General features: G+C 47.6%; 2 protein-coding genes across 5 annotated transcripts; one reads left to right on the forward strand and one right to left on the reverse strand.

Moving 5' to 3' along the window:
- Positions 1–38,261: 38,261 nt before the first annotated feature.
- Positions 38,262–92,294, forward strand: LOC119963255 (von Willebrand factor A domain-containing protein 2-like). Of its 4 annotated transcripts, XM_038792081.1 has the most exons (16): positions 38,304–38,463; positions 44,630–44,718; positions 45,831–45,894; positions 47,344–47,418; positions 54,217–54,350; positions 56,780–56,889; positions 57,062–57,253; positions 57,356–57,489; positions 65,911–66,055; positions 66,652–66,707; positions 68,349–68,456; positions 78,860–78,877; positions 78,969–79,532; positions 82,504–83,049; positions 86,905–86,977; positions 91,831–92,294. In XM_038792081.1, exons 3-15 carry the CDS (start codon positions 45,831–45,833, stop codon positions 86,919–86,921), a joined length of 2,163 nt encoding a protein of 720 aa, XP_038648009.1. In that variant the 5' UTR covers positions 38,304–38,463; positions 44,630–44,718; the 3' UTR covers positions 86,922–86,977; positions 91,831–92,294. The 4 variants fall into 4 exon arrangements, with proteins under 4 accessions (XP_038648006.1, XP_038648007.1, XP_038648009.1 ...); XM_038792078.1 differs by lacking the exons at positions 38,304–38,463; positions 44,630–44,718 and adding an exon at positions 38,262–38,288; XM_038792079.1 differs by lacking the exons at positions 38,304–38,463; positions 44,630–44,718 and adding an exon at positions 38,262–38,288 and having other exon boundaries at positions 86,908–86,977.
- Positions 92,295–109,807: 17,513 nt separating this feature from the next.
- LOC119963257 (SH3 domain and tetratricopeptide repeat-containing protein 1-like) lies at positions 109,808–221,050 on the reverse strand. Its single transcript, XM_038792082.1, is given in 18 exon segments — positions 109,808–110,954; positions 114,378–114,574; positions 122,404–122,554; positions 122,639–122,761; positions 130,150–130,300; positions 142,517–142,697; positions 144,419–146,113; positions 148,112–148,153; positions 156,329–156,462; positions 163,290–163,485; positions 163,635–163,708; positions 164,986–165,175; positions 166,046–166,189; positions 166,449–166,499; positions 166,502–166,553; positions 184,752–184,879; positions 186,767–186,856; positions 220,575–221,050. Coding segments are annotated over 18 exon segments (4,053 nt in total). The 5' UTR covers positions 220,771–221,050; the 3' UTR covers positions 109,808–110,696.
- Between the last annotated feature and the right edge of the window lie 65,848 nt (positions 221,051–286,898).

Raw genomic sequence — 286,898 nt, forward strand, 5'->3', positions numbered from 1 at the left:
AATAAGCGATTTTCATTTTTTTTTCAAGGTGTGGGACTGTGGTCGAATGGGAAATTTCCAGATATCTTACTCAAATGAGTTCTTCACAGACAACTTGACTCGAAAGGGGCTTTGTTGGATGCCTCCCATCATTCTGGTCATCCTCCACCCCCCCCCCCCCCCCCTCCCCCCCTCCTCAGCTTCTCACAATAAAGATGATGGCAAGGGCAGTCCCTAAAGATGATACATATTCTGTTGATTACTGCAGAACTCCTCCAAATGGAAGCAATGTTTCAGCATACAAACAGGCTGCTTTAGCGCATTTTGTGTGGCTGCATGGCTTTCATTGCATTAATGCTTTGTAGGTGGGTCTGTGTTGTACTCCAGAGTCATCAAGCGTATCATCAGAGGATAGCCCTTGTTGCTCTTTACCAACCCTGGGTTTGTTGTGGTGGCTTACATGCAGCTGGCACAGTGAACTTCCTCAGAATGAAGGAATAATGACTGCTGCCAGGATCCCAGGCATTTCCTGCCATGGTTTGCTGCCTATAATCACAACACAGTTAGACCTTGAGAAACCAGAGCCGTTTCATAGCACAGAGTTGAATGCGGTACCATAAAATGGTGGAGCTGTGTGTAGTCAATGACACCACTGGGAAGCCTATAATCCTATAATGAAGTCACGTGCTCACGTTGCTGGTTCTGTCTGGCAAGTGAGAATGAAATGTAGTTATATAAAAGCAAAATACTGCGGAATCTGGAGATCTGAAATCAAAACAGAAAATGCTGGAAATATTCATCTCTGGAGAGAGAGAAACAGAGTTATCATTTCAAGTCCAATGCGACTCCTATTTGGAACTCAAGAGAGGAACTTTGGAAGAAAATGTGTTTAGCTGTCTTTGAATGGCGATCTTCTGTGTCCTCCCTTCAGCAATAGTGGACAGCAAACAGAGATGTTGCAAGTATCTCCAGCTTCAGCCTGGAAAGTGCCAGAAGCAGGAAAGTTCACAACTTTCTATAGCCACTGGCAATGCCAGGCGTGACCTACCGACTGTGTTACGCCCGACAGGCAGAGCAGTGCAGCCGGTAGATGCTGGGAGATCCCTCTTCCGGGAACTACTCGACTCGCCACATCTCGTGAGATCTAACCCAATCTTGCAAGACGTCGCAATGTGAATCCTGCCCATTTGGGTGGGGTAGCTTTTTAGCCAATCCCACAATTGGGGACCAGATGGAATAGCACTCATGGGAGTCTCCCAGGGGATTGGAGACCTCCAGGTGCTTGCCGTCTTGGCAGGGTGGCACCCTGGCACTGCCAGTGCCACCTGGGCACTGCCAGCCTGGAGCCCTGGCAATAGCACCTGGGTGCCAACAGGCAAGCGGAGCTCCTCAGTGCAGAAAAAAGGATTAAGTGCAGCCTCATCGGGCGTTCCCCGCTGAGGCCCCCGTACTTACCCAAATGGACGTTCAATGGTGTGGTGTTTCTCTACGCTCCATGCACTGGGAAACATCTGGCTAAACCCCCTCGTTATGGGACTCTATTCCCATTCGGGTAGATCAGCCGTCCTTGTCCTGCATTGAGAGTGCAATTGTGGCTAGAATAGAAACACAGATCTCACATTTACTGGGCTGAATTTAGTGCAGATGATGATGGGGCCAAAACGCTGTGGGAAACTCTGCCTTGGGATTTTCCGGAAGTCCCAAGCCAATTCTCTGCTGATCAAGCAATTAACTAGCCTGGCTTTGGTTCTCCAGCCCACTGTTCCTCACAGAGATCCAGGTAGGAGAATTTCTCTCTGAACACCCTGGGAAGATGTGTCATCTTACAGAGAGCCCTTGTCTCCCTTCTCCTTTTAGCGGCTTGTCCTACTCTGTGTGACCTCTGTTCCATATTATCCAAGTCGTGCAGGCACTGGTTTAACACAGTGGGCTAAACGGCTGGCTTGTAATGCAGAACAAGGCAGCAGCGCGGGTTCAATTCCCTTACCAGCCTACTTGTGACAATAAGTACATTATTATTATCATATTCAAAGGGGAATATTTACTGGAGCACCCATGTCTGGGAGAAACTGGGCAAAGTCATCAAAATCTCCTTCAGTACCGACCACAACATTCTCTGTAGATTTCTTCGACTTTAAACAGCAATGGGCATCATCAAACATTTGTAGAATCAAAGCAACAGCCAGAAGAAATTAACAGTGGTTAGCACTGTTGCCTCACTGCGCCAGGGTCCCAGATTCGATTCCCGGCTTGGGTCACTGTCTGTGTGGAGTCTGCACGTTCTCCGCGTGTCTGCGTGGGTTTCCTCTGGGTGCTCCGGTTTCCTCCCACAAGTCCCGAAAGACATGCTTGTTAGGTAATATGGACATTCTGAATTCTCCCTCTGTGTACCCGAACAGGCGCCGGATTGTGGCGACTAGGAGCTTTTCACAGTAACTTCATTGCTGTGTTAATGTAAACCTACTTGTGACAATAAAGATTATCATTATTATATGTTTGCCGGAGTGCTGAGCTCTCCAAAAATGTCATCGCTGGTCTGTCTGTCTACATATTGCACACACTAACGTCCTTACTTCTGTGTCATCTGGCAAGATTCACCCCATTATAGCATACACGTATCATCGATGCTGCATTGAAGCTCTTAAGGGCCCTCACAGCACCTCAAAAAACAGACACAAACAATTCCAATTTCTCACCCATTGCCTGGTAGACAGAGCATCTTATAATACATACAGAATTATTAACCTCAAAACAATGTGTGGAACGTTCTGGGATTCTTTTTACTTGACTGCACTCTGTTTTCAAGCAGACAGAGGCCAAAGTCAGGACGGCTCCATCAGATTGTTCAAGTGACACAGCCATAAAATAGAAAGCGTAAAAAAAGGAATGGAAGGAAAAATCCTTTCCATCTTGCCTGAACCTGCCTTAGGTACTTTGTTAAGTCAGTTCAATTTTCTTCAGGTAATTGCATCTGTCATGAGCTGCATCTATGTTTTCACTGATGCATTTCTTAAACATCAACAATGGCTTAACTCTCGCCTCATGCAAAGGGTGGACACGCAGTCATTATTGGTTAGAAAGGCTGTTTAGCAGGCTACTTGCAAGTCCAACATGTCAAGATGGCTGTCAGTCCTAAATAACACATCCCATTTAAAAAGACAACGCATAATTCGTGAAGAAAATAGCATATAAATATAAAGATCCTAAAGGTTCTGGCAAAATTATTGTTTCAATGCTACAAGAAACAGACAATGTGTAACACAAGAGAAGTTTTACCTTGCATGCTTAGTGTTTCTCATATTTTGAGATTTTTGCTTATTTCGGCTATCGAGAATTGGAAGTTAATTTATATCCTTTTTTTTTATTTATAAATTTAGAGTACCCAATTCATTTTTTCCAATTAAGGGAAAATTTAGCGTGGCCAATCCACCTGCCCTGCACATCTTTGGGTTGTGGGGGCGAAACCCACGCAAACATGGGGAGAATGTGCAAACTCCACACGGACAGTGATCGAGGGCCGGGATCAAACCTGGGGTCTCGGCGCGTGAGGCAGCAGTGCTAACCACTGCGCATCGTGCTGCCGCAATAATTTTCATTTATATCATGAAGTTGCTATTAACTTGAAGTCATGCCACACAAGGTAAGATCCTCACACCACACTAACTAGGAAGGATGATTAACCTGAGCAAGGAGCAGTGCTCCGAAAGCTAGTGATTGGAAACAAACCTGTTGGACTTTAACCTGGTGTTGTAAGACTTCTATTTGAAGTATATCACGGAATTGTGTTCCTTGAATGCTATGGCAGTGAAGACATTGGGGGTTGATGTTGATTGGGAGCAGGACTTTTGGATGTGGAATCCAAAGTGAGCAGCACACAGTAATTGAATGTACAAGTTTGGAGCAGGCGTAGGCCATTTCACCCTTCAAGCTTGCTCACCATTCAATAAGATCATGGCTCATCTGATTGTGGCCACAATTGGTACAAAAGGTGAAGTCACACGGGATCAGGAGTGAGCTGGCAAGGTGGATACAGAACTGGCTAGGTCATAGAAGGCAGACAGTAGCAATGGAAGGGTGCTTTTCTGATTAGAGAGCTGGACTAGTGGTGCTCCACAGGGGTCAGTGCTGGGACCTTTGCTGTTCGTAGTATATATAAATGATTTGGAGGAAAATGTATCTGGTCTGATTTGTAAGTTTGCAGACGACACAAAGGTTGGTGGAATTGCGGATAGCGATGAGGACTGTCAAAGGACACAGCAGGATTTAGATCGTTTGGAGACTTGGGCGGAGAGATGGCAGATGGAGTTGAATCCAGACAAATGTGAGGTAATGCATTTTGGAAGGTCTAATGCAGGTAGGGAATGGTAGAACCCTCAAGAGTATTGAAAGTCAGAGAGATCTAGGTGTACAGGTCCACAGGTCACTGAAAGGGGCAACACAGGTGGGGAAGGTAGTCAAGAAGGCATACGGCATGCTTGCCTTCATTGGCCGGGACATTGAGTATAAGAATTGGCAAGTCATGTTACAGCTGTATAGAATCTTAGTTAGGCCACACTTGGAGTATAGTGTTCAATTCTGGTCGCCACGCTACCAGAAGGATGTGGAGGCTTTAGAGAGGGTGCAGAAGAGATTTACCAGGATGTTGCCTGATATGGAGGGCATTAGCTATGAGGAGCGGTTGAATAAACTCGGTTTGTTCTCACTGGAACAACGGAGGTTGAGGGGCGACCTGATAGAGGTCTACAAAATTATGAGGGGAATAGACAGAGTGGATAGTCAGAGGCTTTTCCCCAGGGTCGAGGGGTCAATTACTAGGGGGCATAGGTTTAAGGTGCAAGGGGCAAGGTTTAGAGGAGATGTACGAGGCAAGTTTTTTACACAGAGGGTAGTGGGTGCCTGGAACTCGCTGCCGGAGGAGGTGGTGGAAGCAGGGACGATAGCGACATTTAAGGGGCATCTTGACAAATACATGAATAGGATGGGAATAGAGGGATACGGACCTAGGAAGTGTAGAAGATTTTAGTTTAGACGGGCAGCATGGTCGGCACGGACTAGGAGTGCCGAAGGGCCTGTTCCTGTGCAGTACTTTTCTTTGTTCTTTGTTCTTTGTTCTAATTCCAAATGCTGCCCAGGCCAATGTCCTTTGACTTTCTTGTCAAGAATCTACGTGCCTCGGCCTTCAAACAGTTAATGACCCTGTCTCCACCGATCTCTAGGGAGGAGGGCACCAAAGGCTCACAACCCTTGAAGAGAAGTTTCTTCACATCTCTGTCTTTAACAGGAGACCCCTTACTTTCAAATGATGTCCCTTAGTTCTAGTCTCTCCCACATGGAGAAACATCCCTTCAGCATCCTGTCAAGTCCCCTCGGTATCTTATATGTTTCAATAAGATCACCTCCCATTCTTCTAAACTCCAATGGATACATGCCAGGCCTTTCTCATTGGATAATCCCCCTCCCCAAGATATGAGTCAAGTAAACCTTCTCTGAACGGCTTCTTCTATTGCATTGATATCATTTCTTAAATCAGGTGACCAAATCTGCAAGGAGTACCCCAGATATGGGACAGGTGAGGGTATACTTCCAGCGGGAACAGAAATTCCCAATGGCCGGAAAATTCTGGCCATGGTCTTACCAATGCTCTGTACAACTGGAGCAAAACATTCCTACTTTCATTTTACATTCCCATTGCAAGAAACATTGGGCGCGATTCTCCGCTGCCCACGACGGGTCGGAGAATAGCGGGAGGGCCTTCCCGACATTTTTCCCGACCTCCCGCTATTCTCTCTCCCCCCCCCACGGCTGCCCCACGACACGAATCGCTGCTCGCTGTTTTTTACGGCGAACAGCGATTCTCCCTGGCCGATGGGCCGAGTTCCCAGGCCTTTACAGCCGTTTTCACGAACGCAAACACAACTGCTCTCACCGTTTGTGAAAATGGCTGCAAAGTGCCGTTCTGGACAACCATGGCACCGATTGGCACGGCCGCACCATGGCCGTGCCAAGGGTGGCATGGGCCCGCGATCGGTGGGCACCGATCGCGGGCAGCGGGTCCGATACCCGCGCACTCTTTGTTCCTCCGCCGCCCCGCAGGATCAGTCCGCGGGGCGGCTGAGGGGCATGACGGCCCGCGCATGCGCGGGTTTGACGCGTATGCGTGATGACGTCATCCACGCATGCGCGGGTTGGAGCCGTCCAATCCGTGCATGCGCGGCTGACGTCATCGTGCGTGTCAGCCGCCGTGACGCTTGGCGCGCGGGCTTAGCGACGGTCGCTAAGCCCGCGATGCCGTGCTTCGCGGGGCCGCGTTGCTAGCCCCGCCCGGGGGGGAGAATCGGGTCCCGGGAGGGGGCGCGGAGGCTGCCGTGAAACACGGCCAGTTTCACGGCAGCCTTTACGACTCTCCGCATTTGCGGAGAATCGCGCCCATTAACTTTCCATTTGCCTTCTGAATCACTCGCTATACCTGCAGACTAATCTTCTGTGAATCATGCACAAGGACACTCAGATCCCTCTATACTGCAGAGTTCTGCAAACTCTGACCATTTAAATAAAATGCTGCTTTTCCTGCCAAAGTAGACAAGCTCCCATTTTGTCACATTACATTCTATTGTCCAATGTTTTACCCACACACTTAACCTTTTCAGACTCCTTGAGCTGGATTCTCTGATTCTGGGGCTATGTCCCCACGCCGGCGTGGGATTGGTGCTGTTTTAAGCCAGAAAAATGGCATATAACGGCCACTGACTCCCCATTTTGCTGGGGGATAGCATGCCGGCAGCGTAGATCACCCGGCTCTAGCTGCCGATACGGGCCAGAGAATTTCCGGGTCAATGGTCACACAGACACACGGCAGCCTGCAGCGGCTAGGCCGTGCTATCTGCCAGCGACCGCTCGTGGACCCGGCCTGCAAAATAGTCCCACCCTTCGGCTGGCTCGCGTGCCCTGGACCATCCCCCCCCCCGCCGCAGTGCCCCCAGCCCCTGACAAAGTCCCCCCCCCCCGCCCGCGGACCGACCCTCTCTCGACTGTGGCCGTGCTGGACTAAGTCCACAGCCGCCACGCCGAGTTCCTGATGGATGAGACTATACGCGACCGTCGCCATCGGGAACTTGGCCGGTCGGGGGGCAGAGCATCGTGGGGCGGGCCTCAGGCAATGTGCTGAGGCCGCCGATACGTGGCTTTGGAGGGCCCTCACAGCACCTCAAAAACAAGCACAAACAATTCCAATTTCTCACCCGTTATCTGGTAGACAGAGCATCTTAGAATATATCCAGAATTATAGACCTCTTAACAATGTGTGGAACATTCTGGAATTCTTTTTACTTGACTGCACTCTGTTTTCAAGCAGACAGAAGCCGAAGTCAGCTCCATCAGATTGTTCATGTGACACAGCCATAAAATAGAACATAAAAAAAAGGCATGGAAGGAAAAATCCTTTCCATCTTGCCTGAACTTGCCTTAGGTATTTTTTTAAGTTGCCCCCGATTTGGTCGGGAACTTTGATGCTCAGGCCGACCGCTGAATGCGATTTCGGCAACCGGAGAATCCAGCCCAAGTATGTCCTCTTCATAACTAACTTTCTCACCTAACTTTGTGTTATCACATTTAGCAACCATGCATTTGTCCTGTTTGTTCCAGATTAGGTGACCCCATGCGTAGTACAGAGTGTACTGTATAGTACCTAATACAGGAGTCCACAACCGCAATCAATTATTATCACGACAATTGGCACCCATCACCACCTTCAACATTCACTCTCTCCACCACTGATGCACAATGGCAGCAATGTGTACTATCGACAAGATGCACTGTAACAACTTACCAAAGCTCCTTTCGAAAGCACCTTCCAAACCTGAAACCTCCACTACCTAGAAGGACAAGGCCAGCAGACACATGGAAACACCACTACCTGCAAGTTCCCCATCAAGCCACACACTATCCTGACTTGGAACTATAGGACGCAATCTACCTGAATGGGAACAGAGTCCTGTGGTGAGAAACATTAACCGGGTGTTTCCCGGTGTTTGGAGTGCCGAGAAGCACCATGCTATTGAACACCCTTCAGATAGATATGGGGCCTCAAGCGGGGAACACCCTCACGAGGCCGCACTTAGTCCCATTTTCTGCACTGAGGAACTCCGCCCGCCGGAGACCGAGATCGGGATACCTTTTTCAACTGACGTCCTGATCTTGCGACCACCCTCCCCCAGCTCACCTTTTAGGGGGTCCTCTGCCTCACCCCCCCCCCCCCCCCCCCCCCCCCCCCCCGCTGCAGGCTACCCTGGCAATGTCACCTGGTAACCTTGGCAGTGCCAGGTTGGCACCCAGGTGATGCTGTCAGGGTGCCAGGTGAGCAGTGCTAAGGTGCTCAGGTGGCACCAGCAGTGCCAGGGTGCCACCATGCCCAGAGGACAAGCACCTGGGGGCTTCCCCGTTAGTGGAGATCAGCATCAAATGGCGTTTGTCCGAGGTCTCCAAGGCGAGGAGATCAGCTGTCTCACTCTCATATGCAGATTTGCTAAAAAGTGATCCCACACACAAACGGCGATATTCACATCGCAACTTCTCATGGGATCGCGTTAGAGCCCGCGAAGAGTGACGAGCCAGGTAGATCCCGGAAGTGGAATCTCCCGGCAGCTACTGGCAGCACAGCGCTGGTTTTCGGGCGCAATGCGGCTGGTAGGACATGCCCATAATCACCATTTCTTCTCTGGCGCTGGGTCAAGATCCCTTCCTAACATCATTGTGGTGGTACCTACACTACGTGGACTGCAGCTGTTCAAGAAGGCAGCTCACCACCACCTTCTCAGGAGCAATCTATGGATGTGCAATAAATGCTGGTCTAGCCAGCAACGCCCACACAATCTGAAAGAATAAAAATGAGCGTCCCAAGGCCCAAAGAATAAAAATTAACCCCAGTCATGTTTTAATGAACCATAATGCACTGGAGTGACTATTTCTATTTTTCAGATTAGTCAGTCTTATGGTCTCAGTGAGTGAGGCTGTCAATTTACATCAAATCATAAGACAGTTCTGTACCCTTTGAGAACTAGGTGAATGCTTTCCTGACTATTTATGTTAAAGATCTCCCAACTAGTTCTGTGTTGAACCTAATGTGATTTGCCCCAGGTGAAAATACCTCAAATGCAATCTGCAGCTCAGCATCCAAATAAATGAGTTGCTGTTTGAGTTCCAGCACAATATTCAAAATATATTGCCCATGGTGTCACATTTAAATGATAGGACTAATTTACTGACTTGTAAAATTGTGCTGATTGGCAGTTCAGACACATGCAGCTGGATTGCCCATTCCTGAGACTAAGTGTTGACACTGGGGCAGACTTCGTCGAGTTCCACCATGGCAAAACTGGACCGATTCTGCTACTGTTCAGGAGTTAGCACCGGCTCCACGTGGAACTCAATCGATTCCAATGAGGAACAGTGCCTGATTCACCGGTTTTACTATTGACACTCAGGAGGCTGACAAGTTGCATAGACAAACTTTACTCCCCCCACACACCATGCAAGCCAACAAGATGGCGGACCAACCCCAGGAACTACCTGTTGTCCAGATGTGTTTCAGGCTTCTGGAATGGAAAGTCCTATCGATTGTGGAGATGTAGTCACAGAGCCAGGGACTACATGAGGGGTTGTCAATGAGCATCCAGTTACTGGAGGAGCAGTTGGAGGAGTCCATCCGCGTGCAGGAGCAGGAGGTGGTTCCGATCATTCGTGCCACCCAAGCCAACACCGCATGGGTGGTATCCACGGTAGGAACATTGAGAATTTTGGCTATGGATCAGCATATCCAAGGCCTGGGGCATTCTGTGCAGGTGCTGACTGTAGCCCAGGACAGAGCTTCCCTCTCACAGGCAGTCATGTGCCAGAGCCAGCTGAAAATCACAGCAGCGCTCATGAGCGTGGGCCCAATCACAACAGGTCATGGCTGGGAAAATCGGTGGTACTTCCCAGGTACTGGCTGACGTGGCACGGGCCCAGAGGGAGGTGGCCCAGTCCCAGAGGGAGATGGCGCAGTCACTGGCTGTTGTGACAAAGACCCAAAAGGTGATGCCACAGTCAATGGATGATGTAGTGTAGTCCAAGACGGCGATGGTCCACTCCCTGTGCTCCATGGCCATTAGCATGCAGACCCTGGTCGAGACCAGAGTGGGCCTCCAGGACTGGCAGTGCCAGGTGGCAGGGGTGCCTCAGGGGATAGCTCCTTTTTGCACCACCATCCCATGGAGTAGCCCGGAGGCCATCGGCACCCTGAGGGAGAAGGAGGTGATGGAGCCCATGCCGGGGACTCCCGGAGGGGAGGTGCTGGCACACCGCAGCACCTTGGACTCCCCCCCCCCCCCCCTCCTGTCCCAGGTACATCTAGTAGGCACCAGGCCATTCAAATAGTATTGTCCCGAGAGAGCACAGAACGATGAATGCAGGAGCTCTCTTTTAATCTTCCGCAACTAAACCCACAGTCAACAGGAAGAAGAACCTTGCACCAGTGTTATTTAAGGAGGTCATCATCTACTTTCAGGTTATTTGCTTGCTGATTTCTTCTGGTTGTTTTGTGAGGGCCACGAAGAATCCAGCACAAGTTTTAAGGATACAAAGAAATAACATTTATTTACAATAACATATATATACAGCAGCAGCAGCAAGTTCCCTTGCTGCTCACTCCTCTCTCTGCCGGTTCCAAACTGGCCAGCTCTATTTATGCAGGGAGTCTGCTAATGATTTCTCTGCCCCCCTCATTGGGGAAGCTCATAATCCCATAGGATTGTGGGATTGTTATTAGTCCCCAGCCAATGGTAAGCAGGCAGGTTATAACAGCGGGCATCACATCTGGCCACCTCCACCCCTGCTATACCATCTGGGGACCCACCTAGGTGTAATGTTAGGGCCCATAAGGTCAGGAAGTTAGGCATCAGTTAACTCGGCATGGGTGCTGGTTGCAGTTTAGTTGTAGAGGCTAGGGCATATAGCTGAAAATATTTGTGCACATTAAACACCTGTTAACACTGTTACAACCTGGCTCAGTGTTCTTTCATATGGGGTGAGGGGTGAGCTGTTCTGGGCTGGCTGGAGAGGGGGGCGGGGTAGAATGGGCGGATATTGTGGGTTCCCCACCCTCCCCCAATGACCGTCCCCGCCACTGTCGGCACAGTGATCCGATGGGAGCATGTGATGGAATGACCAGCTCGCATGCAGGGATCACCCAGGTGGACGGTGGAAGGTGCTACCATGGGCAGGAGTCAGACGTTGTCAAACCTTGCTCAGCACCAGAGTTCATCACAGAGTGGGTTGTCATCATCCTCCATCCCATCGACCAGACCCGCTGTTACTGCCAACTCAGGGCGTGCAGGCCCTTAGTACGGTAGGTGTGTATCGTGGCGTAAATATTCAGGACCACCGGGAACAGGCATCCTTCTCTTGGCTCTGTCAGTGCCCGGAACCATGGGGACTTGGAGCCTGGTTCCCATCTCTGCCGCCAGTGGTTTCAGCGGGAAGCTCTGCAGCACCCCTTCGGCGCCCCCATAGGGGCTACAGAGGACATTGCCCTGGGTGGGCCGCTTTATGTGCACCGCCAGCGGGTGGTGGCCGGTTGGATGGTATGTGATATGGAGGAGGATGGGTATGGTGCGGGGATGCAAGGGTGGGGGGGGGGGGTCGGGGTACCCATATGGCCAGTGTCACTCTGCAGAACCAAGGCCAAGGTGGGCGGTCAGTGGGGTGTGCCGCAGGATGGCTGCCTTGCAGAGCAAGGTAAAGGCAGTCTGTGGCAGGCCACCTCTCCCCCCCCCCCCCCCCCCCCCCCCCCCAGCATTGATAGGTTCGCCCCACCCCAGCCAGCACAGCCAGCCCGGCCAGTGTCCGGCCCAGCAGCTCACAGTTGAGTCTCTCCGTGTCCTACCTCCTCTCTTTTCCTCATCAGCCACAATGTTGATTTCATGGTTTATTAAAAGCACAAGTGAACCGTACCGTTTGGAAATCGGACCATTGGAGGCGGAGAATCACAAAGGCCTCAGTGAATACCAGATGAGGCCTGCTAATGATATGCAAATGGTGTTTACTGTATGTGTGTTCCGGAATGCATTGACACCGCTGTTGAGGCAATGGAGCATTGCAATTTGGCATGAAATCGGTGCCCACCGTGATTTTGGTGTCGGAACCGATTCTTTGCCCAATTGTGATTTTGACGTCGGCCAACGGGGAATCCCACCCATAATTTTTTAACTACTTAAATAATAGAACAAAAACTCACATCTGGGAAGCATGATGTTGGAAAATTGCTCCAATAAATTGAATTGGTGATTAAGTAGTAAGATGAATTATTTACCAACGTGTATCATCCTGGCACCACTAAAATAACACTTTTTCCCATTTCTCACCTGCAACCGTCAGTAATTATTCACTTTTGTATGTTGCTTTCTTCCTGAATTCAGAAATATTCTCAGGCAGTTTAATGTGGCTATGAGGACAACAGACAAACCTCAAAAGAAGCTGAGCAGAAACCCAGTTTACGCTTTGTGGTAGTCGGTATTAGGGGTATTACGGTACCCAGGTCTATGCTGTAAGACCATTGGTGTGGGAGGTACTTGAGACAGCAAGATCATTGGTGAAGCCTGCCTGCTGGTTCCGCCCAGTAAGGCGGAGTATAAGAGTCTGTGTCACCCTAGCAGCTGCATTCTGTACCTGTGCTGCTGGGGGAAACATCTAGTCCAATGAAGCCTTCAATTGTACTCAAATTTCGCTTTGAGAAGTTATTGATTGTGCATCACACTTTAAATATGTTTCCCCAGAGCTGCTGCTTAAGTTAAGGTTCTGGTGCGGAGAAGCTTTGAAGAAATTCAGCCCCCACATCCTACCACCCACTCACATTTATCTAAACAAGTTCATTATAATGGCTCAAGCCAAGTCACATATTTTGCTCATTTTTCAGACGGATTCGCTTGACAATTTTTATATTTTAAGATAGAAAAAGACACTATTGAAGGGGGTTGTAATCTTTAAAAGGCCACCTGCATGAAGTTATTAGGATGGCACAGTGACACAATGGTTAGCACTGCTGCCTCACAGCTTCAGGAACCTGGGTTCAATTCCGACCTCAGGTGACTGTGTGGAATCTACACTTTCTCCCTATAGAACAGTACAGCACAGAACAGGCCCTTCGGCCCTCGATGTTGTGCCGAGCAATGATCACCCTACTCAAACCCACGTATCCACCCTATACCGTAAACCAACAACCCCCCCTTAACCTTACTTTTTAGGACACTACGGGCAATTTAGCATGGCCAATCCACCTAACCCGTACATCTTTGGACTGTGGGTGGAAACCGGAGCACCCGGAGGAAACCCACGCACACACGGGGAGGACGTGCAGACTCCGCACAGACAGTGACCCAGCCGGGAACCGAACCTGGGACCCTGGAGCTGTGAAGCATTTATGCTAACCACCATGCTACCGTGCTGCCCCTATGTCTGTGTGCATTTCCCTTGGGTGCTCCGGTTTCCTCCCACAGTACAAAGTTGTGCAGGGTAGGTGATGTGGTCATGCTAAATTTCCCTTTAGGATGGGGTTGCAGGAATAGGGTGGGAATTGGGCCTAGGTAGGGTGGTCTTTTGAATGGTCAGTGCAGCCTGAATGGGCCAAATGGCCTCCTTCTGCACGGTAGGAATTTTATGAGTCATGATTCATGGTTGTATTTTTAACTGTGCCATTGGCGCTTGACAGAAGAAGTAAGTTGTATTTGACTGAAGATCACCAGACATAAATGAGTCTTTACAATGATGGCTTTCGGGTAAAGTGCGCAGATATGCGCTGCATGATGTTGCTAGATTGTGCAAAGACTCACTGCTACCGTGTCCAACCATTTGTCTATCTCTGGGGTTAATTTTGATATTGTGCACTAGAATAAATCAAACAATAGTGAATCAACATCACTCTTTCTTCTTGTTTCCAAAAACGTTAGGAGAGGTGTAGAGAGGCTGTTGATTCACTATCATCCAGGTCATATTATCATAGAAAGTCAAAATTGTGTATAAGTTCAGTGTGTAATTAAAAACAACAGTGATCTCTTAGAAAAATTAATTACATTTTCTGGAATGCAAATTTAATTAAAAGTTTGAATTGCAAAGAATTATAATTACATACCTTGTGAAAAATATCCTTTAATTTTAGACTTAAATATCCCGAATAAAAGAAAGCGCCTGTGTTACTTTCTATTTACAGCATGACATTCTTTTCAAGTAGTGACTTGATTGCCTGGCTAACCTGTAGATCTGAGCAACGCTTAGTGTGGAATGCTACATGATGGGTCACAAATGCATATTTTCTTAACGGTGAAAGTCTGGCTACACCGAACAAAAATGTGAATTAAATCTTTCCACGCCTATCCATAAATGCCATAATGAGAAATAGTTTATTCTGGATAAACAATCTGCAATAGTATGACAGCCCCCTGCAACTAAAAACAAAACCACAATATTACACTTCTGGTAAAATCATGTGCTTCAATGAGGGGATAAATGCCTATTGCTGTGGCCTACAGGACTGTACCTTCTGTCATATTTTGGACTTTTATGATGGTTAGTGGTTATTAATTGACATTAAGTATAGCTGTGATTAGGAAAGTGGAATGGATATACCTATAAAAGCAATGGGACTAGATTCGCCGGTCGCTGATTCCAAAATTGTGTTCGGAGACTGGCTGGAGAATCCAAGTTTCCGCCAAAAACTCCAAAGCGGCGTACTTGAAGAGTACGTTGCGCCTTATTTATTGACGACCTCAGGACATTGCCTGAGGCCCGGCCCGCAATGCTCCACCCCCGACCAGCCGGGTGCCCAATGGTGTGGGTCTTTCATGGTCTCACCCGTCGGGAACTCAGCGTGGCGGCTGCGGACTATGTCCAGTGCCGCCAATGTCAGGGGAGGGCCGATCCGCAGACAGTGGGGGGCATCATTCGGGCCGGGGGGCACTGTGGGGGGTTGGTCTGGGGCGCCTGAGCTGCCGAAGGGGGAGACTATTTCGCGGGCCGGGTCTGCGAGGGAGCCGCCATGTTGCACGGCACAGGCACTGCAGGCTGCCACCATGCGCACACGCGGCCACGGACCTGGCAATTCTCCAGGCGTATCGGCAGCTAGAGCCGGGTGCCCTACGATGCCATCCTGCTAGTCCTCAGCAAAACGGATAATCGGTGGCCGTGGATTCTCATTATTTATTGCAATGCATGGGGACCATGATTGGACGATGGAACTTAACTAATAACTCAAAGTTTATAAATTCTGGATAAGTGATTATTGGGTTAAGCTGTATCTCAATCCTTTTTACCATCCCGGACAAATCACACTGACTCTCCTTTAATTCAAATCACTCAGTTTATTTATAATAAGTTAAAAATAAGTTCTAATATTTATACTAAGGCATATGAACTTATTGGGGAGGCTCATATTCTGCAAGCTCTATGGGGTAGTGGATCATATCCCTACCCCTAAGACCCATGCAGGTTAGGACAAAAACCTTGTCCAAAGATGTGTAGGTAAGGTGGATTGGCCATGCTAAATTGTCCCTTAGTATCCAAAGATGTGCAGGTTTGTTTTCAGGATTAGGTCCGGGGCATAGGCCTCGGTAGGGTTCTCTTTTAGAGTGTCGGTGCAGATGGGCTGAATGGCCTCCTTCTGCGCTGTCGAGATTCTATGGATTCTATGGATTCGATCACTGATGGTAAACTAACTGGCTAGTAGTTGTTGAGGCTGCCTTCACATCTTTTCTTGAATAAGGTTGTGACATCTGCCATTTTCCAGCCCTCTGAAACTTCCCCTGTATCTCAGGCAGGTTAGGTGATTGAGGCAAGTCCTTCCACTATCTCCAACCCACTACCTTTAGCAATCAGGGTGCAAGTCATCCGAACCTGGTGACTTATCCACTCTATGTATTGCAGACTTTCAAGTAAACCCTGCCACTGTAGGAGTTCCGATCTTACCTACTTACCTACCAGGAGCTTTTCACAGTAACTTCATTTGGAGCCTACTAGTGACAATAAGCGATTTTCATTTTTCATCATAGTTTTTTTGGCTCACAAATTTCATGAGAAAAAGTTGTATCACTCGAAAGGCCTTTATACTTAATGGCCTCAATTTTTTGTATCCACGATTTCAGATTTATTACGGGCACAGATTTGAAATAGTCAGAGGAGAATTAAAATGGTTACAAAAAATGATTATACTTAACACATTAAAAATAACAGAAACCGTTTTGTTACTTTATTCCCAGAAACTCAGCTCTTCACTGATCAGAAAACTCAAATATAGAACATAGAACATAGAACAGTACAGCACAGAACAGGCCCTTCGGCCCTCGATGTTGTGCCGAGCAATGATCACCCTACTTAAACCCACGTAACCCGTATACCCGTAACCCAACAATCCCCCCATTAACCTTACACTACGGGCAATTTAGCATGGCCAATCCACCTAACCCGCACATCTTTGGACTGTGGGAGGAAACCGGAGCACCCGGAGGAAACCCACGCACACACGGGGAGGACGTGCAGACTCCACACAGACAGTGACCCAGCCGGGAATCGAACCTGGGACCACTGGAGCTGTGAAGCATTTATGCTAACCACCATGCTACCGTGAGGCCCCTCCATGCTACCGTGAGGCCCCCCATGCTACCGTGAGGCCCCATATGCTACTTTACTTCCAGCAAGTAAACAATTGACCAATATCTAGCTCAAATATAGCATTAACTATGGTAATCTACGGCTTCCGGTGACGGCGGGCGGGAGGTAGCCGCACAATGGAGGGCTCTCGTTCGGGAACGGCATTTTCAGGGCTTTAAGCCCGGTCCCAGGGGCCATGGAGGTGGCAAAAGCAGGGAGAAGGCACAGAGGAGGCACAGTGAAGGCACAGTAAAGGAAAATGTCGAGGGTGCGCAAAAAACAGCTGTAAAAAAACAGCTGAAGGTCTGTCGGGGAGTGGAAAGGTCACCGCGGGGTCACCAAGGAAAATGGAGGCTGGCGCACCGGGGAGGCCACATTGCTTACGGCTGAAGAAATGACTAAGGTGATGGCTGTGGAATTCGAAAGGCAGTTCACAAAACACATGGAGGCAATGAGGAAGGATATGAGGGAGGTTTTGAGTGTGCTGGTGGAGGAGGCGATTACCCCGGTGAGGACGGTGGTGGCGAGCGCAGTGGCGGAGGTGCGGGAGCAAGGGGAGGCGCTGAAGGAAGTGGAGGAGACATTATTGCAGCACGGTGATCAACTTACCTCGATGGCGAAGGAGATGCGGAAGGTGATAGAGATTAACAAGGATTTGCGAGGAAAAATGGAAGACCTGGAAAACAGATCCAGTCGACAGAATTTGAGGATTGTGGGGCTGCCCGAAGGAGTTGAAGAACCGAGGCTGACTGAGTATTTTGCCGCGATGCTGGCGAAACTATTGGGGGAGGGGGAGGATCCCTCCCATTATGAACTGGATCGGGCTCATCGGTCATGGAGGCCTGTACCAAAGGCGAGTGAGTCGCCAAGGGTAGTGCTTCCGTAGGTACAGTGTGAAGGAGAAGGTCCTGTGCTGGGCCTAGCAGAAGCGGGTGGTGAAGTGGGCTGGAGCTGGTATACGTGTATACCAGGACTTTACAGTGGAGCTGGCGAGAAGGTGGGCTGCTTTCAATCGGGTGAAGAGGGCACTGTATATTAGCAAGGTGAATGTGCGGCATTGTATATCCAGCGAAGCTGAGGGTGACTTACAAGCTCAAGGACTTTTATTTTGGAACGGCGGAAGCAGCGGAGGAGTTTGCGAAGGCAGAAGTACTGTGGCAAAACTGAGAAATTGAGAAATGGCCATGTGCCGATGTAACCTCATGACTGTATTTTCTTCTTTTTTGTTTCACTGCGTGCGGGTGTATGGGCTAAAGGAGCCAATGTTGTATATATTTGGACAAGGGAAGGGATTAGGACTTTCACTCGAAATGATGGCTCTTTGGGGTGTAGGTGGATATGCGGGGTTTGTGTGCTAAAAAGGGATTTCTGGGCTTTCCTAGGGCCGGGCAAGGGGGAAAGGGACCCAGGCGGGGGCCTCTACGCTGGCCAGTTTAAGCCGTCCAGTGAACAGGAGTGAGGTGGGGGGAGGGGCTACAGCCATCGGAGCCTGGCAAAACAGGGTCCGAGTGGTCTAGCCGGGGTGGAAAGTTAGGGGGAAGTAACCGAGGTTGGGGGGAGTAGTTTTACAAGAGGCAGTGGAGGGGAGGAGTTGGAGAGGAGGGGGGTGTTTACAACTCTTGGGTATCATGTGATGGAACCATCAATTCACTAGACACGTGCTTTAAGATATGAACAGTGGTTTCAATCTACTTACAACAGAGCCAGCCTGTTCCGCGTTGAACTCTCGATGAACTGAACGACTGGCTCTGAGCATTGGTATTTATACAGCAGTCCAGGGGGAGGAGACGTGGGCGGAGCCAAGGGTGGAGCCCTGTACAAACTCCTAAGCATTCCCAGCGCTACTCCCCCTAGTGGTCGGGCAACACAACTGCACTTACAAATGCATGGTCTCATATACAATACAATACAATTTCAGGCGGTCGATCTGCGCGCTGGCGCACGACCCGCGGGATAGGGCATCTGGGGGCTCGTTGAGCTTCCCCAGTCGATACTTAATATCGTAGCGATAGGTGGAGAGTTCGATCCTCCACCGCAGGATTTTATCGTTTTTAATCTTGCCCCTTTGCGAGTTGTCAAACATGAAGGCAACCAATCTTTGGTCGGTGATGAGGGTGAACCTCCTACCTGTGAGGTAGTGCCTCCAGTGACAAATAGCCTCCACAATGGCTTGTGCTTCTTTTTCGACTGCCGAGTGTCGGAGTTCTGAAGCGGAGAGAGTACAGGAGAAGAATGCGACTGGTCTCCCTGCCTGATTTAAAGTGGCTGCAAGAGCTACCTCTGAGGCGTCGCTCTCAACCTGAAAGAGGGTGGATTCATCCACCGCCCGCATGGCCGATTTGGCGATAACCTCCTTGATGCAGTTGAAGGCCTGGCGCGCCTCAGCTGACAGGGGAAATAGTGTGGCCTTAAAGAGTGGGCGGGCTTTGTCTGCATATTGAGGGACCCACTGGGCATAATACGAGAAGAATCCCAAGCACCGTTTGAGGGCCCTGGGACAATGGGGGAGAGGGCGCATACGGTCCGGGTCGGGACCCAGGACTCCGTTTTCCACGACATAGCCGAGGATGGCTAGTCTGGTTGTGCGGAAAACGCATTTCTCCTTGTTATAGGTGAGGTTTAGTTCCTGAGCCGTCTGGAGAAAACGGTAGAGGTTGGCGTCGTGGTCCTGCTGGTCATAGCCGCAAATGGTAACGTTATCCAAGTACGGGAACGTGGCCCGCAGCCCGTACTGGTCCACCATTCGGTCCATTGCTCGTTGGAACACCGAAACCCCATTAGTGACGCCGAAGGGAACCCGGAGGAAATGGAAGAGGCGGCCATCGGCCTCGAACGCCATGTAGTGGCGGTCCTCCGGGCGGATTGGGAGCTGGTGGTATGCAGACTTCAGATCCACCGTGGAAAAAATCCAATACTGGGCGACCTGGTTAACCATGTCTGCAATCCTGGGGTGAGGATACGCGTCGAGGAGCGTAAACCTATTAATGGTCTGACTATAGTCTACGACCATGCGGAATTTTTCCCCGGTCTTGACGACCACCACCTGAGCTCTCCGGGAGCTGTTGCTGGCCTCTATGATCCCTTCACTGAAGAGCCTTCGGACCTCCGATCGGATGAACACCCTATCCTGCAGGCTGTATCGCCTGCTGCGAGTGGCTACGGGTTTACAGTCAGGGGTGAGGTTGGCAAAGAGAGGAGGGGGGGAGATTCGCAACGTGGCTAGGCTGCAGATAGTGAGTGGGGGTAGGGGTCTGCCGAAGCTGAGGGTGAGGCTCTTGAGATTACACTGGAAATCAAGGCCTAATAAGAGTGGGGCGCAGAGTTCGGACAGGACGTATAGTTGGAATTTAGAATAGCTAGCGCCTTGGATTGTGAGAGTCGCGGCGGTGCGCCCTTGGATCTGAACAGAGTGGGAGCCGAAGCGAGGGAGATAGTTTGCCGCACGGGGAAAACGGGGAGCGAACAGCGTCTTACCAGATCTGGGTGGATGAAGCTCTCAGTGTTCCCGGAGTCGAAAAGGAACGGCGTGCTGTACCCGTTGATTTGGACCGTCGCCATCGTGTTTCGCAGATGCTTCAGGCACGATTGGTCCAGAGTGACTGCGCTGAGTTGCGGGTCGTCGGCGGCTCGATCAGCTGTGCTGGAGTGGCCCCGTGATGACTGCCCTCTGAGTTCGTAGTCGTCAAGGTGAGTTTCAGAGTTTGAAGGGGATGGATCCCAAGATGGCCGCCCCCATGAGTCGCACATGGCCGGCCGCATGGAGGAGGATTGCCAAGATGGCCAGGCCCCATGAGTCGCACATGTCGGGTGGGGGCGGAGTCGGCATACAGGCTGCAGCATTTCGGGGCCTGCGGGCCTGTGAATTCAGGGAACGAGTGCTTTGAGCCATGGGAGGGTTAGAGGATGGGGCTTTCTTCGCCAGACACACTCTGGCATAGTGTCCTTTTCGCCCGCAGCTGCTGCAGGTCGCGTTGCGGGCCGGGCAGTGCTGCTGCGAGTGCTGATTCTGGCCGCAAAAGTGGCAGGCTGGGGCAGCATTGTGGCTGGGCAGCCGCGTGGTGCAGGCCAGGGGGAGTCGCTGGTCGGGAGCCCATGACGGGGTTGCGGTGTCCATGGGGAACGAGGTGAGGCTGTGGAAGGAGACCTCCATAGTGGTAGCAAGTTCAACAGTCGCTTCAAGATTTAGGGCCCCCTTTTCCAGCAGTCGTTGGTGCACGTAATTTGACCTAAGGCCCACAACAAAGGCATCGCGTACAGCAAGTTCTCTATGTCCTGCTGCGGTAACCGCCTGGTAATTACAGTCACTAGATAAAGTTTTAAGCTCTCTCAGGAATTCTGCGAGCGGTTCCGTAGGCCGCTGGCGGCGAGTAGTAAACACGTGTCGAGCGTAGACCTCATTTACAGGCCTTACATACATTTTGTCGAGTAGCGCTAGGGCTTCAGTATACGAATCGGCGCAGTTTAGTTGAGTAGAGATTCTGTGGCTCACCCTCGGGTGCAGTAGGCTCAGTTTCTGCTCCTCTGTTGTTTTGGCTGTGCTTGCTTCTGCCAGGTAGGCTTTAAAACAGCCAATGAGAAAAAATTTATTTTGCCTCTGCATCCTGCGGGTCGAGTTCCAGTCACTCAGGCTTGAGGGCTGATTCCATGATTGATCCTGACTGTTTCTTAAGTAGATTAAATTGATGGAACCATCAATTCACTAGACACGTGCTTTAAGATATGAACAGTGGTTTTAATCTACTTACAACAGAGCCAGCCTGTTCCGCGTTGAACTCTCGATGAACTGAACGACTGGCTCTGAGCATTGGTATTTATACAGCAGTCCAGGGGGAGGAGTCGTGGGCGGAGCCAAGGGTGGAGCCCTGTACAAACTCCTAAGCATTCCCAGCGCTACTCCCCCTAGTGGTCGGGCAACGTAACTGCGCTTACAAGTGCATGGTCTCATGTATATCCAATACAGTGTGAATTACGGAGTTGCATTCACCACATCATATACGGTACTCTTTCAGAGGTTGGATGGCATTGAGTGTGGGGGGTGGGGGGTGGGGGGGGGTGGACTCTATAGGTTAATGGTGACCATGTGCGGTCCCGGACTCCTTTTTCTTTTTCTCCTTTGTTTTTTGTTTCCACTGTGGGAGGGTTTGTTTTATTGGATGCATATATTGACAGGTGGGCCGTTGTTTGGGGTGGTGGAAGGATGGATCATTGTTATTGTTAAGGGGATTGATTTTGTATTTGTTACCGTTTACTGTCTGTTGGTGGGGTGAAATTTTGAAGGAAAATGTGAAAATGAAGAATAAAAACATATTTAAAAAAAACTATGGTAATCTAATCAATAGAAGTGGCCAGCTCCTGTGGTTGCAGTCTGTTCTCCCGATGATCAGTTGGCTTTTGTCCCTCGCTCTCTCTCTCTTTCTCACTCTCTCTCAGGCCTCCTGGCGGACAATTAGTTGGGCCTTCTTCCTTCAAATGCAGTCCAGGTTTGCAGTATGTTCAATCCTGTATATTATTTTTTCAGGGGTTGAGGTTAATTTATTATACTGACAAGCTGCACTGCCCTTTCAAGCTTATTTTAAAAGCACAATTAGAAATTATATTTTGCATAATTTGTTTAAACCATGTGTGGTGGTATGGCTAGCAGACCTTGCAGCACCTTAAGAGGTGTGCTACTATTGGGGCAGAGGACTCGCTGCCCATTGGCTCTGGCTGGTCATGTGCCTCTCTGCCAATTGGCTGATGAGAGGCTGGTGGCGCATCCCACGGGGAGGGGTATAAGTACCATCGCACCTGGCAGTCGGCCATTCTGTGTAAGTCGACTGCAGAGTTAACATCTAGCTCATTAAAGCCAAAGTTTTGGACTCACTCTACAGCTTGTGTCTGAATTGATGGGCTCGCGTGTCTAAACAGCTACCTCGCCACCTCAGACGCCCGACCTATGAAGGAGCAAAAACTCCACATCCTCCATTCGTGCGTGGGCACCACTGTGTTCTCTCTCATCGAGGATGAAGAAGATTATGATGTTGCGATGGATTTGCTCAAAGAACACTTCGTCAGGCCAGTGAACCAGGTTTACGCGCGGCATTTACTCGCAACGAGGCAACAATTCCCCGGGGAGTCACTCGACGAATTTTATGAGGCTCTCACTGTCCTAGGGAGAAATTGCACCTGCCCACAGGTCACAGCAGCTGAACACACTGAACTTTTGATTCGGGATGCCTTTGTTGCAGGCATGCAATCTGCGCAAATTAGCCAAAGACTTTTAGAAAAGGACACCCTCAGTCTTACCGAGGCATGGACCCTCGCAACTTCACTAGCGGGCGCCGATCGAAATGCCCGCACTTACGCCCCCGGTCATGCGGCGACCCCCTGGACTCAGTGGCACGCTGCCCCGCTCGCCCCCGCCAACTCTGACCCCTCCCCCCAGGCCTGCGCTGCGGGGCGCCCCGATCAGCTCACGGGGCCCCGGTGTTACTTCTTTGTCTGGCCAAGCACCCCCGCCCCCCCTGCCCGGCCCACACCACAGTGTGCAAGAACTGCGGAAAGAAGGGCCATTATGCATTTGTCTGCCAGTCCAAGTCGGTCGCTGCTGTCCCACGCAGCGACCGCGGATCGCCCCCCCTGCACCCCCCTCGGGCCCCTGACGGCGCGTGCGGACCGCGGGCGCCGTCATCTTGTGTCCCCGGCCCCACGTGTGAGCCCTGGGCACCGCCATCTTGGGGCCCCGACTCCATGTGCGGGCCACGGGCGCCGCCATCTTGGAGCCCCAAGAACAATTACTTCACAGGAGAGGAAGATTCCGAGCTCCTGCCACGACTCGCTGCAGCCCAGCCCGAGCTCCTGCCACGACTCGCTGCAGCCCAGCCCGAGCTCCTGCCACGACTCGCTGCAGTCCAGCCCGAGCTCCTGCCACGACTCGCTGCAGTCCAGCCCAAGCTCCTGCCACGACTCGCTGCAGTCCAGCCCAAGCTCCTGCCACGACTCGCTGCAGTCCAGCCCGAGCTCCTGCCACGACTCGCTGCAGTCCAGCCCAAGCTCCTGCCACGACTCGCTGCAGTCCAGCCCAAGCTCCTGCCACGACTCGCTGCAGTCCAGCCCGAGCTCCTGCCACGACTCGCTGCAGTCCAGCCCAAGCTCCTGCCACGACTCGCTGCAGTCCAGCCCGAGCTCCTGCCACGACTTGCTGCAGTCTAGCACAAGCTCCTGCCACGACTCGCTGCAGTCCAGCCCGAGCTCCTGCCACGACTCGCTGCAGTCCAGTACAAGCTCCTGCCACGACTCGCTGCAGTCCAGCTGGACAAGTCGCGGCCCCGCACGCTCTCCACGGCGACGACACAGATCCTGCTGAACGGCTACGAGACAGACTGCCTACTGGACTCCGGGAGCACAGAACGTTTCGTCCACCCCGAAACGGTAAGACACTGCGCGCTCCCCGTTCATCCAGTCCAACACCGAATCACGCTAGCCTCAGGTTCGCATTCTGTCCAGTTCACCGGGTGCTGTGTGGCGGACCTCACGGTCCAGGGGAGAGTTTTCAAAAATTACAAACTCCTCATCCTTCCCCGTCTCTGCGCACCGGCATTGTTAGGACTGGACTTCCAGTGCAACCTGCAGAGCTTAACTTTTAAATTTGGCGGCCCTATTCCCCCCCCCTTACTGTCTGTGGCCGCGCGTCCCTTAAAGTGGACCCCCCTTCCTTGTTTACGAATCTCACCCCAGATTGCAAACCCATCACCACAAAGAGCAGATGCTACTGTGCCCAGGATAGGACCTTCATCAGGTCCGAAGTCCAAAGGCTGAGAAACCTCATGGAGAGAGAGAAGAGCGGGATCCAGTCAGGAGCAGGGCAACAGGATATGCCTGAACACCCCGATGAGTGTTGCATTGAGAAGCTAAGGCCACAACTAATACAGAGAGGTCTGCAACATCAGCAGAGAAGATTCTCTGTAAATAGTTGGTTCCTAGAGTTATGTTGTCCCTTGACAGTTTACACAGTTTTGATGCCAATGGAATAAAGTAATCTTGTTTTTATTAACATTTGCGCAACCTGTGTTCTTAAATGTCATATTACATTTTGGCATAGTTGGCAGGATTCCACAGCACAGGCATCAGGTCATGGCAGACGAGTTGGAAGATGCCTGACCAGGAAGGGTCAGATGGTGAAAAGGTCGAGACCACTAATATCCATAAGGGAAGTTGAACCTGCTCCAGTATCGTTGGGGACTTGGGCATTGGCAAAGGAAATCAAACCTTCAAAGCCAAGCCTGGTTGGATAGTCTACCTACCAACTGGCAGGAGGCTTTGTGGTAGGACAGCATAAAAACATAAGAACTAGGGGCAGGAGTAGGCCATCGGGCCCCTCGAGCCTGCTCCGCCATTCAATGAGATCATGGCTGATCTTTTGTGGACTTAGCTCCACTTTCCGGCCCGAACACCATAACCCTTAATCCCTTTGTTCTTCAAAAAACTATCCATCTTTACCTTAAAAACATTTAATGAAGGAGCTTCAACTGCTTCACTGGGCAAGGAATTCCATAGATTTGGGTGAAAAAGTTCCTCCTAAACTCAGTCCTAAATCTACTTCCCCTTATTTTGAGGCTGTGCCCCCTAGTTCTGCTTTCACCCACCAGTGGAAACAACCTGCCCGCATCTATCCTATCTATTCCCTTCATAATTTTAGATGTTTCTATAAGATCCCCCCTCATTCTTCTAAATTCCAACAAGTACAGTCCCAGTCTACTCAACCTCTCCTCGTAATCCAACCCCTTCAGCTCTGGGATTAACCTTGTGAATCTCCTCTGCACACCCTCCAGCGCCAGTACGTCCTTTCTCAGGTAAGGAGACCAAAACTGAACACAATACTCCAGATGTGGCCTCACTAACACCTTATACAATTGCATCATAACCTCCCTAGTCTTAAACTCCATCCCTCTAGCAATGAAGGACAAAATTCCATTTACCTTCTTAATCACCTGTTGCACCTGTAAACCAACTTTTTGCGACTAGCACACCCAGGTCTCTCTGCACAGCAGCATATTTTAATATTTTGCCATTTAAATAATAATCCCTTTTGCTGTTATTCCTACCAAAATGGATAACCTCACATTTGTCAACATTGTATTCCATCTGCCAGACCCTAGCCCATTCACTTAACCTATCCAAATCCCTCTGCAGACTTCCAGTATCCTCTGCACTTTTTGCTTTACCACTCATCTTAGTGTCTGCAAACTTGGACACATTGCCCTTGGTCCCCACCTCCAAATCATCTATGTAAATTGTGAACAATTGTGGGCCCAACACTGATCCCTGAGGGGCACCACTAGCTACTGATTGCCAACCAGAGAAACACCCATTAATCCCCACTCTTTGCTTTCTATTAATTAACCAATCCTCTATCCATGCTACTACTTTACCCTTAATGCCATGCATCTTTATCTCATGGAGCAACCTTTTGTGTGGCACCTTGTCAAAGGCTTTCTGGAAAACCAGATATACCATAGCCATTGGCTCCCCGTTATCTACCTCACTGGTAATGTCCTCACAAAATTCCGCTGAATTAGTTAGGCACGACCTGCCCTTTACGAACCCATGCTGCGTCTGTCCAATGGGACAATTTCCATCCAGATGCCTCGCTATTTCTTCCTTGATGATAGATTCCAGCATCTTCCCTACTACCGAAGTTAAGCTCACTGGCTATAATTACCCGCTTTCTGCCTACCTCCTTTTTTAAACAGTGGTGTCACGTTTGCTAATTTCCAATCCACCTGGACCACCCCAGAGTCTAGTGAATTTTGGTAAATTATCACTAGTGCATTTGCAATTTTCCTAGCCATCTCTTTTAGCACTCTGGGATGCATTCCATCAGGGCCAGGAGACGTGCCCAACACTACCTCCTACGTGATAACAATCATCTCAAGGTCCTCACCTGTCATAGCCTCATTTCTATCAATCACTGGCATGTCATTTGTGTCTTCCACTGTGAAGACCGACCCAAAAAAACCTGTTCAGTTCCTCAGCCATTTCCTCATCTCCCATTATTAACTCTCTCTTCTCATCCTCTAAAGAACCAATATTTACCTTAGCCACTCTTTTTTGTTTTATATATTTGTAGAAACTTTTACTACCTGTTTTCATATTCTGAGCTAGTTTACTCTCATAATCTATCTTACTCTTCTTTATAGCTTTTTTAGTAGCTTTCAGTTGCCCCCTAAAGATTTCCCAGTCCTCTAGCCTCCCACTAATCTTTTCCACTTTGTCTGCTTTTTCCTTCAATTTGATACTCTCCCTTATTTCCTCAGATATCCACGGTCGATTTTCCCTCTTTCTACCGTCCTTCCTTTTTGTTGGTATAAACCTTTGCTGAGCACTGCGAAAAATCACTTGGAAGGTTCTCCACTGTTCCTCAACTGTTTCACCATAAAGTCTTTGCTCCCAGTGTACCTTAGCTAGTTCTTCTCTCATCCCATTATAATCTCCTTTGTTTAAGCACAAAACACTAGTTTGATTTTACCTTCTCACCCTCCATCTGTATTTTAAATTCCACCATATTGTGATCGCTCCTTCTGAGAGGATTCCTAACTATGAGATAATTAATCAATCTTGTCTCATTACACAGGACCAGATCTAGGACCGCTTGTTCCCTCGTAGGTTCCATTACATACTGTTCTAGGAAACTATCGTGGATACATTCTATAACCTCCTCCTCAAGGCTGCCTTGGTTGAACCAATCAACATGTCGATTAAAATCCCCCATGATAACTGCTGTACCATTTCTACATGCATAACTGCTGTACCATTTCTACATGCAAGAGACATCCAAAGAGCCAGCGACCCAAGACTGGATCAAGGATGCACAGTTGGCTATTGTGTCCAGAGGCCTCAATGAGAGTGAACATTTGGTGGAACATCTGTGTGAGAGGGCCCATCAGAAAGTACTGGAAAGATGCATCTGCAATGGATCTTTAAGGTTCTGGCATGGGTTTTTATAGGCAAATGTAGCCTGCTGTGCTTGGTACATGTAACTGTGTGGACATTATAGTAGAGGATAAGAAAATCAATTATCTAATTGACACCACAGCGTCCAACACAATGATTGATATATAAAAACCTCTAAAGTCTCCAGGGTCATCTGGAAAATATTTTGCACTCCAAAGGATTTTCAGGAAAGTCAGTGGCTTGGCAAATCTAAACCCTTAGTTTTTAATATGGGACCCTTCAAACTAAGTAGTTTTGTATTTTAACACAATGGGATCAACATGGAATGGAGGTTCCTTGTCTCACGGGGTCTCTGCAGTTATTCCTCATTTCTGGGAGTCTCTGCAGTTATTCCTCGTTTCTAGGGGTCTCTGTAGTTATTCCCAGTTTCTAGGGGTCTCTGCTGTTATTCATTGTGTTATGGGCCAGGGTTTAGAGAACCCCAAAGTGTATCACGGCGTTCACCTGACCCAAAACTTTTAATTTGTTATGGGGAGCACACGGCCCACTCTACAGGTGTGGTACAGCAGAAATGGAAAAGTATTTTTTAAAGCAAAACAATGTTTATTCTATGAACTCAAGTTAGCCTTTTTAAAACATACAGTGAACATCTGAGCAACCATTAATTCAAACAGAACCCCCAAAGAATACAACACTTAGTAATTCTTAAGCTGTCCTTTTAACATCCAGAAGACATAAGAAAACCTTTCAGCAGAAGCACATCAGGTTAAAGTCACTACTCAGAGCAGTTATTAGTTTTAAATCACCAAATGATAGATTTACATTCTTTAGGTTACAGAGAGAGACTCTAATATACCTTCTGGCTGTGACTGCAGCTATCCAGCTCTGAAAACGAAACTAAAACACATCCTGCAGCAAACCGCCTAAAACAAAAGTAAAAAGCTGACAGACTGCCCAGCTCCCCCCCCCTCTCTGACTTCACTGCAGTAAAAAAACACATTTCTTAAAGGTACTCTCACTACAGATATTTATATACACATCCACTTATAAACACCCATTTCTTAAAGGTACTCTCACATGACACTTGTCTCTTGGGGCCTCTGCTGTTATTCCTTGTCTCTAGCCATGCAGGTTGGAATGATTTGAGGCGAGCAGCAGGTGGATTGGTCAAGTCCTTGTTTAGTGGCAGGCTTGGGTTGATGTAAACCTTCTCCAGCAGCTTTCTTTTTGCGATATCCCTCCTTATGTGAGGGGGTGAGGTGTTGCTGAGGATTGGGAGCCAGGGGAGTTGTGTTGGTCAGAGAGTACCCATGAAGATGTGCACTGTTGTGTTGAGCTGGGTAGCTGCCAGACTGGAGAAAACTTAAACACACAAGATAAAAGATGCACGGTTAGGAAGAAACTTACAAAATAACCGCCAAAATGATTAATCTAAGGTACTCAAAATAAGTGAATTTTGGCAACAGTCCTTATAGATTCTTAACCATAAAATCCTGGAAATATCACCCAAACTGGGAAATTGCTTTAAACTGAAGTACAATTCCAAAATTAATCCGTGCTGCTGTGCTTTTTTTCCAAAGTGAGATTCAAAGGACAATAATTTTCCTGTCCAAACCTAAGTTTCTTTTCTTCAATTGAAAGCACACTCCAACCACACAGGAGCTGGCTTTCAGTGGGATGTGCCCCACAGCAACTTGCTATAGTGAAACCCTGTTTTCATAAATACCCTTTTTACCCCTTTCATCTTGGTTCTCCATTGTCTTCAAATATCTCTTTGAAGCCTCAGGTTGCGACATAATTAAACCTTTCATGTTCCTATTTTATCTCTATTTCAGGTCAATACAATTTAACCTGTTTGCTCACGAATCTTCTGCAAAATAAAAATGTCCAACAACTTCTCATTTGATAAACAATGGATGACACAGACACAGTTTTACCCTTATCTACACAGAATATATGCACAAACACATCATCACACACCTCATATCCTCTCCGAGTTCCTACTGTCTCTGAGATACACCTCCTACTTTTCTCGACATTTCTAAACAACTGCTGCTGGCCAGGTTTCTTTTCCTCATGCCACATTAGATGATATTATAGATTATTTCTACATCCCAGGCATTGTTCCTCCTCCCTTTCAAATCAGCCAGAATCACCTCCTGCTCAAAAGGATGCACTTGATTTCTCTGATCTTGTAAACCCACTCAATGCCATTGCCAGAGTCTCTTTCCTTCAAAATCCTTGAACGTGCTTCTACCTACCAGATTTATGCCTCTCTTTTCCACAAGTTCATATCTGAACTTGTCCAATCATTGTTTATGCTCCTGTCACAACATTGGCTCCACTCTAACCAACTCGTTGCAGCCAAAGAATGTCCTGCAATGATTTCTCTTCCCGCTCCCCCGCCTCTATAATACCAAATATGAAAACACATGAACTCCTCCATTTTATAAATAGATAGACATGGGGTGAATTCTCCATTTCAGAGTCTAAGTGCTGATGCCAGGTCTGAATAACGGGACTTCCATGATGATGATGGGGATGTGACTGCTGGAGCAATTCAGGACATGCAAATGGGTCAGCCCGTGCGCCATGTGGAACTGAAGCAATTCCAACAGACGGCGGCAAATTTCAGACCCACTCTGCTTACTTGTAAGTTAAGACTCACTAGAAGGCCTCATTACAAAATGCAAAATGATAAAACCGTTAATATTTCATCCCTCAGATTCCCCAGGCAATCTGCCTCCAACGACTTCTGATTTGATAAACATTGGATGACGCAGACACAGTTTTACCCTTATCTACACAGAATATATGCACAAACACATCATCACACACCTCATATTCACTAACCACAATTCACTGTGGTTGAGATAGACACTGGAGGGCCTGCCAAGCTGGAGCTACATATAAGCATTCCACTCCCCACAAGCTCTCATTCCAGCCAAGAAAATGCCACCCCAGAGAGCAGCCCCAAGATTTGCAGGTGCAGAACTGGAGATATTCCAGGTCACAGGGTGGAGGAGAGGCGGGACACCACTGTCGTTAACTGGGCCTGGGCGCAGGTGGTGGAGGCCATGAGTGCTGTGGGCCCCACCGTTAGAACCGGGCGAAGTGCCAGAAGAAGCTGCATGACCTTCTCAGGGTGGCCTTGTGAGTCACCACTATCACCGTGCATTGGCCTGGCTTTGGCTGACCTGACCAAACACAGAATGACCTGGCACAGTCACTGAGTGATGTGGCACAGTCCCAGAGGGACGTGGTACAGTCCCTGCCGCCGGAACACTGCAGCGCCTCTGAATCCCCACCTGTACCTAGCGCAGATGATGGACTGCGGGCAGAACATGGTGGCACCACACCACGCATGACACGCAGATGATTGCCGGGCCCATCTGGGCACGGTCGCTCCGGAGGGCGCCCGCCAAAGGGGACCCAGGTCACAGGGCGGGAATCGCAGCAGGCCACCTCCACTCCCAATGTACCGTGGCCTGGCACTCTCCTGCCCCACATGCACTCCCCACCTCTCACCCCCACCACCACTACCCCTGCGCCACCCCCATTCAGCACTAAGCAGGCAAACCAACAGGCAGTGCTGGCCCACAATAAGCAACACCCTGGCCAGGCGTGCTGTGCCATCATCGCCATGCTCATTGGTACCATGCCAGTCCCACATGCCCCAGCCCTACACCATGCACCACCCATCCCCCAAGAGGGCGACTGCACCCTGCCCACCGGCAGCCCACTTGCACCTCACCCTGTACCACATGCCAACACCCATACCGCCTGCCATGGCCGGCTGGTCTGCACACAAAGGCCACCAGCCGCAGACCCCCTGTGCTGCCCATTGTAGCTCACACTGTGTATTATCTGTCCACCCATGAGAAGGTGGTCCACAACCGCATGGAGCGGGAAAAGAATGGAGGAGACCCGCCGGGTCTGCGGCTGCTTACCGAAGCAGAGCAGAGGGCGTTGGACCTAGCCTGTGGGGTGGGAAATGGGCAATCGCCGAGGTGTGGGTTGGCATGGCACAATCAAGTGAACACCCAATCCGTCCCTATAGCATGTGAGTCTCCACTCCGCCCCACACCATGTCTACCAGTGGTCTAACCATCCGTCTTGTCTTTTGTCTTGCAGGATCACCGCCCGACAAGGCAGGGCCGGCTGTTGTCCCCAACCAACCCCCCAGCCGCAACCCTGCAACGCACCAGGCGAAGGGGTCCCATGCCCACCCGCCGCATCCTGCAAATCTTCGGAGCACATGTCCAGGGCTGACACCGCCCACTGGTCACAGCTGTCTCCGACACCCTCCACCATCCCAGAGACACTCATTCGGTTGGGTATTTTAGTGAAGAGGTTCCTGGGGCACCATCGACTGCGCACCACCATCATGCAGTAGTACATCAGGTGGTGGTAGAAAACCCTTTGGGTGGGTGGTCAGAGGGCGGCCCAATCGCTGAGACTAGCTGCCATCCAGGCGGATCTCGTGCTTCTGGAAAGGGCGGTCCCATCAATGTTGGAAATGCAGCCGCAAAGCCAGGGACTACATGAGGGGTTTTCAGCAACCATGCAGCACCTGCAAGTGCAGTTGGAGGTGTCCAACCGCCTGCAGGAACACGAGGCGCTGCTGACAATGTGTGGTACCCAGGCCAACACCACATGGGTAGCGACCGCAGCGGAGTCCTTGTGTGCGAGGGCCATGGCCATGTGTCACAATGTCCAAGGCCTGGGGCAGGCACTGGTGGAGGCCCTGGGCAAGGGAGCCATATTACAGGCAGCCATGTACCAGGGACACATGGACATTGCTGCAGTGCACCAGAGCTTGGCCCAGTCACAACGACCATGGCTGCAGGCATTGAGAACATTGGCCTGGCGCTGGATGACCGGAGCCAGTCAGGGCAGAACCTGGCACGGTCACTGAATGATGTGGCACAGTCTCTGTGCTCCATGGCTGCGAGCATTGATATCCTGGTTGAGACGGGAGCGGATCTCCAGGTCTGGCAGCACCAGGCAATGGCGGTGCCCTTGGCGCTCACTCTGGCCACAAAGCTATCCCAACGAGTATTCCGGGGTCATCAGGCACTGTCCGTGCCAGCGTCACGCTCTGCGGCCCCTGTCCTGCACCCTCCCGTGGGTGCCTTCCTTGGGTGGACCACATGCTACCCCGCCAGCGGGGTGCAACCCGGTTGCAGTGGGGTGGGGGAACCACGTGCCACTAGCTGGTTCCATGGTTGGTGGCATGCGTGTGGCCAGGGACCGCGGACGGGGCTGGGAAGGGGGTGGATGCCTGTTGGGACCATAACTGCAGTATGCTGTGGGTCCTGTGTGTGATGCAAAGGTTGTGTCCACTTGCCCGAGAGCAGGGTGGAAGGGAGCAGGGGCGCAGTTGGCAAGCAGGGCCTGACGCCGGCCGATGTTTCTGCGGGTTGGGCAGGTTGGCAGTGCCACTGTGGGGCACTTGCACTCGGAGAGGGCAGTGTGTTAGGAAGCGCGGGAAGGGCCACGGTGCATGCAGCTGCTGTTGGTGTGCGCCTTGCACCCCCCACATCCCCTGTAGTGTGGCACACTATGGTTGGGTGCACTGAAGGGTGCCAACACTGCCTGTGCTGGGCCACGCTCAACCGTTGATGGGGCAGCTGCGTTCTGAGGGTTCCTGGCTGTTGGCCCTGGGGGGGGTCAGGGACCACCTGGGGTCAGGGGTCAGGGGGCCAGAAGCGCTCTGCGCATTCACAGAACACTTTGGGCAGTCAGTCGATTGTGCTGCCAGATGGCTGCCTTGCAGACTGCAGAAATAGTGGTCCGTGCCAGGCCATCCTTTTAATCTGCGAAGGAGACCCGAGGAGTTTGAGTGAAGGCAATCATCCAGCAGAGGGCAGCAGAGCAGAGCTACTGATCAGCTGTTCTGGGGAAATTTGCATACGTGCAGTGCGGTCAGCCTAAGTTGAAGGTGGTTTGTGGAGAGGCTGTTGGCAAGTGACAGTTAAACCCGAAACACTTCGTGAGTGTTTCCCACCCTACCTCCTCCTCTAACCAACCCCCCCCACCCCACGGTGGTTGGGAAGCGGGAGCAGGGGCCTGTCGTGAAGGTGAGTGAGTGCCTTTAAATTTGCTTACCTTTCAGCGGGAGCAGGGTTTGAGGTAATATCAGGTAAGCTCTTCCTTTCTTTTTCTTTTTCTTGTTTTTTTTTAAATCTAGAGGTGATGTCAGGGAAGGCAGTACAATGCTCCTCCTGCAGAATGTTTGAGGTGAGGGACGCCGTCAGTGTCCCTGCTGATTTCATCTGTGGGAAGTGCACCCAACTCCAGCTCCTCAAAAACCGTGTTAGGGACCTGGAGCTTGAGCTGGATGAACTTCGGATCATTCGGGAGGCAGAGGGGGTCATAGATAGGAGCTTCAGGGAAGTAGTTACACCAAAGACTGGAGATAGATGGGTAACTGTAAGAGGGACTGGGAAGAAGCAGTCAGTGCAGGGACCCCCTGCGGTCGTTCCCCTGAGTAACAAGTATACCGTTTTGGATACTTGTGGGGGGGACGACTTACCAGGGGTAAGCCATGGGGTACGGGCCTCTGGCACGGAGTCTGTCCCTGTTGCTCAGATGGGAAGAGGGGAAAGGAGTAGAACATTAGTAATTGGGGACTCAATAGTCAGGGGCACAGATAGGAGATTTTGTGGGAGCGAGAGAGACTCACGTTTGGTATGTTGCCTCCCAGGTGCAAGGGTACGTGATGTCTCGGATCGTGTTTTCCGGGTCCTTAAGGGGGAGGGGGAGCAGGCCCAAGTCGTAGTCCACATTGGCACTAACGACATAGGTAGGAAAGGGGACAAGGATGTCAGGCAGGCCTTTAGGGAGCTAGGATGGAAGCTCAGAGCGAGAACAAACAGAGTTGTTATCTCTGGGTTGTTGCCCGTGCCACGTGATAGTGAGATGAGGAATAGGGAGAGAGAGCAATTAAACACGTGGCTACAGGGATGGTGCAGGCGGGAGGGATTCAGATTTCTGGATAACTGGGGCTCTTTCTGGGGAAGGTGGGACCTCTATAGACAGGATGGTCTACATCTGAACCTGAGGGGCACCAATATCCTGGGGGGCAGATTTGTTAGTGCTCTTTGGGGGGGTTTAAACTAATTCAGCAGGGGCATGGGAACCTGGATTGTAGTTTTGGGGTACGGGAGATTGAGAGTATACAGGTCAGGAGCACAGATTTGACTTCGCAGGAGGGTGCCAGTGTTCAGGTAGGTGGATTGAAGTGTGTCTACTTCAATGCCAGGAGTATACGAAATAAGGTAGGGGAACTGGCAGCATGGGTTGGTACCTGGGACTTTGATGTTGTGGCCATTTCAGAGACATGGATAGAGCAGGGACAGGAATGGTTGTTGCAGGTTCCGGGGTTTAGGTGTTTTAGTAAGCTCAGAGAAGGGGGCAAAAGAGGGGGAGGTGTGGCGCTGCTAGTCAAGGACAGTATTACGGTGGCGGAAAGGATGCTAGATGGGGACTCTTCTTCTGAGGTAGTATGGGCTGAGGTTAGAAACAGGAAAGGAGAGGTCACCCTGTTGGGAGTTTTCTATAGGCCACCTAATAGTTCTAGGGATGTAGAGGAAAGGATGGCGAAGATGATTCTGGAAAAGAGCAAAAGTAACAGGGTAGTTGTTATGGGAGACTTTAACTTTCCAAATATTGACTGGAAAATATATAGTTCGAGTACATTAGATGGGTCATTCTTTGTACAATGTGTGCAGGAAGGTTTCCTGACACAATATGTTGACAGGCCAACAAGAGGCGAGGCCACATTGGATTTGGTTTTGGGTAATGAACCAGGCCAGGTGTTAGATCTGGAGGTAGGTGAGCACTTTGGAAACAGTGACCACAATTCGGTGACCTTTACGTTAGTGATGGAAAGGGATATGTATACCCCGCAGGGCAAGGGTTATAGCTGGGGGAAGGGCAATTATGATGCCATTAGACATGACTTAGGATGTGTTGGTTGGAGAAGTAGGCTGCAAGGGTTGGGCACACTGGATATGTGGAGCTTGTTCAAGGAACAGCTATTGCATGTTCTTGATAAGTACGTACCAGTCAGGCAGGGAGGAAGGGGTCGAGCGAGGGAACCGTGGTTTACCAAAGAAGTGGAATCTCTTGTTAAGAGGAAGAAGGAGGCCTATGTGAAGATGAGGCGTGAAGTTTCAGTTGGGGCGCTTGATAGTTACAAGGAAGCGAGGAAGGATCTAAAGAGAGAGCTGAGACGAGCAAGGAGGGGACATGAGAAGTCTTTGGCAGGTAGGATCAAGGAAAACCCAAAAGCTTTCTATAGGTATGTCAGGAATAAAAGAATGACTAGGGTAAGAGTAGGGCCAGTCAAGGACAGTGGTGGGAAGTTGTGTGTGGAGGCTGAGGAGATAAGCAAGATACTAAATGAATACTTTTCGTCAGTATTCACTCAAGAAAAAGATAATATTGTGGAGGAGAATGCTGAGACCCAGGCTATTAGAATAGATGGCATTGAGGTGCGTAGGGAAGAAGTGTTGGCAATTCTGGACAAGGTGAAAATAGATAAGTCCCCGGGGCCGGATGGGATTTATCCTAGGATTCTCTGGGAAGCCAGGGAAGAGATTGCTGAGCCTTTGGCTTTGATTTTTAGGTCATCATTGGCTACAGGAATAGTGCCAGAGGACTGGAGGATAGCAAATGTGGTCCCTTTGTTCAAGAAGGGGGGTAGAGATAACCCCGGTAACTATAGGCCGGTGAGCCTAACGTCTGTGGTGGGTAAAGTCTTGGAGAGGATTATAAAAGATACGATTTATAATCATCTAGATAGGAATAATATGATTAGGGACAGTCAGCATGGTTTTGTGAAGGGTAGGTCATGCCTCACAAACCTTATCGAGTTCTTTGAGAAAGTGACTGAACAGGTAGACGAGGGTAGAGCAGTTGATGTGGTGTATATGGATTTCAGTAAAGCGTTTGATAAGGTTCCCCACGGTCAGCTATTGCAGAAAATACGGAGGCTGGGGATTGAGGGTGATTTAGAGATGTGGATCAGAAATTGGCTAGTTGAAAGAAGACAGAGAGTGGTAGTTGATGGGAAATGTTCAGAATGGAGTTCAGTTACGAGTGGCGTACCACAAGGATCTGTTCTGGGGCCGTTGCTGTTTGTCATTTTTATAAATGACCTAGAGGAGGGCGCAGAAGGATGGGTGAGTAAATTTGCAGACGACACTAAAGTCGGTGGAGTTGTAGACAGTGCGGAAGGATGTTGCAGGTTACAGAGGGACATAGATAAGCTGCAGAGCTGGGCTGAGAGGTGGCAAATGGAGTTTAATGTGGAGAAGTGTGAGGTGATTCACTTTGGAAAGAATAACAGAAATGCGGAATATTTGGCTAATGGTAAAATTCTTGGTAGTGTGGATGAGCAGAGGGATGTCGGTGTCCATGTACATAGATCCCTGAAAGTTGCCACCCAGGTTGATAGGGTTGTGAAGAAGGCCTATGGTGTGTTGGCCTTTATTGGTAGAGGGATTGAGTTCCGGAGCCATGAGGTCATGTTGCAGTTGTACAAAACTCTAGTACGGCCGCATTTGGAGTATTGCGTACAGTTCTGGTCGCCTCATTATAGGAAGGACGTGGAAGCTTTGGAACGGGTGCAGAGGAGATTTACCAGGATGTTGCCTGGTATGGAGGGAAAATCTTATGAGGGAAGGCTGATGGACTTGAGGTTGTTTTCGTTAGAGAGAAGAAGGTTAAGAGGTGACTTAATAGAGGCATACAAAATGATCAGAGGGTTAGATAGGGTGGACAGCGAGAGCCTTCTCCCGCGGATGGAGGTGGCTAGCACGAGGGGACATAGCCTTAAATTGAGGGGTAATAGATATAGGACAGAGGTCAGAGCTGGGTTTTTTACGCAAAGAGTGGTGAGGCCGTGGAATGCCCTACCTGCAACAGTAGTGAACTCGCCAACATTGAGGGCATTTAAAATTTTATTGGATAAGCATATGGATGATAAGGGCATAGTGTAGGTTAGATGGCCTTTAGATTTTTTCCATGTCGGTGCAACATCGAGGGCCGAAGGGCCTGTACTGCGCTGTATCGTTCTATGTTCTATGTTCTATCCTGGTCCCAGAGGGACACACTAGCCCTTCTCCTGGTCACCCCCTACTACTCCCCCCGGCCTTGGCAGACGACCCCCAGCCAGCGGCACAGCTGGCAGCCCACCATTGCACCTTTGGAAACTTTACTTACTTCCTCTCCCTCATTGGTCACGGCTCCCGGTCCTCGTTTTTAAATACCGCAAGCGAACCTCGCTATCGGCAATTTGCCTGGTACAGGCGGAGCATCGCACGGGGCCGAAGACTACCAGGTCAGGCACATTAATGAGATGCTAATGATTGTTACTGGCGCAGGGCATGGAATGCATCCACGTCACTATCGAGGCACCGGAGCATGACATTCTGCTTGGCGCCCGCGCCCATCTCAATTTTTGTCTGACGCTGTATTCTCCGCCCGATTGCGGTTTGCGATTCCGGCATCGGCAAACGGACAATTCAGCCCATGATATATGGCGGTATATGCTATGTGTTGTGGCGCTTCGGGTGGCACCTGACACGGATTTTGTTTTCCAATCTCTATGAACTTTTACTTGATGCCCCCACCCCCTGCGTGTATGTGCGTGTGAGAGAGAGATCTGTGGGCGTGGCTGGAGGTTATAGTTGATGCAGGTATGTGAGGGAAGATGTTGTAAATGCAGGGGGAGATTTGACAGTAGGAACCTGAGCAGCAGAGGGGTGGACGAGGAATCTCAGAGTGTGAGCCTGCTGTGATCCTGACCATTCCGACCTGTGCTCCTCCCGCCCTGTCTGCACCAACTGGGGACGTGGGTCTTTGACCTTTCAGGTACGGTGACTGATTGAGGGTGGGATGGGGTTCACCGATCCCCCAGCCAGAGTGTGCACAATCTGGGCAAGTCCGTGGGACATCTTCCTGCAGGGCTGCACTATTTCAGAAGCGATTAGTTATTGAAAGATTTTGTGCAGGGCGCGAAAATCTGCTGAGTGTTTAACATTGGAACACTTTGGCCGTGTCTCTAAACACACTTCAGACGGCACATCAGATGGAGAACAATCGGTGATTTTGATAGTTGCTCGCTTCAATTTGCTACAGTTCCTTAATCGGAATAACACGTTATTTAAGGGATGCATGTAATGTATTTAAATATTTAAATATTGAGGGTGGTCCTTTTTTCGGTCTTATGTCTGCAAACTTATCTTCCAGATTGGAGGTTTTGTGCTTTCTTCTATTATTCGAGCGTTATTGCTGAAATACTTTTTTGTAAATAATTATCGCAACATCATTATTCAAAAGCGTTTGCCCCTCTGACAAAATTATTTTAATTATTTTGAAGTGTTTTCCACTCTGTAATAAATGTTCTCGGGATTCCCGTGTGGGGAGGGGACGATTTTCCCTTTCTCAAAACACAGTTCCGCTTCGTTCGTCTCAACATGGAGACAGATATGCCTCTGGGGCGAACGCCATCCAGACAGTTATCTTGTAATTCATGTTTCATTTCCGTTCATAGAATCCATAAGAATCCCGACAGTGCAGAAGGAGGCCATTCAGCCCATCGTGTCTACACCGACCCTCCGAAAGAGCACCCTAACCCACCGACCCTCCGAAAGAGCACCCTAACCCACCGACCCTCCGAAAGAGCTCCCTATCCCACCGACCCTCCGGAAGCGCACCCTAACCCACCGACCCTCCGAAAGAGCACCCTAACCCACCGACCCTCCGAAAGACCACCCTAACCCACCGACCCTCCGAAAGAGCACCCTAACCCACCGACCCTCCAAAAGAGCACCCTAACCCACCGACCCTCCGAAAGAGCACCCTAACTCACCGACCCTCCGGAAGCGCACCCTAACTCACCGACCCTCCGAAAGAGCACCCTAACCCACCGACCCTCCGAAAGACCACCCTAACCCACCGACCCTCCAAAAGAGCACCCTAACCCACCGACCCTCCGGAAGAGCACCCTAACCCACCGACCCTCCGGAAGAGCACCCTAACCCACCGACCCTCCGAAAGACCACCCTAACCCACCGACCCTCCGAAAGACCACCCTAACCCACCGACCCTCCGAAAGAGCACCCTAACCCACCGACCCTCCGAAAGAGCACCCTAACCCACCGACCCTCCGAAAGAGCACCCTAACCCACCGACCCTCCGAAAGAGCACCCTAACCCACCGACCCTCCGAAAGAGCACCCTAACCCACCGACCCTCCGAAAGAGCACCCTAACCCACCGACCCTCCGAAAGAGCACCCTAACCCACCGACCCTCCGAAAGAGCATCCTAACCCACCGACCCTCCGAAAGAGCACCCTAACCCACCGACCCTCCGAAAAAGCACCCTATCCCACCGACCCTCCGAAAGAGCACCCTAACCCACCGACCCTCCGGAAGAGCACCCTAACCCACCGACCCTCCGAAAGGGCACCCTAACCCACCGACCCTCCAAAAGAGCACCCTAACCCACCGACTCTCCGGAAGAGCATCCTAACCCATCGGCCCTCTGAAAAAGCACCCTAACCCACCGACCCTCCGAAAGAGCACCCTAACCCACCGACCCTCCGAAAGAGCACCCTAACCCACCGACCCTCCGAAAGAGCACCCTAACCCACCGACCCTCCGGAAGAGCACCCTAACCCACCGACCCTCTTGAAAATCACCCCAACCTAGGCCTACTCCCCCGCCCTATCCCCGTAACCCCACCTAACCAGCAGTTTTTGACACTAAGGGGCAATTTTTTTTGCATGATCAATCTGCCTAACCTGCACATCTTCGGTTCTTTACTCATTATCCCAAATCACTCAAATTAACTCCAATTGGGAACAAGCAAAATTCAAATCTCAGATTCCACTTCATATTTTCAAGTGGAGGAATGCAAGATGAACCGTTCCAGACTGCAGTGATTTAATATGGCTGTAAATTCAACTGAGCACATCTTTGAGACAGTATAACCCTTTGCCTTTAACGTACAATTTGACTTTCTTGAAAGCCTCCCTCCTATATGTATTGGAAGTACTTTTGTACCGAGCAATAAATAATTTGTATAGTATTTAGGAGTGCAAACCTCTCAAATGTTTACCCAAGGCCTTGAGGAAGATTACAAACTTACACTGTAAATCATTCATTGTATGCCGTGTTGATTAACGGGTAACCCCCAATTATCAACTCTGGACACTTTCATCAATCATTCAGCATCAACAGCCTCAGGTTAAAGTCACAGAAAATATTGAAGCCGTGCCATCTGTTCTTTCAGGGATCTGGAAGAGTTCTTCACAGTATGTAAATTATGGTTTCCGCTCTGGGGCCCAGTCCATACATCTTGGGCTGGATTCTCCGGTTTTGAGGCTATGTCTGGAGCATGTGTCTAGTCTTATGATGAAAAAGCCGGCACTGCCCCTGGACCGATGCTCTGCCCGGTGGGGACCTGGCATTCCGACTGAAACGGCTGCGCGGACCCGGCCTGCCAGATAGTGCCCCCTGTAATCCCCCCCAGCCAACCCGGAACAGCCCCTCCAGTCCCCCAGCTCCCGCCGAAGCCCCCCGACCAGCAGAACCCCCCCCCCCCCCCCGCCGACTCTGGTGGCACTGGATACATTCCACAGCCAACAAGTGAGGTTGAAGAAACCACGGACCACAAGTGATCCCCGCCGTCAGGAATCACCCATGGCCCCCATTAACACCGATCGCCCCCCTTCCCCTCATCCCTCCCACCCACCACCCCCCAACTAATGTTCGATGTTATCCAGTTCTTGAAAGTGCATAATGAATAATGCCCATGAATTGTAGAACCCCTCTGTCCTTCCCCTCAGTTCAAACTTAACCTTCTCAAGAGTCAAGAATTCCAACAGATCCCCCTGCCCGCCAGGGCACAGGGTGGAGAGGCTGCCCTCCAACCCATCAGGATCCGCCTTCGGGCGATCAACGAAGTGAAGGCTACACATCTGCCTCCGCACCCGTTTCTAACCTTTGCTGGTCCGACACCCTGAATATGGCCTCCCGGGCTTCCCGGGTCCAGTGTCACGTGCACCTAAAAACCTCCTTCCACTAATCCTCTAGCTTTGGACAGGACCAAACCATATGAACGTGATTAGTGCCCACCCTCCACCCCCGCAACGTTCACACACATCTTCTACTCCTTCAAAGAATCGGCTCATCCTTGCCCTTGTGAGGTGTGCTCTGTATACCACCTTCAGCTGTATCACCTGTCATGTGAGAGTACCTTTAAGAAATTGATGTTTAAGCAATGAACCTTTAAGAAATGGAGCAGCTCATATTACTGAAGTGATGTCAGAGGGTGTGGGGAGCTGAGCTCACTTCTGCTTTTAGTTTCAGTTTGAGAGAGCAGCTGAAAAGTGCCTGGCTGGTTTGCTGATTGCTGCATGAAGAAAAAGAGCTTTGGTGTGTCTGTGTTTGCAGTGAGCTGGATCTTCTGTGATCTCTTCCATGAAAGACAATCTCTGAATCATTTGGGTGATTTAAACTCATAATAGTAATGTCTTTAACCTGATGTGTTTCTGTTTCAAGGTGTTAAGTCTTTTGGAGGTTTGAAGGAACATTTTGAGGGATTATTTAGTGTTTTTCGGGATGTTAAGTGATCCACAGTTTATTTAAAAGGTTAAGTTGAGTTCATGGAATAAACATTGTTTTGTGTTTAAAAACCCACGTGTCTATAATTGTAATACCGCACCTGGAGACCAAGCCGTGTGCTTCAAAAGCAACAATACATTAAAGGGTGAGGTTGGTTGAACTCCATGATACATTTTGGGGTTCTGAAAACGCCGCTCCCTAAACACAGCCCCAATCTCGTGCATGAGGTGGAGACATTCACTCTCCGGAGCACCTCACACCAGAACCCCTCCTCCATATCCTCTCCCAACTCTTCCTCCCACTTTGCTTTGATCCCTTCCAGTGTTGCCTTCTCCTCTTCCAAAATAGCTCCGTAAACCGCTGACACTACCCCCTTCTCCAGTCCCCCTGTCGTCAGCTCCTCTGACACTTACCATCTATGACATTATTATGGGTCATTGAAATGACATCCTGTCTCTGACTGAACCTTTGCTCACAGGTAGTAAGTAACACCCCATCCCGTACTCAAGTTCCACATCACCAGTTCCACGATGGCGGTGTGGCTCATGTCACCACTTTAGTCTCTCTCTCTCTCTCCGGTCCCTCCACAATTTTCCCCATCTTCGAGCACCCATCTTGTTTCATCCCCTCCCCTTTGTAGTCTACTGCCCATCCAAATTTCTCACTGAAATATTCTCACTTCTTTCCTCCCTCAATCCTTGCACTGAAAGATGTCTATCCTTTGTGATTCTCTTATCCTTCTATCCCCAACTTAATTTTTGTTCCCCCTCTCCCTGCTGCGCAAAGACCAATTATTTCCCCACTTTCCTCTTGAGCAGCGCTGTAACCACCAGAAGTTGTAGAATTGTTTCTGATGCGTTAAACATCATTGGCTGAGATGGACAGATTTTTAATCAATAAGCCAATCAAGGGTAATGGGGATAAAGCAGGAAAGTGGAGTTGGGGATTGTCATATCAGATCTGGCATGATCCAGTTGAATGGTGGAGCAGACTCAAAGGGCCAAATGGCCTACTTCTGTTCCTACATCTGCAGCCTTATGACATGCCCTTCATCTTGGTCCTTCGTTTTGTTAATATGCTACAAAATTTCAAAATCCAAAATGAAAATGGGATCTGCACCGACCTGAGACAAGGACACTATGGTGTGAGAGGAAGGGGTAGCAGAGGTATGAAACAGGTGGACAGAAGGAGGCTATTAGGGCACTTAATAGTGGTTAGCCTTGCTTCTCACAGCACCAGGGACTTGGGTTCAATTCCAGCCTTGGGTAACTGTGTGGAGTTTGCACATTCTCCCCGTGTCAGTGTGGGTTTATTCCTGTTTCCTCCCACAGTCCAAAGATATACAGGTTAGGTGGGGTTACGGGAATAGGGCGGGGGTGTGGGCCTAGGTAGGGTGCTCTTTCAGACGGTTGATGCAGATTTGATGGACCGAATGGCCTCCTTCTGCACTAGGGATTCCATGATAGCACAACCTTTATTAGACAAGTGTTATGCTAATCCTGGTGAGAGAAGCCAAATGCAACAAATTTGGTAAAACAATATCCTAAGAATTATTTTTCTACCAATTTCAATTTAGCCACTATCTCCTCAAGGTCCTATTGCCAATTACACACTCTAAATATATGCCTTATGGGGGCAGGTTGGAGTCAGCACTAGCCATGCGCCAGATCAGAGGGGGAGGGGGGATGGAAAATCCCACAAGGATCAGGAAACCTGATACTCAACCGGAGAGATCGCAAAGGGCATGAACCTAATTTTAATAGGTTTGCATGATTTTAAATGTTATTAGTGGGTCCCCCTGCCACATGATCCCCACTTAATAAATATTCATACCTGCCGATGTGGCATCATGTCAGTGAGGTTCACAACAAGTTTGGCCAAATGAGAAGAAGTCGAGGGGATCACTCCAGGGGCGCAGAGCTAAATATAACACCCGGAGGAAGGGAGGTTCATGCCCTGGCACTGGTTAGCTCTGCCAAATTGGCACTGCCAGACTGGCACTGTGCCAACCTGTGCTGGGGACAGTGATGGAGCAGGTCCCAGTAGGAGCTCTATGGGGCGGGGGTTCATTTATGTGTGGTGGGAGAGAGAGCAGACATGGGGGGTGGGATGCAGGGTCAAAGTGAGGATGAGGAACGTTGCAGTGGAGGAAAGGCAAATGCCAGTGAGGAATGTCTGGGGGTAGAGGAATGCCGCAGAGGAGTGTTGGGAGGGATGGTGGGGGAATGCCAGTGAGGATTTTCAGGGAAGAGGGAGAGCCCCCAATACCTCCGTGGTGGGGGCTGGGGCCATTCGGCTGCAGTGTTGATCAGGGCGCATTTTGATCTCCGTGGAGCCGGCTGCCGGCTCTATCAGCCCTGCCCTACCAAAGTGACAGCGTAAACTACTCCCATTCTTTTTCTTCATAGTGCCTCCATGTTTGGAGGGAAAACTGGTCTGTGCAAGTGGAGAGTTACACGCCAGTTTACAATCTGAACCTGACACTTTGTCAATTCTGGTAAGATTCCACCTTATACCTTAGAGTTCTAGGATCTCTTGGTAACAGAGATAAGTTTGTAATCATTTGTGGTCATTGATTATTCCCTATTTGTATCTAACTATGAGGACCATGGCAACTTATTACCCCATACCATTGAACTTTTTATTTCCCCAACACAAAGCTCAGGTCCAAAATATTAAGGCTGAGTCAAAAAATGTGCCTTGCTATTCTCTTCTTTAAATATTCCTATTGTCTCATGACAATTGAAAGATGTTTCTTTTCTGGAGAAGATGAAAACAATTATAGAATGGTTTCCTTGTTCAATGTACTTATGAGGAAACACTTTCTGAATGAATGTTCTCAACGTTGAGCCTCCCTGGTGTGGAACATGAATCTGTTCACCCCAGACGTAGTCGTCTATAATAGAGAAAACCATACAAGGCTAGGAAACTCCTTGATTGGGGCTTTTGCCATCTTAGCCTTGAGAAAGTGCAGTGTGACGAGGTGCATCCCGGCCATTTGGTGGAAATAGGGCATATTAAATGGCCGGGATCTGGATGCCAGAAGATTTTAAGGAGGTTCTGCGGGTTTTTCAGCCCTCCGTGTGAAGAACACCAGAGATCACATTGCAGATATTTTCAGTAACCCCTCTCTACTGGAGCAGGCACCATCTGTCATATTTTGTACTCTTCTTCAGCTGGTGAGAAGGAGAATCTTATAAATACCTTTTAGCACCACAGGTCACCAATAGGTTCATGCCAGCAACTAACAGAGGATGCACTGTCCATGGGATTTTGTCGTTGGGGAGGGGAACGCCGGAGAGGAATGTCTTGGGCGGGGCGGGGGGGGGGGGGGGGGGGGGGGGGGGAGTGGAATGCCAGTGAGGACTTTCAGTTTAAACCATTTTTTCCCGAGAATCATTGAACCACACTGGAGCACATTCCACAGGTGCCCTGCCTAAGTGATCTCTTGTTCTGTAAATCCAGGAAAATAAGCACAAGATAACAGGTCATTCTTGAGGAACATCACATGTTACATTGAGGACAGAATAGCTGAATTATTTTACAGCAAAATTTAATTCGATCATTTTGTCATATTTGTAAGATTTCCTATTTGCTTTTTATCTTTAGATGAATCTGGAGATGGGATCCATCAGCGGAAGTTCGTACTATGCCCTTTTCTTTATGATTTTGGGTGAGAACCTTTTCCTAAACTCTCTTTACCCAAAGTGAAAGCTTTTAGAGGAGTAGATACAGGGGTCAATTGTCCAAGTCTCTACCTGTGGCAAGCAATCTCACATCCGCAAGTGAGTTTCAAACCAATTATAGACACTGAGCTCCCTCTGGTAAGAACATCAAAACCTACTTTCTAATATCACTAAAACGTCACAATGTAAATAATGTCTTTTATGCTGCATATCTATTGCTTCTCATTGTGGCATGTGTGCTCTGAAATGAAGGATGGCAGTGCTACTGAAGGAAATAATTTATTATTTTGTACTGTGTGAGAGCATTAAATACTCCTTGTGGATGAGAAGTGAGATACAGAAGAGATTTCCTATATTAGAACATAGAATTTACAGTGCTGAAGGAGGCCATTCGGCCCATCAAGTCTGCACCGACCCTTGGAAAGACCACCCCACTTAAGCCCACACTTCCACCCTACCCCAGTAACCCCTCCTAACCTTTTTGGATACTAAGGGGCAATTTAGCATGGACAATCCACCTATCCTGCACATCTTTGGACTGTGGGAGGAAACCAGAGAACCCGGAGGAAACCCACGTAGAAACGGGGAGACCGTGCAGACTCCGCACAGACAGGTACCCAAGCTGGGAATCGAACCTGGGACGCTGGCGCTGTGAAGCCATAGTGCTAACCACTGTGCTACCGTGCTGCCCATGGTATTTTGGTAGTATGCCATAGTTCTGGAGAGCTCTTCATATTTCAACAGTCTGACTAATCCATGCTGCCAGTTATATTATTAGTACAAATAATATTGAAGCTTTTGTATTCCGTGCTTGAATCCTCTTGGAACCAGACTAAGAGGTCCCACATTCATTTTATTTTGCATTATCAACAGAAGGGTTATTAGCCTAATTATCTATGAAGCCAAATCCTGAAGATGAACATTCAGTGCTCTAACACTCTAAACCGAAATTCAAAGTAGCTTTCAATAACAGGAGACTTTAAGTGATATTAGAATAGAGCCATATCTTAAAACAGAGCTGAAACAACAGAAATGAGTGATAGATAACATAATTTCAATCAGCAAAGTTCATATGTCAATGTTTGTCATGCCCATAATACACTCCCCTTTATATATTTTTAGGTTGACATTAAACTCATTCAAAAACGAATAACCACTGGCCTAAAAGTAGTGAATGAAATAAAACATCTGAAGCACTGATGTGTGAACACTGCTAGTCAGAGAATATGCCCCAAATGTGCATGACCAAGAGGAAAACAATAATGGCAAATTGCTATGATCTGAGGCCAGGGCATGCTCTGTTTAAGGAAGGACTAGCAGAAAATATGAATGTGTAGACAATGGAGCAGTTTGCATTGACTGATGAAACAATATTTGGAACATTGATTTTAAAGTAACAACTTATTTATTTATTATTCATTTATTTATTTGAGCAGCCTCCCAAGGTAGTGGCTTGCAACAGCTCATGGCTGACCAAGAAACAATTGTGAAAATTTTGTCTTCAGGAAGATGTAAGTTAAGTTTATCACACAAGCATATAAACTGAGTTTGTGACACTCTGAAGCCGAATACGTAAGTTACCTGAAAAATGTACCTGATTATCATCTATTTACTAATTCAGTGTTACGAACGTTCTCATGAGGTGAAAATGTGTCTACATGGTTGGCCAATGATCATAGAATTTACAGTGCAGAAGGAGGTCATTCGGTCCAACGAGTCTGCACTAGCCCTTGGAAAGAACATCCTACTTAAGCCCATGCCTCCACCCTATCCCCGTAACCCAGTAACCCACTTAACAATTTGGACACTAAGGGGCAATTTATCATTGCGAATCCACCTAACCTGCACATCTTTGGACTGTGGGAGGAAACCGGAGCACCCGGAGGAAATCCACGCAGACGCGGGAGAAAGTGCAAACTCCACACAGACAGTCACCCAAGGCCAAATTGAACCCGTGTCCCTGGCGCTGTGAGGCAGCAATGCTAATCACTGTGCCACCGTGCCACCCCTGATGGATACCAGTATGATTCAAGAGAACATTGTAATACAGTACAGTACAAAGAAAGAAAATACCCTGGGCGGCACTGTGGCACAGTGGTTAGCAATGCTACCTCACGGCACTGAGGACCTGGGTTCGATCCCGGTCCCGGGGTCACTGTCAGTGTGGAATTTGCACATTCTCCCTGTGTCTGTGTAGGTTTCGCCTCCACAACCCAAAGATGTGCAGGTTAGGTGGATTGACCACACTAAATTGCCCCTTAATTGAAAAAAAATCAGGTACTCTCAATTTATTTTTTTTTAAAGCAAGGAAATACCCCAAATCAGCATCACGCACTCTGAGGCCAGGTGAATCTTTGGCCAGATACATTTTAAAACTCTTTTTATCTTGCCCCAAACCTTAAACCTATTTCTGCCAGCAGTACTCCACTGTCCGCGGCACTTTTCCTGATCGCCTTTCGCAATTCAGAGTAGACCCTGGAGACAGTTATAGAAAGCTTTGTTTAGTCCCCATCTGGAGGGCTATACTCAATCATGGGTACCACACAAACAGGTAGGATATATTAGCCTTGAAGGGAGGGCAGCACAGATTCATCAGAATGATATTGAGAATAAAAGGGTTCCATAGCAATGTCTAGATGTGTAGACTGAGCAGAGGCAGATTTGCAGTTTGTGAGGCCCCCCCCTCAACCTCATGCTCCTCCTGACCCCACTCACCCTCATCCCGCAGAACACAAAGGTGGAAGCCGTAAAAATACTCTAATTGACCACTGCTTTTTAACTTGTAGAAGCGCGCCCGTATTAATAATTTCTGAATTGAAATCCAAGCTTACCCCTTGTCAGAATAACAGGAAAGATGGTCAATATTGCGACGTGAGTTTTGAGGCAATCAAACATGGAACTTGCTGATGAGCAATGAGATGGAAATGTTGCCTGCAAACTATCACATACAAGTCTGTACCAATCAGCTGGTGATCTCGGAGCACAGAACTCATCATTATCGATGCATTTTGTACACCTCTCCTCCTCAGAGGGACCTATACTTTTTATTAATGTTAGTGCCCCTGCTTCCACTGAGATATATTTATTTTGAACTTCCATGACAATGTTTATTTTCAAAGCCAAAACAGCATCTGCACAAGCGGACCACCTGGTGTCACAATTTCTTTTGGCTGTCACATGTTTTCCATTTGCCTGCTCCGAGCCCGATTGCAACATATTCCTCCACAAAACAAAGGCATACATGTCTTGAACAAAGTAAAAAAAAAGTACAATTTCTTCACAGGATTCAGCTGCAGCACCGCAGATTAATTTGAAGGAGTGACTGGAACATGCGATGAATAATGCACAGGGGCTTGCATTGTTGAGACCTGCCATATTTGTGGCATTATCGAAGATCTGCCAATGATAATTTTTGATCTTCAAACCTAAATGTTCAATAATTTCCAAACAGATGTTTCCAGACACTCAGAAGTGTGGGACTGTAACTGGATAAAACAAAAATAATCGCCCTACAACTTCACCATCGCTGGTCACATATCTTAAAATTAATGTTAATTGGTCCACATGACTCACGTCTGGTGTTGAATCAACTTTTTGGAATAGTATTTGGCATCTTAAACTTCATTTGGAAATTGGTTTCTGAGCTGCTCTGTCTAGTGATGAAGTCATCGTAGGTTTGGTGTGTTAAAGTTTAGTCTTCTCTCAGCCACAATATGGACAACTTTTCAAATGCTCTTTGAGAAGCTCATCAAATTCACTGTAGAATTCATGTCCTCTTACAGGTAGTCCCAAAGAAAACAGCAGTTTGACCATGGCAACTGTTGTACTGTTCTATGTTCTATGTTCTAACAACATGTCTCAGCACTTTCCTCCAATAAGAACACTCCTTTTCAAACTGAGCCAATAGTGCAGAGTCAATTCTTCCAGATAATTTACATCTTTGAACGAACCCACACGTAACTTTAACATGAGTTTTGGAAGTTTCATGATCAGCAATATCTCTTCCAACATTTCTGCAGTTAGAGTACCCATTGACAAATGATTGTTTCTCTTTACTCGGGTCAGGGAACCATTTTCAAACATATCAGTTGACTGCCTAAGAAGCTTTTGAAAAAAAGCAACCAATTTTTAATTTCCGTCAACCCTATTTCTCTTCACCCTCAGAAAATGGGACTTCTGAAGACTTCTAACCTGATTTTGGTTTCCAGCCTCAAACTCTTTTCTCAAATTTTCCATGCTACCAATGTTTTCAGTTTTATTTAGTATGAAATATTCCATCATACTTAAGTAAAAAACTCACCACTATTCTTAGAATTTCCCCTAAACCAAAAAGGGTCAATAAGACATTCTAAATGGTGAACAGGGATTCTCACTCCCTGACTCCAATGCAGATGTAGGTGGGTGCTATTCAGGTCAATCTATATTTTCAAGTTATCCCCCGGTATAACCCATATCTCCATAGAAGATTTCATCTACTTGCCACTTAGTAGCATTGATCCTGGGTCCCGCGTTGCTAAGTAAAGTAAACTTTGTAATAACCACTGTTTCAGGTTAAAACTTTAAGTTATTTTATTATTATATTTTTTCTTTTAAAAGATGAAATCACAGTTTTTACAGAAAGGTAAAAAGATCTTTTCTTTGGATCCTCCTGGTCAGTTGTTAGACCTTCAGGCCTGCCTTGACAATCATTCTTCCTTAGCTTTTGGTTTTCTCCTGATGGATTCACTGTTCTGTTTGGTTTATGTGTTCTATCCTTCCAATGACCTAGGTCAGCTATGAGAGCTGACTCTGCTGGCTGTTACCGATTTAGGGTTTATATTTCCCTTCTAGCACTTATTAGGTTTATCGTAAAGTGCCATTATCGTAAAGTAACTTTGTTTTGCTCTTGATTGTTCAAGGTACCTTTAATGTGAATTACTTCTAACACGACTATGTATTTATGTTGAGTATGAATTTAGCTCATTGAACTCTGATTACATTTTTTCCCTTGTAATATTCAAAAGTGCTTTGATCATAGAGGGGTGTTACTTCTATTTTTTTTTAAATTGTGCTCTCGTGGACACGTCGTCTCCGGCTTCCCTTATTCAACTGGTGTCAGCAGAATTTCACACCAAAACATTTGTCACCCAATTCAACTGAAGATCCTAGCCACTTACTAAAATAATTAACTTCAAAGAAGTTGCGAAATATTGTTCCTTTTCATGTAACTAAAAATTCAATCTGCTTTAACTTGAAAGACGGGCATCAGTTTTACAGCTTGAGCAGTCCCAAGCTGTTTTCTTAACACCTGTTTGATAAAGGCTATCTGCATTTCAAAACCTTCTTTTGCTGCTGCTGTTAACCCTTTGTGGGATTTTTCCCTACATTTTCTCATGTACCCTCAGGTCAGGTTTTGCCAGACTTCCATCTTTCAAAAGACATATTTTCCCATTTTTACTTTACAATACCCAATGGGACAGATTTTGGCCATAAGGCAATGTCTTCAGGGTTGGTTTCTCCCCTCATTTCAACAAAGGAATCAGCAATATCTTGTATTTCCGCTGTCAATGCAGAGTCCACTTCTTGTTCAATGTTTTTAGGTGGTATCTCCGGAAATCGGCAACTCTAAGTCATCAGATAATTCACCCATACATTTGGCTGAGGATGAATGGGCAGTTTGAGCACTGTTCAATACTTTGAACTTTTTAAAGCAAAATAACAAACTTTTTTTGGCGAGCTACATCCTCTTACCTTGCCTTCAATTTTCTGCACTTTGACTGCCAGATTGATAGTATCGCTTCATGCTGCTCAAGAAACTGATCTTCTATTTAAGCAGCTAATTAAGTGTCTGAAAGTGTTTTTTGAACAGTCAATCCCACCTTTTATCAGGTTCAAGCTCTGGAAATTTTGGATTAATCTATTAACTATGAAGCTGTGATTCTCCCTCCCTGTGGACTCCCAACCCCATCATTAACTCTCTCTCCCTCCATAATGCATCCAGCCATCACACACTCTCCCTGCAAGTTAACCCCCTCTCGTACTCTACTCCCCCACATCCTCACACTTCCCCCTCACCCACACACCCATCTCCTCACAGTCTCCCCCACTCCTCACATTCTCCCACTGTTAAGTGGGGAACCAAGTTAGGTTGATAGGATACTGGTCAATCATGATCGAACTGAATGACAGAACAGGCTAAAGGGACTGAATTGTCTACCGCTGTTCCTTCCCGTAATCATTCTTTGGATGTGAGTGTCTCTGTCAAGGCCAGCATTTATTATCCATCTCTAATCGCTGACACCTTCTTGAACCACTACAATCCATACACCCACAGTGCTGTACACCTCAGGAATTTGAACCAGTGGAAGTGAAGAAATTACAATATAGTTTAAGTCAGGATGCTGTGTGACTTGGAGGGGACCTTGCTGTCGGTGGTCTTCCCATGTGTCTGCAGCCTTACCTTTCTAGGTGTTAAGGTTACAGGTTTCAAAGATGCTGTTGAAGGAGTTTTGGTGAGTCGCTGCAGTGCATTCTGTAAATGGTCTGCATTACTATCACCTTGAACCGGTGGTAGTGGGAGTAAATGTTTAAGGCGGTGGGTTGGGTGCCGATGAAGTGGGCTGCTTTGTCTGTATGGTGTTGAGCTTCTTGAGTATTGTTGGAGCTGCACTCATCCAGGCATGGGGGGAATATCATTTCATAACTCATACCTTTTAGATGGTAGCCAGGCTTTGGGGAGTCAGAAGATTGGATTGGATTTGTTTATTGTCACGTGTACTGAGGTACAGTGAAAAGTATTTTTCTGAGAGCAGCTCAACAGATAATTAAGTACATGGAAGGAAAAGGGAATAAAAGAAAATGAGTAATAGGGCAACACAAGGTAAACAATGTAACTACATAAGCACCAGCATCGGATGAAGCATACAGGGTGTAGTGTTAATGAGGTCAGTCCATAAGAGTGTCATTTAGGAATCTGGAAACAGCGGGGAAGAAGCTAAGTTACTCACCACAAAATTCCCAACTTCCGAACTGCTTTTGCAGCCACAGTATTTATATGGCTACTCCAGTTAAGTGTTTGATCAAAGGTAACCCCCAGGATGCTGCCATCAATGTTCTGCTGAAGTTGTTAGGCGGAATTCTCCATTCCCCACGTGGCGGAGAATCGTGGGAGGGCCTCCCAACATTTTTTACGACCCCCCCGAGTCATTCTAACTCGCCCAGGAAATGTCTTTTAAAACCACTTTGCTGGTCTGTACTGTACAGGGTAAGACAAGCGCATGAGGATAATCGTGGATGGAGATGCCAATCACTTTTGGATGAGGCAACATTGCTGTGTTTGGATTACAGATTGTCAGTGAGAGTGGAATTGCTGTTGATACCAAGCCAACAATGTAAATGCAGTAGCGGTAAAACCCAATCAGCTGGAGTTATGTTGTATTCCATGTGCCAGACACTTGCATACAATTTCCCAAGTACAAAGTGATGGAATATTATTTGCATACATGAGGCAGTCAAGGGAAACCCTTACAGAGTTGAACACATGTTTAGAGGAATTCCTGTGTATCTAAGGCACAACATTGAAAAGGTTTTTGTCAAACTCTTTTCTGATGATGCAACCTGCATCAGTGTATGCGTCATTAATCGACATCCCATCACTAGTGCATGTTTTAAACTCTGTGATAAGAACAGTTTTCTTGAGTTCTCTGCCCACACGGAGATCTGACCCAGAGCGCCATGACCTCCACCACTGCTAGGGCCAGGAGACAAGTCCCAAATCCACCCCAGTTAGAACAGGGATTCAACCCTGCGCTCCTGACACTAAATTGATGCACATCAGCCATCCAGTAAACAGAGCCAACCAGCCCATCAAAGATTCCAAGTTGCTCAAGGCAACATACACTTTTACATGTATGTTGCAGCCTGGACTGTGGATAGTGATGAGAGAGGCTCAGATTTCATTCCATCATATGCCTGACCGGGAATCCATCCTGCTGTCACTGCCATATATTGGAAGATATACAAATTGATCCTCAATCTGTTTGGCCAGGTTATGGGCACAGCTTCCTTGGACATCAAGTCCTGGAGTGAGTTTTGAACCCAGAGCTTTTGGCTCAGAGGCAGAGGTGCTACCTACTGCAACTCAAGACCTCCTACAAGAATTGTCCCTCCTTTAAATATTTTAATGAAATATTTGCATTATTGTACCGTGTTTTGCATGAGCTTATACTAATATTTGAAAGTGAAAATATGTCTCGTTGTTATCATAATTACTTGCATACTTGCAAACTATTAATTGTGAACACTCAACCATATTTTCTTTCCTTTTTGAGTAATTCAGTGCTCGTCAGCTATTGACATTTTATTGCTGATGGATGGATCCCACAGCATAGGAAAAGGAAGCTTTGAACGATCAAAGCACTTTGCTGCCAAACTGTGCAATGTTCTTGATATTAATCCTGACAGGGTAAGAGAGAATGAAGGTAATAAAATGAGCTGGAAAATTGAAACACCGGTGTTTATTCTAAATTTGGATTGATTTGTTTGTGCAAATGCATTGTTTTTAACTGATTATTCATCTTAATGCTGTCAGTGAAAATACCTTAGCAATTAGCAAATCTTATCCATAACTAGTGGCTGAGTTTAAATAAAGGAGCAATAGTGTGAACAAACACTTTAATATACTGAAGCACACTGGTTTAGAAATCCTAGCTGAATCTAAATCCACATCTTCAAGTCTTGCTGTCCTATCATTCTAATGAGCAGAATCTAAATTTAGTTAAATAGTATATTTTTTTTAATGTATATTACTATAAAGCCCTGTTGTCATAATCAGAAATCCAGAAGTGTGCCAGGCATTTTATCATGACCGTAAGACATCGGAAAGGGCTTCACATCTAATGAATTACTTTTGAAGTGTGGTCACTATTGTTATGTAGACAAACGCAGCAGTAAATTTGCACACAGAACAATCCCCACAAACAGTGGGTTTTGATGATGGTGGGAATAATATCAATACTCGCCACCTGGAAAGATGCTGGAGGCAGAAACCCTCATAACTTTTAAAAAGTACTTGGATCCACACTTGAAATGATGCAGCCTAAAAAGGCTACGTTACAAGAGCTAGAAGGTGATGTTATGCCAGATGGCTACTTTTCTACTTGCACTTTTCCGTGGGCACAACAGACCAGATGGCTTCCTTCTGTGCTGTAAATTTCTATAATTCTATGAAGGACTCTTGGCTGATCTTCAGATAGTGCAATGTGGTGTTTTTCCATCGACGTGAACTCCCAGTTGAGACCTCAGTTCAATGTCTCATCTGCAAGATGGTGCCTTGAGCTTTGCTCTGAAGTGTCCATAGGTAGACTTGAACCCTCAACCTTCGAGATGAGAATGCTACCAACTGAGTCAAACCAACAAGAGATGTTTTGAGAAACAGCATTCCAATGTATATTATTTTAATATTTAAGAATAAAAATTTACAGACTCCCATCCTGAAGTCTCTTACCATAATGTATTCCTTTGAGCAAAATGCTTTAGTTCAAAGGATTCCCATTTTATCATGAACCAAATCACAGAACTGGATTTCAGCCATTCTGCCCCTTGGTTGCACATGGCAAAGAACCTCATAGTATTGGTAGCAACAATATTTCACATCATTTTATGCGTCAGAGGTTGCTCAGGTGAAATATTTGGACAATCAGTTGGGCCATGCCTTAACATATGCAAAACCTGACATTCTGTTATATAGTGCAAAAAACTACATTTGTCACAAACTTAAAATGTATCTTTTGTCAGTCAAGTACCTCTGGAGATTTGGATACAGTTTCAGATAACATAGGTTTAACAAGTCTGATGATCAAAACTTAAATTTGATCAAATGTATAAAAACTATAGGTACGATTCTCCCAAAAGGGAGCAAAGTCCTAGCGAGCACGTTTAGCCGCATGTTTTCCGCCGCTTGCAGTGTCAAGAAACACATGGCTATTCAACGTGCCTCGCGTTGTGTAAGGGACCTGAACGAGGAACACGTGGCCAAGGCCGCACATAGCCTCATTTTGTACAGTGGGAAGCTCAGCTCACCTGACCTCTCCAGTGTAGCAAGAGATTGGGTGAAAATTTAAAAATAGCGCCCTGATCTTCTAGGCCCCCAGAACGATCCCCCGATCACCCACCCAGCCAAATGCACTATGGGAGGGTCCCCCCGGAGCCCCCCCACACACACACCATCCCAACCTGGCACCCCCAGCCCAATCGCCTACATTTCATAGAATGCCAAACTGGCAGTGCCAAGCTGGCACCCATGTGGCACTGCCAAGGTGCCAGGCTAACACTGCCAGGATGCCCAGTTGACTGTTCCAGAATGTCCAGGTGGGCCCAGTAGTGCCGGGGCACCACCCTGCCCAAAGGGCATGCAGCTGGGTGCCTCTGATCCCCTGAGAGACTCTCACAAGTGCCGTTCCATCTGGTCCCCGGTTGTGGGGACCAGCACTGAACTGCGGTTCTGAGGTTTCTGAGGGAAGGGGATGAATCCCAAAGCCTCAGGTGCCTCAGGAATCTGCACATTAGAGTGAGACTAGCTGCCTCGCTCCAATATGCAGCTTTGCCGAAACATGATCCCGCCTACGATGGGCAGGATTTACATTGCAACATCTCACGAGATCACATTGAATCTCGCGAGGCAAGGTGAGCCGTGTAGATCCCGGGAGCAGGATCTCCCGACTTTCATTGGCCACGCTGCTTGCGGCGAGCTACTTTTCCAGTGCAGCATGGCCGTTGAATCGCGCTCTATGTAATTCAGATTTCACAACAACATTTACAATAGCTATAGTCACATCTCTCTATCTTCAAATCAAATTTAGTACCATATTCCAGTCTTTGTTTACTCTCAAATAGGTTCGTATTGGAGTGATCCAGTTCAGTTCAAAACCAAAAGTGGAGTTTGGTTTAGAAACATATCCCACAAGAGAAGAAACCAAAGAAGCTATCAAAAGGATTTTCTTTCGGCAAGTATGGCCTTTGAATAAACAAGTGAAAAGTAATCAATTAATATAAAGCTCTTTGCTGGTGCCTGAGATACATTCTTGGAAGATAGAGCCATAACTTCATCTTTAAATGCAAACTTCAAAGGTTCTCTGAAAGACTTAACTTGTGGTTTTCTCTCAATGTTTCATTTAGGGGCGGTGGCACTGAGATTGGCAGAGCAATAAAGTATGTGCTGCTCAAAGGGTTTCATGGAGGACGGAAAGATGCTCTGAAAATCATTATAATTCTTACTGATGGTAAATCACAAGACAATGCAACGGTGCCTTTGAGGTATGCGAAGAGCAGTGGAATGACAATATTTGCTGTAGGAGTCAAACATCCAGGGTAAGAATGTATTACCATGCTGAGAGAAAGCTGTGGTGTTGACTTAATTTGTGAACAACAATTGCTGCCTCGCTCCTCACCCATTCCTTGTGCCATCTACAGGTGGAAAGAACTGGCCAGTTTAGCCAGCGTTCCCAGTGAGATGCATGTGTTCTACGCAGAACACTATGATGATGCTGTTAATGGTTTGTACACCACACTGACGCAGTCTACAGTCTGCTCTGATGTGCACCCAGGTAGGTAGCATTGCTCTGAATTTTTTGTTCGGCACAATGCAGCAAGTCTCTTTAGGTGCTTGTTGTGTCTGGAAATTTACAGGCTAATTTCCTGGGTGGGATTCTCAGTCCGCCAGACCCATTTTCTGATGCGGCGTGCCACCGACGGCAGCGAGATCCTCCATCCCAGCAGCTGACCAATGGGGCTTCCCATTGTGGTCACCCCTACGCCGTTGGGACATCTGTGGGCATGAGTGTGCTGCCAGCGAAGCAGAGAATACCACTGATGGAGAATCCTGCCCATCTTTGGAAGACACAATGCATGATTTTCCAACCAGTTAAAATGTCCATTGTGCAGTTATGTTTCCAATAGGTTCTTGCAGTGGGGGTAGCTCGCTGGTGGAAGTGCAAAGTCAGAATAGCACCATGGGACATGTCCCATTTACAACGCAGCTGCATCCGAGACATTACTGTTGCCAGTATGACCGCACAAACTTGTTCACATCCTCACATGACAGTCTGCTGCTCACCTTTTTAGTGGTGGCAGTAATTCATTTATTTTACTGGGCAGAATTTTCTGAAACTGGCAAAGTGCCATTTTTGGTGCAAAAATCAGTACGATTCTGTGTGACCTGGGAATGGTTTAGCACAGGGCTAAATCGCTGGCTTTGAAAGCAGACCAAGGCAGTCCAGCAACACGGTTCAGTTCCCGTCCCAGCCTCCCCGAACAGGCGCCGGAATGTGGCGACTAGGGGCTTTTCACAGTAACTTCATTTGAATTCTACTTCTGACAATAAGCGATTTTCATTCGATTCTGTCCGGCCCCGGCGGCGCGATCCGGATCGCAATCTTCAGACAATTTGAAAACAATTATTTTTCCCCACGCGAGAAACGCCATGCCTGAGGTGCAAAGCATCTGATTCTCCTGCCCCAGGGGTCATCTGTGCACTTCAGCCAAGGGGGCACTGCATTTAAACGGTTCTACAGCCAGCGCCGGCCCTAGGGTTGCTGGCGCCACGGGCAAGCTGAACTTCGGCGCCTTCAGGGGGGGCCGAGGGGGGGGCGGGGCCGAGGGGGGCCGAGGGGGAGGGGGGCCGAAGGGGGGGGGGCTGAGGGGGGGGGGGGGTGCGGGGGGGGGGGGGGGCCGAGGGGGGGGCCGAGGGGGGGGGGGCCGAGGGAGGGGCGGGCCGAGGGAGGGGGGGGACCGAGGGAGGGGGGGCGAGGGAGGGGGGGCCGAGGGAGGGGGGGGGCGAGGGAGGGGGGGGGCCGAGGAGCTGGGGGGGGCGGGGGCCGAGGGGGGGGCCGAGGGGGGGGCCGAGGTGAGGGGGGAGGGGCCGAGGGGGCCGGGGGCGGGGCCGGGGGGCGGCGGACGGAGGGGGGGCGGATGGGGGGGGGGGGTCGGAGGGGGGGCGGAAGGGGCCGCCCTGGGGGAGGGCGGCCACCGCGCATGCGATGGTTGGCACCGGCCCAACTGCGCATGCGCGGGACCCGAGTCTCTGGCGCCCCCTAGCACATGGCGCCCCGGGCGACTGCCCGAGTTGCCGGTACCTTGGGCCGGCCCTGACTACAGCAGCTGCTCACAGTCAAGCCAGGAGTACGCCAGCTGGAAGACCAACTCCTAGATTTTTTTGGTTAGGTCTCATGAGGCGTTGCGAGCCAGGCAGATCCTGGGAGCAGGATCTCCTGGCTTTTATTGGCCACGCTGCTCCGCGGCGAGCTTACTTCCAGGCGCAGTGTGGCCATTGGATGGCGCCCTCACCTCTTCACTTTCCTGCACTTTCTCTTCCCACTGAAGTTTAACGCCCTGCTGGGTCGTAGGCACTGCAGGCCAGGTTTTCTCTGATGAGGGGACACATGGAGTTGGGGAATTTCCCGGCAGACCCATTCTCCATAGAAATGACCCCTGCACACATGGTTCCCTCCCACAGTCCAAAGATGGGCAGGTTAGGTGGATTGGCCATAATAAATTGCCCTTAGGCTAGATGGGATTGCTGGGTTGCGGCGATGGGGTGGAGATGTGGGCTTGGGTAGGGTGCTCTTTCCAGGAGCCGGTGCAGACTCGATGGGCCGAGTGGCCTTCTTCTGCACTGTAAATTCTAGGATTCTGTGATTCTAGTTTGCCAAAAAGGGGCATTCCGTCACCCACAGACTGCTAAACAAGTTAGCTTCAGAGGAAAGTATTCATACGAGGTCTGCTCTCTTGATTTCCGTAGCAGCAGGAAGGCACTCTGGTTGATCCTAGTTCCCAATGTAGTATCCTGATAGATGACGACCATCAGGTAGATTAACGAATGAACAGTTTGTTAAAAAACAATAAGCTATTACAGAGAGTGAGATAATAGCTGTCATGTTCAAAGACTTCAAACTCCTAAATAATTGTGAAACAACCTCTCCGCCCCCAGGAGTTCGCACTCTCATGCCCCATTGGCTCATTGGGTCACATGACCCTCCCAGAACTCACCCCCCCTTAAAGAGGCATGCTACCACGGTTTTAAAGGTGGAGGTGATGGTGTTAGTGTAACAAACAGATTAAAAAGTTGGTTTGTGGGGATATACAAAGGATGGGTTGCAGGCTAAGGGTTCTGGTTGGGAGGCACTGGCCTCGATCTGAATGTGTCCTCAAAATATCCAAGATATACTCTGACCTTTTTTGTATCACACATGTCCTATTGCACCCCTCCCATCACTTCTCACCTCCCCTCCCTCCCACCCCCCGACACCCCACCCATGAGCCGGGTAATCATTCGGGTATTAGAAAGAGGAAGAGATGTCCGAGGGACCACCATCATATCTGAGCAGCACACACTCGGCCGTCACAGATACTAGCTGATCGGAGGGATGCAGTGTGTTTATAATCGGTGGCACATGGTAATGGGAATTGCACCAGGGAGCAAGAGAAGGTGTCTGAGTCAGAAACATCTGAGCACTGTCCCCCTCAGAGGAGGGTTGGCAATCACAATGACTGTGGGCATCGAGGTAGGGCCTCAGGAGTCACCTTCTGGGGCACACTATTGGAGCAGCAGATTTGTAGACATCTGTCACAGCACAACGCACAGCGAGTGGAGGAGTCCATTGTGGTAATGAGCTCTACTTTGTCCCAGAGACTTGGTTGCATGAACTTTGACCCTGAGACAATGGTGAATCTCTTGGGGAAACATATGCAATTTCACATTGGGTGTATGCAAGAGCAGAGTGACACTCTGCAAAGGGATTAAGGCTCACTCAGTTGCCTGAAGCAGGCTGCTCAGAGTATGAGCACTGATCTCCATGGAGCTTGTGAGGACCTGCATTCTCACAATAGGATATCACAGAATCACAGAATTTACAGTGCAGAAGGAGTCCATTCGGCCCATCGAGTCTGCACTGGCCCTTGGAAAGATCACCCTCCCCAAGTCCACAACTCCACCCTATCCCTGTAACCCAGTTACCCCACTCCACCTTTTTGGAGACTAAGGGCAATTGAGCATGGCCAATCCACCTAACCTGCACATCTTTGGACTGTGGAAATCGGAGCACCCGGAGGAAACCCACGCAGACACAGGGAGAACGTGCAGACTCCGCACAGTGACCCGAGCCAGGAATCGAACCTGGGACCTGGAGTTGTGAAGCAACAGTGCTAACCACTGTGCTACCGTACTGCGTCACACTGGTAGCAGTGCCTCAGGAGCCATCTCCATCTGCCTGAATGATAAGCTAAAGCTGTGGAGGATCGTGAGGAGGATGAGGTTTCCAATGACATTTCGGCACCCTCATCTTCCACAACTTCCCATGTCCTCCACCAGAACCCTCATCTGTGGTACATGCCCCAATGAATGGCTGCCCCTGCAGAAATGCTGAGCTCACAGTCTCAGGTATGTCTGCAGTGGCTCACTGCACAATGAGGATGATCAGAACATTCCTCATTGCCATATAGACAGGGAATGAGCAGCATGGCTCTACCTTTCCCGAGGCAACATGTTCAGCACTATGTAGGAGTGGTTTGCGAATGCAGTGTGCCACTTTACCCCACTAAAGAGTTCTCAGTGGTGTCATTTACGCTCACAATGTTAATAGTTGTAAATACATTCAATGCTGTCTGCAAATGATGTGGCTCAGTCATTGTTCAGTGACAGCTATAATTAGCAGGTCAGTATAAAGCAGCAGGTTTTTTCCAGTGGTAATGGAGACTGCAGCCATTAGTCTATCCAAATGTGACGGTATGAGTGTGAAGGGATTGGCCATGAAGGTCCAGTGGTGAAAGCCAGAAATGAGCAAACGTGACACCACTGTTTAAAAAAGGAGGTAGGCAGAAAGCGGGTAATTATATAGGCCAGTGAGCTTAACTTCGGTAGTAGGGAAGATGCTGGAATCTATCATCAAGGAAGAAATAGCGAGGCATCTGGATGGAAATTGTCCCATTGGGCAGACGCAGCATGGGTTCATAAAGGGCAAGTCGTGCCTAACTAATTTAGTGGAATTTTTTGAGGACATTACCAGTGCGGTAGGTAACGGGGAGCCAATGGATGTGGTATATCTGGATTTCCAGAAAGCCTTTGACAAGGTGCCACACAAAAGGTTGCTGCATAAGATAAAGATGCATGGCATTAAGGGTAAAGTAGTAGCATGGATAGAGGATTGGTTAATTAATAGAAAGCAAAGAGTGGGGATTAATGGGTGTTTCTCTGGTTGGCAATCAGTAGCTAGTGGTGTCCCTCAGGGATCAGTGTTGGGCCCACAATTGTTCACAATTTACACAGATGATTTGGAGTTGGGGACCAAGGGCAATGTGTCCAAGTTTGCAGACGACACTAAGATGAGTGGTAAAGCAAAAAGTGCAGAGGATACTGGAAGTCTGCAGAGGGATTTGGATAGGTTAAGTGAATGGGCTAGGGTCTGGCAGATGGAATACAATATTGACAAATGTGAGGTTATCCATTTTGGTAGGAATAACAGCAAAAGGGATTATTATTTAAATGATATAATATTAAAACATGCTGCTGTGCAGAGAGACCTGGGTGTGCTAGTGCATGAGTCGCAAAAAGTTGGTTTACAGGTGCAACAGGTGATTAAGAAGGCAAATGGAATTTTGTCCTTCAATGCCAGAAGGATGGAGTTTAAGACTAGGGAGGTTATGCTGCAATTGTATAAGGTGTTAGTGAGGCCACAACTGGAGTATTGTGTTCAGTTTTGGTCTCCTTTCCTGAGAAAGGATGTACTGGTGCTGGAGGGTGTGTAGAGGAGATTCACGAGATTAATCCCAGATCTGAACGGGTTGGATTACGTGGAGAGGTTGAGTAGACTAGGACTGTACTCGTTGGAATTTAGAAGGATGAGGGGAGATCTTATAGAAACATTTAAAATTATGAAGGGAATAGATAGGATAGATGCGGGCAGGTTGTTTCCACTGGCGGGTGAAAGCAGAACTAGGGGGCATAGCCTCAAAATAAGGGGAAGTGGATTTAGGACTGAGTTTAGGAGGAACTTCTTCACCCAAAGGGTTGTGAATCTATGGAATTCCTTGCCCAGTGAAGCAGTTGAGGCTCCTTCAGTAAATGTTTTTAAGATAAAGATGGATAGTTTTTTGAAGAAAAGAGGGATTAAGGGTTATGGTGTTCGGGCCGGAAAGTGGAGCTGAGTCCACAAAAGATCAGCCATGATCTCATTGAATGGCGGAGCAGGCACGAGGGGCCAGATGGCCTATTCCTGCTCCTAGTTCTTATGTTCTTATGTTCATTCAGATGTTCAGTGCAGGTCTTAGTCTAGTAAAGAATGAGGTTGGTCCGACCATTACACCATTTGTTGTACATCCATGGGTGCATTTGAAGAAATTGTGATGGTCCAACCTTTTGAGAAGCAGCAGCTCATGGGCTGTAAGTCCACCTTCAGTGCTGTGATGAAGTTAGTGACACAGTTTCAACTCTGCCTCAGTGAAGGCACAGTGGGTTCAACATAACTCAGGGTGCTGAAGTTTCAACGTGTGGGAGCTCCCATCAGATTGATGCCTTTATCTAGATGGCAGAGGGATAGGATAATGGTAGGTGGGACGACAAGGAGGATCGGTGCACTGCATGTTGAGGATGCCACACACTGTTGTCATTGTGTGCTGGTGGTGGTGGTGAATGTCAAAGGAGGCAAATGGGGTGGCGATCACATGTGGCTTTCCTACACAATGCCAAATTGCTGCTTTTCTGTCCAGAATCATGCCTCAAATTGAACTCTTCAGATGGTGGATAGGCTTTGGCTAGACACAAGGGGAAGTTGTCTCCAGTTAATTGCCAGTCTCTAACATACAATTGCAGGCTCCTCTGTCAAAGGCATCTGAGGGCCAATCTGTGGAAAGTGGTGAACCCAAAAGTAATGATGGTGTGGGATTCAGCCATGCTGATGGCATTGAATGTCAAGGGTTGGTGTTGGCATTGTCTCATGTTGGGGATGCAATCCCAATATTAATGAACATATATGTGGTGATGACTCACCAGGGCCTTGCTGCTGTATGTAAAGCGAGATCCTCGGTGCTGCTTTAATGAACCATCTCTGCATTAAGAGTTTCCTATCGACAATGGCATCATGTATGGACCCAGCCATAGGTAACCGGGTGTGCTCCCCCTGCTCCTCCCAGGATGTCACCCATTGACGCCCTGCTCCTCGGTGGCATCTCCAGCTGAGGTGATGGCGTTCTCCTTCTCCACTTCATCCTCTGATGCTAAGGCTCTTTTGCCAGCTTCTGGACCCTGAGTGTGAGTGCCTCTCCATTGCACTATATTATGAAGTGTGGAGCAAGCCAACACTATCCTCAATGTCCTTTCAGGTGAGTGCTGGAGTTGCCCTCCAGAGTGGCCAAAGTGAGATGGTCTGCATCTTTAACAGGTCAATCGCTTGCTCAAGGACAGCCCTCGCCTGCAAGTGGCTGGTGTTGTAGTGATGTTGGGACTCTGTCTCTAGTTGTTGCAAGGATGTTCGCAGTCACCTCCTTAAGGGGCATCCTTTGTCCACTAGAAGGCAACCATGGACCTGGGGCATGGTCTGAAAAAGTTGCCGTGCCCACTTCTTCCAGCATCCTTCCTTCACAACACACCCACCCCTTCACCCATCAATCCTGGCAGTCTATCCTGTCTCCCACTTGGCTGCTCGGGAAAGGGTGGGCAGCATGACATCATGAGACCCACCGCCAGCATTTATTTTGATTAAGTTTTGCAATATATGTTGGGAATGGCCAGCAGTGGAGATAGCGGGAAGCGTGCCACTTGTCACGCCCAAGTGACCCTTGTGCTTTTCAGTGACTCTCAAATGATTGTACGTTAGCATTATATATGCTTACTAACCTTCCTATTCTTGATTCATTGAAGCAGAGGTATGTGAGTTTGGGTAGAAGATCTCGGCAAAATGGTCAGAGCAACTTCAATATTCTTTTCTCCAATGGAAGCTTGGTGATTCTCTTGGCCATAACATAATGCGATGATTGAGTTAACTCTTAAGTTTCAAGGGTGACATGGTGGAGCAGTGGTTAGCACTGCTGCCCACGGCGCTGAGGACCGGGGTTCGATCCCGGCCCTGGGTCACTGACCATGTGGACTTTGCACATTCTCCCCATGTCTGCGAGGGTCTCACCCCCACAACCCAAAGATGTGCTGAGTAGGTGGATTGGCCATGCTAAATTGCCCCTTAATTGGAAAAAAATAATTGGGTAATCTAAATTTTAAAAAACTCTTAGGTTTCGTGACATTTTTAAATTCTTGTGCTTTTTTGTGGGTGGGGAAGGGGTGGGGGCAGCATGGGGAAAGCAAGGAATAGAACCAGCACCGGTGGAGTCAGGTAACTTTGTGGGTGGTGGACAGAATAGGATTGCTGAAATAGAACATAGATGTTGGAGTGAATTCGATATCAGTGCTTCACATTTTTGTTCCCACTCTGAATCCATCTGAAGCTTGAAATTTGCTGTGACCCTAAGGTGGGGGACAGGGGGGGGGTGAGGGAGAACTGTGCAAGTGTGCGAGGGACGCTATAGTTTGGGGTGTGTGGGTCCAGGAGTCTGTGTAAACTGCCGGGTTTTTATCTAATAAGCACCTACATTTGCACTGGCTTTTTTGAAAGCCAGAATCAGGCCTCAAGCCTCAAGGTCAGTTCGGCCATGCTCACCATTTGAAAAAAACATGACGAATTAAAGGGGCCTCGCAGCTATTAACACTCGGTCAGAGCACCAAGGCAGCCGTTGCTGGCTCAGAGGTGGCAACCCCAAACTGTTAGTTGATCACGTCCCACAAGTTAGGAAACCATTGAGCTCAATAATTTGACAGTCTCTTCGAACATTTCTATTTTCACTTCAGTTGAAATGAAAGCAATCTTGTAAAACATGACCAAATAATTTCAGTGCCAGTGTGGTTAGTTTTCTTGGCTTGCTTTTAAAACTCATGGCCAAATTTATAAATATTTGATCCAGTCATATTTGGTCCTCTGATTTTACAGCCTGCAAGCTGGTATCACGGTTTTGTCGGAGAACAACAGTCAACGCCGAGAAGAAATACCTTGGAAACCATATTTGCTGGAAAGGCATAAATGACAGCACAAAACGACCTGGAAAACCCATAGCCACCTTCTGTCCTTTCTACACGTCAGTTCATTTTGCTCTCAATAACAGCAGATGCTTTGGGGGGGGTCCATCAACAGCCATAATTTGTAACGACATCTGACGGAAAGAATGGTGGCTGGAGACCAAGACAGAGAGTGTCAGCAGGCATCCTCACATGACCATACATGCATGTACACATCCTGGGCACACATCTACTTAGAAACATGCAAACATGCATCTGCAGGGATGAAACTTTTATTCTCCTTTGCATGTTCTCATTGTCAACAATTGGACTGACGTGACAAGACAAGCAACATTCAAACTAACTTGCACTGCACTGTGACTCTTCCAACCCAATCAACATACACAATTGCACTATGAAGCGACTGCTACAGTTATGTACCGTGTCAGGCAAAGATTCTCAGATATTATGGTTGGGAACTCAGTTTGATCACACGATAGTTAAATACCAGCTGGTTGATTTACTGATTATATACCAATTTGGAGTGGCAATGCAACAATGGTAAAGAGATAATTAGAATCAGATTTGTAAAGGCTAATACATAGTGGCAGTTTTAAAAGATCACAGTGAAATATGGCTACTTTGTTTTAATCGTTGGATTTTCTCATCCATTCAGCTGGAAAAGAACATACAGTCAGATTGAGAGTCGCTGTTATCGCACCATCTGTCCCGGTAAATATACCTGCCTGGAATTTCTGCAGGATTCTTCCAATTCTCAGCCAAAGTTACAGATTCCCTGTGGAAGTATTACTCTATCTTTTCCAAGCACCAAGTTGTCCTGCTGTTTTTTACTTTTTCACTTTCCACCTTTTTAGGTTTCCTCGAGGTAAAAAATGTTTCCCAACATTGCCATGTAGCAACTGCCTATTTAGATGTTGCATGAATGTATCTTGAATAATTTGCCTTCTGCCTTTGCCTTCCTTTCTGCAGGGAGTAGCTAGCATCTGTTTGATTCTTGGGGCTGAATTATGTGAAGTTGTGGACTCCGCCCCCCCATCCCACTCCCCGCCGCCTCCCCTCAGCTAAAGAGTCACGTGCAGTCAGCCAAGGGCTGCCCTGCAGCCATTTAATGACCACTTATGAGCTGGAGGTGGGATTTCCACCCTTCTAGGCCACAAAGCCCTGCCTCAGAGAGCTGCCGGCTGGTCAGCAGCTCTCCAGCACCTGGTGACGGAGGCGTGCAACATTGGATTGGGATTTTGGTCGGTGTTTGGGGATCTCACCGGGTGCCAAGTTGGCAAACCATTGCAAGGAGGGTGGAGGGGACCAGTGATCTGGGGTTTGAGAAGTCAATGGGATTGGGGAGGGAAAACTGGAGGGGGGGGGGGTATCTTGTGAGAGGCAGCCTCTGGTGGGCCCAGGGGGATTGTTGAAAAGAGGAACCACCCTCCTGCTGACCCCCAGCCCACGTAGGGACTGGTTGCTTGACCCAAGCCTCACCCTCCTCCGTTAAATCCCAGCAACGGCTAGATGAGGATCTTATGTGGGTTGGCTGAGGAGACCTCCAACGCCAATAAAATAGGGACAGGCGTGCAGGGACAGGTGGGCAGGTCTCCTGCTGGATTTAACAAGCTGCCTGCCTTCAAACCTGCCAGTGGGTGAACATAACATCCAGCTCTTTGTTACAGCGATTGAGTTTAGATGAGAAAGAGGAACTTGTCACTTGATTATCGTCAGATTAACAAAGATGCCGTTGGGAAAAGAGAATGTTTGGAATCATATTCATTAGAAAGCATGAATGTCAATCTTGGTTCCTTTGATCTGCTTCGAGTTATCTGGGTTATTGTATCTTCAGGAGCTGTTTAACAGAGGACAGCAAAGGAGATATGATCAATGTGGATCGAAAACCTGAGATTGCACGTGTTTCAGTCACATTGGTAGATGTTGAGAGCAGAATTCACGTCCATTTGCTTGACTAGGGAAAATATGGAGAGGTCCAAAGAAGAGGTGGAAGTACTTTGATGGAGACTCGTCGTCAATGAGGAGGACATACTTTATAAAACAGGCAAAATTATCCGGAAGCTAAAAATTTGGAAAATAAACAGAAAATGCTGGAAATCCTCAGCAAGTTAATAGTCCCAGCATTTTCTGTTTATGTGAGAATGCTATCCTTGTTTTCATTGTGATAAATATTCCTTATCCCCTGTGGATTCCAATACTTTTGATAAATTCCTGTATCTTTGAACAAATCAACCGTTCATTACATACCTGAAATGACTGTAACGTTTGTATTTTTGTCATTATTCTCATCTCTCTTTTGCCATGCCACAAATATGAAATGCGACTTTCCCTCTTTTCTGTATATTGTTGTAGATCCCTGTGATTCAGGCCCATGTCATAACGGAGGAACTTGTGTTACGGAGACTGTGGATGAGTACAGCTGTTTGTGCCCTCTTGGTTATGGAGGGGACAAACACTGCAGTGAGTATATATGGCGATTTCCTGAACTAAGGACTTGCCCTTTATTTTCAATTGGGTGAATTTTCAGTTAGAATGTGCTAGCATTCTGAAATAAGGCAGTGAATAACATCAGGGAAGTGAAGCATTTGAAAGGGGTCAAGGGACAATTCTACATGTTACAGGAGAGAAAATGGATTGAAGGACACAGAGCAAGAACTGATAGATAGTTTCTGATCTCAGATATAGTGCCAAGCATGTTTTGGCCTATTCATTGTCATAGATGAATCGCTTCATCCTGTAATCTAACTTGAAATATTTTATTGTTACCTTCTCGCGGATTTTAAGAAGGTAATCGGTCTTAAGGTTTGATTGTATTTCCTGGAGTTTCATCAGAGCTCAAACTGATGGAAAGAACAGTAAAACGAGGAAATCAGAATATTGGTCCAAACTGTTTTTTTCCTTCTGCGTGGCTTTTTTGTTAAATTCCTAAAGCATTTGAATAAAATTCTGCGCAGCTGAACAGGCAAATCTCTCACACACCTTTCCCAGATCTTGGAATCTCTGCGATACTCCCAGGCTAATTCAGCAATTGCAACAATTACATCTCTGTACCGGGGGGTCGGTTAACTCAGTTGACTAGAAGGTTAGGTTGGGAAGTGGAGTGATGCCAACAGCGCTGGTTCAATTCCCATATCAGGGGCTGATTTAGCACAGTGGGCTAAATAGCTGGCTTGTAATGCAGAACAATGCCAGCAGCACACTGTCAAATCCCAATGATTTTGGATATGGTTCACAGCAATGGATAACAATAAAATTTACAGGTCTCAATCTGAAAATGATTCTGCTAATTCAAACATTTTGGACAGAAATTTAGTTTTAACAGCCAAGGGTTCACGTGTGGGCAGGAATGGCTAAATTACTGCAAAGTGGCCTTGGGTCAGAAACCTGACAGGATCCCACCCACCTCCAGCTTTAACCAGGGCAAATTTGGACAGGAGTAGGAAATCCACATGGAACAGTTGGGAAAGTAATTTCAATATTTAAATAGGCAATTAATTGTGAATTTAACACAACATGTGCAGGTTAGGTCGGGTTATGGGGATAGGGCAGGGGAGTGGGCCTGGGTAGGGTGCTCTTTCAGAAGGTCGGTATAGTCTCGATGGGCTGAATGGCCTCCTTCTGCACTGCAGAGATTCTATGGATTCTGGTTTTAGCAGCCAGAAAATGTGATTCCCGAGCTCTGTGGAACTCGGCAGGGTGACCAAGGTGAGAACACACTGGAAAGCCATTGTTCAAGTGCATAGCTGCTGGGCTGCCTATGTGAGAGGTTTTCTCTCACTGCATTTGGCATGAGAGGGTGATTTAGCTGATTCACAGGTGACTTCCAGATTTCTGAGAGTCATTTCCCCAACTCATTTGATCTGCACTTTCCTTCTCTCAATTGTCCCTGCAGCCAGGGGGCAGCTTAATGTTGTCACTCTACAATACTCCTTTAATGAGTAAGAGCAGGAAAAACACCAAAATCACTGGTTGCTTTCTCCTTGACCACATGTTGCTCCACATTACAAAGAGGATGGACACAAAGATCCAGCTCCAAGGAGGTAATGCCCCCAACACAGGGTCTACAGGCAAAAGTTCAGCTTTCTTGCCATGTCTAAGCACCAGATACTTCGGAGGCTCAAGCTTCCATGGCAGGTAATTGTTGACATTTTCAGCCTCCTGGAACAAGACCTCCTTCGTTATGGATCCAGCAGCCACCCATTATCAATGGTTGTCAAGATAGCTACTGCTTGAAAGCCAGCCCCGGAATGCGGCCTCTCCCTCGAGTTGTGCACGCTCCTTTTCTGCAACATGAGAAAACTGTAATAAATGTGAGAAATGGATTGTTTGGAGGAAGGAATGACCCCAATAGTGGAGGGGACACTGAGGTATTAGTGAAGGTGTAGGTGGGTGTTGACTGTGCAGATGTTGATTTGAGGAGCTGCCTGGAGAGTGTGGAATGAGCAGATCTACAAGGTGTGTTTGTTCTGAGGAATCGTAGAATCCTTACAGTGCAGAGGAGGCCATTCAGCCCATCGAGTCTGCACCACCCTTCCGAAAGAACACTGCACCCAGGCCGCACTCCCCCACCCCATGCCAGTAACCCCACCCCATCCCAGTAACCCCACCAAACCTGCACATCTTTGGACTCTCGGGGAAATTTAGCATGGCCAGTCCACCTAACCTGCACATCATTGGAGGATACTGGGAAAGGCAAAGTGTGGGGCTTGGCACCTGAAAGTGGAACGCCATTCATCTTTCCTGCCCTCATGAGGTTATTCAACCTCTTTCAGCACTGCATCCAAGCTGCAGCGACCACATGGCGGGTATGAGGGGACATGGGGGGTGAGTGGTTGCCATGAGGTGGTATGGGTTGGCATGGATGAGACATGGGGAGTGGGTGAGGTCTGTTTGATGTTTTGTTGTTTTATTAAACTTCACACTGCCAGTGCACCAAGGCAAGCCCTCTGCCACCCCACGTCTGGACCCGGCTTCCTCCACACGCATTCTGGGGTCACCCACCATAACTTCCATTTTCCCTCTTCCCGCTGGAACCAAACATCCGACCTTCCCGGGTTGTGTTCGTGAAGCTGGGAATTTTTCTGACTGTGCTCCCAACCCAGGGGAAAAGATTCCGGCTGTAGAATTCAGCCATTCAGATTCCTTCTCTCAGGCCCTCGCTCTGTGATTGTTTGGGAATGCTGGATATGAGGCCCTTTGTTACTTTAGTTCAGAGATTGTTAGCTCAGTATAAAAAGAGTGCATAAGGCCAGAAAAGAATGACGTGCATTGGAAATTATGGGTGGAAGTTTGAGCCCGTGTTAGTCGTCAGCAAGAATGGCGACGTAGGCACAAAATTTCACGAGAGTCGGGAAAGGCAATTCTCGCTGGCGCGATCCCATTTTGTGATATTCCGCTCTTCTTGCCTGTGACAAAGCGAAGTTCCCCCCTCAAGAAGGTCAGGAACCTCATTTAAATGCATTGGGGGCTGGTTTAGTCCAGTGGGCGACAGAGCTGGTTTGTGATGCAGAACAAGGCCAGCAGCGTGGGTTCAATTCCTGTACCAGCCGTGAGTTCTGAATTCTCCCTCTGTGTACTCAAACAGGCACCAGAATGTGGCGACTAGGGGATTTTCACAGTAACGTCATTGCAGTGTTAACGTAAGCCTACTTGTGACAATAAAAAAGATTATTATTATTAGTATATAATTAGTGAGCCCTCCGGGGCTTCCTCCCTCGCTGAATATTCATTGCAGCCCCGAATGACATCACGCTGATAGGATTTACATCAGCTGTATAAAAACGAGAACCTAGTGACCTCACCTCTGAAGGAAATATTGGAGGTGAGTGCTCAGGTCGGCATCACCCTCCAGGGTGTCAAATAGAGAGGGTGCATCAGAGTGGGGTTTGGACACCCAGATAAGTCAAACCCAGGCCTGGGGGTGGGGAGGGGGAAGGTGGGGATTGAGTCTTTGCATTTTGGGGTGGGGGGCTTGCTCAGAGGCCTTAGGGGCGCTTCATTACTGTGGACCTCTCGGTCTCAAGGGATCTGGCGGTTGTTGTGCAGATAGTGCTTCTCGGGTCCCCCTTACTGGGCTTATGTTCAGTAAGAAGTCTTACAACACCAGGTTAAAGTCCAACAGGTTTGTTTCAAACACGAGCTTTCGGAGCACGGCTCCTTCTTCAGGTGAATGGAAAGGCTTGTTCCAGAAATGTTTATATAGACACAGTCAGAGATGCCCCGGAATGCGAGCACCTGCAGGCAATCAAATCATCAAAGATGCAGAGAGAGAGGTAACTCCAGGTTAAAGAGGTGTGAATTGTCCCAAGGGCCCCCACCAACAAGCCTGGACTTGCAGAGGCCTACCGACTGAACTGGCTTGGGACAATTCACACCTCTTTAACCTGGAGTTACCTCTCTCTCTGCATCTTTGATGATTTGATTGCCTGCAGGTGCTCGCATTCCGGGGCATCTCTGACTGTGTCTATATAAACATTTCTGGAACAAGCCTTTCCATTCACCTGAAGAAGGAGCCGTGCTCCGAAAGCTCGTGTTTGAAACAAACCTGTTGGACTTTAACCTGGTGTTGTAAGACTTCTTACTGTGCTCACCCCAGTCCAACGCCGGCATCTCCACATCATGGGCTTATGTTGATATCTCTGTGTTGGGATTGCCTTCCTGGAGTGGGAGCTGGAAAGTGGATGGGAGCAGGTAAAATCACAGGGTCACCAGAAGGGCGACCATGAGGTCCCTGGATGGATCCCATGAAATGTTAGGCTGCATGAGCATAGTGAGGGATCCTGACAAGGGGTGATTACCGGCTACGTGAGGGGAAATGACCTTCATGCAGGGGGAGGACGTAAGGAAGGACTTAAGGTCAGAATGAACCCCAACCCTCAGGCTGCAAAATGTAGCATCAGGGCATGAGTTATCTGGATGTGCAACGCCACTAGTTATGGAGGCCAAGTTAACAGGGATGAAACACTAAGTGGCTGATTGTTCAAGTTGGGAGGTTTGTTTAATCCACCGCCCATGAGTGCTGGGAGAATAAAGGTGCCCTCTGAGGATGAAGGTGACTGGAAATTGCTATCTATGAATTGGTGTGTCATGCCTACCGCAGGGGGAAGCCAGTTGCCTAATTAGATCCCTGACCCCTCCTTGATAAGTCAATTGTGCCAATTTAGTCAGTATTGCAATACATGAGTGTCCCACTGATTGGTGCCTAATAGTTAACTCTTTGGGAGCTGAGCCACCAAGCATTGGACTCCGAGCTAAACACTCATCTTTCCATAACCTTGTGAGGTGAGAACACAGGTCAGTTGACTGCACCTATGTGCCCTCAGTCCACACCCTTGGGAGATCACCTGGCCCACTGAGTCTCCCAATGGTCAAAGTGCTTCTGTCAGGTGGAGTTGAGAGGGGCACTGTGTGGAAATGGTCAGTGTGTGAGAGAGGAGGGAGTAAGGCTCATTTGAAAGGAGCATGTGCAAATTGGAGAATATGCACGGGTGGATGTCCCAAATCTTGAGCGGGCTGTGGTTCAGGTTATTGTCAGGACTCCTCATTGCTCACATTTATATTCTCTTTCAGTTTTTGGTTCAAGAGAATCATGGAACCAGTAGAGCTGGCAGTTCTATTGATATCTGTGGCCATGGCTCTGAAGGCCACAGCCGCGCTGAATATTTATGCCAGCAGCTTATTTCATGGCTGTACGGGTGACCGGTGCTGATGTACATAAGTGCATAAAGGAGGTGGAGGATGTGCTATTTGTGAGGGCTCACCAGTACTTAGACTTTGACTGGGACCAGGCGAGCCAGTATGCCAGGACCGTGGGCATCGCACGCATAGCTGGCTGCCCTAGGTAAAGGGTATCATAAACTGTCCCCACGTGGATCTGCATTCCCCATGGTGGCATGTGGCACAGTTTATCAACCACAAGGGACTCCATTCCCTCAATGTGTGTGCAACCATGCCAAGAGCATAATGCAGATGTGTGCCCCATTCCCAGGGAGTGTCCATGAGAGTTACATCTTGGGACACTCGTGGATCTCAACTGTAACCCAGGGAGACGAGCGGCTGGTGGGATGGCTCCTCAGGGTAAAAGGGTACCCACTCAGGCGGTGGCTGATGACGCCAGTGTAGAGGCCCCAATCATCCGCTGAGACTTGATAAAATGAGGCCCATGCTTCTACCCGTGCGCTGGTTGAGCAGGTGATAGGCCTGCTTATGATAAGATGCCTGGACCAGTCGGGGGATCCCTCCAGAACATACCCCAGAGGGTATTCTGCATCATAGTGGTCTGCTGCGCTCTGCACAATCTGGCACCGCATCAGAGAGTGCAGCTGGATGAGGAGGGCATGAAGGAGCACCACATCTTCTCAGATGAGGAGGTCGTGGAAGGCAGAAAAGGACGACCCACGGAGGAGGCGGAGGAAGGACCTTGGGCGTTGGCCAGGGTCCAAATGGGGTGCAGGGGTGGGGACGCCCACACAGTCTCTCGATTTGGGGATGACTGGGACTAAGATGGAAAGACCTCCCCACCATAGGGCATGACAGCTTTTCATGGAGGAGGTCATCGTGATGGTAGCACCATTCATGGCCAGGGCACAAAAACGATATGACCAGGTGATGCAGGAGATTGGTGATGATTTGCAGTGAGGACAGAGCGATGCTCCTCTTATCCTCTGTAACTCTGTCTGACCTCTGACTGATGGGAGGGCTGAGCGCGACTTGCCACTGAATGGGGTGATCAGGGGGCACTGAGAGGGGAACGACACATCTCAGCCGCTACTGCCTCCTCCGAGGTTAGGGGTCCCGATGTATTTCTCCACATACTGACAGGTGGACAGAATCTCACAAGCTTTCAGCTGAGGGCTTCCTCATGAATAAAGAATGCATGAGAAACCTGACTTCTGTTTCGGGAGGACGGGTGGAGAGCGAGCCTGCCCTGAGTGGGGAAAATGGGAGAGGGATCCCGCTGGGAGCTGCGCCTTGGAGCAGCGTGGCATCGTGGTGTCGACAACAGGAGTTGGCGAGGGTCAGGTGTTGGAGATTTATCCGAAATTGATCCACTGTGAGGGAGCCCCAATGGAGAAGTTAAACGGAAGTGGGAGGAAGAGCTGGGGAGGGAGGTGGAGTTTGGATTATGGAAGGAGTCTCTGAGGAGAGTGAATGCATTCTCTTTGTCTGCTAGGCTTAGACTTATTCTATTTAAAGTGGTTCATAGGGCGCATATGAGAGGGCCAGAATGAGCAGGCTCTTTGAGGGGGAGGAGGATAGATGTGGGCGGTGCACGATGGGAGCCTGCGAACCATGTCCACATGTTTTGTGCTTGTCCGAAGCTGGTGTGGTGTGATTCTGGAAGGGGTTCGCTGACTTTATGTCTGAGGTTCTGAAGGTGAAGGCTGTCCCGAGCCAGAAGTGGCGATTTTCAGAGTGTTTGGAAAACCCGGGTGTCCAGGGGGCAAGAGAGATAGACGTCTTGGCACTGCAGGCCAAATTTTCTCTGATGAGGGGAGTCAGGTCACCGTGGAGATAATAATACTCCTACTAAAAATAATAATAATCATCATTATTGTCACAAGTAGGCTTACATTGCAATGCAGTTACTGTGAAAGAGATGTGTTAAGGGGTGCTGCGGGAGACATGACTTCCTCTGGCTACATGAAGAAAGCCATTCATTTACTTCCGACACTGCAGCCCCATCCTTTTATGGAGTGAGCCACAGCCGCCCAGGGCGGTTGGTGACCTTGTTTGCTGGACGTCTGCCCGATCATAGGTAGAGAGTTTCATGCCTCTGCTCGACCCCATCGAGAAGTCTGCTGAGGGCTCTCGCTGGCAAATGTTGTGCGGTCTTTCTGGTGACCATTTCCCCAATTGGACTTGGAACATATGCCGGGGAGGTGTTTAAATGGTGCGTCCACTGATTGCAGAGATTAAGTTGTGGCGGGACGAGTGAATCAGACGCAGCCCACCAGAGGCCTGGTGCGAAACTTGTGGACATTAAAGAGATTAAATATACAGCAGCTCTTGACATCGACGGCGCCAACAGGATTCTCCCTGCTTTTCTCGCTGGAACCGGCACTTTGAAAAAGCATCAGAAAATTCCGCCCTATGTCATTTGGTATTACAGCCAATCACCCATTGCATGCAAAGGCAAAATAGACTCCACACATCAGGCACTCCTATGGCTCTAAGATTGGAAATCTTACTGTGCACGTACATGGTACACATGTCTCAGCATTAGGGTTAGAGCTCAGCGCTTCAAAGGTAACAGGGCATCCCTATCCATAGCCTGTTAAGCAAAGATATGCAGAGGGACAGGTAGTATTGAGGAAGCAAGGGGGCTGCAGAAGGACAGGCGGGGAGAGTGGGCAAAGAAGTGGCAGATGGAATACGATGTGGAAAAGTGTGAGATTATGCACTTTGGTAGTAAGAATAGAGGCAGAGACTATTTTCTAAATGGGAAACTCAGAAGCACAAAGGGATTTAGGATTCCGAATTCAAGATTCTCTTCAGGTTAACGTGCAAGTTCAATCAGCAGTTAGGAATGCTGAGAGAATGTTGAGAGGGCTAGAATACAAGAGCTGGGATGTACTGCTAAGACTGTATAAGGTTTTGGTCAGACCCCATGTGGAGAATTGTGAGCAGTTTGGGGCCCATACCTAAGGAATGGCGTGCTGGCTTTGGAAAGGGTCCAGAGGCCATTCACAATAATGATCCCTGGAATGAACAGCTTGTCATATGAGGAGCGGATGAGGACTCTCAGTCTCGTTGGAGTTTAGAAGGATGAGGGGGGATTTTATTGAAACTTAAAAGATATTGAGAGGCCCAGATAGAGTGGACGTGGAGAGGATGTTTCCACGGGTAGGAAAAACTAGAACCAGAGGGCACAGCCTCAGATTGAAGGGACGATCCTTTAAAACAGAGATGAGGAGGAAATTCTTCAGCCAGAGGGTGATGAATCTGTGGAACTCTTTGCCGCAGAAGGCTGTGGATGCCAAATCACTGAGTGTCTTTAAGACAGAGATAGATAGGTTCTTGATTAATAAGGAGAATGGGGTGAGAAAAATATCAGCCATGATTGAATGGTGGAGCAGACTTGATGGGCTGAATGGCCTAATTCTGCTCTTATGGTCTTATGGTCTAAACTCGGTCTGTACAAATAAGGGCGCCCATAGGTTTGAAAACAGCATCAGTCGGTCAAATAATCTGATATGAACTCAAGTATTGATGGAGATATCAATAGTGGTTCTCTGACAGTTTATGTTGGTTAAATAAACAAAAACAAGACAATGAAAGTGTCTTGAATTAATAGTTGAGAATGACATGTTTTGATATTTGTACTATTAATACCTCCTTACAGATTATGGGGTGGATACTCCACCGCCCACCACTGGTAGTGGGGTTCCCAATCCGGCAGAGAATCGAGCATCGGGGCAAATCTATGCTCCTGTCCCCCGCCAGCAATGGTAGTGAGCTACACGCCCCGCGCTGGTGGGGGGATGCAAATGGGTCATTTGCACCCACTTGTATCTGATTAACAGGCTGTAAGCCTGATTCTCCAGACCCCCATGCTGATCCAGCTAAGTGCTTTGACTTCCTCTTTTTCACAGCAGGAGGCACTTAGCTGCTTTTGATGTGGTGAGGACCTGTCAATCTTAGCATGAGTGTTTATAAACATTGTGGTTAAGCATCAAAGCAGGGTAATGGAGATGCATTCCAGCGTGAAGGGAAAGTTCAATAAATAATCCATCAAATATCTGTCTGTGTGTAATAAAACTGTAAATCACTGGCTAATGCAATGTATTGCTCTATGAAATTGAATGGATTTCAATGGCTAACAAGGTATTTCATGTTGAAGTGTACTGGGCTTTCAAGGAAGCCTCTGACACTTGTAACAGCGGATGTTTTGAACTTATTTTCTGAGGCAGAAGATGTTAGCAAAGGATAAGTAAAAATGCAATGATTTTTCATTCAATTGCCTGAGCTACACTTCAGCTTTCAGGCTATGGGGCGGGAGCCAACTGGCGTGGTTCCAAAGGCCGTCCACGCCAGCCGGCGGAGCGCCAACCACTCCGGCGCAGGCCTAGCCCCTCAAGGTGAGCGCCTGGCCCCTAAAGGTGCGGAGACTTCAGCACCTTTGGGGCGGCCTGACGCCGGAGTGGTTCACGCCACTCCATCCCGCCGGGACCCACTGCCCTGCCAGGTAGGGGAGAATCCCGGCCATGGTCACTGATGAGGGGAGGGACGGTGTCTGATGGTGGTTTCTGTTGGCGGGGTCTGACCGGGAAGCTGGGAGGGTTGTGATGGGGTGGTCTTATTGGGTTCTCTGTTGGGGGTGGCTCTGATGGGGGTTTCTATTGGGGGGGGGGCGTCTGATTGGGGGAGCTTGGGTTCTGATGGCGGGTTCTGATGGGTAATCGAGGGGGGCTGGAGGGGTTCTGATGGGGGGGCTGCGGATGTCTGATGAGGAGTTGAGTCACCCACATCGGTGCATGCTGTGGTGGGGGGGGCATAGTGGTGGTGGGGGGATGGGGTGGGAGTGGATGCACTGACCTGACAGCAAGAGAGTCAGGATTTGTATTGTGGGTGGAAGAGGCCACCCACCAGGCCTCGGTATTGGGCTGCCTCCTCAAAATGGCGGCCCAATACCAAAATTCAAACAGAATCCCATGAGCTCCCCTTCATGCATAAAATTGCCCCTGGGCGCTGCTCCCAGTGCCAGTGCAGACCAGGAGTGCTTCACTCCGGCAGGAGAATGGAGAATCTAGACTTACGTTTCATAACAGGACTAAGATTGCTGGAAATCTGCACAAACAGCAAATGTATCAATCACAATAAACAATTACTTTTCACTAATTGTCCTTTATTGTTTTACGCAGCTGGAAACAGATACCTGAGTAAGTACCTGATTAAAACAATTCACTCAATGGAAGATATCATTTCGAAGCCTTGTCCTCATGAAGAAATGTATTTGCATTCCCCATACAGCATCTGCCGGCATTAGGGACTGTTCTGTTAACTTGATGTTTTTGGTGGATGGATCATGGAACATGGGCCTCGATGGATTCCTTCAAGCTAAAGCTTTTGCTAAAAGACTTCTTCGATCCATCATGACTCTTTCAACAAAACTCTTAGTGGGGTTTGCTCAGTATAGTGACAATGTGAATGTCGAGTTTGGAATGGGACAGTACAGTGACCTCAATGACTTGCTAAAAGCAATCGATGGCATACCCTTTAACGGAGGTAACACTTTCACAGGGAAGGCTCTCCGTTATGTCGCTGAAAATGGTTTCAGTGAAGGCTCCAGGATGGATGTTCCTGAAGTTCTTGTGGTTTTTGCCAATTCTAAATCTCATGATGTGGTGATACTCCCTGAACAACATATGAAAGAGAAGGAATTATTTATTCTGTCTGTTGGAAAAAAACGTATAATAAATCAACTAAACCACATAGCTGGGGATATTCAGCTGGCATTTGCATACAATGATGCCCAGGAACTCTACAGTAAGGTGTCAGAGCTCCGTTCAAAAATATGTGGAATTAATGCACCTGGTAAGTTTTATTGTTTTCTGGGTGGTTGGAGTCTAATAAGTTGCATTTTAGCACAGATTTTAACTCAGGGGGAAATGTGGGTTGGTGAAAGGTGAGGTGACTTGCTGCAGCAGAAATAAGGTTTGGGCTTTTTTAATTAAAGACAACTACAAAGGATGCATGGGAAGTATAGTAGGACGACGAAAGATAATTTCACCAAATTTTGATCCCATTGTGTAAAATAGCTTGTATCCAATTCTAATGCTGTATCTGGAAATTCTTTGTTTTCTAAATTTAGCGCACCCAATCCTTTTTATTACCAATTAAGGGGCAATTTAGCATGGCCAATCCACCTAGCCTGCACATCTTTTTGGGTTATGGGGGTAACACCCACGCAAACACAGGGCGAAAGAACAGTTGTATATGGAAATTCAATGGGTATGAATGCGTGGATTCATTCCCCTTCTATCTTAAGTAAAGATTGAATCTGTTTTGTCTCCTATGTTTATGCCTCGCCTTCCCAGAACTCCATGTTTGAATTGCTGCAATCAAGTTTCCACCCCTTTCCAGTATCAAAATGCCATTTATCAAATTCCTAAATTACATCCTATGTGAGTGCGACGGGGAAGACTATCCCTTCTTGTCCCGTCCGCAGATTGTGTCACATTTGACCACACCATCCTCCTCCAAAAGTCTCTCCATTGTTGTCCAGCTGGGTAAAACCGCTATAGAACATAGAACAGTACAGCACAGAACAGGCCCTTCGGCCCTCGATGTTGTGCCGAGCAATGATCACCCTACTCAAATCCACACATCCACCCTATACCCGTTACCCAACAACCCCCCCCTAACCTTACTTTTTAGGACACTACGGGCAATTTAGCATGGCCAATCCACCTAACCCGCACATATTTGGACTATGGGAGGAAACCGGAGCACCCGGAGGAAACCCACGCACACACGGGGAGGACATGCAGACTCCGCACAGACAGTGACCCAGCCGGGAATCGAACCTGGGACCCTGGAGCTGTGAAGCATTTATGCTAACCACCATGCTACCCCTCATAGAACATAGAACAGTACAGCACAGAACAGGCCCTTCGGCCCTCGATGTTGTGCCGAGCCATGATCACCCTACTCAAATCCACGTATCCACCCTATACCCGTAACCCAACAACCCCCCCCCCCCCCCCACTCAACTTTACTTTTTAGGACACTACGGGCAATTTAGCATGACCAATCCACCTAACCCGCACATCTTTGGACTGTGGGAGGAAACCGGAGCACCCGGAGGAAACCCACGCACACACGGGAAGGACGTGCAGACTCCGCACAGACAGTGACCCAGCCAGGAATCGAACCTGGGACCCTGGAGCTGTGAAGCATTTATGCTAACCACCATGCTACCGTGGTTCCATTTTTATTTCTCTAATTTGTCACGGACAGAATGTGTGTGCTCTCTTACTGCCCGTAATCAATCTGGTTTGTGTGGAAAGAAGTGTGCCTTCTTACCCTTGGAGTGTGCATTCCAATTAAATATTCAGCAGAAAGCTCTTGTGAGTTTATAATCAAGAGTTATTTATTCTCGCATACTTATCCTAAATTAACGGAATGTCACACACACTTGGTCTCACACTTGTGCACACACAAAGATTGGATATGGATAAAGATAATGCACTTTTACTGAATAGAGTTAATTTGGCCTCTGGTTTAGGTTCTCTCTTGCGATAGGCCTGTGGTTTCTTGAATCGATTAAATGGGCAAAACTTGTTAGAGTCTCAGCTTCAGACTGAAAACTGCCATGTATCTCTCCAGATGTACAGCCTACTCCTGCTCCTAGTTCCCTGAAACTGGAACAGGTTAAGTACGTTCACTATTTTCACACTCTTGTTCTCAGACTGGCTGACAACTGATGGTCCTGATGACCAGCAGGGTGCTGGGGTAATAAGGGTGCAGTTCCTGAACCCAGTTTCAATTTCATCACTGCTCTGACAGCTCATCTGAGGCCCATCCAGTCTAGTTTGGATGGAGGAGCCTATTGTGATGAATGGAATGTTGATTAGAGTCATTGCATTTCTATCTTCTATTTTGTCCAGTATGAAACTTGGAGAACGGCAGTCTGAAAACTCCGTAGTCTTTAGGCGTTGTCCCGTACGTTTTTTAAAATAAATTTAAAGTAACCAATTCATTTTTTTTTCCAATTAAGGGGTAATTTAGCGTGGCCAATTCAACTACCCTGCACATCTTTGGGTTGTGGGGGTGAGACCCACGCCGACATGGGGAGAATGTGCAAACTCTACATGGACAGTGACCCGGGGCTGGGATCGAACCCATGCTAACCACTATGCCACCATGCTGCCCCTGTTTCCACATCCTTAAATAACGAGATGTCAGAATTTCATAAAATGGCTGTGAAGTATCCTCACTTATGTCCATATGTAATTATGTATTTACTGGAGACTTGATACCGTGTGTAGACCAAATGGCAAAGTCACATGATTTTCAGTAGCGACCTTGACAGCTTATTTATGCCCAATTTATTCAAAAGGTATTGGACAAAAGTTCATCACAATCATTCCTGGGTATGATAAATCATAGCCAGAGAAACATTTGCAATGACATCTCTTCCTGCTCCCATTGTTATCTCTGGTATCCTCTCAGGATCTATAAGATATACAATACTGACACCATTAACAATTCCAAATTTGCTTCTAGACATTTGTCTGTAAATGAGAGTATTGCAAGAATTTATGCAGGAATTGTGTCAAAATATGAAGAATCCAAAGACATCCTTTGTTTGAAATTTGTGCCACTGTTGGGCTTGTAACAGAGCTGGAAAGTAGGGATCAATGCATGAGGTGCTCTCAATGGTAAAAATGTAAACTTAATTGAGTTTACAGAGATTCAGAATCATATCAAAATGTAATATTTTCTGAGATTATGGAATATAAATTAGAATATGTCAGCGATGTGTAACTTTATTGTTTTACAGGTTGTTTTTCCAAGCCTTTAGATCTGGTTTTTACTGTGGATGCTTCCAGTAATGTTGGAAGACAGAATTTCCGTCAAGTTAAAGGATTTGTGAGGAACATTATTTCACAGTTTGATATCGACAGAGACCTTACGCAGGTTGCTATGGTGATCTACAGCAACAAACCCCGAACTCTCTTTAACTTGGATTCCTTTGACAGTGAAGGAAAAATTAAAAGTGCAATCAGCACAGGCCCATTTCTGGATGGGAGCGCTCACACCGGCAAAGCACTTAAATATATACTGGAGGATACCTTAAGTATTCAGAAGGGAGCAAGACCTGGAATCCACAAGGTTGTTGTGATGATTACTGATGGACAGAGTTCAGATGACGTTGCCGCTGATGCTGAACAGCTGAGACAGAATGGGATTACGGTATTAGTACTGGGAGCAGCAGATGCTCAGACACTCTTGAGGATTGCCAGGAGCCGCAAGTTCATGATTCCAGTACGTTCTTATGAGGATTTTAAACGTTATGAAATCAACTTGGTACGAAAAATATGTGAAGGTAAGCTGCAGAATTAAAAATACTTTGGAAGCAGGAGATTAAATTTGATTTTAACAAGGTGGGATGGTCAAATTTTTAAAAATCTCAAGCCTGACACCAACCTGCCTTGAACCCATCCACTCCCATTTTAACAGAGGTGGGACTGTGGGTGAGGGGTGGTATCCAGTCAGCAAACCACTCGTAGCCCCTCACTGTTGAGATGCAGGATTGCATCCTCCATTCCCCCATGTACACCCCTGAATTTGGAGGTCAATAGCTCTGGTTGTCTCAATACCGACTTCTGGTCGGACAAACTGTCCGACAACGGGATTCTATTGAGAGGTCAATGGGGGAGATGTAGAGCTTCATTCACACCATCAATGTGTATGAGAATATTAGGCAACTAAGCCTGTTAGTGGAAGGTGGGAATCAAGTTTATACAGTTTTAGAGATAATTTTGGATCAAGAGGTGGTTATACCGAAGGAAGGGACTTCACTTGGGTCAGAAATGTCTACAATAATTGAGTGTGCTGTGTGAATTTACGCTGACAAAACCAGCAAAGTGAAATGGAGAAATATGCTTGAGAGCAGACTGGTAAGTGTTTATGGAAGTAGACTACATATAAAACCTGCAATCTAGAAGTACAATATTACTATGGGCGGTTTGATATCAGGTTTTCCAGAAATTTGTTTTATTTGGGGCAACTGTGGGAGATCACCTATAAAATTTGAGAGGGAAATCGAAAGAGAGGCAGAGAGAGATTATTGAGGTGGTGTTCAGATTGAGTCTCCATGCAGTAGACTGACTCAAACAGCTCTGTGACGCTATTGATCATCCATTATATATCACCATTGAGTGAAGGAGAAACAGAGGTTTGTACAAGTGTCATGTGAAAGTACCTTTAATAAATGGGTGTTTATAAATGGGTGTGTATATAAATATCTGTAGTGAGAGTACCTTTAAGAAATGGGTGTTTATTACTGCTGTGATGTCAGAGAGTGGGTGGAGTTGGACTGCCTGTCAGCTTTTTACTTTCATTTTAGTCTGTTTGCTGCAGGGTGTGTTTTAGTTTCGTTTTCAGAGCTGGATAGCTGCAGTCACAGCCAGAAGGGGTATTAGTCTCTCTCTCTGTAATCTAAAGAATGTAAATCGATCCGTTGGTGATTTAAAACTCATAACTGCTCTCAGTAGTGACTTTAACCTGATGTGCTTCTGTTGAAAGTTCTTTTTTTTAAACCTTATGGATGTTAAAAGGACAGCTTAAGGATTACTTAGTGTTGTATTCTTTGGGTGTTATATATGAATTGATGGTTGCTAAGATGTATGTTTTAAAAAGGTTAACTTGAGTTCATAGAATAAACATTGTTTTGCTTTAAAAAATACTTTTCGATTTCTGCTGTACCACACCTGTAGAGTGGACCGTATGCTCCCCATACCACAATCTATTAAAAGTTGTGGGGCATGTGAACTCCATGATACACTTTGGGTTTCTCGAAACCCTGGCCCATAACTCAAGTAACAGGTCTATTTTGAAAACGAACTTCAACTTCTGAGAGTTTATTTGAAATAACATTAACAGTGGTTACCAAAGTAGGGTGCGACTCATAGAAAAAGGCCCTGAACGCTTTCCAACAAGTGGAGACATTTTGGACCTAACGATTATAAGCAGCGATTCTAATGTATTTACAAATTGTTGTTTGATAGTACAGAACTTGAGTATTACCCATCAGGACAGAATCACAAGAAAACCACGGGGGCAACTCTCCGGCCACATTGCGCCCAATGCAAATCCTGCTATGCCGGGAGAATTGTGGAAGAGCCCCGAAAAAGGGATTTGTGCCTTCCCATTCTCTTGGCCTACTCCAGCTGGCATGATCACGATCTCAGCCAGAAAGGACGAGAATCTAACAGCTCATTTTCATTTATTTGATCTCATTAGTGAGGTTAAAATTGAATGCAGCGGCCTCCCAGTCGGTATTCACCTGCGTTCTCCCCCACCGCCAGTAGGAAGTCACCAGGGTGCAAATCGCTACTAGTTGCTAAAAGCAGGGACCAGGCGCCAGGGACACCAAGGGGTAGCAAGCGGGTGAGTATTCTCTTTACAATTACCTCCAACGTGCCGAGGAGAGTCCATCAGGAGAGATTGAGGTCGGGGAGGCTGGACTGGGCTTGAGGTGCTCAGGTTGGGGGTCATTATTGGGATGGGGGTTGTGTAGCAAGTCTTGCTTCTATAGCCTTGAATACCTTTAAACTCTCTCTCCCAGCATGTCAATTTTAATGATCTGTCAGATAAAGGTAAAAGTCTTCACTCTGTAGCCTTCAAACCGTTGATGTCTCTCCCAGCATGTCAATATCAATGATCTGTTAGATGAAGGTGGAAGACTTCCCTTGTAGCCTTGAAAATCTTTGACGTCTCTCCCAGCATGTCAAGTTCAAAGATCTGTCAGATGAAGGTAGAAGTCTTCCCTTTGATGTGTTAGAAACTGTTGAAATGTTTTTTCCACATTTAATTTCAATCCTCTTTAGCTTTTTCAAGCCTTGCCAGTGATTGGTGAGGTGGTGGTGGTGGTGGTGGTGGGGGGGGGGGGGGGGGGGGGGGTCTTACAAACGATTGTGGGAGGCTGTAGTCTGAGACTGGAGTACCCTTTAAAAATGGCACCCCGATCTCAGAGGTTCCAGCCTTGCCAGCCTCTTCGGATCCCATAGTGTGAATCACCCTTGGCTCCAAAACATTTCGAAGTGTGGGTGGATTGCAATCTGGATTGTGTTAATTCACAAAATGATCACACCTCATTTCCCACCGGAGACCACACTTAGAAATGTTTTGGGAGAATTCTGCCCCAAAATTCAAAGGAAACAACCTTGAATATATATAGCAGTATTAATATCTGTAGCTTCTAGCATGCATATGCGAACCACATTGTAAGCTTGACTAATAGCCAATTTAGGATTGTTAGTCTGGCTTGCAATACTTATACTTCCTAGAAGCTACATATATTCATGTGGGCAGGGTTTTGTCCTCTAAAACCTCTGCAATCAAACAAACCTTTGCCGGCATTGTGCCTTTTTTAACTGAACAAAAGCTTGGATGACAACTATTTCTTGGTGCATCCCCAATGGCAACAGCTTCACCATTCTTAGTCAACTTCCCTGGTTTGAATTTAAACAAAAGCTTGACGGATAACTGTTCCCTGCTGGATACTCCATGGCAACATCTTTACCAATCAGAGTCCACTTGCCAAACAATCAGCACCTTTTTCTCATGCAGTATAAATGTGTCATTCCCTTTGAAATTTAGCATTCTTGTGGTTCTATCCTGTTGGATGCAAGGCAAAAAACTTTGACAACATCTCTCTTTTCTGCAAAACTTAATTGCAGTCAAAAACTGATAAAGAAAAAAATGAACCAAAAACAAGCATACTGGATTGGAAAATAAGGTGTGGGGCTTATTTTCCAAGTCCTTTCCTCAGCCTGGGTGTTGGATAGATGCAGAATGTCCAAAATGTATTGAAATTTGGGTGACACATAAATTTAATGTAGACTATCCTAAGATTATGCAATCTGACTGCCAAGTTCCCCTAAATTTCACAAAGTTTTCTGACCTTTTTTCAATAACTCAATATTGTGATTGTAGGGTCTAAACAACAGACAGGAAGTATTCGCATTCTTAAATACACTAATTCAATTGTCCCAGTGCCTTTTAATGTTTTCATTACATTGTTACTGTAAAGTCTCAATGCGTTTTCAACTCCTGGGACTTTTGCCCAGAATTGCGACACTGAACTGAATTTGTAATGTGTACTCTCAGTACACAACTAATTTCCTAAAATGCATTGGACTGCTCGACTGATGGAACATCTTTCTTTGCCTCCTAGCAGTTCCTGCCTTGTAGCTTCACTTCAAATAATTTTGAAAAACAAGAGGACAAGTTTCAAAAGTTTTACTGAGGTATTTATTTTATTTTTGCGTTTTGTTTAAAGAAAGGTGGCTTGTGTGTGTGTGATAATGGGTGGAATAAAATTACACATATATTATAGGTTTTGCGTTTTATAAAGTTGGAAGAGGAATGAAAAAACACAAACTTACTTTGGGGGGATTTTCTGGCCCCATTTTCGGCGGGCAGGAATGACAGCAGGGGCAGAAAATTGAAGGAGTATCCCTAAAAGACTTTCACCACCCGATTGCCCCCACCCTCCCACTGATGATGTAATGAAGTTCCTGTCAGGAAAGGTTGGGACCTCAATTATCATACAATTATCAACTAATTATTTCCAGCTGACAATTTGAAAATATCAGTGCTCTTGGCTTATTTCCACGAGATTGCATTTTCCCCTCATTCTCAGTTGATATATATATATGTATTTAAAAATAGGCAAGTTCAATTTTAAAAGTAACCAAAACCTCTAAGGGAAACAGGACAGGAAGTTGGATAGGGAGGAAAGGAGCACACATGAGGCAGTGCACCTTTTGGTACCTGTAATGATATGTATAGTACAAGTGTAGTAAAGGTTAACATCAGGCACGTTGTGTAAATCAAACACTAGATGGCATTACCAAGTTATTGTATATAAGGCAGCATCTCTCGGAATTCTGGGAGAACATAATGAGAAGCCGATGACAGCAGAGTGAGAATTCATTGTAGAGATATAGCACAAGGTCAATTTATACTGTAGTTTAATAATTCGAGAGAATATTAATTACTGTACTACAGATTCAGTATTATTAGTTTAGTATCTGTTACTCAGTAAAGTGTGCGAACCTAAGTTTAGTAGTGTAAAATAAATTTGTTTTCATGTAAACTTATTTTTATATTCTTTGTCAACACAGTGGAAGACGTTAGTAATATCCCAAAAATTATAAAGGGTCAGGGGGCTGAGTTGAGTATGGTTGCCATTACAAAAGAGATGGTGCTAAAAAAGCTAAAAGGTCTTAAAATTGACAAATCTCCTGGCCCCGATGGGCTACATCCTAGAGTTCTGAGGGAGGTGGCTGAAGAAATAGCGGAAGCGTTGGTTGAGATCTTTCAAAAATCACTGGAGTCAGGGAAAGTCCCGGACGATTGGAAGATCGCTGTTGTAACCCCCTTGTTCAAGAAAGGATCAAGACAAAAGATGGAAAATTATAGGCCAATTAGCCTAACCTCGGTTGTTGGTAAAATTCTAGAATCGATCGTTAAGGATGAGATTTCTAATTTCTTGGAAGAGCAGGGTCGGATTAGAACAAGTCAACATGGATTTAGTAAGGGGAGGTCGTGCCTGACGAACCTGTTAGAATTCTTTGAGGAGGTGACAAGTAGGTTAGACCAGGGAAACCCAGTGGATGTGGTCTATCTGGATTTCCAAAAGGCCTTTGATAAGGTGCCACACAGGAGGCTGCTGAGTAAGGTGAGGGCCCATGGTGTTCGAGGTGAGCTACTGGCATGGGTTGAGGATTGGCTGTCTGACAGAAGGCAGAGAGTTGGGATAAAAGGTTCTTTTTCGGAATGGCAGCCGGTGACCAGCGGTGTCCCACAGGGTTCAGTGTTGGGGCCGCAGCTGTTCACCATATATATTAATGATCTGGATGAAGGGACTGGGGGCATTCTAGCGAAGTTTGCTGATGATACGAAGTTAGGTGGTCAGGCAGGTAGTGCTGAGGAAGTGGGGAGGCTGCAGAAGGATCTAGACAGTTTGGGAGAGTGGTGCAGGAAATGGCTGATGCATTTCAACGTGAGAAAATGTGAGGTCTTGCACTTTGGAAAAAAGAATCCAAGCATAGACTACTTTCTAAACGGTGAGAAAATTCATAATGCCAAAGTACAAAGGGATCTGGGAGTGCTAGTCGAGGATTCCCTAAAGGTAAACATGCAGGTTGAATCCGTGATTAAGAAAGCGAATGCTATGTTGTCATTTATCTCAAGAGGGTTGGAATATAAAAGCAGCGATGTGCTACTGAGCCTTTATAAGGCTCTGGTTAGGCCCCATTTGGAGTACTGTGTCCAGTTTTGGGCCCCACATCTCAGGAAGGACATACTGGCACTGGAGCGTGTCCAGCGGAGATTCACACGGATGATCCCTGGAATGGCGGGTCTAGCATATGAGGAACGGCTGGCGTTCCTGGGATTGTATTCATTGGAGTTCAGAAGGTTAAGGGGAGATCTAATAGAAACTTACAAGATAATACATGGCTTAGAAAGGATGGACGCAAAGAAACTGTTTCCGTTAGGCGAGGAGTCGAGGACCCGTGGGCACAGCCTTAGAATTAGAGGGGGTAAATTCAAAACAGAAATGCGGAGACATTTCTTCAGCCAGAGAGTGGTGGGCCTGTGGAATTCATTGCCGCAGAGTGCAGTGGAGGCCGGGACGCTAAATGGCTTCAAGGCAGAGATAGATAAATTCTTGATGTCGCGAGGAATTAAGGGCTATGGGGAGAATGCTGGGAGGTGGAGTTGAAATGCCCATCAGCCATGATTGAATGGCGGAGTGGACTCGATGGGCCGAATGGCCTTACTTCCACTCCTATGTCTTATGGTCTTATGGTCTTAAAAAGCAAGGAATATAACAATACCCCACTACACGATTAGGGTGGAATGGATATAAGGTTAAATGTGAGGTGAGCAAAGGAAAGGGGTGGATGCAGGACTCACATGGGGGTAGCTCCACAGGGTAATAATGGGAATAAGGGGCTGGTGGTTGAAAATAATAGGAAAGCACACATAATTGGGAAAGTGATGAGAAGGGACACCTTGTGTCATTTTCAGCCTGGTGGTGGCTTTATTTCTCATCACACTGCACCATACCACCCATGTTAAAGGTTAAAAAAAAAACTGAGGGAAGCAAAAAAACCAAGAATGGACAAGCGGAAGAGAGGAACAGCAATACAAACACATCAGAGACAGGTCAGAAAGCAACTAATTTCTGCAGATTGCCATATTCCATGCCACAAGCGATCAACTAGTATCAATATTGAAAAGGGAATTAAAAGAATTGGTGGGATTTAAATTTGTTAAGTCACCAGTATTCCTGACAATTGTCCCTGGGAAATTCCAGCCTTGCACTGCAGTAACCATTTGCAGATAGATCCTTTGGTTGCTTCAGACATGGTCTTTATCAATACGAGACGGGACATGGACTCTCTATATTAGGTCAATTATATATTCCTAACAACTAGTGATTGAAGGAGCTGTGTGACTTTCCAAGTTTGAGATTGAGGTTTGAGTCCTGAAAATATTCCTTTTTGTTGATATTTGGGGATTATTGGGGGGGGGGGGGGGGGGGGTGCGTGTCAGGGTGTGATTTTCTAATATATCCAGATGGTTGCCAATAGATCACCCTCTGGTCCTAAATCTTCCACTAAATTTTCAGTGATAGTTACCCTGGAGACATGGGAACGAGTCATTGGCAAACTATGGGACCATTCTCAGATGCTGCAAACCGTGGCAGTTAGTTGTAGCTCCAGGCAGGTACATCACAGCACTTATATTAAGATGTGCAACACCCCCAACTGCAAAGTTCAAAGCTGAAGGCCTGAATTTTCATAAAGATAGAGAGGGCCACCTGGTGTAGTAAAAATGGTGCTGGAGACCTGATTCCGAAAACCTGTAGCCAAACCTGACTCCTCCCATTTTCACCAGCAGGAAATGAGGGCGGGTTGTAATTTACATATCTGTGGTTTGCAGAAGCGACTACATATATAAAAGTGCTGCTGCCTCCAAACAGATCCTACTTTCAGTAGTGTGATGTCCAGGACTGAGATAAAGTGCCCTTTAGTAGTGGTTAGTTTCTCTTTGGAATCATTAAAATTAGACATGAATGTGTGATACGTAGTTCATGGAATGTAGTGAATGGGCTTTTATGCAAGAGATTTTTTAAATGAAATCTGCAGGGGACAGAATTTATCTTATTTCATCTCAGCATGGGTCCTGAGGTTTGCCCATGGTGGAAACTGGATGAGTTGGCATGGAGGGTGTAAGTGCAAATGGTGGTGGGCATGGGTCATAGGTTGGCATTAATTTGGCATGGGGCTATAAAGGGCCATGGGGTGAGTAGGAGGGCAATAGTTGGCATGGAGGTAATGAGGGGCCATGGGAGTGGGTATGACATGGAGGTAAGGTGACATGGGTGGGGCAGAGGAAGCGAGGTGTGAGGGTTGGAGGGCTATTTTTTGGGGGAGGATTTACAGCTGAAGGTGAAACCCCAGATCACCAAGGCGGACATATCAAACAGCCCACCTGCGCAATCCTGCTGCTGCCTCCAACACTTTTTAGCTGTAGTGGGCCTGATCTCATTAACATCCTCTCCCTCAGATTGAAAATTAAATCCTCTGGGGCACTGCACCTCTTTTCCTATTTTTAGTCGGGAGCTGCACCTTCCTTGCCAAACCTTCCAACACGGGCTGGATGAGAAATGTGTAGCAGCAGGTCCCCCAGGCCTTCAGTGCAACAGATTCGGACAAAGGAAGCCACACCCCCTTTTACAACACTACCTGCTGTAAAGCAGTTAATTTTAAATATCCAGCCACTATGAGAAGCTCGAGAGAAGGTAGGTGTGTAAGGTAATGTGCAGATGTGTGTATGGTGGTGGTGGTGAGTCGAGTGGTCAGTGAGGGATTGGGGTCAAGTGATCAGAGCAATGAGTGGTTCCCAGTTCAGAGTCATTTCTCATTGGAAGTTTTAACTTCCTGGGCAATTCCATCCAGTCTTTGCCTGGGAACATGTGGGGGCCATAGCATTTGTTGGTGAGCTTCCTGTGACAGTCTTGAAGTTTCGATCAGTATGTGGAGTGCAATTCACTAAGATTGACAATTATTTATTGATTTATCAGGGCCACTTCAGCAAGATACGCAGTCCATTAAATCAACACGTTTTGGAGACATGAAGGCATTTGTTCAGTTGAAGAAAATCTGGAGCAATGAAAATAGTATTTCAAAGCACTTCAATGAACAATTAGTGGAAGTCCGACCTGCTGCTCTTTTATGTAAGGCATCTTCAGATTGGTCAGAGTTTTAAAAAATTGAGCTTAATCCTCTGAATACTGGATAAAGAATCACAACACAGTAACTTGTTTTCCATTTATCATGGCCCAAACCTTTCTGTAAATAGGCATGTTCAGTGTTCTTTAATGTCCTTTGCCATGGCCATGTGCTATCTGCTGCATAATTGCTTGGCACCATCACGACCCTCAGTACATATACTGAGATGCTGTAGGAGAGTTGTTCTGCTAAGTTATAAACACTGTATTCAGTAAAACTATGTATTTGTTTCTTACAAAATGACTAATAATAAATTGTTTTGCTTTTAATTTTTAACTTAAACGAGCAAGTGTAATTTGATGAGTATTTTAGCATTCATTCACAATACATTTCCTCTCTTCACACTTAATATGGTTTATTAATGAGGTCAGTCAAACATAAGATTAGATCACCAGATTGATAAATCACATTTAATCTAACTTCATCGCATACATTAAAATACAGTTGTTTCAGATGTGCACAGTTACATTTTAGAAATAACACTGACTTTGATTTTGTGTTCCTTCACATCGGCGGGATTCTCCGTTCCTTCCCGTCGGCGGCATTCTCCGTTACCACTGCATTGAATGGAGATTCGGCTGAGAGCCAAATTCTCCGTCCTCACTGATAGAAAGGCGGCCTCGCAATGGAGAGTCCTACCAACTAGCTCTAAAAATATTGGCCGGGATTCTCCCCTACCTGGCAGGGCAGGGGGTCCGGGTGTGTTGGAGTGGCGTGAACCACTCTGGTGTCGGGCCGCCCCAAAGGTACGGATGTCTCCGCACCTTTAGGGGCCAAGCCCTCACATTGAGGGGCTAGGCCTTTGGCGCCACGCAGCCGGGGCCGGAAGGACTTCTCTGGCCGGTGTAAGCCCATGCATGCGCCGGAGCGTCAGCGGCTGCTGACCTCATACCGGCGCATATGCAGGGGAGGGGTTCTCTTCCGGCTCCGCCATGGTGAAGATCATGGCGAAAGCGGAAGAAAAAGAGTGCCCCCACGGCACAGGCCCGCCCGCCGATCGGTGGGCCGTGATCGCGGGCTAGGCCACCGTGGGGGCACCCCCCGGGGTCAGATCGCCCCGCTCCCCCCCAGGACCCTGGCACCCGCCCGCGCCGCCAATCCCGCCGGTAAGAGAGGTGGTATAATCCACACCGGCGGGAGAGGCTAGTCAGCAGCGGGTCTCCGGCCCATTGCGGGCTGGAGAATCACCGCGGCGGGCCCGCCGACCGGCGTGGCGCAGTTCCCGCCCCCACCGAATCTCGGGGGTCGGAGAATTCGCGACACGGCGGGGGCGGGATTGACGCCGGCCCCGGGCGATTCTCCGACCCGGCGGGGGGTCGGAGAATCCCGCCCATTATCCAATCACATAAATCATTAAATAGAACAAATCTGTTCCAGTATTTGTTATTTCTTAATTTTATACCATTATCTTCAGTTTAAAAGAAATATAGGGTGGGATTCTCCGTCCCACCGCACCCGTTTTCTGGATGGCTCACCCCACCGGCAGCGGATTCGCCATCATGGCAGCCAGCCAATGGGGTTTCCCATTGTGGGCACCACCATCCTGTCGGGAAATCCGCGGGTGTGAGTGCACTGCCGGTGAAATGGACGATCTCCCGAATGGTGAATCCAGCCCAAGGTATCTGTTGTTTTTCACTTTGACTTAAGGTGTAAAATCTTTTCACAAGATAGACTTTTATTAATTTTTAAAAACATATAGGTCTTTTCTATTCCTAAAGTTTTAAGATAATATAGGAACCGGTGATAAGGTAAATGAAATACATAAACAAGGAAAAATATATATTGAACAAAATAATTGAGTAGTTAGTTAAAACACATTAAGGATGGCAGGACAGGTTATGGCCCTAAGGACCAGGGTTCGATCCCAGCCCCGGGTTACTGTTGTGTGAAGTTTGCACGTTCCTCAATCGCTATGCTGAGCTTGTCTTCATGGACTGCACTGTACTGCTGGATCCATGGATCCTTCTATGCCAGCAATTCGGTTCAGTTCAGCACCTGTGGTTGGGGAGTACAGGCGACTCTCTCCTCCCCTCCCCTCCCCCTCCAGGGTGCCACACACCAGTGTCTATCTAAACAGCATTATGCTGCTGGACCCATTGAGGTGAATGAAGAGGTTGAACAATGGGGGAAGAGGGGGGAAGGGGGGCAAAGGGAAGTATGAGGGTAGGGAAGCTGGACGCCAGCAAAGCTGCATGAAACACAAAAGAACAAGGGGGTCAAATTGATAGAACATGTTGATCTGTTAGGCAGGTTGGTTCGACGTTGACTGCAACTGGAAGCAGGGAAGCTAGAAACAAACGTCTGACACCGGAGATGATCCAACACTGTTTTATTTAACTACGAACTGCTGTACATGTTCAGCTGTGGGTTGACACTCTACTAATTCTACTGATGACCTCTTACTGGCTCGACCAGACTTACTAGCTACCACATGGCAGGAGTGCTCACTAACTTGGGCACTCTGACCGTCTCAGTATCTGGGTCCTGAGAGAGAGGGAGTCATAATGCCCTGTGGGGTTTATAGTGGTGTGTCCTGTCTGGTGATTGGTTGTTCTGTGTTATGTGTTCATTGGTCATCCTGTGTGTCAATCACTGTCTGTATCTCATTATATACATGAGTGGATATTATGACATCTCCCCTTTTAAAAAAAATAACCTTTGGAACGTGAAGGTATATACATGCCTGACTATGTACAAGTGGTGAGTTAACGAACATATATACATGGGAAGGTATCTATCATGCAGATACAGAGCACACTGAACAAAATTGATAAAAGTAAAGTCTATACATTCAGTCTTTGAGGCGGGCGACGAATTCTTGTTGATCGCCGCAGAGGTGGAGCAGGAGCCGCCGGCACTTGGATAGGCGGGATTGCTGGCATTGCGGCGGTGTCATGGACTCGCTGGACCAGATTCAGGAGTTTGCAGGCACGAGCAGGGATGCCCTGTCAGGCCGGACGATCTCGAACCGTAAAGCTGCCTTGATTTCCTTGTGAGATACCCCTAGCCGACATGATCCACTGGCAGCTATGGCATTGCCATTGTAGTCAAGGAGTTGGCAGGCTGTTGGAAGAATGCTTCGTTGGTCACGGATGTTGTCGAGATCTGACTGCGATATGAAGTTCGCAGACGCGCCGATGTCCAGTTTAAATCGGATACGAGCCTGGTTGACTGTGAGGCTAGCACACCACTCATCGTCGGGATCCACACTGAGGATCGAAAGGCGGGTTGCCAGTGCAGTGGGGACCAGCTCGCGTGTGGTTATGATGCCCACCCGATATGGAGACTCGAGGCAGTCAGCATCTGGGTCCGTTGGGCTGTCGGGATCAGAATTCTGCATGTCTTGTACCAAGTGGACACTTCTGCACCGTGTCTGGGATAGCTGGCTGATAATCGGTGGAGCGGTCCGCTCCGTGTAATGGCCAGGCTTCCCACACTGTATGCATTGCCGTCCTTTGGCTGGACATTGCCACTTTAAATGGGTAGAGCCACAATTCAGACACATCATAACGCTGACGTCAGCACGTTCGTGCGCCAACGCGCATGCGGTCAGCCGATGTACGCACCTGCGCATTAGGGTTTTCGGCCCCGTCGTCCACAAGGTCATGGCGCGCATGCGTTGGGACCCGGGAAAAGCGCGCGAAACAGCCACTCTCCTCGATACTCAGGCCTTGCATTTTTGCTCTCATGTGGGAGTAACGATTCTTGGCATGCTCATGGACTACGCACGTCTTGATAGCGATGGAGAGGGTTAGCTGTTTGAGTTTGAGGAGCTGCTGCTGCTGCAGGGAATCGGAGTGGACCCCGAAAACGATCTGATCCCGGATCATGGAATCAGCTGTCGAGCCATAATTACATGATTGCGCTAGGATGCGGAGATGGGTCTGGAAGGACTGAAAACGTTCATCCTTACCCTGAAGCCTCTGTTGGAAGATGTACCGTTCAAAGCTCTCATTCACTTCAATGTCGCAGTGCCTGTCGAATTTCAGCAGGACCGTTTTGAACTTCGTCTTGTCTTCGCCATCGGCAAACGTAAGCGAGTTGTAGATATGGATGGCGTGATCCCCCGCGGTCGAGAGAAATAGCGCAATCTTCCTTGCATCTGATGCTGCCCCGAGGTCGGAGGCCTCGATATACAGGAGGAACTTTTGCTTGAAGATTCTCCAATTGGAGGCGAGGTTGCCGGAGATTCGGATGAGGCTGGATGTTTTCCATTTTGCTGGATGGCCGCTTGCTGGTCGTTGCAGATTCACTCGAGGTAGGTTCGACTGGATTAATAGCACTCTGGTACCATGATGTGTTAGGCAGGTTGGCTCGACGTTGACTGCAACTGGATGCAGGGAAGCTAGAAACAAACGTCTGACACCGGAGATGATCCAACATGGTTTTATTTAACTATGAACTGCTGTACATGTTCAGCTGTGGGTTGACACTCTACTAATCCTACTAATGGCCTCTTACTGGCTCGACCAGAATTACTAGCTACCACATGGCAGTAGTGCCCACTAACTTGTACACTCTGACTGTCTCAGTATCTGGGTCCTGAGAGAGAGAGGGAGTCTTAATGCCCTGTGGGGTTTATAGTGGTGGTGTCCTGTCTGGTGATTGGTTGTTCTGTGTTGTGTGTTCATTAGTCATCCTGTGTGTCAATCACTGCCTGTCTGCATCTCATTATGTACGAGTGGATATTATGACACATGTATTACTGGAATGGGATGAACACAGACTACAGATTATGGGGAGGGGGCCTGTTAATGTGATACATTGGGGAAGGTTCACACTAACACTTAACAGGTCAGGGCTGCGCTGGTATATTGTCCATAGTCCTCTTTGGAAATGGGAGTTTTGTTAAGGTTCCCATTTAAATTCAGTGGCTGACAGACAGGAGTCACAGAGTCCAGACATTCCAGCTGCAAAATGGAAAGGAATTACAGCGGACTAATTCGGTACGGGAATTGAACCCGTGCTGCTGACCTTGTTCTGCATTCCAAGCCTGCGGTTTAGCCCACTGTGCTAAACCAGCCCCTAAAGCCTCTAGTCGCCACATTCCGGCACCTGTTTGGGAAGGCCGGTAAGGGTACAGGCGTAAGGTAGCACGAGGAAAATGCACTCTAAGGTGCCAAAGCTGACCTGCCCAACGTCTCCTGTCAGTCAGTCGTTCACATCTTTGTACTCAGCCATTCTGGTCTTAAATATCTCTTTTTAAAGAGGAGGAGAAAGTGAGATTGGATCCAGTGGCCAAGGGAGCATGTATAGAAATCCTTATGTGAGGCAGGAGGTGAAGGAGAGAAAGGCATATGTGTTCCCAGCTCCAGCAGGAGGCATTGCATGGGGAATAAGGCCAGGGGGCGCGTGTGCATCTATCTGAAGAATAGACCCAGACTGCGGGGACCACTGACAACACCAAGGATCTATCGTTCCCAAGTCTCCTTTCTTAAAATGAAAGAGACTCAGTGCAGGTGCTAGGCTGCCATTGTCCAGAGATCTGGACCTCCCAAAGGTGGAGATCCAGTTAGTGGGGCACCTTCCCACCTACCCTCAGCCCACAGAACGCAAAGGTGGGAGCCACAAATATACACAAGTTCATCACTGCTTTTTCACTTGTTGTCATGGGAGTGTCCCTTTAAGAAATGTTTTTGTCTGATCACATGGCTTCAGTGATGTTATTGTGTGGGCGGAGCTGGGCTGTGGCTCTGGGAATTGGTTTTACTTTTGCTTTGAGTTTGAACTGGTTTCGTTCTGCACAGGTTGAAAGAAGGTTTTTCTCTATCTGCATTTTAAAAGCTGTTTCTGGATTGCTTGATAACTTGAAACAAAATAATTGTTTTCTGGAAGTTATTCAAACCTGCTGTTTTGGAAAGGAAACAGGAGCATCCATACCAGGTCCTGAGTGCTGTGTGCTGGGCCAAACCATTGAAAAGGGTTTTCTGGTTTATGGCATTTTGTTATTAAATTGGAAAAGCTAAAGGGGGAATTTATTAAGGGTTATTCATCGATTACTGTAGCTGTGTGGGGTATTTATGTTTGTAGTTGATAAAAATGCTGACTGTGTGTGTTTATAAAAATGTTAACTAACTTCGTAGAATAAAGCTTATTTTCGATTAAAAGTGCTTAAGGCCTCTGTTGAATAACCCCTGAAAGGCAGGCCTTTGAGCTCATTGGAACCAAAATCAATAAACAGTTGTGGGTCAGGCGAACTCCATGATATACTTTGGAGTGTTCTAAACCCCGGCCCATAACACTTGTCAAAACATGCATGTATGAATAGTGGCCTTGCTGAAATCCATACTTCTTGTCAGAATGACAGTAAAGATAGTCAATATTGCAATGTGAGTTTTGACGACAAGCAAACCTGGAACATCAGCTGATGGCATCACTGCAGCACAGGCCTGTACAACTAGAAAAAAATATTGCCCAGCAAAAAAGATTCATGCATCACAATTAGGATATCTCTTCCAACATTTCTCCAGTTACAGTACTCATTGACGAACACTTGTTTCCCTTTACTAGGGTCAGGGAATAATTTGCAAACGTAACAGTAGATTAAAAATCAACCAATTTCTAATTTCTGTCATCCCATTTCTCTTCACCCTCAGAAAATGGGACTTCAGAAGATTTCTAACCCGACTTCGCTCCCCAACCACGAATACTTTTTTCAAATTGTCTATATTACGCATGCTTTCTGTTTTATTTAGTACAAAATATTCTATCATAGTGGAACAGACTTTGGCCAGGAGGCAATGTTTTCAGTGTAGGTTTCTCCCCTCACTTCAACAGAATCAGCAATATAGAATCATAGAACCCCTCCAGTGCAGAAGGAGACCATTCGTCCCATCGAGTCTGCACTGACCGTCTGAAAGAGCACCCTACCGAGGCCCAAACCCCACCCTAGCCCTGTAACGCCACCTAGTGGCAATTTAGCATTGCCAGTCCACCAACCTGCTCATCATTGGACTGTGGGAGGAAACGTGAGCACTCAGAGGAAACCCATGCAGACACGGCGATAAAGTTGAAACTCCACGCAGACAGTCACCCGAGGTCAAAAGTGCTAACCACTGCGCCACCCCTTGTATATCTTGTAGTTCCATTGTCATTTCAGAGTTCCCCTTGTTCAATATTTGTAGTTGGTTTGGTATCTCCAGAATCATCAAGTCATCAGAGAATTCACCCATATCTTTGGATGAATGTTCAATACTTCGAGCTTTTAAAAATAAAATGACAAACTGTTTTATTACTTAGCTTTGTCCTCTTGCCTCGCCTTAATGTTTCTGCGTTTTTGACTGCCAAATTGACAGTGTCACTTCATATTGCTAAAGAAATTGATCTTAATTTTAGACAGCCAATAAAGTGTCTAAAAGAGCAGATGATCGCACAGTCAATCCTGTGTTTTTATATCGGGTTCTAACTCAGCAAAAATGGGACTCATATTTTAACTATGAAGCTGTGATTCTAATCATGGATTTCAAACAACCCTTTCTCCCGTCCATTTGCCCCTTACAACTCTTCCTCCCTGCAAGCTCCTCCCAAATTCTCCCTCGCCTGCAATCCCCTCACACATTCTCCCTCCCCCCACAACCTCATAGCCTCCTCTCGCCCCCACCCTTCATATTCTCCCAGTCTCACCTCACTCGTCTGGCATCTTCAAGCCAGCCTGCCTCACCCATGCAAACCTACTGCTGGCTTGGTGTGGGGATGCCGGAGCCGCTGTCTGCTTTCCCACACTGTCCTCATTATGTCCTCGGGGCCCTGCATTCCAGCTACTGGCCTGGGGGTTGGGAAGGGATGTTTTCTGCTCCTGCCACTGCTCTCAGCTTCCCCACACTGAGTCCTGATCATGGCCACTCCATCTCCTCGGGCTGGATGCTGCTGCCAATTCTTTACCTTCCTGCGGTTTGGTTTTCATCCAACTAGAGTCTGATTTCGCTCTGCATTTGCTGCTGATAGGTCAGCAGCAAATCAGGGAGTAATCAGCCTCTGATTAGATGCCCTGCTAACTGGCCCTGTTGATGTGCACTCCAGCTGAGCTGACTCAATGCTCCAGTACCAGTTCTGGAAATACAACAGGGCTGGTGGGCAGGCAGCCCCCCAGCATCCCCCCATCCCCTCTCTCTGTTGGTTAGGGCCCTGTTCCTGGGCATGTGCGTTTCATTGTAAATCCATCCCTAGGTTTATCACATATGCCATTTGCTCCGGGAAGACCTGATGCCACGAGGGTTTGGAGACTTTCCCCTGCCAGTGGCCCTGAAGGTGATAGTAGCACTCAATTCCTTTGCCTCTGGGTGTTCCTCGGGAGAACCTGGGTACCTGTGTGGCTTTTCGCACTCAGCACCACATGGGAGCATTCAGTAGGTGACTAACACCATTGCTGAGAGGATGGGTCCTGCATTCACCCTCGGGTCTACAGTGCACACAACTCAGGTCAGATCTTAGCTGTGGTCAGCGATGTCATGGTAATGTGCATACTCGATCAACTCAAAGTTCAGCAAGGAAGAACAGCGATGTGAGTTGAAGCTGGAAGCTTCCCATGCCATGTTAGAATGCAAACACTGCTGCAAAGCAAACATGGACCAGCGTAGGGCCCTCATCCTGAAATGCATGTCATGACTTGGACCACTACCATTAGGAAACCCAAATGCTCAGAGAGTCATATATGTAATGAGCCCTCCTCAGTAATTGCTAACCCATGAGGACTAATGATTGAGAACTGTAGCCACCGAAGTTGGCCATTCCCTCAATACAAAATGGAGGAACGCAAAGCTTGCAGGTTAAAATGGACAAAGTTTGCAGCACAAGTAGGCTGCACCAAGCCAATGTGTATTCTGTCTGCTAAGAGAGCAGACAGCACCAAAACAAACATTCCACATACTAATGAGGCAATCTCCGGGATAGTTAACATAGTAATGGAACGATCCCAGGGACAATGGACACAAATAGGGAAGTGATTGCAACAGTGTATGGGAAACCAGACACCCTGGCACCAGCGGGGTTCGAAAACAAAGCACCTGAAGGCCCGCCCAGTAGCCGAGGGAAAGCCTCAGTATTGGGGGGATTCAAACAAATCGATTGGGAAGAGACCCAATCGATTCCCAGCAGGTAGAGGGACCACCCAAAAGGGCGCGAAGCACTAGGACCTATAAAAGACAGGTCCCAAAGTTAGTTCGTTCTTCTTAACCAGCCCTCCTCTCTTGACCAGCCCTCTCCACCAGCCTTTTTACCAAAGAAGACCTTGACGGAGAGAGAGGAGAGGTTTGGGACAGCAGCCACCAGCAAGTATGTGTCTCACAACGATCGCTACCAGAGATAGACACTCCTGACCCCTTTTAACCCGTACCAACCTGAAGTCTGCGGACCAGTGCAGAGCAAGAGGCCTTGTCCCCTGATTCGGCAGTTCCCTTTGAGATAAGTATTGGTTTATATAGTGGTAGGAATAGTTTAGTCATCTTAGTATGTGCATGAGTAGATTATAATTGTAATATAATAAACTCATTTGTTTGAACTTACTAATTGGTGTATGGTTTTATTGCTTTGCACTTGACCTTGAAACTTGTGGCGGAATCTTAACGATACCTGGCGACTCCAGAGCTAAGTAACGAAACAGAGCCAAATTGAGTGTTAAGCACACTCACCCAGAACAAGCAACAGAACTCACTCACCATACATTACGAATAAACAATTACACACATCTCCCTGACAACACATAAGGGTGTGGTACCAAAATGCAGTGAGGTTAACATTACATGAATGTTAATCTCAAAAGGGGACGCTGAGTGTGAGGATGTTTGGGCCTTAAAGTAGGAGGATTGTGAAGATCCAAACCAAAATGCGTTCATATACAATAGAATAAATAGAATAGAATCACTACAGTGCAGAAGGGGGCCATTCGGCCCATCGAGTCTACAGCGACCCTCTGAAAGAGCACCCTATCTAGGCCGAAGTCCCCACCCTAACCGCGTAAACCAGTAACCCCATCTAACATTTTTGGACACTTAGGTCAATTTAGCATGGCCAATCCACCTTACCTGCACATCTTTGGACTGTGGGAGGAAACCGGAGTAGCCAGAGGAAACCCACGCAGACACACGGAGAATTTACAAACTCCATAGACAGTTATCCAAGGCTGGAATTGAAACCAGGTCTCTGGCGCGAGAGACAGCAGTGCTAACCACTACCACCGTGCCGCTCTAGGTTGTTGCAAGTGACCAAGGTCTGTGTCACCGCAGGAATCAACCCCTGTCCTCACCGGCAAGCTCTGCAGCAGACTCCTTGAAGTCGGAGAGGATGATGATCCTCCCTTCCCCTTGTCTGGGCTCGCTCGCACTTGTGTGTGAGATTTGCCTGTATGGAGACAAAAGCAGTGTGATCAGAGGGGATGAAGCAAAGGATGGGTGAAATGCATGTCCCCTATGTGCACTCTAGCCATAAGGGAAAGAAATTGGAGTTCAAGTTAAGGGGCAGCAGGGCAGCAGGGTAGCATGGTGGTTAGCATAAATGCTTCACAGCTCCAGGGTCCCAAGTTCGATTCCCGGCTGGGTCACTGTCTGTGTGGAGTCTGCACGTCCTCCCCCTGTGTGCGTGGGTTTCCTCCGGGTGCTCCGGTTTCCTCCCACAGTCCAAAGATGTGCGGGTTAGGTGGATTGGCCATGATAAATTGCCCGTAGTGTCCTAATAAAAGTAAGGTTAAGGGGGGGTTGTTGGGTTACAGGTATAGGGTGGATACGTGGGTTTGAGTAGGGTGATCATTGCTCGGCACAACATCGAGGGCCGAAGGGCCTGTTCTGTGCTGTACTGTTCTATGTTCTATGTAACAAGATAAATGGGATGGCAATACTGTGTGATGATATCACACTGACCATAGAACCAGATGAAGTCAAAATAATACAATTATATCACATATTTATCATTCAGAATCTCTAATACCCATTGGGATATGTTGCTACTTTTATTAACAAACCACAAGCTGTGAGTATGTTTCTTGTATTGACCAAATGACCACACAACCAGTATGTTAGTTCAAAGGACAGTTTATTATTAAACACAAAATTTATCTTTATGTGCAATTATACACGCGGCTATGCATTAAACTATACCTATCAACTGAGATGCCCTTTACTTAACTTCTGGGTGACCGGCTCTGTGCAGGTAGATAAGGCCTTTATCGGAGTTCCCACATGTGTCGGCTGGAAGCCGACAGGTTCATCTCGGCTGTGGCTCGTCTCTCTCAGGTAACGATCATGGGTCTTGAACTTGGCTGGTTATTATGCTGAAACTGGTGTGGGCACAGGCCAGTCCCAAAAGAGACCGAATCCTAGCTGCGCAGTGCCTCTTATCCTTCTCCTTTTCTGCACCCTTTTGGGCGGTCCAGACTCAGGATCCAATGGATTGATAGTGTCTCGATCACCCTAATTGATTCTGGCCAATTAGGGGCGGGTACTTCGATGGCTGGGCAGGTCCTAGTCACCATTGTCCCAGGTACGTATGCCTTTCCAAAAAAGGGGGAGCAGTGCTGGTGAGTCTGTTGCTATTCCTTAATTTGAGTCTAATGTCCTGGGGAAATCGGTGATTGACTTTTAACAGGTGCAAGTTTCAGTTCGATCGAGACATAGAACAGTACAGCACAGAACAGGCCCTTCGGCCCTCGATGTTGTGCCGAGCAATGATCACCCTACCCAAACCCACGTATCCACCCTATACCCGTAACCCAACACCCCCCCCCCCCCCGGTAACCTTACTTTTCAGGACACTACGGGCAATTTAGCATGGCCAATCCACCTAACCCGCACATCTTTGGACTGTGGGAGGAAACCGGAGCACCCGGAGGAAACCCACGCACACACGGGGAGGACGTGCAGACTCCACACAGACAGTGACCCAGCCGGGAATCGAACCTGGGACCCTGGAGCTGTGAAGCATTTATGCTAACCACCATGCTACCGTGCTGCCCTTCCTTTGCACAATACACAGTGGCTGTGTACTGTCTGTGTCCCAACTTTACCACAATTCCCATTTTCCTTTGCAGGCCTCCATTTTAGATGGCCACAGAAAGAAATGTAACAAATAGAATTCTAAATAAGACTCAATAGTTCAAACAACAAATGTAATACAAAGCGTCATGGGAGAGTCCCTCGAAGAAATGTTTTGTCTTATCACATGGCTTCAATGTTGTCATTGTCTAGGTTTTTTACTTTCGTTTTGGTTTGGGCTTATTTTGGTGGCTTGTTTTTTGCTTTCGTTTTCACATTTGGCTGCTGTATTCAGACAGACAAGTATCTTGGAGTGTCTCTCTATCTTCAGTTTAAAAGCTGTTTCCAGACTGCTTGATAACTTGAAAAGAAATCATTGCTTTCTGGAAGGAATTCAAACCTGCTGCTTTGAAAAGGAAACACGAATGCCAATGCCAGGTTGTGAGTGCTGTGTGCTGGGCCACACCTTTGAAAAGGGTTTTCTGGCTTATAGGATCTTGTTACTGAATTGGAACAGTTAAAGGGGAAATTTATTAAGGGAGATACATAGAGTATTGTAGCTGTGTGGGGTATTTATGTTGATAGTTGATAAAAATGCTTACTGTGTGCATTTATAAAAATGTTAACTAACTTCGTTGAATAACATTTGTCTCTGATTAAAAGTGCTTCAGGCCTCTGTTGAATAACACCCGAAAGGTAGGCCCTTGTGCTCATCGTAACCAAAATAAATAAACAGTTGTAAGTCAGGTGAACTCAGTGATATACTTTGGAGTTTTCTAAACCCTGGCCCATAACAAAACAAGAATAAATTGTACTCCAGGATCTTGAGATAATATGCCATATTTGACGATGTATTGGAAACCAGCACCTCAATGATAGTAAAAGTTTCTACAAATATATAAAACAAAAAGAATGGCTAAGGTAAATATTGGTCCTTTAGAGGATGAGAAGGGAGATTTAATAATGGGAGATGAGAAATGGCTGAGGAACTGAACAGGTTTTTTGGGTCAGTCTTCACAGTGGAAGACACAAATAACATGCCAGTGACTGATAGAAATGAGGCTATGACAGGCGAGGACCTTGAGATGATTGTTATCACTAAGGAGGTAGTGATGGGAAAGCTAATGGTGCTAAAGGTAGACAAGTCTCCTGGCCCTGAAGGAATGCATCCCAGAGTGCTAAAAGAGATGGCTAGGGAAATTGCAAATGCACTAGGTGATAATTTACCAAAATTCACTAGACTCTGGGGTGGTCCTGGCAGATTGGAAATTAGCAAACGTGACACCAGTTTAAAAAAGGAGGTAGGCAGAGAGCGGGTAATTATAGGCCAGTGAGCTTAACTTCGGTAGTAGGGAAGATGCTGGAATCTATCATCAAACAAGAAATAGCGAGGCATCTGGATGGAAATTGTCCCATGGGTTCATAAAGGACAGGTCGTGCCTAACTAATTTAGTGGAATTTTTTGAGGACATTACCAGTGCGGTAGATAATGGGGAGCCAATGGATGTGATATATCTGGATTTCCAGAAAGCCTTTGATAAGGTGGCAAACAAAAGGTTGCTGCATCAGATAAAGATGCATGGCATTAAGGTTAAAGTAGTAGCATGGATAGAGGATTGGTTAATTAATAGAAAGCAAAGAGTGGGGATTAATGGGTGTTTCACTGGTTGGCAATCAGTAGCTAGTGGTGTCCCTCAGGGATCAGTGTTGGGACCACAATTGTTTACAATTTACTTAGATGATTTGGTGTTGGGGACCAAGGGCAATGTGTCCAAGTTTTTAGATGACACAAAGATGTGTGGTAAAGCAAAAAGTGCAGAGGATACTGGAAGTCTGCAAAGGGATTTGGATAGGTTAAGTGAATGGGCTAGGGTCTGGCAGATGGAATACCATGTTGACAAATGTGAGGTTATCCATTTTGGTAGAAATAACAGCAAAAGGGATTATTATTTAAATGGAAAAATATTAAAACATGCTGCTGTGCAGAGAGACCTGGGTGCGCTAGTGCATGAGTCGCAAAAAGTTGGTTTACAGATGCAACAGGTGATTAAGAAGGCAAATGAAATTTTGTCCTTCATTGCTAGAGGGATGGAGTTTAAGACTAGGGAGGTTATGCTGCAATTGTATAAGGTGTTAGTGAGGCCACACCTGGAGTAGTGTTCAGTTTTGGTCTCCTTACCTGAGAAAGGACGTACTGGCGCTGGAGGGTGTGCAGAGGAGATTCACTAGGTTAATCCCAGAGCTGAAGGGGTTGGATTACGAGGAGAGGTTGAGTAGACTGGGACTGTACTCGTTGAAATTTAGAAGGATGAGGGGGGATCTTATAGAAACATATAAAATTATGAAGAGAATAGATAGGATAGATGCGGGCAGGTTGTTTCCACTAGAGGGTGAAAGCAGAACTAGGGGGCATAGCCTCAAAATAAGGGGAAGTAGATTTAGGACTGAGTTTAAGAGGAACTTCTTGTTGTAATGGGTTGTGAATGTATGGAATTCCTTGCCCAGTGAAGCAGTTGAGGCTCCTTCATTAAATGTTTTTAAGATAGATAGTTATTTGAAGAATAAAGGGATTAAGGGTTATGGTGTTCAGGCTGGAAAGTGGAGCTGAGTCCACAAAAGATCAGCCATGATCTCATTGAATGGCGGAGCAGGCTCGAGGGGCCAGATGGCCTACTCCTAGTTCTTATGAAACACTGATAACAGGATCTGTGAAGGTCACCATCCCTAAAAAAAAGGGATGTAGGTTGTAGGGTTTGGTCTTAAAAATGGCCTATTACAGACTAGTTTTTTTTTCTTTATTCGTTCGTGGTATGTGGGTGTTGCCGGCCGGGCCGGTATTTGTTCCCCGTCCCCGAGGGCATTTAAGAGTCATTGCTGTGAGCCTGGAGTCACATGTCGGCCAGACCAGGTAGGAATAACATATTTCCTTCCCTAAAGGACATTAGTAAACCAGATGGGGTTTTTCCAACAATTGACAATGGTTATATGGTTGTCATTTGACTTTTAATTCCACATTGTTATTGAATTCAAATTCCACCATCTGCCATGATGGGATTCAAACCCATGTCCCCCTTGGACTCTGGATTGCTAGTCCAGTGACAATACCACTGCACCACTGCCTCCCTGTGGAGGTAAAAAGGTAGCAGGCAATCACTGTCCTTAAGAAAAAAAAAACATCTACATAAGTATAAATGTGAATAGCTGTTCCTAAGACAGGCTGTAAAGTCTACAAATGTGAACAGCCATCTCTAACACAGGCTCCTTAATACAGAAACATCAGGCTAGAGGAAGGGAAGAAAAATGTATCGAAAGACAGTTCAACTCACACTTCTTCTCCTGCAAGAGGGTGAATCAAGGTTCTGTTCCTGCCTGTTTCATCAGAAAAGTCATTCTGGACTTGTAATTATGGCTTTCTTACTGTTAAAAGTTTTGAAATTGAGATAGCTCTTGAATATCCATGTTTAAATATATTTCTCGTTTAGTAACGTCACTATTAATAGACTTACATTTTGTAGACTCTGTAAATCAGTTTTATACTTTAAAAATGTTTATAATAAACCCCACTAAAAACATAATCGGTGTGTTACAGTGAGTAAATGTAAGCTACTAGAAGCTCATTAGGAAAAGTCCTGAGACACAAGAATCCATGTGGAAAAAGTAACAGTTTAGTATAAGCGACACACCAGAAAAATCCCCACGGAGCATAACTGAAAGCTGTTTAACTATTTCAGAGTTTGAAGAGTAATCTCCCCCTAGTGAGAACTGCTCTGTCTTGGTAGATAACTTTCTCCTTTCCGATGGCTTAGTCAGAAACAGACTTAAGTCAGAAATCCTAAATCATCCACGATTGCGGAAGTCTTGTTAGGAGAGTATGGTTGCGATTTACTGGTCTCGCCGTTCCTGGCTTGGTGACGATGAGGCCATTGAATCTTGCAAGAGGCCTCTCGCGAAATTCACGACGGTCGAGACATCTCGAGGTTCAACTGAACCTCACAAGACATTGCGATCTGGTTCTCACCTAGTTGGGCAAGATCCAGATCCACCTATTTAAATGAGTAATTAGGCTCATTTAAATATGTCTGCGCCACAATCTCCCGGTGCCCGAGAACTAACGGTCTCCCCAGCGAGGCGTTGATGGGGCACCATTTAGTACTGGTTCACACAACTGTGGACCAGGTGTAATGGCACATTGGAGGTCTCCCAGGTCATTGGAGACCCCAAGGGGGTCCGGAACAGGGCAAGGTGGCACCCTGGCTCACTCTGGCACCCAGACACTGCCAGGCTGGAAGCACACTGCCATGGTGCCAGTGTGCCCAGGTGCCACTGCCAAGCATCATGGCCTGAAGGGGGCCATACCCACGAATGCGAGGGCCCGGCAGTGGGCATGAAGAGTGGAGGGGGTGGGGGGTGAAGGGACCTCATTAAAGTTGGGGGCGGTGAAGGGTGGATGCCCTGAAAAGAGGGAGGCCCTCAACGACCTCATATGGGAGTGTGCTCACGTGGCAGAGGGGTGGGGGTTCTGCTCATTTGTGTGGGGGGTGACATTGTCCATGGGCGGGGAGTGTAGGGGACCCTCAAGCTCACTTAGAGATCCAGGCAACCTTTCAAACTGGTGGCCCAATGTCGGAGGAGCCGGTCTTGCAGGCGAGGTCAGCTCTGCAAGGCATGTACAATTGTGGACCGGACCAGGTAGAAACTGCCCAAGACCATGTGTTTAAATACCAGTGTGGATCTCACCCAAAAAGCCAGGAAACAGCCTGCCAAAATGACACTTAAGAAATGTTTGGTTGAATGCTGAATGCGAGATCCGTGAAGACAGTGGTTGTTGGAGTACAGATGCCATGTTGAGAGTTTTATAGTGGAGGGAGCTGAGAGAGAACTTACCTTGGCGGATCGCTTGCTATCATTCATTTGCTTCCTGCACTGGATGGCACTTACAGGTGGGTGACAGCTGCATTGAACTCTTTGACAACAGCTTCCTAGGACTGATTGTGTGGATTTTCAGCTTTCTCGAGCCACCTCTTGGGTAGAGTACATGCTGGTGAACCCGGACTCCTCAAATTAGGGCCGCGAGAGCGTTGGCGTTGAAAGCAAGTGCTGTCTTGTGATTACACGCCTTCTGTATTCCAGCCTGGTGAAGACAGCTGGGCTTGAGAATGTAATAGGAGTGTGCTGGATTGGTGTCATATATGCAGCCAGGATCGCTGAATCAGTCAGCTGACAGCGGGTGGGTGAATCAGCTGCCGGCCCGCCAGGAGAGTCAGAGGAAAAGTCACTTTTATCAATGAGGTTCCGAATACGGAAACAGGTGCGGTGACCCCATATTCGGATTACCGGGACAGGTGTCGCCAGAGCCACCCGGCACTGCACACAATCTCAAAAAATGTGAGAGGTCCACCCCAGGATGTAGAAGCAGTTCGGGTAGAACTGAGAAATCATAAAGGCAAGAAGTGACTTGTGGGAGTGGTGCAGAGGCCCCCAAAACAACATCCACACAGTAGGAAGAAATAATGTGAGCTTGTTCGAAATGTAAATCAGGAAATGGAAGGGAGAAACTCGGGAAAATTACAATTCCCAGGGTAGTGGTACTGAGTAAATGGTTGGGGCTGTGAGCCGACAAGTCCCTGGGTCCTGGTGGACTTCATCCTCGGGTCTCTAGCTGTGGGCTATCCAGCGTTTTATACAGTTCCAGCATTTCATTCTTGCTTTTCTAATCAATACCTCGTCCAATAAAGGTATAGGACAATAGGTATTTTCCGCACCAATAAATGAGTGCTGAAAAATGTGGTTAAAGAAAGAATACGGCTCTGGTTTGCATCTAACTTCTGTTTTGAAGTTGGAAAAATAATAAAGAACTTTTAAGAACACAGAACATACAAATCTACAATTTGATGACAAATGAATAGTGATATATTTGTTCACATTTCAGTACACCAGCAAGCAACCATTTAATCCCTCCTTTAGATTTCTTAAAAATGCCATTCACTAAACAATGAGCAGTACAACTATCGCAGAAGCGTTTAGGACCAACCCCTGCAATGTCTGTGAATAGCAATGTCTCCATAATTAGTGGTATTTGATTGACAAATATTTACTGCATTATTCACGAATGGGTGTACTTTAATGAATGTGGCCGCAGATAGTTACAGCGTGCAGCTAATATGAATTCTGTCAAGTGGTCCTGCCAATAGAATTATGGAGAAAAATGGTAAGGAGAGAAGAACGATAAGGGGACTACAATGCATCTTTGTGATAAGGAATGATCTAGCTCAGTTCAAATGGCAATAATGCCACTGCTCAATACTGAAATTCCCACTACACTTCAATCTCTCAACTGCTGGTGCGTCTGAATTTAAAACTTATTCTTTTATACATTTTTATTACATTGTTCTACCTTAAAAAAAAGTTTGCAGGTAACTATTTCTAATTGTACAGTTTCAAGAAACCAACATAACCTGGAATTAACTTTTTTTTAAAAAGAAAAGAAACATCTTTCACAGCTCTGGCACTGACATATTCCTGTAAGGAGGAAATCCAAATCTCAGTCAGACGATACAAGGAGGAGGAGGAGGAAGAAGTGAAGGTGAGTCCAGAAAAAGGCCTTCAAGGTCAGCAGCTTATATTTTGCACCAAAATAGAATGATCAATCTTTGTTCCTGTCCCTTTAAGTTTTGAAGAGCAGTGTAGCCACTTCCTCTTTAAAAGATGGATTTTGATGGTGCCTTTGCTACAGTTTTATAATACTGGGCCGGAGATAGATTTAGTCTTCGAATATTGAGTTCATTGGCAAATTTTCTTGCTTTCTGATAGAAATAGAGTGACATTTCCCGATCCACAAGGAAATTGTGGTAGATCGTGGCAAGCCTGGTACAGATTTTCAGCTGAAACTTCTTGCTGCCCAAATCTATGGCTGCAGCAAGAGCTAATTGGTAATAGCCTGCTGCATCATGTGGATCCTGCAATGCATAACAAAAAGAGCAGTCAACTAATTTCCATTAAATATTGCATTATACAGTTAAGCATTTGAAATGGCCCCCTTTGGAATGTACTAATTTAGCATTAGAGTTTGTACTCGTGCTTTGGAAAATTATACAGCAGCCAAACTTCTATGTGAAGAGATCTTTTCTTGAAGTGTCCCCACTGTTCGAATTCTGCACTATTTTTCATTATCCTTCAGCCCTTGTCTACAGGATAAATAAATACTCTGGGCAGAATTTTGAACCCACGTTGGCTGTCAACATTTATGCCAATGCGGGCCCAAAATCCCGCAAGAGTCGGATAAGAGATTCTCGCTGGTGAGATCTTGTTTCTCGATTTACCCTGAGCCTCTACTTGACGTAATAGGAACTTCATTAAAATGTTATTAAAGGGTTTCCCAGCCATATGATGCCACCCCACCCCCTACTAAATATTCATACCTCACTGACGTTTCCAACAGGAATACAAAAATGGGAATCAGTCGAGGGGAACCCACTGGAGGTGCAAAGGTAAGTAGGGCCCCCAGGGAGAGGGACACTCTTGGGCAGTGCCCGGGGCAGGCCCTCCAGAGAGCCCCATTTGGGGGGGAGGGGGGGGGGGGGGGGGGGGGGGGGAGGAGGGAAATTTCCTTTATGTGTGGTGGTGGCGAGGCCTGATACTTGTGGGGACTTCCCTGGTATCCGTTGGGCGAGGGGGCGATCTCTGTGGAGCTGGCATTGCTGCCTCTACTAGGCTCCTAACACTGATGGCAAAATCCACACCCCTAGATTTTATTTTGCACAGAGTGCACTACAATTTGGAGAGCTACATGCTGATTTTCTCACCTCGGCTAGTACAGAGCGGAAAATTCCACCCTTTATTTCAGGGCTAAAGTAACTTGACGTACATTTATCTACTAAAATTATCTTGTTGGAACTTAAGTCAGTGACATCCACAGGAGTGTCCCAAATGGCTTCGTAATCTTCAGCTGAAATGCTAGACCAACAGCATTATCTGCCCTTTGCACCATTTCTCTGGAGTTTTTAACCAATCTACTGTCAAAGGTATGGTGCAAGATCAGGGAACCAGAGTAGAAATTCTATTACTTACTGCCTTGCATCTTGGAGCAATTGATACGTATTCATGAAAAATTGGTCATTCTTCCTCCCATTGTGGTTGACCTCCTTGAAATTTAATAGGTTATGAAGATTTTCCTTTCATGGTTAGACTTCAAGTTCTATTTTGAACAGGATTCACCTTTATGACATTCCTTACATAAATCTGACATGAGAGACTATTAATTTTCATACGAGTAGTTTGAGGTAGGAGCTGCTTTATTTTCGTTGGAAGCTTTTTCCAACTTTTCTTTGGTCTTTATATCTTAGAAATCCTTACTAACCATCAAGCTGGATGCTGTAAAATGTATCACCCACCAGAGTCTCTCTGAAACCTGTCAAGTTATGTCTCGTAGCAACAAAGATATATTTCCCTCCTTGTAGAGCAGTACATAGCTTCCTCTTTGCTCACAACATCATCTTGCTTTAGAAACTCAAACAGTACCATTGCGGCACAGCACATAATGTGAGAAGTGGCATGTAAATAGGAGGCAGATCTCTCCTTCTCAATCTCAAAATAGTCGGTGTAGCTTTATGAATATTATTTGACTAAACCAGCACATCTTTCACGCATGATGTGCGCTCTGCTCCTTGGCTCATTGTCTGCTGATGCTTCATCCTGAACCATTTTTCTTGGCAGTTTTTGTCAGTGGTGGTTTGCCATTGCCTTCCACACTTGGGGAAAGGGCAAGTAGACAGGTCCCAAGTTGAACTCAGCGGAATGGGAATCGAACTCACGCTGTTGGCATTATCTTTTTATCGATTCTTTCTTGGGATGTGACATCGCTGACAAGACCAGTATTTGTTGTTCAGCCTTAATACTGTATTCTGAATGGCTTGCTTGCTGAACCATTTCTTTTTTTTTGATAAACAATTTTAATGAGGTATTTTTGGCATTACAAACAGCAACAGTATAGAAACAATGTACAAAGAACAATAAACAGTACAATCACCGACTCCCATCCCGCGAAGACCTGCCTAATTGACCTTGCTAAGCCATTTCAATGGATAGTTACGAGTCAACCACATTTCTGAGTCTGGAGTGACATGGAGGTCAAACTGGGCAAGGGTGGCAGATTTCCTTCCTTAAAATTTTAAACCATATGCTAGCTACCGAGCCAACTGAGCTAACCAGCCTCTGACTGGCACATCTGCACATCTCAATATTCTGTTTAGATCATATCACTACAACCATCATGCCACAGAAATATAATGGCCGCAAAGTAGTGCTCCGAGCACAACGTGGCTGATAGAAGCCGAGAGACCCTGCTCCCGGGATCTATCTGATTCGCAACCCCTCAAGATCTAATGCAATCATGCAAGCCTTGCAATGCAAATCTCTTCCATTGTGGGTGGGATCACTTTTTGACGAATCTGCATATTAAAGTAGGCAGCTACCCTCACTTTAATATGTAGTTTCCCGAGGCACCCGAGGTGTTGGGATCTATCCCCTCCACCTCAGAGACCTGGGCGAACGCCATTCAGTACTGGCCTCCACAAACGGGGACCAGACGGAACAGCACTTGCGGGGGTCTCACAGGGAATTGGAGGCCTCCAGGTGCATGCCCTTTGGGCATGGTGGTACCTGGCACTGCTTGTGCCAGCTGGATATTCTGGCAGTGCCATCCTGGGTCTGCCAGGTGTCAGGGGCACTGCTAGGTTACTTGGTTGGTTGTGCCAAGCTGTCATATCTCGCACGGTGGCAATTGGACCGAGGGTACTCTGTACACTTTTTGGAGGGTGGTGCGGGGGGGTTTGGGGATTGTGCGGGAGCTCCAGAGATCACTGAGGAGTTTCCGGTGAGTGGAGCTCCTCAGTGCAGAACACGGGACTTATGTGCGGCCTTGGCTGCATGTTCCCCCACTGAGGCCCCCTATCCTGGGCAGCACGATAGCACGGTGGGTATCACTGTTGCTTCACAGCTCCAGGGTCCCAGGTGCGATTTCTGGCTTGTGTCACTGTCTGTGTGGAGTCTGCACTTTCTCCCAGTGTCTGCGTGGGTTTCCTCCGGATGCTCCGGTTTCCTCCCATTCGTCACGAAAGACATGCTGCTAGGAAAGTTGGGCATTCTGAATTCTCCCTCCGTGTACCTGAACTGGGGCTGGAATGTGGCAACTAAGGGCTTTTCACAGTAACTTCATTGCAGTGTTAATGTAAGCCTGCTTGTGACAATAAGGATTATCTAACCTGAATGCCGTTCAACAGCATTGTGTTTTGTGGCGCTGTAAACACCAGGAAACACGTGACTAAACACGCTCGCTACCGGACTTTGTTACCGTTTATTAAATCGTGCCATATGTTTCTTACCTTAAGATCGTAGAACGTCATATCTCCCAGTTGTACATATACTCTGACATAATAAATTGATTCCTCATCAAACATCAATGGACAGGGACAAAGGGAAAGTGCCTTCAGATAAAAGTGTTCCGCCAGTTCACACTGACCAAGGGACTGATGTACTATTGCTAGTCGATGATAAGTAACCCGTTCATTTAGTGTGTCGCCTATTGAACAAAGAGATATACGTAATGAGCATTTCAGAAAACAATGATAGCAGAGTCAGTCTTAGCTGGGACGGCTGGTTTGTAATGCGCTGCAATGTCAACAGCATGGGTTCAATTCCTGGCTGAGGTTATTCAAGAAGGCCATACCTTCTCAACCTTGCCCCACGCGTGAGATGTGGTGACTTAGGTTAAATCATCGCTTTCGAGTCAGTATTACGAGTTCTCCTCTTTGGAATGTTAAATTGATGTTTTTAAAAATAAATTCAGAGTATCCCATTCATTTTTATCTTGTTCGAACCTGGGACCTCGGCGCCGTGAGGCAGCAATGCTAACCACTGCACCACCGTGCTGCCCCTCAAATTGATGTTTTTGATGAATATGTTGAGAGCGTCAAATATTGGTGCATATTAGTACTTGTACATTACAATGGAATCAAAGCTTTGTGGTCCTACCGGCACATTGCTGCCATAACTCCAGGTGAACTTCACTGATACGCTACACGTGAGTTTAAAATTGATCTCCGATGTTTCTTACGGATGTTTCAGATCCAAAAACTCTGAAACTATTTTCTGCTTTTACAAGTACACTGAATGATGCAGTAAAGCAGCAAAACATTAGTTCCTCTTTCCAAATCAATCTCAACATAGACACATTAAAACTTAAGATAATCTGACGATAATAATAGTCAGGCACAAATTCTAGCCTTTTCTTTAAAAAAACATGCCAATCATTTACAATCTGAAATTATTCACATTATTTAGCCTTTAAAATTAATTGCCAGTGCTCAGACTTAGCTGGAAAGATAACTTTGTTTATTACATAAGCTATTTATAAGTATAGCTTCCTAAAAATGTAATGAAAACCTTTGAATTTTTCTTCAAAACTTTGTTTCCGAGGATATCCAACAACACTTTTGATTACATCTGTCAAATACAGTGCACCAGGCTCAAATACAGGTGCAAGCGAGGAAAATTTTGAATTTGGAAAAAAGAAAAGTGCATTTTCTGAAAGATGTTTAGTTCATAAAAAGTGGAAGTAGAAATGGATGGTCAGTGGGTTAGATGTTGGACAGCGAAGCAAAGGTCCAAGTTGTAGTGATCTGCATATCTGTATGTACATAAGGGGTTAATGTATATTTATTACAGCGAAGTGATCATTAGATGGCAGCACTAACAAGAGGTATAAAGACAGACTCATTCTGAGTTCCCGCCTCTTCGTGTGTATTGTGAGTAGTGACCAGAGGTATAGAGAGTTAGCTCAGAGTGCAAGTGCAGCTAATCATAGTTTATTCTTATTCTATCTTGTTTCTTTAATAGCTAGTAAAAGAATTAAGAAAATCAAACTCACAGATTAATTGTTTAGTTACTCGATAATTTTTTTGCTTTCATTGGACGACTACGAGTGTTAATTAACATCGAGTTTAAGAGCATCTTGGTATAAAGCAAAGTGAGTAACATATATTACAGTAAATAATGTAACACAAATCAGATGGGATAACAATCTTTCTCTCAGCTGTAAAGTTCCAGTGTAAAACATGCCTTAGTCTAATTCCTAAAGCGTGGTGCAGAGCCCAACATGGTCCCTAATTTGATTCCAATTGACAATCGCACTCAAAGAGACAAATAGGCAATTGGAAAGGGTGAAATCTTAAGTGGAGGTTGCAGCACACTGTTGCAATAAAATACAGACAGCTTTACTCACGATGTTACAAGTGACCCAGCTGTGCTTGATGCGGAGAACAGGTGCCTGCCCACGCAACCCCCCCACCCCCACAATTCACATTTCTCATTTGGACAAGTCTTAAAAAAAATGTTTAAATTAAAAATGTTTTAAAAATAAATAAATTTAGATTGCCCAATTCATTTTTCCAATTAAGGGGCAATTTAGCGTGGCCAATCCACCGACCAGCACATCTTTTGAGTTGTGGGGGCAAACATGGGGAGAATGTGCAAATTCCACAGACAGTGACCCAGAGCCAGGATCGAACCGGAACCTCGGTGCCAAGAGGCAGCAATACTAACCACTGTGCCACCGTGCTGCCCTTGGACAAGTCTAAAATTGATCCAAAAAATTATGTTGGAAAAAATTCTACATTTACCACGCAGAGGTTGCCTGTCTTTTTAGGAGATATATGAAACATTCTTTGTTTCAGTTCTACTCAAGACTCCCTCTCCCCTTTTCCTGTACATTAATAACTGTACTGTTGCTGTTTCCAGTTCTTACCTAGAACTGGAAAAATGAATCAACTCTTCTAATTCCCCCTTTCTCTCACCTTCCCATGGCCCATTCCAAACTCTTTCCTACCCATCTTTGTCTTCATTTTGGAGGTTAGGTTTTCAATGAATATTCAGTACAAACCCATCTACTTTCACAATGACTATGAGTAAACGTCCTCACGACTACGAGTAAACTTCCTCACGCCCCCCACTTCCTGAAAGGACCCCATTTCTGCCTCTATCACATCTCTTCCGAGAATACAACCAGCCATACCAGGGCTTCTGATTTTTCTTCCTTTTACCTCAACTAAGGCTCCCCACACAGTGGTTGACCAGGGCAGTGACCATGTCTGGCACATTTCACCCAACATTCCAGGACCATGACAAGGTTTCCCTTGTCCTCACCTTCTACCACACTAATTTCTGTATTCAACGGATCATTCTCTGCCATTTCCGCCACACCCAGTGTATGCCACCACCACCAACATCTCTTTCCATCCCCTTTCAGTATTCTGAAGGGACCATTCCCTCCACGATATACTGGTGTACTCTTCAATCACCTCCAACACCCAATTCCCTTTTCCTATTCGCTCCCTATTGTCCGTCCAATGCCCTAAACACACTGTGCAGACGCAACAGTGATTTACATTTACTTCATTCAATTTAGTAATCACTGCCCACAATACAGTTTGCTCTACATGGGTGAGACAAAATGCAGATTAGGTGACCATTTTTCGGAACAACTCTGTTCAGTCAGTCAGTAAACATGACCGCGAGCTTCCAGCCACCTGCCAGTTTAATTCTCCACCTTGCTCTCGCTCCGACCTCACTGTCCTCAGCCTCTTTATAATGTTCCAATGAAGCTCTATGTAAACTTGAACAAAGGTACCTCAACTTTCAATTAGGCACTATACAGCCTCCAGACTCAACACTTGACAATTTCAGACTGAACTCTGCTCCCATTTTGTTTTCATTTTGATTTTTGCTCTTTTGCCTTGGATTGCTCTTGGATGGCAGCTGTTCATCATTCTACCATTCACACCTCCTCTAGACATATCTTTACTGGTCTCATAACCAGTTCCTTTAGCCTTGCACCATCAACTTTTTTGTCATTTAGTCTCTTGTCTTTCACTCTTATCGCAGACCTTCTCTTTTGTTATTGTCACAAAACAGCATTGTCTTAAATAAAAACAGAAAACGCTGGAAAGACTCAGATGATCTGGCAGCATCTGTGGAGCGAGAAACACATTCTGAGGACTCAAAACATTAACTCGATGCTGCGCCTTTCCAGGATTTTCTGTTTTTGTTTCAGATTTCCAAATCCACAGTATTTTGCTTTCATTTTACTGTTGGCTGGAATCCTTCTATTGAACAGTCACCTTTGATAAGCTAAAATGACAACTGCACAAACATTCGATTTCTGCTCGGTCTTGAGGCAGATTCCACAGAAGTGAGAGTCTAATTTTAAATTCAACATTTGAGTAGGAAATTAGAAACTGGCTGATACACTATCAATGACCACAGAAACGAGGTTGTAGTCCGAACTGAAGGCTTTAACAGGCTAGATGTTTCCCCCAGCAGCTCAGGTACAGAAAGGAAGCTGCGGGGGATACACGGGCTCTTATACCCCGCCTTTACTGGGCGGAGCTACCTTACAGCCTTAACCAATAGACGAAAGTATTACATACCAATGGACCAATAAGCAGCGAGCCTTATCCACCAATGGTGTCTCGGTATTTTTAGGTACCGTAATACCTCTAGTCAACAATTCATGAGTTTTACTTCAAACTAATGAGATGGAAGCCCTGGGCCCACTGGAGTAAAAAATCTCAATGACACATTGGAGAGTATTTTTTTTTTTTAAATACCAATAGTTTTTCAACTAAGCAATCCATGAACTAATCAATAGCAGGCAAGACTGAACAAAAAAGGATCGTCTGTGCTAGTGAGCAATTTGCACTAAAATTCGTTTTCACAATTTCCCAATAACTGAATAACTAATTCTGACAGGGTGTTGTTTTGTCGATATTCTCTTGTCCTATATGCATTATTTACTTTGGCTATAGAATTCCAACATCTACATTATAAATGCTTGTTGCATGATAGATTATCCTGCTATTGTTAAAGTTTTCATTACTGAACAGGGACATCAATAACCTTGTTTTTTTCTATAAAAAAATAATTTTGAATGAAGGCACTACAAGACTAATAATTTATTACATTTTTTGTGTCACTCAGAATAATTTAAACCAGTGGTTCAACCCCTGCACCCAAAGAATTCTAAATCGGATTCCAGTTGAATTTCTTTTTTTATTTTTAAAAGGATTTTCCAATTAAGAAGCAATTTAGCGTCAATCCACCTACCCTGCACATTTTAGGGTTGTGGGGGTGAGACACATGCAGACACGGGGAGAAATGTGCCACACTGGGAGAAATGTGCTACTCTGCACGGAGTACTCCGCTACTCCTCGTTGCCGTGGGGCAGCAGTGCGAACCACTGTTCCACTGTGCAGCCCACAGTTGAATTTCTATGTGTGTTCAACAGGTCGAGTGTGTCCAGCAGGTCGATGTGATGTATGGCTAATGTGCTTCACATGTACATCATATTAACTCTGAACTTGAGTGTATAGGAAAGATATTGTAAAGATATAGGCCGGGATTCTCAGTTTCTGAGACATGTTGACGCCAACGCAGAATTTGTGGACTTTCATGACAGAAAATCTGCCGCCACACCTGAACTAATTCCGCTACTGTTAAGGGGCTAGCACCGGTGCCACATGGAAAAATGGTGCCGGATTTGCGACTGACATTGAAAGGTTGACAAGCTGCAGCCGCATATAAACGGTTTCCCCCCACACACAGCACCCCAGCCAACAAGATGGCAGCAAGGAGAGCAGCCACGAGGTTCACAGACGCCGCGCTGGAGACCCGGTTGGATGCCGTGGAGGAAAGGCGGATGACCCTGTACCCAGGCCCGGGAAGAAGACTGCTAGCCGCCGCCGTTTGTTGTACCTGGGCGCAGGTGACAGAGACTATGAATGCCGTGGGCAACACCATCCGCACCAGCCAGCAGTGATGGAATAAACTGCATGACCTCCTCAGGACTGCCATAAGACCATAAGACACAGGAGCAGAATTAGGCCACTTGGCCCATCGAGTCTGCTCCCACATTCAAACATGGCTGATATTGTTTTCTCCTGCCTTTTCCCCATAACCCTGATCCCCTTATTAATCAAGAACCTATCTATCTCAGTCTTAAAGACACTCTGTGATTTGGCCTTCACAGCCTTCTGCGGCAAAATGTTCCACAGATTCACCACCCTCTGGATGAAGAAATTCTTCCTCATGTCCATTTTGAAGGATCATTCCTTTAGTCGGAGATGGTGCGCTCTGGTTCTAATTTTTCCTACTAGTAGGAACATCCTCATCACCTCCACTCTATCCAGGCCTCGCAGTATCCTGTCAGTTTCAATAAGATCCCCCCTCATCCTTCTAAACTCATAGAAGTTACACAGTGTTCAAGGAGGCCATCAAGCCTGTACCCTAACTAAGTCCAGACCTCCACCCCATCCCCGTAACCCCACCCATCCTTTTTGGACACCAAGGGAAATTTAGCATGGTCAATCCACCGTACATCTTTGGACTGTTGGAGGAAACTAGAGCACACGGGGGAAATCCACGCAGACTTGGGGAGAACATGCAGACTCCACACAGGCAGTGATCTAAGCCAGGAATCGAATATGGGACCCTGGAGTTGTGAAGCAACTGTGCTAACTACTGTGCTAACATGCCACCCTGTACTACAACGAGTACAGACCCATAGTCCTCAACAGTTCCTCATACGACAAGCTCTTCATTCCAGGGATGACAGCTCCAGTGTCCCAGGTTCAATTCCCTGCTTGGGTCACTGTGTGTGAATTCTACACGTTCTCCTGTGTCTGCGTGGGTTTCCTCGGAGATGGACCTTGTGAAGGTGATAGTGGGTGGAAATTGGAAGTGAAATTAATACATTTTTCCAGGTCCACACGGGAACATGAAGTGGCACCCAGCGCCGGCCCTAGGGTTGCTGGCGCCCCGGGCAAGCTGAACTTCGGCGCCCTTGGGGGGGGGGGGGGGGGGGGGGGGCAAGGGCTGGGGGCGGGGCCGAGCCGAGGGGGGGGGCGGACCGGGGGGGGGGGGGGGGCTGACCGAGGGGGGGGGGGCGCCCTGGGGGAGGGCGGCCACCGCGCATGCGCTGGTTGGCACCGGCCCAACTGCGCATGCGCGGGACCCGAGTCTCTGGCGCCCCCTAGCACATGGCGCCCCGGGCGACTGCCCGAGTTGCCGGTGCCTTGAGCCGGCCCTGGTGGCACCAAAACAGTTGTTGATGTACTGATAGAAGAGTTGTGGGATGGGCCGGAGTAGGACTGAAACAAGGAATGTTCCACATACTCCATAAAGAGAGAGGCATAACTGGGACCCATGCTGGTACCCATAGCTAGAACTGATTTGCAGACGAGACAGCTTGAGACAGAAAGACAGAGAAATTTGAACTTGAAAGAAAAATAAATGAAAACGTTTGAACAACAGAGAAAGAAATTAGCAAGGGAGGAAAATGAAAGAGTTGAAAGAAGTGGAAATGCAAAGGTTTGAACTGAAGATGTAATATTGTAGATTTTTCATTAGTCTGCAGTGAGACTTTAATGCATGATGGTTTCTGACATTACAACAGTGGTGACAGTTCCAGAAAACACTTTCAGGTATTTCACGTTCACAAAAGGCATTACATAAATACAAGCCCCTTTTCCTTTTATGGGTATCTTAGTGCAAAACTCCTTTTTTCTACTCTATCTTAGATCTAACTGTCAAATAGGGTATCTCCCAAAAGCACAATTGTGACACTTCCATTTCTAGCACTAAGACCTGTATTTTCATCCTCGAGGCAAATAGGAGAGTCAGGAAAATTCCAGGCTCAGCTCACCTGCCTCGGAACAAGGTTCCCGCAAGGCAGGATCTTAATTGCTGGGGCCAGGTGCAAGCTGGAATCAGGCTGCCGGACCGGGAGAAAGTGGGGAGGCAGGCTGTTTAAAAAGGTTCACCAAGGTTCTCCCGCCCTCACACGCCTTCACCCTCCAACTACTCCCATGCCCAATCCATGCCATCTCATTTCCCAACCCACTCCATCAGGCCCCTATGCCAGACTCTGGCAGTCCATGTCCATTGACCCACCATACACATTTTAGAACCAATTTAGTTGGAAGTGTGAAAAACACTTTGGAAAAATGTACTTCATCGATGTGTTTCTCCTATGGAAAAAACATCTGGACTGAAAGCTAGTGTCAATCATCCAGGCCCTTTGAAGTTTCAAAAACAAAAAAGCCGCACTTGAAACCAATTGAACTATGCAAAAAGTGAAATTGAAGCAAAGATCAGAGAAGCTGAGCTAAATTATGTTTCCTCTGGGTAGCAGGTGTTCTATTATTCAAATAGATGTCTAGGCTCTTAACCAAGTGTACATAATGAGGCTAGGCCCAAAAATGAAAATCCAGCCCCCTCACCCCCTGTAAAGAGTCTGGAAGGAGATTCGCAAACGCAAGAGAGAACATACAAAAAGAACCCAAAGGCTCGACTTACCAAGGGTGACACTTTGTGTCAGAGCAGTTTGGGCATATTCTAGTGCTTCTGCATACATCTTCGCATGCAGTAATAGTTCCGTCAACTTGTTACAGAGTCTGAGCTCCACCTTCGCATTTTCAATTTTAACAGCAAGGGGAAGTGCTCGGTCCTGTTGACACATACAAGAAATCTGAAAATTTGCTAACTGAGCTTTCATTTGACACGATGGCTGAGTGCTACAGAAGGTACTTACCCGAAAGAAGGAAATGGCTTTCTCTTGGTCCCGGGATCCATTAAAATACACATCCCCTACAGCTTCAAAAATCTCCATTGCAAACTCCAATTTTTCTGTGCTCACAGCAGCATCTTGAGCAACCTTGATTACAAAATGTGTATTTAAATCAGTACCTGCAAATCTTCTTGGAATCCACCTATTTTCCCAAGTTTTCACCTGAAGCTACTGATATTTGCTCATTCTAGTATCATAGATGCTGTTCGCAGCATAATGTGATCATAGCCAAGGACTATCTTAACCTGATCTGTCATCTGAATTAAATCACTGACTAGAGATCAAGGATGTGAACCTGGCTGAATTTTTCTCCCTTCTCTACACTGGGAAGTTGAGAATGGTGTTTTGCCAAGAAGCTAACTCAGCCCTGCCATGAAGTAAACCAAGAATCCACCTAATCTGCATTGTACCATAACTGTATTGCTGCATTGACTCATTAACCCATTGAAGCAGATTATCCTATCTTCTGGGTCACTTCTAAAACAAATGTGCAACTCAACTTATTCAATGTCTTCCTGACCGTAGAATTGATAAGCAAAATTTGCAATGCACGATTCAAGATGTACATCTGATAGAATTATGAGGCAGTACAGAAGGAGGCCATTTGGTTCACTGTGCCAATGCTGGCCCTCAAAGACATAGTCGCGTAGTCCCAACACTTTCCCTTTCTCCAAGATGCTGCATTTCTTTTCCCCATCAAGTATTTGTTCAATTTCCCTTTGAAAGTGATTATTGAATCTGCATTAAAAAATTCTGCCCATCTCACCTTTCTCTTGTTCTTTTACCTTAAAAATGTGTCTCTACTTCTCCTCCTTATTTATTCAATCAAAAGAGATTATTTTTAATCCCTTTAATCTTCTCTGGACCAGGAAAAACAGCCTATTTTATCTCTAGTCTTTCTGTATACCAATCAGCATTTGAGTGTCAGTTGAGACTTGGGAATATAAAGCAGTCCATTGGCAGACAGCCAAGTCCATCAAGATGTGTCATCATTGATGTCAGAGCAACAGCACAGCCTGCTGGGGATCTCCTGGTTTTGAATTCATCTGAAAGGTATAGATGAGTTTCTTGTCCAGGCACAGAAATTATAAATGCCAAAGAACAGGGAATAAAAGAAAACAAGGGACTGACAAGGATTTACAGGAGGATCTTTACAGAAGGCAGAGCCTCAGCTCAACACATCATATGAAAGACACTTGAAGCTAGAATTTTCATGGAAATTCTCCAGTCTCCTGCCATAACTTTGGCAGAGACAGCAGAATTGTCCATTTGCCCCATTTCTGTGGGCTTTCCGTTGATCATCTGCCAAGACTACAATGGGAAACTGGTAAGCATCATCCGTATAATTTTAATGATAAAAAAATTAAAAGTCCTAACATTAATGGAAAATTTTGGGCTCCAAAACATCATTGACTCAACTAATACATCACCATGTGTAGCTGGAATATTACTAGCATCACAAATCTTGTTGGGCTGGTTAGAGTAAAAAATGGCAAGTAGCAAAACAAAGGGATAGCCATTTAAAACATGGATCTAAATCAATAATATTGGTCTCCCTTATGTTCTTCCACTATGCTTCTAACAATTTTGAGCAACTTAACATTTTTCTTATTGTTTGTTCCACTGAGTTGACCGTTGTACATTAGCCAGCATTTCCAAGGAATCATAGAATCTCTACAGTGCAGGAGGCCATTTAGCCCATCAAGTCTGCACTGACCCTCTGAAAGAGCCCACTCTATCCCCATAACCTAGTAACCCCACCTAACCTTTTGGATACGGAGGGCAATTTAGGATGTCCAATCCACCTACCAACACATCTTTGACTGCGGGAGGAAACTAGAGCACCCGAAGGAAACCACGCAGGCATGGGGAGAATGTACAACTCCACATAGTCACCCGAGGCTGGAATTGAACTTGGATGCTGTGAGGCAGCAGTGCTAACCATTGTGCTACCCCTTCTGAACTTTTTTTTTTAAAGCTAGCAGAATGTTCACAGACAATTAATCCTGATTTCTTTTTTGGAACAGTATTAGGTCTTAGTCCATCAACCTTACATATTGTTCTTCTCCCCCCTTATCTGGACAGCTTCTATAAAGAAGCTGAAAAATATTCTATATTCCACACAGAATGTTATCCTGCATTTTTGCACATCAAAACTCTACTGCCTATAACCCAACCCACAGGCACGTTCTGTTCACTCATCAGTGGGACAGGATCTACAGGCATTTAGAGGGGCAAGGACTGATTAGGGACAGTCAACATGGCTTTGCGAGTGGAAAATTATGTCTCACAAATTTGATTGAATTTTTTTGAAGGGGCAACCAAGAAGGTAGATTAAGGCAGTGCAGTCGAAGTTGTCTACATGGACTTTAGCAAGACCTTTGACAAGGTACCTCATGGTTGGTTGTTGCACAAGGTTAAATCTCACGGGATCCAGGGTGAGGTAGCCAATTGGATACAAAACTGGCTCGACAACAGAAGACAAAGGGTAGCTGTAGAGGGTTGTTTTTCAAATGGGAGGCCTGTGGCCAGCGGTGTGCCTCAGGGATCAGTGCTGGGTTCACTGTTATTTGTTATTTATGTTAATGATTTGGATGAGAATTTAGGAAGCATGGTTAGTAAGTTTTCAGATAACACCAAGATTGGTGGCAGAGTGGACAATGAAGAGGGTTATCGAGGATTGTAACGGATCTTGATCGATTGAGCCAGTGGGCTGATGAAGTTTAATTTGGATAAATGTGAGGTGATGCATTTTGCAGGATCGAATCAGAGCAGGACCTACTCAGTTAATGGTATGGAGTTGGGAAGAGTTGTTGAACAAAGAGATCTGGGAATACAAGTTCATAGCTCCTTGAAAGTGGAGTCACAGGTGGACAGGGTGGTGAAGGCGGCATTTGGCATGCTTGGTTTCATTGGTCAGAACATTGAATACAGGAGTTGGGACGTCTTGTTGAAGTTTTAGAAGACATTAGTAAGATCACACTTGGAATACTGTGTACAATTCTTGTCACCCTATTATAAAAAGAATATTATTAAACTAGAAAGAGTGCAGAAAAGATTTACTCAGATTCTAACGGGACTTGATGATCTGAGTTTCATAGATTATCATAGAATTTTCAGTGCAGAGGAAGGCCATTCGGCCCATCGAGTCTGCACTGGCTCTTGGGAAGAGCACCCTACCCAAGGTCAACACCTCCACCCTATCCCCATAACCCAGTAACCCCACCCAACACTAAGGGCAATTATGGACACTAAGGGCAATTTATCATGGCCAATCCACCTAACCTGCACATCTTTGGACTGTGCGAGGAAACCGGAGCACCCGGAGGAAACCCACGCACACACGGGGAGGATGTGCAGACTCCGCACAGACAGTGACCAAGCCGGAATCGAACCTGGGACCCTGGAGCTGTGAAACAATTGTGCTATCCACAATGCTACCATGCTGTTATAAGGAGTTATAAGGAGAGGCTGGATAGACTGGGACCTTTTTCCCTTGGGCATAGGAGGCTTAGGGGTGATCTTCTGTAGGTCTATAAAATAATGAGGGGCATAGATAAGGAAGATCGTCAACATCTTTTCCTAAAGGTAGAGGAGTCTAAAACTAGAGAGCATAGGTTTCAGGTGAGAGGGGAGGGATACAAAAGGGTTCAGAGGGTGGCAAGTATCTGGAATGAGCTGCTGGAGGCAGTAGTAGAGGCGGGTACAATTTTGTCTTTTAAAAAGCATTTAGACAGTTATATGGGTATAGAGGGATATGGGCCAAATGTGGGCAATTAGGACCGGCTTAGTGGTAAAAACTGAGCGGCATGAACAAGTTGGACTGAAGGGCCTGTTTCCATGCTATAAACCTATGACTATCATCCTTGTGCTTGTATGAGCGGCGCAGTGGCCAGTGGTTAGCACTGCTGCTTATGGTGCCGAGGACCCAGGTTTGATCCCAGCCCCAGTCACTGTCTGTGTGGAGTTTGCACATTCTCTGTGTCTGCATGGGCCTCACCCCCACAAACCCAAAGATGTACAAGATAGATAGATTGGCCACACTAAATTGCTCCACTAAATTGCCCCTTAATTGGAAAAAAAGAATTGGGTATGCCAAAATGTATATATTTTTTAAAAATCTGTGCTCATTAACGTACAGTGGCTCCTGCTCCAATCAACACTTCGAATAAAATTCTCACCCTGGTTTTTAAATCCCTCAATAGCTTTATCCCTCACTAATTCTTAAATCTCCTCCAGCCCTCTGAAATCTCTGTGCTCCTCCAATTCTGATCTTTTGCGCACCACCAATTTTCATCATGCCACAATTGACAACCATGTTTTCAGTTGCCTAGGCCCAGAGCTCTGGAAGGGGAGTCAGTAATGTCATTGAGCTAGAGGTTCAGGCTAATGCTCTGTGGACAGGGGTCCAAACTCACCATGGCAGTTGCTGGATTTTAAAATCGATTAATGAATAAATGTGGAATTGAAAGCTAGTTTATGAAACTAACAACTGTGGTAAAAACCCATCTGGTTCACTAATGTCCTTTAGGCCCACATGAGCACTAGGGCGACAGAAATGTGGTCGACTCTTCACTGCCCTCTCAAATGGCCTGGCAAGCCACAGTTGCATTAAACTGCCACAGAAATCTCTTCCTAATGACACTGAGTTTACCTCCACCAGATGGACTTCAGCTGTACAAGAAGGTTGCTCAGCACAACCTTCTCAAGTACAATTAGAGATGGGCAGTGACACCCACATCCCATGAAAGAATATTTTTTTAAATTTTCTTTCTAAAGTTCTCTGCATCCCTTTCCTGCATTGAGATACTCTTTTACTTCTTTGACCAAGCCTGTTGTCACCTTGGCTTGATGTCAAATTTTGTTTGATAAACTTGTAACGCGCTGTTTTACTAAGCTGAAGGCATTATATAAATGTTGGTTGTTGTTGTTTATAACAGCCTAGAAGCAGTTGCAATGATTAAAATGACAACAAAAATTATAAGTTTGACAGGCATGCTCCCTGCTGGAGAACTGATCAGAACAATTTCCCAAACTTTTCCAATCATGGAACCCTTTTGACTTTTGTTGAAGAATAAAAACACAAAAAAAAATATTGTGGAATAGGTACAAACATACAAAAACAAATTTTGAAGATTTTTCTATGTCTTATATGTAGATATCAATTAAAAAGGTCACTTATTCAACAAATATTTCCAAGTCATTTTGTCATTTTTAATGGGAGGAGTGATGCTGATCTTTTGCTCACAAATTCATTTAATACTGGGAATGCTGCTGGAGTGCCGGATTCTCATTTCAGACGTGCCTGCTCACACACACACACCGACTCACCCAAACAAGCACACACACATTCACCCCTCTCCCACACACTCGCATCATGGACACATATATACACACTCACACATCTCTCTCAGGGCCTTGAACTCGCTCAGACCCAGCGACCCTTCCCCTCCTGACCTCGCCCCCACCTCGCTCGGTTCGAGCCTCTCCCACCGCATGGGAGCGAAAGGCCTTGCCCGTGAGTTGAAATTGAAGTTTTACTAACTTTGCCGGTATTTCCAGCTTGTCTAATCAGAGGTAGTCTTCTGAGCTCATTGGCTGCTGATTAGCGTGCCCAACAGTAGCTAAGTGAAAAAACACCTTTGATTCATCAAGCTGGAAGGACAGTTTTTAAAAAATTTTAAAAGGCAGGACCGACCGCGGTACTCCTGGATAGGGTTTCACGGAACTCCAGGGTTCCACAAAACCCAATTTTAAAAACCTTGGATTAAAATATATCACAGAGGTGGCACGGTGGCTCAGTGGTTAGCAGTGCTGCCTCACGGCGCCGAGGACCAGGGTTCAACCCTGACCCCGGGTCACTGTCATGTGGAATTTGCACATTCTCCCAGTGTCTGCGTGGGTCTCACCCCCACAACCCAAAGATGTGCAGGGTAGGTGGATTGGCCACGCTAAATTTCCCCTTAATTGGAAAAGTTAATAAAATAATATATCACAGCAAGCATACGGTGATACAGTGGTTAGCGTTGCTGCCTCAGAGTGCCAGGGACCCGGGTTTGATTCTGACCTAGGGTGACTGTGTGGAGTTTGCACGGGTTCTCCCCGTGTCTGAATGGGTTCTTCAGAGTGCTCTGGTTTCCTCTCAGTCCAAAGATGTGCAGGTTAGGTGGATTGGCCATGCTAAGTTGCCCCTGAGTGTCCAAAGGTTAGGTGGAGTAATGGGTTATGGGGACGTAGGGATTGACCCTGGGTGAGGCTGCTCTTTCAGAGAGTCAGTGCAGAGCCGATGGTCCGAATGAATTCCTTTTGCACTGTAGGGATTCTCTGATTCATAGAATTGAATACAAAGAGCCTCAGCAAGTGATCAATGTATAGCAACACGAGGTTGATTGTAAATAATTCCAACTATTGTCTAGTTTTTGTAAACTCAGATCTATTAATACCAACAGATTGTATTTATATTACTTACTAATAATTAGAATCTGTACCCCATCTCAACTCAGTTGCCCAAAGTGCCACAGAGATTTTTAGGGTTCATTTAATTTGTGAAGGATCAGCTGTAATATCATTCTGATGCTTATGAGAATGGTTATGTTGCTAAATCTCAGCGAAGCTGCTCTGATCATTGTTTTATCAGCTGCTGAGTTGAGCACCTATAACAGAACAGTAACTGAGATTCTGATAATGATAATTAATTTAGGGGTTCTCTTTGGATTGATCTTTCATGTGCCAAGTATAGATAATGAGGCAACTTAAGCAGAAAGGACAGCTCTGCTACACCATCTTGAATAAACTCATAAACCACGTCACTGGCTGATAGCCACTACCATTATTTATCAGTCAGAATGACAGTGGTGTAAATGCAGCAAATCCATGATTGCTATTAATTTTAATGTGGACAGAGCTAGAAGAATAACCAGAGCTGATTTCAGGGAGGGACAACTGTGAACCAGTTAAAATTCTAAGGAAGTATGGAATGGTGCAATTCTTGGTGTAAATCTTCTTTTCCAAATGTTAAATCATAATTTCCTGAACCAGGGTAGCATGGTAGTGCAGCCGAGGTCCCAGGTTCGATCCCAGCTCTGGGTCACTGTTCGTGTGGAGTTTGCACATTCTCCCCGTGTCTGCGTGGGTTTCGCCACAACAACCCAAAGATGTGTAGGATAGGCCATGCTAAATTGTCCCATAATGGGGGGAAAATAATTGGGTTAACTAAAATTTTCAAAAAGATAAATAAATAATTTCCTCCATAATTCATTGGAGAAAAAAAAGTTTGGATGTAAACGGTGCAATCTTGTGGTGGATTAAAGTGAGGAAGGTAGTGCACAGTACTTGGGAAATAACAGTGCATTTCTTCATGATAAAATGATAATTGTAAACACATCTATTGAAGTTGATAACTTATGCACAAATCCCAATTCATGCACAAATCCCAGAGATATCTACCTGTTTCAGTTGTCAAATATAATTTTTACCTGTATGTACAGGTCCACCAATTCATCCTCTCCTAGTACGTAATAAATCTTTCCAGCCTGCAGCCAAGCATATGCTTCCTTCTCCTTCTTCTCCAGATCAATAAATATTCCAAGGCTCCGTTTGGTATACTCCAGTGCTGATCTGAATGCCCTTAATTTAAAAAGTAAACTTTGTTACAAGACTGGGTGGTACAGCAATTACCACATTGTTCTTTCAACACTGAGTCCCTGCACTTCCTTGACAGCAATGGTCACACATGAACTCATTTGAGTTACATTTTAAGTCAGTTCTTAATGGGACTTATCCACAGTACAAAACTACTCATAATTGAACACCAATGGTCACAAAATCATCTGTGAGATTTCCTCAAAAATGACTATAACAACATAGATGGGCAAATTTACTTGGTGACCTTAGATTCTGGCCATGAACCTCCAGTTCTTCAAATAGCCAGTGTATTGTTTTAAAAAAAAAACGCATTTTATTCAAACTTGTATCAAAGTAGGTTACAGCGACTAAACACCCCGGGAAACATTCTTCCCAACAATCAACTATACAGTTTGTACAGATTTTTCTCCTTTTTCACCCCCCCCCCCCCCCCGCAACGAACATCTTCTCAAACACGGTCACAAACATCCCCCACCTTTTCTCAAACCTCCCTGCTGAGCCCCTTAACTCATACTTTATCTTCTCTAACCGCAGTAAGTCGTACAGGTCACCCAACCATGCCGCTACCCCCGGTGGCGATGCCGACCGCCACTCCAGCAAAATTCGTCGCTGTGCAATCAGAGAGGCCAAGGCCAAGACATCGGCCTTCCTCCGCTCCATGAGCTCCAGCTTCTCTGAAACCCCAAATATCGCCACCAAAGGGTCCGGATCCACTCCCTCCCCCACTATCCTGGCGAAGACCGCGAACACTCCCACCCAGAATCTTCCCAATTTTTCACAACCCCAAAACATGTGAGCATGATTCGCTGGCCCCCGCCCACACCTCTCACACTCATCTGCTACCCCCTGAAAGAACCCACTCGTTCTCGCCAGTCATATGCACCCTGTGCACCACCTTAAACTGTATCAGGCTCATCCTTGCACAAGAGGAGGTCCCATTTACCCTTCACAGTGCCTCACTCCATACTCCCCAATTGATCTCCATTCCCAACTCCGCTTCCCATTTCTCCTTGATCTTCACCACCCGCTCATTTCCCTGCTCCCCCAGCCACTTGTATCTTTCCCCAATTCTTCCCTGCCCTTCAACATCTGGAAGCAGCAGTCGCTCCAGCAGGCTGTATCCCGGCAATCTAGGGAACCCCTTCCAGACCTTTTGTGCAAAGTCCCTAACCTGCAGATACCTGAACTCACTACCCCTTGGCAGCTCGACCCTCTCCCTGAGCTCCTCCAGACTGGCGAACCCTTCGTCCAAATACAAATCCCTCACCTTGACCAGCCCCGCTTCCCCCCACCTCCTGTATACACTATCTATCCCCCCCAGCTCAAACCCATGATTCTCACACAGCGGCGTTAGCACCGACATCCCTTCCATCCTAAAATGCTGATTCCATATCTTCACCGTGGACTGCACCCTGGGCTCCCTGAATACCTACTTGGAGCCATTGGCATTGCTGCCGTCACCATAGCCCTCAAACTAGACCCCTTACAAGATTCCTCCTCCATCCTAACCCACTCTACCCCTTCTCCTTCCCACCACCGCCGCACCTTGTCCCCATTCGCCACCCAATAATAATGAAGCAAGTGTGGCAACGCCAATCCCCCTGCTGCCTCTGTAGCAGGGTCCTCCCCACCCTCGGCACCTTCCCCGCCCATACAAAGTCAGAGATGGTTGTGTTCACTTTCTGAAAAAAGGCCTTTGGTATAAAGATCGGGAGAGCCTGAAAGATAAGCAAGAACCTCAGCAGAATATTAATTTTCACCACTTCGACCCTCCCCGACAATGTTAAGTGCAGTGTATCCCACCTCTTAAGATCCTCCCTGGCCTCCTCCACCAGCTTCGTTAAGTTCCACTTATGGAGCCCTGTCTATTCCCTCGCTACCTGAATCCCCAAGTACCTAAACCTATCCCTCGCTACCGTAAATAGCGTCCCCCCAAATTAGCCCGCTGTGCCAGCTCGTTCACTGGGAATGCCTCGCTTTTCCCTACATTCAGCTTGTATCCCGATCCAAAACATACAGCAAGAGGTCATCGGCATAGAGCGACACCCGATGCTCCCTCTGTCCCCTCATTATCCCCTGCCACTCTGCCGACCCCCGAGAGCCATCGCCAATGGCTCTTTGGCCAGCGCAAACAGCAGCGGCAACAGCGAGCACCCCTGCCTCATACCCCTGTGTAAGTCAAAGCTTCGTGAGCTGATATCATTCATCCTCACCCTCCTTTCCTTATTCGCACAAACTGTAAATGAGATCATTTACAATTATCTCCAATCCCCTCTACCGTCCATCATCTTCCCCACTTAACTCCTGCCCCTTTAATTCCACTCTGTACCTAGCCCATCGCAGATGGCCCCTTTCTTCGCCCTTGACCATGTCATCTCTCACCCCCTGCCGTGTCGCAGAACACCCCCCCCCCACTTTTCCCCTTCCCCTTCTTCCCCCCCCACTTCCCCTCTCCCACCCCTCTTGGCCTTCTCCCCCACCACCTCACTTCCATTCACCAGCATAACCTGCTAGCGCAGTCACAAACAGTCCCATAAAACAGGAAGGGGGATGGGAACATCCATCCCCACATAAACTTTTCATCCCTACAACTCCTTACAATCTCAACATTGAACAGAATCTCCCCCCCCACAAAAAAAGGCAAAAATCCCCCAATCCCTCCACCCACTTCAAACAAGCTCCCGACCATTACATAATGCCAGCACCCTGGTTCCCAAGCATTGTCCACTCAGTTCTCCCCCAGTTTATGCTCCTTAATGAAGTCTTTGGCCGCTTAAGGGTTCTCGAAGTAATACTCCTGGCCTCCGAACTTCACCCATAATTTCGCCGGGTAGGGCACCCCAAACCTGATCTGCCGCCACTGGTAGATTTACAGTTCACATTAAATGGGAAGAAAAATGTTAATCACCAGGACAAAAAAAAGTGACATACTGTAAATTCTTGACATGGTTTCAATAGTTTATTTTAAAGTTGCAATAAATAATTAATAAAGTTGAAACAATCATAGCCCCAACAATTGAAATAGTCAAGGCCTATCTTTAGCTTATTTCCATTTAGATATAGGACTATACTCAACTTATGGTATCTAAAAATATACATTTAAAATGCAGATGAAAGATTGATATTCTGCAAAATGGAATGATTTTTAATAATGGAATTCACTCCACTCTACAATTTCAGGATCTGCTTCACAATGGCAGTGGTCTTGCTGACCTCACAGTCAACTGTTCCCCCAGGCAGTTGGAAGACAAATGAGTATTTGGGGGGCACAGGGGGATTGGATGGAGGGAGGTGATGAGCCGATAAGAATCAAATGTAACATTTTCAGACAGATTTCTACGTCAACACCAATTGGGAGTGAGTGGTGTGCCATTGGCACACTTCTCTGGTGGCATAGTCAGATGTCCACAGCACAGAAAAGGCCTTTTGGCTGTTTGCATATGCGCCAGTCAAAAAAAAAACACCCAAGTATTCTCATTCCATTTTCCAGCACTTGGCCCACAGCCTCGTATGCCTTGGCATCGCAAGTGCACATCTAAATACTTCTTAAATGTTACGAGGGTCGCTACCTCCTCCCTTTCAGGCAGCAAGTTCCAGATTCCCACCACCCTCTGGGTGAAAAAGGTTTTCCTCACATCCCCTCTAAACCACTTGCTCCTTAACCTTAAATCTATGTCCCTTGGTCACTGATCCCTCCACCAAGGGGAAAAGTTTCTTCCTGTCTATCTATGCCCCTCCTAATTTTATACAATTCAATCATGCCCCCCCCCCCCCCCGCCCTCCCTCCGCCCTCCCTCCAGTTTCCTCTGCTCCAAGGAAAACAACCCCAGTCTATCCAATCTTTCTCCATAACTAAAACTCTCCATCCCAGGCAACATCTTGGTAAATTTCCTCAACATCCTTTCCAATACGATCACATCCCTCCTATAACGTGGATTCCATAACTGCAAACAATACTCCAGCTGTGGACATTGTAACCAACATTTTATACAGTTCCAGCATAACCTCCCTGCTCTTAAACTCTATGCCTCAGCTAATAAAGGTAAGTATACCATATGCCTTCTTAACCACTGTACCTGCTCTGCTACCTTAAGGGACCAGTGTACATTTGGAAAAGTTCCTCTGATCCTCGGTGCTTCTCAGGATCTGCCATTTATCATGTCTTATCTTGCCTTGTTTGGTTTTGCTCAAGCATAATACCTCACACTTATCTGGATTGAATTCCATTTGCCACTGATCAGCCCGCCCACATCTTCATGTAATCTAAGGTTATCCTCCTCACTATTTACCACACCACCAATTTTTTATCATACGCAAACTTACTGATCAACCCTCCTACATTTATGTCTAAATCATTTATATAAATCACAAAGAGCAAGGGCTCCAACATTGTTCCTTGTGGGACCCCACTGGAAACAGGCTTCCAGTCAGAAACACATCCCTTGACCATCACCCTCTGTTTCCTGCCATTCAGGCAATTCTGGATCACTTTTACCAAATTTCCTTGGATCCCATGGGCTCTTATCTTCGCTATTAGTCTCCAAGTGGGGCCTTTTAAAAAAAAATTTGGAGTACCCAATTCTTTTTTTTCCCAATTAAAGGGCAGTTTAGTGTGGCCAATTCACCTACCCTGCACATCTTTTTGGGTTGTGGGGGCGAGATCCACGAAGACACGGGGAGAATGTGCAAACTCCACACGGACAGTGACCCGGGGCCGGGATCGAACCGGAGTCCTCAGCGCCGAGGCAGCAGTGCTAACCACTGCGCCACCGTGCTGCCCCTTCATGTGGGACCTTATCAAAAGTCTTTTTGAAGTCCAAGTTGAATATGTCAAATGTATTGCCCTCATCTGCACACCTGACCACCTCTTCGAAAAATTCAATAAGTTGGTCAGGCATGATCTCCGCTTAACAAAACCATGCTGACTGTTGCTGGTTAATCCCCGCCTCTCCAAATTCAGATTAATTCTGTCTTTCAGAATTGCTTTCAATAGTTTCCCCACCATTAAGGTTAGGCCTGTAGTTTCTTGGTTTATCCTTTCCTCCCTACTTAAATAAGTAGGGAGGACATTATAGGCACCACATTGGCTATCCTCCCGTCCTCGGGCACCTCTCCTGTGGCCCGAGAGGAATTGCAAATTATTGCCAGGGTCCTGCTATTTCCTCCCTTGCCCCTCTCAACAGCCTTCTGCTGGACTTCTGCTGTTTTAAGCCCTCGCTATCATAGAATCATAGAGGGGGGGGGGACTTCCGGTGAAGGCATGTAGGTGGAGGTCGCACTTTGGGTGGCTCTGGCTGGAGCCTCTGGTTTCTGGATTTTAATGGCCTGTTTCGGGGGCGGTTTTTGACTGAGCTGGTGCAGGAAGGTACAAGGAAGGTGGGGGATGTTGAAAACCCAAAAGAAAGATAGGGGCGAGCGAAAGTCCGTCATGGAGTGAACGGGTGAGCCTGGCAGGAGAAAAGATGGCGGAGGCTGAATCGCTGGGTGGGGCCGCTCCCCTCACAGTGGAAACTCTGACCGAGGTGATGGCCGGAGAATTCGAGAGGCAGTTCACTAGCCATATGGAGGTACTGCGGAAGGACATGATGGCTGCGATAAAGGAGTGGGTGGAGGAGGGGATTGCCCCAATAAAGGCTGCAGTGTCAATGACATCGGCCGAGGTACGGGAGCAAGGAGAGAAATTGAAGGGGGTGGAGGAGGCTCTGTCACAGCACAGTGACCAGCTCACCTCGATGGGTAAGGAGCTGTAGATGGTTCAGAGCCAAGGTGGAGGACCTGGAGAACAGGTCGAGGTGGCAGAACTTACAAACCGTGGGCCTGCATGAGGGGGTGGAGGGTCCGAGGTCGACCGAGTACTTCACAAAGGTGTTAGCACAGTTGTTGGGGGAGGGGGAAGATCATCCCGATATGAGCTGGAAAGAGCACATTGGTCGCTCAGGCGCAAGCTGAAAGCAAACGAGCCACAAAGGGCAGTTATAATATGCCTTCATAAGTTTCAAGTTAAGGAAAAGGTCCCGTGTTGGGTGAAGCAAAGACGTGAGGTGAAGTGGGAAGGCATTGATATAATATACCAAGATTTGACAGTGGAACTGGCAAGAAGGCGGGTGGCCTTCGGATGGGTGAAGATGGCACTCTATAGCAGCAATGTCGTGAGGTTTAGTGTGGTCTACCTGGCGAAGCGGAGGGTAACTTACAATTCAAGAGACTTCTACTTTGAGACGGTGGAGGCGTTCATGAAGGCCAAAGGATTGAAATGAGAGATGGAACTGAGGTTGGGACTTGGACTGAGGGGATGGGGACTTAGCCTGTATCTCTCTTTTTGGTTGTTTCTTCTTAAGTATTTATGTGGGGAAGGGAACAGCTAGGTTTTTGGGTTGGTTGAAAGGGGGAGGAGAGTTTACCTTTGTCATGATGATGGTGGTGGTGGTGGGGGGGGGCGGGGGGGTGGGTAGATTGAGAGATCCCCGGTCAGAATAGTGACGTGGAACATGAGGAGGTTAGGGGAGGGGACGGTGAAGAGATTGAGGGTTTTTACACACTTGAAGAGCTTAAACGCCAATGTGGTGATGCAGCAGGAAACCCGTATGAGGGCGAGAGGCCAGGTGAGGCTTAGGAAGGGTTGGCTCAATAGCAGGGCTCGGGGGGGGGGGGGGGGGGGGGGTGTATCGTTATTGGTGGGAAAGAGGGCGAGGTTTCAGATGGAGAAGGTGATGGCCAGCCTGGGGGGGGGGGGGGGGGGAAGAGGTACGTGATAGTGACGGAGGCACTACAGGAGAGGTAGGTAGCATTGGCGAGCGTATATGGCTCCAACTGGCATGATGTGGGGTTTGTGAAGAGGGTGCTGTGCCATCCCGGATCTGGATATCCACGAGTTGATGTGGGCGGGGGGGGGAACTGGAATATGATGCAGGAACCAAAGGTGGACAGGTTTCACCTGCGCTCACTTGCCCAGTCAGCGTCGTGGGGTGGGGGGGGGGGGCGCGCGAAGGCGCTGATGGGTCTCATGAGGGACATGGGAGGAGTGGACCCGTGGCTGTTCTTGCATCCAAAGGAACGGGAGTATTTGTTTTCTGCCCAGTACAAGGATAGACTTTCCCGTGGTGGGCAAAACGCTATCGGCTGGGGTTAGGAAGTTGCAGTACTCAGTAATTGTGATTTTGGACCATGCTCCACATTGGTTGGATGTAGTTTTGGAGAAGGGGATAGTCCAAAGTTCGGGGTGGAAAATAGATGTGGGGATGTTAGCAGACCGGAGCTTTTGTGGTAAGCCCGTGAAGGTAATTGAGGAATATGTGGGGTTTAATTGTAGGGGGGAGGTTTCACAGTCGGTGGCTTGGGAGGCTCTGAAGGCATTAGTGATGGGGGAGGTTAATTTGTTCAAAGCCAAGGTGGACAAGAAAGTGAAAGAGGAGCACCAAAAACTGATAAGAGGAGATTCTGGAGGTGGATGGGAGGTATGCAGGAGACCTGGGTCTCTTGGTCAAGAGGAAGGAGTTGCAGGGGAGATTCGACCAGTTGCTCACAGGGAAAGCAGTGCGCCAGTTGAGAAGGGTGAGGGCTTGGTCTACGAGTGCCAGGAGAAGGCAGTGCACATGCTGGCCAGCCAGCTTCGGAGAGAGGCAGCAGCGAGAGAGATAGTTCGGGTATGGGATAAGATGGGGAAAAAGGTGGTGGCCCCAGGGCAGATAAATAAACTATTCAAGAAGTTTTATAGGGATCTATATAGGGGGAGGAGTGGGGGAATGAGGGAGTTCCTGGACGGGTTGGAGTATCCGAGGCTGGCTGAAAAGGATAGAGCAAGGTTGAAGGGGCCAGAGGGGGAGCAAGATTGGAACCAATGTCCAGGGGGAGTTTTTGCTCGTGCTTTTTGGGGAGGGTTTAAATTTATATGGCAGCGGGATGGAAACCGATGCAGTCGGACAGAAGTAAGGTGGGGACAGAAACAAAAGGCAGTAAAGGGAAAAGTGGAAGTTAGAGAAACCAAAGACTAAAATCAAAAAGGGCCACATTACATCATAATTCTAAAAGGGCAATAATGTGAAAAACAAGCCTGAAGGCGGTGTCTCAATGTGAGGAGCATTTGTAATAAGACTGATGAATTAACTGCACTAACATCATCAACAATTACAGAGGGGGTCCTTAAAATAATTAGCTATCAGGTTCTGGAAAATAAAATGATTCTTGAAAATGATTGAATTTGTAGAAATATGATCAAGTTATAAAATTGCCTAACTTTTGAATCTTGATCATGACTGTCTCAAATGTTACAAAAGATGTACTACAGAGAAGCAATACGAGGGTCCATTCAACAAATTTGCAACAATCCCGTAACTGAGACCAGACGTGAAGTAGGGTGTTTGAATGTGGAGCCATGAAAAGAATAATTAATTTGGAGTAATTGTTCAATGTCTAATGAACCAATCACCTGTGAGGTGACTGACAGTTTCCTGAACGCATCAAAAAGGGTCTCAACTGAGAAATAGAACCAATGAAAGTAAATAAGTGGCTCAATCATAGATAACAATTCCCTTAAGAATGTGATCCGTGTGACTGATTAGAAGAAGAATTTTAGCCTTCCGAGATTCTTGAAGCATTCGTGAAAATTACTGTTGAAAAAGCCTTTTGTTGAATTGACTTTTAATTTGTAAATCTGGAGTTACTTTTATCATGAAGCTTTTTGCTTTCCCTCTTCCAGTATCTCAAGGACTTTTCAATGCACTCTCAAAAGTTTTTGATTTAATTTTGTGCAAACGTACCAAGTGAATTATTGAAAATGAGTAGTGCTTTGTAAACCTCATCAACCGGACTGAGTGCCTTATGCTGGAGAGAGATAAGAGGATCCTTCAGGATATGGTGTAATTGGGATGACGGAGACCTGGCTTCAGGGTGACCAAGAATGGAAACTCAACATCCAGGGGTACTCAATGTTCAGGAAAGATAGAAGGAAAGGAAAGGAAAGGGAGGTGGTGTAGCGCTGCTGGTTTAAGAGGAGATTAACAAAATAAAAAGGAAGGACATTAGCCTGGATGATGTGGAATCTGTATGGGTGGAGTTGCAGAACGCCAAAGGGCAAAAAATGTTAGTGGGGGTTGTGTACAGACCAAACAGTAGTTGTGAGGGTGGGGATGGCATCGAACAGGAAATTAGAGATGCGAAAAGTAACAGTACAGCAGTTATTATGGGTGACTTTAATTTGCATATTGATTGGGCTAATCAAACTGGTAGCAATGCGATGGAGGAGGATTTCCTGGAATGTATAAGGGATGGTTTTCTTGACTAACATGCTGAGGAACAAACTAGAGAGCAGGCCATCCTAGACTGGGCATTGTACAATGAGAGGATTAATTAGCAACATTGTGGTGTGAGATCCTTTAGGGAAGAGTGACCATAATATGGTAGAATTCTTAATCAAGATAGAGAGTGACAGAGTTAAGCCTGAGACGAGGGTTCTGAACTTAAATAAAGCTAACTTTGGTGGTATGAGACATGCATAGACTAGGATAAACTGGCAAAGGATATTTAAGGGGTTGACGGTGGACAGGCAATGGCAGACATTTAAAGAGTACATGGATTAACTGCGACAACTGTACATCCCTGTCTGGCGCAAGAGTAAGACGGGGAAGGTGGTCCAACTATTGCTAACAAGGGAAAATCAGGGATAGTATTAAAGCCAAAGAGGAGGCATATAAATTGACCAGAAAGAACAGCAAGCCTGAGAATAGGGAGAAATTTAAAATTCAGCAGAGGAGGACAAAGGGTTTAATTTGGAAGGGAAAAATAGAATAAGAGTGTAAGCTTGCAGAAAACATATAAACTGACTGCGTCAACTTCTTGATGCAGACAATGAGGAGCCGCCAGGGCTGGCAGAGCCTTATGACATGGCTGGAGCTCACATCAGCTGCCCCTCCATGCCAAGGAGAGCCCCAGGCCGTATGGGCACTGACCAGGAGGAGGGAGCTCCAGAGGCCGACCCGGAGCCACCAGCCACCCTGCCATCCCAAGGAGATCCCCAGGGCCCTGACCAGGAGAAGGGAGCTCCAGAGGCCGACCGAGAGCCCCCCTACAAGGAGGCCAACAGCAGTCTCTATCTCTCCTGAGTCCCTCCTCCTGGCAACAGCGAGACTTCGGGTCAGCGGGCGGAATAGGGTGGTATGGTGAGGCATGCACCACCAGCAAGTTGGTCAGGACCCTCTGGCCCTAGGGCCCCCAGAGGACACCTTCCAGGAGCATCAAAGGGCAGCACCATCGGTAGCTAGGACAGTTAGAGTCACGATTGTACACCATTAAACATGTTAGACCCATGACATGGGAAGCTTCTGTCATGTTATTCCGCACTGCGGTCCAGCCTGCACCCCCACCCCCCATTGTCCTCTGCCCTCCCCCGGCCCCCTGGGCAGGTTGGTCATAGATCCAGGTCCCACCCAGAGGCATACCACATGCAAGTGATGGGCGTGAACACTCTTTCAGCAGACAGACAGGAATCAGACAATGGCATAGATTGAGGAGCACCAGAGCTCAGCTCACAGCAGGTTACCATCACCTTCCTGACTTGTATATTGACCCGCTGACACTGATGATACAGGCCCATCCCTGGAGTGATGTTACACAGAACCAGAGAGGTTCGAACAGTGAAATTGGGGGAGGTGGAGAAATAAGGAGGTGGATCGGGGAGGGGCTGGGACCGCGGGTGTGAAGAGGGCGAGATAACGGACGAAGCCACGTCCTATGAGAAGCGGGCAAGGACGAGGGCCTCCTGGCACTCCAGGCATGCCGGACTCTCGCCACCACCTGTCCTCAATCCTCTGGCTGCTCCAGCAGGTCCTCCCTGGGCATATCCTCCAGCCCCTCCTGGTCCAGCTCCTCCTCCTCAGGCGAGGCCGCATGTTCCTCCTCCTCCACGTCGCCTCGCTGCTGTGTCAAGGTGTGGAGGGTACAACAAACCACCAAAGTGGGCGACTCTCCAGGGGTGCACTGCAGAGCACCACCAAAAAGGTTGGGGCATCAGAACCACATTTTCAGCAGTCCAATGCACCGCTCATGATAGCCCTGGAGGCCACATGGGCCTCATTATATCGGGTCTCTGCATCGGTCTCTAGCCTCTGTACTGGTTAGGTAGGACCTCAGAGGTTACCCCTCATCTCCCAAGAGCCAAACGTTCATCCTGTGGTGCCCCTCCAAGATGCCAGGTATCTCCGACAACTTGTCGTGCACACTCCCTGGGAAGCGAGCACACACATGCATGATCTTGAGGTGATGGTCGCACACAAGTTGTAAGTTCAGGGAGTGAAACCCCTTTCTGTTGATGAAGGATGTTCCTGGGCCACCCGCTGCACGGATGGCAATGTGTGCCATCTATTACCCCCAGACCTGGGGCATCCTGGTAATGTCAGAGAATCCTGCTACCTGGGCAACTTGATCGGCTTGATCCAGCTCAAAGTTTATATAGTCAGCTGTCCGGGTGAGCAGGGCATCCGTGACTCCATGGATGCACTTGTGGGCTGTAGGTTGGGATATGCCACACAAGTCGCCGCCCTGTAATAAACCCAAGGCATAAAAGTTCAGGGCTGCAGTGACCTTGATGGCCACTTGGAGTGGGTAACCTCCTCCCCCACGTGGAGCTGGTTAGATCACTTTAGATAGGGGGTCCGTTCCGTTGACTATATAGAGATTGGCCTTAATTGGTGATTATTGGTTTCTCGCCACGTCTAGGCAGGATCCAGATCTCGCCAACGGGAGGGGGCTGATTAGATCGGAAACCCATTGGTGCCCTGCATGGATCCCGATTTCTGCCTCTCCCACGGTCGAAGCGGCTTACTCGGATTTGCACCGGGCATGACGCAGCTGTCTGCAAGATGCTCCCTCATTGATACTTCAACCACTTGCCTGGCTTCATTGTGCTTTGGACATATTGCATAGGAAGAACAAACTTGCGTTTAACGATTTACTGCAGGTACGATCGTAACCAACTTGTATCAAATTCCTCTCTACGATTTCTTTTGATGCAAAGCGGAATAAACTTGGCACAGCAGTACAACCGCCCTTCCATAAATTTGTGAAGTTTGAAGGATCCAACAGAATAACACATGAAATACAAAAGGAAATGATGCCACCATCCACCACACACTAATTGTGAAATCAATCAAACAATTAGCTGGAAAATCTAACATTACTGAGCATCCTTTAACTCAATCCCTTTACCTTTCAGTTCCCAGGGTGAGGTATAGTTGACTGGTGTTTTGTAAAACATGACCCTCCAGTTCCTTGTCTGCCAGCTTACGAGCGAGGTAAAGCAGAAACTCATTGTAGATGATGCACTGGGCCTCATTAGGTAGGACAGAATTGTAAAACAGGCATAGCAACTGAGTGGTTCGTACTTGGCCTAGATTCAAAAAGAAAAACTGAAATATGAAGTACAGGTAAGATGCTGAAGACGAAGTCCAGGATAACAACTGCCTTAATGATTCTAAATCAGTACATGTCCTGCTTGTAATAATTCTAACCAAACCTGCATTCCATAAATTATTATAACAGATCCCCTGTATGCAGTAGGACAACAAAAGGCCTGAAGACATTAACTAGTTTAGTTGTAAGAACTAACACCCTGGGATAAATTCTCTTGATTTGGTAACCAATTCCAAAAGTACCAAACAGTATCACACAATACACTGGAGAATCGATTGAGTAATATTAATTTATTTTACTGACAATGACATGCATCTTTTCCCATATTCTGTTTCTCTTAAGCTTTGTACACCAGCCCTTGTATGTTTTGACACGAATTTTGCCAGTTAATCCAAGGTATGTCAATAGAAGAAACACCAAATTTACAGCTTTTGTTACAGTGATGAACAAGCTTGTTAATCTGTGTTAAATTTTTATATGAACGGGTTAGATATAGATAAACAGCGGAACGAAAGTCAGCAGAAAGCAATAAGATTGTTTGTACTACTATTTTGTGTTCCTCATCCCAAAACATGTTGAGACGCCAGCAGAAAAATCTCTTAGTTAAGGCTATTAGTAAAAGTGAGGCATGGTGCCAACTTGCATTAGCACAGTGAATGGTGCTTGACGCTTGAAAAAAAATGCTTTAGATGTAATAAATTGGGACTTGCGCTTCTCACTGAGCTGCTAATTGCCAGATTATACTGCTATAGTTAACAGACAAAGCTGTACAAAATACAAGCCTTCTGTTTGACAGACTTCAAGTGTCATGCCAGTCAGATGTAAAATGAGCAGCCAGTGTTTTGATCAGAGATCTTCCTGCTATCTCCAAGATGAGTTGTGGGAAGGGAAGCAAGGAGTGTCAGGGAGGGATGCAGCGAACAGGATGGGCGCAGTGAGTGGGACGGAACTGGTGAGTGGGATGATTAAGGAGACAGTTGACGTGGAGGGGCCATCATTAAAAAATTGGCTCACATCTATAAATTAAAATTCACATAAAATTGTTGATACTTGGAATGCTTTTTCTGAATTTGCTATGAATGAACTTTTAGAAGACTTGTTAGAAACATAATGTGATTTCAATGTATGTATCGTCTGATGTTGTTGATGTTCTTGTTTTTAATACTGTGCCTTTGTGCTTTGCACTGTATGACAATAAAGATAAATAAGTAAATTCCAAAATGACACCCATTTGGTCATGCAATGCTATGTAGGCCTGAATGGAAAACAACGCTAAAGTGGAAATCCCAATGCAAAATACTCATCCCAGTTCCATTATATATGCAATGCTAAAGTGGAGATGCTGAATGAGGCAACTTAAAAAAGGCAGACATACTTTTCAAAAAGGTCCCACACCTATGCACCCAACATAAGCTACCAATTAAAACATTAATTATTTCTGCTGAAAACAGTTAAATTCATACTGCTCTTTAAGCTCGCCACTACAAAAGACAGGAAATTGGTACGAACCAGAATAAATAAAAGCCGAGGGTTGCACAGAAACATTTGGGATTGGGTCAGCAGTGAATACAAGTTCCCACAACCACACTCACACAAACTTAATGAGTCTGCAGTATTGCACCTTTAATGGTAATTTATTTTGATTTTATAAAACATTTGGTAATAAATGACTTTGTTCTATATTTAAAAAGTACTTACTTTCAATAAGATTGGCTTTCAGTGCAATTAGTAGTGCCCATTCATAACAAAATACCCCATTTTCTTTTAATTCTTGATCAATGTAGTACTCGCCCAGCATAATTAGAACCTGAATAAAACTTGCACCAGAGGCAATATTTTGCAGTTCAGAGAAGATACGAATGGACTTTAAAAGAAACTGTTCTGAAAAACGATGGCTCTTTGACCAAAGGCAGAGTAAGCCAAAATTAGCATTTGCAATAGCTTGATTCAATTTCAGTCCCGAATCCACAGAGATTGATAGGGCTCTATGATAGTTCTTAGCAGCTTCCTTGACATTTCTCATTCTTTTCATGGCGATAGCAACCATATTGTAAACAATACCCTGTTGTAAGGGACAACTCTGAACAGAAGGCGACTCCAGTATTGTATTTAAAAAGACAACGGCTTTAGCAGGCTGGTTGTTTAGAATGTGCAGCCATGCAAGAGAAATCAATGCATCAACCATCTCTTCAGTACCCATGGAGTCTTCGGTGTTAATAGCCATTTTCATGTAATGAACTGCTTTTCCATACATTCCATGCAATTTGTAAATCTCTGACAAACTGAGGCAAAGTGCTTGGTTAATGCTGGCCTGTTTATGGATGCTTGCTAATGAAAGTGCCCATTTGAGGTAGGGTGCTACTTGTGTTGGAATTGTGGGAGCGACTTTACCCATTCCACAGAGCTTTGAGGCCCTTTTCATGACAAAGTTAGCACTTTTCAAACAATCCATTAAAGTTCTTGTAGGCTGTACACATGAAAGATTTACACAGCTCATAGCAAGGTTTGGTAGACATTTTTGAAAATACAGTGATCCCAACGTAAAATGAAAGTCTAAACAGCTCCTACTTTCTAACATTATGGTATTTTTCAAAAACTGCAGTCTTTCAATAAAAGGCAATGCATCGTCATACTGTTTAAGACTGATGTGAAGTTTAGCTAGAAGAAAGCATGCCCTTGCTTCAGCATGCTTATTTTCTGACAGCACTGCCCTTCCTAAAACGTATTTCAGAACTTCAGCTTCCATTTCAGTGGTACAGATGGTGTTTGGGATGCCGAAGAGTAAGGCTGCAATCTTCTCAAAAATAGCAGAACACTTCTCTTTGTTTTTCTGCTTCAAGTATATAGCAACAAGGTTTGTATACAGAGCGATTAAGAGAAATAGGTCTCTGAATTGTCCTTTCATTACAATGAGAGCCTCTTCAAAATAAACTCTGGCCTGAGAGTACTTGAGCCTCTTGGCACACATTCTGCCTAGGAGAAAACAGATTCTTGTTTGAGCCCACTGCATCTGTCTCTTCCTTGCTGCCTCTCTTGCCACCTCAAGATAATGAACTACTTCATCCTCTTCGCTATAGCCATAAAAAGTGGAATTTAGAAAGGAAAAACAGGAGTCGTACAGAATTTTGAAGTCTTTGTTGTATTCCTCATTATTGAGCATGACTAATAAAGGGTGAATTATTTCACGATTGTCCAGATCTCCTGTGTGGCCTATAAAGAACCTGGGCTCCTCAGAGACAAGTCCATCTTCCTGATCACATCTTACAGAATTCCTTTCACTGGTTTCCCTCCCATTGCTTGAAGGGATATGGTGATTCTCTTTTAACTCATTTACAGTCGTATTCAGCTTGGTTTTCAACAATTTGATTTCTTGAGTACTTGGAGCTTGTTCTCCTGCGAGGAAGAAATTGGTATTTACCGACAGAATCAAAGCTACAGCATTAAAAGTAAAATCCAGCAAAGCATTGATTCTAGCTTATTCCATAAATACTCAAAACACTTTATTACACTGCGATGGTAGAATCAGAATACTTAATTGCTTTACAGTTTGAGTATTGATGGAAAAAAGACACCTCGTTGAAGCTGAAATAAGGTGCATCAACACCATCCAGCAAGATAATGGCTACACAAATCAGATCATTGTTTGCTATCTATTGTGCAAACTCATGAATGGGCCATGTGTGGGCCAGTTCTAATCAGCGCCCGCATGACCTTCCCATGGCAGATGCAGCAGCCATTGGCCGCCCACAGGATCTTTTAGTCCCACCAAAGTCTACAGGCATTTACATGGTTTGCCCGCCCTGCCGCTGGGCAACCCACCATTGGGGGGGGGGGGGGGTGTCAACTTCAGCGGGACCAAAAGATTCCACCAGTGTGATGAATAGGAAATTCCTGTCTATAGTCACAGTATCATTGCAGGTATTATATTTTGGGGGGAGGGGGGGGGGGGGGGGGGCAAGACTGCAGACCTGGACTTGTCAATCTCTGGGGATCCATGGGCCTTCTTCCTCTTCCTGGCAGTGCCCAATATGCTCGTTGCTGCCAGGACTGATGGAGCTACCAGCCAGTCTGAGAAGCCAGTAGCTGCCGAGGATAGGACTTTCTCCCAAGTGTGGGGTGGAAGCGCACTCAGCCTTGTTTAGCTTGCCAGCAGTGCGGGGCAGGCTAGCATGGAGCAGGTGGCTATACGGCGACTTTGCTTCCAGGAGTGGTGGGGGGGGTGGGGGTGTTGCATGCAACTCTCTTTCACTCCCCCCCCCCCCCCCCCCCATATCTGAGGTACAGTGAAAAGTATTGATCTGCGTACAGTGTTTAAATACGACCTTCCAAATGAGTTGTATGGAGTTGAAATGACGCATTTGATTATATTGTCAAATGAATGTCCACACAATTAACCTTTCTGGTGACAGCTTTGCATTAATGGAATACTTTCCTTTCAACATTTGTGAAAAGATTTGCATTTGAATATCAATGACAAGCTCAAAGCAGTTTAAAGTGAAGCATTTAATTCGCACAATACAGCACCATTATCTCAAAGTGCAGCTATAGCGTTCTTTGTTTTCACTACATTGAGAGTACTGCATAAGTACTTGGGACATAAGCACTGTGGGATGTTTTGCTACATTAAAAAGGTGTTATATAAATGCACGTTGCTCGTTATTATAATAGGTCTGGTTTCCATAACGTATGGTGGTAATTCAGCCATTCAATCAGTGCAGAGATGAACAAGCAGAACCCCTGAGGAAAGAGTTTGAGAAACAATTTAATATGCTCAGGTGCTTCAACTTGGAAGAGGAATGTCTCAAAGAGGCATGTAAAATTCTTAATGGGTTGGAGAAGGTACAGTGGAAACAATACTTCCAGATACGCCAAGAAAGAAGGACAGAAAAGGTATTAATCCAAGGGGAAGCAGAAAATTTAAAACTGAGATTGAAAAGGATTTCTTTATGCCCAAGGTTCTGTTACATACGGGAATATTTCAGAGAGGGTGATCAGCAGCTTGAACTGTTGCTCAGAAATGTGGTTAAACCCAGGATATTCGAATCATTGAAGGAACAGTTAAAATTGTATGGGATGATGGTATTGTTGCTAGTTTGGAAGGATGCCATCAGAAGGACATTAGGGCCTTTTGCATCCAAATCTATCTATGCAATAGAAAAATAACTTGGCACGTTGTTGGAATGGATTCCAAAACTTGACAGAACATTTGGATTAAAATTTGTTTTACACACAAGATATACTTAGTTACAGTAATACGTCTGTAATACAAAGCTAAAAGGGCTCTGTAAATTCATGGATGCAAGAAAATCGAAGGTCCGTAATTCCATTGTGATAGCCCTTCTAATGTAAATTAATGTTCAATTTGTATTAAATAACTTCTTATTTTATTACCTTTCTCATCCTTATATTGTGGATCCAATGGTTCCAATTTATCTGGATAGAAAAATAACAATAGTGAAAGAAGTGCATGTTTGTCTATAAGAATGCAAAAAAGGTTAAATATCACAGATTTTATGAACAGTGCAAATTTAAAAAAAAGAAAACAGAACACCACTGAAATTCTTTGTTTGGGAGACGAAGGGGAAGATTCTCTGTTTGGGAGACTATGTTCTCCTGAAAACTATCAAAGAGAGATAAGTGCAGTGAAATCAAACACGAGTAGTTGGAATGCACTTTGTGCAACTTCTATCTCTTTGATGTGGGCAATGTTTACAAACATTGGGATTTCACCATTTAGGTCACTGAAGGTGATGGGAAATGAACGGATCAAAGCTCACGATGCTTTTTGTGAGCTGTCAATCACAAACGACTACTTAAAAGCCATGGATGGATTGCAGACAGTGAATCTATGGGAACCAGATGCAGGCACAGCTGCTCACCTTCGAGGAATGGACATGTGGAGCTGCAAGGCAAGTATTACAGTTATAATGCTTCCCACAGCCTTGTCTTGTCTACTCTCAGCTTCCAGAGATCTCTTTTATGGAGGGGGAGTTGGGGGTATCTGTGGAGGGGGTTCCTTAAGGCAGGGGGTCCCCATATTACAGGGGTCCCGGGGGAGGGGGAGGGGCGAGGTGTCCAGGCAATCCGGGGGTTGGGGGCTGCTGTGCGGTGCAGAGGGATGGGGGGTGGCCTCAGATGGTCTCCAACACCGTGGCGTGGTGGTCCAAGCCACGAGGTCTACCACGTCAGGTTCACAATTATAGAGAGAACAAGTGAACCTCGCCCACGTGGATCCCAGCTGCGTTTGGGCGCCAAACACATTTTGCCCCGACGTCAGATTCTGGGCGTCCTGGGGAAGGAGAATCCCATCCTGAGGGCAGCACGGTGACGCAGTGGTCAGCACTGCTGCCTCACAGCGTTGAGGTACCAGATTCGCTCCCAGCTCTTGGTCACTGTCTATGTGGAGTTTGAACATTCTCCCTGTGTTTACGTGGGTTTCGCCTCCACAACCCAAAGATGTGCAGGCCACGCTAAATTTCCCCTCAATTGGAAAAAATTAATTGGGTACTCTAAATTTATATAAATAAAGAATCCCGTCCTGAGTGTTGATGCCGGGACTGAATTACGTGCAGTTCATGTTCCTGTTGGGGGCACTATTTGGGGAGCAATTCAGGGCATGCTAAGGGGCCAACACTCTGCTGGTTTGAATTCTGAGCAATTCCCAGCCCAGTGGAAGTTCTAACCGCTGGGGCTGGAGGTAACGTCTTAGAGCCTGGCAGCTGGAGCCGTTTTTAAATGCACCACTTAGCACAGCAGCCACCAAGACAGCTCAAAGCAGACCTGCCCCCAAGGTCAGGAATCAGAGGTGAACCCGCAGCTCCATGCCAGTGAGGAACCAAGGGGCACCCTCTTCCCCAGCGTGCCCTCCTGAACACTTAACAAAAGCAGAAAATAGCTTTGACAAAGAGTTATCCAGACTCAAAATATTAGTTCCCTACTCTCTCCACAGATGCTGTCAGAACTGCTGAAATTGTCCAATATTTTCTGTTTTTGTTTCAGCTTCCAGCATCTGTAGTAATTTGCTTTAACCTCCTGAACACCAGGGGCCGGTTTAGCTCACTTGGCTAGACAGCCGCTTGATGATGTAGAGCAAGGCCAGCATCGCAGGTTCAACTCCCATACCGACAGAGGTCATTCATGAAGGCCCGCCTTGCCCCTCGCCTGAGGTGTGGTGATTCTCAGATTAAACCACTTCCAGTCGGCTCTCCCCCTCAAAAGGGGAAAGCAGCCTATGGTCATCCGGGATGATGGTGACTATACCTGCCTGGGTGGCAGAGACAGTCAGCGCTGTCAGTCTCACCAGGAGGAGATAGCTGGTGATCCGGAGGGGAGGGGAGTATCAAAGGCAGGTATCATCTGGTTGGGGTGAGTCCTGCTGATCTCCTGCTTCCTCTGCAATGGAGCACTGCTTCTGAGGAATGCCAACACCTGCTGGGTTCCTAATTGAGTTTAGGATGATCAGAGGGGCAGCCTAGGTGGGCTGCCAGATGACCTTCTGAGCATTTAAAGGACACAGGCAGCACTTGAGCAGCTCGGAGCCTGTAAGTAGCACCAAAGGAGTGCTTTTAAAAGTCAGACTGCAGAATAGCGGTCTGAGCCAAGCCACCCCCATCCCGAGGGGGACACCGAAGTCCAAAGACTTGGCACTAAGCCACTAGCTGCTACTGCGCCTGACTTGGGCAGCTATCTCCCAGCAAGCCCGATAGTTTTCAATGGTTTTTCAGTGTTTTATTTTTAGCCTCCTGCTCCCCATCCGCAACCATGGTGGCCAGTTTGCATTTGCCAATACTTGTACTAATGTAGTAATTCACACCCGGGAGACGGTCACCTCAAGAGGAGTGGAGCATCATGGAAAGCCAGAACACACTGTGTCCAACACGGTAATCACATTTAAATGCATGCAAATGCCAGTTTTGCATGCCACTGCCGGTGCAGGGCACAAACCTCATCATCGCCACTGTGAAGGATTAGAGCATGGTGCCTAAATCAGCGTCGGGCACGGACCTCAATTATCTGAACGCCTGATTCTCCACCAAACTGCGTTTCACAATTGTGGCATTGTGAGGCGGAGAATTTTGGCCACAGTGGGATGTGACATCTCATCAGTACTATGGCGCCAGCGCTAGATTCTCGTGATGGTTTCCAAATTCATGGTCAGGGCACGAAAGCCACTGGCTGGACTCTGCGAAAGAATGATGATGGCTTACATGAAGGACAGAGCGATGCTCCTCTCATTCTCAACAAAATGGCCAAGTCCTGACTGACGGCGAGAGATGAATGCATTATGCCAATGAACAGGTTTATCATGAGGCTCAGAGACGTTGGATGACTTCTCATCTGCTGCAGCCCCCTCAGTGGCTCCCTCCCCATGGCTCCCTCATCACTAGAAAGAGAAGTGGCAGAAATGAGAGGCCAGAGAGGGGGGTCCATGCCAGAAGCACTGCATCTTTACTGAGTCATCAGTGTGGGAGATGAGAGAGAAATAGCTTTGCCATTCTCACACCCTACAGGGATGAAGCACCAAGTGCGCATAGGGATTTGTGGAGCATGGCGCCATGAAATGACAGGGTGGTAGATCAGCTGGTGAAAAAAGTGATGTTTATTTACAAGAGCTATATTGCAATGATGACCTTTCTTAACTTGCGCACTTTGTCAGAGTCTCTTCATCACTCGGGCGCAGACATTAACAATGTCTGTTGTTAGGGGGCAGCAGGGTAGCATGGTGGTTAGCATAAATGCTTCACAGCTCCAGGGTCCCAGGTTCGATTCCCGGCTGGGTCACTGTCTGTGTGGAGTCTGCACGTCCTCCCCCTGTGTGCGTGGGTTTCCTCCGGGTGCTCCGGTTTCCTCCCACAGTCCAAAGATGTGCGGGTTAGGTGGATTGGCCATGCTAAATTGCCCGTAGTGTCCTAATAAATGTAAGGTTAAGGGGGGGGTTGTTGGGTTACGGGTATAGGGTGGATACGTGGGTTTGAGTAGGGTGATCATGGCTCGGCACAACATTGAGGGCCGAAGGGCCTGTTCTGTGCTGTACTGTTCTATGTTCTATTAGTAGATTCCCACCATGCAGTTTAAGCCCTTCACCATGGAGCTCATGCCCTCAGCCATTGAGTGGACAAACCTACCAAGGACTGCACCTCCTGCACCAATGTATCCAATGTGAACGCCACCCTTGCAGTGCCTCATTGCAGAGGAGTGATGACACCATCTCCTCAGACAGAAGGTGATGGGACTTCTCCAGGTGGCCTTTCCATCAGAGCAGAGAGGCTGTTATCTCTTCCTGATGCTCGAGACTCTGCTGCTGCAGTTCCAGCAGCTCTGGGACAACCAGACCAGGGGACACATCATTGGTCAGGGGCTCAGCAAAATCCTTGGCTCTGGCATCCCGCAGAGTGCCGGTTCCCAGGGATGTCCCTGCTTTCACCTGCTGTGGATCTTCATTTGTAAGGTGCTCATTAGTGAGTTTCGCAGAAACCCACCTACTACTTAATCACTCTGAAGTGTGAATATATGCTCGGTGGAGGGTGCGGGTAACAGATGTGACACCTCTTCTATGTGATGTGTGAGAAGCCTATCACAGAGCTACTTGTGTCCGTAGGCTCCAATGGGCACCAGGATGGTCGAATCATTACCTTGCAAGGGAAGCGAGATGGCATTAGTGCATCACGGGGGATAAATGATGAGACAATGTTTGCTCACATGAGAATTGAAGAATGACTTTGTCCCCGAGTGTTTCCATTTTTATCTGCATCCCCCACTTCAACCCCTGCATGGGAACGGTCTTGGTCTCCCCCAGGCCAGCTCAAGGGGTCTTTCCTGAAAGGTTGAGGCATCGGAGCTCATGCATGACTCCACATGGCTATGCCCACTCATGCCTGTTATTGCGAGAATTTGTTCTGCAACCTTGAGTGGGAGTTGGTAGACACTTGAGGAAACCATGGGGTTGGAGGGTTGGGGTGCACCTCGCGACAGGATTGCCCATCTACAAGGTGGCTGGGCAATAGATCACCTCAGAGGTGAAAGGTGAGTATGAAGGGGTGCAGCAAGAGACTGGAGGTGACAGACTTAGCCTCGCCGCGCAAAATGTGGTCATTCATCTTTTTGAGTCATTGCTACCCAGTCCTCTTCTGCAGTGAGCTGGCCCTGACTGGGGCTGCCGCTGCCTCCCCGGGGATGGTCACCTTGCTGGATGGATGAGTGTGTGACCTTGTGTTGGGAATGATAGGTGGGAACCAAACGGGGTTTGTGATGGGGAGGCAGTTGTTGGCAAATGTGAGGAGGTTACTTAATGTGATTATGCTGCCTCTGGAGGTGCAGGAAGTGGAAGTGGATGTGGATAAGTCTTTCGACTGGGTGGAGTGGGAAGATCTGTGGAAGGTGCTGGAACAGTTTGGGCAAGGGTTTGTGGATTGGGTCCGGTTGCTGTATAAGGCACCAGTTGCAAGTGCGCGGACGAACCAGGTGAGTTCGGGATATTTCAGGTTGCACAGTGGGGCATAGCAGGTGTGCCCACTCTCTCCGTTGCTTTTTATCTTGGTGATAGAGCCATTGGCAATGGCACCTAGAGCGTCGAGGGATTGGAAAGGGATTGTGTGGGATGGGTTGGGGGTAGGTAGAGCACAGGGTTTGCTGTCTGCGGATGACCTGTTGCTTTATATTTCGTATCCATTGGGGGGCATTGGCAGTATTATGGAGACTTTGGAAGACGGTCGGTTCTCCGGATACAAGCTGAACATGGGAAAGAGCGAGGTGTTCCCAATTGAGACCAGGGGGCAGGAGAGGAGGTTGGGGGAGCTGCCGTTCAAGGTGGTAGGGGGCTGTTTCAGGTATCTGGTCACCCAGGTGGCATGGGGTTGGCGCAGCGGCACAAGGTGAATTTGGCTCAGTTGGTGGAGCAGGTGAAGGGGGATTTCAAGAGTTGGGATGTGCTGCCGCTGTCGTTGGCGAGAGGGGTGCAGACAGTGAAGATGACGGTGCTGCCAAGGTTCCTGTTCATATTCAAGAACCTTCCGATATTCGTTCCGAAGTCATTCTTTAAAAAGGTCAATGCATTGATCTCGAGTTCTGTGTGGGCGGGGAAGATGTCGCGGATCAAAAGGGTTTTCTTGGGAGCAGGGACGAGGAGGGGGAGGGTTGCATTGCCAAATATAATTAATTACCACTGGACGGCTAACATCGCTATGGTCAGGAAATGGGTCGGGATGGGGGCGGATGGAGGTGGCTTCTTGCAGGGGAACGGGTTTAGCGGGCATTGTTGGCAGCGCCTCTGCTGTTCCCGCCTGCCAGGCATTCCTGGTGTGTCCAGTGGTGGTGGTGTCGGCCTTGAGGGTATGGGGGCAGTGGAGGCAGCAGTTACTGGAGGGTGGGCACCAATTTGTGATAACCATAGGTTGCATGCGGGGGGGGGGGGGGGGGGGGGGGAAAGAGATCTGGAAGCAGGGGGGGATTGAGCCAGCTTGCGGATCTGTACAGAGGGGTAGCTTTGCGAAATTAGAGAACCCGGAGGAGGAGGACGAGCTGTCCAGGGGGAATGGCTTTAGGTACTTACAAGTCCTGGATTTCCTTTCGCAGGTTGCCGTCCCGAGGGCTGTCGGATAAAGTTTGTTAAGGGAGGGAGTAGGGGAGGGGAAAGTGTCTGACGTTTACAAGGAGCTGATGGACTGGGAGGGATGTAGGAGGAGGGTGACTGCACCCTCGTTGTGTGCGACGCTCAGTCTTATTCAGTTTAAAGTAGTCCACCGGGCACATACGACAGTAGCAAGGATGAGTCTGTTCTTGAGGGAGTAGAGGACAGGCGTGAGCAATGTATGGGGAGGCCTGCAAACCATGTCCACATGTTTTGGGCGTGTCCAAAACCGAAGGTGTTCTGGCAGGGGTTTGCGGACGTAATGTGCGAGGTGTTGAAGGTAAAGGTGGCCCCAGGCCTAGAGGTAGTGATATTTGGGGTGTCAGAAAACCCGCAAGTCCAGGGGGCGAGAGTGGCCGACATCTTGGGCTTTGCCTCCCTGATGGCCCAGAGATAGATTTTGCTTGGATGGAGGGACTTGTAGCCGCCGAAAGCGGGAGTGTGGGTGAGCGACCTGGCGGTTTGGAGGTTGGAAGAGATAAAGTTCATCTTGAGAGGGTCTCTCGATGGGTTCACCTGGAGGTGGAAGCCGATCATTGAATTCTTTAAGGAGGATAGAGGTGTCAGCAGAAGGGAAGGGGGAGGCAGGACAGGCGGAGGAGGGAAAGGGCAGAGGAATGTGGGCACTGATAATTTATTAGGTTGTATGATTTTGCTTCTGCTCTTATTTGTTTTGTTGTTGCTTATATAAATGTCTTGATAGATAAAATATATTTTTTTCAAGTTTCAATATTATTAGTATTCATGGCAAGTAGCTACTTGTCACAGGATGTTGCGAGGCCAAACGCACCACAAACACTGCTGACAATCTCTATATTTCAACCTGCCTTCGGGAAATCGATATTTCAGCTCCCTCCCCCAAGTCAATCATCCCACATTTCTCCCTCTCACAGGCTCCATAAAATTCCCCCTTCTCTGTAATGTCGTTAAGGAGCAGCTTATTGCAAGGTCTTAGAACTAGGTTGAAGCTTCAGGAAGAAGGGAAAGTATAAAACAAATGCACTTAAACTCCCAATTGATACATTCTTCAGAGGTCTTAGTACAAAAAGGTTATTAGATGAATCAGAAGCCTGGCAGAGAGGCTAAAAAGGTGAAATTTGATAGATTTACAGTAATTTCATAGAGGGAACAATAGTTGAATGTTCAGTCTTCTTTCACCAAACAAGACCTCCTGGTAGCACTTGTTATCTTCTATAATCAACATTAAATTATTCGTGATATGGTGTCTGGTACAACATTTATCCCTCAATCGACATCATAAAAAACAGATTATCTGCTCATTATCACACTGCTGTTTGCAGGAGCTGGGTATGAACAAATTGACAGTTGCGTTTCCTGCATTACAACAGTGACTACAATTCAAATATAACTATTTACTGCAAAGCATCTCGAGATGTCCAATGGTCAGGAAAGGCACAATGTAAATGCAATTAAAAAACAATTCTGCATGTGTAACATAGTTTCCTATCAAGCTTCAAAAGTGATCTATTGGCTATGAAGTGGTTTGAAATATCTAGACTATGATACAGTATTATTTTCATTCTTTACTCATAGGAATTCGATGGGCCCGGTTTTTTCAAAGTGTGGGTCATGACCACGGATGGTGGGTTGCGGGCGAGTGTTGGGAGGGTCATGGCATTCCCGTGGTGGTTCAGATCGTGGGGGAAGCACCCAACAGCCGCTACCGGCAATTTTATTGAGAATGGCGGCCGTTGGTTGGAAACAACCTTTCTGCTTCTATCTGATCTATTATGGGACTGGGTTCACATATAATAAATTAGTCTAGGTGAGGTCGGCAGGTCCTTCTACTCAGGGGCATCAGTGAATCTATTGGGTTTATTGCACTCGTCTTCAAATTACCATATTTATTAAATTCAATTTTAAAATATGCTATGGTGGGATTGGAACTTATGGCTTCTTAATTGGTAGTGTAGTCTCATAACCACAAAGCTCCCCAGCCTACTACTGCAGTCCTCACTTACCCATTCGATAGACTTTACAGATGTCAGTCTGAGTCATCTCCTTCAGTACATTCAAGGAATCTTTCTCATTGAACTCATCCAGCTCCGCAAAAAAGTATTTTTCCCCTTCATCCATGAACAGTAGACCATTTGCCCTAAGGACAATCAAATCATTTTGAAAACAGTGTGACATTCTGCAACAGTCCACAAGGAGGTGCAAGGGATTACTGCTGGGTAAATATAGGTAGCGATTTGGAACCAGCACTAGCTGTGCTCAGGATCCGCAACGTGGGCATAAAATCTAGAGAGAATCGTGTTTTCCGATTTTCCCTGCCCGTCGTCGGCGACGTTGCAAGGTGAATGATCTATTTATATAGATTGAAATGATTTTAATTTTAACGTGTCTCCCCACCACATGATTTCCCCCCTCACGAAATATTTATACCATGCCAATGTGACGTCACGTCAGTGAGGTTTACAACAGGATTGGCCAAATGTGAATCAATTGAGGTGACCCCTCCAGGGCCGTAGAGTTAAGAATAGACCTGGGGGGGAAGGGGGGGACGGGGAGGGGGGGGGGGGGACGGACATGCCTGGGTACTTTCCCTGGCAAAGGGTGCGAGTGCCAACATGTACTGGGGGCAGTACGTGTGTGTGGTGGGGAGAGAAGTGTCGGCGATGATTGTCGGGGTGGGGTGGAGCCCCCAATACCTTCATATTGGGGCTGTTAGGTTTCAGTGCTAATTGGGGTGCCTTTTAATGGTGGTGCACCGATATCTATAGAACCGGCTCTACCAGGGCCCGTCCCACCAGAGTAACCGCATACATCATGCCCATTCATTTTCATTTTCTTTAAAGAGGCTCAAGATGTGGAGAGAAAACTTGTCTATGCAACTGGAGAGTTACATGCCAGTTAACAGTCTGAACCGGATACGATTCTGCCATACTTCCAGTTTGCTCTCCCAGCAAGGAATCCCCTGGTCTCTGCTCCCCATTTTACAACAATGCCAGGCTTGAATCTTCATGCACATCACCATAGTTGCATTAACTTCAAATGCTACCAGTATGTAACATGGCGCACTGTACCTGACAACATGGTGCATAAACTGGCATTCATCAGAGACGGATTTACAAGAAAAACATCGTACCTAGGCACAGGCCCCCAAACTATCTTGTGGCCCCGCTTCAGCCAGTGTACATGAGCACCAATCAGAGCCTGAAAATCTGCATTTGCTGATCAGCAGGCATTGCAGAATGACATTCGACTTTGATTGGTCAAAACCCCTTAAGAACGGGATAACAGACTGGTCTGAACATTAAGGCACGCACGAGGAATGAGCGGCGACTAGGCAAGGAGGGAGAGAGAGGCAAAAATCTTATGTTTTACTTTTGCAAAAAAAAAGGCACAACCAGCTGGTTTCTCGACCCAGGGTTGAGGGCAGGCCAGCCAGCATCAGCGAGGCGAGGCGAGGCGTGAGGCACCGGGCGAAAGCCACGAGGTAGAGAGCCAGCAGTTGATGTCGACAGCCATCGAGCAATGCGGGGAGTAGGCGAGGGGCATCTCGGCCCCCAGGGCGGAGAGGGACCAGGGCCAGGTGGGGTGTGGCGTCATTTGGTTTTGTTGGGGGGGGGGGGGGGGGGGGGGGTGCTGAAATGAAGGTGTTCACAGGGATCCACGAAGTAGAAATCCCCCTCTATTATCAAACCAATAAATACGATTTGAAATTTCAATTACGGAGTGAACACTTGTTTAACATGAGTTAATGGTCTACTTTTTTAGAATGGTATATTGAATTACAAAATAAATAAAAAGCTAAGTGTATAATCACAGGCTTTGAAACAGCAGTGACAGAAGTACTAAAGTGGAGTACATGCACAAAATTCATGCAACAATGTACATTTACTGCAGCACGCATCGGGCTAGTGTAATGAACGGTCCTATATCATAAATATATGACAGTCTTGAAGTCTCATGCAAAACGTCACAAGTTTTTGCAGTTTTCGGATGTTCCAAAGTAGGCAGAAACTAATTTAAGTGATCTAATTTCATTAGAATGTTGTCTTCTGCCAGCCAAACATGAAATTTCCTGGATGGAAACTTTGAGGACATCAAAGATCTAGCAATCTCTTGTGCTGCAGTAAATGTGCATGAATTTTGTGCATGTACTCCACTTTAGTACTTCTGTCACTGCTGTTTCAAATGCTTTTTATTGTCTTGGTGTGCAGCAGCAGTGATATCAGCAAGCAAACAGACAAACAATCAATTTGAAGTTTTCGCACACAGCATTGCAAGGAGTTAAAAGCACTTAAAACCTTCATTTGTAACATCAATTCAAAGATAGTAAAATAAATTTCTGACTGTTAAAACAAAAATTAACAGGCTTTAATTTTTTTTAAAACATTTTTTTAATAAAGTATGTGGTTTAAAATCATTTTTAATCATTGTAGAGAAATGAGAAGTGTGGTGAATAGGTTTAGTGAGTTACAAGCACAAATAGCAGCATAAGATTGTATCAATAATAAGGGAGGGAACATTGGGTAAGGCTGTTTATCGCATCACAAAGTTTAGATTCCTAATGGAGAGGAACAAGCAACAATCTAATACAGAACTGGTTTAGGGGCTGGTTTAGCTCACTGGGCTAAATCGCTGGCTTTTAAAGCAGACCAAGCAGGTGAGCAGCATGGTTCGATTCCCATACCAGCCTCCCCGGACAGGCGCCGGAATGTGGCGACTAGGGGCTTTTCACAGTAACTTAATTGAAGCCTACTCGTGACAATAAGCGATTTTCATTTTTCATTTCATTTCATAACTTCTAAATTGGAAGGGTTTTAATTTCAATGTGGTGAGCAGGGGTCCAGCAGTGTAAAATGCAACCAGAAACTGACAGGTAAAACTATAGCAGAACAAGAGTCCCTGCAGTCGCCTCCCTTGCCTCACGCAGAAGCCTAGCATACATTTTGTCTGGGCCTGGGGATTGATCTACTTTATGCTCGCTAGAACTGTTTAAGGAAGAGCTGCTTAAGGGACATAGTTTTTCCCAACTAAAAAGGGAGCTCAAAAGTAGTGAGGACTGGATGCTTAGTATACAAGGATAGAAGGGGGTAAACTCAGTAAACTAGACAAATAAAAAAGGATGGGAGGTGGACGGATTAATTACGCCATCCTTTGCCGTGTTGGAAACAGGGATGTCTTAAGGGGCAAGGACAGAGTCCATTTGGTTAGAATTGAGAAGCAAAACGGCAACATCACTTAGGATATTCTACAGGCCTCCAAGTCTTGAGAGATAGAGGAACACATCTGCAGGGAAATCACAGATGTGGAAGAATTATAGAGAGTGGTGACACAAGACGACTTTATCCCAGTCCATATTTGGGTAATTAATGTTAGTGTAAAGAGGGGGAGGAATTTCTGAAATATGTTCAGGAAAACTTCTTGATTAGTATGTCGTTGACCAAACTAGAAGGGAGGCATTGTCTGATCTGGTGCAGGGAAATGAACTGGGCCAAGTAGACTCAGTATCAGTGAGGGAACACTGGGTAAGGATCACTGCATCATAAAATTGAGATTCATAATGGGGAAGAGCAAGGAACAATCGAATATAGAACTTCTAAACAGGAAGAGGCTTAATTTCAATGGGGTGAGAAGCCAGTGTAAAATGCAACCAGAAACTGACTGGAAAATCTATAACAGAATAATGGTTGATATTTAAGGAAGAGCTGCTTCAGGTACAGGCAAGGTTTTTCCCTACTATCCTGCTTAAATAATGGTAGCACATTAGGATCCTCCAGTCCTCGGGCACCTCACCCGTGGCCAGAGAGGATTTGAAAATTAACGTCAAGAGTCCCTGCAGTCGCCTCCCTTGCCTCACGCAGAAGCCTAGCATACATTTTTTGTCTGGGCCTGGGGATTGATCTACTTTATCCTCGCTAGAACTGTCAACTATACACTACTTTAAGCAGTATTAAGCCAAGCCTCTCAATGCTAATCCAACCAAATCATAGTCCCCCTCCCTGCTTTCGATATCTACATCATCCTTCTCCATATAGTAAGCATAGATGCAAAATTCTTAATACCTCATCGATGTCTTTAGGCTTCACACACAAGTTGCCACTTTGGTCCCTAATGGGTCCTACTCTTCCCCTGGTTACCCTCTTGCCCTTAATATACTTACCAAGCGCCTTGGGATTTTCCTTTATTTTGCCTTCCAGTGTTTCATCATGCCACCTCTTCACTCTCCTAATTTCTTCTCAAGTCCCCGCCCCCCCCCCCCCCCCCCCCCCCCCCGTACTTTCTTTACTCCTCTAGGGCATCCACTGTTCTCAGTCCTTGTATCTGCCATAAGCCATCCTTTTTGCCTTACCCAATCCTGTAGATCCCTCAACATCCAGGATTCTCTGGCATTTTTGGTCCCACCCTTCACTTTTACAGGAATATGTTGGCTTTGTACTCGCTCAATTACCTTTTTTAATGACTTCCACTGCTATGATGTGGATTAGCCTATAAGTAGCTGTTCCCAGTCCACTTCGGCCAGCTCCTGTCTCTCCCATTAAAAAATCGGCCTTCCCCAATTCAGAATCTTTATTTCCAGTCCATCTTTATCCTTTTCCTTCACTACCGTAAATCTTACCGTGTAATTGATTTTCTCCAGAGCATAAAGTATATTCGGGATTGACTCCTTCATGATGGGGAGGTCCCTACTTCCAGGAGTGAGCGGAATATTCCACAATAGTTATTTCGGATCATGCTCCATATCTGGTAGATGTGGTATTGAAGATGTGACTGGTTCAATGACTGGCATGGAGGTTGGATGTGGGGCTGTTGGCAGATCTGGGGTTTTTGCACAAGGACATCAAGAGCAATCGATGATTTTGTGGGGTTTATTAAGAATGAGGGGGTAATGCCCTCAGTTCTGTGGGAGGCCCTGACGGCAGTGGTAAGAGCGGAGATAATCTCACATAAGGTGCAGATCGATTGGGACACAAAGGAGGAATACCAAAGGTTGATAGATGAGATTTTGGAGGTAGATGGTAGAAGCTCAAGTGATCCTGTTCCAGATCTCCTTGCTAGCAAGGGGTGGGAAGAGGCGTTGGAAGGAATGGGGGATCTGTTCTTGGAGGGATGGTTTATGAGTCTGGAGGAGTTATCGGAAAAATTTGGGCTCTCGCAGTCTGACTCATTCCGATACCTGCAAGTTCGCAACTTTGCACAATGGATCTTTCCGACATTCCCTGTAGCGCCACTAACCTCGTTGATGGAGGCTTCTTTCACTCGCAGGGTCAGAGCGGAGTATCTTGGGCATCTATGAAGGATTACATCCAAAGACCCAGTGTCAGTGGAGGGGCTAAGGCCAAGTGGGAGGAGGAGTTGGGGCTGGTGTTGGAGGATGGGGTGTAGAGTGAACTCCATGTCCTCGTATGCGAGGCTTGGCTTACTACTGCTTAAAATAGTATATCGAGCTCATCTGACTAGGTCTGGAATGAGTTGGTTCTCTGTGGGAGTGGAGGGCAAGTGCGAGCATTGGAGAAGTCCGCCAACCATGGGTTCTGGTCGTGTTCTACACTTGTGGGATTCTGGGTCTACTTCTTCAGCATCAAGTTGGCGATTCTGAAAATTAAGCTGGGGCCCTGTCCCTTAGTGGCCATATTTGGGGTGTCAGGCTTGCTGAAGCTGCAGACGGGTATGGGGGCCAATCATAACAAAAGAATCTTTATTTGTGTCATACGTAGGCTTACATTAACACTGCAATGAAGTTACTGTGAAAATCCTCCAGTCACCACACTCGGGCACCTGTTCGGGTACACTTAGGGAGAATTTAGACTGTCCAATTCACCCAACAAGCGTGTCTTTCGGGACTTGTGGGAGGATACCAGAGAAAATCAAGTACACCGCGAGGGGAGCAATTGAAGGTTTCTACCGCAGATGGCAGCCATTTATTATGAATTTCAAAGAGCTTGTCACCGTTAGTTGTTAAAGGGGGGGGGTTGTGATTTGGGTAGAGTGTTGTTTTGACGTTATGTATAAAATGGAAAATGTTTGAATGAAAATATATATTTTTGAAATCTTACCGAGTCACCATCACCAAAATGCTCCCCACAGACACGTCTACTACCAGCCCAGCGTCATTACCTAAACTTGGGTTAAGTACCATCCCCTTCTTGTAGGATTATCTATGTTCTGGCTCAAAAGGCTCTCCTCTAAGTCTTTCACACTTTGCCTATCCCAATTAATATTGGGCAGTTGACTGCACTTTCTTAAACTGTGGTGACCAGAACTACAGTACTCCAGTTGTGGCCCAAGGAGCATTTTATACAATTTCAGCATGACCTCTATGCCTCGGATAAAAAAAGGCAAGTATCCCAATATGCCTTTTTAAACTGCCTTTTCTGCTGCCCTGCCAAACTTCAGGGATTTGTGGATTTGCACTCCAAGGTACCTCTGATCTTCAGTATGTGCCAGGATCCTACCATTCATAGTCTAATCCTTTGCCTTGTTCCCCCTCCCAGAGGGCATTACCTCACACTTTTCCAGGCTGAATTCTAGTTCTCTTAGCTTCTTCACATGCCACAGAGCTTTCAGCCTTAGAATCCTGGCTACTCTTCACTCAGCTCTATTCAACATTAACATAGTTTAGAGAGGAAAGCAATCAGAATTACACAGAATGGGTTTAAACTGTACTGTGCAATATTAGTATGAACAGGTTTGAAATTTCTCAGGGATTAAAGGATCTCCCTTCATTTTCTTGCACATGGTTGATCTTATTCTTAAATGCTTTTTGTACAAAATCCAGTTCTCAATTTCTTGATTTATATAATCTTTGATGCTATTCTTTTTAAGTGGAATGTACAATTTCAAAGGTATGCGCAGTCTCTGATTCCTTGTTTAATATTGACAATGAATAATAGGTTGTTGAACCATCGGATGGACGTAGCTAAATGTAATTACATATGTTCACACATGAATTCTAAAAGAAAAAGTACTTACAGTGGCATAAAGTCTTTCGGCTTCACGTGATTTATTTTCACAAATCCAATTTTTCCATTTGCTTCATTCTTCCCCAGAAACCACTGCAGACATGTGCTGAGGAAACCAACAACCGCAATCTTGTCTTCCATCTGGAAGCTCAGCTCATCAAGTCCAACACCATCGTAATCAACCACCGCCATGCAAGACCCCTGTCCTGGGTAAACAAGCAAAGAATGTTAAAACCAACTTTTTGACACATTGTCATCTATTTGCTGCTTTTTCTCAGCCATCTTTAACCACTTTTCTCCACCTGTATCTTTCTCTAAAATAATTCAGACACTTTGTAAAACATGACCAACTTACCAAGTGGATGAGAAAATTCTGGTGCCATGTCATTCCGTACACCAATGCCTTCACTGTACTTTTTGAAAAACCACCTAAAAACAGAAAAGTCCAGTTCAAAATTATTCAGCCCATGTAATAATTTATTTTAAACCTTGAGCCAGAATATTCTCGCCAGCTTGTAAAATATGTTCTGTAACGAGTGGAAGATCTTAGAAAAACTGAATTCTACATCGGGGCAATTTAAGGGTTAAAAGCTGGGGTTAGATTGTGTTTGGCTGCAATGGTCATTTTAAAAAAAATAATTCTGTTTTGCATGGTCTGGGTGCTTTTAGCAGCCAGAAGATGAAATTGACAAAGGAATGTGTTTTTCAGTCTGGACTAATGGACTGTGGTTTAACTGGAAAAGTTCCTGGGAAAACCAAGGTGCTTTGCAGCCTGCAGGAATAATTTGTTTTTTTCGGTTTGGGGAGGTGAGGTCATTGCTGGGTGGAGTGAAGGAAGGCAGAGAGACATTTTGAAAAGCTTGAGAGAGAAGTTGAATTCTGATCTGCCTAGCACCGTGTCCACAATTCTCCCACAGTAAGATAGATTGTGAGCTCTATGTTTCTTTTCTTGTTATTGAATGGGAAATTGAGTAGTAGTGTTTAAGCGGTAAGCTGTTCTTTTCGGGAGTAACGCTTAATATTGTATTCATAATAAGTTTTGTTTTAAAAATAACCAAGCCCTATTTCTTGGCGCAATCACTCCTGGAGCGAATCATTCTTTCCACATAGTCTTACAAATAAACTAAAATATTGGGGTTTTTGTCCAGTATACTAGCCACTATTGGGGGTCTGGTCTGGGATTGTGACAGCTCATATTTCAGAGTTTTCCACTTTTCTTTTGCCTGTCTGCCATTTTCTGCCCATAGCAATGAATGGGAGAAAAATCCAAGAGTTGGCATGTGTCGAGGTGGTATATGGTACAAGATTGGAGAGGGGCTTGCAGGTGATGTTCCCGTGCATCAGCTGTTCTTCTAATAAGAGGTTGAAAGTTTGGAAAATGCTATCGAAGAAGGCTTGGCAAGTTGCTGGAGTGCATCTTGTAGATAGTGCACACCGCTGCCGCCGTGTGCAGGTGGCGTTAGAAGTGAATCTTTAAGGTGGTGGATGGGGTGCCAATCATGGTAACTGCTTTGTCCTAGATGGTGTCGAGCATCTTAAATGTTGTTGGAGCTAGATTTATCTGAACAAGTGGATAGAATTCCATCATACTTCTGATTTTTGCATCGTAGATGACGGAGCGGATTTACTTGCTGCATAATTGCCAGCCTCTCCCTAACAAGTTTATTATTTTAAAGAAACAGAAATTGGAAAATTCTGGCACCTACTGATGAAAAGGGATGAGAAGCTCCACATGTGAGTTTGGAACCAAAACCTTCTTTCCATTGACCAAAGACTGTCCTGACCATTTGGAACCACTTTTTGCATCTTCAACAACAACAAGATCACTCTGTTTGGGCGCCTGGTCATTTCCTTCGCTTGTCTGAAGGCTGAATGGATGACTGACAAAAAACACTCCTAAAGGGGGGGGAAAAAATGTGTAAATATGAACTTTAAAACATTTGGTGATGTTCACTTCTGATGCTGCCAGAGTGTGGGATCAGGGAGATGTTATCTGTTTACTATTGTGCCTGCTTGACCTGACAGGCAGTTATTCTGGTAGGGATCATTATATTTGAAAGGACCACAGCCTGTAAAGGTATTCAGTGGCCTCCTAGATGTGTCCAAATGACAGACAAATAAACCTCTGGTCTGACAGTCCCATTCTCTCTGATAAAGTCCCATTCTGATTAACTTGACCTGGTTTGAGGTGAATGGAGGTTCACCATCAGGGCCATGGATTTAGGGTCCCTTGTTTGGAACAGGGAACTGAAATTTGGGCAACTGAAATAGGAAAGGGCTATTTGGTCCGATAGCCCCAGTGCTATTTTAAATTCAAATACAAGCATGTTGGCACTAAGAGTTTGAAAGACTTTTTATCTTAGGCATCCGATATCAGTGAGGTGCAGAGCATGAGTTCATGATTTTAAAATTTGTATCCTGATTTTTAAATCTTCTCACGTCATGACTCTTCCCAATTTGCACTCTTATTTTCATGGCTCCACCACATCCCCAAGCTCTAGAATTTCCTTCCCAAATCTCTCCGCCTCCTAATTTTCTCTTCACTCCTCCTTTAAAATTGCCCCTAAAAGCTACCTCTTCAAGCAAGTCCTTTTGTCACCTGTCCTAATAATGTATGTGGCTTGATATCAAATTTTGATTGATGATGGTCCTATGAAGTGCTTTGTGACATCTTGTGGGAAGGGTGCTCTGTAAATGCAAGTTGTTGAATTTATTAGGAGCTTTCCCTTCCAAGTTGAAATACAATTCAGAATAACAGATCCTCACCTTCCTGTAAAAGAAGGCCTTTGCACATTATTTGGAGAGACTCTTCATTTATCTGCACCTCAATCCTGGCTTCCTCTTCATCGAGACAATTCAGCCAAAAGCCTTGATCTAACAATAGGTTCTCCATGCAGTGGCCAACAAAACCTAAACAGCAACAGAAATTGTAATTGCAGGTTATGAAGTGCAGGCCATTGATCATCTAGTTATCTATCAATCACTATTTTCTACTCATTGATAACAATAGATCTCCACAATAGAGTTTAAAAATTACAACAAATGCATATAAAGCATATTTCTTCTACAGCATTTCTTCAGGCCTTTGTAGTTTTAATTAAAGGTGAACTATAAAGCAATCACCACACCTGTGATATTGAAATTACAGTGAAAGAAGAAGCGTTACTACCTAGTGAGTAATATGTTGAAAATTTCCAAATTTCTTCAAATGTTTTAAAGTGATCACAATCATGTCTTGGTCACTATGTATGGACAGCAGCCTGGCTGAAAGCTCCTGAGGGAGAAAAAAATATTGCGTTAAGTGATGAGAAGGGAGATGATGCATGGCAGAATGATAACTTGTATAGATAGAGTACAATACTCTTAAACTAAAACATATTTACGTCAGAATGCTAAATTTAAAAAGAAATATAACCAGTCATAAAATGACACAAACATTTTTGATGTTATGAGAGGCGAGTTAGCCCAGTTGGCTCGATGGCTTCTGTGTGACTTAAAATAAGGCCAATAGCGTGAGTTTAATAATAATAATCTTCATTTTCACAAGTAGGCTTACAGTAACACTGCAATGAGGTGACTGTGAAAAGCCCTCATCGCTACATTCCGGCGCCTGTTCGGGTACACAGAGGGAGAATTCAAAATATCCAAATTACCCAACAGCACGTCTTTTGGGACTTGTGGGAGGAAACCGGATCACCCGGAGGAAACCCATGCAGACACGGGGAGATGTGCAGATTCCGCACAGACAGTGGCCCAAGCCAGGAATCGAACCTAGGACCCTGGCGCTTTGCTAACCACTGTGCTACCATACTGCCGATTGATTCCCATTCCAGCTAAGGTAGACTTGGGATCTGCCTTCGTGCCCTGCTTCACAGAGTGGAAGGCCATGGCAAACCAGTAGTGACAAAATTTCTGAAAATAAAGAGTGCTCAGGATGAAGTACCAGCAGACAATGAGGCAAGGACCTGCCTTTGGGCAGAACAAACTTTTAAAAAAAAAATACATTTATTAAAGTCTTACATGTTAACAAACAAACAATCAACAAAAACACAACAATGCAAATATCTTAAACAAAGAAAAAGTAACCAACTTAAGCACTATATCGAAAACCTCCAAACAGATGACGGTGTCTAGAACATTGCAAAAGGAAATTAACTGTTGCCATCTCAGGTAGAATCTCGCCACTGAATCCCTGATGGTGAATTTAATGTCCTTGCTCTTTGAGAAAATTAAGTCCTCTAATCAACCACAGGCATTGGGTGGAACAGAGACCTCCAACCAAGCAGTATCTGCCTCCGGGCTATCAATGAGGCAAAGGCAACAACCTCCACCTCTACCCAGAGTGAACAGCCAGTGAAACCGAAACCCCAAACGTAACTACCAGCGGACATGAGAGTAATTCCAAACGGAATATCTCCGACTTGGTGCTGAAAAGGAAACTGGCAAGTCTGGGGCAGGACTGAACATATGCATATGATCAGCTGGGGCAAGCGAACAGTGATCGCATCTGTCCTCGGCGTTTGGAAAATATCCATTCATCCATGCCGTGGTCAGGTGTGTCTAATATAGCACCTTAAACTGAAATTAGGCTCAGCCGGACACACGAGGACATGGAGTTGACCCCGTAAATGGTCTCTCTCCAAGCCTCGCTAGTAAGTATAGGGTCCAGTTCATTCTCCCATTTTGTCCTAACCCCGTTCAGAAGGGAGATTTCAGGCAAGAGAATGTGGCCATATAGGTCTGATATAGACCCCTTACCAGGCTAAGCCGAGGATAGAATCCTCTTCATCAAAGAGGAAGGTGGAGCCAAGGAAGGGAAAGCAGTAGGAGAGAAATCGCGAACTTGAAAACAGCGAAAAAGACTTGAGTAGCTGAAATTTGTTCGCTAACTCTCTCAAAACTAGCAAAGCTGTCCTCCATGAACAGTTTACCAAAGCGTTCAAGACCCTTCAATTTCCAGAGTCCAGCCCAGAAGGTAATATAAGGGGAGGATAGGGGCTAGTGAAGACAGGGAGAGAAGTTTAAAACGTTGACAAAATTGTTTCCAGGTTCGAAGAGAGATGACCACCACTGGGTTTGAGGAAAATCTAGCCGGAGAAAAGGGCAATGGTGCAGTAACTATGGCAAGGCGAGTGGATGTTGTACAAGAGCGAACCTCCATTAGGCCATAGATTGAAACGGGATCGTTGATCAATGTGGTGATATGCATGAACACATAAATGTATATAGTTGTATATCAGTGCACATAACTGTCGGTATGACCTCAATCCAGCAGGTGACATCAGACATCCATCACTTGACTGGAGTGACCCATCAGTTGGTAATAGGACGTACAACAGGATAGTCACACTTAGAGTACCTCCAGGGGAATTCAAGTAACTAAATAATAAAAACTTGTACTGGGAGGCAGAAGGGTAATGACCCTAACTGGGCTCGTCTTCCAGGGGGGTTGACCGGATAACATTCACTCATGCCTAGATTTAACCTATAGCAGAATACATTAAGTGCCTTCATTTTGCCTTCGATGGAGGGAACTGGGTAATCTACATTGATACCCGGTGTTCCACCCCATCTTGACTAATAGCCCCATTTGATTAGAAATCCTCAAGGTTATAGAGAGCGACTCAATTGCCAGGGCGAATGAAAGTGGAGAAAGTGGACAGCCCTGCTTAGTGCCTCTTTTCAAGAGGAAGTAGTCTGAATATAAAATGTTTGTGCGAATGCTGGCCGTAGGGGCATTGCATGACAAGCGGATCCAAGAGGCAAATTTATGGTTGAATCCAAATCTCCCGAGAATCTCAAATGAATAACCCCATTCCACCCTGTCAAATGCTTTCTCAGCATCGAGAGATACCATCACCTCTGGCTCGGCAGCTGGGGAGGGGGAAAAGAGTAACACTGAAAAGGCGACGTACATTAACAGCCCTTTACAAAGCCTGTTTGATCCTCCAAAATTATACACGGAAGACATGAATCCAACTGGAGCACCAGAACATTAGTGAGCTGCTTAACATCCATGTTTAAAAGCAAGATGTGACAGTATGAACTGCACTCAGCCGGGTCCTTGTGCCTCTTAAGGAGCAAGGAAATAGAGGCTTGACCTCTATTGGCATATGATCTTCTCCCATATTCACAAAAGGTATCCCTGGAGCGCTGAATCTAACGTAGAGTCTGATTAGTGGTTCAAACTGGGTCTGCAACGTTTTTCTGCTAGCTCTGGAGTGGACCAAGTGAAGGTAATGACATGGGAGAGTACCTTTAAAAAATGGATGTTTAAGCAATGTACCTTTAAGAAATGGAGCAGATCATATTACTGAAGTCATGTCAGAGGGTGGGGGGAGCTGAGCTGAGCTCACTTTTGTTTTTGTTTTTTTTTTAAGGAAAAGGGCTTGGGTGTGTCTGTGTTTGCAGTGAGCTGGATCTGCTGTGATCTCTGCCATGAAAGACTATCTCTGAATCATTTGGGTGATTTAAACTCATAATAGTAATGTCTTTAACCTGATGTGTTTCTATTTAAAGGTGTTAAGTCTCTTGGATGTTTAAAGGAACAACTGAAGGATTATTTAGTGTTGTATTATTTTCTGGGTTATCTTAGAAGTAAGGGGTGTCAAGTGATCCAATGTTTATTTAAAAGGTTAAGTTGAGTTCACGGAATAAGCATTGTTTTGTGCTTAAAAACCCATGTGTCCATAATTGTAATACCACACCTGGAGAACAAGCCATGTGCTTCAAAAGCAACAATACATTAAAGGGGGAGGTTGGTTGAATCCATGATACATTTTGGGGTTCTGAAAACACCTCTCCCATAACAGTAATATAAGGTGAGGAAAGGGGCCAGTGAAGACAGGGAGAGAAGTGATCTACCTGGTGATCTACCTCTAAAATGGAGTCACCAGCCTCTGCTGTTCCAACTTCTTCTTTTGCACATTGTCACAATAAGAAATAATTTCCCCCCTAAGGATGGCCTTAAGAAATGAAATGAAAATTGCTTGTCACAAGTAGGCTTCGGTGAAGTTACTATGAAAAGCCCCTAGTCGGCACATTCCGGCGCCTGTTCGGGGAGGCTGATACGTGAATTGAACCGTGCTACTGGCCTGCTTGGTCTGCTTTGAAAGCCAGCGATTTAGCCCAGTGTGCTAAACCTGCTCCTGGAATACTATGAAAAGCCCCTAGTCGTCACATTCCGGCACCTGTTCAGGGAAGCTGGTACGGGAATTGAACCGTGCTGCTGGCCTGCCTTGGTCTGCTTTTAAAAGCCAGCGATTTAGCCCAGTGTGCTAAACCAGCCCCTTCCCACAATGTGGAAGAGGAGAATGAATTGCCGTCGTCAATAAAGATTGTGGCCCGTATTTAACGGCACTTCAAGAGCCGAACATGAAACCACTCGAGCTTTCCGCCATTACTGGTTGTCTCACCATCTGATTCACCAGACCCGCCTCTCAGCAGCTCGCACTAGCAAGAGCAGGTTGGTTTTAAACGCTGCCTGACCACTCACTCCTGTCAACACACAAGCATGGTACCATGCAGACCAGCTCCTCACTTTGGCAGCGCCAGCCTGGCCAGGCTTCTGGACAGAGTGGATCCGAGACGGGACATCCTGTTCCCTTGAGGGGATCAGAGGACCAGCAGCAGGGCCACCAATACCACCTGGGAGGCAGTGGCAACGGACGTCAGTGCAGGCAACATGAACTGAGGATCACCATCTAATGTAGGAAGAAGACCAATGACCTCCACCTAGCTGCAAGTGTAAGTTACCACCTCTCTCCAGGCACTGGTTCTGCCTGCCTCCTCTCAAATTCCCAAACCCCCCCCCCCCCACCACCCACAAAGCACTGGCTTACATTCTCCCCACATCGGTTTTAATGCTTGGTGCTCAGATCCTCCTGGCACCCACTAGCACAACCCCTTCATGTTCAGGTAGGCAGCATGGTTGCACAGTAGTTAGCATGGTTGCCCTCACAGCACCAGGGTCCGGGTTCAATTCTGGCCTTGTGTGACTGTCCGTATGGAGTTTGTACTTTCTCCCGGTGTCTGCGTGGGTTTCCTCCGGGTGCTCTGGTTTCCTCCCACAGGTGAAAGATGTGCAAGTTAGGTGGATTGGCCATGCTCACTCAACTTCAATCTTGCTAACGGTATAGAAATTGGTGCGAATTGGGGTCAATGATATGCACACCATATTTGAGCGTGATCCAGAACTCGCCATCGGGAGCGAGCCAGTTACATTGCAAACCGATTTGCCCCCGGCATCAACTTCTAGTGACCACTTTAAAATCACTCGAGCGTGACGGGTCGTGATTGGAAAGCACTTAATTCTGTTTGAAGTGATCCAGGTGCTGTCAATCAAAGCTTTATTTATAAAACATGGAGGTTAGACCACTTCAGAGTTACTCAACCGTGAAGTTAAATGAGCGCTGGGGTTGGAAGCTGTCAATATTAGCCTAGTAAAATCAATAACAAAGACTCATTTTCTCTTTCCAGGAATTGACAGGTGCTGCTCCCTGTGTCTAAGCCACGGGTATATTGTCCAGGTCAATGTTAAAGCAGTGAGTTTTTCCCACTGCCACTGTCTGCGGTGCGCTCTAACTTCCAGACAGAGGTCGCTAGTCTGGAGGGTGTGGGCTTCCTGACAGGGGGCTCACACTTAGTGGGTATCGGGGAGGGGCTGGCCCTCAGATGAACTTTGGGGGCAACTCCCTCAAAGAGTTACCCCATTGACACACTGCGAGGTCCGCCGCGTCAGGACCACGTTGATCAACACCCACAGTGGTTCTCGTCCATGTTATTCCCAGTCCAGGCGGACCAGAGAATCATGCAGGCCGGAGACTACTCATAGAGAAGAGAAACTGTTATAAAGAGGAAATGGATTGTTGAATTGTTGTTTTGGCATCACCAGGGAATTATGTCTGAAGTGTACCTGAAACCACAAGTTAGATTAAAGGCACAATTCAGTGGCCTCGTTGCGCTCGAGCGAGAGCACAACACAGCCAGTAGATACTGGGTAAAGCCTCCCATGGGCTTCCCAACAGCCTGTGTGCCTCACAGGATCTACTCGAGTCCCAAGCGGCATCGGAACTCCACCCAAAAGGGGCGGTACCAAACAGCGCTCGCTAAAGTAGGTCTTAAACCTACTTGAGGCCTACCTACCTGGGATCTACTGGCCTCCCTCGATCTACCAGGGAGGCTGCAGCGGGGCGATCAGTACTGGTCCAGAACAAAGTGGACCAAGCGGAACAGCACCTGGGGTGGTTCTCCCAGGCCATCAGAGGCCACTGGTGGTCAGGGACAGGGCAAGGCGGCCCTTTGGTCCTCCCCTGGAATGTGGGCACCTTGGCACTGCCCATCTGGCACCGCCATCCTGGCAGGAGCACAACTGGGTTGCCAGTGCAAGGGTGTCTGGATGGCACTGTCAAGGGTCAGGGCCCGAGTGGGCCATGCCCATGAAAGGAGGGTGGAGGTGGGGTTTGAAGAGTGGGTGCATGCATGACAGCTAAGTAGGGGCGAGGCTGTAAGGGGGCTTAGGAGGGCCTGAAGAGGGGGCCTCCAGGGACCCCATAGCAGGGTGTCCTCACTTGGGGGGATGTGGAGTAGTGCACATATGTGTGAGGGGTGACATTGCCCTTGGGTGGGGGACCCACAAGCTCACTTAGAGATCAGGCACCCTTTCAAAATGGTGGCCTGATCTCAGAGTTCAGCTCCCCAGTGCTGAAAGAAAATTCTGAGGGCATGATTCTCCAGAAAGATTTGTATTGGTGGAGTTGGTGGTGGGGATGCTGAGAGACCAGCAGAAAAGGCTCCTAGAGAAGGTGGAGGACTGAGAGAATAGGTCCGGCTGGCAGAACTTGAGAATAGTCGGTCTCCCAGAGGGGTCCGAAGGAACGGACGCTGAGGCATACATAGCACGTTCGAGAAGTTGCTGGGGGATGTGACTTTCTCCCGACCCGTGGAGGTGGACAGGGCTCAGAGCGCTCGCAAGGAAATCACGGGAGGCAGCCAGGGAGATTGGGAAAGTAAAGGACTAGGACGGGAACCTGGTTGGAGACTCAGCAGGGATGAATAAGGCGTTCAAGGAGTTTTACAGTAGACTGTACAGGTCAGAACCCCCAGCTGGGCCGGAGGGGATGAGGCACTTTTTAGAGGGGCTGAATTTCCCGAAGGTAGATGGTGGGGGTTGGTAGAAGGGCTGGGGGGCTCCGATCAGGTTGGAAGAGATAGTGGAGGGTCTGAAGGCCATGCAGTTGGGTCAAACATCGGGGCCGGATGGGTACCCAGTGGAGTTTTATAAAAGGTTCTCTGGGATATTGGGGTCACTGTTGATTCAAGGAGACAAGGGAGCATGGGGTGCTTCCCCCGACTATGTCACAGGCCACGATCTCATTGATCCTGAAGCGGGACAAGGGCTCGGAGCTATGTGGGTCCGATATCCCTATTGAACGTGGACGCCAAACTGCTGGCCATAATCTTGTCCTCTAGGGTTCGGATGTGACTGGGGAGGACCAGACGGGGCTCGTTAAGTATAGGCATTTGGTGGCCAATGTAAGAAGGTTGTTAAATGTTATCATGATGCCCCCAGAAGGTAGAGATGTGGAGGTAGTGGTCGCAATGGATGCAGAGAAGGATTTTGATCGGGTGGAATGGGAATATCTGTGGGAGCTACTGGGACGGTTTGGATTTGAGCGGGGCTTTATTGATTGGGTCAGGTTGTTGTGTCAAATTCCTGTTTGTGTTACAGTGTCTCCCCATCTTTATTGCACGGTCCTTTTTTAAACGAGTCAATCAGGAAATCACTGGTTTTGTATGGGCGGGTAAGACAAGTAAAAAAGGGGATGTTTGAGCGGAGCTGGGGGGAGGACGGGCTGGCGCTGCCGAATTTTAGTAATTATTATTGGGAAGTGAATATAGCCATGATCAGGAAGTGGGTGGTAGGGGTGGGTCGGTATGGGAGCGTGTTGAGGCGGCTTCATGCAAGAGCATCAGTTTGGGGGTGTTTGTAATGCCACCTCTGTCGTTCCCGCCGTGGTGGTGGCGGCCCCGAGAGTCTGGGGGCAATGGAGGAGGCATGTGGGGGCGGATGGAGCATTGGTGTGGTCACCAATATGTAATAATCACCGGTTTACCCCGGGAAGGAATAATGGAGGGTTTTGGAGATGGCAGAGAGCAGGGATTGAGAGGATGGGGGATATGTTTCTAGAGGGGAGCTTTTCTAGCCTGAGGGGGCTGGAAGAGAAATTTGGATTGGCGAGGGGAAATGAATTCAGGTACCTGCAGGCGCGGTACTTCCTACGCAGGCAGGTCTCAACCTTCCCATTCCTACCACCAAGGGGGATGCAGGACAGGGTAGTTTCTAGAGTGTGGGTGGTAGAAGGGAGGGTTTCTGACATTTACAAGAAACTCGTGGGGTCAGAGGAGCACAGACCAAGGAGTTGAAAAGTAAGTGGGAAGAGGAGTTAGGAGGAGAGATAGAGGATGGTCTCTGGGTGGACGCGTTGAGTAGAGTCAACGTGTCCACAACATGTGCCAGGCTCAGGTCGTTCACCGGGCCCACATGACAGTGGCCCGGATGAGCAGGTTCTTCGGGGTAGAAGATAGGTGAGCAAAGTGTGCGGGAGGGTCAGCGAACCACGTCTAAAATTTCTGGGCATGCCCAAAGCTTAGGGGATTCTGGCAGGGGTTTGCGGATGTCATGTCCACGGTGTTAAAAATCTGGGCAACGAGCCCAGAGGTGGCGATTTTTGGAGCGTCGGAAGACCCGGAATCCAGGAGGAGAAAGAGGCAGATGTTCTAGCCTTTGCTTCCCTGGTAGCCCGGAGACGGATTCTATTAGCTTGGAGGGACCCAAAGCCCCCAAAGTCGGAGTCCTGGCTATCTGACATGGCTAGCTTTCTCGGTTTGGAGAAAATCAAGTTCGCCTTGAGAGGGTCAATGTTAGGGTTCGTCCGGAGTTGGCAACTGTTAGTCGACTTCTTCGCAGAAAATTAACCGTCAGAAGAAGACTGGGGGTCAGATTAGTAGGGGATTAGTAAATGTGATCCTGTAAGGGAGGAAGACGGCTTTTGCACTCTGTTTATAAATTCATGTACATTGTTTATTTTGTTGTAAAACCATAAATACCTCAATACAATTTTGTTAAAAAAAAAAGATAGATTTGTGGCGAGCAGGAATTGCCGTGAGCTTCTCAGTGCTCAGCCCAGCGAGGCCAACAACGCTCTTTAATGTTAATTGGTCCACTTGACGAATCCTCATGGGCTTCAATGCACAAATGAAGGCTTGCCAGCCGATTCACCGGCACTGAACATGCCAGCCCCCTGCTAACAAGGTCGAGAATAGTACTCGTACACCGCCTTTCTGGCCCCCTGCAACTGCCCCACCGTCTTCCTCGTAGTCACTGACCCAAACTCCATCTGGAGCCTCTGCTTCTCCTTCAAAGACCCCTACTCCAGAGCCACCGAGTACCTCCGGTCCACACTCAGAATCTCAACTACCAGCCTTGCCCTCTCCTCCCGCTCAACCCTCTTCCTGTGCGCCAGAATTGAAATAAACACCCCCCTAACTTCAGCCTTCCTCCAACAACATGGTGGCTGTGACCTCCCCCATATCATTCACCTCCACATAGCCCCGTATGGCAGCCCTCACCCGCTCACACCCCTTCATCCGTCAACAACCCCACATTTTTTAAAAATTCATTCATGGGACATGGGCATCATAGGCTGTGCCAGCATTTATTGCCCATCCCTAATTGCCCAATTGACCTTCAGGGGGCAGTTAAGAGTCAACCACATTGCTGTGGGTCTGGAGTCACATGTAGACCAGACCGGGTAAGGACGGCAGATTTCCTTCCCGAAAAGGACATTAATGAACCAGTTTGTTTTTTTTACGACAATCGGCTACGGTTTCATGGTCATCATCAGAGTTTTAATTGCAGATATTTTATGGAGTTTAAATTCCATCAGCTGCCATGGTGGGATTTGAATCTGGGTCCCCACATCATTACCCTGGGTTTCTGGATTACTAGTCCAGCGACAATGCCACTACCTCCTCATTTAAATCGCCATTGTGGCCATTGGGCCTCCCCCGAACCACTCACCAACCTACCCAGTGCAGCGTGTGGTCAGAAACCACAATCGCCGAGTACTCAGAGTTGGCCACCCCAGCCAGCACCACCTTGTCCATCAGGATGAAGTCGATCTGGGAAGCATGGGAGAATTATGAAAACTCCTTCACTCTCTGCCTCCCATACCTCCACAGGTCTGTCCCCTGCCCCCCAAGCACTACATGAACTCCCTCAACCCCCTAGCTATTGCTGACACCCTCAACTGGTCCAGACTAGAGTCCAGGACCATATTGAAATCACCCCCATAAGAACCGCCGGCATCCCCTCCAACTTCCCACTGACCATAACATACCTACCCTCCCCCCATTTTGTCTACAATGCTCGCCACCTCAAATGCCACCCTCTTATTTACCAACACCGTCGTCCTCCTGGTCTTCATATCCAGCCCTGCATGGAACACCTGCCCTGCCCAACCCTTCTGGTGCCCCAGCTTTAGGTGCGTCTCCTGTAAAAACACAACATGCCTTCAAACTCCTCAAATGTATGAAAACATACATAAATGCATGTTTAACCAGCCCATTTAATCCCTGCTCGTCCCACGTGACCAGCCTGGTGGGAAGAGGGGGCGGGGGCTGGTCGGGGGCTCCATGCTCCCTTGCCCTGATCAGCCATGCCACTTTTTGAGCCAGCCCCCGGCCCTTGTCACGCACCTCATCAGGCCCGCCTTCGGATGTCCGCAACTGCGTCACGCCAACCACTCCCACATCAGTAACTCTCTCCCTCCCAACCCCATTACCCCCACCCCCGCCCAAACACCATTTTCCTGGCAATCCCCCACTTCACTTCCATTAACTAGTCCACCCAGCTAGCATGGTGGCCCCTGCCCAAGGCCACTGACTTCCCCATATCTCTCCAGTCCACCACCCCCTCTCCCAATCCTCCCAACCGCCAACAAACAAAGAGAAACAAAAAGGGCAGGCTCACCATCGCCTCTCCCCCATCGAAATCCAGCCCAAACTATTGGTCTACCTTGCCCATTACAGGATGTTTTCTTTATCCAAGAATCAACGCAGCCTCATGACATCGCCCTTGACGGCTCCCCAACCTGCGGTCTCCTGCTCAACACCGTATGCACCTGATCAACCTAGGAGCTGGTTGAAGGTCCCCTTCCCCATCAACTTCTCCAGATTGCTCACCACATACTTGGTGACCTCCACTCCATTGATACACTTGGGAATCCCAACAATCCTCAGGTTCTGTCTCCTTCTTCTCCAGGTCCTCCAATCTCTCTCTCAGCCTCTTCTGGCAGTCCAGAACCATCCCCATCTGCGTCTCCAACGAGACCGTTCACTCCTCATGCTCCCCCACCGCCTCCTCCACTTTCTGGATCGGCAGGCCCTGCGCTTCCAGTCTCTGCTCCACTCTCAATTGCAGCTGAGCAGCTCCACCATCTTGGCCAAATCCTACAAAGCCTCTTTTCTCTGCTGGTGGAATTTGCAATTCAAAAACTCCATCAGCTGGCTACATCGGAAATTGGGCGGGCAGTGCTGCCCCCTTGCCCTCTTCGCCTGTGGTACACCACAATAACTTTCCTGCTCCAGCTGCACACTCTTTCTTGTGGTACTTCTCATCCTCTGATCCACACACCAGCTTCACCACAGGAGTATTACATTCCCTGGGCAAACATTCATGTGCCTTCTTAATTACTGGCTATACTTGCATGATGACGTCTTGGAATACCAAGGCACCCAGGTCCCCGTGTACCACAGCACGCTGTAGTCTCTCTCCATTAAAATAATATTCTGCTTTTCTATTCTGCCTTTCAAAGTGGACAACCTCACACATTATACTCTATTTGCCAAATTGTGCCTAGTCACTTAACAAATCTCTCTCCTTTACAGACTCTTTGTATCCTCCCTACAACCTACTTTCTTACCTATCTTTGTAACATCAGCAAATTTGGCTAAAATACAGTTGGTCCCTTAATCCAAGTTATCAATCTAGACTGTAAATAGTTGAAGCCCCAGCACTGATCCTTGTGGTACCTGATTAGTTAGTTTGTCAAGCTGAAAATGACCCATTTATCCTCGCTCCTGTTAAATTAGCCAGTCCTTTATCCATGCTAATATATCACTCCGAAACAACATGCTCTTATCTTTTTGAAAATTCAAATACACTCCATCTACTTGTTCCACTTTATCCACTCCATCTACTTGTTCCACTTTATCCACTCCGCTGGTTACATCCTCAAAAAACTCTAAATTATCAAACACAATTGCCTTTTACAAACCTATGCTGATTTTGCCTGATACCACCTCTTTAATAATTGATTCTAGTTTTTTTCCCCCAATAACAGAACAAGGTGGAGAATTAAAATGATAAACAACAGGAAATTTAGTGTAGGAAAAGGAGGGGTTGCAGTGGAACATGGTGTTGTCAGAGGAAACAGACCCTTTGGAATGCTGAAAGGGAAGAGCTAGGAAAGATGTTTGCAATGGTGGTATCAAGATGGAGCTGGCAGATGCTGATCCATTGAACATAGAGGTTGATGAGATGGAAGGTAAGGAGAAGCAGGGTTCTGGGAGGGTGGAGGAAGGGGTCAAAGCAGAAGAAGTGCATGAAACGGCAGAGGCCTAGTCAACCACACTGGGAGCGTACAAAATCCTCAGCAGAAGGAAAACATTTCTGAAGCTCTAATGCCGACGATTGGATCGTCTGAACAGTTACGACAGAGATGGGGAAACAGAACAATAGTGAGAGGCGAGTGTGTTAATGGGAAGGTACAATAGCTGCGGACTGTTCAGCAAAGAATAACTGGAAAGAAGCAGGTTAGTATAGAGAATAAAACAGATCTGGTGAAAGGTCACAGACATGAAATGTTAACTCTGTTTCTTTTTCCACAGATGTGTGGCCAGTTAATTAAAGAGTGCAACAGCTCGAAAGCAGTGGCGTGCAGAGGTCTGGTGATGCCCGGGGCAAATCTTGATTGTATGCCCCAAAGACTCAAGTATAAGGCCTAATATACTGAGAAATATTATGAGAAAGGAAAACATTTTGAATATATAAACACAGATGAAACATGAAATAAACGCTTTATTCGATTATAATATAAATCAATCAATTTTATTAAGTTCTTTTCCCCAAATGATACCTCCTGTCACAAAACACCTGAACTACTTCACTTTTTACATCAGCTGTGAGAAATTCTTTTTCAATGCTTATTAAAGCCAGGTTGGTCAGTCGCTCCTGTGACATAGAAGACCTCAGATATGTTTTTATTAATTTCAGTTTTGAAAATGACCTTTCACAGCTTGCGACTGAAAATGCGATTGTAAGCAGTAATCTGTATGAAACACACAGCGTCGGAAAAACATCCCTCCCATACTGCAGTAAAGACTCGAGCATCTTTAGGATCAGGGGGAACTCTATTCCCTCCAGCTCGAAGGAGCATCACAAAATCAATAATTTCGTCATATAACTGAATTCCAACCACATCATTGTCATAATAATTTGCAACGTCTAAACATTCCTTTTTTAATTTCTCTCTTTCTTGTTCATCTTCAATCACTACTGAATTCAAGTTCAGAAGAAAAGAAAATCGGTCACTGAGTCTTTGAAGACGGACACTGCGGTCTTCAATTTCAGTTTTTAATCTGTTCACAATCTCTACCATTGCTCTATTCATTTCTTCTTGTGCCGTCAGTCCACTATCTCTTGCTGACTCTCCAGGCATTATTCGTCTTCTCACTTTTTGGTTTCTCTTTCCCTCTCTGCAAGTGTTTTGCTAAGATGTCATCATATTTGGCCAAAAGTCTGTTTGTTGCTAGAAAGTTTCCTGTATTTTCACTGACTGTCTCCCCTGGCTCTCATAACCTAGATATTCCTTCTCCTCGATGTCCACAATAGGCCAGATTCTGTTTTGCCAGAAAGGATATAACCTCGACAATCCGTTCAGTTATAGCTTTCCATCTTTTCTTTTCAGCAGACATTTGCTGTTGAAGTTCAGCATCTATCGTAGTTGAATGATGGAGTCGAACTACGAGGTTCAGGTATTCCCTCATGTGAGCTCTATGAGAAGGGCTTTTCTCATGGTCAGGTATTCTTGGATTTAATTTTCTCTAAGTGGAGAAACCGTCTTCCTTTCCAAAGTTTGACAGACGACAAATGCTCCTTTGAAAACAAAAAGCAAACAAAACAGTAGCACGCTTTCCGATATAGAGAGTATAACAACCATTTTCTCTCCACAATTTCTCCGTTTGTGGAAACTTTATCAAACCACTGTTTGGAAAATGATCTCCCATCCTTCTCAGCAAATGGACCACTTTTATTCTGATGTCTTTCAGGGCCATGTTGTAATATTGTCATCTTCAAATGATCTGGAATCGGTTTCTTCAAACAGCCAAAATCGCTTCTTTGCAAAAATATGCTAAAATCTTCTTTATTTTCTTCACATGGATCATCACCCTGACAACGAGACTGAGGAGAGAGAGTATTATGTTCTGACCGAGCTGAATCCGTATCAGAAAAATCCTTCTCTGCACCCACATCATCTTTTATTTCTCCAGGTTCTCCTACTTCTTCTTTACTTCTTTTTATCCATGCACCTAATGCCCCTCTTTGATGGGACACTTCTTCGACTCTGGCCCTCTTTTTTTTCCTGTTCTGTGCTCCACTCGGTTGTACACGAAATACTCATAACATTTCATTTCTATCTCAAAAACCGTAAGACGCATGAGACAATGGGAAGAAAATGTTAAACAATCGGTCAGTTGCAGACGGATAAACCATATTTCATTTCTTTGTTCCTTCGTATCAAATTATTTCACACTGATTCTCCACTGATAATTTTGTGCAATTTATATCATAGACTTGCAAATTAGTGGTATCTGTATTTGAATATTAGCATGTTAAGGAATAAATGTCTCCTATTCCGAGATTAAATGCCATAGCAGTCCTCTGATCATCCAGGCTTCACTCTTACTACATCCCACGTAAATATTTCATTAAATACCACCAAAAAACCTATAAAAAACGTAGTTGCACCCGTTCTAGAGCTATTCACTGACCTCTTTATCTTTGTCATCTCTAAGGTATAGGACGGCTGCCTGAGGTTAAATTGCGCTGTAAGAGTTAGTCAATTTCCCCTTAGAGCTGGGATTCTAGGGATATTGTTCTCTTCTTCAGTCATTTTGTTTTGCAGCAATGGGTGAGATGTTATGTCTCGAAAGTTGTGCCTCCCTCCTCTGCAACCCCCATGGAGAAGGATAAGAGCAGCAACGTCATGGAAATACTGTTATGACCCTTGTGGAAACAAACTACAAACAACCCAACTAAGACCAATATACAAGACTTCACTTTTATATTAGCAATCACACCAAAATCAACGTAAATTAAACATGAATTAACAGGAAAATTGCAATAATATGACCGATAAATTACACATAGCAGATACAAAGACATATCTCACACATTTCTCAGTCAGCCCATTCAGCACGTATCGCATTCATTTCAGCCACAATATCCTTCAAAACGTTGAACTTCTTCAAATCAAATTCCATCTTCATTTCTCTAAAGCTTTAGCACCAAGTCTCATCAAACACCGGCATTACTTCACCCAATTTCCACAAATATAATTTTCACAGTCGACACATTTCCAGATCCCTTCTTCTTCACAAAACCCTGGTCATGTGGGGCCTGTTTTTGCACTGGTCCCCAAATCCAGATATAAAAGCTCTGTTCAAGATCCGAGCTCCAGCAGCTTGCAGTCAAGTCTCTGAGAATCTCCCATTTATAGGACCCTGGGCTTTAAGTATAAAGGGTAAGAGGGCAAAAGTTAAGAGGCCATGATGAATCTTTATAAAATACTGGTTCTGTCCCAAATGGGTGCCCCTGGCCCAAATGTCAAATTCTGGGCACGACAGTTTAGTAAGTTGACAACTATAGAGAGGGTGCAGAGAAGAGTTTTGAAATGGATCAAAAGATAAAGATAAAGAATAAATAAAACACACCCATGGTGGCATTGCCGTAGATTCGGGAGAATTCGCGCCCTTTCTGTTCCCGCGCCAGCCGCCGAGTGCAAAGCCGCCTCTTCACCAGTGGCGACCGCAGTGCGCAGGTGCGCTCCAGGCGACCGCGGTGCGCAGGCGCGATCCATTCTCTGCACGCCGCTGCCCCATCCAATAGATGCCCGGGGCCAGCGCACCGTCGGCCCCCCGCTCTGCACGCCACTGCTCGAAAGCCTGAAACTTAAGGATTCTCCTGGAACCGCAAGAGAAAGGAAGCAATCGTATTTGCAACTTACATCCATCTTTCAGTTGCTCCTGATCCCTTTGTCAGGCATACCTTTCCTCAGGGAATCTACCTGCAAGTTCCAGCTCCAGCTTTTTGGAGAATCAGAGTCCAGGAATCTCGGGAAGGATACTTTGTAAATTGAAGTAGGAGAATCAGGAACAGTCGCTCATTTCAGTAATAATGCTGGGCCGTGGCAGCACGGTGGCACAGTGGGTTAGCCCTGTTGCCTCACGGCACTCAGGTCCCAGGATAGATTCCGGCTCTGGGTCACTGTCCGTGTGGAGTTTGCACATTCTCCCCGTGTTTGCGTGGGTTTCGCCCCCACAACCCAAAAATGTGCAGTCTAAGTGGATTGGCGACGCTAAAAATTGCCCCTTAATTGGAAAAAATGATTTGGGTACTCTAAATTTAAAAAACAAAATGCTGGGCCTGTGCCAAGGGCAGGTGCATGCCCAGTTATGTCCAGTAGGGGTTCCTCAGTAAATTCCAAGGTCACATAGTGGGGACAGATACCCAACTGCGCGAGTTTCCCATTCCCTATTAATTTTTAACACACCTTTTTTATATTCAGTCATGGGATCTGGATGTCACTGGTTAAGCCAGCAATTAATTTCCCTTCCTGAGTGCCCTTGATAAGTTGGAGGTGAGCCGCCTTCTTGAATTGCTATAGTCCATGTGCCGTTATGGAGGGAGTTCCAGGATTTTGACCCAGTGCCAGTGAAGGAACGGTATATATTTACAACTCAGGGTGGTCTGTGGCTTGGAGGGGAATTTACAGGTGATGGTGTTCACATGTGTCTGCTGCCCTTGTCCTAGATGGTGGTGGTTGTGGGATTTGAAGGCGCTGTCTAAGGAACCTTGGTGAGTTCCTGTAGTGCTTCTTGAAGATGGTACACACGCTTGCCATTATTCATTGGTGATGGAAGGAATGTATGTTCGTGGAAGGGGTGTCAATCATGCAGGCTGCGTTGTCCTGAATGGCGTTGAGTTTAGAGTGTTATTATCCAGCCAAGTGGGGAAAATTCGATCACACTCCTGACTTGTGCATTGTAGATGGTGCACAGGCTTTGGGGAGTCAGGAGGTGAGTTAGAGACCATAGGATTCATAGCCTCTGGCCTGCTGTTGCAGTCACAGTATCCTTATGGGTAGTCCAATTATTCCTGGTCAATGGTAATCCCCAGGATGTTGATAGTTGATGACCCAGCAGTGATGATGCCAGTGAATGTCAAAAGGATAATGGTTAGATTCTCTCTTGTTGAAGATAATCATTGCCTGGCATTTGTGTGGTGCGAACGTTACTTGCCACTTGTCAACCCAAGCCTGGATATTGTCCTAGTTTTGCTGCATTTTGATAAGGGTTTGGTATCAGAGGAGCTGTGAATGGTGCTGAGTACATCCCCAATTCTGACCTTATGATGGAAGGATGGTCACTGATGAAACGATGACAGTAGGGCTTAGGACACCACCCTAAAGAACTCCTGCAGTAATATGCAGGAACTGAGATGATTGGCCTTCAACAATCTTGACCAGAGGAGCGATCTCCAACCCCCCCCACCCAACCTGATTCACATTATCTGCAGCCTTGCTAGGGCTCCTTGATACCATACTCAGTCAAATGCTGCCTTGATGTTAGGCAGTCACTCTCAGCTTACCTCTCAGGGGAAAGTTTAAGGGAGATGTGCGTGGAAAGTTTTTTTACGCAGAGGGTGGTGGGTGCCTGGAACACTTTGACAGCGGAGGTGGTAGAAGCAGGCACGATAGCATCATTTAAGATGCATATGGACAGATATATGAATGAGCAGGGAACAGAGAGAAGTAGATCCTTGGAAAATAGGCGACAGGTTTAGATAAAGGATCTGGATCGGCGCAGGCTGGGAGGGCCAAAGGGCCTGTTCCTGTGCTGTAATTTTCTTTGTTCTTGTTATATTTGAACTAAGGCTGTAATGAGGTAAGGAACTGAATGACCCTGGCAGAACTCAAACCGTGCATCAGTGAGTAGGTTATTGCTAAGCAAATACTGCTCGACAGCAGTGTTAATGACCTCTTCCATCACTTTACTGAGGGTAGACTGTTGGGATGGGTAATTGGCCTCGTGTGCAAAGAAGAGGAAAGTCTTCGCGAAGGTCACTTACACTGAAGAGGGCAATGACCTCTCCACAGTCATTCTCTAGAATGCGCAGCTTTCCTCTCAGCTTGTCCTGTAGCTGAACATCAGGAAGTCCTGTTGTTTGTCGCTTCATTGTCAATCTGAGGAAAATATCTATTAAGGAAACAAAAGGCAAAATTACTACACTTTACCTTGGTATGTAAACAAATAGTTTGTATTGACATTACTAGCCATTGCCATTTTACATTAGGAATAGTTATCTGCATAGTCAGTTCCTACTAATTACTTCCTGTCAGAACTAACATGCTGTTATGTGACCTTCTCCTGTCACTTCTCTAGTAGGGTCGGGAACATCACAGTACCCACAGCCCCGCAAAGGAATTTTGTGCTTTATATGCTTCAGTAAGCCACATTTTGATTTCCCGGTCTCTTTTTCTGCAATATATGCACCTTAAAAGGAAAAAGAGAAAGAAAAAGTAGCCTGGAAAAGGATCTCGCTGCAGTTTTCTTCATACTACCCCATAATTCCATAATGGCTACTGCAATCATTCAAAGTCTGCTTTTGCCTTCCTCCCTTTTCCCTCCCCCACTTTTGCTGCCATTCAATGAACTGTGGAAAAAAGTGGCCAAGCCAAGATCAAGCAAAATATAGCAACTCAGGACATTGAATCCAAATGTTAGTTGAAGCTTAGAATGCAACAGTGGAGAAATAGGCTGAGTTCATTTTCAGAAGACTTGCACTGTCAATAGGTTAATAGATTTCTGGGCTGTTAGCCAAGCCTCATTATGTATTCTTGGCTACAGATTACAAAAGGAAGATTTGCACAGCTATAGGGAAAGATCAGGGGAGAGAGACACATTGGGTAGAACTTGAAGAGGGAGCACGGCAAAATAAGGGTGAGTCCAGAACTAAGGGAGCGCATTTAAAAATTAGGGGTTACCCTTGTAGGACAGATAAGGAGATTTTTTTTTCTCTCAAGTTCTACGACTTTGGAACTCTGTCTCAGAAAGTAGTGGAAGTGGGGTCACTGGATATTTTTAAGGCAGAGGTAGATTCTTGTCAGGCAAAGAAATCAAAAGTTCAGGGGTAGATGGGGAATATGAAACTCAACACATAGAGATCAGTCATAACCTTATGAAATGGCAGAGCAAGCTTGAGGAACCAGAATGGCCTACTTCTGCTTCTATTTCACAGGTTTGTAAATGGGCTGGAAAGCATACTTTGGTATTGGTTCAATTCTGTCTACAGGATACAAAGCAGCTAAGTCACCAAGGCTTTCTTGGCAGCACTTCACAAATAGGTGACCTCCACCACCCAGAAGGTCAAGTGCAGCAGATGCATGGGAACATCATTGTGCAGAACATCCCTCGCTCTCCTCCTCTCCCTCCACCACCACCACCACCACCAAGGCACACCGCATCCCAACCTGGATAGATAGTGCTGTTCTGTTCCATCACCATCACCAGGCCTAGAACTCCCCATTTAATACCACTGTGGGATTATCTTCACTTAATGGACTGCAGTGGTTCAACACAATTCCTTCTCATGGGAAGTTGAAATGGGCAGTTCGAACCAAGCCATATCAATTTCCCCAAGATATTTTCTGAACTGGCCTGCTCATTGTGGTATCACCCTCAAGGATAGCTGGCAGCACCTCCTACCTAAACTTTTATTGTGGCAGTAATTATATGGTGTCGGTTTGGGGTGATAGTAGTGGAGAATTGGAAAAGGAAAAAAACCCTTCAACTCAATTTAAAGTGACAGAAGAGACTTGTGGTGGTCATTGAAGGGAATTGATGTGCTTTTTGGAATGATAATTCAGGTGCAGTTTTATTTCACTGACAAATTTGAAGGAGTAGTTTTTGAGAATGCATTTTCTCATTCATCACCAAGTAGCTCAGTAGGAGAATTAAGTGCCAATCTCGCTGAATTGCGTACTTACATCCTACACTCTGGTGTAGTGGAAGCACGGTGTTCAATGTGCTTTATTGAACATTACACACATAGTTGCTGCTGTATACGTTGTGGATCATCCTCACCTGTTTCCCAATTTCCCACGCTGGTTGCATCATGTGATGGCTCTTCTGGCAGCAAAAAAGTTGCTTTGTTTTCTTCCAACGTACCCTGTGCTAGAATGCATTGAATTAGAAAGAATATAATAATTCTCAACATAATAGCTTGGAATTTGCAGGATTGGTACTGGCAAACTGTCACTGTTCACCGTCATTTCCCCACTGAATCGGACTGCAACTTCAGGATTAAGTTCAAATGCAGGTTAGCGTGGAAATCCAGAAGTTATTTCCTCAAATCCCCTCTAAATCTCCTGCCCCCAAACTTAAATCTATGCCTTCTGATTATTTACCCCTCTATTAAGAGGAAAGGTTTCTTCCCATCGGCTATCTATATTCCTTAAAATTATGTATACCTCAATCATTCTCTCCTTCAGCCTTCTGTGCTCCAAGGAAACCAACCCCATCCTAACCAGCCTCTCTTCACAGATGAAACTTGTTATGGAGATAGAAACTCATCAAAACTCACTGAAAGTAAAGTGCATGTTTGAATACTGGGATACAAAGGAGGAGGCAGTTTGTTCTACAGCAAACTGACTCACAGACTCTCAGTCAGTTAGACAGAGGATTTGGAAGACGACCCACATGAATGAATGAAATGAAATGAAAAATGAAAATGAAAATGAAAATCGCTTATTGTCACGAGTAGGCTTCAAATGAAGTTACTGTGAAAAGTCCCTAGTCGCCACATTCCGGCGCCTGTCCGGGGAGGCTGGTAGGGGAATCGAACCGTGCTGCTGGCCTGCTTGGTCTGCTTTAAAAGCCAGCGATTTAGCTGAGTGAGCTAAACCAGCCCCATAAACCAGCAGGTGCTTCTATGTCATGCAGAAGAAAAGGGACTATTCTTGGTACATTATCAAGTACGAACGGATTCCTAGTTGGAAGAAAAAGGAATATGGAGATTTAAAGATCAGAGGGTGCCTCATTATTGGAAATCTATTTGATTACGCTTAGAAGATTGATTGAAGGGGCTTTGTGTAAAAGGACACTAAGATTCACCCTGCTGGGGCAGGGAGAAGTGATCCTATTAAAGCCAAGAGGTACTTAGGTCCTTAGACACAAGTTTACATTTCTGTGAAGAGTGTTGTGTAATGTATAAACACAGCATGAAGCTTTTGGTTGTGCTCAGAACATAATAGGGAATAACTTTTCTGTAGTTTAATGCATTCGTTGGCTGTTAAGTAATGCTTAAGTAATGTTGATTTGAATTTGTTTGTTGAAGTAAAAGTCTTAACACATAAGATCTTGTCGTCAGATTATTGGTGTTGTTCACAGTTGCTGGTCTCCAAGAGGATTTTAACAAAGTTGGTATCTGTTAGTCACTGCTTCGGTACAGGCCCCCACCCAGGCCAACAATGTGAAATTAATTGACTCGGTGGGAACTATCCCTTCTCCACTCTCACATTGTAGCAAATCCCTACAAAGTTTTGACTTGTTCAATGCAATTTAATATTTTTTTAAAAACAGAGATCTGAGTAACAACTGCTACTGATCTGGTCCTTAAAGAGGATGGAATGATATCAATTTTTTTGTCACCATTATGATTAATTACTATTTAATAAGATTAATACTGTGGTGAGGTGGTGGTTGTCATAATATACATCCAGGTATATGATGGTGTGCAGACAGTCAGTGATTGACACAAGGATGACCAGTGAACACATAGAACACAGCAAGCAATCACCAGACAGGACACGACCACTATAAAGTCAGAGGGCACTAGTTTTCCCGCTCTCTCGGGATCCAGCCTCTGAGACAGTCAGAGCTCGTGAGCAGCAATAAGAACACACACCATGTGGTAGTAAGATAGTCTGGTCAGGTTAGCCTCAGGTCTTCAGTCATGTCAGCATAGTGTCAACCCACAGTTAAAGCATGTATTATAGTTAAGTGTTCAATAAAATCGAGTTGCATTTCTTCAAGTGTTGGAAGCCTGTCTCTCTCACCACTGCAGTAAACGCAGTCCTTGTAGACTCAGCTTACCCAACACATCAGTGGTGTTGTGGTAATGTCACCACACAAGTAATCCAGAGGCCTAGGCAATTGCTCTGGGGACACAGGTTCGAATCTCACTACATCAGCAACTGGAATTCATATTCAAATTAATAAATCTGGAATTAAAAAGCTAGCCTTGATAATAGTGACCATGAAACAATTGCTTATACCATTGGTTTCCACTGTCCTTACATGTGACATGTAGGGCTACAAAAAAGAAACTGGACAGATCACCAGGGGGTGGGGCATTGAACATTATGATCAGCATGGCGAAGCAGGCTCGAAGGGCCGAATGGCCTCTTCCTGCTTCTGTTGTCCATATATCTACGATCCTCCAAAGTCTCCTCCTTACTTACATCTAAGCTTGCACCAACACTGGGAGAGCTGTCCCACAGACTAGTCAAGTAACAGACTGATTAATATGATTCTATGAGTATGACTATGTCTAGGACACCACTGTCACTAGAGGTGGTGGCACAGTGGTATATAGTCAGATATAATCAGGACGGAATTGCCCAGGGAGCACAACATTGACTCTGGATCCCATGAAGTCTTAAAGAAGGAGTGCTAATGGCATAGCTGCTGGACTGGCTCTGCGAGTCAGTCAGAGAAGCAACAAGAGAGGCGGAAACCCTACTTCAACTCGCCCTTACCAATCTACTTATCACATGCATCTTGTCATAATATACATCCAGGTATATGATGGTGGGCAGACAGTCAGTGATTGACACAAGGATGATCAGTGAACACATAGAACACAGCAAGCAATCACCAGACAGGACACGACCACTATAAAGTCAGAGGGCACTAGTTTTCCCGCTCTCTCGGGATCCAGCCTCAGACAGTCAGAGCTCGTGAGCAGCAATTAGCAATGACAGCATTAATAGGAATGACCACCATAACAATCCTTGTGGAGACGTCCCGTTTTCACATTGAGGAGATCCTCCATCGTGTTGTGTGGCCCTACCATTATGCTACGTGGGATAGTTTTTGAACAGATCTAGACATCCGTGAGGCACGTCGGCCATCAGCAACAGCAGAATTGGATACAACCGTATGACCTGGCATAACCCAACCCAACCATTACTATCAAACTGGGGATCAACCCTGTTTCAAATGAAAAATGTAGGCGGGCAGGCCAGAAGCATGCATGCCTATAAATGAGGTGTCAGTGTAGTGAAGCTGCAGCACAGCAGGCCAAAAGTGAAAGCAGCATGTGATAGACAAAGCCAAGTAATCCCATAGTCAACAGATCAGAACTAAACTCTACAGTTCTGCTACATGCAGTCACCAATGGTGCCGGACAATTGAACAACTAACTGGAGCAGGAGGCTCCCCTATTCTCAATGATGGGGGAGCCCAAAACATCAATGTAAAAGAAAAAGCTGAAGCATTTGCCACAATCTTCAGCCAGAAGTGTCAGAATGGATGATCCATCTTGGTTCTCCTCCGGAAGTCCCAGCATCACAGATACTGGTCTTCAGTCAGTTTGATTCACTTCACTGAATATTAAGAAATGGCTGTGGGTCCTGGCAACATTCTGGCCATAGGCCAGAAGTAGATGCGCCATCAACCCAGCTATTCCAGTAGAACTACAACACTGGCATCCACCTAGCAATGTGAAAAAAAACACTGAGGTATGTTCTGTCCACAAAATACAGGGCAAATCCAACCTGGCCAATTACTGCCCCATCAGTCTACTCTTGACCATCAGTAAAAAGGTGATGGAAGGGGTCATAGACAATGTTATCAAGTGGCACTGCCTCAGCATTAACCGGCTCATTGATGCTCAGTTTGGGTTCTGTCAGTGCCACTCAGCTCCTGACCTCACTGCAGCTTTAGTCCAAACATGGGCAGAAGAGCTCAACTCAGTCAGGAGAGAGTGATCGTCCTTGACATCAAGGTAGCATTTGACCGGGCGTGGCATCAACTAGGCCGAGCAAAACTGGAGTCAATGGGAATCAGGGGGAAAATTCTTCATTGGTTTTAAGTCATAACCGGCACAAAGGAAAATGTGGTTGTTGGAGGTTAATCAACTCAGTCAGAGCACATCAATGCAGGAGTTCCTCAAGGTCGTGTAAGAGGTTCAGTCATCTTCAGCTTCTTCATCAATGACCTTCCCTCTATCAACAGATCAGAAGTGGGGATTTTCACTGATGATTGCACAATGCTCATCACCATTCATGACTCCTCGGATAGGAGTCCATGCCAATATGTAGCAAGACCTGGGCAACATTCAAGCTTGGACTGATAAATGGCACAGAACATTCACACCACACAAGTGCTATCTTCAACAAGAAAGAATGAAACCTCTCCCCTTGACATTCACTGGGATTACCATTGTGGAATCACATACTTATCAACATTCTGTAGGTTACCACTGACCAGAAATTAAACAGGACCAGTCATATAAAAGTTGAAAGTTGCCACCAAAGTTGATAGGGTTATTAAGAAGGCATACGGTGTGTTAGCTTTTATTGGCAGAGGGATTGAGTTTCAGAGCCATGAGGTCATGTTGCAGTTGTACAAATCTCTGGTGCGGCCACCTTTGGAGTATTGCGTGCAGTTCCGGTCGCCGCATTATAGGAAGGATGTGGAAGCATTGGAAAGGGTGCAGAGGAGATTTACCAGGATGTTGCCTGGTATGGAGGGAAGATCTTATGAGGAAAGGCTGAGGGACTTAAGGCTGTTTTCGTTAGAGAAGAAGGTTAAGAGGTGACTTAATTGAGGCACACAAGATGATCAGAGGATTAGATAGGGTGGACAGTGAAAGCCTTTTTCCTCGGATGGTGATGGCTAGCACGAGGGGACATAGATATAGGACAGATGTCAGAGGTAGGTTCTTTACTCGGAGAGTAGTAAGGGTGTGGAATAACCTGCTTGCAACAGTAGTGGACTCGCCAACATTAAGGGCATTTAAATGGTCATTGGATAAACATATGGATAATAAGGGGATAGTGTAGATGAGCTTTAGAGTGGTTTCACAGGTCGGCGCAACATCAAGGGCCGAAGGGCCTGTACCGCGCTGTTATGTTCTATGTACTATAAATACTGTGGCTACAAGAGCCGATCAGAGGTTGGTAATTCTGTGGAGATTGTTAGGATACCAGTCCAGACCCCTAACTTTTGTTAGGATATCGCAAGAGAAACCCTAAACAATTTGCAAAACTGTGAGGAAAGGATACTTCACCCCAAGAGGATGACTCTGACCAGTAGATATCTTTTATGCTAAAACAAACTTTAATTTAAACACAGAATTAAGCACTCTCAAGTAAATAGCTTTACAATTAACAGTTAAATAGTTCTTAAATAAAATGAAAAAGCTTTTATGCCCTACACCTTTACTATATAGTCCAACCAAGCAACCCAATACAGTTCAAATGCCACTTATAAATAAAGTTAACAAAACAGGTATACTTGCTTATCTGCACAGGCGTTTGGAGAGAGACACTTTCAGAAACAACTTACCAAATCCTTCTGTCTTGTCAGACTCAAATCCTACGGCAAACTGCTGTCCAACGTTTACAATATTTGGCAAAACTGCAAACTACAGATAGACCCGACACCTCACATTATTTACATCATCTATATCCCACGACCTTCATAACTAAGACCAAACACAATCCTTCAAATTACCCATGCTCCAGGGAATCTCCAGCAAGCAAAACAATATCCCATTCACTATATGTTAACAAGTAGATGGTTAGAAACCATGGTTATCTCACATTTTACAACCCTTTAGTTACAACTTTCGTAGACACAATGGGCGGGATTCTCCATCCATGCCTGCCCAATGGCCGGAAATTCCTGCCCAAGGTAATGGATCTTTACAGAGTCCACGTCCCACCCATGGCAATCTTGAGGTGGGCACGTCCGAAGAATCCAGCCCACTGCCTTTATGTATTTTAAACCAGGGTTTAAAAAAAAAAAAATAACATTACTGCCACAAATATAAAATACAATATATAACAATTTATTACATTCATTACAAGACTAACTCACCTTCTGATTCCCCAAAGCCTGCCCACAATCTCCAAAGCACAAATCAGGAGTGTGAGTGTGATAGAAAATTCTCCACATGCCTGGATAAGTACAGTTCCACCTATACTAGGAGCTCAACACCATCTAGGACAAAGCAGCTTGCTTGATTGGCACCACATCCACTACCTTTAATATCTGCTCACTCCACCACTGGCACACAGTGGTAGCAGTGTGTACAAGATGCACTGTAGGAACTCACCAAGATTCCTTAGACAGTAGGGCAGCATGGTAGCACAAGTGGCTAGCACTGAGGCTTCACAACACCAGGGTACCAGGTTCGATTCCCCGCTGGTTCACTGTCTGTGCGGAGTTTGCACGTTCTCCCCGTGTCTGCATGGGTTTCCTCCGGGTACTCCGGTTTCCTCCCACAGTCCAAAGATGTGCAGGTTAAGTGGATTGGCCATGATAAATTATTCCTAGTGTCCAAAAAGATTAGGAGGGGTTATTGGGTCAAGGGGGATAGGGTGGAAATGAGGGCTTAAGTGGGTCGGTGCAGACTCGATGGGCCGAATGGCCTCCGTCTGCACTGTATGTTTTATGTTCAAGAGGGATCACTGCTGTGCCTTCCAAACACACAACCTCTACCACCTACAAGGACAAAAACAGCCAAAACATGGGAAAACCACCACCTGGAAGTTCCCCACTAGGCCACTCACCATCCTGACTTGGAAATGTAACAACATTCCTTCACTGTTGCTTCGTGCAAATCTTGGCACTTCCTCCCTAACAGCACTGTTGGGTGTACCTACATCACATGGGCTGCAGCAGTTCAAGAAGGCACCTCACCACCATCTTCTCGTGAGTAATTTGGGATGAATAATAAAAATGCTGGCCTAGCCAGCAAGGCCCATCACCCATGTAAGAATACCAATTATATATATTTTTTTAAAAACACAATTAAGTTTTATCAATATATTTCAGCTTCTACCTTTGTTCCATGTAAACATCCCCATTTTTATTTTGCTCGGTGTAAAAGTTTGGAAAAAAATGATTAATGCTTCTCATTTCCAGGTCTGCTGCCTGTGAAAATTATTTAATGTGTTTGACAGCTTAGGCGACATTACTGTAGCCCAATGCCAGGAATTCCCACTAAGCTGCACTATAACAGGGTTCCACAGTCCACGCCATCATCCTCACTATGGAACTTGGGCAATGTATGAGAAAGGGTCGATCAAAGCAGGGTGAAGTACGATGAGATTCCTTATGGCCTGAGCCACTTTGGTTACCATGAGGCCTGGTAGGAATCCTAGAAACATTCAGCAGATGGGGCTGTGGCAAACAATTTTGCAATTGATGAACAGACAGGAAGTTGTGCCATCTGGAATAACTCAAAGGCTGATTGAACGGAGGAAGCCTGCAGCAGAACAAAACCTCCAATCGACTTGGTTTCTTTACCATTGGATTAAGTTTTCATTGTGACTTGTGTGCAATGGTTTACCCAGCTAAAATATGTCATGCACAGGTGTTTTTCTTTCCAAGTGCATTTTCCAAACCGTTTAGTGACTAGAAAATTGCGACTGAAGCAAAATTTGGGTGCGAAGACCATTCCATGGTCCGAACTTAAAGCACATAACCAAACGTCCCACATGACAACACACACCTTACATGCCATAAAGTCTGCAGATCTCGAATCAGCCTCATCAGCCATCTTTGGACTCATGGAATACAATCCCTTGCGAGGGATAACCAACAATAAATATTATATTACAATCAATTGCACTTTTGAGAAAGATAAAATTCTCACCACAAAGATATCTAGATTTCTCAACTTTCTTCAAAGTTATTTTGCTTTACTGTTATTAATACCTTTTAATTATGCAATTTATCACAATCAAACAAAGGTGCCACATCTGAAACATTCGCTGATAGGGACAATTTTAAAATGTCCGATATCAGAAGAATGTATTGTCCACCAACAGCTCATATCAGAAAATTAGCCGAGCCCTCAAAAATATTTCCATTCAACTTATCTTAGATGATAAACATGCATCCGGTGTTCCTCAAGGGCTCCTGGGACCCCGATTCATGCAATTGCTTTAACCTGCATATTTTATGAGTTTTCTCTTTTTATTTCAGATCATCTTGTTTTCCCATTTTAGTTTTACAGCTTGATTAGGATTACTTTATCGTAAATTTATTGCAATGTAATCAAATCCATCTAGTTACTTTACAAAAGGTTGAATTATTTCCACACTCACGCCTAACAATCACTTAGAGATGGAGCCAAGATTTCTTAATCCGATTTTGTTTTCATAACTATAGCAAAGCAGGACTCGTGCCCCACAGGTGGACTTAGACCTTGACCTACTAGTTTATCCAGGAGGAGGTCATTAATATGAAAGATCTGGCTAACTGTGCTGACTTTAGCATTCAGCAGAAGAGACAATTGCCACAGTGGAAAGAAAGCCAAACAGATCATAAAATTTGAAAGCCCATTGGAATTACCTCCTTGGTGAAAAAGGTCAACTTAAATTGTGCAATATTCCTCAACCAAGGACAGGGCCATGGCTGGAACACACCTGTGGACACCACGATCTATTGACCTGGATACCAGTATCCCGCCTGTTTCTGAATGATCAGTGGTAAGGAGATAAAAGCTGCAAGGAATCAAATGGATGACACAATTCCGACTCTGTTTTGTACATTAGGCCATTAATGGTTCTTCTGCCGGTCCCTATTCTTGGCAATCATCTGTAGGGCAGAGCCGTTATTTTTCTGTCCCATCCAATTTTTTCCCCCAGATAGCTTTACATTATTAGTCCATCCCTGGCTCTGAGGATAGACAGAGTTATACTGAGGCATTTGGTATTTACCTGGGTCTCCTTGCTTTCCTGCAATTGGACCTACATTGGATTCCACTAAGCTGTGTGACAGGTCAAGACCAGTAGTCGGAGGATGAATGGAATGATGTTTTTCCTGGAATAAATAGCATAGAGTGTACAATTTTTTGACATAATGCAGTTTGGGGGGTTGCCCAGGATTGGATGTGGTTCATCGGCAGGGGAAGGGAGTAGGAGACAGGAACGCCGGGCAGGGGGGGAACGCCGGGCAGGGGGGGGGAACGCCGGGCAGGGGGGGGGGAACGCCGGGCAGGGGGGGGGACCCTCCCCCCCCACCCCCCCCCACCCCTCCCCACCCCCCCCCCCACCCCCCACGGCCATGCTGGTTATGTGGAACGTGCAAGGGTTGAATGTGCCAGTTAAACGGTTGTAGTGTGTTCACGTATCTGAGAAGCCTGAAGGTGGGTGTGGTGTTTCTGCAGGAGAAGCATCGGAGGTTGAAGGATCAGACGAGGCTGAGGAAGGGAAGAGTGGGGCAGGTGTTCTACCTGCAGGTGGATATGAAGATGAGGGAGTGACAGTGTTGATCAATAAGAGGGTGGCGTTTGAGGTACGAAGCATAGTGGCCGATCCTGTGGGTAGAAAAATGGTGGTCAGTGGGAAGCTGGAGGGGATGCCGGTAGTCCTGGTTAATATGTATGCCCCGAATTGGGATGATGTGAATTTTCTGAGGCGGGAGCCGAGGAGGATTCCGGACCTAGATACGCATGGGGTAATTCTCCCATGTGCACTGCTTGTATTCCGGATTGCGTTTTTCATCATGGATAAGGCGCTGTTGGAGGGGGTGGCCGACTTGGTGTATTCGATGATTGTGGTCTATGACCACGCGCCACCCTGGTGGATCAGGGGGAGGCCCAACGTCCACATTGACGGTTAAACATGGGACTGTGAGAACGGGTGAAGACTGCTATTCGGGGTTATGTGGAGATGAACGATGGGGGGGGGGGGGGGGGGGGGGGGGGGGGGTACCAGCCGCTAGGCTGTGGGAAGCACTCAGGAGTAAGTAGGAGTTTATTTCAATTCAGGCTCACTGGGAGAGGTTGAAGTGGGGACGATAAGGCAAGGTTGGTTGAGGAGATCTAGAGGGCGAATAGGAGTACTCCGTGGTGCAGGAAGAGCGGTTCTTGAAGGAGAGGCAGAGGTTGCAGAAGAATTTTGGGTTAGTGTCGATGGGGACGGTGGTGGAGCAATTGCGGAGGGGCAGTGTATGAATACGGAGAGAAGGAAGGTAGGATGTTGGCCCACCAGTTGAGGAAGCAGGCAGTGGTTAGTGAGATTAGTAGGTAACATGGTGATGGATCCAGAGAGGGTGAATAGGGTATTTCTATCTCCCCGATTCTTAAAAAGGATAAGGATCCGGAGCAGTGTGGGTCATACCGCCCCATGTCGCTTGTGAATGTAGATGCCAAGTTACTGCCAAAAGGTACTTGTGGCGTGAATTGAGGACTGTGTGTCGGGGTTGATTGGGGAAGGGGCGGAGGGGGAAAACACGAGGCAGGAGTGCACGCTCTCCCCGCGCTTTGGCAATACAGCCACTGGCAATGGCACTCCGTGTCAAGGGAGTGAGCTGGGGGGGGGGGGGGGGGGGGGGAAAGAGATAGGGTTTTTGAGGGAATTTGGCCAGTTTTCTGGGTATAAATTTAACATGGGAAAGAGTGAGGTGTTCCCGATCAATGCTAGGGGGCAGGAAAGGAGGTTAATGGAGTTGCCGTTCAGGGTGGTGTGGAAAAGCTTGCTCGATTGGTGGAGGAGATGAAGGCAGATGAAAATGAAATGAAAAATGAAATGAATGGAGAGGGGGAAATGCTTTGTCATTGTCAGGGCAGGTGCAGACAGTTAAAATAAATGGTGCTACCTCGGTTTCTGTTTGTTTTTCAGAACCTCCCCCATCTTTGCCCCCAAGTCGTTTTTCAGAAAAGTCAATGGGTTGACCTCGTGCGTGGGGAAGGCCCCATGGGTGCAGCGTGCTTTTCTGGAGCGGGGGTGGAAGGGGGGGGGGGGGGGGGGAAACGGCCCTGCCGAATTTGATATATTATTATTGTGCTGTAAATATTGCGATGGTGAGGTAATGGGCTGTGGAAGAGAGGTCGGTTTGGGTACATGTGGAGGCGGCATTGTGTAGGGGGACGTGCCCGAGGGCTTTGTTGTTGGCGCCTCTTTCATTCTGACCTGCCAGGTATTCGGTTAGTCCTGTGGTGGTGCTGGCTGAGGGTGTGGGGGCATTGGAGGCAGCACTTGGGGCTGAAGGGCATGTCTTTGTGGCCGCCTATTTGCTATAACCATAGGTTTGTGCTGGCAAGACTGGATGCGAGGTTCCAGGGGTGGCGGCATGTGGGGATGGAATACTTCAGGCACTGGTTAATAGGGGGCAAATTTGCGAGGCTGGAGTTGCTCAAGGGGAATGGGTTTAGGTGCCTACAAGTTCGGGATTTTGGGAGGAGAGAGGTGCCGTCCTTCCAGGGGTTGCCACCCCTGGTGCTGCAAGGTAAGCTTCTGCCGGAGAACTAAATACAGGAAAGGTTTTGGATATTTACAAGGAATTGATGGATACTTACAAGGAATTGATGGAGTTGGAGGTCACCCGGGTGGAGGATGTTAAGCGCAACTTGGAGGAGGAGTTGGGGAAGGAGCTGTGTCATGGGCTGTGGCTTTGCGGAGGGTTAATGCGTCCTCTTGTGTTCGAGGTTAAGCCTCATCCAGTTTAAAGTGGTGCATAGGGCCCACATAACGGTGGCGAGGAGGAGGTTTTTTTCAGATGTGGGCAGTGCGCAGGAGGGGGGGGGGGGCACGAATCATGGCCACATGTTTTGGACATGTCCAGGACGGAGGGGGTTCTGGCAGGGGATCGTGGATGTTACGTCCGAAGTTCTGAGGACAAGGGCGATATCGTGATGCCGATATTTGGGGTGTCGGAAGGCCTGGGAATACAGGCCTGCGGATAGAGAAAATCAAGTTCGTTCTGCAGGAGTTGGTAGAAGACTTCGTTTGGAGATGGAAACTATTTATCAATTTCTTCAATGAAATTTGAGGGGTCAACAAGGGAAGTTAAAAAGGGGGAAGGCGGGACGTGGTTGGGGGTCGGTGATAGCAGGGTTTGAGTTGTTGGGTGGGTTGATGTGACGTTTTGCTGTTCTTTCGATATTTTGTACATTTATATTTTGTTGAAATGCCTTGAATAAAAGTATTTTGAAAAAATACTTGCCTCAAAGAGATTGCAATAAATGTTCTGATTTCAGAGACGAGAGGATTTTAACAGATCTGGGCCGGGATTCTCTGAGTCCGCACTGGCTCGGAGAATTAGAGTTTACTCTGATGGCCCGCACCACCGGTCCGACAGCAGGACGCGATTGGTCTGCACAATGGCCAGGCCCGTGATGGGGGGGCAACCGATCGGTGGGCTCGCGCGATCCGGGGGGGCCTATCTTCTTCCCTTCTTCCGCTCCTGCCTGCTATGTGGCTCTGCCATGTTGCGCGGGCCTGGCGTGGAAGCGGCCGCTGCGCATATGCGCAGACCCGTGGCCGGCAGTGCAGGGCCATGTATCGGCGGCGCCGTGCTGGCCCCCTGTGGGCCACAGAATCGCTGGGCTAGGAGGCCCGCTGGCATTAACACTAGCTGCCATATTGCAGAATCCTGGCCTTGGCCTGTACTCCTGAGAGTTCAGAAGAATCAGAGATAATCTGATAGAAACAAAAAATTGTTAAGAGGCTTGACAGAGTAAGCATAGGGAGGATATTCTCTGTTTATTATAATAATAATAATCTTTAACTTTGTTGCAGTGTAAATGTAAGCCTACTTGTGACGATAATGTGAAAAGCCCCTAGTCACCACATTCCGGCGCCTATTCGGGTAAACAAAGGGTAAATTCAGAATATCCAGTTCAACTGATGGCACGTCTTTCAGGACTTGTGGGAGGAAACCGGGGCACCTGGAGGAAACCCAAGCAGACACGGGGAGAATTTGCAGACTCTACACAGACAGTGACCCAAGCCAGGAATCGAACCTGGGACTCTGGAGCTGTGAAGCAACACTGCTACCCACTGTGCTACCGTGAGTCTAGGATTAGAGGTCGCAGTCTCAGTACAAGGGGTCTGCCATTTATGACAGAGATTATGAGAAATTCTTTCATTCGGAGGGTTCATGAATCTTTTAAATCTTTTCTCCCCCAGAGAGCATTGGTGCTCAGTTTTTAAGTATATACAAAACAAGTTCTAAAGGAATCATAGAATTTACAGCGCAGAAGGAAGCCATTCAGCCCATCGGAGTCTGCAGTGGCCCTTGGAAAGAGCACCCTACCTAAATCATACCTCCACCCTATACCCACACCTTATCCCTGTAATCCCACCAACCATTTTTCTTTTGGACACGGAGGGCAATTTAGCATAGCCAGTCCACCTAACCGGCAAATCTTTGGACTTTGGCAAGAACCGCAGCACTCGGGGGAAACCGACGCAGACACGGGGAGAAAGTGCAGACTCTGCATAGACAGTAACTGATGCGCGATCAATGACTCCGGAAGCGAGATTGGATGACAATTGAAGGCTTTATTGGACTAGATGTTTCCCCCAGCAGCGCAGTTACAGAATGCAGCTGCTAGGGAGACGCAGGCTCTTATACTCCGCCTTACTGGGCGGAACCAGTAGGCAGGCTTCACCAATGATATTGCTGTCTCAGGTACCTCCCACACCAGTGGTCTTACAGCATCAACCTGGGTACCGTAATACCCCTAATACCGAGTACCACAGTAACCCAAGCCTGGAATCGAACCTGGGACCCTGGAGCCGTGAAGCAACTGTGCTAACCACAATGCTACCGTGCTGCCCTGGGATATGGGGTTCGTGAGGGATGAAGTTCAGGCTGAAGATCAGCAATGATTTTTTTTTTCCCCATTTCATCTTATTGATTGGTGGAGCAGGCTCGAGGCGCCAATTAGCCTATTCCAACTCTTCATTTTAATGTTCTTATTTCAAATTGTCAGTTTGGATTTTCGGCTTCGCTATGTACTTAGAACTTTACTTGGGGCACTCGGAGTGCAATAGGTGAGGGGAGAGATTGGCCTCGCCCCTCTCAGCTTCAGCATAGAACCTGGTGTGGCATGGAAAGGCCTTGAAAAGCGCATTCTTCAAAACATTTTCTAAGTGCCAGGGGACTTTCACAGTGACCTCATTGCAGCAAACCTGCTCGTGTCAAGAGCCTACAATAATAAAGATCAGATTATTTCAGTTAAAAAAAAACTGGGTTTTATAAAGAAAATCAAGAGCAATTTCAGTAAAAAATGTATGTTTTTTAAAAAATCATTAACACAGCAAAGTTATTAACTACTTACTTTTTATAATGCAAATGAGCAGGTGCTTTTTCAAACCAGTCAAGGGTAGTTGACCTGGAGGATTTTCATGAATAACTACCATTGCAGCAGAGTAACCACAGGAATGTCAACCATCAGGTTTTCTTTGCATAGCCCTTCACTACAATTTACAATTCAAATCAAATGTAACTTGTGTTGAGGGGGAGAGAGAAGAAAAACTTGTTTGCACACCATTTCAATTTAATTACAAATTTCCCATTAAAACTTCAGCCAAGTAGTACACAACACATTACACGGATTATTGTTAAAAATCTGGTAGACTAGTTTATAGCTTTACATGAAAGTCAACAAACCTAGTCATGATGATTGAACATTCAAGAACCCAGTGTTCTATCGTGTGTTTAATTCCAGAATTGTCTAGATTTGAAGGCCCTGGATTCAGGTTTTTAAAAGTGTGATCTTTTGAACCATTATTGACTAAACCAAATGTTTGCTTATCCTTCGCTGTTATCTGCCATGTCGCTCTGGGAAAAGGCAAAGTTCAAAACCTGCATGAATTCAACTTCCAACAGTCAGAACAACATTTTCAGAATTTGCTGACTACAGGAAGAGGATACACATCCCTCTGTAGACGCTGAGCAATTCGGCTTCTTATCCCAACGGATACAGATGATTAACTTGAAATCAGAGTTACGAACTCTATTTCGACAGAACAAAAATTTCCTGTTTACGAAGCAAATTCAAACATCATTCATCAACAATTACATTACCCCCTTTCACTTTAACCCTTTCACCAATTTACAATATACTGAATATTTATTGCTCAACCAGTCATTGGTAGAAGAGAAAGAAGTTGCAGAGCAAGTGAGAAAATTAAAGGTGTGGGGGGAGGGAAGCGACGGAAAGAGAATGGAGGGCATGGGGAAAGGAGAAGGTAAACAGTAGAGGATTTCAGCAGTGCTTTTTATTTGGTAAACTTGGATTTAGGACCCAACAAATTCTAATAATTGCCAACATTCGTGGGGCGCGATTCTCCGCCCCCCCCCCCCCCTCCCCCACGCCGGGTGGGAGAATAGTGGGAGGGCCTCCCGACATTTTTCACGCTATTCTCCTCCCCCCCCCCCCACACGCCCGACCCATGCCACGAATCGCCGCTCACCGTTTTTTACGGCGAGCGGCGATTCTCCGAGGCTGATGGGCCAAGCGGCCGGGCCTTCACGCCAGTTTTAACATGGCAGCAAACACACCTGCTCGCTGCTGTCGTGAAACGGGCGCCAAATGCCCATTTGGGGCATCTGGGGGCCCGATTGGCACGGCAGTACTACAGCCGTGCCAAGGGTGGCATAGGCCCGCGATCGGTGGGCACCGATCGCGGGCCGTGCGTCCATAACGGACGCACTCTTTTCCCTCCGCCGCCCCGCAAGATCAGGCCGCCACGTCTTGCGGGGCGGCGGAGGGAAAAGACGCCAACTGCGCATGCGCAGGTTGGCGTTGTCCAACCTGCGCATGCGCGGCTGACGTCATCGGCCTAGTCAGCCAGCGTGACGCTTGACGTGCGGCCTTGACGACCGCCGTGACGCACGGGGCTGCGCTCCTAGCCCCGCCCGGGGGGGGGGGGGGGGAAAGAATCGGCCCCAGAAGTGGGCGTGAAGGCTGCCGTGGGTCACGGCTTGTCCCACGGCAGCCTTTACGATTCTCCGCATTTGCGGAGAATCTCGCCCATTGTTCAGTGTGGCCGGAGACGTCAACAAAGCCAACCTCAAGAGTGTATTGCCAAAATTCCACCAGCACATCTCCTGTCTCACCAGGGGCGACAACACTCTTGACCACTGCTACTCAAAAATCAAGGGCGCCTACCGTTCCATCCCCCGACCGCATTTTGGGAAATCAGACCATAAGACTGTGCTCCTTCTCCCGGCTTACAAGCAGAAACTCAAGCAGGAGAATCCAGCTAAGAAGGTTGTGCAGTGCTGGTTCGAGGAGACAGAAGAGCTCTTACGTGACTGCTTAGAGACAGTGGACTGGTCCATATTTAATAACTCAGCGACTAACTTAAATAAGTATGCCACCACCGTCACAGACTTCATCAGCAAATGTGTGGACGACTGCGTGCCAAAGAAAGCAGTACGTACGTTCCCCAACCGGAAACCATGGCTCAACCGCGAGATTGACTCCCTACTGAAGGACAGATCGGAGGCGTTCAAGGCAGATGACCCTATCCTATACAAGAAATCCAGGTACGACCTCCGCAAAGCCATCTGAGATGCCAAGAGAGAATATCAAACTAAGCTGGAGTCACAGACAGACTCTCGGCGGTTGTGGCAAGGACTAAACAACATAACGGGCTACAAAGTGAAGCCGAGCAGTATCTCTGGCAGCAGCACACTGCTCCCCAATTAACTTAATGCATTCTATGCTCGGTTTGAGCAGGTAACCAACAATCCGCTGTCGAGTGCCCCAGCAGCCCATAATTCACCCATACCCACCATCACAGTTTCCGAAGTCAGATCGGCCTTCCTGAAAGTGAACCCACGGAAGGCGACGGGCCTGGACGGGATCCCTGATCGTGCACTCAGAGCCTGCGCATGCCAGCTGGCAGAGGTATTCACAGACATCTTTAACCTATCCCTACTCCACTCCGAGGTCCCCACCTGCTTCAAGAAGACCACCATCATACCGGTACCAAAGAAGAACCAGGCAACATGCCTCAATGACTAACGCCCGGTGGCCCTGACGTCAGTTGTAATGAAGTGCTTCGAGAGGCTGATCATGAAGTGCATCACCTCCATACTCCCGGAACGCCTTGACCCACTTCAATTCGCATACCGTCGCAACCGGTCCACATCAGACGCCATTTCCTTGGCCTTACACTCATCCCTAGAGCATCGCGAAAACAAGGACTCCTACATCAGACTCCTATTTATTGACTACAGCTCCGCCTTCAACACCATAATCCCAGCCAAGCTCATATCAAAGCTCTAAAACCTAGGACTTGGCTCTCCACTCTGCAACTGGATCCTTGACTTTCTGACCAACAGACCACAATCAGTAAGAATGAACACCAACACCTCCTCCACAATAGTCCTCAATACCGGTGCCCCGCAAGGCTGCGTACTTAGCCCCCTACTCTACTCCCTGTACACACTCGACTGCGTGGCAAAACTTGGTTCCAACTCCATCTACAAGTTTGCTGACGATACGACCATAGTGGGCCGGATCTCGAATAACGATGAGTCCGAATACAGGAGGGAGATAGAGAACCTAGTGGAGTGGTGTAACGACAACAATCTCTCCCTCAATGCCAGCAAAACTAAAGAGCTGGTCATCAACTTCAGGAAGCATAGTACTGTACACACCCCTGTCAGCATCAACGGGGCCGAGATGGAGATGGTTAGCAGTTTCAAATTCCTAGGGGTGCACATCACCAAAAATCTGTCCTGGTCCACTCACGTCGATGCTATCACCAAGAAAGCACAACAGCGCCTATACTTCCTCAGGAAATTAAGGAAATTCGGCATGTCCACATTAACCCGTACCAACTTTTACAGATGCATTATAGAAAGCATCCTATCGGGCTGCATCACAGCCTGGTATGGCAACTGCTCGGCCCAGGACCGCAAGTAACTTCAGAGAGTCGTAAATACCGCCCAGTCCATCACACGAACCTGCCTCCCATCCATGGACTCCATCTACACCTCCCGCTGCCGGGGGAAAGCGGGTAGCATAATCAAGGATCCCTCCCACCCGGCTTACTCACTTTTCCAACTTCTTCCATCGGGCAGGAGATACAGAAGTCTGAGAACACGCACGAACAGACTCAAAAAAAGCTTCTTCCCCACGGTCACCAGACTCCTAAATGACCCTCTTATTGACTGACCTCATTAACACTACACCCTGTATGCTTCAACCGATGCCAATGCTTATGTAGTTACATTGTATATCTTGTGTTGCCCTATTATGTATTATCATGTATTTTCTTGAATTTTGTTTAATTCCCTTTTCTTCCATATACTGAATGATCTGTTGAGCTGCTTGCAGAAAAATATTTTTCACTGTACCTTGGTACACGTGACAATAAACAAATCCAATCCAATCCAATACGAGAATAGCGTGACATAAAAAATGTTTGGGATTCACTGGCTCTGCCTGCTAGAAGTGGGATTTGCGAAGGCCCACAGAATCCTGTGTCAGACTGAAAGCGGGTATGAGTCTCCATGCCACCCTGCCGGTCATAGAGAGTTCTTCAACGTCCCAGCCAGGCTTCTTGCCCTGACCTGGTGGGATCATGCACATAGCTCATTAGAGCCATTTTACTTGTCATTGATGGCAGGATGCACCATTCACTAGTCATCTGGGATGCTCCACCACCCCCAAGCCACGAGCCCCGCTGGTGTAAATTGGCTCAAGTATTAAGAAAAGTGGACCTGGCGACTTGCAATTTGAGGGGAGACAAGATGCAAGTACCCTCCCAACAATTGCTGCCAGGGTGCCGAGGGATGCCTTCATTGGAGGTTGGGGCCATGGGCTTGTGCTGGGAGAGCTCAGGTTTGGCTGCGCTCCCCATTTACAGCCTTTACATGCATTAAACAGGTCAGTCAGTATGCATAAATTCAAGTTTTTTCATAACAAAGTGAAAGAATTTGCATCAGTAACCCCAAAACCTTTAAAATGTCTGTCAGTATGACACCTTTAAACAGGTCTGAGAGACCAGGTAAACCCTTTAAAAAGTAGTGGAAACCATTGGAAGTGGCTTTTACAGTCAATTTCATTGCCCTTTAAAGTATGGAAGTCTGTGTATGGCTGGAAAGCTGAAAGCTTTGAACAGTATTGTTTACATTCAATTTCACATTCCATTAACTGCTTCATAATTGAAGGGTCAAGGCAGATTCAAAAGGGAGAATCAGATTTTTTTTTTTTTTTTTAAATCCCTCTACAGGGATCCATTCACCCAGGGGAGCAGGTGCTTTCCTAGATTTTATTTTAAAACAAAAGAGTCTGCTTTTTTTGTGCTTAAGTGCTTCCTAAAAAGTGTATCCGCAGGGACTACTACAGCAGCTATTTAAGATTGGAGCACACATTAAAAACAGCACTCTGATCTCAAGAGGTGAGGGGAGAGATTAGTCTCATCCCTCTCAGCTGCAGCATAGACCCTGGTGTGCAATGGAAGGGCCTGTAAAAGCCGATTCTTCAAAACATTTTCTCAGTGCCATGGCTTATCGGGAGCACTCTAAGCACCAGCAGGAATCTCAGTAATAGGCTGTTATAAACAGATAGCATTTGGAGTTTCTTTACTCAAGCAAGTCCTCGATTCAGCGAATCTCTGTCAAGAGCACACATTTACAAAATTGCCCCACACTATACTTTGGTAATGACAGGTTTGTTGTGTAGTATTCCTTGGGCTGAACAAAGTCCAGAGTGATTCTCCTCCCTGAAGGGGGCTAGCAGGGCCCTGGAGCACTCCTCGAGCTCTGGCTGCCGATACGGGGCCCTGCGCTTTCAGTCGGGAGGCCGGACGTGATATGGCGGACTCATACTATGGACCGGCCCCAAAAATATACGCTCTCCCCCAGAGATCACGTGTGCCTGTGGATCGCTGGTCTGGACGTCCGTGAGGCCCCCCCCCCCCCCCCGCGCAACCAGGGCGGCCACGGACCGACTCCGCAGTCGCCACTGGCCATTCCAGACAGGCAAAACATGGTTGGAACCATGCCGTCGGGAACTCGACCAGTTTTCGTCGGAAAATCGCCGCGAGGGCCTCTTGTCAACGACCCCCTACCCATGCTGCATAGACCGCATTTTGCGCGCAATTTGCGGTGATTCTCCGGGAACCGGAGAATCGCGGGAGCAGCGTCGCACCGGATTTCGGCATCAACACCCATTCTCTGCCCCGCGCCAATAGTGATTTTGCTGTGGTGGTTCGAAGAAACCCGTCCCTGATATTTAGAAAATTCACCTCATTGTACTCATTGTAAACAATCAACTTTCAAATTCCCAATTGTTTTTGTATCTTACTACTCCTCAACTGGGCAGTGCCCAGGTTCGGGCAGCAATCGGAGCTGCACCCTCAAAGCAAGGGCATCTCTTAATCCCCTTTGGCAGCCCCTCAAAGTCAAGGATGACTTGATTCTGGTAGAGTGGCCTTGATTAATGGACAGGGTTATGAAGATGGAGTGGAGGTGGTCCGAGATAGAGTGCTCTTTTGGAGGGTTGGTGCAGACTCGATGGACTGAATGGCCCCTTTCAGTACTATTCTATGCATTCAACTCAAAGAGAGTGAGCTCTGCTGTGGCTGACTAGACCAATCCTGGGGCCACGGACTCTGCCACAAGTGGTGAACGATGAGGTGGGTGGGGCGCTCTAGATTCTGCACGCTCTTTCTGCTGCTTATGCTTGGCCTCCACGTGGTGATGCACAAGGTGGCCAGTTCATTCACAGATGCTTCTTCTCCAGTTTGTACATTCTAGGCAAGGTGATTACCATGTGTCAGTGGGGACACAGAGTGTCCACGCAGCTGTTCTTCAGCCCTCCCAGTGATCGCTTGCCATTGAGGAGCTTGGAGTAGAGCACTTGTTTAGGAAGTCGTGTGTTGATCATGCAGACAAAAGGACTTCCGGTTGCGGCTATGCGGAGCTAAGCCGCAAGTTCGGCAGCTCCCGCTTTAAAAAGGACTTGTGGGCTCTTTTAAGGGCCCCAAACGGCACTGATTCGACGTTTCCCAGTGGATAGAGGGGTCTGGAGCAAAACCCACCGGGATTTATGGTTCGGACTCAAAGTGGGGCGAGGAGAAAAACAGCAGTAGCTCTCCTGGAAAAGCGGGGGAAGGTGGACAAAACGGCGGCTGGTGGAGCCCCCGAGGAGTGGAGGCAGTGGGCGGAGGAGCAGCAGGCGGCCCTTATGCGCTATTTCACGGAGCTGAAAGGGGAGTTGTTGGAATCCCTGAAGGTGACGACGAGTAAGCTGCTGGAGACCCAGACAACCCAGGGTGCAGCGATACTTGAGTTGCAGCAGCAGGCCTCTGAGCGCGAGGAGGTGGTTTCGGCCCTTGTGGGGAAGGTGGAGATGCACAAGGCACTTCATAAAAAGTGGCAAGATCGGTTTGAGGAGATGGAACTTCGGTCACGGAGGAAGAACCTGAGGATCCTGGGCCTCGAGGAGGGGCTGGAGGGGTCGGACCTGCCGGCCTATGTGGCCGTGATGTTGAACTCGCTGGTGGGGGCAGGATCCTTCCATCTGCCCCTGGAGCTGGAGGAGGCCCACAGAGTACTGGCCAGGCGGCCTAAGGCGAATGAACCCCCGCGGGCGGTGCTGGTGCGGTTCCATCGGCTCAGTGACCGGGAGTGTGTTCTCCGATGGGCCAAGAAGGTGAGGAGTAGTAAGTGGGAGAATTCAGTAGTGCGTATCTACCAGGACTGGAGTGCGGAGGTGGCCAAGCGGAGAGCCGGGTTTAACCGGACGAAGGCGGTGCTCCATGGAAAGCAGGTGAAGTTTGGCGTGTTGCCGCCTGCACGCCTGTGGGTCACCTACAAGGACCGGCATCACTACTTTGAGTCCCCGGAGGAAGAATGGGCCTTTGTGCAGGCTGAAAAGCTGGACTTGAACTAGAGATTGGGGCTGTGGGAGTTTTTCTATTCTATTCATGTATCATTGTTTATGCTGTAGCGGGTTATTCTGTTTGTTTTTGTTTTTTCTCTCGCTTTCGGACGATGTGGGTTATGGTTTCGTGTTCTAAGGGGGGTTCTGGGGTTTGTGGTTAATCTGTGTCTTTGTTTGTATGGAGTTGGTGGTTGGGTTGGGACTGCGGTTTGGGAGCTGCATTGGTGGGGTGGGGCAGTGTGAAAGCGCGGGCTTTTCTCTGGTTTCCCACGCTGCGGGACGAGGGGGTGGAGCTGGTGGCGAGGGGCGTGGCTATTAGACCGGGTTTCCCGCGCTGAAGCGGTGCCCAGGAGCTGATGCAGGCGAGGAGGGGGACCTCATATCGGGAGGGGTTGGAGTTAGAGCGGGAGCTGCCAGGGTCAGCAGAAGTCAGCTGGCTCACGGGAGTACAGTGGAGGGCGAGTCGCGGCTAGGAGGGGTCCTAGCCGGGGTGGGGGGGGGGGGGGGGGGGGGAATACCGGGTTGCTGCTGGATTGGCCAGGGAGGAGCTCGGGGGGGGACGGGGTGAGGTTCTATCGTCGTGGGGAACGGGCCGAATGTGTGATGGCTAGGGGTGAGCAGTCGATGGGCTATGGCTAATCGACGGGGGAGGGGGGCAGGGTGCCCCCTGATCCGGTTGATTACGTAGAACGTGAGGGGGTTGAATCGGCTGGTTAAGCGTGCCAGGGTGTTTTCGCATCTGAAGGGGCTGAAGATGGACGTGGCCATGCTCCAGGAGACCCACCTGAAGGTGGCGGACCAGGTCCGTCTGAGGAAGGGGTGGGTGGGGCAGGTTTTCCACTCAGGGCTCGACTCGAAGAACCGGGGGGTGGCGATCCTGGTGGGGAAGAGGGTGGCGTTTGAGGCATCTGAGGTTGTGGCTGATAGTGGCGGCAGATATGTGATGGTGAGCGGTAGGCTGCAGGGGGAGAGGGTGGTGCTGGTTAATGGGTGTGCCCCAAATTGGGATGATGCTGGTTTCATGAGGCGTATGTTGGGCCGCATTCCTGGCCTGGAGGTGGGGGGCTTGATCATGGGGGAGGGACTTCAATACGGTGCTGGATCCCCTACTGGATCGTTCTAGTTCAAGGGCAGGCAGGAGGCCAGCGGAGGCCAAGGTATTGAGGGGGTTTATGGACCAGATGGGAGGAGTGGATCCCTGGAGGTTCGGGAGGCCGAGGGCTCGGGAGTACTCTTTTTTCTCCCATGTGCACAGGGTTTATTCCCGCATTGATTTCTTTGTTCTGAGAAGGGGACTGGTCCAGAGGGTGGAGGAGGCCGAATATTCGGCTATCGCGATTTCGGACCATGCTCCGCATTGGGTGGATCTGGAGATGGGGGAGGCGCGGGACTAGCGCCCGTTTTGGCGTCTGGACGTGGGGTTGTTGGCTGATGAGGAGGTGTAGGAGGGTTCGGGGATGTATCGAGAGGTACCTCGAGGTCAATGATACTGGGGAGGTCCAGGTGGGGATGGTGTGGGAGTCTCTGAAGGCAGTGATTAGGGGGGAGCTGATCTCCATCCGTGCCCATAGGGAGAGGGGGGAGAGGAGGGAGAGGGAGAGACTGGTAGGGGAGCTGTTGAGTGTGGATAGGAGGTACGCGGAGGCCCCAGAGGAGGGATTGCTGGGGGAACGGCATAGCTTGCAGGCCAAGTTTGATTTATTGATCACCAGAAAGGCGGAGACACAGTGGATGATGGCGCAGGGAGCGGTCTATGAGTATGGAGAGAAGGCGAGCAGGATGCTGGCGCACCAGCTGCGTAAGCGGGACGCGGCTTGAGAGATTGGTGGAGTGAAGGATAGAGATGGGACTGTGGTGCGGCAGGGGGCAGAGGTCAATGAGGTCTTTAGGGACTTCTATAGGAAACTGTACCGGTCGGAGCCGCCGGCGGTGGGAGGGGGAATGGAGAATTTTCTGGACAGGCTTCGATTTCCAAGGGTGCAGGAGGAGCAGGTGGAGGGACTGGGGGCGCCGATCGAGTTGGAGGGCCTGGTCAGTGGGATTGGCCACATGCAGTTGGGGATGGCGCCGGGACCGGGTGGGTTCCTGGTTGAATTTTATAAGAAATATGCGGACCTGCTGGGCCCCCTGTTGGTCAGGACCTTTAACGAGGCATGGGAGGGGGGTGTTTTGCCCATGACGATGTCTCGGGCGCTGATTTCCCTGATCCTGAAGCGTGATAAGGACCCCTTGCAGTGCGGTTCATACAGGCCGATTTCACTGCTGAATGTAGACGCCAAGTTGCTGGCGAAGATCTTGGCCACTAGAATAGAGGACTGTGTGCCGGGGGTGATACATGTAGATCAGACGGGTTTTGTGAAGGGGAGGCACTTGATCACTAACGTGCGAAGGCTGCTAAATGTGATAATCATGCCGGCAGCAGAAGGAGAGGCGGAGATTGTGGTGGCATTGGATGCGGAGAAGGCCTTTGACAGGGTTGAGTGGGGGTACTTGTGGGAGGTGTTGGAGAGGTTCGGGTTTGGGGTGGGGTTTATTAAATGGGTGAGGTTGCTGTACGAGGCCCCGATGGCGAGTGTAGCGACAAATGGGAGGAGGTCAGAGTACTTCAGGCTCCACCGTGGGACGAGGCAGGGGTGCCCCCTGTCCCCCTTGCTTTTTGCGCTGGCAATTGAGCCTCTTCCCATGGCTCTTAGGGAGTCGAGGAGGTGGAGGGGTTTGGTGGGAGGTGGGGAGGAGCACCGAGTGTCGCTGTATGCGGACGACTTGCTGTTGTATGTAGCAGACCCGGTGGGGGGAATGCCGGAGGTGATGGAGATTCTTGCTGAGTTCGGGAGTTTCTCGGGATATAAATTGAACCTGGGCAAGAGTGAGCTGTTTGTCGTACACCCGGGAGATCAGGAGGGGGGGATTGGTAGGGTCCCGCTAAAGACGGCAGTGAGGAGTTTTAGGTACCTGGGGGTTCAGGTGGCTAGGAGCTGGGGGACTCTGCACAAGCTCAATTTTACTAGGTTGGTGGAGCAGATGGAGGAGGAATTTAAAAGGTGGGACATGCTGCCGTTGTCGGGTAGAGTACAGTCCGTTAAAATGACGGTGCTCCCAAGGTTTTTGTTTTAGTGCCTCCCCATTTTTGTTCCGAGGGCCTTTTTTAGGAGGGTGAACAGCAGCATTCTGGGATTTGTTTGGGCGCACGGGACTCCGAGGGTAAGGAGCGTCTTTTTGGAGCGGGGCAGGAATAGAGGGGGGCTGGCGCTGCCCAACCTCTCTGGGTACTGTTGGGCGGCTAACGTCTCGATGGTACGTAAGTGGGTAATGGATGGGGAGGGGGCAGCATGGAAACGGATGGAGATGGCATCCTGTGGAGGCACGAGCCTGAAGGCACTGGCAACGGCGCCGCTGCCGCTCCCTCCAACGAGGTACACTACGAGCCCGGTGGTGGCGGCTACCCTCAGATTTTGGGGGCAGTGGAGGCGACACAGGGGGGGGGGAAGCGGGGGGCTCAGTGGAGGCCCCGCTGCGGGGTAACCACCGGTTTGTCCCAGGGAACATGGATGGCGGGTTCCTGGGGTGGCACATGGTGGGCATTAGGAAGTTGGGAGACCTGTTCATTGACGGGAGGTTTGCAAGCCTGGGTGAACTAGAGGAGAAGTTTGAACTCCCGGGGGAATATGTTCAGGTACCTTCAGGTCAAGGCGTTTGCTAGGCGACAGGTGGAGGGGTTCCCTTTGTTGCCCCCGTGGGGGGTAAGGGATAGGGTGCTTTCGGGGGTATGGGAAGGTGTCTGACATCTACCAGGTAATGCAGGAGGTGGTGGAGACGTCGGTAGAGGAGCTGAAGGCTAAGTGGGAGGTGGAGCTGGGGGAGCAGATTGGGGAGGGGACATGGGCGGACGCCCTCGAGAGGGTGAACTCCTCCTCTTCATGTGCGAGGCTTAGTCTCATCCAGTTCAAGGTGCTGCATAGGGCCCACATGTCCGGATCTAGGATGAGTAGGTTCTTTGGGGGCGAAGACAGGTGCGTCAGGTGTTCGGGGAGTCCAACGAACCATGCCCATATGTTCTGGGCATGCCCTACACTGGAGGAGTTCTGGAAGAGGGTGGCGGGGACGGTGTCGAGGGTGGTGGGATCCAGTGTCAAGCCAGGTTGGGGACTCGCGATATTTGGGGGTTAGGGTGGAGCCGGGAGTGCAGGAGGCAAAAGAGGCCGTTGTCTTGGCCTTTGCGTCCCTAGTAGCCCGGCAGAGGATCTTGCTGCAGTGGAAAGATGCGAGACCTCTCTGAGTGTGGAGACCTGGATTAATGACATGGCGGGATTCATTATGTTGGAACGGGTCAAGTTCGCCCTGAGGGGGTCGATACAAGGGTTCTTTAGGAGGTGGCAGCCTTTCCTCGACTTTCCGGCTCAACGATAAGGTACTAGGTCAGCAGCAGCAGCAACCCGGGGGGGGTGGGGGGGGGGGGTGTGTGTTTAGGGGGATAGTGTTTAAGTTAATTTGCTTATTGTTAATTTATTCTGTTGCTTATTGGGGTTGGGGGTGGGGGGTTTGTTATATGTGTAGTTACGGGTGCCAGGGGGTGTTTATTATTATTATTGTATTGTTTTGTATATGTTTTTCAAAAAATTTCAATAAAAATTATTTTTTTAAAAAAGATCATGCAGGCAAAATGGCCCGCCCATTGCAGCTGGTTGAATGTGACCAGTGCTTCCTTACTGGGGATATTGGCTTGGGAGGGAATGCTCACATTGGTACACCCATCCTGCCAGTGGATTTGTAGAATTTGGCAGAGACAACCCTGGTGTTATCTCTCCAGGTACTACGAGGTGTCTGCTGTACATGGTCCATGTTTCTGATGCATACAGGAAGGTGAGCACCACGGCTGCTCTGTAGAACATGAGCTTGATGGGACAGCACTGTGGCACAGTGGTTAGCACTGCTGCCTCACTGTGCCAAGGTCTCAGGTTTGATCCCGGCTCTGGGTCACTGTCCATGTGGAGTTTGCACATTCTCCCCGTGTTTGCGTGGGTTTCGCCCGCACAGCCCAAAGCTGTGCAGGGCAGGTGGATTGGCAACGCCAAATTGCCCCTTAATTGGAAAACTTAAGTGGGTACACTGAGCTTGGTGCTGGACTGGAGGTCTTTGGGCAGTGTTGTGTGGCAGCGGTGGGCTAGCAGAGAACTCAGAGGCTCCTTCTCTCATACGCCTTGATGAATGCGCGATGGTTTGTAGTTTGGCTGAGTGTGTGCACACACAGGCGTCATTGGCATACCACATCTCGATGACAGAAGTTGGGGTGATATAGCTTACGATAACATTCTTATTAACCAACAAAAGCTCCTCCATCTGAACAGGGATTCTTGCACTAAAAGTGCAGAATTGCATTCCTGCATAGCTGCAATTTTCCTTACAAGTAATGATGCTAAAATTGGGCAAGTATCAAGATCTCAGATTCATGGTACCGGTGTACCAAAATCAGACATGTTCATTTTGATGTGCTTTGCTCGATGGCTTTTGTCAGGGTGACAACAAGGATGCTACTTGGTCCTCCATGCCCCTGGTTGAGGGAATAAAATCCAACCCACTTGTTTCTGAATTCTAACCATTTGCGCCTGCTCATATGTGCGGATGCCAGGCTAGGATGTATCTGGGATGGCCCTTCAGTCAAGCAGCTTGTCACCATTGTCTAGGTTCACACACAAAGAATGACTACTTGCAGAAGGTGATTTGAATAAATTGGGAAAAAAAAGGTTATTTATATTTCAGATTAATAAATTGCTGCAAATAAACAGCAGGTCCATCAGAGAAAAATGGTTTACTGGTTTTGGTGAAAATTCTTCATGAAGACTATCCTGATGGCGGAATAAAATGTCTGCATGTAAATGCTTTTCTTCTGACAGTTGATGTTGGACCGACAATATATTAGAACGCAACTGTTGTATCCTAGTAAGACAACACCTTCAAGATAAGTGGAGGAGAAAAATGTGTCAAAACATAAAAACATAAATGAAACAAACTGGGTTAGAAATCAGCAAGCTCCGTCCATCACATAGATCAGAGTGAATACACTCTGTGCTTTAATCCAAATTCAATCCCCTATAAATCACTGACAGTGTTGGGACACTGTTTTGTCACATAGTAATTAAAAGTATCAAAAAACATGGGTCCCACATGTATCTTTGTAAAATGTAGACTAGGCAGGACAGCATTTAAAGTTTGTTGTAACATACTATTGGGGAAAAACTTATTGTATTGCTCATTGAAGTATGCCAAGTGGACCACACAGTGCTGCCCACCCCTGGGGAATCAATGTACTTGATGCAGCGCCACCACTTCAAGCAGCATCAGGGGATCAAATGTTTCCCCTTCATAGAGAAATACAGCACAGAACAGGCCCTTCGGCCCACAATGTTGTGCCAAACTTTTGTCCTAGGTTAATCATAGATTATCATAGAATTTTGGACACTAAGGGCAATTTAGCATGGCCAATCCATCTAACTTGCACATCCCTGGACTGTGGGAGGAAACCGGAGCACCCGGAGGAAACCCACGCAGACACGGGGATAACATGCAGACTCCGCACAGACAGTGACCCAAGCCGGGGATTGAACCTGGGACCCTAGAGCTGTGAAACAACAGTGCTAACCACTGTGCTACCGTGCCACCTGCTCGAGCATTTCTTCAGGTCAGACTACTTCTTCAATTTTTTTTAGACCTGCTGGAATTTATTTTTTGCTGCATTCTTTGCAGGATTTAGGATTTTTCTTTTCGTTGCCACAGATTGGAGGATATTGGATGCCGTTCAGCAGGTTTTACTGAAGCTTTCATAGTCTTAAGTCAGTTAATGGTTTATATTTATTAACTGCAAGAATTGTGTACATATATACGGTGCAGAGTTCAAATGCTCCATGTTTGCTTGTGCACATGGCTCTGTATTTTTCATCATTTTCAAACATTACTGCTCCAAATCTTCCTGTTCAAAATGTTTGTAAGCCTTACATAGAACATAGAACAGTACAGCACAGAACAGGCCCTTCGGCCCTCGATGTTGTGCCGAGCAATGATCACCCTACTTAAACCCACGTAACCCGTATACCCGTAACCCAACAATCCCCCGCCCATTAACCTTACACTACGGGCAATTTAGCATGGCCAAACCACCTAACCCGCACATCTTTGGACTGTGGGAGGAAACCGGAGCACCCGGAGGAAACCCACGCACACACGGGGAGGACGTGCAGACTCCACACAGACAGTGACCCAGCCGGGAATCGAACCTGGGACCCTGGAGTCGTGAAGCATTGATGCTAACCACCATGCTACCGTGAGGCCCCCTTATTGTCCTCTAGCTCTTTCCTAGGAGATACTCCATTCAAATATAGAGCAGGGTTACGATAATGCTAATAGTCTTTCCTCATGCCATTGCTTTCTTGATAAACAGCATGATGCCCATCGCCATATCCTTTCTATCAGAGGATTTTTTTGCCAGTCCTCATTGTGAATGGAGTACATTAAGTGACAGAACTCCAAAGTTTATACGCATTGGCACAGTAACAAAAGGGAAGCTTAGGGTTGACTCAAACAAATCATAAAATACACATCGAAAATAGAACTTAGACATAGAACATTACAGTGCAGTACAGGCCCTTCGGCCCTCGATGTTGCACCGACCTGTGAAACCACTCTAAAGCCTATCTGCACTATTCCCTTATCATCCATATGTTTATCCAATGACCATTTAAATGCCCTTAATGTTGGCGAGTCCACTACTGTTGCAGGCAGGTTATTCCACGCCCTTACTACTCTCCGAGTAAAGAACCTACCTCTGACATCTATCCTATATCTATCTCCCCTCAATTTAAAGCTATGCCCCCTAGTGCTAGCCATCACCATCCAAGGAAAAAGGCTCTCATTGTCCACCCTATCTAATCCTCTGATCATCTTGTATGCCTCAATTAAGTCACCTCTTGACCTTCTTCTCTCTAACGAAAACAGCCTCAAGTCCTTCAGCCTTTCCCCATAGGATCTTCCCTCCATTCCAGGCAACATCCTGGTAAATCTCCTCTGCCCCCTTTCCAATGCTTCCACATCCATCCCATAATGCGGCGACCAGAACTGCATGCAATACTCCAAATGCGGCCGCACCAGAGTTTTGTACAGCTGCAACATGACCTCATGGCTCCGAAACTCAATCCCTCTGCCAATATAAGCTAACACACCATACGCCTTCTTAACAACCCTCTCAACCTGGGTGGCAACTTTCCGGGATCTATGGACATGGATACCGAGATCTCTCTGCTCATCCACACTACCAAGAAACTTACCATTAGCCCAGTACTCTGTCTTCCTGTTACTCCTTCCAAAATGAATCACCTCACACTTTTCTGCATTAAACTCCATTTGCCACCTCTCTGCCCAGCTCTGCAGCTTATCTATGAACCTCTATAACCTGCAACATCCTTCCGCACTGTCCACAACTCCACCGACGTTAGTGTCATCTGCACATTTACTCACCAATCCTTCTACACACTCCTCCAGGTCATTTATAAAAATGACAAACAGCAGTGGCCCCAAAACAGATCCTTGTGGTACACCACTAGTAACTGAACTCCAGGCTGAACATTTCCCATCAACCACCACCCTCTGTCTTCTTATAGCGAGCCAATTTCTGATCCAAACTGCTCACCCTGAATCCCATGCCTCCGTATTTTCTGCAATAGCCTACCGTGGGGAACCTTATCAAACGCTTTACTGAAATCCATATACACAACATCAACTGCTTTACCCTTGTCCACCTGTTTGGTCACCTTCTCAAAGAACTCAATAAGGTTTGTGAGGCACGACCTACCCTTCACAAAACCGTGTTGACTATCCCTAATCAAATTATTCCTTTCTAGATGATTATAAATCCTATCTCTTATAAACCTTTCCAAGACTTTGCTCACAACAGAAGTAAGGCTCACTGGTCTATAGTTACCGGGGTTGTCTCTCCTCCCCTTCTTGAACAAGGGGACAACATTTGCTATCCTCCAGTCTTCTGGCACTATTCCTGTAGACAATGATGACATAAAGATCAAAGCCAAAGGCTGAGCAATGTCCTCCCTAGCTTTCCAGAGAATCCTAGAATAAATCCCATCCAGCCCTGGGGACTTATCTATTTTCACACTTTCCAGAATTGCTGACACCTCCTCCTTATGAACCTCACGCCCTACTAGTCTAGTAGCCTGTAGCTCAGTATTCTCCTCGACACCATTGTCTTTTTCCTTCGTGAATACTGACGAAAAATATTCATTTAGCACCTCTCCTATCTCCTCGGACTCCACGCACAACTTCCCACTACTGTCCTTGACTGGCCCTACTCTTACCCTCGTCATTCTTTTATTCCGGACGTACCTATAGAAAGCTTTAGGGTTATCCTTGATCCTCCCTGCCAAAGACTTCTCATGACCCTTCCTGGCTCTTCTTAGCTCTCTTTAGGTCCTTCCTAGCTAACTTGTAACTCTCGAGCGCCCTAACTGAACCTTCACGTCTCATCTTTACATAAGCCTCCTTCTTCCTCTTGACAAATGATTCAACTACTTTAGTAAACCACGGTTCCCTCGCTCGACCACTTCCTCCCTGCCTGACAGGTACATACTTATCAAGGAACCGCAGTAGCTGTTCCTTGAACGAGCTCCACATTTCAATTGTGTCCATCCCCTGCAGTTTCCTTCCCCATCCTATGCATCCTAAGTCTTGCCTCATCGCATCATAATTGCCTTTCTTCCAGCTATAATTCTTGCCCTGCGGTGTATACCTATCCCTTCTCTCCGTACCTGCCCTGCAGCAACCAAATAACAAAGATGGGTTACATTTTGCAAGTGCCAAGAGCAAAAAGGTTTGAACATTAAGAACAATAATGTTGTACCCAAAGCTCCCTTTGACCTATGTTTCCTTTGAGCACAGGTCCCCATTCTACAGTGGTGTGCTAAAATGATTATTTTATCATACAAAATCTGAATTCATTTTTTCTGTTTCAGATGCCAGACTTATCAATGTAGTTCCAACTCGAGCTGTTTTAGCTGCAGAAAGTATGCACACATTTCCAGTCAAAAGTACTCCACTCACCCTATTTGCTAATGACAAATAATATGCATTCTTTATCCACCCTTAAAAACATGTGCAACATATGCAAATGAGGAGACAAACTCCCTTTGCCAACGTGCATTCCCCATCTAGATCTTATCTCTTTCCTCTTGATTGAGAGGACTTGCTTCCACTTCGGTTTGGTGGATCCGGAGGTAGCCAAATCCAATATGTGATCTGCAGACTTTGCCACATGCAGGACAGGTAGTGCCTGGATGGTCAGTTGGATGAGTTGTTTGGAGGTTTGTGCACTCTCTCCGATGACTTGTCTTTGCCTCTGAATGTTCCTAACGAAGTCTCTCCGTACCTATTCGAATGAACCTTCTCTATTTTGATCGGTCACAAGCAAGGGACGTCAATGAGTTGGCCTCTTCAGGGGTGCATTGAGGACATCTCTCAAGGGTTTATGTAGTCCTCCTGCCATGGCCGAGTTCCAGATAAAGTTGTTGTTTTAGGAGTCTGCTGTCTGTTTTAGCAATTAGCCTGTATCTCTAGAGTTTCAAAGAATGAGAGGTGATTGAATTGAAACCTACAAAATATTTAAAGGATAGATAGGGTAGATTCAGGCAAGATGTTCCTCCTGGTTGGAGTAAAGAACCAGAAGACATGATTTCAAAATATGAGGGAAAATCGAGATAAGGAGAACCATTTTTACTCAGAGGATTGCAAACATTTAGAATGCTCTCCTCTGGTTTTGGAATTTTAGCCATTAAGTGTTTTTAAAGCAGTAATTGATAGACTTTTAATTACGAATGATATAAAGGGATATGGAGATAGTGTGGGAACAGGGCATTGAAGTGGATGATCAGCCATGATCATATTGAATGGCAGAACAGACCCGATCAGCCGAATGCCCTACTCCCATGTTCCTAATTTCTGGTGGAAGTGTCAAATAATAGTAAGGCTATTAAAAAGGGGAGGGCGGAAGAGTTAAACACACAAATAGACTTAAAACCTAGGGCGAGCATGGGATATAAATTTTGAACAATCACTTCCTCAACATAGTCACAAGGACATGAATATTTTATTACTCCAAAAATGAAAGAACTGTTGAAAAGCCCAAGGTGATATAAATGAGGCAAAAGTCTTAAGCAGGGGTTAGTTTTTTTTTATTGCAATGCTGAGATAGAGAAAGAGAATAGGAAACAGATTTGAGTGTTCCCAATTAACATTGGGGAGTCATTGGACACTGGGACAAAATGTCATGAAATTGGAACAGGCCCATGGATAGCCATATTCAAAGTAAGGTGACAGCATAGACAAACAAAACAACATCCCAATAGTCTTACTTCAATGCCAGGTAAAATGAGGAAATTAGTAAAATTAAAATTAATTAATTAGGAAAGTTAACAGCAATCAACGGGGAAGGGGAAGATGTATTTAGCCAATCCCCTATTGCTTCTGAGCAAGTCAAAACAACAGTCACTTGTAAACCCTCTGAAAGACTTCCAAGAAGGCATTTTAAAAGTTCCAAATCGGAGGTAACTGGTTACACACCAAGGTGTGGAGATTCAGGTTAAAGTTTGCGAATGGTGGTCGGATGGACACTGTCGATGTGTGCTGGGGCGGGGGAATACTAAGTGGAGTTCAGCAGGTTTAAAATGTGCCCACAATTGCGTATATTTATATTAATGGCTTAAATCAAGGACACACCGAATTGCAGTTAGTCGTGTCCTGCGTCGCACTGTACTCTAATTATGCTAACATAACACGTTAGAGTTTTGTTTAAAAAAAAGGATTGGATTCCATGCAGTTCAATTTTGTTTTAAATAAGCAAAACCGCCCTTAAGAACCTTAACTTCAAACAAAATAGAACCCATTTCTTGCAGTCACTGGTAAATAAATTAACAAACAGTCTTTTGTGGACAATTTGTGAAAACAACCAAGTATTACCGTTTGAGTCCGGTGCCATGTCTGGGTGACCGACTCCCTTTGGCGGCTTATCCAGGAACTCGTTGTCAGGGTCGCTTCCTGGCGCCCCCACCTCCTGGCCATTGCCTTCAGAAATCAGGCTCGACCTCTCCTCCTCGATGGTGTACAAAAGGAAATCCTCCCCAGTGGGAGCATCACCCAACTCTGCATCCTCCATAACCACAGACCTGCTCAAAAGCCAAACTTGGCTCTGCTATGAAGTTTTGCCAGCGCTGTCACAGAATGTTCCTTTTTCCCAAGTGTTGTTCGGTCGCTTAACAACCCGTTTCATCGTCATTATTCTTGGAAAATGTGCCGCACGCTGTTGAACATCCCAGTCAGTCTTTTAATCCTATAGCTCTAGGTAAATCAGACTGGAGCACACTCCCTCCCAGACATATTAAGGGACTCTGCATATTTTTCACAAGGGAAAAAAAGTTCTTGTAATTCTGACACGCCTCCTAATTTGCATAAACGTAATGTGAAACCAATCTAAGAGTTTTAGAACATAGAACATAGAACAGTACAGCACAGAACAGGCCCTTCGGCCCTCAATGTTGTGCCGAGCCATGCTCACCCTACTCAAACCCACGTATCCACCCTATACCCGTAAACCAACAACCCCCCCCTTAACCTTACTTTTTATTAGGACACTACGGGCAATTTAGCATGGCCAATCCACCTAACCCGCACATCTTTGGACTTTTACTTCAACCAATTTCATGTTTTGGATTGTGACAAATAGTTCAAAATTAAAGGACCAGTAACAGAAAAGTCTTAAACTCTCCGATTATTCTGAACCCCACCTCCCATGACTTCCCAAACCTCATATGACTGCCTCCCATGACACCAGCCACACCTCTGACCCGGCCTGACCAGCTCCCAACCCACAACTCATTTAACTACACCCACCCAGCTGCCACTCTACCCATCTACCACTCTATTCGCCTACCTAACCCACCTACCAATTTATACAGCTACACACTCACCTGTTCATTCATATACTAATTCACAAACATACTAAAAGGTTTGAGAACTTTAAACCAGAATATATGGCAGCTAGTGCCATAAAAGGGGGCATGACTACTATGCAGATTCTCTTTAATGCTCTCTGGAAGGATTCGTGCACTGAGAGTTTGGCAGGACCTACTCGGAAGCCAGAACCGTTTTGCTTCTTGGCAGAATTGAAGCGAGACAGGCTTGAGAGAAGCCCTGAATATCCGAGAAGGCAGCCTTAGGCTGCTAACTCCCTAATGCAGACTTTTTGGTGGCAGTGGTGTTTGGCTTGGCATGGCTGGGGATCTGAAATTCTGCTTGTACGGTGAAGTTTGAATGTACTCAGAGATCCAGGGGAGAAGAATCTCGGAGGGGGAGATTTAAATCTTGGAGGTCGACCCTTGTCAAAGCCGTCTGTGTGCTGGGTGGCACGGTGGCGCAGTGGTTAGTACTGCTGCCCAATTGTGCTGAGGACCCGGGTTCAATCCTCTGTCTGTGTGGAGTTTTCACATTCTCCCTGTATTTGCGTGGGTCTCACCTCAACAACCGAAAGATGTGCAGTGTATGTAGATTGGCCATGCTAAATTACCCATTAATTTGAAAAAAATAATTGGCTACTCTAAATTTATTTTAAAAAGCTATCTGAGTGCGAGCGGCATTTGGAGATTTCTTTAAATGCGGAGATTGAAAATCCTCGTGAGAAAGATAATGTTTCAGTGAGAATGGTTGGCTCACAATATGAAAAATGTCAGGGTGGGTTGTTGGGAAATCCATGGAATCTGCTTTGGCCGCATTTGCCATTTACTTTGGTGTGTTGCATGACCACAGTTAACCTATTAATTCATATGTGCTTCATACTTACACTCAATGTTATAGTATGAGATAGATATTACAAATTGTTTGATCTTTCTGCATTTGTATGTGTCTGTAAAGATATTGTTGGGGGGGAAAAGACTAGTGTGAGTTTGAATTAGTTCCTTCTGTTTGTATTGAAATACTTATGTTTTTATCTGGTGTAATATAATTTATTTATTTTTGTTTAATTAGTACTTTATTCTTTGTGTGAAAAGATGATCAGCAGACTCCTGTGAATTTGTTCAGTAACTTTCATCCATGCTTTATAAAACAAAGTTAGGATCTATCAAGGCAGGTTTCACTATGTGATCTGACTTGCGTCATGTGAGAGTACCTTTAAGAAATGGGTGTTTATAAAATAGCTGTAGTGGATGTACCTTTAAGAAATGGGTGTTTATCAGTGCTATCAGAGTGTGGGTGGAGCTGGGCTGTCTGTCTGCTTTTACTTTCACTTTGGGCTGTCTGCTACATGGTGTGTTTAGTTTAGTTTTAGATTTGGAGGAGCTGCAGTTACAGCAAGATGCGTATGAATCTCTGCAAGCTAAAGAATGTTCATTTGGTGATTTCAAAGTGGTAACTGCTCTCAGTAGAGAAGTTAAACCTGATGTCTTTCTGTAAAAAGGGTTCTTTTTTGTCTTATGGATGTTGCAAGGAAAGATTAAGAGTTACTTACAGAGTACTGTATTCCTTGGGGTATTTTATTGGTGTTGATAGTTGTTAAGATGTTTACTGTGGGTTTATAAAGTGTTAACTGGTTTCATAAATAAACATAGTTTTAATTTAAAAGTACTTTAACTCTCTGTTGCACTACCCCTGTAAGGTAGGCTCGTGTGCTCTCCATAACCATAATCTATTAAAAAAATTGGGGTTCTCTCAACCCTGGCCCACAACACTTGCCATTATTCATATGAGCTGTGTTGTTAACACAATAAATAAACAGTAAAATGCCAAGAAATTGGTGGAGTGTCATGAAAACCTAATTGGTGTGCTGATGTCTTACCAGTCGAGTCTGTATATCACTCAAGTCCCAGACTAAGATGGTTGATTCTTAATTGTCATCTGAAGTGGCTCAGCAACTCGCTTAGTTGTATTAAAGTACTTGCAGCAGATCAAAATAAAATGGCCACTAAATGATAATGAGCAATAACAGTCTTCCTGGCTAGTGATGCTCAGATCCAAAAAATAAATTTCAAAAAGCTCAAGTTTTGATGTGAAGTGATGTTGGAAATAGAACTCTCCAGTTTAAGGTCTGCAACTTGCAGTGGTCAACAGTTTCTCTGACGGCAGGATAGGTATTATGGCAAATAACCACTGAATTTTTCAAGATAATCTTTATTTGAAAGGTACTTAAAATGCAGAATACTTCTCCAATATCAGGTTCCAGCAATATTTTTATAATGTAATCTATATCATAGACTCATAAAACAGTGCAGCACAGCAGGTGATTCAGCCATTTGAGTCTGAACCAGCTCTTTTCAAGAGCAATCCAATTACTTCCACTTCTTCATTATGTCCCCATAGCTCTGTAACAATTTCTCCTTCAAATATTTATCAAATTCCTGACTGTAAGCTATCATTGAATCTGTTCCTACCACCCTATCAGATTGTGTATTCCAATTCCTAAACACTCATTGTCTGAAATGTTTATGTTCATGTCACCTTTGGTTATTTTGGCCATCAACTTAAAGCTGTGTGTTAAAAATAGGAGGGGGGGGGGGGTTAATTTAAACAGCAGTAATTTTAATTTTAAAAAATTCATTTACGGGACCTGGGTTTCGTTGGGTAGGCCAGCATTTATTGCCCATCCCACAATGCCATTCAGAAGGTGGTGATGAGTTGCCTTCTTTTTTTTTTAATATAATTTTTATTGGAATTTTTTACAGAAAATATAAAACATAACGACAAACAATGAAATGCAACAAAATAACCCATAATAACTGTAACACCCCCAGACCATATCGATGCATGTATCACATCCCCCCACCCCCCCCCCAACCCCAATGAACAACAAAAGAACTTAAAAATAAATTAAAATTAAATAAACAAACATAGTCATTGTCCACCCCCCCCTTTTCCCTCCCCCTTCCCCCCCTCCCCCCCCCCCCCCCCCCCCCCGGGTTGCTGCTGCTACTGTCCCTGTACCCTATCGTTGAGCCAGAAAGTCGAGAAAAGGTTGTCACCGCCTAAAGAACCCTTGTACTGACCCTCTCAGGGCGAATTTGACCTTCTTTAGCTTAATGAAACCCGCCATGTCATTGATCCAGGATGAGTTGCCTTCTTGAACTACTGCAGTCCCTCAGTGTAGGTACACCCACAGTGCTGGTAGGGAGGGAGTTCAAGGATTTTGCTTCAGCAACAGTGAAGGAACGGCGATATATTTCCAAGTTGGGGTGGTGAGTAACTTGGAGGGGAGCTTCCAGGTTATGGGGTTCCCAGGTATCTCTGTTGCTCCTGTCCTTCTGGATGCTAACGGTCTTGGGTTTGGAAGGTGCTGCCGAAGGAACCTTGTTGATTCCTGCAGTGTATCTTGTAAATGTACACACAGCTGCCACTGTTCATTGGTGGTGGAAGGTTTGAATGTTTGTGGAAGGGGGAGTAATCAATCTTCCTGGATGGTGTCGAACTTCTTGAGAATTGTTGGAGCTGCACTCATCCAGGCAAGTGGAGAGTATTCCATTACACTCCTGACTTGTGCCTTGTGGACTGTGGACATGCTTTGGTGGGAGGGTCAGGAGGTGACTTACTCGCTGTAGATTCCTAGCCTTTGACCTGCCCTGGTAGCCACAGTATTAATATGGCTAGTCCAGTTCAGTTTCTGATCAATGGTAACCCCCAGGACCTTGATTGTGGGGGATTCAGTGATGGTAATGCCATTGAATGTCATGAGGCAGTAGTTAGATGCTCTCTTGTAGGAGATGGTCATTGCCTGGCACTTGTGTGGTGGGAATGTAATTTGCCACTTAGCCCAAGCCTAGATATTGTCCAAGTCTTGCTGCATTTTGTCATGTGAGAGTACCTCTAAGAAATGGGTGTTTATAAAATAGCTGTAGTGGATGTACCGTTAAGAAATGGGTGTTTATCAGTGATGTCAGAGTGTGGGTGGAGCTGGGCTGTCTGTCTGCTTTTACTTTCGCTTTGGGCTGTCTGCTACAGAGTGTATTTTAGTTTTGTTTTGAGAGCTGGATAGCTGCAGAAAAAGCAAGCAGCTGTATAAGGATCTCTCTGCAATCTAAAGACTGTCTCCAGATCATTTGAGGATTTCAAAGTGATAACTGCTCTCAGTACAGAATTTGAATCTGATCTCAGTGTTAAAAAGGATCTTTCATCTTATAGATGTTGCAAGGAAAGATTAAGGGTTACTTATAGAATATTGTATCTCTGAGGATGATTGGTGTTGATAGTTATTTGATGTTTACTGTGGGTTTATAAAGTGTTAACTGGTTTCATAAATAAACATTGTTTTAATTTGAAAGTACATTAATGCTCTGTTGCACTACACCTGTAAAGCAGGCCTGCTGTGCTCCCCATAACCACAATCTATTAAAAGTTGTGGGTCAGGTGAACTCCACAATACACTTTGGGGTTCTCTAAACCCTGGCCCATAACAATTTAGATATGGATTGCTTCATTATCTGAGGAGTTGTGAATGGTGGTGAACATTGTGCAGACTTCCGCAAACATCCCCACATCTGCCCTTCTACCTACCGCGCTCTCCGGAGAATCGGCGGACTGGCGTCAGGGCAGTACGCGCCTGTCCCGGCGATTCTCCGGCCCGGCCTGGGCTGAGAGAATTCAACCCCAAGATGTCCAGCACAGGGGTGGCACGGTGGCACAGTGGTTAGCACTGCTGCCTCACAACTCCAGCAACCTGGGTTCAATTCCGGCATGGGTGACTGTCTGAGTGGAGTTTGCATTTTCTCCCAGTGTGTGCGTGGGTTTCCTCCGGGTGCTCCGGGTTCCTCCCACAGTGCAAAGATGTGCAGGTTAGGTAGATTGGCCATGCCAAATTGCCCCTTAGTGCCCTTAGGTTAGGTGGGGTTACTGGGTTATGGGAATAGGGTGGAGGTGTGGGCTTAAGTAGGGTGTAGACTCGATGGGCCGAATGGCCTCCTTCTGCACTGTAAATTCTATGATATGGATCAAACTGCAGAGCTTGTGGAAAATCTCATCATTTGAAAAAGATGTGCCAACAGGAAACACAAATCAGCTACCACTTCAGCCACCAACGCATGTGTGGTTTCTCCAATCACGGACTTCATCATCGTGTGGCTCAAAACCTCAAGTCCCACTCGCTGCCTTTTTTTTAAAGGATTACACAGCATATTTCAAATCAGTTTGCTGGAAAATTGTTGATACTTCATGGTGTCAGTCTTTCTTTTAATACTGAATATTTGCTATTCTCATTCCCTGTGGGATAAAGGCCATCAACTTTCATTTTTATTGTGAAAGAAAATAAATGTTAAAAGGTATTTGTTCTGCCATATATGTTTACTTTTTCCTACCTGGTGTGAAAATGATGTTATTCCTAACAATGAGTCTTCTTATCACAAAGATTGTTTCTGAACCCTCTAAAATGACAATGTGCAGAACATAGTTGTGTGGGAAGAGAAAATGGGAGACAAATAAAATATTTTCTATTGAAAGAATGATGTGTTAACATGACAGATAACTGTACAGATGAGCAGATGCACCACACGTCCAGCAACAGGAGGTAGTAGATAATGCTAATTGCTCGGCTGAATCATTTAACTGGAGAGAAAAGGAGGGAGGGAGCAACAGGAAAATGTATATTCCCGTGGCTGATGGTTGGTAACAGATAGCTGTTTTGAAGTATGCAACTAGGAAGAAGAGTGACAGGCAGAGAGAATTACACACATTAGTACGTTAGATAGACAGCATAGTAAAGCAAGGTGATGGGTTGTGCACAGCATTATTGGGATCAGTAGAAAATACATGAACAAAAAGTGATTGTGATTGACATTAATGTCATAGATGTATATGCAACAAAGCTAAAGACAAGTTGATTGTTATTGTTATGGGTATAAGGTACATTCAAAACTAATCCCTTTGATACAACTAATGAGCAGACCTCACCAGAGATATCCATACAAACATTTCACCTCAATTGCATTCTCCTCACACCAGAAACATCTGCAATTTTATTATCCTTCTTCTTTCCCGCTCATACCCTCCACTCCACCACCTTCTCCTCATCCTCATACGCTGCAATTACCACCCTCACCATAGGCACATTTTCACAGCAGCTCATGAGGCCGTCACTAACTAACTAACTGACTAATTGAACCACAGCTTTACTGTGCGCGGTTCTGGTCACCGCATTATCGGAAGGATGTGGTCGCGCTGGAAGGGTCTGGAGGAGATTTATGAGGATATTGCCAGGGCTCAAAATGTTTAGGTATGAAGAAATATTTAATATGATTGGGTTCTTTTCTTGGAGAAGAGGAGGCTGAGGGGGTAACTTACTTGAAATGTATAAAGTTAGGAGGGGGAGGACTTCCGGTAACAGGGATGTACATCAGGTGGCTCTCCTTCATAAGACTACAAAATAGGCACATGTGACTGAATTTAGCCAGCAAAATCGGATTTAAATATCCCCTGACCCTCAACAATAACACAGAAGACAAAAATGCCAGTAAGCAGCAGCTCGAGAGGCCACAGGCACATCAGTGATTGCGGCAAGGGACAGGGCAACGATCAAGTGGGTCAGTGGACCCACGAGGTCCGGGGTCCTGGCCACCCCCGAGAGAGGGAGACCGGCAACCCAGAAAGTTGGCTCCCCCCTTCCCCGCCAGGCGATGGATGATGTTCCTCACCAGGGAACTGAAAGCGATAAGGGATGACATCAAACCTGAGATAAAGGCGAGAGTCAAGATGGTAGTGGCGCGAGCTGCCATGCAGGCGCTCCTCAACAGCAATGGAAAGAGGCTGGAAGCCCAGGGGGCACGATACGGGGGCTGGAAAATGCAGCAATGGACCAGTGCGACCGAATTGTCACCCTGGAGGCTGAGATCAAGAGGTTGGTAGAGATCCAAGGGAGCCTGAAAGGGAAGGTTGAGGACCAGGTGAATCGGTCAATGTGGCAGAACATTTGAATTATGGGCCTGCAGGAGGGAATCGAGGGCAGGGAACTAACCGACTACGTGGCCCAAATGCTGGGCAAACTAGTTGGGAGGGACAGCTTCCTCAAGCCGCTGAAGATCGTAAGGGCTCACAAGTCGCTCCGACCAAAGCCCAGGGCCGGGGAGCAGCTGGGGACGATAATAGCCAAGCTGCACAAGTACCAGGACCAGAAAAGGACCCTTCGCTGGACTTGACACGTGAAGGCATGCAACTGGGAGGGGCATGAACTCAGAGTGTATCAAGGCATTCAAGACAAAGTGCAATACAGAATTTAACCATGCAAAGTCGACCCTATATAAGAACAATGTCAGATTCAGGATGTTATTCCCAGCCAGGCGCTGGGTAACATATAAGGGTAAAGAACATTATTTTACTGCCCCTGCAGAGACAAATTGGTTTGTCCGTGAGAACTATTTGGACCAGCAGCAAGAGAGGCAGCAGTGTGGAAGAGGTGGTGAAGAATTAAATGGACAGTTTTTCACAGGATTGCATCGCCTGGTTATAAACAGGGGAACCAGCTCACAGGAAGGAGGGGGCTAGGGCAGCAGAGCTCAGGAGAGGGTGAGGAGGAGATAGAAGGGGCACGAGCAGTGTGGGCTTAAGAGGGGGTTGGGTCAACCCTAGGAGGAAGGCCACTACATCAGCGGGAAAGATAGCTCCAGGAGGTATGAGTGAGAGGGGGGCGGTGACGCATTTGCCATGGAGGAGAGAGCATCTGGTGGTGGGGGGGAGACACAGCAGCGGGGGAGGAAGGCAGGGGGGCATGACAGAAGAGGGAGTATATGGGGGGGGGGGGTAGAGGGGGGAATCAAAGCCATGGGGGCAACAAAACAACAAGAAGGGGGAAAGACTCGAGACCGGCTTCAGCGGGTCACTCTCGGAAACATGGGACAAGATGGCAGCCACTTTGGAGAGTCTCTTAAAAAAAGGGAAAGCATAGGGCTCACTCACATGGCATACACACAGTTGGCGACCATGTTGGATGCCTCCTGGACAAGGAGCGCAGGGGCCCGGCCTCATGGTGAGAATGGTGACCATGGTCATTTTGGATGGCCCACTAACAAAAGGAAACCCCAGAGTGCAGGGGCGCACAAGGTAAATATGGTTAATCCTGCAAAAGAGGGTGTGGGGGGGGGTGGGGGAGGGAGAGAGAGAGAGATAAAGTCCCCTATCAGGTTGCTCACCTGGAACGAACGTCATGGGACTTAACGGCCCAGTGAAAAGATCCAGAGTCTTTGCCCACCTGAAAGGTATGAAACGGACATAGTTTTCCTCCAAGAGACACAGCTGAGGGGCTGCAGATAAGGAAGGGCTGGGTGGGCAGACCTACCATTCCTGCTACGGGAGGAAAACTGAGGGGATCTGGCCATACTGATAAGAGAATGATGTTTACGGCAACGAGGATGGTTACTGATCAAGGGGGATGGTACGTCATGTTCAGCGCTGTCCTGGACGGGGTACTGGCGGTCCTGTTGAATGTGTATGCACCCAATTGGGACGACACGGAATTTGTAACGAAGACCATGGCGGAAATCCTCGACACAGATACACACCGACTGATCAGGGGAGGGGACTTGTTTGTAGTGGGGAAATCGGTGCTTCAAGAGATAGTAAGAGCGGAATACTGCACGATTGTAATCTCCGACCACACTCTCTACTGCATGGATGTGAGGTTGGAGATGGGCTGTGCCCAAAGCCCCACATGGAGGTTGGACATGACCCTCTTGGCCGACAAGGTCTTTTGCCAGAAAATACCACAGGCCATAGGCAAGTATGTTACTAACAATCGGAATAGGGAAGTCTCACCTTTCATGTTCTGGGAGGTTCTGAAGGCTGTGATTAGGGAAGAAATTATCACTCGCAGAGACAGGGAGGAGTGAGTGGCTAGACAACAACTGATCAACTCCATTCTGAAGGTCAACAGATGGTAGTCTGAGGCCCCGACCGTAGAGCTTCTGGTGGAGAGGAAAAAGCTACAAATAGACTTTAACCTGCTATCAGCCAGGAACTTCTAAGGCTGCACTTAGATGTAGGATAGCTGCTGCTTTTTCTGCAAATGAAGTCAGGCTTTGGTTGTCAGACACTGAGTCATAAGTGGGTCCACAAGTGTGCTAATGGAGGCAGCCAATACTTCAATGGTGGGAAGGATGGCCTCCAAGTCTCCAAGTCTGTGCAAAGCTCCATGGTATGCCATTCAGGTTTTTTTGAGGAGAATGTGCAAACACCACGTGGACAGTGACCAGTGCTGTGAGGCAGCAGTGCTAACCACTGTGGCAGTGTGCCCTACCCCCATATCCCTTTGACCTGATTTTTATCAGAAATATATCTATCTCCCTCTTGAAACCATTTAATGATTTGGACTCCACCGAACTATGGAGCAGCGTGTTCCACAAATTCTAAAAAGGCAGCAGCAGAGACGACGCAGGCAGGAAGCAGCACCCCATGAGCTGCACATCCTGAAGACCCGGCCACATATCAGGCCGAGGAGGAACCCAGAGCGGAAGGCTAGCAACAGTCCAAGGTATACTGGTACCGTTCGTCTTTGAATGAGATGACGGACAGAATGTGCCACAGGAGACTCCATCTCAACAAAGAGGCAGCTGTGCCTCGCCTTCATAGACATGATACCATGTGGAGGAGGAGGACATATGCTCCCAGTGGCAGTGAAGGTCACTGCAGCCTTGTACTTTTATGCAATCGGCTCATTCCATGGCTTGAGCGTGGACCTCTGAGGCATTTCACAAGCTAAAGCTCATAGGTGCATCTGGGGGGGGTAACGGATGCACTGCCTGCGTGGGCATCCAACTGCATCACCCTTGAGCTGGACCATGCCCAGGCTGCAGGATTCTCTGCTATTTCTGGGGTGCCCCAGGTCCAGAGGGAAATAGATGGCACAGATGTTCCTGGGTGTACCAGGGCATCAGGGAGTGCCCTTAACTAACAGGAAGGGTTTCAACTCGCTGAATGTTCAGATTGTGTGCAACTACCACATCTATATCATACGCATGTCTGCACGCTATCCAAGGACCATGCATGACAGCATGACAGCTACACCCTGGGGCGGAGATCTCCAATGTCTTTTTTAATTTATATACTGTATTTCTATTCAACAAGTTGCAGAACATAAGCTTAAGAACATCTGTGCCACGGGTGTTGTTGCTAATTGTGCTTTTACTTAATTTGCTCTGTTTAATCACCTTGCTCTAGAGTCGCCAGGTATCTTTATGATACCACCACGAGGTTCAAAGCCAAAGGGCTGATCAATAATTCAATACACCAGTTAGTAAGTTTCAAATCAAAACACATTTATTATATACACAGTCAATCACTACTCATGCATAAAACTCTACTTACTAGACTATCTCTAACACTAAAAGGCCTATACTTAGCTTTGGAAATGGCCCACTAGGTCAAGGGAACAATGGCCTTTTATTCAATTCTGAGTCTGCAGGCTTCAAGCTGGTATGGACTAGTAGCTAGGAGCGCCTATCTCGTAGCGTGCGTTGACTGGAGACTTACTTGGTTGGTGCAGCTGCTCGGCAGGTCTCTCCTTGTTGAGGGTCACGGTCAAGAGTTGTTTCGAGCTGCTGAGAGACCCTGCCAAGAAGGATGAATTGAACTTGGGGACTCTATTTTATAGTCCCGAGGGGTTTTGCGCCCTTTTGGGCGGGCTCCGTACCTGGTCCCAATCAATTGGACTAAGTCTCAATTGTTTTAATCGATTTCTCCAATACTGGAGCTGTTCCCTGGTCGCTGGGCGGTTCCTATGTGTCCGTTGGCCTTCCTTTGTCCTAGCTCCCGCTGGCACCGGGGAGTCTGGTTTGGTCCCGATTGCTTTAATGTTTCCAATTGTTTCTGGGGATTGCTCATTAATGTGCAGATGGTTGCTGGTTTTGGTTCTGTCTGGGTTTTTGCAAGTCTTAATACACAGGAAACCTTGCACCTGCTTGTTCCCCTGTGCCTGACCAGTTTTCCCTGCATTCTTAGCGGGCATCCATTTTGGAATCGGGAAGTGGCCAACCCAGGTGGCTACAGTGTAGTGCAACCTATTTGTTGTTTTGTAGCTTCTTTCCCCACCCCCTCCTGGTCACGAACAGGTCTTTGATGGCAGTGAACTGATTCCACTGAAGTGGAATCCTTCCTCCGACCGACCCCCCCCTGATGTCCAATTTGATCTTTTCTAGCCTGAGGAATTCAGCCAAGTCGGCCAGCCAATCTGAGGCTTTGGACAGTACTGCTGATCTCCATTCAAGTAGGAGCCATCACCGGGCTGGTGAAAGCCAGGACGTCGACTCCCCTCATCTCTAAAATGTTAGTTCTGACACACCCAAGACCGCCACTAATGGGCAAGGCTCCACCTTAACCACCTCAACCTCTGACATGGCCTTGGAGAACGTATTCCAGAATCCAATCAGCCTTCGATAGGACCAGAAAATGTGGGAGTGGTTGGCCGGATCCCCCTGACATCCGGCAAGAACCCGTTCATGTCCTGGTGAGGTGTGTTGTGTATACCACCTTCAGTTGCATCAGGCTCAGCCTTGCGCATGAGGTGGTGCAGTTAATTCTGTGCAAAGTATCGCTCCAGAGTCCTCCCCCTAGCTTGAGACCACATTTTTCCGCCGACCTCTCTCTCATTTTGTCCACTAGGGCCCTTATCTCCTATAGCACTTGTCTGTATATGTCAGCATGCTTTCCCTCCCACAACTTGACCTGCGATATCAGTCTGTTTAGCAGGGTGTGTCTGGGTAACTGGAGGAATGATGGGGCCTCCTTGCGGAGGAAGTCTCGTATCTGAAGGTACTAGGACTCATTCCCTTTTTGGAGCTGTAGCTTCTCTGTTAGCTCCCCCAGGGTTGGCACTTTGCCATCTATGTCCAAGTCTCTGACCCTCAATGCAATTTCCTCTCTTCTCCCTGCTCTCAGGAACTGAGACGGACCTTTCTTTTAGCTTGAAATGGTGCCGAAGCTGGTTCCAGGCTCTCAGTGAGGCAACCACCACCTGGCCGCCAACTACCTGGCCAGGGGGAATGGAAGTGGGGTGGTGACCAGTGCCCGCCGGGACGTCCCAACAAAGGAAGCCTCTTCCATCTGCACCCATTCCGTCTCCAGCTCCCCCAGCCAGCCTTGCACTCTTTCCACATTTGTTGCCCAGTAGTAGAACAAGAGGTTTGGAAGTGCTAAGCCCATTATTATGGGTCAGGTTTTAGAGTACCCCAAAGTATATCATGAAGTTCACCTGACCCACAACCTTTAATAGATTTTGGTTATGGGGAGCACAAGGGCCCACTTTACAAACAAACTTTACAAACTCCCAAACAACATCAATAAGTTAAACCCTTTTTAAATAAAGACAGCAGGTTTAAATTCTCTACAGAAAAAGGTATTACTTTGAAATCATCAATGAGCTGAAGATATCCTTTAGCTTGTAGAGAGAAAGATCATTTTACATATTTGCTTGCTTTGAATACAGCTCTCCAACTCTGGAAACTAAACCACACACACTGCAGCTGCCAGTTCAAAAACAAAAGTAAAAGCAGAGCCAGAGCTCAGCTCCACCCACACACTGACATCACTACAGCTATTTGATAAACACCCATTTCTTAAAGGTACATCCACCTGACACCATTGTGTGTCGCCCTCTATGCAGGAAGGTTCGACGGACCCTGGGGTTCCTTCCTGCTCACACGACAGCAGAGATGAGTTTGCCTTAGTGAAGAAGGATTTGGAGATGATGATCGGGAGTGATCGAAACACCAACAGGAACCTTGGCAGGACGTTCATCTTTATTGTCTGCACTCTCCCTGCTAAGGAGAACGGGAGTGAGTCCCACCTTCGCAGGTCCCCATTCACCTCCTCCACCAAGTTGGGCAGGTTCCACTGGTGGAGCCGGTTCCAATTGTGGGCTATCTGGATTCCCAGGTATCTGAACCTGGATTGGGACAGTTTGAATTGCAGCATTCCCAGTTCTGTTTCTGAGAAGATTTCACTCTTGCTCAGGTTAATTTGTACTCTGAGAAGGCTCCGAACTCCCTCAGGAGTTCCATTAGCTTTTCCATGCTGGCTAGGGGGTTTGAGGCAGAGAACAGCAGGTCGCCTGCATAGAGAGAGACTCTATGCTCCCTGTCTCCTATCTGAATGCCTCTCCACTCCTTTGCTGATCTGAGCGCAATAGCTCAATTGCCAGAGTGAACCGCAGCGGGGTCAAAGGTCACCCCTAATGTGTGCTTCTGTGCAGCCGGAACTAATTTGAGATCATGGCATTAGTCCATACGCTCGCCATGGGAGCGCTATACAGCAGTTCCACCCATGAGGTGAACATTGGTTCACACCCAAACCGTTCCAATGAGATACTTCCATTCCACCCAGTCAAAAGACTCCTCTGCATCCAGGGAGATGATCACCTCTGGTGTCTCTTCCCCAGGTGGGGACATGACCACGTTCAGCAGACGCCCGATGTTTGAGCCAGCTGCCTGCCCTTGACAAACCTGGTCTGATCTTCCGCAACCATCTCTGGCAAGCAACTATGCAGTCGTCTCACCACAACTTTCACTGGAACTTTAGCGGCAGTATTCAGGAGCTGGGTCTTTTTCTTACTTTCGGACCAGTGTGATCAGGGTCTGTGTCAGCAGGGGCAGCAGGGCCCTCCCTCAACAGTGAGCTGTTGAACATCTCCTGCAGTTGCAGGGCCAGTGCTGCCACGGACCATTTAGAGAAGTCCACCAGGAACCGCCCTGGCCTCCGGCTCTCATTCAGTACAGATCACGGGGTGCTGCATAGCAGACCTCACGGTCCAGTAGAGCAGCTGGACCCTCTCGACCAACGGGTCCGACTTGTGTACCCACACGTGTTTCCGGAGCAGGATGGGCCCGGGGGTAGCCAGCCAGGTCAGGAGCGGGGTCCCTGAGGAAGACTGCCTGGGAAAAACAAGAAGGCGTTCGTGAGGCGTTTGATTAGTGGATGTACAAAGAAGTAACCGGATTTAATGGAGGGCGTCTGGGAGAACCTCTTGCCAGCGGGAGACTGGGAGATTTCTGGACCGAAGGGCCAGCAGGACGGTCTTCCTGACCGTACCATTCTCCCTCTCGACCTGTCCGTTACCCCTGGGGTTGTAACTGGTTGTCCTGCTGGAGGCAATGCCCTTGCTGAGCAGGAATTGACGCAGTTCGTCACTCATAAAGGAGGACGCCCTATTGCTATGAATAGAAGCGGGGAACCCAAACAGGGAGAAAATGGTGTGAAGGGCTTTAATGATTTTGGGTGTGGTCATGTCGGGGCAGTGGATGGCGAATGGGAAGCGGGAGTACTCGTCAATCACGTTGAGGAAGTACCTGTTGCAGTTGGTAGAGGGGAGGGGACCTTTGAAATCCATGCTGAGGTGTTCAAAGGGGTGGGAAGCCTTTACAGATGTGCTTTTTCGGGGCGGTAGAAGTGAGGCTTGCACTCCGCGCAGATGTGGCAGTCCCTAGTGACTGTCCTGACCTCCTCGATGGAGTAGGGCAGGTTGCGGGTCTTGATAAAGTGAAAGAAGCGGGTGACCCCCGGGTGGCAGAGGTCCGCGTGGAGGGTTCGAAGACGGTCCACTTGTGCGTTGGCACAGGTGCCGCGGGAGAGGGCATCGGGAGGCTCGTTCAGCTTCCCAGGACAATACAAGATGTCGTAGTTCTAGGTGGACAGTTCGATCCTCCACTGCAAGATCTTGTCGTTCTTTATCTTGCCCCTCTGTGCGTTGTCGAACATGAAGGCCACTGACCGTTGGTCTGTGAAGAGGGTGAACCTCTTGCCGGCCAGATAGTGCCTCCAATGTCACACAGCTTCTACTATGGCCTGTGTTTCCTTCTCGACCGAGGGGTGGCAGATTTTGGAAGCGTGGAGGGTACGGGAGAAGAAGGCCACGGGTCTGCCCGCTTGGTTGAGGGTGGCCACCAGAGCTACATCGGACGCGTCGCTCTCGACCTGGAAAGGGGAGGGACTCATCGATAGCTCACATCGTGGCCTTTGCAATATCTGCTTTGATGCGGCTATAGGCCTGGCGGGCTTCCATCGACAGGGGGAACGTGGCTGATTGGATGAAGGGACGGGCTTTTTCGGCGTAATTGGGGACCCACTGGGCGTAATATGAAAAGAAACCCAGACAGCGCTTGAGGGCTTTGGGGAGTGGGGGAGAGGGAGCTCCATCAGGGGGCGCATGCGTTCCGGGTCGGGACCTATCACTCCGTTACGCACTACGTAGCCGAGGATGGCTAGACAGTCGGTGCTAAACACGCATTTGTCCTTGTTGTAGGTCAGGTTCAGGAGTTTTGCGGTTCGGAGGAATTTTCAGAGGTTGGTGTCGTGGTCCTGGCTGATGTGGCCGCAGATGGTGACATTATCGAAACTACGGGAAGGTGGCCGCTAAACCGTATTGGTCGGACCATTCGATCCCATCTCTCATTGGAAGACTGAGACCCGTTTGTGACACCGAAAAGAACCCTTAAAAAGTGGTAGAGCCGCCCGTCCGCTTCGAACGCCGTGTACTTGCGGTCACTCGCGCGGATGGGGAGCTGATGGTAGACGGTCTTGAGGTCCACCGTGGAGAAAACCTTGTACTGCGCGATCCTGTTGACCAGGTCGGAGATATGTGGGAGAGGATACGCGTCCAGCTGCGTAAAGGCTGTTGATGGTCTGACTGTAGTCTATGACCATCCTATTCTTCTCCCCGGTCTTTACCACCAGCACTTGTGCTCACCAGGGGCTGTTGCTAGCCTCGATGACCCCTTCTTTCAGAAGCCGCTGGACCTCGGACCTTTAGAAGGTCCGGTCCTGGGCACTGTACCGCCTGCTCCTGGTGGTGATGGGTTTGCAATCCGGGGTGAGGTTTGCAAACAAGGACGGGGGATCGACCTTGAAGGTCGTGAGGCAGCAGACAGTGAGGGGGGGCATGGGGCCGCCGAATTTGAATGTTAGGCTCTGGAGGTTAGTGCTGCCACGCAGAGGTGAGGGAGGATGAATAGCTTGTAGTTTTTAAACTCCCTGGACCGTGAGGTCCGCTATGTAGCACCCCGTGATCTGTACCGAGTGAGAACCGGAGGCCAGAGCGATTTTTTGCTCAACTGGGTAGACAGGGAGAGCGCAGCGTCTTACCGTGGCAGGGTGGACGAAACTCTCTGTGCTCCCGGAGTCCAGCAGGCAGTTTGTCTCGTGGCCGTTGAGCAGAATCTTCGTGGTTGCTGTGGAGAGGGTACGAGGCCGCGACTGGTCCAGTGTGACTGAGGCGAGTCGTGGCAGATATTCAGAGTCGTCATCAGGCAGGGAGTAGTCACCCGCGGGGTCCTCGGTGCTGATCCAAGATGGCGGCGCCGTCGGCAGCACATGGTGGGGGTCAACAAAATGGCGGCGCCCGTTTCCCACACGTGGAGTCAGGGGTCAAAATGGCGGCGGCCAGGGGTCGCACATGGCGTCGGGGGTGTAAAATGACGGCGCCCAGGGATCGCACGTAACGGTGGGCGGTGGGGGTAGCGAGGTCCGCGGGCTGCATGGGGCCCCTGAAGAGAGCGAGGGGGGAATCCCGCGGTCGCTGCTTGGGACCGCAGCGACTGCCTTAGCTTAGCAAACGGCCACAAAGTGGTCCTTCTTCCCGCAGCCCTTGCAGGTTGTGGAACGGGCCGGGCAGCGCTGACGGGGGTGCTTTGCCTGGCCGCAGAAATAGCAGCAGGGCCCCGCAGGTTTTTCGGGGCGCCCTGCGGTGCAGGCCTGGGGGGTGGGGGTCTGAGTCCGTGGGGGAGAGAGGGGCCAATTTCCATGCTGCCCAGGGGGCCGCCGCGCAGTCGGGGGAGTACGAGCAAGCGTTACAGTTTGCGACATCTAGGGTAGAGGCGAGGGCCCGTGCCTCCGTGAGGCTCAAAGTTTCTCTCTCCAACAGTCTTTGGCGGATCTGCGAGGGCTGCATACCTGCAACAAAGACGTCTCGAATCAGGAGTTCAGTATGCTCAGCAGCAGACACTGTGGGCAGCCGCAGTTCCTCCCCAGCACGAGGAGGGCACGATAAAATTTGTCCAGTGACTCACCAGGTATCTGCTGCCTCGTGGCTAGTAAGTGCCGAGCATAGACTTGGTTCACCGGCCGTATGAAATGTCCTTTGAGCAAGTCCATAGCCGCAGTCGTAGTGTGTCGTGTCCTCTATGAGTGTGTACACGGCGGTGCCGACGCACGAGTGGAGGATATGCAATTTCTGCTCCCTCGTCGGGCATTTACCGCTGTGCTCAGGTAACTATTGAAGCAAGCCAGCCAATGCTTAAATACGACTGTTGCATTCGCTGCGTAGGAGCTGAGTCGAAGACCCTCTGGCTTGATGTGAAGCTGCATCCTTTGAAATCTTGCTAATTAAATTGATGCACAAACAATGGACATGAAACGTAGGTGAAGTCCGAAACGAAAGGCTTTAATTAGCAATAAGTGAGCCCGGCAGCTGAAGTACTGGAAATGGCCTGGCTGCAGGGGGACACGGGTTCTTATACCCCACCTCGTAGGCGGAGCTACCTTCCTCTTAGCCAATAGGGATAAGAGGCACACGATACCTGGGCCAATGGGCAGCGAGTTCTCTGCACCAATGGCAGCTTACACTCCCAGGTACCTTAATACCCCTAGTCATACTACCACAAGGCCTCCTTGATGGCGCGGATGTACCTGTGCACTGAAGAATGTGAGATCCCTGACAGGTTCCCACTTGGTGCCTGGAAGGATCCCATGGCATAAAAGTTCAGGGTGAATGCCACCTTGACGGCCACTGGGAGCGGGTGTCCTCCCCCATACCCCCGTGGTGCCAGATGCACCATGATCTGGCAGATATGTTGCACTGTCCCCCTGCTCAGCTGGAGCCTCCGACGGCATGCCCGGTCCAGCAGGTCCTCGAAAGACAGGCGCTGCCGGTACACACGGTGCCTCATGCGGCGCTTGCTTCCCACCTCCCCAACCTGTTGGGTGGCTAGCTCGCCATCCTTACCAGCTGCCTCATGTTCCGCTGAGGCAGGGTTTGCTGCTGCAGGGTCCCCCTTGAGCAGCGCCGACTCGTACACCTCAGTACATCCCCTAGGGCTCCAGCGACTAGGATGAAGGCTACCATTCCTGGTTGAAATCCGAAGTCCACTGTCTGCAGGGGGTGAAAGGCAGACATGCTAGCATGGTGCATAATCCCGTGCCCAACCAGGCCCACCTGCCCCTGTATGTCCCCTTTCGCCCCATCCTCACACAAATCCCCTGGCATTCTGCCCTTTACACCCCTGGCCCCATCGGCACTCGGACCCTGGTGCACAGCCCTGCTGCCAGGGGTACCAGTGGCTGGCCCTTACCTATGCCAGCGGTACACCATGGCCCCCATCCGTCACTCTCCTGCAGGGGCTACTGTGGACATTGTTCTTGAGTGGGCCGTGTGTTCCCTCGTCGGTGGGTGGCAGCCGTTTGAGGAGCTGTGGAAGAGTTGGTTGGGTGGAGGGAGGGGCATGGGGCATGGTGTCACTCTGTACAACCATGTGCCACGATGACCGGTCAGTGGAGTGCGCAGCAAGATGGCTACCTTGCAGGTCGCAGCAATGGCGGTCCATGCCTGGACACCCTGGTCCCGTGGGGGGGTCACACCGACCCCACGCCCCATCCCCTGGTCACCTCCTCCGGGCTTGGTAGAGGCTCTCCTCCCCCCAGCCGCTGGCCAGTTCAGCAGACCACGGCCTTGCCTCTGCATATTGTACCTCCTCTTTCTCTCTCATCGACCACGGCACCCGATTTGTAAAACCACAAGCGAATCTCGTCATTGGTAATTCACCCCAGCAGAGGCCGAGCATCACAGAGGCGCCTTGAAGAATACCAGGTCAGGCCTGCTGATGATATGCAAACAACATTTACTGTGCAGCGGAATAGAATGCACTGATGCTGCTTTCGAGTCACTGGAGCATGGCATTGGCACCTCGACCCATTCGTCCCCCAATTATGCACGCATAATGGTAACTCCCAAAATTTGTCCTTATCCGAATCCTTGGGCCCATTTATGAAGTTAATTTTTTAAATCAAAAGTTGAACGAGTTTATATGACATCTCTTAATATATTAGTTTAGCAGTTAGGTAACTTGGATATTCTGAATTCTTCCTCTGTGTACCCGAACAGGAATGTGGTGACGAGGGGCCTTTCACATTGCAGTGTTAACGTAAGCCTACTTGTGCCGGTAAAGATTACTAAATTAAATTTTAAAAAGAATCAATGTATTAAATAAAATCTACTAGCTACCAATAAACTAGAATACAGAGTAATGTCATATTAACGCATTAAGCACTGAAATGCTGAAATCACCAACAAGAAATGCTGGACTATTGAGTCAAGCACTTGGGGCGCGATTCTCCGCTCCCCACGCCAGGTGGGAGAATCGCGGGAGGGCCGGGCGACCCACGACACGCTGCCCTGGCACCCCCCGCGATTCTCCCACTCCCCGCTTGGAGAATCGCCGCTCACCGTTTTTCACGGCGACTGGCGATTCTCCGGCCTGGATGGGCTGAGCGGCCTGACGTTCCCGACCGGTTCACGCTGGCGGCAACCACACCTGGTTGCTGCCGTCGTGAACATGGCGCCAAAGTTTTGTTTGTGGCTTGTGGGGGGCGGAGAGGGGAGTGAGCACCACGGACGTGCTCGGGAGGGGACTGGCCCGCGATCGGTGCCCACCGATGGTCGGGCCAGCGTCTCCAAGGGATGCACTCTTTCCCCTCCGCCGGTCCGCAAGATCAAGCCGGCACGTCTTGCGGGGCAGCGGAGGGGAAGACGACAACCGCGCATGCGCGGGTTGGAGCCGGCCAACCTGCGCATGCGCGGCTGACGTCACTTAGGCGCCGCCGTCGCGTCATTCTGCCTTGACAGAAGCATCAAGGCCCAGCGGCCGAGATTTACAGAGCGCCGCTCCTAGGCCCCTGGGGGTGGGGGGGGGGGGGGGTGAATAGGGTGCGAGGAGCGGCCCCTGAGGCTGTCGTGAAACTCGGCTGAGTTCACAACGGCCTTCCCGATGCCGCGTGGGAGCGGAGAATTCTGCCTTTGATATGTTCTAGTGTTGACAAAACTCCAATTCCCCTAACTCCCTTCCCCACCTTCGTTATAATAACTCTGTTTTTCGGGGATCCACTACCTGGTCATCTGAAACCTTCTGACCATTGGGCTACTTCTCTTCACCTCAGTGTTTGCAGACATCATCTCCAGCTCCCTATCAGCAGATATTGCTTTCTGTATGGAGAGGCTCGGCAGGATGCTGAATATTTTTGTTATTTACAGCATAGAAGGAAGCCATTCGGCCCATCATATCCACATTAGCTCCCAAAAGGGGCTTTTCACAGTAACTTAATTGAAGCCCACTTGTGACAATAAGAAATTATTATTATTATTAAAAGAGCTATACAGCTAGTCCCATTCTCAAGCCCTGTCTCTGTAGCCCTCTAAAGTAATCATTTTCAAATACATATCTCTTTTGAAACCTCCAATGGAATCCACCTCCAGCACTCTCCCAGTTAGTGCATTCCAAATCCCAACAGCTTGCTGGGTAAAGATGTTTCTTGTCATCTCACTTCTAGCTCTGTTGCTGACCATCTTATGTTATATTGTCCTGGGAGAAGGTTCTACCAGGTTTGGTGAGTGCAGCCATGTCACTTGTATACATGTTCACAGTTGTCACGAGTGCACAAGAGAGTGGAGCAAATGGTTTCCATCAGATCCTCAAAGCAGGCTAGGAATGAATCACAGAACACAACAAAAACTAGAAAGTGAACTTCAAATTCAAAAGGACAAATCCCCAAATTCCATGTGAAATTATATTTGGCACCATCAGAGTTAATTTTGACATCAAAGATTTCTGGATCCATCACTACAAAAATTACATTAGCTGTTGTTTTCCCTATTTTGTACAACTTGCAAAATATTGAAAATAGCTGTGGGTTCAGTTATGACAAGTTCACGTTTCACTGCACTCCCATTGTAATTATTTCTTCTTGAATGCTGGACTTCAGATCAACAGAGTTCAGTTTTCACAAAGCAAACTGAATTTCAGAATGTGATTGCACAACACGAATAAATATTCTGAAATCCAATCCGAAAAAATAATTTAACTTATTCAGTTGCTATGAAACAGTGGTTATTGGCCTTTGTTCGGATGTTTTTCAGTGGTCTGGGGGTTTTGATTTATTACTTTTTTTTGGAACGGTCAGTTTTTGTGAAGCCATTCACCAACATCTGAGTTTTGTAAGTTGGCACATATGCTGATGATACAATGAGAAAGTACTGCACTGTCATTTTCCTCTGACACAATAGATGGCAGCCTAGTTTCATAATTGAAGTACTTGACAGTACTGTGAGTTTAAAATATCACATCCCCTAATTTATGTATGCATTAAATATGAAACAAAAAAATGTAAGTGTACCAAGAGGAACAGTTTACTTCGATAGGCATTTTCTTTTTCCAGTGCTTCTTTAGTTCACAGGCTGGGTTTTTTTCTTTCAGTCAATTAAAGCAGGGTATTATAGCTCTTGCCAGACTAAGCTTCCTGTTGTTCTACATTATTTCTGGCTCCATTGCCTTCTCAAAGTTCAACCGTATTGATAGCAAATGTGTAGACTCACAGAACCATTGCTAAACTAAACTTGAACGCTTTATTGGATCCTAGCTCCAAGATAATCCACATGACAATTTTCCACTCCTGTATAAAAATAAATCATTTTTTGAGGCATTGCACAAAGGTAATTAGATGAAATTTAACATATTCAACTAAAGCAGGATTCATGTGGAATAGTTTGGGGCCCAACATTTTATATGCACATATTGACCTTTTAAAGTAACTGCTGGGCAGATCCCACCAAAATGTTACCAGGGCTCCAAGGCGCTATGTTAAGAGGATGGATTGCATAACCTAGTCTTGTATTTCCTGAAATATAGAAGCTTAAGGGGTTATTTTATTGAGCATTGTGAAATTTGAAAGGGTAAATTAGGGTGGATCAACAGAAACTGGACAGAATCCAGCACAATGAGATATAACAGTATGTTCTGAGCCTTGCCATTCAAGAGAACAGTTAAGAAACACTGATTTGTGCAAAAGATATGAAAGGGCGGAATGTTCTGCTCTCTCTAATAGTGGGTTTGGAGAAGGGGAGGGCACTTAATTGGGTGGGAGGGTGACCCCCATCGCCTGACATCATTGCAAACCTGACAAGTTAACCTGTGCGAGTAGTTTGTTATATTCTGGTGGGGCAAGAGGTTGGGGAGGGGGTTGGGATTTCCCGCTTTCAAAGTCAATCAGTGCCTGATCAAGGGACCCAACATCAGGAAATGTTGTCCCATTGTGAGCAACCTCACTGTCCTTGCTGCCAACCATCCCTACACTTCTGCACGCTGTTAACCCCACCCCATGAAACCATTACTTCACTGTGGCCTGGGTCACTCTGCATAACTGGGCTTCTGATGGCTGCTGTTCCGGCAGAAGCCGCCACCTTCCCGGTAACATTGCTGTTCTGAAGAGCTGTTGGCCTCTGGTTGGTCAACAGCACTCGGTAATCAGGACATCTGCCCCTAGAGTCCTGACCCCAGACAAAGCTCTGCTGCTGGTCTCTCAACTGTCTGTTTGCTTGTGGTTTGGTGGGCTTTTCCCAAAGTAGCCCTCTGACCATCTCTCCAGCTGGCAGGCAAGACAAGATTCACAAGATTCTGCCCAAAGTGTGTAAGTTTCCTACAGTTGGATCTGTTTCTTGTCCATCAATCACAGTTTAATTGGAAGCAATATTCTAAGTTTGTCTTTAATATTTCATATAATTGAGTACAATATCTCGAACTCCCTTTCATGATTCCTTCAAAGGTTCATGTGGAAAATGAAAGCTCATGATGTTTTTTTATTATTCATTCAAGAGATATGGGCTTCACCGGCGCGGCCATTATTTATTGCCCATCCCTAATTGCCCTTGAGAAGGTGGTGGTGGTGAGCTACCTTCCTGAACCACTGCAGTCCATGTGGTGTAGGTACACCCATAGTGCTGTTAGGGAAGGAATTTCAGGATTTTGATCCAATGACAGTGAAAGAATGATGGTATATTTCCAAGTCACGTTGGTGAGTGCAGGTGTAACATATTAACATGGTTAGAAGATTAGTTGGCTGGCAGAAAACAGAGAGTATACAAAAATGGTTATTTTTCTGATTAGCAGGATGGAGTCATGCAGCGATCTGCACTGGCGCTGCAACTTTTTACAATTTACATCAATGATTTGCATGAGGGGAACAAAGACATGGTAGCCAAGTTTGAAGATAACGCAAAGACAAGAAGGAAAGTATGTTGTGAAGAAGAAGTAAGGAGTTTACAGATGGATAGGTTGAGTGAGTGGGCAAAACTTCTGGCAGCTGGAGGATAATGTAGGATAATGAAGCTGTTCACTTTGGCAGGCAGAATAGGAGTGTTACTTAAACAGAGAACAACAGCAGATTTCCAAGGTGCAGAGGGATCTAGATGTCTTGTGCATGAGTCACAAAAAGTTAGTATGCAGGCACAGAAAGTAATTACATAGAACATACAGTGCAGAAGGAGGCCATTCGGCCCATCAATTCTGCACCAACCCACTTAAGCCCTCACTTCCACCCTATCCCCGTAACCCAATAACCCCGCCTAACCTTTTTGGATACTCAGGGCAATTTAGCATGGTCAATCCACTTAACCTGCACATCTTTGGACTGTGGGAGGAAACCGGAGCACCCAGAAACTGTGTCTACCCACGTAGACACGGGGAGAGCGTGCAGATCCACACAGACAGTGACCCAGCGGGGAACCGAAACTGGGACCCTGGCTTTGTGAAGCCACAGTGCTATCCACTTGTGCCACCGTGCTGCCCTGGAGGCTATTGGAATGTTGTGCTTTATTACAAGAGGAATAAAACATAAAAGTAAAGATGTTGAGCGCGATTCTCCGCTCTCACGCTGGTTCGGAGAATAGCGGGCCGCGCATATTTTCACGGCGACGCCGGTCCGACGCCCTCCCGCTATTCTCCGAACCCTGCACAAACTACACGTCGGCATTCCCAGAAAAGGCCTCGAAAGACCCCCCGACACGACCAGAATCCCGACTTATTGGCCCCCCGCTATTCTCCGGCCCGGATGGGCCGAAGTCCCAACATCATCACGCCATGTTTTCACGCCGGCCAACACACCTGCTTTTGAAGTTTGTCAACCAGTCGTGCTGGCTGACGAGAGCTTCGAGGAGGCGAGCGCACCGCTCAGCGCACAGCTGAGCGCACTGCTGGAGTCTGGCCACAACGGGGAAGGCATCCCCGAGAACGGGAGGGGGTCCAGAGCGGGGGGCCGTGGGGGAGACGGAGGGGGAAGTGGGGAGATGGAGGGGGGAGTGGGGGAGACTGAGGGGGGAGTGGGGGAGATGGAGGGGGGAGTGGGGGAGACTGAGGGGGGAGACTGAGGAGGGAGTGGGGGAGACAGAGGGGGGAGTGGGGGAGACGGAGGGGGGAGTGGGGAGACTGAGGGGGAGACGGAGGGGGGAGTGGGGGAGACGGAGGGGGAGTGGGGGAGACGGAGGGGGGATGTGGGGGGAGACGGAGGGGGGAGTGGGGGAGACGGAGGGGGGAGTGGGGGAGACGGAGGGGGGAGTTGGGGGAGACAGAGGTGGGGAGTGGGGGAGACGGAGGGGGGAGTGGGGGAGACTGAGGGGGGAGTGGGGGAGACGGAGTGGGGAGATGGAGGGGGGAGTGGGGGAGATGGAGGGGGGAGTGGGGGAGACTGAGGGGGGAGTGGGGGAGATGGAGGGGGGAGTGGGGGAGGGGGGTAGGGAGAGAGTGAGCGAGTGACTCGTCCAACCCCGTTACAAAATGTCTGCCACCATGCCATTGCGTGCCGGTCACGAGGACACGGCCGCTGGTTGCCCTGTGGCTTACGGCCACAGGCCACTGATGCACCGGTGAGGAGGACGTAGTTAACTGCCCGTTGGATGCAGAAAGTGACCAGGGGTTAGGCTGCCCGCTTGTCAGCAGCGCGACCAGGCCACCGGGACACACAGATATCCCGTGGCAAACGGCTGCCAAGGTGTCGACTAACCTCCGTCTAACATGTCCCGTTTCTCTGCCCCCACCACCCTTCTGTAGGTTAGCACAATGTCTGTGAACAGAACGGCTATGTTCTGCGCAGTGGTTGGGGCCGCTGCACTGCATTTGGAGATGCAGCAGCATCCACACCCACAACCCGCAGTGGATGCAGGGCCAGCTGCAGCAGCAGAGGGAAGGGCCGAGGAGTTGCCAGTCGTCGAGCAGCATGGAGGGGAGGAGGAGAGAGTGAGGGTGCAGCCACGGCACCAGAGGCGATGACCAAGGCCGAGGGTGTACCGTGCCCGGATCTCTTTCTAGACAATGACTGACATCATCTGCAGGAGGAGACTCCGGCTGAGTAGGGGGACGGTGATACATATCTGTCACCTCGTGGTGCACCTCGCCCCACGTGGAACGGGGGGAGGACACGCGATCCCGGTTGCCATCAAGGTGACGGTCTCTCTTAACTTCTGTGCGACCGGCTCCTTCCAGTCTCCGAGCGGGGACGTCTCTGGGATCTCCCAGTCATTGGTCCACAGGTGCATCCGGGATGTGACCGACGCCCTCTATGCCATCGCGGACCGCTACATCACCTTTCCCGAGGACCGACCAACTCAAGACTCACGAGCTCGTGGATTTGCCAGCATGGCCGGGATACCGATGGTGCAGGGGGCAATCGATTGTGTTCACGTCCCCATGCGCCCGCCTGCAGGGGACAGGGAGGTGTTCACAAACAGGAGGGGGTCATACTCCATGAATATCCAGGTGGTATGCGACCCCCACATGACGTTCATGGACATCTGTGCAAGGTTCCCAGGGAGTGTGCATGACTCCTGCATACTGGCGCAGTCGTACATCCCTGCGATGTTTGAGGGACGTCCCCCCCGGCTGAGGGGCTGGTTGCTAGGCGACAGGGGTTATCCGCTGAGGTCTTGGCTGATGACGCCTATACGGAGGCCTCAGACCAATGCGGAAACCCGATACAACGAGACCCATGCATCAACCAGGGGTGTGGTGGAGCGCTGCCTTGGCCTCCTGAAGATGAGATTCAGGTGCCTGGACCGCTCCGGAGGGGCCCTGCAGTACCAGCCCGACAGGGTTGCTCGCATTGTTGTGGTCTGCTGTGCGCTGCACAGCATCGCGATGCAGAGGGGAGATGACCTGCTGCAGGAGGCGGAGGGAGAAGCCAGTGGCAGTGGTGCCAGCACGGAGGAGGAGGAGGAGGAGGAGAGGGAGGAGGACGAGGAGGAGGAGGCTGGCGGAGTGGTGGGCGCAGCACGCAGACATGACCCAGGTGCTGGTGATGTCCAGGAGACGGCACGACGGACCCGGTGAGGACGGCGGGCACGCGACGCCTTGGTGGCAGCACGGTTCACGCATCGCATGCGACGTCCCCGCTGAACACCAAACCACCACCTGCATCGCTAGTCGTGCAGAGGGTCAACACACAACTGCCACCACCACAGCCCTCCCCCCCCCCCCCCCCCCCCCCCCCCTTCAGTGTACACTGCTCCACTTCGACATCACCCTTACCACTGGGTCCAGACGGTATGGCACAACATTGATGGCTGTGTCAGCGGGTGTGATCAGTGCCATGTGGAATGATGACAGCCCGCTCTGCGATGAGCTGTGAGCTCAGAATCGTTAGAGAGAGTCTGACCCATGGCAATAGCTGAACCATCCACCTTGGTGGCCACTGAGTTCGTCACGGACACTCCATCACGTGCCCGCGTGGGCTAGCTGTGGGAGGGGGTGGGGGAGGAGCAGGGTCTGCAGACCCGGCACCGAAGTTTCACCGCTCGTCAACCCCAGCGACACTCGGTCACCATCACGATTCCTGTGGCTGTGGAACAATCACACGGTGTTACAAGTAAGGTGGAACAGTGCGTTTAATGTTAACAATAATTTACAGGTGCCCTAGCCCCTACAACTAAAATGTGCCCTTCACCCGTGCCAACTTACTCAGTGTCTCTCTTTGTTGCCTTACGGGCCCTACCTCTACGTCTAAGTGACTCCCCAGATGATACAGCAGGAGTGGAGGAGGATTGCTGCGAATCGCCCCCTTCGACTCGTTTCTCCTTCGGCAAGCGTTTCCTGGGGCGACCCGGCCTTGATGGGCCAGGCTGCTCTACGGGCGTCTCGGGTGACGTTGTTCCACCCTGCTCTGCCTGCTGCCCACCCGATGCACCAGGGATGGGACGGGGGGAGGCCGAGAGCTCCGGGACGTCCCGTGATGGAGTTAATGGGAAGGGCCCTGAAACCTCCTCCTCCCTCGGGGAGCCCGGTGGCCCCCGGGCCTCACTTTGGGACAGAGGTGCGAGCGGGGAGGTGCCCCGACGCGCCACCGACACCTGGCGCTGCCAGTCCTGGAGGCCTGCACCGGTATCCAGCAGGATCCGAAGGTTTGCAGAGACAGAGTCGAGGGAGTTAGACATTCCCGCCAAGGACTGTGCGATCTCAACCTGTGAGTGCACGACGCCATCCAGCACATGTGTCAGGCGGTTGATGCTCTCCGCGACTGACTGCTGGGACTGTGCCATCGACTGCTGTGACTGTGCTATGGCGTGCTGCGACTGGGCCATGACCTGCTGAGACTCGGCCAAGGCCCGCAGCGCGCCGGCAATGTCATGTTGGCTCTGGCGCATTGCTGCCTGTGAGAGGGCAACCCTGTCCAGGGCCGAAGATGAAGCGTGCGCATTAAGCCCAACGCCTTGCAGAACCTGACCCATTGCCTCCACCGCGGATGCCACCCGTGCGGTGTCGGCCTGGGTTGCTGCCATGAGCGGCACCACTCCCTGCTCTTGGACGCCGTTCGACTCCTCTAACAGCGTCTGCAGAGTCTGGAAGACAGCCCTCATCCCGTCATTGTGTCCCTGGGTTTCTTGATGCATCGGCTTTGCGGTTGGGTTGAGAAACTCCAGGAACTCCGAAAACGTCTGGGAGCCAGCTGGATGCTGGGCCTGGCCTGCCCTCCGCCAGTCCGGGCCCTCGGCTGCTCCAACCTCCACCTGCTGTACCTGCTCAGCTGTGATGTGCGAACCAGACTGTGACCCAGGAGCCTCATCACTAAATAGGCCAACAGGGGTGAGTGTCTCTGGGATGGTGGATGGTGTGGGAGATAGCTGTGCTGCAAGCTCAAGGTCGTCTTGGGTGGACGCCTCCTCTATGTCATCGGCCCGCTGAGAGGCCGCAGGGCGTTCGCGGGCCATTTCTCTCTCTTGCTCTGTCGCCGCCCTCTGGGCGTCCTGCTCCACAGATTCAGTTGGGGAGGATGGGACTCCCCGCTGATCGGGCATCCTCTGTCGTGTGGCCCTGGGTGCGGTGGGGGCAGATACCTGTGTCTGCCTGGAGGCAGACGGCCCTGGTCGTTCGGCATCACGTCCTAGGGAAGAGAATGAAACGAGTTATTTAGAGACGCTCGGCCGGGCGCTGGATGGTCCCAGTGGGCAGAGTGTGTGAAGGGACAGAGGATGGGGGAGGTGTTCCAGTGGGCAGAGTGTGTGAAGGGACAGAGGATGGGGGAGGTGTTCCAGTGGGCAGGGTGTGTGAAGGGACAGAGGATGGGGGAGGTGTTCCAGTGGGCAGGGTGTGAAGGGACAGAGGATGGGGGAGCTGTCCATGTGGGCAGAGTGTGTGAAGGGACAGAGGATGGGGGAGGTGTCCATGTGGGCAGGGTGTGAAGGGACAGAGGATGGGGGAGGTGTTCCAGTGGGCAGAGTGTGTGAAGGGACAGAGGATGGGGAGGTGTCCATGTGGGCAGGGTGTGAAGGGACAGAAGATGGGGGAGGTGTCCAAGTGGGCAGGGTGTGTGAAGGGACATAGGATGGGGGAGGGGGGGGTGTTTGTCATTCAGGGTTGTCTCACTTGTTGCAGCTCCGCCAACCTCGCATTGTGCGATCTCCCGGGTGGCAGATCCCCCAACAAGGTCCAGTGCCCTCTGCTCAAACATGGTGAGGGGGTGCAGGATGGGTGAACCCCCTCAAGTCTTGTTCCGTTCACGAGTGTTGTGAGCGGTCTTGTCCTGTTGGGGGAGGGGGCATAGATAGATCATTACAATACGGCAGGTAACAGCAGGCCGTTCAGATACTGGCACAGTTTGGGGGTCAAGTTGTAATAAGACCATTGCATCTCTCCACGGGGGCCAGAGCGCTGGGTCTGTGACTACTTTGTGAACCACCCTCAACTCACTCTGCCCCAATCCCCCTCTAACCCCCGTGCCGGGGGGGGGGGGGGGGGGGGGGGGGGGGGGGGGGGTGATTAACTAAAGGGGGGGGGGATGGTTGTGACCCGGGGGCACCCTCTTGGCACTTACCCTGGCAGCCCTGTGAGGTTGTGCATCTTCTTCCGACATTGCTCTGCAGAGCGAGGGGTCTGCCCCACAGCACTGACGGCAGCAGCCACCTCACGCCAGGCCTGGCGCACCGCGTTGGCAGGGTGGCGATGCCCTCTACGCGGGCAGATGATGCCCCTCCTCTGCTCGATTGAATCAAGCAGCATCTCGATGTCAGCCTCCACGAATCGCGGGGCTGCTCTCCTTTGCTCCGACATCCTGGCCTACAGTTTCTCTGCTCGTAAAAAGGCGCGGGCGGCCTCACGTGGGCGTGTTCGCGTCGTCATCGCGTTCCGGTGTCATCGCGAAGTGATTGACGTGGCCCCGTTCCTAGCCCATTTCCCGGACGTGAATACGTCGGGAACGGGGCCGTATCGGGTCGTCGCAAAAGTCGCCCGTCGCGATTTTCCGCGAGTGCGTAGAATCGTGCCCGTTATGCTTCAGTTATACAGGACATTGGTAAGACCACACCTTGAATACTGTGTATAGTTTTAGTCTCCTTACCTAAGGAAGCATTGCAGGCGGTTCAGAGGAACTTTACTAGGTTGATACCTGGAATGCGCAGGTTGTCTTATGAGGGACTTCTGAGTTCCAAAGTCACACAATCTTCTGAGAGGAAAAACTTCTCATCTCTGGCTCCCTAGTTCTGGACTTACCCATAAAAGGAAACATCCTTTCATCATTCACCTTGTCAAGACCGTTCAAGTTCTTAAAAAATTTAATTAAATCACACCTCACACTTCTAAATTCCAGTGGAAACAAGCCCAATCTATATAAACAGTCTGGATTTCTCCAGTCTTTTCTCAAAGCTGCGTGCCATGCTAACAGGGAGAAGTCTTGCAATAATAAATAATGCTATCACAAACTATTTTAAATTATAAGCCCATGATAGCTGTGTCAAACATTGTAAGGATAATAATCCTTTCCACATTTTACCTGTCAGAAATACTGCCGATTAACTAAGCACAAGATAGCCAAGTAAGTAGTTAGACATGTTCATCCTCCCTTTTAACAAAAAGAGGTCTGTTGGGTAATAAATTATATTATTCTAGAAAATATGCATGAGTTAAAAATGAAAGGTCACTAGCATAGAATCAATATAATATGGCGCTTTAATTTAGTCACAAGAAGTACTGTTCATGTACTGGAACCAATACAATTAGAACAATCTAAGTTAAACATTCTACCCTTTAACAGAAAGGTCAAGTGATGATGAAGTTTCGGCAACACTGATTTTCTTTCTTTGCAGTTTACTCGTGTAGCTTGTGCAATACTTGTGATCACACACTGGATTTGTTGAGTGACCAAAGTGAAGTCCTCCAAAGGGTTTAAAACTGCATTTCAGCAACGATGGTCAACTTTGACTTCCAGTGGTGGCCATGCAATGAGTGGTCGCACATTTGGTGGCTCCCGCTCGAGGTAGAATTTTTGGATTCTTCCCCACTCCAATTGAGTGGTTTTTGAGGGCAAAAGGTGCATGAATACTCCTCTGGTGGGACTGGGGTTTGGCTCATCGGATGAGGTGCCACAAGGAAGAGAGAACAATTGGGGCATAAAGGTTTTTGTGGTGTGACTCAGGAGAAGATGGTGGACAGCAAGGGGGCAGCGCTGCCCTCCCAGAGGTGAACGGAGCAGCTGGTTATATTCCTCAATGGCAAATTTCAGGAGCAGAGGAAGGAGGCTTCAGAGGGATTGGTCAAGGTAGTGGAGCCACATAGGGTGGTGATTGAGCAGGTAGAGCAGAGGCAGGAGGCTCAGGGCTGGTGATTCAAAAGATGGGGGAGTTGGCAGTGGGGCATGAGGACCGGTTTACTGGTCCTTACAAGAGGAATAAAACATAAAAGTAAGGATGTTATGCTTCAGTTATACAGGGCATTGGTAAGACCACATCTTGAATATTGATTATAGTTTACTGTACAGTATAGTGAACTGTGTATAGTTATAATACTGTGTATAGTGTATAGCGGAGAGGGGATGGTGTTGAGCAGCCAGAAAAGGCTGAGGGAGAAGCTGGAGGACCTTGAGAACTGCTCCAGGAGGCAGAATCTGTGAATTGTGCGGATGCCCAAAGGCATTGAAGGTGCGGAGCCTGCGAAGTATGTGATGGGCATGTTGGAGAAGCTGATAGGTATGAGGCCTTTGAGCAGTGCCTCGAGGTGGATCAAGCCCTGAGGAGGCGGCCGCAGGTGGGGGAGCCACCAAGGGCGATGGTGGTGAGGCTGCATCGGTTCTTGGATAAGGTTAAGATCCTGAGGTGGGCAAGACAGACCAATAAGTGCACCTGGGAGGGGAGTGTCATGGGATTGTCCCTTTAAGAAAGGCTTATATGGGCAGCACAGAGGCACAGTGGTTAGCACTGATGCCTCACGGCGCCGAGGTCCCAGGTTCCATCCCGGCTCTGGGTCACTGTCCGTGTGGAGTTTGCACATTCTCCCTGTTTTTGCGTAGGTTTCACCCCCACAACCCAAAGATGTGCAAGGTAGGTGGACTGGTCACGCTAAATTGCCCCTTAATTGGAAAAAATGAATTGGGTACTCTAAATTTAAAAGAAAGGAAGATTTTTATCCTATCACATGGCTTCATTGATGTCGTTTTGTGCGTGGAGCTGAGCTGTGGCTTTCAGTTTCATTGCTGTGGACTCAGAGGGAGAAAGAAGTGTTTTTTTTTTCCCTGTCTTTCTATGCTTTCATTTTAAAGAGTTGTTCCAATAAAAAAAAACATTGGTTGTCGCTACCTGCTTTGGTAACTTAAACGATATAGTTTCCCGGAAGGAGTTAAATCTACTGGTGAGGCTAGATGCGAATCTCAGTGAAAGCCAGTCTCATTCAAGTGAGAATGCAGAGTACTGGGCCATGCCCTTAAAAAGGGTTTTTTGGTTTTTGGATTTTGTTTTTGAATTGGAACAGTTAAGGGGGAATTCATCAAGTGTTTACATAGATTACTGTAGCTAGGTGGTGTCTTTATCTTTGTAACTGATAAAAAATTATTGCTGTGTGTTTATAGATATATGCTAACTAAGTTCTTAGAATAAAGTTGGTTTTGATTAAAGTGTCTAGGAAGACTGATGAATCACATCTGAAGGAAAGGCTCTTGTGCTCATCATAGCCAAATTCAACATAAAGGTTGTCGGTCAGGTGGACTTTATAATATACTTTGGAGTTTCTAAGCCCTGGCCCATAACAGGAGTGAGCTGTGCATTTACCCAGATCTGTGTGTGGAGCTGGCCAAGTGGAGGGCCAGGTATAATCAGATAAAGGCTGGCCTCTACAAGAATGAGATAAAGTTCAGGGTTTTGTACCCTGCCCACTTGTGATGCACCAAAAGCAAGGATTTTATTTTGACTCACCGGTGGAGGCAATGGACTTTATGAGAGACCATGGACTGGGAGGAGTGTAAGGATATTGAATTTTGGAGAGGAGTTCTGTATAAAGTGTGGGCACATCAGGTGGGTGGATTGGGACAGGGTATGATGAGGGAGTGCTGATGGTGAGTGCTTTTCTTGGTCTTTCTTGGTTTTCTGGGAGGGTTGGGGGGGGAAGGGTAGATTGGGAGGGTGAGGGGTAGTCAGAGGCCTCAGGCAGGGGACACTATGCTAGCTGGGTCGGCTAGTTAACGGGAGTGAAGTGGTGGGTTGCCAGGAGGTGGGTGTGGGAGACAAGGGAATGGGTTAGCTCTTTGTTTGGGAGTGAGGGAGGGATGCAGACATAGGTTTGGTTAGTGTGGGGCAGTGGGAAGGGTTCTATGATGGAGGACACCTTGGGTGGGGCCTGGAAGAGTGCGTGACGCTGGCTGGGGGCTGGCATATAAAGGGATATGGCTGATCGGCAGGAGAGGAGGAGCAGGGAGCCTTCTGACCAGGCTAGTTACTTAGAATATGCAAGGGTTGAATGGTGGCTAAGCGGTTGAGTATCTTCGCGTACTTCAGGAGTTTGGAGGTGGACGTTGTGTTTTTGCAGGAGAGGCACCTGAAGTTGGGGGACCAGACGAGGCTGAGGAAGGGATGGTTGGGACAGGTGCTCCACTCGTGGTTGGATGTGAAAATGAGGGGTTGGTGGTGCTGGTTAAAAAGAAAGTGGCATTTGAGGTGGGGAGCGCTGTGGCCAATCCGGGGGATAGGTACGTGATTGTCAGGGGGAAGCTGAAGGGGATGTCGATAGTCCTGGTGAATGTTTATGCTCAAAATTGGGATGGCGTGGACTTTGAGGCAGATGTTAGGGAGCATCCCGGACCTGAACATGCACCAGTGATAATGGGGGCGCATGTTGTCACAAGCATCCATTTCCCCGATTTTGAAGAAAGATAAGGATTCGGAGCAGTGTTGGTCGTACGCCCTACATCATTACTTAACGGTGATACAAAGTTGTTAACAAAGGTGTTAGTGTCACAGATAGAGGATTGCGTGCCAGGGATGATAGGGGAGGACCAGAAGGGATTTGTGAAGAGGCAGCAGTTGTCGGCAAATGCATGTAGGCTGCTTAATGTATTATGATGCCTTGGAGGGGCAGGAGGTAGAGGTAGTATTGGCAATAGATACGGAAAAGCCTTTGATTGGGTGGAGTGGGCGTGTGTGTTGGAGGTGCTAGGTCAATTCAGGTTTGGCAAAGGGTTCGTGGATTGGGTTCGGCTGCTGTAGAAGGCGCCGATGGCGAGTGTCTGGACGAACAGGAACATCTTTGTTTCCAAGTCCTTTTTTAGGAAGGCAAAGGGATAATTTCGGAGTTTGTGTGGGCAGGAAAGACGCCGTAGGTGAGGAGGGTGTTTTTTGAGAAGGTGTAAAGGGGGAGTGAGGGGCTGGTATTACCAAGTTTGATGAATTATTACTGGGCAGCAAACATTGCAATGGTGAGGAAATGGGCTGTGGAGGTGGGTTTTGGTGTGGATGGAGGCAGCGTTGTGTAGTGGGATGAGTCTGAGGGCACTGTTGTTGGTGCCCCTTCTTCCCGCTGGTCCGGTACTCCGTGAGCCCAGTGGTGGTTTCGGCATTCCGGATGTAGAGCCAGTGCAGGCAACATTTCAGGTTAGAACATAGAACAGTGTTCTTCAAGCGCGGGGGCGCGACCCGCGGGTGGGTCTCGGAGCCGTCCTTCACAGCACTCCCGATCGCGCAAATCCCTGCACAGCAGCCGGCTTTTAATAACGGCGACTGCAAGCGGCCATTAAAATGGCCACGAACATGTAAAAAAAATTTGGCCGCATTGCGCATGCGCGCATGATCATCGGCGTGCATGCACAAAACTATGCATGCGCGCCGATGATCGGGCGCGCATGCGCAGTGCGGCCACTATTTTTTTAAATGGTCGTAGTTTTTTGTTTTACAAATTCGGTGGGGGGGGGGGGTTTATTCATTTTATTCATTTAATTTATTCATTTAATTTTTATTTTTTTCATTTATTTTATTTTTTTTACACGTTCGGGGGTTTTTTATTCATTTGTTTCATTTATTTTATTCATTTTTTTTCATTTATTTTATTCATTTTATTTATTTATTTTTTTACAGGAAAAAATACAGAACTTTGGACAGATGGAGACTCCATACTTTCCGACACTGGAAGGCTTCACCTTCATCCAACAGGTTCCATTGGAGGAGCATGTACGAGGGCCAAAGGGACCCAAAACCATTTCCTCCATTTTTATCAGCAGCAAACAAGGTAAGAGAAAATGGTGGGTTGCTCAGGTCGGTAGGCATGGGTTGCGAAGGTCGGCCGGTGTGGGTCGCGAAGGTCGGCTGGGTTGGGTCGCAAAGGTTGGCCAGTTGGTAAAAATGGGTCCCCAGAAAAAAAGTTTGAAGAACACTGACATAGAACATAGAAAAATACAGCACAGAACAGGCCCTTCAGCCCATGATGTTGTGCCGAACTTTTGTCTGAGATTAAGAACAAATTAATCTACACCTCATCATTCTACCGTAATCCATGTACCTATCCAATAGCTGCTTGAAGGTCCCTAATGTTTCCGACTCAACTACTTCCACAGGCAGTGCATTCCATGCCCCCACTACTCTCTGGGTAAAGAACCTACCTCTGACATCCCCCCTATATCTTCCACCATTCACCTTAAATTTATGTCCTTCTGTAATGGTTTGTTCCACCCGGGGAAGAAGTCTCTGACTGTCTACTCTATTCCCCTGATCATCTTATAAACCTCTATCAAGTTGCCCCTCATCCTTCTCCGTTCTAATGAGAAAAGGCCTAGCACCGTCAACCTTTCGTCATAAGACCTACTCTCCATTCGAGACAACATTCTGGTAAATCTCCGTTGCACCATTTCCAAAGCTTCCACATCCTTAGAGGGCATGTTGTAGTGGATGCCATTATGTGATAATCACAAGTTTGTGCCGATGGGGCTGGATGCGAGGTTCCGGGGGTGTCAGCAGGTGGGGATAGAGTATTTCAGGAACTTGTTTATAGGGGGAAAGTTTGCAGGTCTGGAGGAGTTGGAGGAAATGTATGAGTTGCCCAAAGGGAATGGTTTCAGGTACCTGCAGGTGAGGGATTATATGAGGAGAGAGGTGCCGTCTTTCCCAGGGCTGCCGCCTCCAGTGTTGCAGGACAACCTGTTGTTGGAGGATGATATTGGGGAGGGGAGGGTGTCGGACATCTACAGTGAGTTAATGGAGACGGGAGGGGGGGGGGGGGGGGCAGGGGGGGGGGGCGGGGGGGGGGGGGGGGGGCGGGGGGGGGGGGGTGCACTCCGGTGGAGGAGATTAAGTGGAAGTGGAAGGAGGATTTGTGTGGGGAGGTGCGGGTCGGGACATGGAAAGAGCCCCTATGGAGGGTGAATGCGTCCTCGTTGTGTGTGAGGTTAAGCCTCATCCAGTTTAAGGTGATGCTTAGGACCCACATGACGGTTGGGAGCATAAGCCAGTTCTTTGCAGGGATGGAGAATAGGCATAGGTGGTGGCTCATGAATCATGTTCACATGTTCTGGGCTTATCCATGGTTGAGGAGGTTTCTGGCAGGTGATGTACCATCAATTGAACGCGAGACGAGTTGCTGAACAAAAGTATGGCTTTAATATACTAGATGTTAAGCCCTGCGGTCGATTACAGTAGAAGGACGACCGCCGGGAGTACTGGGTATTTATACCCCGCCCTGGAGGCGGGGTTAACTCAGCCTCTCGACCAATCAGGGAGCCGTCACATGACTGGTCTCAACCAACCGGTCGAGAGGCACATGACCGACCAGGGCCAATGGTAAGCCGGTGTTCTGCATCAATGGCAGGCAGCTATGCTAATCATACCACCACATTCACCCCTTGCGGAGAAAGAAGCCGGGGGAGGTGGTCAACGAGAGGTGAGGGGGGGGGGAGAGCTGGTGGTATGAGTAGTAGAGAAAAAAAATGTATCCTTGGCTTCCCACTGGCCCAGACATTTAGCAACAGTACGTAGTGTCCATACAAGGTCCATGGTGGTGTTGAAGTTAAATGGACTCGATCAGCCTTTTCGTTGCCCGTGTCGTCCTGGCAGACCGCTGCAGGGGAGTTGGTGACGTTGGTTCAGCCGATGGTGGTGGTTCAGCTGATGTCCTGGACTCCGGGAGGGATGGTCCTTGAACTGTCTCCGTACCCCGGGCTGGTGGTGGAGACGCCATGGATGGGAAAGGGGTGGCCTGGGTGGGGCGCTGGGGGAAAAGGGGCAGGTCTGTGGTGAAGTGGGGGGGGAGGCCGCACGCCGGCGGGTGCCAGGTCCCGGAGGGAGACCGCGTCCTGCCGACTGCCGGGGTACTCCAAGTACGCATACTGCGGGTTAGCGTGGAGTAACTGGACTTGTTCCACCAACGGGTTGGACTTGTGCACCCGCACATGCTTCCGGAGCAAGATGGGTCCGGGGGCGACCAGCCACGTCGGGAGAGGAGATCCGGAGGACGACTTCCTGGGGAAAACCAGAAGACGTCATGAGGTGTTTGATTAGTTGTTGTACAGAGGAGGGAGCAGATGGAATGTAGGGCATCGGGGATAACCTCTTGCCATCGGGAAATAGGGAGATCTCTGGACCGGAGGGCCAGTAGGATGGTCTTCCAGGTGGTACATTCTCCCGCTCGACCTGTCCGTTACCCCGGGGGTTATAGCTGGTCGTCCTGCTAGAGGCAATGCCCCTGCTGAGCAGAAATTGACGCAGCTCGTCGCTCATAAAGGAGGACCCCCGATCGCTATGTATGTATGCGGGGTAGCCAAATAGGGAGAAGATGGAGAGGAGGGCCTTAATGACGGTCGATGTGGTCATGTCGGGGCAGGGAATGGCGAAGGGGAAGCGGGAGTATTCATCGATCACCGTCAGGAAGTAAATGTTGCGGTTGCTAGAGGGAAGGGGCCCCTTGAAGTCTATGCTGAGACATTCGAAGGGGCGGGATGTTTTGATCAGATGCGCGCGCTTGGGGCGGTAGAAGTGCGGTTTACACTCTGCGCAGATGTGGCAGTCACGGGTTACTGTCCTGACTTCCTCGATGGAGTAGGGCAGGTTGCGGGTCTTTATGAAATGATAGAAACGGGTCACCCCTGGATGGCAGAGGTCCGCATGGAGGGAGCGGAGGCGGTCTATCTGTGCGCTGGTGCAGGTACCGCGGGACAGGGCATCAGGAGGCTCATTGAGCTTCCCAGGACGATACAAGATATCGTAGTTGTACGTGGACAACTCGACCCGCCACCGCAAGATCTTGTCGTTCTTAATCTTGCCCCTCTGTGCATTATTGAACATGGAGGCTACTGACCGTTGGTCTGTGAGGAGGGTAAACTTCCTGCCGGCCAAATAGTGCCTGTAATGTCACACAGCTTCGACTGTGGCCTGGGCTTCCTTTTCCACAGAGGGGTGGCGGAGTTCGGAAGCGTGGAGGGTTAAGGAGAAGAAGGCCACGGGTCTGCCCGCTTGGTTCAGGGTGGCCGCCAGAGCTACTTCTGATGCGTCGCTCTCGACCTGGAAGGGGAGGGACTTGTTGATGGCGCGCATCGTGGCCTTTGCGATGTCCGCTTTGATGTGGCTAAAGGCCTGGCAGGCCTCTGTCGATGGCAGGAAGATCGTGGACTGAATGAGGGGACGGGCCTTGTCGGCGTAATTGAGAACCCATTGGGCGTAGTAAGCGAAGAAACCCAGGCAGCGTTTGAGGGATTTGAGGATATTGGGGAGAGGGAGTTCCATCATGGGGCGCATGCGTTCGGGGTCGGGGCCTATCACTCCGTCACACACTACGTAGCCGAGGATGGCTAGACGGTCGGTGCTAAACACGCACTTATCCTTATTGTAAGTTAGGTTAAGGAGTTTTGCGGTTTGGAGGAATTTTCGGAGGTTGGTGTCATGGTCCTGCTGGTCGTGGCCGCAGATGGTGACATTATCGAGATACGGGAAGGTAGCCCTTAATCCGCACTTGTCGACCATTCGGTCCATCTCCCGTTGGAAGACCGAGACCCCATTTGTGACACCGAATGGAACCCTGAGGAAGTGGTAGAGGCGTCCATCTGCCTCGAACGCAGTGTACTTGCGGTCACTCGCGCGGATGGGGAGCTGGTGATAAGCAGACTTGAGGTCCACCGTGGAGAAGACTTTGTATTTCGCAATCTCGTTTACCATGGCAGAAATACGGGGGAGAGGATACGTGTCCAGTTGCGTAAACCGGTTAATGGTCTGGCTGTAGTCGATGACCATCCGGTTTTTCTCCCCAGTCCGGACCACCAGCACTTGGGCTCGCCAGGGACTGTTGCTGGCCTCGATGACCCCTTCCTTCAGCAACCTATGGGCCTCGGACCTGATGAAGGTCCGGTCCTGGGCGCTGTACCGTCTGCTCTGTGTCGCGACAGGTTTGCAATCAGGGGTGAGATTAGCAAACAAGGAGGGGGAGTCTACTTTGAGGGACGCGAGGCTGCAGACAGTGAGGGAGGGTATAGGGCCGCCGAATTGGAAGGTCAAGCTCTGCAGGTTGCACTGGAAGTCCAGTCCTGGAGTGCCGATGTGCAAAGGTCGGGGAGGATAAGGAGTTTATAATTTTTAAAAACCTTCCCCTGGACCGTGAGGTCCGCGATGCAGCATCCGGTGATGTGGACGGAGTGGGAACCTGAGGCTAACCCGATTTTGTGTTTTACAGGGTGGACAGGGAGCGCGCAGCATCTTACCGTGTCAGGGTGTACGAAGCTTTCCGTGCTCCCGGAGTCCAGCAGGCAGTCCGTCTCGTGCCCGTTGACGTGGATTTGCGTTGTCGTCTTGGCAAGCATGCGTGGACTTGACTGGTCGAGCTGAATGGCCGCGAGCCGTGGAGAAGATCCATAGTCGTCGTCGTTGGCCGAGTAGGTGCTGGCAGGACCTTGTGTGAAAGTCCAGGATGGCGGCGCCCAGGACCCGCACATGGAGTCGGGGCCCCAAGATGGTGGCGCCCAGGACCCGCACGTGGGGTCGGGGCCCCAAGATGGCGGCGCCCAGGACCCGCACGTGGAGTCGGGGTCCCAAGATGGCGGCGCCCAGGACCCGCACGTGGCGTCCGGGGCCCAAGATGGCGGCGCCCGCAGGACCCTCATGGTTGCTGGGGGCGGGGTTAGCGGTGCCGGTGAGCCGATCGGAGTGGCTGAGAGCGGGGGAAGAGAGGCGCGCAGGCTGGACGCAGGGGCCCGGGGACGGGAGATTGACGCGATGCGCTGGAAGGGCCCGGAAAGGCCCGAAGGAGATCCCTGGTCGCTGCGCGGCACAGCAGCGACCAATTTGGCCTGGCAGACCGTCGAAAAATGGCCCTTCTTCCCGCAGCTCTTACAAAGGGCGAAGCGGGCCGGGCAGCGCGGGCGGGGGTGTTTGGCAAGCCCACAGAAATAGCCGCGGGGCCCCGCGGACTTGTCGGGGTGTCCCGCGGCGCAGGCCTGAGGGGGGTCGGGAGCGGCGGATGGCGGTGGGGAATCGTGCCAGGAGGCCCAGGGTGCTGCAGCGCGGCTGGGGACATAGGCGCGGGCGTTTAAGTCGGCGACCGCCAGGGAGGTGGAGAGAGTCCGTGCCTCAGTTAGGCTGAGGTCGTCTTTTTCCAGCAGCCGCTGGCAGAATGCGGCGGACTGCATCCCAGCCACGTAAGCATCTCTGATTAAAAGTTGCATGTGCTCAGAAGCTGAAACTTGGAGGCAGGCGCAATTCCTCTCCAGGACAGCGAGGGCCCGGTAAAAATCATCTAAGGACTCACCGGGGACTGTTGTCTGGTAGCCAGCAGATGTCGGGCGTACACTCGGTTTACCGGCTTAAGACATTGTCCTTTTAGCGTATCCATGGCCACGTCATATTCCTTTTCTTCCTCTATCATCGCGTAGGCCGCGATGCCCATGCTGGAATGGAGAATATGAAGTTTCTGTGCCATGGTGGGGGGGCTGATTGCGGTCGCCAGATAGCTATCGAAACACGCCAGCCAATGCTTGAAGATTGCCAATGCGTTCGGAGTTTGCGGGCTGATGCGGAGGCAGTCGGGCTTGATCCGGAGCTCCATCTTCAAATTTCTAGTATATTAAATTGATGTACCATCAATTGAACGCGAGACGAGTTGCTGAACAAAAGTATGGCTTTAATATACTAGATGTTAAGCCCTGCGGTCGATTACAGTAGAAGGACGACCGCCGGGAGTACTGGGTATTTATACCCCGCCCTGGAGGCGGGGTTAACTCAGCCTCTCGACCAATCGGGGAGCCGTCACATGACTGGTCTTAACCAACCGGTCGAGAGGCACATGACTGACCAGGGCCAATGGTAAGCCGGTGTTCTGCACCAATGGCAGGCAGCTATGCTAATCATACCACCAGAGCAGGTATGATGTTCGAGATTCTAGGTGTAGGGGTGGCCTTGAGTCTGGAGGTGGCGATATTCAGTGTGTCGGAAAATCCGTGAGTCCAGCTGGAGGGAGAGGCCGACGTATTGGCCTTTGCCTTCTTGATAGCCCGGAGATGGATCTTGTCATGGTGGCAGGACTCAGAGCCACTGAAGGAGGGGATGTGGGTGAGTGACCTGGCAGAATCCCTGCGTTTGGAGAAGGCCATGTTTGTCTTGTGCGGGTTGGAGGAGGGGTTCACCCGGAGATGGAAACCGTTCATTGATTTCATCAAGGTGAATTGAGGGGTGGGGCAAGGGGGGAAAATTAGGAAGACGGGGTAGGTTGGGTTGTTGGTATTGGGGGATGCTTTCTGTTCTTGTTGATGTTTGGTCTTCTGATATTTTCATTTAAATATGTAAAATGCCTTGAATAAAAATATATTTTCAAAAACGTAATACAGCTTCACATGCTATTATTCATATTAGCAAGGTTAAAATTTGTTTTAGTGGAGCCGGGATAGCAAGTTCCAAGAGGAAGAATGTGGTTTGTTTCACCTCAAACTCATCCTCACCTGCCTGAAACCTACTTCTGTACCAGATGGGTTAGCCAGTGGTTGGTCCAAAATTGCACTAGCCAGTGACCTGCATCAGGTGGCTTGGTAATGAGGCCCAAGTCTCAAAATGGACCTTGCATTCTGGCACCACTTCTAGATTTCAAGCAAACTTGCTTTAGCAGTCAGCACTTGATATTTTAAATCTACTCGTACTCGACTGCTATCTTGCTATGATACACTTTAACTTAATAATATTTTACTTCGGTTTTGGAAGCACTTTCTACCTATGTGAGTGGTTGGCCACTTTGATGTTACTGATTTTTTAAAAATACATGTAAGAACCTTAAAGTCTGTATTTTAAGACAGCATAGAGGATAAAGCAATAGCAAGCATTTACCTCCAGAAATGTCCTAACTGAATGCATTCAGGCTCAATTATTATTAAACGCCTGCCCCTGTGGCTATTGCACCTGTTGCCTCTGCCCAGGATAAGAATCTATGCTGCTGGCATGAACATATGTTCTACAGCAATAATCAAAAACTTGCATTTTCTTATTTGTAATGTAGTAAATAGACTGTCATTGTTTTCAAATTTATTAAAACTCAAAATTTCTCTGCACATCTGTTCTGAGGCAGTGGTTATTTCATAAATATCTATGTCCTGAAGGGATACACATGAGCAAAAATTCCAAGTTTTTGCTGGCTAAATATGGATTTGACGGGTTGGTTTTTCGAAATCATGTTCCAAAGGTCAGAAAATGCGTAAGCGAAATTCACGCATAATTGTGAATTTTTTTTGAATATTGCAAGAATTATTCATGGGGCATGAAGTCCCAGCAATTGTCAATTATTGGGGAATAAAATATTACGTTGACATTACCAGAGTCTGTTTATGTTTGCTCATTAAGATGAGGCTCTTCTCTAGACCTTTGCCAGCTTTCTCATCTCTACATGACCTACTCATTGCTCTCTGTTCATTCGCATTATCCAATACATTATTGTTGTTCAATTATAATTGTCATTCAATTAGTGTAGATTGCAGAGACACTGCTGTGAATGAAATGCAATTCACGTAAATCATGTTCATGTCACTTCTCTGCAGAGCAGCTCATCTAATCCCACTTCCTTGGCTTTTCCACATGGTCCTCCAATCTTTTTCTCTTATTATCTTAATTATCCAGTGGGTGGCTATCCTCTTGTGGGTGAATCCGGAACTAAGGATTAGGGTTTGCCCTTTTAGGACATTTCTTCATTTCTCTGTTGCTTCTTTCACCAATCATCTTCATCACCTTTTTTTTGCTAATCACCTTAAATTGATGCCACTGGTTCTCGATCCTTCCAACCAAGAGAACAATTTCTCACTCCCTACTTTGTCCCAACCCCTCACGATTTTGAATACCTCTACCAAATCTCCTCTTAATCTTTTCTTCTCCAAAAAAAACATTAGCTCCTCTAATCTATTCATATGACTCTTGGTTTCCCAAGCTTTTCCAGCTAAGGAACCCTTTTGACCTCCCAAGAATACTGAAGGAACCCCTAACAAACATTCTTATTATATTGAAGAATTTAACCACAAAAAAAATATTATTGTGCAATAGGTACAAACATACAAAATCAATTATAAATGATTGTTCTATGTCTTATATGTATACATTTATCATAATGAAAAAGTTACCTTAATCGATAGATACTTCCAAGTCCCCCTACCTCTGCCTTCCATGGTCCCAGCCTCGATCCCCATCTCGCTCAGCCCCCGTGACCCTTCTCGGCCAGGCCCCAGTCAGTCTTGGCCCCCGCCTCTCTCACTCTCACGGCACCGGCCTATCCCACCTATCAGCCTTGCCTGTGAGTTTAAATTAAAGTTTTACTGACTTTGCTAGTATTTTCAGTTTGTCCAATCAGAGGTTGGCTTCTCAGTTCATTAGCTGCTGATAGGCTAACGAGTGCACCTATCAGTAGCCAACAAAGAAAAACAAAACCACCTGTGATTGGTCAAGCTGGAATTTAAAATGGCCGAACCAACTATGGAACCCCTGGAGAGGTCCAACAGAACTGTAGGGTTCCATGGAACACAGTTCAGGGAACCATGATGTAACTGAAGTTCCTCACCAATAGAACCATTGTCTTGAATCCTTTCTGCATCCTCTCTAACGTCTTCACATTCTTTTTGTGTGGTGCCCAGAACTGGGCACAATACTCCAGTGGCCGCCAACCCAGTGTTTTATACAGGATGATCATAACCATTCCCTGTTTTTGTATTCCATGCTTCTATTTATAAAGCTCATGATCCTGTATGCTTTAGTTACCGCTTTCTCTTTAAAAAAAAATAATTTTAATTCAAATTTTCACATTTTCACAAAAAAGAAAACAATAACAGAAAATTCTAAGAACAAAAAGAACAGAACCCCCCCCCCCCCCCGTATATACAAAAGAGAAACAATAAATTAACGCCCCAACAGATCGAAGACGGGACATGCTGATGCCCTGGAGAGGGTAAATTCTTCCTCCTTGTGTGCGCGGCTTAGCCTCATCCAATTCAAGGTGCTGCATAGGGCCCACATGACTGGGACGAGGATGAGTAGGTTCGTTGGGGGTGAAGATAGGAGAGTCCAGCGAACCATGCCCATATGTTCTGGGCATGCCCGACATTGGAGGAGTTCTGGAAGGGGGTGGCGAGGACAGTGTCAAGGGTGGTGGGATCCAGGGTCAAGCCAGGATGGGGACTCGCGATCTTTGGGGTTGGGGTAGAGCCGGGAGTGCAGGAGGCGAAAGAGGCCGGTGTGCTGGCCTTTGCGTCCCTAGTAGCCCGGCGAAGGATTTTGCTACAATGGAAGGACGCGAGGCCCCCAAGCGTGGAGACCTGGATCAATGACATGGCGGGCTTCATTAAGCTTGAGAAGGTTAAATTCGCCCTGAGAGGATCGGTGCAAGGGTTCTTTCAACGGTCGCAACCTTTCCTCGACTTTCTGGCTCAACGATAGGGTACTGGGACAGTAGCTGCAGCATCCCGGGGGTGGGGGGGGGGGGGGGGGGGGGGGGGACGTTGATTATGTTGGCTTATTTTATTTAAATTTGATTGATTTAATTTTAATTTATGGTTAAGTTCTCTTGTGGGGGGGGGGTGGGGGGAGTGTGATACATGTGATGTTACGGTATGGGGGGAATTGTGGGTGTTATGGGGTTGTTAGTTGCATATTACTGCTTGTTGCTATACTTGTTGTTATATTTTTATATTTTCTGTAAAAAATTCCAATAAAAATTATTTAAAAAAAAAAATTAACGCCCGTCGTTGGCAAAAAACAGATATTCAACCCAAAACAAAAACAAAGAGACAGCCCCCCTCCCCCACCCTGTTGCTGTTGCTGCTGCTGACCTTTTGTTTTTACCGTTCTGCCAGGAGATCTAGGAATGGTTGCCATCTCCTGAAAAACCCCTGCACTGACCCCCTTAGGGCAAATTTCACCCTCTCCAATTTAATAAACCCCGCCATATCATTGACCCAGGCCTCCACGCTTGGGGTCCTCGCATGCTTCCACTGAAGAAGAATCCTCCGCCGGGCTACTAGGGACGCAAAGGCCAGAACACCGGCCTCTTTCGCCTCCTGCACTCCCGGCTCCACTGCAACCCCAAATATTGCGAGTCCCCAGCCTGGATTGACCCTGGATCCTACCACCCTCGATACCGTCCTTGCCACCCCCTTACAAAATTCCCCCCGCGCCGGGCATGCCCAGAACATGTGGACATGGTTTGCTGGGCTACCTGAGCACCTAATACACCTGTCCTCACTCCCAAAAAACCGGCTCATCTTCGTCCCGGTCATATGAGCCCTGTGCAGCACCTTAAACTGTATGAGGCTAAGCCTCGCACAAGAAGAGGAGGAGTTCACCCTTTCTAGGGCATCCGCCCACGTCCCCTCCTCAAACTCCTCACCCAGCTCCTCCTCCCATTTATCTTTCAGCTCCTCCACCGAGGCCTCGTCTACCTCCTGCATCACCTGGTACGCTTCCAAGATCCTCCCCTCTCCAACCCATACCCCCAAGAGCATCCTGTCCTGAACCCCACGCAGCGGCAGCAGAGGGAACCCCGCCACCTGTCGCTTGACAAATGCCCTTACTTGCATGTACCTAAAGGTGTTCCCCGGGGGGAGCCCAAACTTCCCCTCCAGCTCACCCAGGCTCACAAACTTCCCGTCTATGATCAGGTCCCCCACATTTACCGCTTTCTTAACCTGCCCTGCCACCTTCAATGTCCCAGGTACCTATACTCCTGCAGTTCCTTTAGAATTATATGCTTTATTTTAAATTATCTCTCCATGTTCTTCGTACCAAAATGAATAGTTTCTCTGGATTACATTTCATCCTCCCATTCTATCAGCCTGTCTGTATACTTTTGAAGCATATCTCTATGCTCCTCACAGTTCACAATATTTCCAAGTTTTGTGTCAAGTACAAATTTTGAAATTATGCTCTATTAACTCAAGTCTAGGTCATTAATATACATCCAGAAAAACAGTGACCGAACACTGACCCTGGGGATCTCCAATATATCCAAATCTCTGTTGGCCTTGTCAGGTTTTTCCACATTTGTTGAAGTGATTGTTAATTTTGTCCTAAATTATTGGGCTGGATTTTATACTCCCTTGCTGGAAGGAGTAAAGGTGGGGAGGTGGTGGGGAGGGGAAGCACGTTAAATCCAGCAGTTAACTTTCCCTCTGCCTCGGTACCTGCCCTCCCCGTCTGAAATATAACCTGCAGTGGAAGAAACCCATGCCATGCAGGAAGTCTGGCAGCTTTAGGTAGCCCAAGTGGATAGCTCTGTGGCTTTACAGCGCCAGGGTCCCAGGTTCGATTTCCCGCTGAGTCACTGTCTGTGCGGAGTCTGCACGTTCTCCCCGTGTCTGCGTGGGTTTACTCTGGGTGCTCCGGTTTCCTCCCACAGTCCAAAGACGCACAGGTTAGGTGAATTGGCCATGATAAATTGCCCTTAGTGACCAAAAAGATTAGTAGGGGTTATTGGGTTATGGGGATAGGGTGGAAGTGAGGGCTTAAGTGGGTCGGTGCAGACTCGATGGGCTGAATGGCCTCCTTCTGCACTGTACGTTCTATGTTTGTTCAGTTGCGCACACTGGCGTTGGGCAAGGGATGCTCCACCTTTACAGGACCCCTGAGCCCATCTGAGACGCCTCTCTAAAGATCAACCCTCACCTTATCACTTGGCTTCTTGAACTCGCCTCCCCCTCCCCACCCCATGCGAGAATTCTGAACTCGGACTTACCTGGGCTCCTCAGTGTGGTGGGACAGCCTATATCCCCAGTAGTGACCAGTGCTTCTGCTGGCACTGGTGGAACTATAGAGCTACCAGCCAATCCGATTAACTGGCAGCTCTCTTAAGGTGAATGTTTGGTTTGTGAAATGTAACCAGTCTGATGTAGCATCTGACTTTCCACAAGACAAAGTCACTGTAGGCCGCCATTTCTATTTGGTCCAATAAAGCCTCTCACAAGGAGAGACACTGATGAAGACTGCTGTCCTTGTATATTAAACATTGTGTCAGAAAGTGGAAAGAAAATTGATTTTTCAACCCTGGACATGGTGCAGAGAAGACACTGAGGAACCCAGGAACACAGAAAGGTTCAAATCTGCAAAACAAGCTGCGGATAAAAGGACAAAAATAATAGCTGCAGTAAATTTTTCACCCTCACCTCCAGTCAAAAAGAACAACCCAATGCAATGGCAAGAAGAAAATTCTGGAGTTATGGTTACTGGCAAGTAAGCTGGATGAAAGCAGCTAAATTGTTCCTTAATTGGAAAAAAATAATTGGGCACTTTAAGTTTAAAAAAAAGTTAAGCTGGCGATGAGGATGTTTTTCCAGTGAAAAATCTCCCGGAAAAGAGAAATCCAGGAAATAAGGCTGTTAAGAAACTATTGAGTTGGGGAGTTTTTCCAGCTGTGCGCCTTTGTACGTGGTGGGCTGCAACGTCGGGTCCTCAAAACAGAGAGAGAGCCTGGTTTTTGGCAGGCACTGCTCAAAAAGGAAAAATAAGCCATAGCGACCAAGGTTAAACAGAATTACAGATTAAATCTTCTGTTATAAAAAGGACTGATGTTTGCAAAATAAAGGTTTTCGTAAAGCCACAGTCCAACCAAAGAAATATATTTTTTAAAGAAACAACAAAAAAAAACAAATTAAATTGGAAGAGTAAGAAATTAGAGAAGAGGAAAAGTTAAACTTAAGAACAGGTAACTGTGATGCTGGAAGATTGGTACTACGGAACCATTTGAGGAGAGTGCAAAATCATGGAGTTCCTATGAAGAGAGATTCTAGTACTACCTTGCTGCAAACAAGATACCAGATTAAATTGAAATAGCAACTTTTTTGAGTATAATAGGATGAAAGACCTTCACCCTATTACAAGTCTTATCCATCCTGAGAAGCCAGGTACAATAATTTACGAGGAAGTAACAAAGACCCTTGAAGAATACTTCTCGCCCAAACCCCTAATCATAGCAGAGAGATTCAGATTTCATTGATGTAGTCAAGAAGAGGGTGAAAATAATCCACAATTCATAGCAGTACTACGAAAACTAGCAAAGAATTGTGAGTTTGGATTGGTGCTTGTGGATACCCTGCGAGTCGGACATGTGTGTGGATTGAGAAATGAGACAATCCAGAGACGATTGCTGACAGAAAGCTCTCTAACACTTCTTTGAAGGAGTCACATTCTGTGGGTAAAGGGAGACCAGTGTATGTACTGTACTTAGATTTCCAGGTGGCATTAAGTAAGGTGCCACATCAAAGATTATGATGGAAAACAAAACCTCATGGGATAATGGCTAATATATTGACATGAATAGAAGATGTTTGGCTACTGAACAGGAAACAGAGAGTTGGCATAAATGGGTTTTTTTCTGGTTCGCACAATGTAAAAGATCGTGTGCCAGTGCTGGGGCCTCAATTTTTTCTAGTTTATATAAATGACTTGAATGAAGGGACTGAAGGTGTTAATGACACAAAGATAGGTAGGAAAGTAAGTTGTGAAGAGGATAAAGGAGGCTACAAAGGGACATAAATACATTAAGTGAGTGGGCAAACATCTGGCAAATGGAGTATAATGTGGGACAATGTGAAATGGTCAATTTGGGCAGAAAGAATGAGAAAGAAACATTATCTAAATGGTGAGAGATTGCAGAGTTTTGAGATTCAGCGGGATCTGGGTGTCCTAGTGCATGAATCACAAAAGGCTAATATGCAGACACAGAAAGTAATTAGGAAAGCTAAGAGAATGTTATAGATCAGGGGTGGGCAAACTTTTCCGTGCAAGGGCCACATTCAGAAATTCACAATTTTAAAGGGCCGCATAGTATATTAATTAATAGTCCCGGTTGTAACCAATTAGCGTGCAGCATATACCTCAGCCCTTCCCCCAGCGGCATCCTGCCTTTAGCCCTCTTTTTGTCTTCTTTTCAAAAATGGCGCTTCACCCGGTTATGATTCTGGGCGCCTCATATAGAACATAGAACATAGAACAGTACAGCACAGAACAGGCCCTTCGGCCCTCGATGTTGTGCCGAGCAATGATCACCCTACTCAAGTCAACGTATCCACCCTATACCAGTAACCCAACAGCCCCCCCCCCCATTAACCTTATAAAAAAAATATTAAAAATTAAAAAAAAAAAAAAAAAAATGTTTTTGTTTTTTTATGACTTGATCTTGGTGGGCCGCATAAAGACCTTTGGCGGGCCGCATGCGGCCCGCGGGCCGTAGTTTGCCCACCGCTGTTATAGATTCTTGTGAGGGTAATTGATTACAAAAGTAAGAGGGATGTGCATCAGTTATACAGGGCACTGAAAAGATCATACCAGGAATTTTGTGTGCAGCATTGGTCGTCTTATTTACAAAATATGTGAATGCATTAGAAGCAATTCAGAGGTTTGCTAGACTAATACCTGGAATGGGTGTGTTGTTTTTATGAGGGAAGGCTGGTCAGATTAAGCTTGTATTCATTGCAAGAGGTGACTTGATTGAAACCTTAAAGATCCTGAGTGGACTTCCGATGGTGGACATGGTGTAAGTGTTCGCACATTTGGTTCCTCCCGCTTGTGGTGGACGTTTTGGACCTTATCCCCGGTTAACGGCGGAGCTGAGTGTTTGTAAAAGGTACAGGAGGGGTGGAAGAAGAGAGTATCCCACCGGTGTGGACCAGAAGTGATCAAAAAAGGAGAGAACAGCGGTCGAAAGTTGGTGTGGAGCCTGCCTGGGGAAGACGGTGGAGGGTCAGGGTCCAAGCCTGCTTGCTCAGTGGTCGACAGATCAGTTAGTGAGCTTCCTCCACGGGAACTTTGCCCAGCAGAGGAAAGAGAACTTGGAGGACCTGGCCAGGATGGTGAACCCGATAAAGGCGAGGATCGACCGCATGGAAATGAGGTTAGAGGCCCAGGGCCAGGCGATCCAGAAGGTGGAGGAGGCGGTGGTGGAGTAGGAGGAGCAGCTTTCATCGATAGCTGTGGAGATGTGGTTGATGAGAGATCAACAGAGGAGGCTGCAGGACAAGGTGGAGGACTTGGAGAATAGATCGCGCAGGCAGAATTTGAGGATTGTGGGCCTGCCGGAGGGCAGTGAGGGAATGGACGCCGGTGCATATGTGGCACGAATGTTCGAGAAGCTGCTGGGTGAAGGAGCGTTTGTTCAGCCCTTGGAGGTGGACCGGGCATAAAGGGCAATTATGAGGAAGCCGCAAGGAAATGAGCCGCCGAGGGCGATGGTGGTGCCACTGCACCGGTTCCTGGATAAGGATCAGATTTTGAGATGGACTAGACAGACGAGGTGCTGTACTTGGGAAGGCAGCAAGCTGCGTGTCCATCAGGACCTGGGTGCAGAGCTGGTCAAAAGGAGGGCGGGCTTCAATAAGTTGAATACGGCCCTTTTTAAGAAGGGGATGAAGCTCGGCATGTCAATGCGGTGGGGGGGGGGGGGGGGGGTAGGATGCTAGGCACCATGGATGGGGGCTACCAGGCTAAGTGGGCGGGCGAGCTCACGGAAGCGCAGCGGGGGGTGAACAGGTAATAAGTGTGTGGATGGGTGTAGGATTGTTATTTTGTTATGGGGTGGGGGGGGCGGGAGAGGAAGGGGGTAGATGTCTGCTGACAGAGGATGTTGTTGGCAGGGCTGGTGAACGTTGAGGTCTTGGCGATAGTGGTGTTGGACCATGCCTCACACTGGGTGGACTTAAGGGTGAGTAATGAGGGGGGCCAGCACCCGCACTGGATTTTAGATGTAGGACTATTAATGGAGGAGGAGGTGTGTGTGCGGGTGGGGGAGGCCATTCGGAGGTATGTGGAGATAAACGGTACGGGGGAGGTCTCAGCAGCTACAGTATGAGAGGCACTACAGGCAGTGGTGGAAGGGGAGTTTGCTCCCTTACGGGCACACAGGGAGAGGTGAAGTGGGCGGAGATGGATAGATTAGTGAGGGAGATTCTCCAGGTGGACAGGAGGTACTCGGAGGCAAGATCTTGACCAGCAGCCTGGATGCCGTTCAAGGTGGTGGGAGGGAGCTTTAGGTATTTGGGTATCCAGGTGGCGCGGGAGTGGGAGCAGCTGCATAAACTGAATTTGGCTCGATTAGTGCAGCAGATGAAGAGGGGCTTCAAAAGATGGGATATGCTCCCATTGTCATTGGCGGGGCAGGTGAAGATGAGGGTTCTCCCGAGGTTTTTGTTCATATTTCAGTGCCTGCCTATTTTCATCCCCAAGACTTTTTTTTTAAAGAGTGTGAACACGGTGAACTCAGGGTTTGTGTGGGCAGGTTAAACCCTGCGGGTAAAGGTGCTGCTGGAGCGGGGTCGAGGGGAGGTGGGGGGAGGGGTGGTGGTGGCTGACCCTACCGAATTTCAGAAACTACCACTGGGCAGCGAACATTGAAATGGTCAGGAAGTGGATAGTGGGGGAGGGGTTGGTGTGGGAGCGGGTGGAGGCAGCCTCATGTTGGGGCACAGGCTTAGGAGCACTGGTAACGGCACCGGTGGTAGTGGTGGCCTTGACGGTGTGGGCACAGTGGCAGAAGCACATGGGAGTGGAGAGGGCATCGGTATGGGCAGCTATTTTTGACAACCACCGGTTTTCATTGGGGGGGGCACTGGATGGGGGGTTTTGGAGGTGGCAGCGCGCGGGGATGGAGCGGTTTGGGGACCTGTTTATTGACGGCAGCTTTCCGTGTTTGGGGGCAATGGGTTCTGCTACCTGAAGGTGAGGGACTTTGTATGGAGGCAGGTCTCGACCGTACTGCACCTACCGCCCCAGGACAAGATAGTGTCGAAAACAGGAGTGGGGGAGGGGAACTTATAAAGAATTCATAGCACGGGAGGGAACCCCGATAGGGGAGGTGAAGCGAAATTGGGAGGAAGAATCCGGCAAGACGTTAGAGGCGTGACTGTGGGAATGTGCCCTGAGTAGGGTTAACGTGTTCTTGTCGTGTGCCAGGCTTAGCCTGATACAATTTAAGGTGGGTCCACAGAGCTCATATATCTGTGGCCCGTGTGAGCAGGTTCTCTGAAGGTGTAGAGGATAGGTGTGGGTGGTGCGTGGGAGGGCCGGCAAATCATGTCCACATGTTTTGGGCATGTCTTAAGGCTTAGGGGATTTTGGCAAGGATATGCCGATATCATGTCCAAGGTATTGAAGGTATGGGTCGTTCCGGGTCCAGAGGTGATGCTTTTTGGTGTGTTGGAAGATCTGGGAGTCCAGGGGGCGAGAGAGGCTGACGTTTTGGCCTTTGCCTCCGTGGTAGCCTGGAGACAGATCTTATTGGCATGGAGGGACTCGGAACCCCCAAAATCGGGGGAATGGGTCAGTGACATGGTCGGGTTTCTCAGGCTTGGGAAGATCAAGTTCGCCCTGAGAGCATCAATGCTATGGTTTATCGACTTCTTTGGGGAAGATTAAGCTGTCAGCAGATATAAAGGAAGGGGGGGGGGGGTAAAGGGACAGAGGGATGCATGAGGGAATGGTTGAGGTGGTAAATACTTAGTGGGGAAGGGTACTGGGGAACTGTGTATATGAGCCACGTTGGCTGGGTGGGTGTTATTTTTTCTGTTGTTTGTTCCTCTTGAAAGCTGTTGTTAAATATAAAAATGCATTAATAAAATAGTTTCCAAATAAAAATCCTGAGTGGTCTTGACAGGGTGGATGTGAAGAGGATTATTCCTCTTGTAGAAGAATTCAAAACTAGGGGTCACAGTCTAAAAATAAGGAGCTAGATTCACCAATAATGTGGCTATGTCCCCACGCTAGCGTAAAAACGACTTTCCTTAAGAAAGTCCTGAGTGATTCTCCTACCTGGAGTGGTTCTCGCAGCTCTGGCTGCGCATACGGGGCCCAACATTTCCGGTCGGGGGTCCGCGCATGCGCACGGCAGCGGTCTGCAGCGGCCGCCCCGTGCGACATGGCGGACTCGCACCGCGGACCGTGATGGAAGAAGTAGGCCCCCCGAGACCGCGTGCGCCCGCGAATTGGTGCCGCCCGATCGCTTTCCTGGCCGTCCATGAGGCGTCCACCGGTGAACAATCCCCCCGCCCCTCACCAGGGCATCCACGGACTGAGTCCGCAGCCGCCACTCGACTTTCCCGAGGTCGATAGGTGGTTAGAACCACGGTATCGGGAACTCGGGCAGTTGCGCGCGGAGAATCGCCGGGGCGGGGGGCTCAGAGAATCCAGCCCAAGGAATCTTTCATTTAAGACTGAGATGAGGAGAATTTCTATCTTTCAGAGGGAACTCACTTCCTCAAAAGGTGGAAGCAAAGCCTTTACATATTTTCAAGACAGAGCTGATTTTTAAAATAAATTTAGAGTACCCAAATTTTTTTTTTCCAATTAAGGGGCAATTTAACATGGCCAATCTCTCAATTATCAGTCTGATAGCTGAATGGGTCTCATGCTCCTGAACTTGGGCTCAGGTTAGTTAGAATGGGGTGATCAGTCATGGAAGTATGATCATGCTTTGTGATCTGTTGAACATTTTTTCTTCCCTGAAGAGAGGAAGACGTGCTGTAGTAATCCACGGGAGCCAGAAGTTCCGTCACCACACCAATATTCATTTACAATAACGATATTACAGGAGCAGCTACAAACAGTGCTGCTAGCAGTCCAGTCAACTTAAGACTGGCTCACAAAGCCTACACAGGTGCTTATATGGGCCCCCTCAATGAGCTATCATTGAGGGAGCTCATACTCCAATTGGCCAACCAATAAAGCCAATTGGAGTTCATTACACGTGCCAAATGCTGGAGGATGGAGACATCATGAGAGCTCCTTGTATACTTAGTTAGTGACATGAATGATCCAATGAGCAGTGTCAAGAACAATCTGCATATTCATGAATCTCTTCTTATTCACATAGGTGGGAGGGTGTCCCCAGTTCATCTTCAATGTGACACGTGTGCCACCAATGGCACCTTGTACCTTAGAAAAGGCAGCAACCTCAGAAAGATGTATCGGTCTTTCTCCCTGCTGCCTAACTCGGCTGCCAGAGCTAATGAAACAGACTGTTTACTGTACATTGTTATTGTTTATCGTAGAAAAGGTTTTGTTAAAAATTCAAAAGGTACAATAATTCACCTTATTTTACTGCAAACGTGCATATAGAAAGATGAATGGAAAACAAGCATAAAATGACATATGGATATTTATGAATGGATATTTATGCAGTATATTAATGTACATACATAGTTATACATCTAAGTGATATTTTATTCAAGAATTGTATGAATATCACACCTTGTGTGGCATTTCAGTTAATCGTCAATTAAAAAAATTAAAATATGGGAGACAAAGGGATATTAATATTTATTTATAAATACTTATAATTGCAGACAACGTGACAGATAAATACTGCAACTGCATGAAACGTACTGGCATTTGGGTTGAGTAGTGCTGATGCAATGAAATTGCTGGCCAAGTTATCCTTAGAATTAGGAGTTAGCTTTGCTAGGCTACAAACCATAAGCAATCTGCTGGTTCTCAAATGATGTTTGCTGCTTTTTCATTAATCTGTGCTATTTGAGGCATTTTTAATTTAATATTTTCACACTTTTAACATAATTATTTCTCCACAACAACTCCAAAGGCTATTTTATGGTCCCTGGCCAGTGTATTTGAAGGCGTGGATTTGTAAAATATTAATGCCCACTTAATGACCAATTAACCACAACTTAAGGGCCTCATTTTGACTCTGTTGCGATTTTATATGTGGCAGGGAGAGACAGACGCAAGGCTGGTAGCCTGGTCCTGGCATCAATCATTACTCAGGCAAGGGGGTGGGGGGTCTCCCTCAGCGCCCAATGGAGCCAGACTCCACCCCAAGATCAGACCCTCCCTTTTTAAATCCCCCAACCTCTCTAACCCAGCATCCGCCACTCTCACCTCCTTGCTAGGGTCTCCCTGACAGGCTCATGCAAATACCAGACTTACCTCTGAGGCAGTGTTCATGATTCCTCTTCCTTGGGGACAGGCTATTGTCCCAGTAGTAGCCATCTTGGTGCTTTTGGGACTACAGAGTTGCCGGCAACAGATTTCATGCTGCGACTTCCTCCACAATGTGGCGTGGAAGTCCCACACTATATCAACCAAGGCTGGGAAGCACAGTGGCGCAGTGGTTAGCACTGCTGCCTACGGCACTGAGGACCCGGGTTCAATCCTGGCACCGGTCAGTCACTGTCTGTTTGGAGTGTCGAATCCCACCAGAGTCGCCAATAACTGTTGCCTTTTTTACCTGCTAGAAGTATGGCAATCAATAAGGTTGCCCTTCGTTCTTTAGATCTCGATATTATATTGCTCAGAGTCTCCATGTATCAAATGATACCACCACAAGGTTCAACTGGATATCGATCAAAGAGCCAAACATCAGTTAGTTAGTTCAAGATCAATGGTACTTTATTTACACACACAATTAACATGAATCATAAACACTACTAGTTAAACTACACCTAAAAACTATGACAACCTGTACTTAACTTCGGGCACCCGGCTTAGGTCAGAGGAACAGTACCTTTGTTCGAATCTGGACCTACTGGGTCTGGAGAAGTAACTGCTGCTCAGCTGGGCTCATCCGTCTGCTAGCGGGCATTCAACTTGAACTTGCTTCTGGTGGTGCTGCAATTGGAGGTGGATGTTGCTGGAGCACCAGGTCCAAAAGAGGTCGAACACAAGGCAGCGTCTCTCTTTATATTTGGGGAGTTTTGCGCTCTTTTGGGCGGTCCTTTGGTTTGGACCCCATTAATTGGGTAGTTCTCGATCACTGCATTTGATCTGAGCCAATAAAGAGGCGGGTGCCTTGATGGCTGGGCGTGTCCTAAGCGGTCAGTGACCCTGTTGTTTAGGCTTCTTGAGTAAAGGGAGTGGCGCCGAAATGTCTGGGATTGTGTCGGTTACTCGAGTATCAGTCCTTTGTCTTATGGAGATGGGCCATCAAAATGCTAATCGGTTGGGGGTTTCGATACTGTCTGGCTTCTTTGCTCAAAAATATACATTCAGGGTCTGAGCCTGCCTGAATCTTACATTATCCACATTTCCCTTCAGGCTTTGAAAACGTCCATGTTTCTTGTTGTAAGTGGCCATCCCAGATGGCTACAGGAGTTTGCACATTCCCCCCGAGTCTGTGTGGGTTTCACCCTCACAACCCAAAAGATGTGCAGGTTAGGTGCATTGGCCACACTAAATTGCCCTTAATTGGAAAAAAATAATTGAGTATTCTAAATTTATAAAAATAAAAATAAAAAAACAACTAAGGCTGCTGCATGTGTATTATTGCTGCAGGGCAGCTAGATTTTTAGTTTGGGGGAAAGGAGCAGGGAAATGTTTCCATGTGAAGTCTAACCCCATATCTTCTTCATAAAAATTTGCCTTGAGAACAAGTTTAAAAAGAACCTACGGTGCAGTTGTAATGTACATAAGTAAATCTGTGAGACAAAAAGAAAGGTCTGCATTGATATAGTGCCTTTCATGACAGCAGGATGTTTCATGTAATTAAGTCACTGTTGTAATGTAGGAAATGCTCATTTGTCCACAATAAGCTCCAACAAACGGCAATGTAATAACAACCAGATCCAATCTGATAAGTTGATTAAGACAGTGTTTGGCAAACCTTTTTCCCCCAGGACCCACTTTTACCAACCGGCCGACCTTCAGGACTCATGCCGGCTGACCTTTACGGCATCAACAGGGTCAATGCCATTATTCTTTACCTTTAATGCGACAGGTGAGCCCGCTTGGTGCTCTCAATCTCACTTGTTTTGTCATTCAGTTTACATTTCTGCTAAAGACTTCAGCTGACAATTTAAGTTCTCGCTGCATCCTTTGAAAAACAAATGAAGACGCTTGTCCTCGAACCCGCCGTGCATAGTCTTCAAATGCCTTTGAAGTTTTGAGGGTTTTAAACTTTCATTTGCCAGCACTTCCCTGCATATAACACACATGCTTTGCATCCTGATTTGCACTGGCACAATTAACAATGCCATACCTGAAGAAATCTTCTTTATACTGCTTTATTCCCGATTTCCGTTTCTTCTTAATGTTTTGTTCACCAGAGGCCCTGGAGCTCTGAATACAGCCCGACAGCTCATACCAGCAGTGATCTTGTTCTGCCGTGGACTCTCCTGATCAGCTCTCTCCAACAGATTCAATTGTGAGATCCTGACCTGTTTGTGCCTCTGGCCCTCTCTTCCTTATTACAAAATGATCCAGATTCAGTTCTTTCCACAGTCCTGTTACTTGTTTGCAGGCAGCTATGAAATGGAGGAATCTCTCCGCCGTGATTTTGCACCCAAAGCACAGACCTACAGGGTGTGTGACGTCAGTGTATGTGCCAGATGCGTGACCTGCTCACTGCCACCGCATCTGGCCGGATGACTCCAGCGTTTGCATTTAAAGGCTGGTCGCGGTCAGCATTCTGAAAAGCCGGTCGCAGCCGTTGGGTGCTTCTCCTGCAACCGGAAAGGCCACGGCCAATCGCCTTGCGACCCTCCCGACACCCACCCGCGAGTTACAACAGAGTCAATGCCTGAAAACCCTGGATTAAGGAATAAATATTGGCTAAGACACAGGATAAGTTCCCTGCTATCCTTCAAAATAATGCCTTGGGATCTTTCATATCCAGCAGATGGAAGGGTCTCAGATTAAAATCTCATCCAAAAGGCAGCACCTGGACTGGAGCACTCCCTTAGTACTGCATTGAAGTGTCAGCTTTGATTTTTTTTGCTTAAGACCTGGAGTGGGATTCAACCCACAACCTTGTTACTCAGAGGAAACCAAAGCAAACAAAGTTGTCAGTGTGAAAAAAAACGAGGTAAACTTGAGGGTTAAAATTCATTGCACACAGCCTAATTCATAGGAAGAGCAGACTTTTATCTACTAATTTTAAAGATTAGAAATTCAGGAGGGCTGTGAATCAGACACGCTGACCTCAATGCCTGATTGTCCCATCTGCTCTCTCTCTCAGCAAGCAAGATTCAGTGCCAGGCGTGCCAAATTACAAAATTCACCTCAGTATTGCATTGGGATCAGCATTCTGCTCTGGAGTTTTTGGTTGGTTGGGCAAGGGGAGGGGGGAAACGACGATACAGGAAAGCATTTTAATTAAAATCCACCTCCAATTCATACAGTTATATTAATCTGCATAAATAGTCACAAAAGCATGGGACAGGGTAGCTGGAAGAAAACTAAGTGGTCAAGTATGAAGGGCCGATACAGATATAGGTTGAGAGGTGGTAGATTTAGAACTGATAGGTTCGCTGTGGCCTGAGGGTACCTAAGGGGGTGGTATGGGTGGCACCCATACGATCCACAGCGCTACATTCACAGGGGCGGTCAGCGGCATGCACAGCTGCATAGCTGCCTGGCAGGCTGCGACAATGCCGTTCCGTGTCTGTCCACTCTGACACCACAGCCCAACCCCTGGTCACCCCTCACTACTCCCCCTTGGACCTGGTAGAATACCCTCGGCCAGGGGCACAACTGTCAGCACATTATGGCGATGTTGGATCTCGTGAGATTTGGGACGCACAAATTGCTTCACGGGATTTGACAAATTCTTGCGAGAAGTCATGATCTGGATCTCACCCTCACTGGGCGTGATCCAGATCTGCATATTTAAATGATCTATTAGGCTCATTTAAATATGACTTTGTGTAATTCTCCCGGCGCCCGGAACCTAAGGGCCTTGTCTGGGAGAACTCACCAGGGAGCTGCTTGGCACTGGTTTTCACAAATGTGGACTAGTAATGGCACCTGGGGGGTTTCTCCCAGGCTTTTAGAGAACCCCCGGGTGGTCAGGGACAGGGCAGGGTGGCACCCTGACACTCCCTCTTGCACTGCCAAGGAATGTGCCCAAGGGGTCTTACCAGGTGGAGGGGAAGTGAGGGGTGTTCCCGGAGGTTGGGGGGGCTGAAAGGGGAGGGGGAAAAGACCGGGGCATGCAGACAAAATGGTGCTCCGATCTGCGAGGAGCCTATCCTACTGGGCTGGCCAGCAGGAAATTACTCAAGTGTGGCCTCAGCGGAGAGAAACCCCCGGAGGCCAAAGGAACGCTGAATTGCGGGGTGTTTCTTGGCGTTGCAGCCACTGAGAAACACCCTGCTAAATGCGCCCAAAACCGGACATAGATTGTTTTCTGTTGAATCGTGCCCAGAGTTAACGTTTCAGATCTTTTTTTTTAAAGTATTTTTATTCCAAATTTTCAACACTTTTACAATTTAAAACAAACGCAAAATCCACCCTACACATTAAAAACCCCACCTCCCCATATCCCGCTTCCCTCCCCTCCCCTCACCCCTCCCTCAGCAGTCAACGGTAACCAACTCCCCAAAATGCAAAATGAACAAACGGCAACTATTGTAGAACTCGTCACTCGCCTCAGAGCAAATATTACTTTCTCCAGAGCCAAAAACTCCAGCAGGTCCTCCCGCCAAGCCGAGGCCCAGGGTGGAGAAGCTGACCTCCACCCCAACAAGACCCGTCTGCGAGTAATCAGTGAGACGAAGGCTAAGAAATCTGCCCCCCATTCCGCCTGTAACTCCGGCCAGTCCAACACACCAAGGACTCCTACATCAGACTCCTATTTATTGACTACAGCTCTGCCTTTAACACCATAATCCCAGCCAAGCTCATATCAAAGCTCCAAAACCTAGGACTTGGCTCCCCACTCTCCAACTGGATCCTCGATTTTCTGACCAACAGACCACAATCAGTAAGAATGAACAACAACAACACCTCCTCCAAAATAGTCCTCAATACCGGGGTCCCGCAAGACTGCGTACTTAGCCCCCTACTCTACTCCGTGTACACACACGACTGTGTGGCAAAATTTGGTTCCAACTCCATCTGCAAGTTTGTTGATGATATGACCATAGTGGGCCGGATCACAAATAACGACGAGTCAGAATGCAGGAGGCAGATAGAGAACCTAGTGGAGTGGTGCAGCAACAACAATCTCTCCCTCAATGCCAGCAAAACTAAAGAGCTGGTCACTGACTTCAGGAAGCAAAGTACTGTACACAACCCTGTCAGCATCAATGGGGCCGAGGTGGAGATGGTTAGCAGTTTCAAATTCCTGGGGGGGCACATCTCCAAAAATCTGTCCCTGCCCATCCATGTCAACGCTACCACCAAGAAGGCACAACAGCGCCTATACTTCCTCAGGAGATTAAGGAAATTCAGCATGTCCACATTAACCTGTGCCAATTCTTACAGATGCACCATAGAAAGCATCCTACCTGGCTGCATCACAGCCTGGTATGGCAACTGCTCGGCCCAGGACCGTAAGAAACTTCAGAGTCATGAACACCGCCCAGTCCATCACATGAACCTGCCTCCCATCCATTGATTCCATCTACACCTCCCGCTGCCTGGGGAAAGCGGGCAGCATAATCAAGGATCCCTCCCACCCGGCTTTCTCACTCTTCCAACTTCTTCCATCGGGCAGGAGATACAAAAGTCTGAGAACACGCACATACTCAAAAACAGCTTCTTCCCCGCTGTTACCAGACTCCTAAATGACCCTCTTATGGACTGACCTCATTAACACTACCCCCCATATGCTTCATCTGATGCCGGTTCTTATGCAGTTACATTGTATACCTTGTGTTGCCCTATTATGTATTTTCTTTTATTCCCTTTTCTTCCCACGTATTTAATGATCTGTTGAGATGCTCGCAGAAAAATATTTTTCACTGTACCTCAGTACACGTGACAAACAAATCCAATCCAATCCATTATGGCTTGTCGGGGACTGGGCTCCACATCAACATGCAGAAACACTAAAATGGTGCTGAAAAACCGCCCTCCATCCCCTGAACCTCGAATCTATCCTTCCTGGCTCAAACCCATGACTCCCCAGATTGGCATTTCCCCCAAGACCTTGCTCCCAACTTAAAATGGTGCTGAAACTGCCTCAAATCTTCAGAGTGGGAACCATCACCGGATTGAACGAGTACTTCCCTGGAGCCATTGGGAGCAGTGCCTTGCCAGTACGCACATCCCAGACATGAATCTTCCCCTTCCTTACCCACAAAGCCCCACCTCCCTATTCCATCCCTGAATCTTCTCTGCATTCATCGCCTAGTAATAGTATATTAAATTCGGGAGGCCTAACCGCAGCCCCCCCCCCCCGCCACTCCCGATGCAATTTCAACCAACTTCTCTGCCCAGACAACAACGAGATAAGCCTATCTACCCTCTTGGAAAATGCCTCAGGCAAAAAAACCGGCAGGCACTGAAACAAAAACAAGAACCACTGTAAAATATTCATCTTTACGGCCTGTACCTGGCCCGCCGACAACAAAGGAAGATTATCAGATTATCCCACCTCAATAAATCAGACTTCACCCTCCCCACCAAACTAATGAAATTGAACTTCCGCAGACCTGCCCAATCTCGGGCCACCTGTACCCACAGATACCTAAAGTGAGGTGCTGCCCTACAGAATGACAGCCCCTCACCCCAGCTCCTGCCCCTGGAGAAGAAATCACAATGTACTCACTTTTCCCCAAGTTAAACTTATACCCAGAAAATGCCCCAAATCTCTGTAGCAAGCTCATTATGTCCTCCACCAAAGAACCTGGCTCTGAAATATATAACAGGTCATCCGTATATAAGGACACCCTATGCTCCACGCACGTCTCATTCTTCCCTTCCACAACCCTGAGCTCCTCAGCGCAATGGGTACTGGCTCTATAGCCAATTCAAACAGAAGGGGGGGATATAGGGCACTCCTGCCCAGTTCCCCAATGCAGCGCAAAGTACCATGAATTCATATTATGTACGCACGCTCGTCATCGACTCCTTATCCAGGAATTACACCCATGCCACAAACTTCAGCCTAATCCCAAATTTCTCCAGCACCACCATCAATTACCTCCACTCCACCCAATCAAACGCCTTCTTCGAACTTAGCGCCACCACCACCTGAGACCCTTCCCTCTGCTGGAGAAAACACCACATTCAACAGCCTCCTCACATTCGATGACAACTGACTGCCCTTGACGAACCCCGTCTGATCCTTCCCAATGACACTCAGAAGGCATACCTCCAACCTTAATGCTAGCACCTTTGCCAATCTCTTGGCATCCACATTCATCAGAGATATGGGCCTATACAACACACACTCCACCGGTCCTTACCCTTCTTAAGCAGTAGAGGCCTGCCCCATCATTTTTGGATAGACTCCCCTATCCATTGCATCCCCAAACATTTCCGCCAACAGAAGCACCAGCTTGTCCTTAAATCTTTGATAAAATTCAACCAGGAATCCCTCCGGCCCACCGCCTTCCCTGCCTGCATCTTCCCGATTGCCTCCTTCACTTCCTCTAGCCCCATTGGCTCCTCAGCCCTGTCTGCTCCCCCTCACCCAACCTCAGGCATTCTAACTCCCCCCACCCCCCCTCCCCCTCCAGAAACTCGTTCATCTCCCACTCGTCCTCTGGTGGCTCGGACTTGCACAAGCCCTTATAAAGCTCCTCAAACACTCCCTTCAACTCGGCAAACACCTTTGCAAAGTATTCGGTCGACCTTGGGCCCTCCATCCCCTCGGGCAGACCCCCTATCCTCAGATTTTGCCTCCTCCACCTATGCTCTGACCCCTTTATTGACCTCCATCACCCTCCGCAGCACTTCAATCATCGAGGTCAATGGAACTGGTCGCTATGTTGCGACAATACTTTCTCCTCCCCCTTGAACTTCTCTCCTGCCTCCATACCTCGATTGATATCTTTATCAGTGCCACCTTTATCGGGGAAATCGCCTCGCCAACGCACTCTTTAAGCAAAGCCATCTTCTCCCTACGCAGCACTTCCAAATATTTAGCAAACAGCCGTTCAAACTCCACCAACACTAACTCGGTCAGAGTTTCTTATGTTCTTAGGTGATGGAACCAGCCCCTATCATCTTTCCTCCTGCTGGACTCACAGGACGTCCAACGTTACAGATCTAAATGACCCTTTTATAGAACTTTAACTTGTCTGTTCTTTCCTGTTGCCTGACCTCACATAAATTTACAGCATTTTATTTGTTCTGTTCAAATTTCCAGTATCTGCACTTTTTTTTTTACTTTAAGAATATAGTGAAATTTTATTCTGTCAACAAATTCCAATGTTACCATTTACTTACCATGTAACTTACTGCTAAATCACTCCTGTTAAAATGAAACTAGCAACTTCTGAAGATTAATCTTTCTCTACTGGTTCACACGAAACTGTGGAATTCTTTTTGCAGTTCAATAGAAAATATTGCTTCTCATTATAAAATACTTAATATCTGTCTCTACATTGACTTAATTTCTTCATTACATTTTTATTTTTTTTTTAAATAATTTTTATTGAAAGAATTTTTTACATGAAGATATTTACCCCAACTAACTATAAAATATTACAAAATATTCCCTCTTAACAAATATCCCCCCCCGCCCGAACTCGCGCGCGCGTTGTCCCTCCCCCCCTCCCCCCTCCCCCAAAAACAAACAAAGCAACAATCAACATCAAACATGAACTGCGAGCAAATTTGCCCGCATTTCAACCGTAAATAACCCACCACAACCGTTGTTGCCACCCCCCCCCCTCCCCCCCCCCCCCTCCCCTCCCCCCCGGGTTGCTGCTGCTGCGACCTCTGTACCCTATCTCTGAGCCAAAAAGTCGAGGAAAGGCTGCCACCGCCTGAAGAATCCTTGTACCGACCCTCTCAGGGCGAATTTGACCCTTTCCAACTGAATAAAGCTTGCCATGTCATTAATCCAAGTTTCCACGCTTGGAGGCCTCGCGTCCTTCCACTGTATTAGTATCCTTCTTCGAGCAACTAGGGACGCAAAGGCCAGTACTCCGGCCTCTCTCGCCTCCTGTACCCCCGGCTCCACCCCAACCCCAAAGATCGCAAGTCCCCATCCTGGTTTGACCCTGGATCCCACCACCCTCGACACCGTCCTTGCCACCCCCTTCCAGAACTCCTCCAGTGCCGGACATGCCCAAAACATATGGACATGGTTCGCTGGACTTCCCGAACACCTGACACATCTGTCCTCACCCCCAAAGAACCGACTCATCCTTGTCCCCGTCATATGGGCTCTATGTAGCACCTTAAATTGAATGAGGCTAAGCCTCGCACACGAGGAGGAAGAATTAACCCTCTCCAGGGCATCAGCCCATGTCCCATCCTCTATCTGTACTCCCAGCTCCCCCTCCCACTTGGCTTTCAGCTCCTCTACTGATGCCTCCTCCGCCTCCTGCATTACTTTGTAGATGTCCGATATCCTCCCCCCTCCGACCCAGACCCCCGAGAGCACCCTATCACTCGCCCCCCTACTGGGGAGCAAGGGAAACCCTTCCACCTGGCGTCTAGCAAATGTCTTCACCTGCAAATGTCTAAACATGTTTCCCGGGGGGAGCCCGAATTTCTCCTCCAGCTCTCTCAGGCTCGCAAACCTCCCATCTACAAACAGATCCTTCAGCTGCCTGATGCCCACCCTGTGCCAGCTCTGAAATCCCCCGTCCATGTTCCCCGGGATGAATCTATGGTTCCCTCTTAACGGTGCCTCCATCAGACCTCCCACTTCCCCCCTGTGTCGCCTCCACTGCCCCCAGATCTTGAGGGTGGCCGCCACCACCGGGCTCGTGGTGTACCTCGTGGGAGGGAGCGGCCATGGCGCCGTTACTAGGGCCCCCAGGCTTATGTTGCCACAGGACGCCCTCTCCATTCGTTTCCAAGCTGCCCCCTCCCCTTCCATCATCCACTTGCGCACCATCGATACATTTGCCGCCCAGTAATACCCCGAAAGATTGGGTAATGCCAGCCCTCCACTATCCCTACTCCGCTCCAAGAAGACCCTCCTCACCCTTGGGGTGCCGTGCGTCCACACGTAGCTCATGATGCTACTCGTCACCTTTTTGAAGAAGGCCCTAGGGAGGAAGATGGGCAAGCACTGAAATAAAAACAAAAACCTCAGGAGGACCGTCATTTTAACGGACTGCACTCTGCCCGCCAGCGACAGCGGCACCATGTCCCACCTTTTAAATTCCTCCTCCATCTGTTCCACCAGCCTGGAGAAGTTCAGCTTGTGGAGAGTCCCCCAGTTCCTTGCC

The sequence above is a fragment of the Scyliorhinus canicula genome, chromosome 3, assembly GCF_902713615.1.
Source record: "Scyliorhinus canicula chromosome 3, sScyCan1.1, whole genome shotgun sequence".
NCBI lineage: Eukaryota > Metazoa > Chordata > Chondrichthyes > Carcharhiniformes > Scyliorhinidae > Scyliorhinus > Scyliorhinus canicula.

Excerpts from the sequence above, each read along its gene's own strand:
- LOC119963255 (XM_038792078.1), top strand. Across the intron at positions 56,890-57,061 it reads ATCAAAAGGATTTTCTTTCG|GGGCGGTGGCACTGAGATTG; the intron begins GCAAGTATGGCC and ends TGTTTCATTTAG. Across the intron at positions 79,533-82,503 it reads ATGTGGAATTAATGCACCTG|GTTGTTTTTCCAAGCCTTTA; the intron begins GTAAGTTTTATT and ends ATTGTTTTACAG.